The sequence below is a fragment of the Capricornis sumatraensis genome, chromosome 1, assembly GCF_032405125.1.
Source record: "Capricornis sumatraensis isolate serow.1 chromosome 1, serow.2, whole genome shotgun sequence".
Taxonomy (NCBI): Eukaryota; Metazoa; Chordata; class Mammalia; order Artiodactyla; family Bovidae; genus Capricornis; species Capricornis sumatraensis.
Window position 1 is genome coordinate 233,298,427 of NC_091069.1, and position 288,358 is coordinate 233,586,784.

Below are 288,358 nucleotides of genomic sequence, written 5' to 3' on the forward strand. Positions count from 1 at the left end.
ATACATATATCACCTCCCTTTTGAATCTCCCTCTCATCTCCCTCCCATCCCACCCCTCTAGGTTGATACAGAGCCCCTGTTTGAGTTTCCTGAGCCATACAGCAAATTCCTGTTGGCTATCTATTTTACATATGGTAATGTAAGTTTCCACGTTACTCTTTCCATACATCTCACCTGCCGGGGTCCAGCCCCGGTGGATCCAGGGAATTCGAAGGGTGGACGGCGTTGGCGTGGAAAGACTTGTTTATTTATTAATATAAGATTAGATTAAGAAACTATAGTGTAGTAGGAAGATTAAGTGGAGGAAGAGGGCTGAATAGCTTGGTTTACGCGGAAGACCAATAAAATTCCAGACAAGGAATTTGCACCATCTACGTTGGGCCACCGGCGCCCGCTTGAATATCTAAGGGTGCCTCGCCTTAAGCTCCCTTTCGCGCGGGTCTTAACAACCACGGCAAGTAAGTAGACCTGGCGAGCCTCCGCGCCCCAGATGAAAATTCAGCCTAAAATTAAAGTAAAGAGCAGAGAGAGGGAAGAAAAGGAGAGAAAAAGAGAGAGAGAGAGACACGGGGGGAGCCAGATTCCCCAGAAACCAGGCCGAGAGACTAGTTCAAGAAGCTGGTCCGAGAAACTGGTCTGAGAAGCTGGTCCCGTCCTTTATTGTTCACAAGGCCTTTTATACTTTTGATAAAACATGGAGATCAATGGGTAACACAAAATTATGTAGCGTTCGCAGCCCAGACTCTTTCTATACATCATTTTGTAAACAAAAGGTCTCAGGTGATTTACATTATCTTCTGGCCAAGAGGCTTGTTAACACTTTTTGGCTCTCTTCCTTAATGAATGTTAATTTTGTTTCTCCTGAAGTGTTTTTCTTTAATCTGCATCTCCTTAAAAGCGCTAAAGTTACATCTCTATAGAACAAAGGCACAGTGGGCCATAACAAAGAAGGTACTTAACTCAAAGATCTAATGTTGCTAATACCAGGTCTACTACTTGTTTTTTTATATACCAACTATATCTAAAAATAAAGGATATGAAAATTTGGCAGCAAGCATTGACTCAACAAATGAAACTTTTAATCAGTCCTATTCTAAAGATTTTGACTCCTCGGAAGCCCCTACATTCCTAGGATGTTTTAAGCTTCCTGTGCCTCCTGCGGTCAGGAGGCCTCAAACAACCACATGCGCAGTTGTACGAGTCCTGCAGGCAGGTTAGAAAGCCATCAGAGGGGTATTTGGATTGAAACACTCTTTCAAATGCAGAAGACTAAAGCCCTGAATTGACTTTTTCCAGAAAATGTCAGAAGAGTGGAAAAGCAGAGCACAAAAGCCGGCAGATTTTTGTTGGGGTACATGCTTAGGAATTTCCAGAGGGGTCCCTGAAGTCTGAGCACGCCTTGCGTATGTCAGCTTCCTTCCTCATGACCTTGTCACGGGCGGGATTCCTCACACTGGCTTCCGGCACTCACCCTCTCCCCACGTCCATGTCTATTCTCTAGGTCTGTTTCTCCATTGCTGCCCTGCAAATAAATACTTCAGTACCATTTTCCTCGATTCCATTTTCTAGATTTCTAGACTAATGCATAGTCTATGTATGCATTAGATTACGATAGTTATCTTTCTCTTTCTGACTTCACTCTGTATAATAGGTTCTAGGTTCATCCACCTCATTAGAACTGACTCAAATGTATTCCTTTTTACAGCTACGTAATATTCCATTGTCTATGCTGCTGCTGCTGCTACGAAGTCGCTTCAGTTGTGTCCAATTCTGTGCGACCCCATGGACAGCAGCCTACCAGGCTCCTTGGTCCATGGGATTCTCTAGGCAAGAATACTGGAGTGGGTTGCCATGTCCTTCTCCATCCATTGTCTATATGTACCACTAATTCTTTATCCATACATCGGTCGATGGACATCTAGGTTGCTTCCATCGTATAGCTACTATACATAGTGCTGCACTGAACAATGGGATACATGTGTCTTTTTCAATTTTTGTTTCCTCAGTGTATATGCCTAGGAGTGGGATTGCTGGGTCATATGGTGGTTTTATTCCTAGTTTTTTAAGGAATCTCTATACCATCTTCCATAGTGGCTGTATCAATTTACATTCCCACCAACAGTGCAAGAGCATTGCCTTTTCTCCACACCCTCTCCAGCATTTATTGTTTGTAGACTTTTTGATGATGACCATTCTGACCGGTGTGAGGTGATATCTCATTGTAGTTTTGATTTGCATTTCTCTAATAATGAGCGATGCTGAGCATCTTTTCATGTGCTTGTTAGCCATCTGTATGTCTTTGGAGAAATGTCTGTTTAGGTTTTTTTCCCAGTTTTTGATTGGGTTGTTTGTTTTTCTGGTATTGAGTTGTATGAATTGCTTGTATATTTTGCAAATTAATCCTTTGTCCATTATTTCATTTGCTATTGTTTTCACCCATTCTGAGGGTTGTCTTTTCACCTTGCTTACAGTTTCCTTTGCTGTGCAGAAGCTTTTAAATTTAATCAGGTCCCACGTGTTTACTTTTGTTTTTATTTCCATTACTCTAGGAGGTGGGTCATAGAGCATCTTGCTTTATGTCATTGAGTGTTCTGTCTATGTTTTGCTCTAAGAGTCTTATAGTTTCTGGTCTTACATTTAGGTGTTTAATCCGTTTTGAGTTTATCTTTGTGTATGGTGTTAGGAAGTGTTCTAATTTCATTCTTTTACATGTAGCTGTCCAGTTTTCCCAGCACCATTTATTGAAGAGGCTGTCTTTGCCCTATTGTATGTTTTTGCCTCCTTTGTCAAAAATAAGGTACCCATAAGTGCATGGGTTTATTTCTGGGCTTTCTATCTTGTTCCATTGGTCTATAGTTTTGTTTTTGTGGCAGTACCATGCTGTCTTGATGACTGTAGCTTTGAAGTCAGGAAGGTTGATTCCTCCAGCTCCATTCTTCTTTCTCAAGGCTGCTTTGGCTGTTTGGGGTCTTTTGTGTTTCCATATGAATTGTGAAATTTTTCGTTCTAGTTCTGTGAAAAATGCCACTGATAATTTGGTAGGGATCGCACTGAATCTGTAGATCATGTTTGGTAGTATAGTCATTTTCACAGTACTGAGTCTTCCTACCCAGGATATGGAATATCTCTCTGTCTGTTTATATCATCTTTGATTTCTTTCATCAGTGTCTTACTATTTTCTGTGCACAGTTCTTTTGTCTCCTTAGGTAAGTCTGTTCTTAGATATTTAATTCTTTTTGTTGCAGTGGTGAATGGGATCGAGTTCTTAACTTCTCTTTCTGAATTTTCATTGTTAGTGTATAGAAATGCAAGTGATTTCTGTGTATTGATTTTGTATCCTGCAACTTTGCTAAATTCACCGACTAGCTCTCGTAATTTTCTGATACTATCTTTAGGGTTTTCTATGTATAGTATCATGTCATCTGCAAATAGTGAGAGCTTTACTTCTTCTTTTCTGATCTGGATTTCTTTTATTTCTTTTTCTTCTCTGATTGCTGTAGCTAAGACTTCCAGAACTATGTTGAATAATAGTGGTGAAAGTGGACACCCTTGTCTTGTTCCTGATCTTGGGGGAATGCTTTCAGTTTTTCACCATTGAGAATAATGTTTGCTGTAGGCTTATCATACTATGTTGAGGTAGACTATGCTCATTTTTTGAGTTTTAATCATAAATAGGTGCTGTATTTTGTCAAAGGCTTTTTTCTGCATCTATTGAGATTATCATATGGTTTTTATCTTTCAATCTGTTAATATAGTGTATCACATTGATTGATTTGCATATATTGAAGAACACTTGCATCCCTGGAATAAACCTAACTTGATCATGGTGTATAATCAAGCTGTGTTGCTGAATTCTGTTTGCTAAAATTTTGTTGAGGATTTTTGCATCTATGCTCATCAGTGATATTGGCCTGTAGTTTTCTTTTTGTGTGTTGTCTTTGTCTGGGTTTGGTATCAGGGTAATAGTGGCCTCATAGAATGAGTTTGGAAGTGTTCCTTCTTCTACAATTTTTTGAAAGAGTTTTAGAAAGATAGGCATTAGCTCTTCTCTAAATGTTTGATAGAATTCTCTTGTGAAGCCATTTGGTCCTGGGCGTTTGTTTTTTGGGAGATTTTTGATCACAGCTTCAATTTCAGTGCTTGTAATTGGGTTGTTCATAATTTCTGTTTCTTCCTGGTTCAGTCTTGGAAGGCTGAACGTTTCTAAGAATCTGTCCATTTCTTCTGGGTTAGCTATTTTATTGCCATATAGTTGTTCGTAATAGTCTCTTATGATCCTTTCTGTTTCTGCATTGTCTGTTGTAACCTCTCCTTTTTCATTTCTAATCTTGTTGATTTGATTCATCTCTCTTTTTTTCCTGAAGAGTCTGGCTAAAGTTTATCAATTTTGTTTATCTTCTCAAAAAACCAGGTTTTAGTTTTATTAACCTGTAGTATTGTTTCTTTCATTTCTTTTTCATTTACTTCTTCTCAGATCTCTATGATTTCTTCCCTTCTACTCATTTTGGTGTTTTTTTGTTCTTTTTCCAGTTGTTTTAGGGGTGAGGTTAGGTTGTCTGTTCGATGTGTTTCTTCTTTCTTGGGTAGGATTGTGTTGCTATAAACCTCCCTCTTAGAACTGCTTCTGCTGCAGTTGTCATGTTTTCATTGTCATTTGTTTCTAGAAATTTTTTGATTTCCCTTTTGATTTCTTCAGTAACTTGTTGGTTGTTTAGAAGTGTGTTGTTTAATCTCCATGTGTTTGTGTTTCTCACACTTTTTTTCTTGTCATTGATATCTAGTTTCATAGTGTTGTGATCGGAGAAGATGCTTGATACGATTTCAATTTTCTTAAAGTTACTGAGGTTTGATTTGTGACCCAAGATGTGGTCTGGGTCATATTCCGTGTGCACTTGAAATATTCCATGTGCACTTGAGAAGAAGGTGTATTCTTCTGCCTTTGGAGGGAATGTCCTGAAGATATCAATGAGATCTGTCTCATCTAATGCATAATTTACAGCTTGTATTTCCTTATTTTCAGTTTTGATGATCTGTCCATTGGTGTGAGTGCAGTGTTAAAGTCTCCTACTATTATTGTATTACTGTCAACTTCTCCTTTTATGCTTGTTAGTGTTTGTCTTATGTATTGTGGTGCTCCTATGTTGGGTGCATAGATATTTACAATTGTTATGTCTTCCTCTTGGATTGATCCCTTGATCATTATGTAATGTCCTTTCTTATCTCTTGTAATCTTTTTTTATAAGGTCTATTTTATCTGATATGAGGATTGATACTCCAGCTTTGTTTTGCTTCCCATTTGCATGGAATATAATTTTCCATCCTCTCACTTTCAGTCTATATGTCTTGAGGTCTCAAGTGGGTTTCTTGTAGACAGGATATATATGAGTCCTGTTTTTGTATCTGTTCAGCCAGTCTGTGTCTTTTTGTTGGAGCATTTAATCCATTTATATTGAAAGTAATTATTGAGATATGTGTTCCTATTGCCATTTTCTTAATTGTTTGAGTTGATTTTGAGGATCTTTTTTCTTCTCTTGTATTTCTTGACTGTATAAGCCCCTTTAACATTTGTTGTAAAGCTGGTTTGGTGGTACTGAATTCTCTTAACTTTTGCTTGTCTGAAAAGCTTTTTATTTCTCCATCAATTTTGAACGAGATCCTTGCTGGGTATAGTAATCTTGGTTGCAAATTTTTCCCTTTCAATACTTTAAATATATCCTGCCATTCCCTTCTGGCCTGTAGAGTTTCTGTTGAAAGATCAGCTGTTAAGCGTATGTTACTTGTATGTTACTTGTTGCTTCTCTCTTGCAGCTTTTAATATTCTTTCTTTCTGTTTAGTCTTTGTTAGTTTGATTAGTATGTGTCTTGGTGTGTTTCTCCTTGGGTTTATTCTGTATGGGACTCTTTGTTCCTCTTGGACTTGATTGACTATTTCCTTTTCCATTTGGGGAAATTTTCAACTATAATCTCTTCAAAATTTTTCTCATACCCTTTCTTTTTCTCTTCTTTGTCTGGTACCCCTATAATTTGAATGTTGGTGTGTTTGATATTGTCCCAGAGGTCTCTGAGACGATCCTCAGTTCTTTTCATTCTTTTTAGTTTATACTGCTCTTCAGAACTTATTTCCACCATTTTATCTTTCAGCTCACTGAATTGTTATTCTGCTTTAGATATTCTGCTATTGATTCCTTCTAGAGTATTTTTAATTTCAGTAATTCTGCTGTTTGATTTTGCATATTTATTCTTTAATTCTAGATTTTTGTTAATTGATTCTTGCATTTTCTCCATTTTGTTTTCAGGGTTTTTGATCATCTTTACTTTCATTATTCTGAATTATTTTTCAGGTAATTTGCCTATTTCCTCTTCATTTATTTGGACTTCTGTGTTTCTAATTTGTTCCTTCACTTGTATAGTATTTCTCTGCCTTTTCATTATTTTTTTTTAAACTTATTGTGTTTGAGGTCTCATTTTCCCAGGCTTCAAGGAAAGTTGAATTCTTACCATGGAGAAGGTTGAATTCTTTCTTCCTTTTGGTTTCTGCCCTCCTAAAATTGGTCCAGTGATTTGTGTAAGCCTTGTATAGGGTGAGATTTGTGCTGAGTTTTTGTTTGTTGTTTGTTTTTCCTCTGATGGACAAGGCTGAGTGAGGTGGTAATCCTGTCTGCTGATGACTGGGTTTGTATTTTTGTCTTGTCTGTTGTTTAGATGACGTGTCCTGTGCAGAGTGGTGCTACTGGTGGTTGGGTGATGTTCACACTATTTGATACTCCCTAGGATTAATTCTCTGGTGGTCTAGAGTCTTGGAGTCAGTGCTCCCACTCCAAAGGCTCAGGGCTTGATCTCTGGTCAGAAACAAAGATTCCGCAAGTGGCATTAAGTGAGATTAAACAAATATCCAAAAATGAGAGCCAAAAATGAACTCCAGACAAATGCAAAATAAATCAGGCAAATAATAATTAAAATAATGGAATATACATGTACACATATACACCCATGAGCAAAGTCAAAACAGTCCAACAAAAATAAAGTACAGTAGATTGGCCCAGCAAACAAAGGAAATAAAAAATTATATTTACCAGTTAAGAACGAAACTAAATATAGCACAAACTGGAAAACAAAACTAAAACAATGTGCCAAGTGGGGAATAAAGCAGTGAAAACAAAACATGCTAAATATTCTAAATGTGCTGTTCAGTTCAGTTCAGTTCAGTCACAGTTGTGTCCGACTCTTTGCAACCCCATGGACTGTAGCATGCCAGGCTTCCCTGTTCATCACCAACTTCTGGAGCCTACTCAAACTCATGTCCAATGCGTCAGTGATGCCATCCAACCATCTCATCTTCTGTCATCCTCTTCTCCCCCTGCTCTCAATCTTTCCCAGCATCAGTCTTTTCAAATGAGTCAGTTCTTTGCATCAGGTGGCCAAAGTATTGGAGCTTCAGCTTCAGCATCAATCCTTCCAATGAATAGTCAGGACTGATTTCCTTTAGGATTGACTGGTTGGATCTTCTTGCACTACAAGGGACTCTCAAGAGTCTTCTCCAACACCACACTTCAAAAGCATCAATTCTTTGGCGCTCAGCTTTCTTTATAGTCCAACTCTCACATCCATACATGACCACTGGAAAAACCGTAGCTTTGACTAGATGGACCTCTATTGGCAAAGTAATGTCTCTGCTTTTAAATATGCTGTCTAGGTTGGTCATAACTTCTTCCAAAGAGCAAGCGTCTTTTAATTTCATGGCTGCAGTCACCATCTGCAGTGATTTTGAAGCTTAAAAAATAAAGTCTGTCACTGTTTCCATTGTTTCCCCATCTATTTCCCATGAAGTGATAGGATGCCATGATCTTAGTTTTCTGAATGTTGAGTTTAAACCAACATTTTTACTATCCTCTTTCATTTTCATCAAGAGGCTCTTTAGTTCTTTGCTTTCTGCCATAAGGGTGGTGTCATCTGCATATCTGAGATTATTGATATTTCTCCCGACAGTCTTGATTCCGGCTTGTGCTTCATCCAGACCAGTGTTTCTCATGATGTACTCTGCATATAAGTTAAATAAGTAGGGTGACAATATACAGCCTTGATGTACTCCTTTTCCTGATTTGGAACCAGCCTTTTTTTCTATGTCCAGTTCTAACTGCTGCTTCTTGATCGGCATGCAGATTTCTCAAGAGGCAGGTCAGGTGGTCTGATATTCCCATCTCTTTCAGAATTTTCCAGTTTGTTGTGATCCACACAAAGGCTTTTGGCATAGTCAATAAAGCAGAAATAGATGTTTTTCTGGAACTCTCTTGCTTTTTCAGTGATTCGACAGATGTTGGCAATTTGATCTCTGTTTCCTCTGCCTTTTCTAAGTCCAGCTTGAACATCTGGAAGTTCATGGTTCACGTACTGTTGAAGCCTGGCTTGGAGAATTTTGAACATTACTTTGCTAGCATGTGAGATGAATGCAATTGTGCAGTAGTTTGAGCATTCATTGGCATTGCCTGTCTTTAGGATCAGAATGAAAACTGAACTTATGCAGTCCTGTGGCCACTGTAGAGTTTTCCAAATTTTCTGGCATACTGAGTGCAGCACTTTCACAGCATCATCTTTTAGAATTTGAAATAGCTCAACTGGACTTCCATCACCTCCACCAGCTTTGTTCATAGTGATGCTTCCTAAGGCCCACTTAACTTTGCATTCCAAGATGTCTGGCTCTAGGTGAGTGATCACACCATCGGGATTATCTGGGTTGTGAAGATGTTTTTTGTACAGTTCTTCTGTGTATTCTTGCCACCTCTTCTTAATATCTTCTGCTTCTGTTGGATGCATTTCTGTCCTTTATCGAGCCCATCTTTGCATGAAATGTTCCCTTGGCATCTCTAATTTTCTTGAAAAGGAAAGAAAGAAAAGAAAGAAAGAATAGACATGCAAAGTTAGAGGTATATGAAGAAGATTTACATACATTAAAGATTAACTGCAAGGGGAAAAGAACAGCAGGAAAGACAAGCAAAGGAATATATGTAGAACAAATATAATAGGTTTTAAAAAATTAAAAATTAAAATTATAAAAAAGAGAAAAGAGGAAAAAAAAAGACGATGAAAGAAAAAACAGAAAAAAAGGAAAACCACCTCAGAACTGTAAAAGCCCAACATAGAGGCAAAGATTTATTACAATAAAAATTATGGCTGAATATACACATATACATATACATCCATCGGAGAAGGCAATGGCACCCCACTCCAGTACTCTTGCCTGGAGAATCCCATGGATGGAGGAGCCTGGTAGGCTACAGTCCATGGGGTTGCTAAGAGTCGGACATGACTGAGCGACTTCACTTTCACTTTTCACTTTCATGCATTGGAGAAGGAAATGGCACCCACTCTAGTGTTCTTGCCTGGAGAATCCCAGGGACAGAGGAGTCTGTTGGGTGCCATCTAGGGGGTCACACAGAGTCAGACATGACTGACGTGACTTAGCAGTAGCATATATATCCATAAGCAAAATCAAAACATTCCAACAAAAATAAAGTACAAAAATTGACCCAGTGAACAAAGGAAATAAAAAATTATGTCTACCAGAACAAAACTAACTAAAGCACAAACTGCAAACAAAACTAAAGCGAGGTGCCAATTGGGTAATAAAGCAATGAAAATAAAACTAACAAATATGTTGAGAGGCAAAGAGAGAATGCAAAGAAGAAAAGAATAGATATGCAAAGTTAAATAGAGATAGGTAAAGAAGATTTATATATATTAAAGATTAACTGCAAGGAGAAAAAAACAGTAGGAAAACAAAGGAATAAATGTAGGAAAAAGTAACATTAGTTTTAAAAAATAAAAATTAAAAAAAAAGAGAAAGAAAGGAAAATTCCACAGAACTGCAAAAGCCCAACAAGTCAAAACATAAAAATAATAAATGTTTTTCTTGAGTTACTGCTGTCAGAGTCCTTTCCCTCGCTGGGAGTCACAGTCCACCTCACTTCCCTAGGATGCCCCCAAACACTGTGCTGATCTCTGGACCTGCTGTGGGGGCAGCTCAGATTCTACTCTGGTTCTACTCTGTTCTTGCCTCCAAAGTCCACAGCTATCAGAACTAGCGTGTTTTCTTTTGTGGGAGCTCTCAATGACATTTTATATATTCCACAGCCACAGAGTCTGCCTAGTTGATCATGTGGATTTAATCTGCAGCTTGTACAGCTGGTGGGAAGGTTTTGGGTCCTCTTCCTTAGCCACACTGCCCCTGGGTTTCAATTGTGGTTTTATTTCCACCTCTGCATGTGGGTCATCCACTGGGGTTTGCTCCTGCGGCTGCCCTGGAGGACTTTGGTTTTCCCCTGTGAGGCCCAGGTGTGAAGGTGATGCAGCTGCTTGGGTCACAGGGGTTCTGGCAGCACCAGGTACTCAGGGGAGTTGGTGGCTAGGGCAACAGGAAATATGGTGCTCTAGAAGGGTATGGCAACCAGTCTTGGCCAATACACTCCAGTATTCTTGCCTGGAGAACCGCCCTCCCTGACAAGCCTGGCAGGCCACAGTCTATAGGATTGCAAAGAGTCAGACATGACCAAAGCGACCCTGCGTGCATAGACATAAGACTATTTTTGCCTGTGGCATCTCTGCCCCAGTGAGCCCTGAGCATGAAGGTGGCTCAGCTGCTTGGCTTGTGGGGACCCTGCTGGTGCCAAGTGTGTAGGGACACAGACTGTCTCCACTGCAGGAGTTATGGCCCTATCAGAGTCTTTTTTTTGAGCATCTTTTAGCTGGTGTTCAGAAGGCCTCTTCAGCCAGTCTTTCTCTGCAGCTCTGCCTGTTCAGGCACTTAGAGGGCTCCCTTGCCTGGGGTCCTTCTCTGTTGTTCGGCACATCAGGCACATAGAGGGGCAGCCCTGGCTGGGGCCCTACTCTGTAGATCAGCGGGTCAGGCACTTAAAGGGGCACCCTGGGTGAGGTCCTATGCTATAGTTCAGTGCATCAGGCGTTTGATGGACCAGCCTCTCTATTGTTCAGCTGCATTGCTGGCGTGTGAGGTGAGAAATGTTATGGTGATGGCTCCACCATCTTTGTGTGACTAGCAGTATTGCCTTGCTTCCATGGCTGCCTGGATTTTCTCTGCCAGCATTTCCCATCACGATCTCCTGCCTCACTTCCCCTTGATCTGTCTCTCCACAGGCAACAGCAGCCCTTGCTCTGGGATTGCTTCACCATCCTGAAACTCCAGCTCCCAACTGCTGCACCTTCCAGGGGTCCCTTGTCCCCGTCCGGGGTATGTATGGCTGCAGCAAGGACTGTCTGATTCTCATTCCATTTAGGCTGCCACAGATCAGTTGTTTCACTCTCAGCTTTGTTTCTCCTCTGACTCAGACAATTGCCTCGTGTGGGGATCGGACCCCTGCTTCAGTTCCCCCACCCGCGGAGGGCAGGTCCAGTCCTACGAACACTCCTGTTTTCCCCACTGGCTCCTTTGTCCTACCGAGTTTTGCATGGGTCTATATATTCTTTTCCACTGGTCAGGTACTCCTGTCTGCTCTCAACTGGTGCTCTGCACGCACTTCGGTGTCTGAAGGTGTACTCCTGATGTGTCCGTGGAGAGAGATGTACTCCTTGTCCGCCTACTCCTCTGCCATCTTTTTCTTCATTCATAACACTTTTTTTGAATAGACTTGGGGGATATTTAGGATTTAGGATGTTCATCGTCTTCTGCCCTTTCGCGTGGGGCTACAGAGAAAAACCTTGTACATAAGGTTTCATGCTCATGTCTATCTATAGATTCATAGGACAAATGTCTGAGTGAAACTTGCTTTGTCAGTGGGGATGTATATTCATAATTTGATTGACATTGCTGAATTACCGTCTGTATCAAATAATTCTTACAGCAATTTCTAAAAGTAATTGTTTCTTTACACTCTAGTGAATATGGTATAAGACTTTAAAATTCTTTTTCAAACTGGTAGGTGGAATATGGTACCTTGTCATTTGTTGATGAAAAATCAAATAACAATCAAGCTATGAAAAAGGAAAGAGAATTTTGAGTCAGACCGAGGATTCCAACCCAGGAAACAGGTTCTCATCCACGGATCAAGAGTTAGAGATGCAGTTTTATACATATTTGAAATGAAGAAATTATGTATCATTCTGATAGGTTAGCATTGTGTACACAATTCATCAATTTTTTTTGTTGTTGTCAATAATGCATGTACAGACAGACTTTGGGCAATGCAACCCCTTATTTCAGATGAAAAAGAAATACATTAATCATAGAATTATAATGCTGGCACATGAAGAAAGGGGCCAACTTTTTCTCAAAGGTTGATTTCATTCTCCTGCTTTGAGGAGGTCTGGTTAACATATAATATAGATGCACACTGAGCATTGGGGAAGGCCTTCCACAAAGGGAGTATGTCATTTCTTTCCCCTTTCTTTCTTTGATCGTTCTGCCATAGAAAATGTATGGTATTCCTCATCAAGTTTCAATTTGTATTTTTTATTACATGTGAGATTAAGCATTTCTTCATATATAAAAAAGCCATATTTCCCTTTCTGTGAACCTACTGTACATATCTTCTTATTATTTTTTCATTTTTTTCTTATTTTGGTGTTTATATTGATTTCTAGAAGCTCATTATATATCAGGGGAGATGGAATATATTTATTCTAAGTAATTAGCAGACCTTTGGCAGATACCATCTACTCCCCAAAATGTGTACTGAACTAATTGTTCAAAGCAATTTCTGTTGTATTGATTGTGATCAAATATAACATATGCCATGTGTTACTGTTTTCCCTCTACAACATGAATGATATGGTACCTTTTAGGAAAACCTAGAACATACCAACAAACAAATCCACCACTCAGTATTTCATGATACTTTTCATAGGCATAGAGTCATGCTTTTAAGGCTGTATAATAGTCAAAGTGTGCGAATCCTTGGGGAAATTACTACACCCAACAAAGGACTTTTATGGGTGTCATAGTCAGGCTCTCATAGAAGGCAAACCCATTGCAGCTAGTGTGAGGGAAAAAGCCTACAGGGATGAAGACCGAGTGCAAAGTGGTGCCATCCTGAGCAGTGCAGTTCTGTGGATGTTGATGGCTCCAGAACTGGCAGGGAGGAACCAGGAAATTCAACTGTCAATTTTTTGGTCCCCCGTGCTTCCAGGTAGTGGCTGTCAGGGCAGCAGTTCCTGGGGAGCAGATCCCAGGCTCTGAAGCATGTATATCATCTGAGGTGAGAGGGGGTGGAGGTGTAGATTCTCAGGGGGTTCCGGCATCCTGGCTTGAACGAGGCCAATCCAGAGAACAGCCTGCATGCTGGAGCTGGGACGAGGTGACAGCAGCGTGGCTGAGGTCTTTACTGAGAAAGCAGCTGAGGGCCAAGAGGGCAGGTGGGAAGCACAGACTTCATAGATTCATGGCCACTAGTGTGTCAATGTGTGACTTTCAAGTTTCAGTCCAAGTTGACCCACCGTCATCCCAGGGAGAAGCTCCTACAGCAGGAGTTGGCAAACTTTTTCTGTAAAAAGCCAGACAGTAAATATTTTAGGCTTGCGGGCCATCATCTCTGTTGAAACAACTCAACTCTGCCATTGGAGTGCGAAAGCAGCAACCATAGATATGTAAATGAACAAACACGCATGTGCTCTAAGAAAACTTTCTTCATGACACTGAAATTCAACTGAATACGTCGTGAAATATTATTTTTCTTTTAACTTTTTAAAACCATTTAAAAATGTATAGGAAAGCTACTATCAACAAAAACAGAAAATGTGTGTCGGCAAAGATGTGGAAACATTGAAACCTTTGAGCACTGTTGGTGAGAATGTAAACTGGTGCAGCCACTTCAGAAAACAGTTTGGAGCTTCCTCAAAAAATTAGAAGTAGAGCTATCATATATATAATACAGTAATCAACTTTCAGGTATTTATCTAAAAAAAGTGAAAATACTAACTCAAAAAAATGTATGTACCCCCATGGTCATTGAAGCATTATTTATAACAGACAAGACATGGAAATAATGTGTCCATTGTTGGATGAATGGATAAAGAAAATGTGATATTTATATACAGTTATCTATATATACACAATAGAATAATATTCAGCTATAAAAAGGAATGAAATCTTGCTATTTGCAACAACATGAATGAAACGAGAGCATTATGCTAAACGAAATAAGTCAAACAGAGAGAGACAAATACTGTATGATCACACTTACATGTGGCATCTAGAAGAAAAAAAACAAACTCAAGCTCATGCAGAACAACTGGAGGTTGCCAGAGGCAGGGGATGAGAGGGGGGGAAATGGGTAAAGGGGGTATGGTTATAAAATAAGTAAGTCATGGAGATGTGCTTCCCTGGTGCCTCAGATGGTAAAGAATCCACCTGCAGTGCGGGAGACCTGGGTTCAATCCCTGGGTTGGGAAGACCCCCTGGAGGAGGGCATGGCAACCCACTTCAGTGGAGAATCTTCCTGCCTGGAGAATCCCCATAGACAGGGGAGCCTGGCAGGCTACATAGTCCATGGGGTCACAAAGAGTCAGACACGACTGAGTGACTAAGCACATATGCACAGAGGTGTAAAGTACAGCATGGCGACTGTGGTGGATAGTATGTACTACGTATTCGACGGCTGCTAAGAGACTAGATCTAAAGGTTCTCATCATAAGAAAAAAATTTGTAACTACATATGGTGACAGAAGTTAGCCAGACTTATGATGATCATTTTGCAGTGTGTGTACGGACTAATTCAAGTTATACACTTGAAACAATATAACGTTATATGTCAATTATATTTCAATATAAGTAAATAAATAAAATGGTGAGCCACTAAGGAAAACAATGTGGTAGTTCCTTAAAAAATTAAAGATAGAATTACATACACATACGTGTGTGTGTGTGTGTGAGCTCAGTCACTCCATTCTGTCTGACTTTTTGTGACCCCATGGACTGTAGCCCACAGGCTCCTCTGTTTATGGAATTTTCTTGGCAAGAATATTGAAATGGGTGCTGGGCTGTGCTTAGTTGCTCAGTCGTGTCTGATTCTCTGCAACCCCATGGACTGTAGCCTGCCAGGCTCCTCTGTCCATGGGGATTTGACATGCAAGAATACTGGAATGGGTAGATCCTTCTCCAGAGGATCTTCCCAATGCAGGGATCGAACCTGGGTCTCCCGCATTGAAGGTGGTCCTTTACTGTCTGAGCCACCAGGGAAGCCCAATCCTCCCTAATTCAGATAAAAAATCCCATATGGCAAATAATTTAAAATATCATCCATAAGAGGGTAGATGAATAATCTTTATTTCGTAGTGAGTGTAAGAAAAATGTGCTAATTTATTGAAAAGCAGAAATAAACTTTGACACACGCTCTGCAAACATCACCATGGAGAGATCCTTACAAACTTTTCCCTAAACCCAGTGGCCTTCCTCCTCAAGGATGAAAGAGGTAATGCTGTCGAGCCTTTCCCTGTTCTGAGCTGGGATATGGATGATCTGCCTCAAATCATCAGGGCATCTTTCCTCTCTGCTATTTTTGGAGGCCGCTATAAGTTACCAGCTATCTTTTTGGTTCCTTGACAGATAGCATGGTTTTCCATAAAAAACTCATTGCAGACCAATATAAAGTGATGGCTAAGCAAGTGACTATAATACATCAACTGCATGAAATATTACACATCTCTTTAAAGAATAAATGAGAAGTCCATGTAACAGGATGGAAAACGTTGCTCCACTGGTCTAAATAGAAAATAGAACAGTCAGTGACAGATGGACAGAGTGACTCCAGCTATGTTAAATCTGTGCACACACCTTCTGGACTGGAAGGGACTCAGGGAGTTAAAACGGCCATGCAAGCATTTGGTGGATATGAAACTTGGGTCCACAAATGTGAAAAGAACAAGTGTTCCACATACAAAGTGTTCTGAGTTCACATTCTGGCTCTTACACTTCTTAGCTTAGTCATTTGGGACACAAGCTCATCTACTCTTGAGTCTCAACATCAGAGAAGAGGAATAGTTAGGGACTTCCCTGGTGGTCCAGAGGCTAAGATTCTATGCTTCCAATGCAGGGGGCCCAGGTTCTATCCCTGGTCAGGGAACTAGATCGAACACGCTTCAACTGAAAAAGATCCTGCATGCTGCAATGAAGATTAAAGATCCCATGTGCCACAACTAAGACCTGGTGCAGCCAAATAAATAAAAATAAATATTTAAAAAGAAATTATTAAAAAAAGAAAGGAACAATTAAGTATGTGGTACCTAGTAGGTTCAATAAGCAGCAGGAATTACCTTAACAGGAGAAGAAATTTTCAAGTGTTGTTACCAAGTGATTATAATAATTTTAAGACTGAAAGATTTCTGATTAATAGTAGTTTATTTTCCTTGTAGAAAGTTTAAGAAGTACACACAAATAAATAAATACCCGTTTCAAATCCTGAATCTACTTGCCACTCCTTAGGATGTCAGGCATCTCCCTTAGTTTGCCCTTTTGTAAACTGAGTCCAATAACTATTCGCAAGGTTCAGTTCAGTTCAGTTCAGTTGCTCAGTCGTGTCCGACTCTTTGCGACCCCATGAATTGCAGCACGCCAGGCCTCCCTGTCCATCACCAACTCCCAGAGTTCACCCAAACTCATGTCCATCGAGTCAGTGATACCATCCAGCCATCTCATCCTCTGTTCTCCCCTTCTTCTGCCCCCAATCCCTCCTAGCATCAGGGTCTTTTCCAATGAGTCAACTCTTTGCATGAGGTGGCCAACTACTGGAGCTTCAGCTTTAGCATCATTCCTTCCAAAGAACACCCAGGACTGATCTCCTTTAGAATGGACTGGTTGGATCTCCTCGCAGTACAAGAGACCCTCAAGAGTCTTCTCCAACACCACAGTTCAAAAGCATCAATTCTTTGGCACTCAGCTTTCTTTATAGTCCAATTTGTACATCCATACGTGTGAGAGAGTCATTTCCTAGGCAGGTTGATAAGTCTAGGGGTCCCCAAGGAAAGAGGGGTCTGGAATTCTCAAGGAGGAAGAAAGGACAAACTTTTTTTTCCTTCTCTACATTCCTTAGGATTATATAACAGTAATGTATCCTGCCTGAGGACAGTCTCTGGATTAAACCTTCTGGCTAATTCTGTTTCTTAAAATGTAAATTATGGGAGTAGATCTGGTGAGGTCCTTACAACCTCCAGACATTCTTTGGATTCACTGGAGAGTATATAACTTCATTGCTAACACTAGCAAGGGGCTACTCTTTCTGCCCCCTTTTGATGCCTATGTCAGAAGCTTTCTCTATCTCCTTTATACTTTAATAAAACTTTATTACACAAAAGCTCTGAGCGATCAAGCCTCATCTTTGGCCTCGACTTGAATTCTTCTCCTCTGGGGGCCAAGAATCCCGATGTCTTTGGGTTATTCAACAACAACCTTTCACATGACTACTGGAAAAACCATAGCCTTGACTAGACGGACCTTTGTTGGCAAAGTAATGCCTCTGCTTTTTAATATACTATCTAGGTTGGTTTGAAGAGGAGCTAAAAAGCCTCTTGATGAAAGTGAAAGAGGAGAGTGAAAAAGTTGGCTTAAAGCTCAACATTCAGAAAACGAAGATCATGGCATCCGGTCCCATCACTTCATGGGAAATAGATGGGGAAACAGTGGAAACAGTGACAGACTTTATTTTTTGGGGCTCCAAAATCACTGCAGATGGTGACCATGAAATTAAAAAGACGCTTACTCCTTGGAAGAAAAGTTATGACCAACCTAGATAGCATATTCAAAAGCAGAGACATTACTTTGCCGACTAAGGTCCGTCTAGTCAAGGCTATGGTTTTTCCAGTGGTCATGTATGGATGTGAGAGTTGGACTGTGAAGAAGGCTGAGCGCCAAAGAATTGACGCGTTTGAACTGTGGTATTAGAGAAGACTCTTGAGAGTCCCTTGGACTGCAAGGAGATCCAACCAATCCACTCTGAAGGGGATCAACCCTGGAATTTCTTTGGAAGGAATGATGCTAAAGCTGAAGCTCCAGTACTTTGGTCACCTCATGCAAAGAGTTGACTCATTGGAAAAGACTCTGATGCTGGGAGAGATTGGGGGCAGGAGGAGAAGGGGACGACAGAGGATGAGATGGCTGGATGGCATCACAGACTCGATGGATGTGAGTCTGAGTGAACTCTGGGAGATGGTGATGGACAGAGAGGCCTGGTGTGCTGTGATTCATGGGGTCGCAAATAGTCGGACACGACTGAGCGACTGAACTGAACTGAACTGAAGGTTGGTTATAACTTTCCTTCCAAGGAATAAGCGTCTTTCAATTTCATGGCTGCAATCACCATCTGCAGTGATTCTGGAGCCCAAAAATAAAGTCTGACACGGTTTCCACTGTTTCCCCATCTGTTTCCCATGAAGTGATGGGACCAGATGCCATGATCTTCGTTTTCTGAATGTTGAGCTTTAAGCTAACTTTTTCACTTTCCTCTTTCACTTTCATCAAGAGGCTTTTTAGTTCCTCTTCACTTTCTTCCATAACAGTGGTGTCATCTGCATATCTGAGGTTATTGATATTTCTCCCGGCAATCTTGATTCCAGCTTGTGTTTCTTCCAGTCCAGCGTTTCACATGATGTACTCTGCATAGAAGTTAAATAAGCAGGGTGACAAAATACAGCCTTGACGCACTCCTTTTCCTATTTGAACCAGTCTGTTGTTCCATGTCCAGTTCTAACTGCTGCTTCCTGACCTGCATATAGGTTTCTCAAGAGGCAGGTCAGGTGGTCTGGTATTCCCATCTCTTTCAGAATTTTCCACAGTTTATTGTGATCCACACAGTCAAAGGCTTTGGCATAGTCAATAAAGCAGAAATAGATGTTTTTCTGGAACTCTTTTGCTTTTTCCATGATCCAGCGGATGTTGGCAATTTGATCTCTGGTTCCTCTGCCTTTTCTAAATCCAGCTTGAACATATAGAAGTTCACTGTTCACATATTCCTGAAGCCTGGCTTGGAGAATTTTGAGTATTACTTTACTAGCGTGTGAGATGAGTACAATTGTGCGGTAGTTGGAGCAATCTTTGGCATTGTTTCCCTTTGGAATTGGAATGAAAACTGACCTTTTCCAGTGCTGTGGCCACTGCTGAGTTTTCCAAATTTGCTGGCATATTGAGTGCAGCACTTTCATAGCATCATCTTTCAGGATTTGAAATAACTCAACTGGAATTCCATCATCTCTACTAGCTTTGTTCATAGTGATGTTTTCTAAGGCCAACTTCACTTCACATTCCAGGACATCTGGCTCTAAGTGAGTGATCACAGCATCGTGATTATCTGGGTCATGAAGATCTTTTTTGTATAGTTCTTCTGTGTATTCTTGCCACCTCTTCTTAATATCTTCTGCTTCTGTTAGGTCCAGACCATTTCTGTCGTTTATCGAGCCTATCTTTGCATGAAATGTTCCCTTGGTATCTCTAATTTTCTTGAAGAAATCTCTAATCTTTCCCATTCTGTTGTTTTCCTCTATTTCTTTGCATTGATCGCTGAAGAAGGCTTTCTTATCTCTTCTTGCTATTCTTTGGAACTCTGCATGCAGATGCTTATATCTTTCCTTTTCTTCTTTGCTTTTTGCCTCTCTCCTTTTCACAGCTATTTTTAAGGCCTCCCCAGACAGCCATTTTGGTTTTTGGCATTTCTTTTCCATGGGGATGGTCTTGATCCCTGTCTCCTGTACAATGTCACGAACCTCCGTCCATAGTTCATCAGGTACTCTATCTATCAGATCTAGGCCCTTAAATCTATTTCTCACTTCCACTGTATAGTCATAAGGGATTTGATTTAAGTAATACCTGAATGGTCTAGCAGTTTTCCCTACTTTCTTCAATTTAAGTCTGAATTTGATAATAAGGAGTTCATGATCTGAGCCACGGTCAGCTCCTGATCTTGTTTTTGTTGACAGTATAGAGCTTCTCCATCTTTGGCTGCAAAGAATATAATCAATCTGATTTCGGTGTTGACCATCTGGTGATGTCCATGTGTAGAGTCTTCTCTTGTGTTGTGGGAAGAGGGTGTTTGCTATGACCAGTGCATTTTCTTGGCAAAACTCTATTAGTCTTCGCCCTGCTTCATTCCGCATTCCAAGGCCAAATTTGCCTGTTACTCCAGGTGTTTCTTGACTTCCTACTTTTGCATTCCAGTTGCCTATAATGAAAAGGACATCTTTTTTGGGTGTTAGTTCTAAAAGGTCTTGTAGGTCTTCATAGAACCGTTCAACTTCAGCTTCTTCAGCATTCTCAAGGTTGCATGAGCATTAAATAAGGTAATGTACAACGATCAGCCTGGCAGACAAAAAATGCTCAGATTATTGTTGATTAATAGCACAGTTGCTATGAAAGAGATATATTTCTTCATTCCCCTGCCCCACAGACTCATAAACACTTGTTCCATTTGTCCTGAAATACCTACTCTCTCTCTCTCTTTTTAAAAAGAAATCTATTTAATTTATTTGGCGGCACCAGGTCTTTGTTGCAGCATACAGGATCTTCAGTCTTCAGCATATGAACTCCTAGTTGAAGCATGTGGGATCTAGTTCCCTGAGCAGGGGTTTAACATGAGCCCCCTGCTTTGGGAATGCAGAGTCTTAGCCATTTGACCACCAGGAAAGGCTCCTCATTATTTCTCTTGATGTCAACAATAATCTATTTCCAGTTTAGTCAGAAAGAGGAGGGACTCTAGCAGAAATGTGACCAGTTTCTCCAAGAAACAGTCAAAATTGCCAACCCATATATTTTAAAATTTCACTGACATTTAACTGGCATATAATAAACAGTATATCTTCAAGCATATAATTTGATAAATTTTGACATATGTAAATTGTTCGTGAGACCACCACCCCAGTGGAGAGGGTGAAGGGATCCAGCCCTCACCAACGTTTCTATGTGGCTTTGTGAACCTCCCCTAGTCCCCTCCCCCTCCCCCAGATAATCACTGGTCTGTGTTTTGTCATGTAGATTAGTTTGCACTTTCTAGAATTGTATACACATATATCACACAGCACATTATCTCTTATGCCTGGCTTCATTTGCTCAAGATGGCAACTTTGAGATTCACGCCTTGTTGGCTGTGTTGGTTGTTCATGTTTTCATTTTGCTGAGCAGTGAGTACTCCATCTCTGGGACAGACATATCACAGCTTCGTTTTCCATTTACCTGTTAATGAACATTTCAGTTGTCTCCATTTTTTGGCTATTACACATAAAGCATTCCAATCCCAAAGAAAGGCAGTGCCAAAGAATGCTCAAATTACAGCATGATTGCACTTATCTCACTCACTAGCAAAGTAATGTTCAAAATTCTCCAAGCCAGACTTCAACAGTACGTGAACCATGAACTTCCAGATGTTCAAGCTGGATTTAGAAAAGGCAGAGGAACCAGAGATCAAATTTCCAACATCTGTTGGATCATTGAAAAAGCAAGAGAGTTCCAGAAAAACATCTACTTCTGCTTTATTGACTATGCCAAAAGACTTTGACTGTGTGGATCACAGCAAACTGTGGAAAATTCTGAAAGAGATGGGCATACCAGACCACCTGACCCCCCTCTTGAGAAATCTGTGTCCCGGTCAAGAAGCAACAGTTAGAACTGGACATGGAACAACAGACTGGTTCCAAATTGGGAAAGGAGTATGTCAAGGCTGTATATTGTCACCCTGCTTATTTAAATTATATGCAGAGTACATATGTGAAATGCTGGTCTGGATGAAGCACAAGCTGGAATCAAGATTGCCAGGAGAAATATCAATAATCTCAGATATGCAGATAACACCACCCTATGGCAGAAAGCAAAGAAGAACTGAAGGTCCTCTTGATGAAAGTGAAAGAGGAAAGTGAAAAAGTTTGCTTAAAGCTCAACATTCAGAAAACCAAGATCATGGTATCCAGTCCCATCACTTCATGGCAAATAGATGGGGAAACAGTCAAAACAGTGTCTGACTTTATTTTTGGGGGACTCCAAAATCACTGCAGATGGTGATTGCAGCCATGAAATTAAAAGACTCTTGCTCCTTGGAAGGAAAGTTATGACCAACCTAGACAGCATATTAAAAAGCAGAGGCATTACTTTGCCAACAAAGGTCCATCTAGTCAAAGCTATGGTTTTTCCAGTGGTCATTTATGGATGTGAGAGTTGGACTGTGAAGAAAACTGAGCGCCGAAGAATTGATGCTTTTGAAGTGTGGTGTTGGAGAAGACACTTGAGAGTCCCTTGGACTGCAAGGAGATCCAACCAGTCAATCCTAAAGGAAATCAGTCCTGAATATTCATTGGAAGGACTGATGGTGAAGCTGAAACTCTTTGGCCACCTGATGCGAAGAACTGACTTGTTGGAAAAGACCCTGATGCTGGGAAAGATTGAAGGCAGGAAGAGAACACAATGACAAAGAATGAGTTGGTTGGATGGCATGAACCACTGGATGGACATGAGGCTGAGTAAACTCTGGGAGCTGGTGATGGACAGGGAAGCCTGAGGTGCTGCAGTTCATGGGGTTGCAAAGAGTCGGACACAACTGAGTGACTGAACTGAACTGACATGTCTCTGTGTAAACATATGGTTTTGTTTCTCTCAATCCAATCTTAAAAATCATTCTTATCTCCAATGCCACACATGTTCAGCTTTATTCTCAAGGACATAGAGTCAGAGGAGGCACCTTGTCTTTGGGTTTGACTTTGCTCATGTGTTTAATAGGCCTTCACCATTGCCGCGGCCAGCACAAGCAAGAGTTGCACCTGCACAGGGAGAGAACGGAGCGTCCCCGCTAAGAAAAATAAGAGAGAGACAAAAGATGGGGTTGAGAGGATCAGACCACAATTGGCTGATGCCTTTCTTTATTAGGCTATAGTATTTATAGGATAATGTACGTGACTTAAGACATGTACAAGATTATTTTTTAACCTCAGGATACAATCACTAGACCCTTACCATTGTGTACAGAGTATACTAAGTAATCTATCTTCTATGACATGTTGCAAGACATCCTGACCTTAAGGGCTATAAAAATTCTTCAAGGGGGGCGGGACAGGGAGCTTAGGAACGTGCCTAAGGCTCTGCATACCTGCCGAGCAGCTCCCAAGACTTAACCCTTCACGGGCAGTCCCCCGCAGCTCCCCTCTCTTTATTTTTTTTTAAAAGCTCCATAAGGTGTCGGTGTTGCAACATGTTTTTATGTATCAGAATTTTCATGTGTAAGAATTCTTTAACAATACTACGAATAAAACAAGGAGCCAAACAAATCACGATAAGCACAACAATCAAAACCGCGCCCACAGCAATTATGCTTCGCCACAGTGAATGCAAGCTAGGGAAGTTAGAAAATAAATTCTGTAAAAAATTGTCAACAGTATCAGCTATGTTTAGAGTAGCTTTAGGAGAATTTTCAATATTAAGAATTTCATCATGTAATTGCAATAGGTCTAGAGAAACATTAGTATTAAACCAAATTCCTTGTAGATGTTTCTTCACCTTATCCCACGGAAAGTCAGATGCATTATAAGCCTTTTTTGTAACACAAATCCATTTATAATTAGCATGACATTGAATTTTTATGCGAAAGCTAATGCTCTGAACTTGTTCTCCTAGAACTCTAACCACATCATATAAAGCTGATAATCTATCTTCTATTTTTCTATCTATATCTTCTTGTGTTCCCATTACTTTAGTAATGTTATATGACAAGGAATCTACAGTATGAGCAGCTTGAATGGATTGTGCTAGAGATACAGAAGCGGTAACAGCAGTTGCTATAAGGGTGATTAAAGATACTATACCCAGAACAATCAGGCTCACACTTCTTTTAGTGCGGTTAAGAGCCGTGTTAATGCGTTGTAGCAATTCTAAAGCAGTCTCGTCATACCAAGCTTCAGTTATTTCAACTGGTAACATTACAAAAGCAGGTTGTTTTACTATTATAACCTGTTCTCCTTTTGCAACACCTCTTATGCAATTAGTAAGTATGCAATTAGAACAATTTAAATGATAAATATTCAATGACAATGTTATTTCCACATGGCCTTGTATCAACATAAATGGGTAAGGGACACAAGCTCGGGGATATAAAAACCCCGTAACTCCTACATTACCATATTTACTCCCACTGATATTGGGTTGTAAATATAGACTATTGCCATGACCAAAAGCAGCCAAAAGTTTCCACAGTTCTGTTTGATATATGTGAGCAGCGTTTACAGAGAGAATGGGTGGATGCTGTCCTCGATATTCAGGAAAATCAGGTTTTCCTCCAGGTGCCCAATCCCATAAAAAGGTGGTATTGGCATTGTTGATGTTGTACACCGACGCAACCCGGGCTCGACATAAAGTCCAAGGAGTGTCTATTCCTATGCGGATGCTTAGATGTTTGCCACAAAACGGAATGTCGAGAGGTCCAGTTCCGTCACGGTGCGATCTTTTTCCGTTTTTTTCATCAATGCCAGAAATAGTCACTCGAGGATAGGATATATCAGCTGACACCTGTATACAGTGAGGATGTTGTAATTGATAAGAAAAGCACATAGGATATTGCGTAGTAAGACCATAAAAGGAGATATTGGCTTGCTGAGGGGAAATATGAGTGTCTGATTTTCCTCCTAAAAGACTTGTGTCGTTGACATAGACAGGTACTATTTCTTTATCCCATCCTAATGATTGAATCATAGGCGGGTCAGGAATGTATGCCCAAAAAGCCGTAGCCGCTCCGTTTTGTATCCTCTGTAACAATAATAATAACATAATCAATATATTTGTAGGTGTCACTGGAGGTTGTACATGAGCCTCATTCCAAGCATATCGCATCAACGCCTCAATCTGCCTTTGGGTAGGCAGCTCACTCGTGGGCTCGCCCAATGTCATGCGGTTCATTTGATATGTCAGGGAGTTCCTCCGTCGCGCGTACCAGCCTCTCCGGGATCCAGCGCGGCGCTTCGGCATCCTGTGGAAAAACACAAACATGTCCCCGCCCCCATATTAATACAGGGTCTGGCCCATACCACAAATTGGTAAGTGGATCCTTCCATCGTACAAGTGGTTTTTTATATGAAGACCGTTCTCCCCAAAAACGTTGGGCTGCTGAATTGCCTTCTGCGTCTAAAGTTAAAAAGTTTAGAACATAAAGAGCATGATTTAAGGCATTATGTGGTGAGGGGCTATACAGTTCATTCCCCTTTTTTTGTTTTAATAATTGATGTTTAAGGCGTTGATGGGCTCATTCTACAATACCTTGTCCCTGTGGATTATAGGGAATTCCTGTCTTATGATGAATTTGAAAAGAAAGACAAAAACGTTGGAAAGAATGGCTAGTATAACCGGGTCCATTATCTGTTTTAAGGGTGTGTGGGATTCCTGAAATAGAAAAGCAAAAGAGCAAATGTTGAATACAATGACGAGTTGATTCTCCAGTATGAAGGGAGGCCATGAGAAAATGGGAAAAAGTGTCGATAGAGACATGAACATATTTAAGACGCCCGAATTGAGGAATGTGAGTAACATCTGTTTGCCAGAGATGGTTAGGGCGTAAACCCCGAGGGTTGATTCCATATTGAGGGAGAACAAAAAATTGAGGACAGGTAGAGCAAGATTTTACGATTTGTCGTGCAGCTTCACGGGAAATCTTAAATTGTAGCCGTAAAGAATGACTATTTTGGTGATGTAAGTTATGAGATTTTTGGGCTGCATCGATAGCCGATTGAAAAAACACCTGTTTAGTAAGAACGTCCGCAGTGTGATTGCCTTGTACCAGGGCACCAGGAAGGGTGGAATGCGCACAAATATGTCCAAAAAAACACGGGTATTGACGACGGTGAAGGGCCTGTTGAATTAACGTAAATAAGTTAAGAACTTCAGGAGAGGTTGTGCCGATAATTGGAACAGTTTCAATCATCTGTAAAGCACCGACCACATAGGAGCTGTCTGTAAATAAATTGAAGGAAGTGGGTACAGTTAGCAATGCTTGATGGACTGCAAATAATTCTACAACCTGGGCAGAGGAGAAACTGGTATGCGCATAATAGGTTTGATGGTTAATAATTAAAGCAGCAGTACCATTAGAAGATCCATCTGTAAATATAAGAGTCGCTTTAGGAATGGGTTGTCGGCGAACTACTTTTGGAAAAATAAAAGCATGAAAGCTAGCAAATTGTAGCAATTTATCAGAAGGATAATGATGAGTAATCCGTCCCGGGTAATTTGCGAATGCTATAGACCAATTATCTGAAAATTGAAAAAGCCAATCTTGTTGTTCCAAAGCATAAGGAATACAAATGAAAGGGGGTTCCATACCAAAATATTGGATGGCTTCATGACGTCCTTTTGCTACAACTTTTGCAACAAGCTCATAGTAAGGGAGCAAATGTTTAGTTGGAGTAGCCGATAGATATATCCATCGCAAAGGTTTATCTTGATAAAGAACCCCTGTGGGTGCTCGAAGGGTGGGAAGTATATACAGACCCCATGATCGGTGGTAATCACAATAAGTAATCTGTTGTTGTCTAATAGCTTCCTCTATTGATTGTAAGGCTGATCGTCCTTCTAAAGAAAGTGCTCGGGGTGACGCAGGGTCAGAGTCACCTTTAAGGATGTCAAATAATGGTTGCAAGGTATAAGTGGGTAATTTTAAATAAGGGCGTATCCAATTAATATCTCCCAGGAGCTTTTGAAAATCGTTTAGAGTTTTTAAATGATCAGTCCGTAACTTAACTAATTGAGTGCTATAAGCCCGAGGATATAAGGAGAAGCCCAAATAATTATAGGGAAAGTGAGTTTGAATCTTATCATCAGCTATGACAAGACCATTAAAACTCAAGTGTTGTTTTAGAATAGAAAAGGCTTGATACAATAGGTGTTCGTCAGCATGAGCTAGTAATATATCATCCATATAATGAACTAAATATAACTGAGGAAAAAGCTGACGAACGGGAGTTAACGCTGCGGCAACAAACTTTTGACACAGCGTAGGGCTATTAGTCATTCCTTGTGGAAGAACTCTCCATTGATAGCGTTGCATAGGTTCTTTAAAATTAACAGAGGGCAAACTAAAGGCAAATCTTTTACAATCTTGGGGTGCAAGAGGAATAGTGTAAAAACAATCTTTTAAATCTATAATAATGATAAAGGATTTGTCAGGTATAGCGGAAGGGGTGGGTAACCCAGGCTGTAGGGCTCCCATATGCATCATTGTTTCATTTACCTTGCGAAGGTCTTGTAGCAATCTCCATTTTCCCGATTTCTTTTTAATAACAAAAATTGGGGAATTCCACGCAGAGGTAGAGGGTTCAATATGCCCAAGTCTCAGCTGTTCCTGCACCAGCTGTTGTGCGGCAGAAAGTTTTTCTTGTGTTAGGGGCCACTGATCAACCCATACCGGTTCCTCAGATTTCCAATCGATAGGATCGGCATGTGTCACAGGAGAATCAGAGGTCCCTAAGGAAAACACCCCAAGCCCTTTCGACTTTGATTAGATTTTAAATCAGGGGGTGAAATGATGCCTTGATGTTGTTTACCTAAACCTTGGTTAGGGAGTAAACCCTGATCTAACATTAAATCTGTTACGGTGGGTGAAGGACTATATAAATATACACCCATTTTGCTCAATATATCACGCCCCCATAGATTAACTGGAAGATGGGGCAGAATATAAGGTTTAAATTGGCCCGTATGGCCGTCTTTATCCTTCCAAGTAAGAAGGGACGAACTTTGTTCTGGATTAGTAGTTTGGCCAATACCTTGAAGAGTGGAAATGGCTATTTGTTTAGGCCATGTAATAGGCCAGTGTTTTTCAGAAATAACACTAATATCAGCCCCTGTATCAAGCACTCCACGGAAAAGCTTACCATTAATGTGTAGTTCAAATTCTGGTCGTGCCTCGGTAACATTTTGCACCCAATAGGCGTCAGAGGACCCGAGACCTTTGTCCAGACGGTCTCGGTTAATTGTTCTTCCTTGTATAACTAATGGAACTAAAAGGAGTTGAGCTATACGTTGTCCTGTATTGATTACAATAATTTTGTTAGGAGCGGAGGCTAATATTTTTATCTCTCCTGTATAATCAGAGTCAATTACGCCAGGATGAATAAGTATTCCTTTTAAAGATGCACTGCTGCGCCCCAAAAGCAGTCCAGCAGTTCCTGGAGGTAAAGGCCCAAACACCCCTGTAGCAAGGGTTTGAACCCCCATCTCGGGAGTTAATACTGTGTAGGAGGCGGCACAGAGGTCCAATCCCGCGCTGCCTCTTGTGGCTCGATAGAGGTCTGCAATGGTTCTTTGGGAACCTGCAGTGTTGCCCCATAACATTGTTTCGGGGCCAGGGGCTGGCCCCTCACCCAGTTTCCCGAAACCGGGGGTAAAGGATTACCTTGAACATCCGTTTTAGAACGACAATCTCGGGCCCAATGCTTCCCCTTTTTACATCGTGGGCATAAATTAGGAGTGTTAACAGAAATTTGTTGTTTTGGGGGGCACATTGCAGCCCGATGGCCAGACTGACCACAAACAAAACAACCCGAATTACCTGACTTTTGATATCCTTTCTTGTTCTTGGCTTGTTGCTGAAAAAGTACCTCTTTAATGCTTTTTCCTTGTAATGCCGCTGCCATGGCGATGCCTTGCATATAGGAGGGTCCAATGTCAGCACAAATACGAATATAATCAGACAGATCTGCCTTCTTTCTATAAGGTGGTAAAGCAGCTTGACAGGCAGAGTTAGCGTTTTCAAAAGCCAATTGTTTTGCTAATACCATCCCAGCCTTTTCATCTGACATTATCTTACCTATAGTATCTAAGAGTCGTGCCACGAAGTCCTGATAAGGCTCATCAGGTCCCTGTCGGACCTTTGAAAGATCTTCTGTCTTAGTACTGGAGCTAGGGAGTTTTTTCCATGCCTGTCGGGCTGCATTTGATATTTGTGCATATGCACCAGGTAAGAAATTAAGTTGAGTATTAGTAGCCTGGAAAGCGCCTTCACCAATCAACATTTCATAGGAGGTTTGTATACCTTGCTGCCGATTAACATCGGCTATACGAGCACACTGTTCAACATATTCAGATTTCCATAATAAATAATCTCCCCCCGAAAGACAAGCTCTAGCTATTTGTTTCCAATCATTTGGGGGTAGATTCTGAGTACCCACACTTTCTATCATAGCAACAGTGAATGGAGCGGTAGGACCGTATTGTGAGCAAGCAATCTTTAACTCTTTCAATTGCTTGAAAGGCAGCGCTTCATAGAAACGCTGGTTATTATGTTCAAAGACAGGAAAAGCAAGAGAAAAATCGGAGACAACCTCACCAAGTCGTTGTGCTTGTCTCAATGCCTTTTGTAGCGGAGACACATTTTCAGATGGCGGAGGAGGAGGCCCCGGAGGGGGATCGAGACCAGCAACTACGGAAGGAGCATAGGCAGGGGGGAGAGGCGGAGCAGAAGGAGATTTTGAGTTGTTACTAGGAAGCTTGATTCCTGAGTTCTGTAAAGCAACAGTGAGATTTTTTAAACATTCAACCAAATCATCTTTAGATGTTGACGCCCCCTTTTCTTGTGCCAAAAAACCCCAATCTTCTTGATGGTATTTAGCAGCCTCTTCGTCTAATTCCGCCTCATCTGTGGAGGAGAGTGAATCATCATTATCCGGCGGACGCGATAAGTTACAAAACGGAGGGTCACCTTCAATTCCCTTGGGAACAGCATACTTGGGCTCCGAATCAGGAACATGAAGAGGATTTTCTTCCTGTTTTAATAAATTTCCTAAACGTTTTAATTCATCATTATCAAAGTCCAGGCAATCACGAATTAGTGTCCAAAAGGATAAAGTTTCTACAGGAACCTTTTCAGGGCCATGTAAAGTATAATGAGTCCGAATTTGTTCCCCTACCTTCTTCCACGTCTCTAAACTTACTGTGCCTTCTCTGGGGAACCAAGGGCAAACTTCCTCAATAAATGAAAGAAAATTGATTAATTTAGGTTTGGAAATAGTAATTCCCCGGTGTTTTAACATTACAGATAACATATGTGCAAACAATTGACGACTATGCGTCTGTCCCATATTTATACTCTCAACTATATACCTTACTACTCCTCCTTAATTTAAATCACTTGTATACTTATATACTCACTCTTTTCAGCTTAATAAGAGTAGTGGCGAGGAAAACTGTCGAACTGCCCCACGTTGGGCGCCACCTGCCGCGGCCAGCACAAGCAAGAGTTGCACCTGCACAGGGAGAGAATGGAGCGTCCCCGCTAAGAAAAATAAGAGAGAGACAAAAGATGGGGTTGAGAGGATCAGACCACAATTGGCTGATGCCTTTCTTTATTAGGCTATAGTATTTATAGGATAATGTACGTGACTTAAGACATGTACAAGATTATTTTTTAACCTCAGGATACAATCACTAGACCCTTACCATTGTGTACAGAGTATACTAAGTAATCTATCTTCTATGACATGTTGCAAGACATCCTGACCTTAAGGGCTATAAAAATTCTTCAAGGGGGGCGGGACAGGGAGCTTAGGAACGTGCCTAAGGCTCTGCATACCTGCCGAGCAGCTCCCAAGACTTAACCCTTCACGGGCAGTCCCCCGCACACCATCACAGGTCACAGGGGCCCCACTTTCTCTTACATTTAGTGCATGAGCCCTGTGGGTCAGCAGGAATTTTAGGCAGGAGGTTTATGGCGATCACTGTAGGGATCCATACTCAAGGATTTCCCTGAGAGCCTGGCTCCAGACAAGGTCAGAGGTCTGAGTCTGCAGTACATCTGGCTTCTCAGCTCTACCATGAGGCCAAGAAACAAGGCAAAACTGAGCACAGAAAAGGCAGTGTGATTTGAGATTGCTGGGCCATGCACCCTCTGTCAGGACTGCTTGCCTTCCCCCACTGACTTGATCTTGCTTTTTATTGAGAAGCAAGATGCCTGGAGTGATGTGACTTAGAAACAAATGGGACACATTGGGATCTTTTTAACCAGAAGGAAATGTCTACATTATTTACCAATTAACTCCTTGCTCCTCCTCAGGGGCAGTGCTTTAGCTCCAGGCTTCTATAATCACGTACGAAATATTTCCACTATCACGATGCTCATCCAAAAATAAATAAATATCAGCGCCCCCACTGATGTTTCCTTATTTGCTGAAGGAAAAAGAAGATAAACACAGTTATTGTGACTCATAATATTTATGTAAAAGGCACCACACTAGCGCCTTCCTAAGTACTCCCAACAATAATATTTTGGAAACTTTAATTTTTTATCTCTGGTGGCTCCACACTAATTTGATTCAGCTTCAGGCTTTTCCCCCCAATGTTAACACCTAAGTAAGTCAGAGAGCATTGGGGTATCACCTGGTGCTTCTAGGAATAGCTTCTGCCCCCAGATGTGGAGGCTGGTTTCCCCTCTACATGGAGTTGACAGCACTTGAATCTGTGCAGAGCAGCTCCTGATGGCTAAATCAGGGACTCTCCAACTTGAGTTAACTGTCAGAATCTCCTGGAAGGCAGGTTGACCAGATGGCTGGGCTCTGCCCCAGAGCTCTGACTCAGCAGGTCTGGCAGGGAAGGGTCTGAGCATTTGTATTTCTATTAAGTTTCCAGGTGATATTGATGCTACTGGTCCTGGGTCCTCACTTTGAAAACCACTAGTCTAATGTTTCTCTTTCTTTCCAAAGTTCCCCAAAATGTTAACTCACAGCTGGGGAACTGACTTGCAGAGCCCCGAGAAGAGGTGTTCCTCCCTCCCCTAGCGATTGTGCTTAAGTGGGAAGATTAGTAGGGAGAGATAAGAAGCTGGTTCCCAGGCCTGGATAAAGGGGGTTTGTCTGAAGGGGCTCAAAAGTCCGACTGGTCCCTGACCACGTTCTAGAAGGTCCCCAGAAATGGTCACTCCCTGAGGAGAGGTTTATCCTGGACTCTAGAGGAGGGAGCCTGAGGCCTGAGCCTTGGGCCCTAGTCCATCCCTCTGCCCCAGAGTGTGTCCACAGACTGGGCAGGAAGCTCTGTTAGTGAGCCAGGCCAATGCATATATACGTTGGGAACTTGTCATGTTGGGGAGTCCAGCCCCCCTGAGATCTGGGTTTGTGTGGGGGTAAGAGGCTTGCCAGGTGGGCTCACTGAGGATCTGGCAGGCAGGTGTGGGGAACCACAGCTTGAGGGTAGGGGTGACTCAGGCCCCATCTCAGCTCAGTGCCCTGTGTCTGGGCTCGGCAAATGAGGTGTGTGTCTAGCCCTTAGGGTGCTGTGTTGACCTAAGTGCTCTAGGTCCCAGCACTGCCACCTTGGCCCACCTGTCTCCCTGGATTCTGGCCCAGGCTCCTGACTGCAGAGTTTGATAGCACCTCTTTATCCTGGCTGTGGGCCGCACTCCCCCAAGTGCACACAAACCTCTGATGGACACACTCCTGGTCTGTCTGAAGTCAGACACCCCGGAGGTGGACCCTTGCTGCTTCCGTGTCTCCTCGTCCGGCTTCCAGATTCCTGGTCCCTGGTAACCCCTCTGGGTCCCTCCCACTCAGAGGCTGGGCAGCGGGCTGGGCCACATCCTACCTCTTGCTTCTTGGTAGGAGGGGACTCGCTGCCACTGAGGCTCTCATCCATCTGTTTTCAAGTCCTGAGGCCTTGAGTTCCAGCTCCACCCACTGGTCTAGTGAGCAGGACAGCTCTGGGCCCACACTTTCCTCCCTGGACAGGTCCCTCAGCCTCTCAGGATGCAGACTCTGCCGTGGTGTCAGGACTGTTGTGAGGATTCCCTAATAGACTGCTCAGAACACGCATGGTAGGGCCTCCTTGGTCTCTTCCCCCACTTATAGGACTGTGGTCCACTTTGACCCTGGTGTCCAGCACTGAAACCTTGCCCCCTGGTTGGCAATCTGGAGCATGGGCTGGATGCCAGGGAGACGTGGGCATCGAGACAGAACCCAGGGAGGCTGAAAGAGCGGTCAGGGCTCTCTCCCCCAGGTTGTGAAAGTTCAGATGATGCAGGCATCTGAAAAATGGTAGAAGATGCTCTGAAAATACAATTCCTGGATATAAAGACTCCACAGAGAGGGCTTTTAGTCTGGAAGGAACCAGGGGACTGAGGGAGCCATTCTACTCTGAGGAAGCACTAATTCCGGTGACACCCCCCCACCCACCCCAGGAAGATCATCTTTTCCCTTAGAGTTTAAGGGGGTCCTGGCCCTCTCCCTCAGCTATGGGGCCTCACACTACATGGATTCTTTGTGTGTATATATGTGCACGCTCAGTTGCTTGGTTGTGTCTGACTACGACCCCACGGACTGTAGTTCCCCAGGCTCCTGTAGTCCATGGAATTTTTCAGGCAAGAATACTGGAGTGGAATGCCATGCCCTCCTCCAGGGGCTCTTCCCAACTCAGGGACTGAAGCCGAATCTCTTGTGTCTTCTGCATTGGCAGGCAGCTTCTTTACCACTAGCTCCACCTGCGCTGATGCTTTATGTTTCAATGGGGAAGAACAAAGAGTAAGTGGGTGGCCCCTTGCATGGATTGAATTTAGGGACCCAGAGGACAGTAGCCATCCTGACACGGGTGTCATCCTTTATCACTGACCACAGGCTTTTGGCCTCTGATGGAAGCAGCGCACTTGCTCTCCAGTCTCTGGAGGAAGGAATAGAGGCTGATGCCAGCTGGGGACCTGCCTTAAGGGCACAGGCTGGCAAGCAATGGAGCCAGGCTCTGGGATGCACGCACAGCAGCCTGGATTGCTAGTCCCGTGCTCCTTCATCTCAGGAAGAATACCCGATTCCATCATCAGAGTGAGGGCTGGGTGAGTGGGTCTCTTCCGCCACAGACCTGAAATTAGGAGCTGCTGAGGGAAGAGCACTTCTTCCTGTGGGCTGTCCTCTAGAGGCAAGCGGAGAAGCCGCGGCTGCCACACAGAATATGGAAATACCTCACGGAACCTACTTACGCTAAAAAATTCATTGTAGTTTCACTGAAATCCCAACTTGGATTTCCTGTCTTTTCTCCCCTCCCTCCCTCCTTCCTTCCTTCCCTTGGTGAACATCTTGTTGTTGGAGAAGTCTGGTAGGCACTTGGGTCTGCAGCTGCATGAGCTGGGAGACTCTGGGCCATGAGCCCACGGCAGTGAGTGCAGAGACGGAAGCCCCCCTGCCCTGGGGGAGGGCGTCACCACCACCACGAACTGAGTCCCTGTCATCAGCATCAGTGATCCGGGGAGATTTCCTCTGGACCCTCAAGGACAGAAGCCTGACTCAAAGGACAAAGGAAGCTTCTCTGTCACTTAGTTGGAAGCGTCTTCAGGGGCATCCCAGGAGGCTGCCAGGGCTCTTCCGTAGGGCAAGTGGGGGACGGGGACACAGGTAGCCCTCACGTGGCATCTCCCAGCCCCCACCTGTTTGTGTCCCTGTGGAAGGAACAGGCCTTCTTGATAGCATGGGTCAGGACCTTTGGGTCCCAAACGCCGCTGCCTGTGGACAAGAGCATCATCAGGGGTACCCGTGAGGCTGAAGTCTGGGAGGAGAGCTCCAGGCACTTGGTTGGGGTGGTGGGAAGGGGGAGGGGTGGTTGTCTGATGCCCTGATCTGTTAAGATGAGGGGCTTATAGTTCAGACAGAACAAGGTGATATCCCCTTCAGAGAGAACCTGAGGGGTTGAAGGACGTGTCATCAGGGTTTTGGGCCACTCTCTTGAGACTGAGGCTTCGCAGTCTTAATGATGACATCTGTTTAGAAATGTATTGTGTACCTAGTTCAGCAGAGGACACAATCACTCAGACCCCCATGAACTGACCTGTGTGGCATTTGAATAATTTTAAGAATTTATTTAAGCAAAAGTCAATTCAGATGGGGCTGCACCAGACCAGAAGAGGTTAAGATGGCTCTGCAGATGGGAGCCAGGGAAAGACTTTCATGTCAAGTGCAGAAGTGAAGAAAGGACACTGATTTGTGATCACTAAAAGCCTGGTTGGCTGTTTCTTATTCGTCGTTCTTAGCATTGTCAGGATGCTGAGGCCTTTACAGTCTTGGATTTTGGTTTGTTTATGTGGGTGCCGCAGCATTGGAGTCACCTAGATATAACCGACTCCTTGTTTAATTAACACCTTGGTGGGTTTTTCCTACACCAGACTGTCATTTGTAAGTCAGCTGTTTCAATAATGTGTGTGTGCATGCATGCTAAGTCGCTTCAGTCATGTCTGAATCTGTGCCACCCTGTGGACCGTAGCCCGCCAGACTCCTTTGTCCATGGGATTCTCCAGGCAAGAATACCGGAGTAGGTTGCCATGCCATCCTCCAGGGGATCTTCCCAACCCAGGGATCAAACCTGCATCTCCTGCATTGGTAGGCAGCTTCTTTACCACTGAGTCACCTGGGAAGGCCATTAATTCTTTAAAGGATGATAATACAAATATAGGGTCTAACAGGGTCTGCGCTGCTGGTTTGGTTCATAATCATGGAGCTTTGGGTGAGAACTGGGAACATTCTGCCAGGAAAGGGCCATGAAGGAACTGAATTATTGACAATTAGTTGAGGTAGTGGGTGTGTGGGAGGGACCCCAGGGGTTGCCTGGGTATTGAACTTGTAGAAGAACCTCAGGTAACTCTGCTCCAGTCTTTGACTTGCTTGGGGGGCAGTATCCCAGGGGCTCCTGGGTTTAGCAGAGGACTTAGTGCATAGCAAGGGCCCAATACCTTGTTCTTGAAGGTACTTTTACATTTTACATGTGTAGGGAAACCAAAACCCCAAGGGGTTATCTGACCAAGATCATGACGGTTGTTTCCAGTTGACTTGTCTTTCTACCACAGCCCTTGCTTCTCCATCAGCCACAGAACGTCATTCATTCACGGAGTATGTATTCAGTCTTCTTCATCTAAAGGGCAAGAAGCTGTGGGTACAATGGAGGTCCTCCTTATCCTTGGAATCACTGACCATCTAGTGAGGAAGATGCAATAATACATAAACTACATGCTGTACTTACTAAGTGATTTAAATGGACTGGCTTTCAGCTCTCACTGACATGAACACAGCTGACTCCCTGAGAAGCCAAGTAACACCCAGAAAGGAAGACATGGGGCCAGAGTGTGGGCTCTGCACCCACCACCCATCCAGTGTGCTGCCAGCTCCCAGCTGTTTCCTCGTTCCCCTCTGAGGGGACCAGAGCCTCCTGTTAGGGGGATTAGCTTTGCAAAACCTCTCCTTCAGCAAGTTCATGTTATAAAACCTTCTTTTAACAGGATTCTTCTTGCAGTCCTATTTTGGGAGGCACCTCCAAGAACTGTTGTCCTGATGTGGGTTCAGCATCATGTCACCAGAGCAGCTTTCCTGGGTCACAGTCACCACGTGTTCATCTATTCCCAGCTCAGACCCAGAAAGTCTCACCCCCTGAGCGCTATGGTTCTGCCTGGGTGCCCACTCCCCTCCTGCCTGGTCCCTCCTTCCCATGTCCACTTCAGGGTCACCAGGAGCTCCCACTAGCCTGGGGCAGGCTGTCCATTCTGTCCTTGGGAGGCTTCCGTGGTGTCAAGTGGATGAAACAAGAGGTACCTGTGGGGCCTCCCTCATGTCTCACAGCCGCCAGGTCTCACCCATTGTCCTTGTTTATTTAGATGGGCCCAGGGGTGCTCTGGAGAAGGAAATGGCACCCTACTCCAGTACTCTTGCCTGGAAAATCCCATGGACAAAGGAGCCTGCTGGGCTGCAGTCCATGGGGTCACGAAGAGTCGGACACGACTGAGTGACTTCACTTTCACTTTTCACTTTTCACTCTCATACATTGGAGAAAGAAATGGCAACCCACTCCAGTGTTCTTGCCTGGAGAATCCCAGGGACGGGGGAGCCTGGTGGGCTGCAGTCTCTGGGGTCGCACAGAGTCGGACATGACTGAAGTGACTCAGCAGCAGCAGCAGCAGGGGTGCTCAGGGCCTGCAGGATCTCCTGGTTCCCATCCCATCCCAGCACTGCCCACAGGTGAGTCACTAAGCAACTCTGTGCCGGCTGCAAAGAGAGGCTGCTCATTCACATGCTCCTCCTGTGTACAGGGTCTCTTGGGCAGGCGTCTCCCAGGATATGGAGCTCACCTGGGCCGGCACCCAGCTGCCCACGGGGCTCCAGTGGGCAGGCCCCTTCCAGAGGCTAGGACTCACCTGGGCAGCTCACGGGGCTCTTCTGGGCAGGCCCCTTCCAGGGCCGGGGGCCCTCCTGGGCGGGGACCCCAGCCTGAGTCGGCGCAAAGGAACCATGCACAGAGCCCTTCAGCAGAGCACCCCCAGCCCACCTGCTGGTCAGCGCTGACCCCGAGCACCTCAGAGCAGGACCCGAACTAAGAAGCAGCAGCTCCTGGCCAGGTCTGTGACCCCGGGCTTCACTCTGGGCAGCCTCCCTCCTCTGGCTATTCCAGAGGCTTCCACTGCCCTGGGGCACCAGGCCTCTGTCTCCACCCACCCCCCCCTTACTCTCTTGACTCCTGGGATTCTCTCACGAGGAGTGGGTATTCTGGAAGTTGCCTCCCACTTGTGGGCCAGGTAAAATGATTAGAAAACAAGCCAGAGGTGCAGATCATGTTCCTCCTGACCCTCAGAACCCCACACTCATTCCTTGGAGCAGGCCAGCACAGCAAAACCCATTTTCTGCCACCCTGAGCCCCTGACGGGTGACAGTTGGCCGACCTGGGCAGCCTGACTGGGCCGGCCAGCTCTTCCCAGGTGTGCCTCCCCAGGACTGTGAACACCGCCTCCAGGCGGCAAGAGCACCTCCAGGTGCGCCTCAAGCCACACTTGCTGCCCCATCAGCCGTGGATGGGGGTGGTGAGGGCCCCTGACTGTGAGAGGGCCTCTCAGGAGCTGCCCGGCTGCCCCCTGCCAAGGAAGAAGAGGATGTCTTGCCTGCACCTGCTTCTGGAAGTTCTCGACAGACAGAGGTGAGGAAAGGAAAAAAGCCATGGGGGCGGGGGCGCAAGAAAGGAGGGGTAGCCCAGACAGGCAAACGGAAAATTTCCAGAACACCCAGGCCAGGACCATCCGTGTGGCCTGCGATTCAGCATGCGCGCTGTCACTGGTGGTGCTCCAAGCCGTTTCCTCCAGCCATTAAGGTCCTTGCACATATTTGGGTGTTTTACCAGAAAGGGGGGATAAACTTCAGGAGCCACTAATTCGGGGGTCAGGTAATGTTTAATCAGAGACGCCTCCACACATGTACCAGCTTTCCAATGAGGACACTTCCTGTGGGGGGCTGCTGGCCCACATGGGAGAAAGTACCAGAACTCTGACCAACAGCAGAACTCTTCTCCTCAGCATAGCAAGTATCCCGATTGGGTTTTCATCTGCATAACTGCCTGCTTATTCTTTTCAAAAAATATTCACGCTGTACCAGGACTTAGTTGTGGCATGCGGGATTTTAAATTGTGGCATGCAAGCTCTTAGTCATGGCATATGGGATCCAGTTCCCCAACCAGGGACTGAACAGGGTCCCCCTCATTGGGAATGTGGAGTCTCAGCTAGTGGCCCACCAAGGAAATCCTGCCTGCTTCTTAATTAGTGATCTGAATGGTGACGTTGAAGGTTCTCAATCAGGAGACTGAAATGCTGCCAGAAGTCCGTAGGGCAGGGTCTGTGTGTGTGGCTATCCTGTGGCTTTTTATGACAAATGTCAACAAGCTGGGGTTTTTAAAACAACAGGAATTCATCCTCCCCCCGCTCTGGAGACCAGACATCTGAATCAAGGTGTGGGCAGGGCCATGCTTTCTCAGGAGGCTCCAGGGAATGTTCCTTCTTGCCTCTACCAGATTCTGGGGGCTCTGAGCATCTCTGGGCCTGTGGCGACCTCCCTCCCAACTCCATCTTTTTGCAGCTTCTCTCTTGGGCTCTCCTCTTCTGTCTCATAGAAGGACACTGTCATTGGATTTGGGCCACCCTCATCCCGGATGACCTCTTCTCAGCTTCTTCACTAAGTCTGCGATGACCCTTTGTTTCAGGTAAGGTCCCTTCATACGTTCTGGGGGACACACATTTTGGGGCCACCATTCAACCCACTGTCTTTGTAATAAAAGAACCCTTTCATGTTGGGAGATGACTGAGTCCTGTATAACCTGGCATGGCAGCAGCCATGTAGGTGGAGCTCTGGGGAGAATGAGGACCCTGGAGACATGACAGGGTGTCAAGGCCTTGTGGGGTGAGTGGCCAGGCTACTTCCCAGCTCACCTGTGGTTTTTTCACTTTGATGGTGGCACAGTGTTGGCCTTACCACTGGCTTCTGTTTGTTTTTAAGCAGTCGGATTATCAGTCTTTCTGTGTGGCTTTTCGATTTTTGACATTATTTGTAAAAACCTTCCCTATTCTGATAATATAACAATTGTTATACCTTGAGTTCTTTTAGGAGAAGGCAATGGCACCCCACACCAGTACTCTTGCCTGGAAAATCCTATGGACAGAGGAGCCTGGTAGGCTGCAGTCCACGGGGTCATGAAGAGTCGGACATGACTGAGTAACTTCACTTTCACCTTTTACTTTCATGCAATGGAGAAGGAAATGGCAATCCACTCCAGTGTTCTTGCCTGGAGAATCCCAGGGACGGGGGAGCCTGGTGGGCTGCCATCTCTGGGGTCGCACAGAGTCGGACACGACTGAAGTGACTTAGCAGCAGCAGCAGAGTTCTTTTAAAATTGTTACGTTCTTGGTTTTTGGTTTCACATCTTTGGTCGAGCTGGAGTGTGTGTGTGTGTGAGTGTGTGTGTGTGTGTATCACATGTGAGATAGGACTTTTTCTCCTAGACAATTACAATTTTCTCAATACCAGTCAGTGAAAGATCCTTCTTTACCCAACTATCTGAGATATTAATCTTTTACTAAAATCATGTATGTTTGGAGGTTTACGTATGACGTTTTTGTTTTGTCCGTCTGAGAATCCATGAATCTAGATGGAGTTCAAAGACAGAATCAGCTTTATTTTTGCTCATCTGAGAATCCATGTATCACAGCAATTCCAAAGCATGTCTTTTCACACTTGAGATCTTTGAACCAGGAGACATCTAATAGGTCATAGATTAATTGGTTTGACATCAGAGAAAGTTTCCTCTAGCTGCTGGTGTCCTTTCTCAGGTTCCCTTGGCTGTTCAGAGTTCTCTGTGGTTCCATACATATGTCAGGATGGTTGTTCGGTCTCTGTGAAAAATGCCATTGGAATTCTGTTAAGAATTGCATTGAAAGTATATATTCTTTTGGGTGGAATGGACATTTTAGCACTACTGATTCTTTTTCATCCACAAACACAGGGTATCATTCCATTTATTTGCATCTTCGATTTCATCAATGTCTCAATATTTTCCGTGTGCAGGTATTTCAAGTCCTTGGTTAAATTTATTCTGTGGTATTTTGTTCTTTTTGATGCAGTTGCAAACTGATTTTCTCTTTCTGATGGTTTGTTATCGGTGTTTAGAAACGCAGCTGATTTTTGTGTGTTGATTTGGTAACTTCACTGAATTCATGTTGGAATAATGCGGAAAATTGGAAATGTTAGAGTTCACTCTTTCTGTCACATCCTGGTCATCTGCAATATGGAAGACACAGTGGCTCCTAATATAACCTCTCACAGTTCCTGTCAGTTACATGGACTCCTAGGAGAGTGGTGATGTTTCTTTATGTGAACTGCAAGTAGGTAAGGCTTGGACTTTGTAGAGGAATGTTTTTCCCTGTAACGTGATGTTTTCTGGTGTGGTACTGACATGGGGTTTTGGAATGTTACTGACTTCCCAGTAATTTCAAACATAAAACTTGCATTAGCAAAAGAAAGTACTTTTATCTGCATGACTTATTGATTTTTAATGTGATTACAAATTCTTTATAAGACAAATTCTTTTTCTCCCACTTTGAGGCTTATCTTTTGGTTTTTGAATTTGGTATCCCTAAGTAAAAATTTTTAGTTGTAGACAGTACATGTTATTAATTCCCCCCTCCCTTTTCTGTGTGGGCTTTTCATGCTGTACATTAAAAGTTAAAGCTCCTGACCTATGTGACCAAACCCATGGCCATGTTTATTTTCTATGATGTTTGTATTTTTAAATGCGTCTGTGGACAATTTTGAGTGATTTTAGGTGTGAGTTGTAAACTTTGTATGTACGTTCATTTCATTGTTTCTAATTTTCTAGAACTCTTTGAGAAGTCATGGGATATTGGCCTCCATCCCTTTGAATTCCCAAAGTATAATAGATTCAGCAGGACTGACAGCAGGGATCTTGGCCTCCACAGAACTGAGTGGGTGAGGCCTGCATTTCACAATTGGCCAGCAGAGGGCGATAAGCCTGCCTCTCTTAGCAGTGCAGGACCTGCCTGACCTGCCCCCAGATTTGGCTCTGTGCACAGCTGACAGGAGGGCTCCCTAGGTGGCGCTAGTGGTAAAAAACCCACCTGTCGATGCAGGAAACCTAAGAGAGGGAGTCCGCGTCTTGGGCCAGGAAGATCCCTTGGAGGAAGAAATGACAACGCACTCCAGTGTTCTTGCCTTGAGAATCCTGTGGACAGAGGAGCCTGGTGGGCAGCAGTCCATGGGGTTGCAAAGAGTCAGACATAACTGAGGTGACTTAGCACAGATGACAGGACATGCCAGGGATTTGGTTTCAGGACAATTCAGAGCTGGAACCACATTTAGTGGATCTCAGTTTCTTCAGGACCTGCTGTAAGGTTATGCCATGGGGAAAAAGTGATGAAAAGTTGGGGAGAATCTTCTGTATGTGGCTGACTGCTGGGGGTCTGTCATTAGAGGACTCAGCAAAGGGAGGGCTTGATGTGCATAGCTGTGTGTTTAGTTTTGTGTGCAAAGCAGACCATGTGCAGTGTCCTTTGGCTTGTGATGTTCCATTTTCCAAGCGATTTATTGAGGGACATATCCTTAGGGAGAGAGAGTTGGACCATAGAGAAAGTTGAGTGCTGAAGAATTGATGCTTTTGAATTGTGGTGCTAGAGAAGACTCTTGAGAGTCCCTTGGACTGCAAGGGATCAAACTAGTTAATCCTAAAGGAAATCAACCCTGAATATTCATTGGAAGGACTGATGTTGAAGCTCTAACACTTTGGCCACCTGATGGAAGAGGTGACTCACTGGAAAAGACCCTGATGCTGGGAAGGATGGAAGGCAAAAAAGGAAGGGGGTAGCAGAGGATGAGACGGTTAGACAGCATCACTGACTCAATGGACATGAGTTTGACCAAATTCCAGTAGAGGGAAGCCTGGTGAGCTGCAGTCCACGGGGTTGTGGAGTTGGATATGACTTAAGTGACCAACATTCTTTGGCTACTCTATACCCTTTATATGGCAGCTTTGTCATAAATTAACTGACCATGTATTTGTGGGTTTATTCCTGGGCGCTCTCTTCCTCTGGCCCATGCATCTCTTGTACCATTTCTACACTGTCTTATTTCTGTAGCTTCAGAATATGAAGTCAAGGACAGTTTCCTCCAGCTGCTGGTCTCCTTTGTCAGGCTCCCCTTGGCTGTTTGGGGTCCTCTGTGTTCCATATGAACCTCACATGATTCAACCCAATCTCCAACTGCTTCCTATGCCCGTTAAGAGTTCTCTCAGCCAGAGCAATCTGAAAAAGCCAAGTCCATCATGTCACTCCACTGCTCAAAACCCTCCCTCATTGCAGGATCTTACCAGTCCCTCTTACCCATTTTGTTCTGGCCACACTCATCTCCTTGCCGTTTTTGAGATGGGAGGATCTTTCCCTACATTTCTGTAAGACTCCCTTTCCTCATCTTCCTCAGATCTTGGTTCAAATGTAACCTTCCTAGTGAGGTCTTGCTGGAGAATCTTAGAATTCTAAGTTTATTTTAAACTTAGAATAAACCTAAGTTTATTTTAAAAATATTTACTCATTTACTTATTTGGCTGTGCTGGGTCTTACTTTTGGCACACGGGATCTTTGATCTTCATTGTGGCGTGTGGGGTCTTTCGTTGAGGGATGCAATCTTTTAGTGGGAGCAGGTGGGATCTAGTTCTCTGACCAGGGATTGAACCCATGTCCCTTGCATTGGGAAAGCAGTCTTAGCCACAAGACCACTAAGGAAGCCCCTAATTTTAAACTGTATCCCAGCCCTTCCAGCCCCATACACAGCTGTCTCCCTTCCCTGCTTTACTTTGCTCCGTAATACTTCTCACCATCTGACACATTTTACCTCTTCATCTAATCTGCCTTCTCTCCTCAGAATGCAAGCTGCAAGGAGGCAGCGGTTGTGGAAGGAGGCAGCGGTTGTGGCTGTATTCTTACCCGACACCAACTTCTGATGTAGAGTTTAAGAGACTGGGGATCAGGATTTGGAATTGTTAGCCCATATTGCAGTGTTTCTAAAACTTAAAAACGCCCATGTTAACACAAATATCGCAGGCTCCATACTGCAAAGGGCCTCTGGACGAAAACTACACATTTGTATGGGTCTCACCTACACATTTGTATGGGTCAAGATTTTGCTGAGATTTTTCTGTAGTGTGAACTACAAAAACAGGTGTTTGCACTTTCAAGTGTACAAATTTTATTGACTATGCCTTTTCAAACTATGTCTGAGCCCTCTATCTCCTCAGGGAGATTCTGACATGCCTCTTGAAGCATCCCTCAGTCTGCCCTGCACCAAGTCTGTCTAAAATGATGGGTGCTTTTTCAACAGTGCAGTGTGGCCTTCTCAGTTCTGGGTGGAGTTGAGAATATGTGTTAAATTTGGAAAACAATGTTGTCTACTCTAGACAGGACTTTTGATGAGCAAAAACTCCATGTATCTACTGGAGTTAGACCATGTCAAAAAGTAGATCAATATAAAGAAAGCACAAAAGCTTTGATAGTATGAAATAAAGACAATTTGACACAACGCAGAAAACTAAATAAATCCAAATAGGGCTTTAAGCAGGTTACACCTTCTCTGCTAATTTAATACCTAGACACAAGCTTAAAACATGGCACCAAATGGCTCACCAAACTAAGATGTCACATGGCAAAATGACAAGCCAAAGAGTGAGGCTCAGCCACAAGAGTCTAAACCTCAGGTGAGGATGTGAATGAGGAATGAGACCCACGGTCTCTGGACACAGGTCAGTTTATTTCTAAAGTACATCACGTATACCCAAGGCAGGTGTTCTCTGAAGGACCACACTGGCCATTGAGCTTTAGGGTAGCAGGGAAACTCACTGGCAACTGCAACAGGAAGGGACTCTGCTTGGTCTCAGGTGGCTCTTATTTTGGAATCATGACACTTGAAAAGGGAAACCCACGAAAAATATGGTCTCCTCTATCTGAAGAACTAAGCTTGTATCGTGAATAAAACTTGCATAGAACCTCTTGATGTTTCTATTCTAAGGTCTCTTTTTTTTAAAATGACGAGTCTATAGATGCTCATTATATCCAGCTGACTGATGTTGAGTGTTGAGTTCAACTATGTCCTTACCAATTTTTCTAAGGTCTGTTCTAATACATGGGCTCGTGTGCGAGTCTGGTATTTCAATAAAAATAAGATGCTTAAGAGATTCAGAACCTTATTCCTTCATCTTTACCAACTTGCAATTCCTCTGGAGTTGCAGGGGCTAGGTCTTATCAAGGTTTGTTTAGAAATAATAAACAAAGCTGCTGAAAGCATCTGCCTACGATGCGGGAGACCTGGGTTTGATCCCTGGGTTCAGGAGATCTCCTGGAGAAGGAAATGGCAACCCACTCCAGTATGCTTGCCTGGAAAATTCCACGGATGGAGGAGCCTGGTGGGCTATAGTCCATGGGGTCGCAAAGAGTAGGACACAACTGAGTGACTTCCATGACAATGATGAGGGTAGTAATGGGGAAGATCCTGGCTCCTTTCACTGGGGGCACAAGTCAGCTCTAAGCTGTGGACTCAGATGAGTGGAGTATTCTACCACACACTGGACATGCATGGCTCTTGGGAATGACGGGTCCTGCACAGCACCTCCACACGGCAGGCCCTCAAGACAAGTCTGCTGAATGAACAAACAAGGACCTCGGTCCAAACAACCAGCCCGATAAATGCCGCAGGAGGTTTCTGCACCCTTTTCAGATGGCTTGCTCTTCTGTTATTGAGGACTCCTCACTTGCTATTCCCTTCCTAATAGGTGAGTTACGGTCATTCTAAATGAGCAGAGATTTTAACATCAGTGAGAAAGTGAGGGCACACAGAGAGTGGACAGGCTTCTTGTAATTTATTTGTTATTTCCAAGCGACAGCTACAAAAGTTTTTAATTTTTATAATACTCTTGATAAGAAAATAAAATTTAAATAAAAATACATTCTCAACAATACAACATGGCTACACGAATTCACTACATTAAGTTTTGATAACTTACATTTTCAAACTGGACACTGTAAAAACCAATATTTACTAGCAACATATTAATTTCCAAGTTAATAAAAATGGAAGCAGATAATATCAATCAAGACTGGTAATTTAACTCTAGAATGAGTTCTGTAGTTTTCACATACTGTAAGGACACCTAAAAGGCTTTGTAGCTTTTTGTCTTTACAGGATGTACCGTTAGAACAAATTAAAGGTGCTTTTACTTAAAATGACATCTGTCTTCTAAAACCTGGCATGAATGAGTCTTTCTGAAAAATGAATGAAATTAGGCTTCAGAAACAGAAACAAAAGCTACATCATTCATCACCCTTTTCTTTTTTGTACAATAAGCAAAGCCTTGTTTTGACACTTAAATCATTACCCGTGATATAATAAACATATTTCTTTGGCAAAGAAAATAGTTCAATTTGATAAATTATATTCCTGGGAGTAAAAAAATGTTGCTATTGCCTATTATCATATTAAATGAATATTAAAAAACAAAGCTACACAAAGAACAAACAACGACAACAAGACAAGCGACACACACCACAATTTCAAATGATGGAAATGGCTAAACTAAGAACCAAATTGGCATTTATGGCAAGAGTTTCTCCATATCATCCTTTGCTTTCTTTCTCGGGGTTTTCAGGGCTTTAGGGTAAAGTGAGCTGCCATGTATTTTTCAAGTTTGGGAAAGGGAGAGAAAGCAGATCGGGTAGTAAAAATCGAAGTACTCCTAAGTAACAGCGGAGGAATGAGGCCCTTGGAAGCAAGTAAAAGTACCTCGGTTATCTGTGGGTCCCACTGACATGGTCTCTTATTTCAGAAGACTTTCAAAGAAAATTTCATTTCACATTACTTGTTTTTAGGCTGTGCCAAGGTGGTTAATTCCAGACAAACTGGCTGTTTAAGAGTGAAGAAAAGAACTAGTAACTGAAATCTTTTCAAATTCTCAGTTACATATTCAGACAGCCTTGGTCCCTTTGAGAACACTATGATCTTTAAAAACAGTCATAACTTGGTATTATGTTACCAAGGGCTTGATATTAGAAATGTCAGAATATAAGTCAAGCAGCCACTGGAGAGCAATGAGTGGTACCTGGCAATGCTCACATGGCCTTTCCAGGCGGACATTCAGAGACTCTGAAAAGGAAATTTCAATCTGAATAAAACTTAACAGTGAGAAATGGATTAAATGGTAAAATTCTTTCACACTGATGAATCAGTGGAGTTTATAGAATCTACAAGCTCATAAAATTTAAAAGACTTTTTCAAACTTGTCTTTAAAATGGGCCAGGAATAACTTAATGCAGACTAGGAGTGATCCTTAAATAAAACGAACTGATTTTTACAAGACCTTTAGAGAAGTACATTGCTTAGTTATAATCATTTATGGAACTTTGATTGTTTGCCAATGGTCTTTAAAAATAATTACCCAGTAACATTATAATTTAAAAACAATTACTCACCAATAACATAATTGGCAAAGTGTATCTTGAAATATAGCTTATGCTCAGGGAAACAAAAAAGCACTACTAGCTAGACTTACATTAATAAGTCACAGTTTTAAACAGAAATATGTAAAATACTCCAAGGTTCAAAGTACCACATTTAGAAAATGTTTTGGATTTAAAAACACATAATAAGAGTACCATGGTTTTTAATACTGATGAAGCAAAGTGTATCCCTCTTAACTTCAAGGTGGCAACTTGCTTCGATTGCTTATTTACAGTTATGATTTTTAGGATAAAGGTAAATTATTAGGGAAAAACAGGATTTAAACAGTTGCTTGCCCAGTTCCATTTGGCTAGCAGGCAATAAGGAAACAGCAGTGAAATATAAACATTTTCAAGAAAGCATTATTTCTAGACTTAAACACTGATCATTCAACTGATCATAAAGGTTAGATACCATGGAGTATCTGAAGTATAATCTGGGGTCGCCCAGATGAGTAAAGTGCGCCGAGTGACTGTCCTCGAGTAGGATCTCACCCTCACGTGGGGAGGAGGGCGTCCCGTGGTGGTGACCCTTATGATGATGGAGCAATGAGTGAAGCTGAGTGATTGTACCACCACCTGTTCCCACTGCTTACTTTCTCTTCTTTTTCAGAAGTGAAGTCCTTAGAAGTCACAACCACCTGAACTCTCAAATCAAAAATATGAGTACCTGATGTTTAAACGGTGAAAAAAAATTTAGTGGTCTGGTTTTATTTCATCTGCCATCGCTCATCCCACACGTGAACAAGATGCAGTCAACAGTACCTGTTCCCTGATTTCTGCTATCTGAGCTCTGTCTGCATCTCGAAATGAGTAAAAGGTCCACTGACTTTCAAGGGTGCTGTGGTAGTTTTCTAAAGTTTTTGTCACTGTCCCTAATGTAATGTGTAATGACCGATGGGCCAAAGGAGATCTTTTTTTTTTTTTTTTTTTTTAAGAGGAAGGGTCTAGATGAACTAAACGGAAAGCTCTGAATAGTCATGGATTGAAATTTTCCTAGTAAAACACAATGTTGGCAGTATAGAGCAGGCACTAATGGTAGTGAGAAGTCCACAGAACACGGAGTGTTACAAGAAGAGATGGTTTCTTGCTATGGAGGAGTTCTCCTTTTGTTATAAAGCTTCTTTAGGAAGAGTTTTTCTATTAAAAAGAAGTTGCAGAAACATGGCTTTCGACACATAAGATATGAAGGGAATCCTGGGTTTTAAATTCTCTAGTGAAACATCACACCAGAATTTCCAAACAGTTGGTTTCAATTGTTAAATATTAAATACAGCGTGAATGCAGGTGACAGTGAAGCCGATGTTCATTCTTAAATACTATGAACAAAATACATGATGAATTGAAAAACTCCAACTAAAATATTTTCCAGTTCTTCTGAATCAATTGGCCAAACTCTAAAATATTTTCCCGTTCTTCTGAATCAATTGGCCAAACTCTAAAATATTTTCCCGTTCTTCTGAATCAATTGGCCAAACTCTAAAATATTTTCCCGATTGGATTTTCCCTAGAAAACAATAAAAATAATTTTTCAAACATTGAAAAAAAAATTGTAAAAAGTAACAAATATCTCATAGCATTCAGTATCTGTAATTTTCTCTTGCCAAGTCCTATTTCACTGATTTAGCAAGCTTTTTGTGACTACCCAGTAAATGTCATGCACTGTTTTAGAAGCTATGGACACAGAGGTGAAGAAAAATGACAAAACCCTTGGCCCTGTGGAGCCTATATTCTGGTACAGAAAAAATAAGATAAACAAATAAAATATTTAGCACAAGAAAGAGTGGTAGGTTTTAAGAAAGAAAAATACAACTAGAAGGGGTACAGTGTGTGTGGGTGCGGTGGGGGGAGAATACTAGTTAGGAAGGATGCCACGCACTGGCTAGAACCTCATATGGAAACCTGCCATGGCTCCAAGAAAACTGGATTACTTTACTGTTGGAAGAGAACAAAATATACTAATGTAGAAAAGACAGTAACAGGATGCTTACAATAACCTTTTCAGTGTACTGAGCCTTCCATCTAGGCAGAACACAAATATTTATACCTGTCAAACTGATTTTCATTGTTTATAAAACACAATTAAAATGATCCATCCACATAAGTTTAAAAAAATACTTAAAATGGTTGGGGCCAAGATTCAAAGCCCCCTTATTCATCAGCTCTATGGCCTCCCTGACAGCTCAGTTAGTAAAGAATCCGCCTACAATGTGGGAGACCTGGGTTCAATCCCTACGTTGGGAAGATCCCCTAGAGAAGAGAAAGGCTACCCACTCCAGTATTTTGGCCTGGAGAATTCCACGGACTCTATAATCCATGGGGTCACAAAGAGTCAGATATGACTGAACAATTTAAAAAAAAATGACCTTGGGCAAGGCACTTCACTTCCCTGGGCCTTAGTTTCTCTAGCTGTGAAATGGGAATATAACTGTGTTGGGCTGGTGTGAGGATCGATGAAAGCATGCACATCGTGGCAGACATTTATCTGCTGGTCCAAGAACCACCCCTTCCTATCTACCTCTGCGCAAACAGAAGCCTGATTCTAGTGCTGGTGCTGGGCAGCCCCATGGTTCAGGGGAAGCCAGGGTAACTTTAGACAAGGTTTCTTTCCTTTTGAGGAAGAAATAGCTCTTTCTGCCTCTATACCTATTATTATAAATGTGAACTACTACAGTCCAGCTGTGACCATAAGGGCACCCGCCTGAGGAAGACAGAAATCATCTTGTTGAAGATGGTTGAGTGGCTGGATTGTTCTTGATGACAGTGTTGAGCTGAACTAGCTAAATGTAGAAATCAGGACTTATAATTTGCGAGATTAAACACTTTCCTATTATTTAAGCCACTGGAATTTTCTGTTACTTGCTGCTAAAAAAAATCTAATTGATGGAATGTAAAGTACTTGGCATAGTGTCTAGCGGTAAGGAGGAAGGTCCTTAATAACTGCTGTTGCTGTTTCTATCAGTGTCCATCTGCCTCTGAGATGTATCCAAAGCATCAATTATAAAATACTTCTAGCACTTTCAAAGCTAATTTTTTTTTGTACTTAGGATGTATAAAGGTACTGTGACAGATAAAGAAGAGGATCAGTAAAAAGCAAAACAAGAAACTACTAAGTATTCAATTCAATGATTAAATTGAAATATAACACTGAAAGTGACGATAAGGTACTGCCCCAACACAATGAATGATGCTAGAACTGAAAAAGATCCCTGCAGGAGTGACTCAGGAGATTCCTGCACAAGAGAAAGGTTCTAAGTTGGTCTTGAGAGATAAAGGTAGGCAGGAGACCTGCACTTCAGGTGTGAGTAGAGGGTAGCAGAGGAAAGCTCAAACTACGTTCAAAAAAGTCTAAAGTATCTTAACAGGACTTACTTGCTCCCGTATTTCGCACTACTTGATCTTTTCTTCCTATACTTTTCATGAGGTTCATCTAGCTTCTCTATGACACTTTTTATTTGTTGAATTGTCTTGAAGGTTGTTACAGAATCCTCAATTACAAAGTTGGAATAGTCATCAGGCTCTTTCTGTGGTCCTTGATAGACTGCTATAGTTCCACAAGCCTCTACAAGAAGAAATGAAATCTCTGATCAGACAACTAAATCCATGAAGCATAATCTGTAATATAAATAAGAACTTTTCAAGAGGGGCTCAAGCTGGGAAAAGCTCCCTTGGATATGCATAGACAACCAAAATCCATACATTTTATTAATTATGATAATTACATTTATGCAAAAACAATATTTTTACTTAAAGAACTCCCTTTGGGAGTTTGTCAGCTTCCATATAGGTAACATTTTGATAAATCTATGAGTATCTTTTGACTTTAAGATAATGCCAAAGCAACACTTCATGAACTGGTAATGAAGGATCATGGTTATATAAAAGAATTTTAATTATACACTTACCTTCCATTTTTTGCAGCTTAAGTAAACTGAGGGTGAAAAGGGAATAAATTCTTTCTGTTTCTCTGTCTTCATCAATATCTATTTGGATGTCTGCAGGGACACCTCTGTGTAAAAATGAAATAAAAGACACTGGAAAAATATCATTTTGTTAACATGCTAGAGACTTCTGACGGTTTGAGACTGAAAACAGAAACACAGAATTTTGTAAAAGGAATCTTAGGAATCTAGTCTAACGTGCTAATTAAATAGAACGAGATCCTTAGGTTTGGTCATTATGCAACTATACTCAAAAGGAAGAGGATTTTAAAGTGCAATCATTCTCATTACCTATGCTTCATCATATTACTTTGTAAGTCTGTAAAGCTACCATGGCTGTTCCATGCAGTTACAACAAGAATGCTAGGCCCTTCTTCCTCAATACCTTGCTCAAGTTTGCACATCTATTTAAACACTGCCCTCCTTTTTTTGACTTGTGAAACCACAATTTATTGAGAACATTTTCATCACCCCAAAAGAATCTCTGTATTAAGTACTCCCCATTGTTCCCTCCCTCGAATCCCTCACAACTGCTAATCTACTTTGTCTCCATCAATTTACCTATGCTGGATACTTCATGTAAGTGTTATCCTAAAGTACATGGCCTTTGTGTCGGACTTCTTTTAGCATGTTTTTCTGGCTTCTTTTCAGCATGTTTTCAAGATGCATCCATGCATGTATCAGGATATCATTCCTTTTTATGGACGAATAATATTCCATTGTATGAATACAGCACATTTAAGACACTGCCTTTTTAATCAAAAAGAAACTTACGCAGTACATGGCTTGCAGCCAAGAGCATTTTCACTGGTCTCCAGACAGCAGAGCCAGTTTCCGTTTAGATACGCGGAGGGGTGGTAAGAGCTGAGTCTGTTCTGATTGCATCGGCTCACCCTGCAGAGCACATCTATCCATTCATTAGCTTCTACACAATTATTTGCCTGGACATAGAGTGGTTTCTCCGTGTGTATCACTTGGAACATCTTCACAGACAATTAAGACAAAAAGTTAGTAACAGTCTAAAAATCAAACACAGTACAAAACACAAGAAGGTACATAACAGAAATACAGTTTGCATGGCTAGGTAACTGTTGCTCAGGTATATCATAAACTTGTATGTCCCCAGGACTGTTTGAGTTACATGGTACTAAACAGTACAACAGAATATAATTTTTAGAAACTGCAAGAGTCCTAGGGAAGGGGCTATCATACAAATAGGAATAAAGGGAAAGAATTTCAGACAGAGGAAAACCTATGGGTAAAGAGAGCAGTGGGAAAACAGAAACAAGGAAGTCATCTTGGTTACTTGAGTGCACTGCTATCTATTGGTATGTACTGAAGGGCAGCAGAGGATTAGGCTGCACAGACAGGCTGGGACTATATTCTGAAGGTCAAGCTGAGAAATTTGATAAAACTCAAGTATTGAGAGAAGTTGTTTAGTCACTCAGTTGTTTCCGACTCTTGCGACCCCATGGACTGCAGCCCACCAGGCTCCTCTGTCCATGGGATTTCCCAGGCAAGGATACTGGAGATGGTTGCCATTCCCTTCTCCAGGGGATCTTCCCAACCTATGGATCAAACCTGCATCTACTGCATTGGCAGGCGAATTCTTTACCACTGACCCCATTGAGTAAAGAATTCTTAACTGAAAAAAGTATCTTTAACTTAATAGGTGAGGTGGACTATACAAAGCATCAACAGTAATGGACAATTTTAAACAGAGTTCCAGCTACCAATTATAAGATGTTAAATGATTCAAAACAAATACTAAACCCCTTTTCAAATTTTCAGCTAAGTAATAGTATGCAGTTTAAAAAACTTTAAATTATATAACTTACATTTTTCTTGTTGAAAGAGCTCTCTTCCAGTTTTTCCACAGCAAGAATGTTTTTCACTGGAATTGTGTAAATAGCATCTTTGCCTAAATTAAAAAAGAAGTAAGATAAAATAATTTTCATCAGAATTATAAAGGTGAAAGGTTAACTCTATATGGTTTAAGATCATTCTCTTGACGGTGGGTGTGTAAGTAACCTACAGATTTCTAAATGGTGCATAATAAATATGTTTTATGGACCAAATGAATTTTCATTGTTTTCCATGATGTGGCTTCCTCTTTATTTAATTAAAATTAAAATTAGGGAATAAATTTGATCTCTGTAGAAAATAAAAATGTTGTTGTACTTTGTAACATTAATTATATAGAGACTGAATAAATACGTAATTAACAATAAAGGCCTACTCAAAACTTGCTGAGACATGGAATTTTCTTTTATGGAGTTATTACATAAACAAAGAATCTGACTGTACCTAAGTGGGTTTTTCTGCTTCTCCAACCTAAGGAACTAACCCTCAAAACAATTATTTGAAACTGAAAAATTGTTAATTACTATTGCATACTGTCTGGTCAGCTGACTAGAGCTACCAAATTTACTTTAAGAGATACAGGGAATGAAAGTAAAAATTTTATTTGGTAAAGTGAATCATTAACCTAATTTAAGAATTTGGAAATTTCTCTGCTAAAGGGGCTCCATAATAGCATGAGGCTACGATGCATTTCAACTTAAAATTTACTTGAATAAAATACATTCATATAGTCATAGAAACTAAGCAAATATAATCATGAACTTTTCTGGTCATTTACATATAAAACGTGGTTCTTAGAAAATGAAAGCTTTGCTTCCCTCCTCCCAACAAACTTCAGTTTAATGACTTGTGGGCTGAAGTGCTGAAGGTGAAGATCCTTTATATTATTCATGGACTAATGTACAGCTTTTGGGTTAAAGACACTAAAAAGGTTTTCTTTATTGAACAGAGAGATTAACAAAGAGTACTTGCGAAGCTTAGTTCCTGCTGTAAAATCTAAAATATGTGTAATTCAAGCAGATGTGTGATATACAATATATTTTAAAGTCACTTAATTTAGCTATCATGTTTATCCTGTACCAGACACTGTCCTAACCACTTGGGATAGAGCAGTGAATAAAATATATAAAGCCCCTAATGAAGTTTGTATTTAGGTCTGGAAAGACTGACGAAGGACAAATATTAGGTAGAGATAAATGCAGTAAAGACAGCAACATAAAGTGACGTGACAGGAAGTAATTGGGACGTTACTTTAAGTCAGGCAGTTAGGGAAAACTTTTCTGAGGAAACGACATTTAAATTCAACAATTATATATACATGGGAAAATAGGAAAAGACTATCAGCGGTCTCCTGGAAGCAGACAAGATCAAATTTATGAAGGGGTGAGGGGAGGCGAGGAGGAAGGAAGCTGAAAGAAGCCACAGCCGGAGCCGCATGGAGGAAAAGACACATTTGCAAAAGGAGGGCTGGTCAGAAGAGCTTCAAGCCAGAGTCACTGGACATAGAGAGCTGGGGGGTGAGGGGGGGCATACTTAGATGTCTATCAGGATGACTATGTGGTAAGTTGCATTTGGAGCAGCTGAGTCAATTAGGTCCTCACATACTGCCCCCCTCAACCCGCTTGTACTAAGCAACAGTCCACAGAGGCACAGTCCCAGGTTGAAGCAGTGAAGATGCGTACTGGCTGGAAAGCGGGGTAGCCACAGGCTGCTGACGGTGCCCATGCCAGGGGACGAGCACCAGCACCCCTGCCTGTCAGCAGCTCATCCTGTCCCTCCCTCTAAACCACTGGCCATGAGCTACGACCCTCAGGCAGGTGAATGCACAAAAATGAGCAAATTGCCAAAAAAAAATCACCAAACAGATGAGGAAAATCAGCACCCTGAAGGAAACACGTACAACAAAGAGAATAACACTGGAGGAGATCGGGGGTGTAACAAATGAGGGGGCAGAGGAGACATGCCTTTGGGTACCAATCTACATGGGGCACCACAGAGTCCAGAGAACTTAAAAATTGTGCAGGAAGTAGATTTTGTAGATTTTCAACAACTCTTTAGATTTGCTGAATACACAAAGCATGCCCACATCCTAGAATTGCTGTGTTTGTTCATTTCTGGACAAATTATATCACAGCAGACAGAGAGAAAATGCACTGTTCCCAGGCACACATGACATTATTATTAGAGTTAACTGAAATTAACTGAAGTTGCTAATGTTAACTTGAATGAATTGCAAAGTGAATCAGTAAAGCAGAAGATTATACTGAGGACTCTCCAAATATACAGTACAAAAGGACAGAGAAAGTAAAGATAAGAGAGCCATGATGGATGAATTTAGGAGTTTTGAGATCAGCGGCAATAAGCATTCCAGAAACAACTGAGTTGTTCAGAAGAAAAGTACCAATGAAAATGTCCAAGAATGAAGAGAGAAATCTTCAGACTGAAAGGACCCATCAAGTGCTGATCAAAGAATGGAAGTGTAGGAAGAAAGAAAGGTAACACTTAGACACTGGGCAGTAGAATATTAGAGCTTGAACGTTAAAGAAAGTCCAGAGGGTTTCCAAGGAGAAGAATCAAGACTAAGACTGACATCAAAATCCTTACCACCAACAATGAATGATTGAAGTCGCTCAGTCGTGTCCGACTCTTTGCGACCCCATGGACTGTAGCCTACCAGGCTCCTCCATCCATGGAATTTTCTAGGCAAGAGTACTGGAGTGGGTTGCCATTTCCTTCTCCAGGGGATCTTCTCAACGCAGGGATTGAACCTGGGTCTCCCGCATTATGGGCAGACACCTTACTATCTGAGCCACCACAGAATCTCACCAACAATGGAAACTAGTAAATCGTGGAGAAATATCTTAAAAATCTTACAGGAAATGATTTTAAATCCAGTCTAACATCATTGAAGTGTAAGGGTAAAATACTTTTTCCAATATGTAAGAACTCTGAAAATTTATCAGGCCTAAAGCTATATGGAATAATTCCTTGAGGACATAACTCCTGCAAAATAAGTAAGAATCCAGGAAAAAGACAAATATGTTAATATAAGAAATAGTGTTGGGCAAAGACATCAGAAAAACTGCTAAGAATGGTTAGAAAAGGGCTTCTCAGGTGGCACTAGTGGTAAACAACCTGCCTGCCAATGCAGGAGAGGTAAGAGACGTGGGTTCAATCTCTAGGTTGGGAAGATTCCCTGGAGGAGGGCATGGAAACCCACTCCAGTATTCTTGCCATGGACAGAGGAGCCTGGTGGCAAATTCCATCCACAGCATGGTCCACAGGGTTGCAAATGGATACGACTGAAGCGACTTAGCACACATGCATGGTTAAGAAAAAATGATGAAAACATTAAAAGGTAAAAGAAACAGAAACTAGTACTAAAATTAAGATGACTTCATTAGGTAGTGTTAGGAAAAATAAATTTGAAAATATGCTATGTTCCTTCTCAGCTTGAATGGAGACAGTGATTAACTGCAGAAAATAAGATGAACATGTAAATTTAAACCTATCTGTTAACATTTAAAAAGTAGAAACAGAACGTCCACACTCTTTCACTAGATAAGACAGAGTGAATATGTGTGGGACTGATTATTCCAATTAAAATGCAGGAAAAAACCAATCCCAACAAACAGAAGAGCTTAATAAACACAAAACAAAATATTGGTTACAGTAATCACAATAAATGTGAGGGTATTAAGTTTCCCTATTAAATGCCAAATCCAGTTTTAGTTAAAAATCACCATCACCTTCTCAAAAAGTTAAACATAAAGTTAGTTACTATATGACTCACTGATTTCACTCCTAGATACAGACCCAAGAGATGTGAAAATATATGTCTACACAAAAACGTGTATGTGAATGTTCACAGCAGCACTGTTCATAATAATAAAAAACTGGAAACAATTTAAAGGTATATCAACTGATAAACTGGTAAAATCTGGAATACATCCAATGAAATATTATTCAGCCATAAAGTACTGATTCATGCCACATCACAGATGAATTCTGAAAACATCATGCTAAGTGAAAGAAGGCAGTCACAAAAGGCTGCGTGCTGATGCGTGCTAAGTCGCTTCAGTCATGTCTGACTCTGTATGCCTCTATAGTCTGTAGCCCTCCAGGCAAGAATACTGGAGTGGGTTGCCATGCCCTCCTCCAGGGGATCTTTCCAACCCAGGGATCTAACCCACGTATCTTATGTTGCCTGCGTTGGCAGGAAAGTTCTTTACCACTAGGAAGATGAGAAAGCCCAAAACCTGGGAAGCCCAAAAGGTTACTCTTTAAGTCCATTTACATGAAATGTCCAGAAGAGGCAAATCCAGAGAGACAAAAAGCAGATTTGTGTTTGCCAGGGGCTGGGAGAAGGAAGGACAGGGCAGTGACTGTTAATGGGTACAGGTTTTCTTTCTAGGGGGATGAAAATGTTCTGTAACCAGTGGTGACTGCATAATTTTGTGAATATACTGAAAATGAATTATATACTTTCAATAGGTGAATTTTATGGTATGTGAATTCTATTTCCATTAAAAAAAATTACTACCCCAAGAAAAACAGAAGTCCAGCTAGACACTGGTCCTAAGGAACATAGCTGAAATAAAGTAACTATTCAATCTTTTTTTGGTAGTAGTATACTGAGGTTGCATACTTCTATTCCTCAGAAAATAAGTATAAGACTGGGGAAATTATTAAAAACAACCACTTCAGGGTGCTGGAAAATAACCAAATGCAAGTAAAAATCTGAGAAGTGTTCATCCATGAGCAATTGCTATAGCTTAGGTTAAAAACTGTGGATTTATTGTCTTCCAGGGAGGAGCTGTTTCCATAACTCCTCAGTTCAGTGAAAACTCACAGCTTTACTGGCTGAAGGTTGCAGATTCAGCCTAAGGGTGAGATTTTAGAAACTACAGAGCTATAGAAAGGCTGAGATCATAAACAGATCACATCTCTGGCTGACTGCTAAAGATGCCTGTATGTGGATCATCCCAGAGCCTGGCAAAGTGGAAAGCTTGGGGAGACTTGTGAATTTGCTGTGCCTTTGAATATGTTCTGATTCAAAAACAGCACAGGTGATAAAAGGTAGACGACTTACTGATTTCAGGCATTTGAGCTCTATGCTCAAATCACTGATTGACCACTAAGCTAAGAAAGCTCAGGTGAGACCCCTAGGGAGGCAGCTAGGATTAGGGAATAAAACAAAATCTGAGTAAAGACAATAGCAGCTATACAATGAGAAAGAGAGAATGAGAGAGAGACAGACAGACACACACACACACACAAAACAGACACTGCAGTTTGAATCTAGGCAAGCCTTCAGAAGAACAGAATCCAGACACACTATAATTTATTACATACAATGTTCAGTTTTTAACCAAAAAAATAAGATGTGAAAAACAGAAAACCGTGACCCATACTTGGGAAAGAAAGTAGCCAACAACCTGAGTCTGAGTGGGCTCAAATGCTGAACTTATTCTATTAGCAAGCAAAGCCATTATTATAAACGTTTAAATAATTTAAGGAAAATATGCTAAAGATGACTGAACAAATGTGGACTTTAAAGAGAACAGAAACTATAAAAAGAATCAAACAGAAATTTTAGAGCTGAAAAGCACAATAAATGGAATGACAAATTCATCACATTTAGCTAAAAAGACTTGAGATGGTAAATAAGTCAATGAATGTAAATAGAAATTATCCAAGCTAAAGAACAAAGATAAAGAATGAAGACAAATGAACTGAGTCTCACAGAGACCTGTGAAACGGTCTCAAGCATGCCTGGATAAGTATAATTTGAGTCCTAAGAAGGAGAAAAAATGGACAGAAATAAGTAAAAAAACTTTTTTAAGCTGGTGAAAACCCTTAGCTTATGGCTTAAAGAAACTCAAATCCCAATAACCTATTGAAAAATTTCAACTGCCAAGCAATACATTTTATGCCCATTATTAGAAGAAAAAAAAAGAAGGAGCAATGATAGAAAGGGGGAAATTTGGAAAAGTCTTTAATGAAGTTCAATTTATCTTAAAAAAAATGTTCAGTGCATTTAACAGCCTAAGAAATCATTGCATACTCCATGGTTGCAAAGATATTCTCTTATGCTTGATCTTGAATTATATTTTGTGTGTACTATGACATAAGATGAAGTTCACTTTCTGTGTTTACCCAGTTGTTCCTACACCATTTGTTGAAAATACATTCCTTTCCCAATTGAACTGTCTTGACACTTCTGTCAAAACTACTGACCATATGTGTGGGTGTCTTTCTGGACTCTTGACTGTTCACCTCTATCTTTTATGTCACAATCTCAGACTTGAATATTGTAGCTTAGTCCTTCAACTGTGTTTATTTTTTTTCAACACTGCTTCAGCCATTGTAAGTCCTCTGTTCCCCCACTGACATCAATTTTAGAATCAATTTGTCAATTTTTACCAAAAAAACCTTGTAGATTTGTAGTGGGACTGTGTTAAAATCAAGATGAATTTGAGAAGTGACTTCTTAAAAAATATTGAACCTTCAAATCCGCAAACATGACACATTAAAGAAAAAAATACTCCAGAGCCCTGCGTATCAAAATGTGTGCTCAGTCCCTAAGTTGTGTTCAGCTCTTTCACGACCCCATGGCCTGTAGCCCACCAGGCTCCCCTCTGTCCATGGGATTCTTCAGGCAAGAATACTGGAACAGGTTGCCATTTCCTCCTCCAGGGGATCTTCCTGACCCAGGGATCGAACCTGCATCTCCTGCATTGGCAGGCGGATTCTTTACCACTGAGACATCTGGGAAGCCCCGTGTGTCAAGATAGGAGCAGGTAAAAAACAAGTATTGAGATTTGTGTTTAAAACACTATGAAAACTTCTTTTATACTGTCCATAGATTATATGAGCTAGAACACAGACAGCATATGGAAATTGTGTAGGCTCTACATACATAACTGTGTATAAAAGGTCATCCCCAAGTAGACAAGATCTAATCAAATCTGGAGAACACATATGGGATTTCAGAGATGAATTTGTTCATCATATATTATTAGTAAGCTTGGTGGAAATTTTAGAAAGTGGTTCTTAATTCAGAAAACAGCATATCTGGAAGACATGGTGTTCTCTGAAGAATACCATTTATTACAAATTAATAAACGCCAAATGATAGTAGTAAAAACATGGTCCTTACACACCGAGGATCGTAAAAGACTGGGGTGAAAGACATAAAAGCAATGACCACACAGTGTGACAAAAGTTACCACTAATACGCTAAAGAAATACAGTAAGAGAATACCCAACTGAAGTAGCTGGAGCTTTATGAAAATGACTTCCATAAAGAGCTGACATTGGATCTGAGGCTTAAAGGACAACAAATTACACAGGTAAAGAAGGAAAGAAAGATTTCTAGACAGAGCAAATGCAAAAACATGAATGTAAAAGAGCACAACTGAAAGGAACTTCAAGAGTCAACCTGGCAAAGCCACATATGGAGAATGCAAAAGATGAGGCTGCACCGACGAGATGGGAAAAGGCTGCAACATGGATCACATCTGATTACAGCAGACAACTAGAAGAACTACTTGTAGAAGATGACCACTTACAGTAGAGCAATATCAAACCATAACCACAGGCACACAGATCCACCCAAAACTGTCAAGGTAACCATGGTGACAGCTGGATGAATGCCCTATGACATTCATTTACCACATGTTAGTTCTGTGATATTGAAGATTAGTCGCTTACTATTACTTAAGTGGGCATCAAATTTTAACTTATTTGAGAAAAACCCTTAAAACTGAGAAAATTCTAATTATTTTTCTAGTAAATTGGAAAAAGAATCTTATTTGATTCTAAGTGACAGAAATACTTCATTCAGAATATTAGTGTCCAGTAGGAGTAAACAGTGGAAGACTCAATGGTTTAAAGCTATGTTACAGAATAACTGGGAGGCACTCTTTGAAACACCAAAGTCATAAAGTGTAATAAGAAACTATCTAACTAGCAGTCTTAGCTATGCAGAAAATTGCAAGGAACCAGGAAGTAAGCAAAACGTTTGCTGAGCAACCAAAGGGAGAATCCAAAGCCTATGTATTTTATTCACAGAGGAAAGTCCTGAAATGTTCAGTCAAAGCCTTTTTAATCATACACATAACTTTAACAAACACAGTACCTACATCCTTACTCACAGTATATTAGCAGTAAAAATGGAATTGGGGGTAATAGATGGGAATGAGATGTTACATTATCATTCACTGACAGCACAAGAAATTTAAGGTGACAGCCTGAACATAAAGGGGATAATGGAAAACTGCATAAAGCAAACACATCAACACAAAATAGCACAGCAGTCCAAGGCATGTAGCTGGGAAGAAACAGCTGCACACATCCATAAGCAGCCCTGAAAACACCACTGAATCAGAGTACTAAATGATAATTAACATTATCAATGAGAGCCCCAAGTCATCTAGAAAATGTTAACTTACGTTCAATGAACTCTTTTTTAGAAGGCAGGGAAGCATGTAATACATTTTAGAAAAATCCAACAAAACAGTTAAAAACAAAAAGCATGGATGCTTAAAACTGTAGGCTTTGGTAAATAATCTCTAAACTTCATGTAACAGAGCTCATTTCTCCAATACCATTCCAACATGTTAAATTTCTTAAGGCCTGAAAATAATGGAACTTCTAATGTGTCTATTCTATAGCTTAGACCAATCTAATCATTCTACAGAATTTTATCCTCATAAGATCACTGGATAGAACAGAAGTTCCTGAGAACTGTGCATAGCCTCTGGAACTATGAACTTCCTGAAATTATATGTGAGACTTTGTGTCTCTTGTGTGTACATCCATTTTTTTCTAGAGGAAAAGGATCTGAAACTATCATCTGATTTCTAAAGTCTTAAAGCAAAGACTTCAGAATACTGGTTTAGATTAGAAAATACTTTAAATGAGGAGAAAACGGCCAATTTATTCATAGAAAATGACCAACTTATGAAAACATAATCAGCATATTATACCAGCTATTACTAAAATGTTACTATATATGTGAGAGCATTTATATAGTGTTCAATATAAACAGTAACCACTAAAACTTTAAGAAACGTGTAGCTTAAAGAATGCTGTCTGGAAGTGCAGGGATGCAGCCTGCTGATCTTTAGTCCTTAGAATATTCATATTCCACAACAAAATATCTAGGTGCCTAAAAATATAGCGCATCTGGCTTCACGTCTTACTACTGTATTTGGACATATTCGGTCATTCTGGCTAAAGATTCTAAGGAATTATGAAACAAAATTTCTTTTCACTCTCCTCCTTAAGAATCTCCACTGAAGCACCCATGCTTAACGGAAACGACATTCTCTTGAAAGTATCTTATGTCTGGTGTTTATCATTTCAGAATTTATACCAAGCGCTCTTTACCTAACCGATTTGACAGATTAACCAAGACTCCATTTCCTCTGTGAAACATCCTGAGTGATGCTCATGAGGCACTGAATCCTTGTGGCTGCTAGGGTTCTATTAAGCTTGTACCCTTTGATTTCCACTGGTTAGGCTGTTTTGATTACAGAGTCTGCTAGGTTTGTTCCCAGACTTTATGCCATTTTTCCATGCTGTAATTATAATTTACTTAACATTATGTAAAGTGACACAGTAAGTGTCACACAGTAAGTGACACCAAAAGGCATATATTTATCTGAAAATCAGGCACTCTGTAAAGCTTTTCAAAAAAGGAGACCAGCACCCACACAAATCAAGTTGATTTATATGGGTGTGAGACAGTGGCAAAAGCTCAGGGTAACTATCGTGACCCTAAGAGGATTCTATAACTGGATCACTTTTCAAGTATTTATTAATAATTTCCAGCTTCACTTTGGAGAAATCAACCAAGAAAAGATCTTGGCTCTCTATCAAAAGACTGGTAAACAAACATAACTACTTAAGCTACGCATGCATCTTTTGTTGTTGTTGTTTTAAAGTGATTCTTGCTTTAACTGACCTTTTTGGCTAAGTGAACGCTTTGGGTCCTGATCACTTCAACAGAAGGGAGTTTACTGTATGTGACCTATGATCAAGATACTAAGTTCTTGCCAAGATATCAGAGGCTAGTGGCCTTTTATGGATAATGCTTTACCCCAAAGGAATACACTCAAAAGGCAGAGATGATAAGCATTATGTCAGTCCACTGAGGGACAAACTTTGCCTCTCCAAAACTCTCAAATCACACTATAGGAAGATTGCTTTCTTTACCCAGAAAGGCAATTTGTGCCTTTTCAGGAGGCAAATTACTAGAATCTTCATCTTAAGAGTTAGCCGGGATAATATAAATGAATGAATGTTTTAACTGAATAGGAAACACTGTCTATGGTATAACTGTGGGAATTTCTGGCAAACTACTGAAACACTCTCATTTATTAGAAACTGATTCTTACCAATCTGATTCTGGAAGTTAAAGAAACCTGTAAGTTCTAAAATATCTAACTGTTGTTCCTTATATACTAATTTTAAAAAAATGGATTTACCATGAATTTTTAGAAAACAGAGCATACTGTAGGAATACCATTTTTAGTAACACAAGACAGTCAATGTGAGAGAAAAAATGTTATTTACATGGTGCCATTAGTCACGTATTTATTATATTTTTAGCGTGCATGCATCACTGTGAGAAACCATACGCTATTAACATTAGTAAAAAGGTTCACTAGTCACATTGCGCAGCGGAAAAAGACATCTTCACTGGGAATCAGGAGGAGACCCCACAGAAAAGCGTAAACACAACTACCTGGCTGCTTGTGGTAGGTGAGCTCTCTGCTTGTTAGGCAGAACCACCGTTTCTTGAAATTCTTTTTTCCAATCCGAGTTCTTCCCTGAGCTCTTTTATACATCTCACTGCCAAAACAACAGATGTAAACATTTAGCTACAAATATTAAGAGTTAATCCAAAACAACAACAAAAAAATTGGTACAGTCATTTCCTCTTTTAATTTTAAATGACATGAACAGTTGTCAAAGACTATATTATGTAGATGAAATGTCTTTGCCATCTATAACTGCTACGATTTATTTTGGCCATACTAAGGGAATAAAATCTTCAAATAACTTAATATTTACAACTGTCCTATCCAAAACTAAAAAGGCCAAATGAGTAATTTTCCCCTTTAACTTCCAATGAAAACACTGAGACTGAACAATGCTGTTACTTTTTTTCAAAGTACTCTAACACCCATACTTTCACTATTTTTGAAAACAACTCTCGCGCTGTATGGAAAGAAGTCATGTCCGTATGGCATGAAGTTAATAGGATAGTGAGGGTGAATTACCTGACTGATGTTATGGGCAGTTTTAGCACAGAACAAAACCCAGTCTTCTTCACTTCTGCACCCATGCTCTTTGTACTTACTTACTGTCTATACTGAAACACGACTTTAATATCTAGTTTCATTAAATTACCCTTCTTTCAGGTGCACAGGCTCACTTGTACCACTGGACTCTTTAGTTTCAGTAGATGAAATTTCATCCAAGAACTAAATGAAGAAAGGGGCAAATGTTACACTTGGTGGTAAGGTACCTCATAAATTTAATCAGTGTCAGACAAATAATATAGTGAAGTTCTTTATTAAGGAACAAAGCAAAACACATATTTAATTGTAGAGGAAGACCCCAAAATACATACAACAGGTATTCTAAAAAGCTTATCCTTAAAGTTACTTAAAACCCAGAATATGTGTCCCTATAGAAATAACTCAACCCACAATCCCTTAACTGCAACTCTGAAACCTATAAAGTTCTGAGTACACAGACCTTTTTGCTTCTGATTTACAGTAAACTCATTTACAGTAACAACGTAAACTGGGGAAAGGCTATTTAAAGCCTGTATTTATCCTACTTAGAGTGGATATTCACTACAATGCTACATAAACATTCACATGTTTGATTATGGGATGTTATCCTGTGATCCCCTATAATATATAGCATATACCTATTATCTTTCTAAAGTCTGAAAAGATGAATTCTGAAATACTTCTGTTCCCAAAGATTTTTGATACAGGTTGTGAACCTCTATTTTGGGTCATGGATCATCAAACTACAGCTCAGCAGGACAAATTCAACTGGGTTTTGTAAGGCCCACAAGTAAAGAACATTTTTAAAATTTTTAAAGGGTTGTAAAATCATAGAGAAATACGCAGCACTGTCTTTACGTGGCCATCAGTCTGTATTTACTCACTGGCCCTTACAGAAAAGTTTGAGGGCTTTTATTACACATAATTGACTTCAGCCCTCAGAGCTAATATTTCAGTTTCTGACTAAAGTATAATTTGGGTTCTCTGGAATAACCTGGAAATCTAATAACCATTTAGAAACTTCCTATGGAAAATGTGAGAAAGTGGTGGCTCAAGAAAATCCGGAGTACCCAAATCCAGCAATGGCAAACCACCCAATGATGAGCATTCAGCTCCATGAATATGTTACCTCAACTGGTCAAGAGATTCCTGACACATGGCCTTCTCTTCATAGGAGAGGAGAATTCGGGGTTCAGGGACAATTCCTGTTCTTAGAAAAGACTCCTATTTTGCCCCATAAGTGAGCTATTTGTTTAGTCCTTGTTTTTTCCTTTATACTTTTCTGTGTTGTGCCGCTTAGGGTTTTAAAACAAAAACAAAGTACATTCCAGTAAGGATGACAGAATAATCTAAGGTAGAATTTGTGGGCACAGTCATTTTCTCCTAAGACTGTCTATAGATTGCCCGTGAGAATCTCCATTTGTGGTATTTTCCAGTATGATGTTTACTTCAAGTTCACTGGAAGAAATCTTAGTAAGTGAAAGAACAAGGACAGAGTTTCTTTTGAATCATATGTGGGTGACAAAGAACAAGTATTGAAGGGAACTAAAGAAGTGTCCTACTCTATCTTCAGTTCTCACAAATGGGCCATGCACTAATGGAGTGAGAAAGAATTACTTGAATATTTTAATTCTTAGTGTTTGCCTGTGGGCACTAATTTTCTTATTTAATATTTATTTATAGTTATTAAATTTATTACTTGTTATACTGTTAAGGAATATGAGGTAAACCTAGTTATACAAAGCAAAAGGAAACATAATAATTAAGGTGGACTCTAGGCAGGGAGAATACAGGCCTCAACTTGCTCAGGGCCATTCTGTCTACAACTTTGGTCCTGGCATAATCAAAGTACTTCTTTTTATTCTTGAAAACTTTGTAGGTTTGGACACTAAATTATATGGTCAACCTGTTTATAGACCTATTCTGGCATTCTTCCTAGACTTTGTGGAAATTAAGTATAGCATTCAGAGTTATAAACTATTCTCTTCTGGAGCAGTGACCAATGTCACTAGTGAGAGCACCACTAATTAAATGAGAAATTGGGTTTCATAAGCTTTTGCAATTCCTAGTGCTGCAAATATCTAGATTTATCCAGTAAATAATAAAGAAAATTCATATATCAGGGCAAAATATCCTATACAAATCTGAGACAGGAGATGTACCACAGGGATAGTTCATGGGAACATGAGTGGGTGACTCAGAGCAGATCATGAGCAGACTAAACTGGTACCCTTAAATACATTCTCCACTGACATTACCCACTACACACATTCTGATGATTGTATCAGGAAAAAGAAATCAGATGCTGCCAGAGGTTGGGTCATGGAAATTGAAAAACAGCCCCCAAACAAAAGACAGTACATTATAATCTTGCCAACAGAAGTCTGCCTACACTGTCCCACAACTGTTTCAACAATGTCCTAATAATAAAAAAGCCAGCTTGTTCTTTGCATATTCTTTTTTTTGTTTTGTTTTGTTTTTTTAGTGTGTTTTTTTTAAAGGGGACATGTGAGTTATCTTTTTCCCTTTTAAATTATTTATTTATTTTTCTTCTTGGATGTGCTGGGTCTTTGCTGCTGCATGTGGGCTCTCTTTGGTTGTGGTGTGTGGCCTTCTCGTGGCAGTGGCTTCTCTTGTGGCGGAGAGTAGGCTCTAGGCACATGGGCGTTACTAGCTACAGCACGCAGAAAAGTAGTTATGGCTTGCGGGCTATAGGGTGTGCAGGCGTCAGGAGCTGTGGCATGTGAGCTTAGTTGTTCCGCAGCACATGGAATCTTCCCAGACCAGGGACTGAGCCTGTGTCCCCCACACTGGCAGGCAGATTCTCACCCACTGTACCACTCTGCATATTGTTTTGAAAGACTTCTTCCTCAAAAGCATTCAATCACTGCTTAAATATATATATATATATATATATTTTTTTTTTTTTGGGTGGGGGGGCTGAACTTACATTGTTATTCTAGACAAAAAAGTTCCAACTGGCTTTAATTTTTTAAATAATCATTTTCATTCATGAGTCTTTGTAAGAATTTTTAAAGTACACACACAAAAACACAAACAAAATGTGCTCTTCAACAAAATATACTCTTGGCTGCTGCAGCTGCTGCTAAGTTGCTTCAGTGGTGTCCGACTCTGTGCAACCCCACAGACGGCAGCCCACCAGGCTCCTCCATTCCTGGGAATCTCCAGGCAAGAACACTGGAGTGGGTTGCCATGTCCTTCTCCAGTGCATGAAAGTGAAAAGTGAAAGTGAAGTCGCTCAGTCGTGTCCGACTCTTAGCGACCCCTTGGCAGTCACCAGTGAAGCACACTACAGAACTTGAATGCAATCTTTAAAATCTGACCTTGTTAGTTTGGATTCATTAAGTGAGAACTGTGAAAAATAAGACAGTACTTTCTTCAAGCTAAGCTTAGATATACTTCAAAATAACTTTTCTTTACAAATTTTTAGGGTTTTATAACAATGGCGTATTTGTTTGGATGACTCAGAACTAAAGACTGAAGAAACTAAAAATTTCTCAAAACACTCTCAGCTTCTAAGTATAGCAACTGTGGTTTGTTGTAGGCCTTTTGTTAGGATATGATATACTGTAGGCTTTCATACATATTAAATTAACTTTCCTCAGGTGACTAACCACAAGCCTATACTGTATATGAGATATTCAATAATTCATATATTTTTTTCCCATGTCAATTAAGTGCCCACTTTATACCAGGTACCATTAAGCCTTTCTCCCTAGACCAGAGATCCTCAATCAGAGGCAATTTTGTTCCTCAGGGGACTTTTGACAATGCTTAGAGACAGACATTTTTAGTTGTAAAAACTGAGACTATGCTACTTGCATCTAGTAGTAGAGGCCAGCCCTGCTGCTAAACATTTTACAACGCACAAAAAAGCCCCTCATAGTCAGGAATTACCCAACCAAATTGTCAACGGTGCTGCTGTTAAGAAATCTTAACTCTAGATATTTATAATTAGTGTTACTAAAAACACTGGCAATAGTAGCTGTTGCTAAAACTCATTGAGGTATTTCCATAGCTTAAAAACCCATAGTTGTGTATGGAGGGAGAATGGCAGAAAAAGATAGCCTTTTTATATGTGACAGATAGTTTAAATGTATTTTTTTAAACTGGGGATTGATTCCTAGGAACAATATAAAATGTTATTTCCCTAATGCTATTTGATAAGTTAATATTTCCAGAGTAAAACAATCATTACCTTTTTAACTGCCGTAATATATCCTTCTTCTTGAAACATTTTGAAAAATTCACACATGAATGTCTCTTTGAAACTTGACTAAAAAAAAACACACACACACAGAACTTATATATGTTAAGTAGAGAACTAAGAATAAGGAATATAATGGGCTGTATTTTTAAGTTTAGGATTAGGGCCTAAAGGGGTTCAATCATATATTTCAAAAGAGTTATGGGGTTTGGAGCTGAAGATTTCTCTCAAGAGCTGCCGGATGATTACGGCACAAAAAGATAAAGACAAGGCTCTTACATCTGTTAACTAAACTCTCTACCCCATCTTAGACACATCAGTTTAAACGAAACTGTCTTCTTCAACAGGTGACTAAGATAACAGATTTAAAAGACAACTATCGCATCTCTCTCTCTCTATAGTTTTTTGATTTTGCTTCGTTTTTAATTTGGAAGGGAGTGAGCAGTGAGGGAGCAGGGATCATAGGGTTTAACAACATTTAGAAGTGTGAACACAAAACAATACAAAGTAACACTCACCTTGCTTTTGGACAGACTCCCCCAGCTTCCCAAAGTCTGAATAGTTTTTGAGATGAGAGTTAATGTTCTGATTGTCTGTGGATCCTAAAGAACATAGAAAAGACACAAAAAATTGTTAGGTTTTCAAGGAATAGAATTTGTGTAAAAAGTAGAACACAGTGAATGGGCTACACTGCTCTAAAAACAGTGCCTCAAAAATGTTCATTCAAACCAGTTAAAATAAAGCAAAAGATGGGCACAACTCGTTGGACTAAGGAATTAAAAGACTAAAGAAGCCGTATGTAATCGACAATCCCTCCTGAAGTAAATATATCTAATGACATGTTACTTTGGAAAGTCATAATTTAATCAATTATTTTTTAGGGAGGGGTACAGTATGGTAGATGGGACTACCTAAAAAAATTTTATTTACTTTTGGAATGTCAATGGCATCTACTTCTTTCTACTTTATGACTTAAAGTGGCAATTTCCAAATTTTTTGTACTCAACCCACTTGTAAGCATATTCAATAATTTTATGGCTTCTGTAATCAACTGTTTTCACCATGGAAGCAAAGACCTAACTTCAGCTTAGGAAATGAGAAATCATTCAGTTCATGTACGATTTTAGCAGAAAGTAACTATTTCAGTCTATAATCCAAGGTGTTTTCCAGGGCTGTCTGCTAGAAAGAAGTAAATATAACTAAAACTGACCAAATAGTGTTCCCTAACAAATCCTTGCTGCTTCCTTTTTTTTTTTTTAATTGAGGTATAATTTACATACAGTGAAATGAACAAATTTTAAATGTATATAGTCTGGTGAGTTTTCACACATCCATACATTTTGTATAACTAATTCCTCTATCACTATATAAAACATCTTTTTTGTTCTGGAGATTCAGATAAACAATATCTGCCATCAAAAGACATATTCAAGAAAATTTAGATACAGAAATGCTTTCGTAAACTAAAGTGGTTGATATTCCTTAATATTTTAGTATCACCACACTGAAAATAGTGACTGTGAAGTGAAGAGATGGCTAAGGATGTAAGGCAATTCTGAAAAAAGAAGGAATATCTGAGATATGCTAGTTATGATATACTTATGAAATAGTTACACACCTTAACTATGGTTATTCAGAAAACATTTTAGCTACAACATCCAGGATTCCATTATATCTATAAAAGGTCCCTCCAATTCTCTGCCTTTGAAGAATATAAAATTCTTAACAATCTGCTAACAAGCTGAATTTAAACTGAATTTCATCAAGACTTCCCTGCTCAAGTTTGGGTAAAACTGCATTCATCTACTTATTCCTTAATCTTTTTCAATTGGATTTTCTTCCTTTCTCCTCTACTAATATTGACTTCACAAAATTCAAAGAACTTCTAAACGGTGGTTCTCCTCTTCAATCACTCTGTAACTTTCACTACTGGTCCTGACAACGTCATCACTCTCAGGTCACCAGGATTATTCCATGCTCTCAATTTCTACAGCATGAACTGTCTGTACTGCTCACCTGGTGCTAGATTTATGCTTGCAGTTTTAGACTGTGTCTTATGTGTTTGCCTTATTTCCCCAATTAGAAGGAAAGGTTCATTTAAAAACAAACAATAAAGTTACATGACAGTATGAAGCAGTCCTTCCGGCATACTGATTAGAAAGGTGACCTAAAATACAGAGTCTGTGATTAGAAGGATTTTACTGCAACCCATCTGTTACAGGGATATGCAAATCCAAGTCTGAATACAAGGCAAGGTCACATGTTCAGAGGTAGGAGTTCTGTTTATGTCCAGAATGTCATCACGCTTTCTCTGCTCCAAAGCCCTGTACAGCTTCAAGTAACAGAACCACAGAAAAGACAGCCCTATGAACAAAAGGACATTGGTCCACCGCAGCTACTCACAGAGCATTCGTTCTTTGACAAGAAAAGGTGTGTTACTACCACAGCAGTGTGGTTATACTCAATTCTCAAGTTAAATGAGTGGCCAGTGTGTAGTTGCTAAGAGGAGAAGTGGCCTTCAGAGCCCAGTCTGACTACAAAACGTCTGTGTCTCCCCTACACTGTATTAGCAAGTTTCCTTAGGGGAAGGTGTGTCTTCCTCATCAATGCCTCTCCAGGGCTGAGCACAGCATTGAATATACTGCAGGTGTTCACACACCTGACCTGCTAAGAGGCAGTAAGGAACAGGGGTAAGCTCATAGTCTGGGAGGACTGAATGGGTCAGAATTCTCATTTAATCCAGTTCAAACTGAGTGAGATCAAATTGTAATATTTTAATTGTAGTCATACAATTCCTAAAGAAGTTCTTGAATTGTGGTTTTCTAATCTATAAATGGAGTTTCCCTTGTGGCTCAGCTGGTAAAAAATCCTCCTGCAATGTGGGAGACCTAGGTTCGATCCCTGGGTTGGGAAGATCCCCTGGAGAAGGGAAAGGCTACTCACTCCAGTATTCTGGCCTAGAGAATCCCATGAACTGTATAGTCCATGGGGTTGCAAAGAGTCGGACATGACTGAGCACCTTTCACTTTATCTATAAATGAAGATTATAACAGAACCTACCTCATAAGGTTACTGGGAGAACTAAGTTACAACATGTAAAGTACTTAGACCAAGGTGTAGTGCAAAGCAAGCACTAAATAAATGTTGGCTTTTATTATTATTACTTGCTACAAAAATCAGCAAAAAAACAATTAGATAAGATTATAAAATGTTTGGAACATAAAAGGATACAGACTTAGCAAAAATACACTGTATGAGAAGGAAAAAGAAACAGCAAAATTAAGGAGTTTTAAATGTTTAAGATGGGGAACCTGGCGTGCTGCAATCCATGGGGCTGCAAAGAGTTGGACACAACTTAGTGACTAAACAACAAAATGTTAAGAAACATGTCAATCTGCGTAGTGTTGATTAAGATTTAAGTAAATATGACTTTAGAACAAAAAGATTATATGCCTTAAGTTTTAAATCTCATACATTTATAATATCTCAGGTGAATAAAAAGTAAATATGGAGATACGAAATTACATTCCAATGAATTTCTACACCTTTCAGAAATGAGCCTCTTCAAATGTCTGTGAGATTTAAAGATATCTGCAAGATTAAACCTACAACTAACGGGAGAAAAAAAAGACAACCCTGTTGTAAAGAAATTTACAAATGTACACAACAGCAGAGGGAAAAGATGATGAGCTCTCTTCCTACCCATCACCAAGCTGCAACTAGTACCAACACTGTGTTCCTCATGTGTAAGTATCTTTTAACCACAAAAATAATGGGACTTTCAGCCTTTTCTGAAAGAATGAAATGGCTAAGGAAAATAACCAGTTAAATTTAAGTACTGGTTATAAGAAAGCACAGCCAAGTGCAACTGGCCTGTTATATTGTTTTTCCTTATTTTAATGAAAATAAGCAAAAATGGAATAAAGCTTTGAAAAGAACACCACTTACTGGATGATGAGGTCGCAAATGAAAAGTATGAGGTGATACTACTGCTACAGCAAAGAAACGAAGAAATACAAAGCTGCTCACTGCAGAATACTGAACATGAGGGTCATCTGCAGGAAAAAAATGGTGAAATGTCATGCACAAAACACTGAATTACAAAACGAAGATGACAAAAAGTACTGAAAAAAAGCATGTAAACTTAATAGGAGATAAATATAACCTGGCTAGTAAGAACTGAGTTGATGAAATGATAGTAATGGTTATGACCAAATTAAAGGGAAAAAATCCTATGACTAAAAAATGAAACTTGAAAAAAAATAGAAATAACAAAGAAAATGAAAGGCAAAGCTGCTAGGTTGTGAGAAATACTTTAATTTGGAAAAATACCTCTTTCCTCATCTATAAGAAGAAACTCCTGAAATTACAACAACAAAAATAAAAGTATCTAGTACTATCCAGTACTCTTGCCTGGAAACTCCCATGGACGAAGGAGCCTGGAAGGCTGCAGTCCATGGGGTCGCTAAGAGTCAGACACGACTGAGCGGCTTCACTTTCACTTTTCACTTTCATGCATTGGACTAGGAAATGGCAACCCACTCCAGTGTTCTTGCCTGGAGAATCCCAGGGACGGGGGAGCCTGGTGGGCTGCCGTCTATGGGGTCGCACAGAGTCGGACACGACCGAAGCGACTTAGCAGCAGCAGCAGCAGCAGCAGCAGTACTATCCAGTGGTAATACTGAAGCCCCTAAGACTAGGAGAGGAGACTCTTCAGTTTCGGGATACTGTTTCAGTTCCCCCTCAGAAATCTTGATAAAATCAAGGGCTGTATAACAAAAATAATTAGAAATCTTTACTTTTAAAAATCTGCCAATATTACCTATAAAAATGCTGATGAACTGAAGACAACTTGTGGCTTTGATCCCTCAGCTACAGCTTTCCTTTCAGACTGGAGTCAACACTTAACACAATAGTCAATGAGATGGCAGAGACGCAGGTGGTGAGGTAAACAATGTCTGCATTTGGTGTGAGTAACTCTTCTGAGCCACTCAGCACGTAGTCACCAAGTCATTTACTGTGTAATTCTTTACATAATAATATACCAATATACTTTATGGGCTTCCCTAGTGGCTCATTGGTAAAGAATCCGCTTGCAATGCAGGAGACCTGGGTTTGATCCCTGGGTTGGGAAGATATCCCCTGGAGGAGGGCATGGCAACCCACTCCAGTACTCATGCCTGGAGAATCCCCATGGACAGAGGAGCCTGGTGGGCTGCAGGCCATGGGGTCGCAAAGAGTTGGACATGACTGAGCAACTAAGTACAATATACTTTATAGTGATATAATAACATTTGCTTCTGTGACTGCTTCTTCCCCGCTCCCCACCCATCTTTCCAGGATAGTTAAGTACAAATGAGAAAATAATGCAAATATTTTATGAGAACAAAACTATCACTACTGGGGTCTATAGAGAATATGAAGACACGTTAATATTTCAGGCCAACAAAGAGACAGTTAAGGAAATAGATTTACATTTATTAAAAAAATCATAAAAATGTATTTTAGATTATCCATATGAACAAGAATTAAACAGCTAATGCATATTGAAGGTCAAAACCCCTGGGTAGACTACAGTGATTAGTAACACATTGGAGTGGGTTGGGCCCAGGTTTGAGACCCAGCATGCCTGCTGGCCATGTCACGGGCCATTTGGCAAATCACTTGACTTCCCTAAACCTACGTTTCATTAACTGATGAAGGAGAACGTCCCTGCCTCATGTGGTGGTGTGCAGGTGAGAGAGGAGCTAATTCAGGCTAGCACTGTCCTGCTCACTAAGCCCTCAACATGGTTATTATGGTCTAACTCACTATTTAAAAATAAAATCTCAGCACTTCACCCTTCTATATTTTAATGTCTCTGCCCCCCACTCCTGCCCCTGATATTTATTACAAAGTCTGGGTTTAGTATGCTTATTTCAAGCCAACTGTTTACAGCCTTACTGTAATTAGCAAAGACGTCTAGGGTTGAATTTATCTACCTGTTAGGTAAAAAAGTCAGGCTCACTTTAGCTTTGGTTAATTTAATGGAGGGGCAGATAACTGCAAACACCTGTGCACACATGCAGACTTGAAAAATATGATAAAGTAGCAAAATCGCTTCAGATGGTTACAGAAATAAACTTATAGTTTCACACAGCTGGCTAAGGCTGATAATTTAAGTAGCTGCCTTATCTCCTTTACCCTCCCTCCATTACAAGCAAATCAGGAAAGAGCCATAGTAAATAAGTTTATTTACTCATCAGAGATGCATATAAACAGAATAATGCCAAGTATTGACAACCAGAGGTAGCAACTATTAATTTTATGAAATGTTTCTAAGCAAAGCTTGGACACAGCTGCTCTTGCAAAATGAAAGCATGCCAGTTATTGATATATGTACCTCAAAATTCTAGGTATATTGCAACAGAGATGTTTCTAATGTCTAAAGTCATTTCTGTAAAAACCGCTCACCAATAAAACCTTAGCATTCTCAAACTGTCAAATCTAGTCAGTTGTATGGAACTAAAAATTCTCACTATTTTGAATGCATGCAAGTGGAAAATAGAGCTGGCACAAATGACAAAGGTGTTTTTATCTATCATATTTAATAGTCTTATAAGCACCCAGTATAAATGTTTACTTATATAATAGGTAGTTTGAAATCTCTGCCTTTCTTAAAAATAGTGGTGATTTTGTTTGGCATGTAAAAAGTTGCCATTAAATTAAATCATATATTTCATTAATAAGCTAGAACTATTTTTAAAAACAAAAAAAACTGTACTTAAAACCTTAAACCTTTTACATGAACCAAATATATAAGTCTACAGAAAATCATACAGTTAAAGATGGCATATTTTAGTAAAACAAGGCACTTACTAGGAAATCTTTGAGTAGCCATTTGCCTTAGAGAATAAAAGATATCACACATTACAGTGGGGCAGCTCATACTTGATTTGACAATTGTACTGAACAACTTGTCTACATAGTAGCGCAGATTCTCCTGCAGGGTTTAAAAAGGTGAACATTAAGATTCTTACTTTTATACATCTTCAATACCCTTCATGGAAAAAAATGCAGTGAAAATGAGATATACTAGTCTATCCAGTATTCTAAAGCTTTGCTTCCCTTCTCTAAATTCATTCAGTGAAAGGACAATTTGCATCCTGACCACATTTAATAAGTTAGATTTAGACTAGTTAGATATAAGAGGTGAATGTATAGAAGAAAACTCACAGGAAGCCACAAAGAATAAAACGATACAAAGAGAAATCAGGGAAATAGCATTCTGAAAACTAAACGGAGGGAATGCTGCTAATAGTATGGGCATCATGTAAGTAAAAGCACTGCTTCCCTCCAAACAGCATTACTACAACACAATGAGAGATAGATACACCATTAAGACCAATTTTACCACAGCTGTAAAGATAGCAAAAGCTTACCTTATTATTTTCTACATTATCTCCCTCTTTCAATTTGATAGGATCAATTTCACAGGATTTTGAGGATTCACATATCTGGAAAACAGATAATTTTTCATTTAATGCTCTTTTCTAAATAATCTGGAAAAAGGAAACATTCATAGTGGCCAAAAAGTTTTTTTGGGTTTTCAATTAACAGCATAAGGAAAGTTTCTGGCCAATCCAATAACTGTTATTTTTCTGATCATACAAAATAATTATAAAAATGTAAACTATAATCAAGTTTAAAACCCTCATCCAGAGATAATGTATACACCTAAAGAACTATACCAAAAAAACTTTCACATATTTGAAACTCTAGCTACAATAAATCCGGTAAGGAATAAATAATTATGTAGGGTACATTATAATGTGCATTCAACTAAAAATACATTAAAGGAAAAGTAAATCATCTATTTTACTTTAGTGTTCAGCCTTATGCTTTCAGGAATGTATGAATGGATATGTCATTCATATCACCAGATCACTTGATGGAAGAGACACTATAAGAATGACAAAATATTATTATCTGAGGTATGTTCTGTACCTCATCTAGAATAGGTTTTAATGTTACTTTCAGGTAGTGCCCTCCCACTATTTTCATCATCTCATCCAGGCATCGAGTAGCCAAGGAGTTTCCTCTAAAAATTGTGTTTGCATCTCTGAAATACAAACAGAAACAAGGTAAAACCAAGTGCAATAAACAAAGGCTGTGAAATCAATAACAAGGCATTTGACTTTGATCATGTACACAATTTTAGTAATTTTTACCAACCGTTTAAAAGTTTGCTACTCTAAGGATTTTCACACTTACAAAAATCCCTTAACAAAAATATAAAAAAACAAGCTAACAAGAAAAGCAACCTGTATTCGAACTACAAAAGTAATGCGTGTCTCTAAAACAAGTGTTAGACTTGACAGGAACGGGAAGCCATCTGATTGCTTTTAATATCACACGTGCATCAGTTCAGTTCAGTTGCTAAGTCGTGTCCGACTCTGCGACCCCGTGAATTGCAGCACGCCAGGCCTCCCTCTCCATCACCAACACCCAGAGTTCACTCAAACTCATGTCCATCGAGTCAGTGGTGCCATCCAGCCATCTCATCCTCTGTCATCCCCTTCTCCTCCTGACCCCAATCCCTCTCAGCATCAGAGTCTTTTCCAATGAGTCAAAGTACTGGAGTTTTAGCTTCAGTATCATTCTTTTCAAAGAACACCCAGGACCGATCTCCTTGCAGTCCAAGGGACTCTCAAGAGTTTTCCCCAACACCACAGTTCAAAAGCATCAATTCTTCAGCACTCAGCTTTCTTTATAGTCCAACTCTCACACCCATACATGACTACTGGAAAAACCACAGCCTTGACTAGATGGACCTTTGTTGGCAAAGTAATGTCTCTGCTTTTTAATATGCTATCTAGGTTGATTATAACTTTCCTTCCAAGGAGTAAGCATCTTTTAATTTCATGGCTCCAATCACCATCTGCAGTGATTGCGGAGCCCAACAAAATAAAGTCTGACACTGTTTCCCCATCTATTTCCCATGAAGTGATGGGACCAGATGCCATGATCTTCATTTTCTGAATGTTGAGCTTTAAGCCAGCTTTTGCACTCTCCTCTTTCACTTTCATCAAGAGGCTTTTTAGTTCCTCTTCACTTTCTGCCATAAGGGTGGTGTCATCTGCATATCTGAGGTTATTGATATTTCTCCCATCAAACTTGATTCCAGCTTGTGCTTCTTCCAGCCCAACATTTCTCATGATGTACTCTGCATAGAAGTTAAATAAGCAGGGTGACGTACTCCTTGACGTACTCCTTTTCCTATTTGGAACCAGTCTGTTGTTCCATGTCCAGTTCTAAATGTTGCTTCCTGACCTGCATATAGGTTTCTCAAGAGGCAGGTCAGGTGGTCTGGTATTTCCATCTCTTTCAGAATTTTCCAGTTTCTTGTCATTCACACAGTCAAAGGCTTTGGCATAGTCAATAAAGCAGAAATAGATGTTTTTCTGGAACTCTCTTGCTTTTTCCATGATCCAGCGGATGTTGGCAATTTGATCTCTGGTTCCTCTGCCTTTTCTAAAACCAGCTTGAACACCTGGAAGTTCATGGTTCATGTATTGCTGAAGCGTGGCTTGGAGATTTTGAGCATTACTTTACTAGCGTGTGAGATGAGTGAAATTGTGCAGTAGTTTGACCATTCTTTGGCATTGCCTTTCTTTGGGATTGGAATGAAAACTGACCTTTTCCAGTCCTGTGGCCACTGCTGAGTTTTCCAAATTTGCTGGCATATTGAGTGCAGCACTTTCACAGCATCATCTTTCAGGATGTGAAAGAGCTCAATTGGAATTCCATCACCTCCACTAGCTTTGCTTGTAGTGATGCACATGTGCATATCAGGGTGATATATATATATATAATGGATAAGGGGAAAAAAATCTGTCCTGGTGTTTTATTTGTGACACATGAATCATTACAATGACAAAGCAAAGATTAGGAACAGGAAATTTTGACACCAAGTGGGGAAAAAAAAACTTCATTAATTATTAACTTTACTGTTGGTGGACACTGCTTGTTAACTTTACTGCCTTTTATTACTTGCTACGTAGTCCTTTCAGACCTCTCTACAGAAAGGCTGGTCAATAGAAAAGAACTGAGATAGTGAAAAATTTTGTTAAATTAAGGCCCAATTTCAGTGGCACATAATTAACACTTAATAAAATAAAACTCTTACTGTGTTTCCTTCAAGTCTAATTCCGCCACTGCAGTGGCAAAAGGAACAAGTTTATCATGGTGGAGCAGCAGTCGAACAAGGGGCAAAACAGCATCATTTTTATCTCGACATATTTCACCCAAAATGTAAGCAGCTGAGGCAGATATTGGCTAGAATACAGAAAGGTGGAAAACAAGCACAAAATCAGAGAAGCATGATTAAATGTTCAATCACTATCCATTAACAAGTAATTCAAATATGCTCATTAACTATAATTATTATATAGTATATTTAATTTTTAAACTTTTTTTAAAAAACTTTTTATTTTGTACTGGGGTATAGCTGATTAACAAACAATGCTGTGATAGAGTCAGGGGAACAGCGAAGGGACTCAGCCATACATATAAATGCACCCAATCTCCCTCAAACTCCTCTCCCATCCAGGCTGGCACATAACAGTGATGAAAATAATTTCCTAATTTTTTATCAGAGATGAAATTTGGACCAGATATTGGTATATAGTACTCTGGTTCAAATAAAACACACAAAAACATACATACACATAGAGTATGCGTGTGTATATCTAGACACACATATCAGTTCAGTTCAGTTGCTCAGTTGTGTCCGACTCTGAGACCCCATGGACTGTAGCACGCCAGGCCTCCCTGTCTAACACCAACCCCCGGAGTTCACTCAAACCCATGTCCATTGTGTTGGCGATGCCATCCAACCATCTCATCCTCTTTTGTCCCATTCTCCTACTGCCTTCAATCTTCCCCAGCATCAGGGGCTTATCCAATGAGTCAGTTCTTAGTATCAGGTGGCCTAAGTATTGGAGTTTCAGCTTCAACATCAGTCCTTCCAATGAACACTCAGGACTGATCTCCTTTAGGATGGACTGGCTGGATCTCTTCGCAGTCCAAGGGACTCTCAAGAGTCTTCTCCAACATCACACTTCAAAAGCATTAATTCTTCGGCGCTCAGCTTTCGTCACAGTCCAACTCTCACACCCATACATGACCACTGGAAAAACCATAGCCTTGACTAGATGGACCTTTGTTGGCAAAGTAATGTCTCTGCTTTTTAATATCTAGGCTGGTCATAACTTTCCTTCCAAGGAGTAAGCGTCTTTTAATTTCATGGCTATAGTCACCATCCACAGTGATTTTGGAGCCCCCACAAAAATAAAGTCAGCCACTGTTTCCCCATCTATTTCCCATGAAGTGTTGGGACTGGATGCCATGATCTTAGTTTCTTGAATGTTGAGCTTTAAGCCAACTTTTTCACTCTCCTCTTTCACTTTCATCAAGAGGCCCTTTAGTTCATTTTCTGCCATAGGGTGGTGTCATCTGCATATCTGAGGTTATTGATATTTCTCTCGGCAATCTTGGTTCCAGCTTGTGCTTCTTCCAGTCCAGCCTTTCTCATGATATACTCTGCACAGAAGTTAAATAAGCAGGGTGACAATATACAGCCTTGACGCACTCCTTTTCCTATTTGGAACCAGTCTGTTGTTCCATGTCCAGTTCTAAATGTTGCTTCCTGACCTGCATATAGGTTTCTCAAGAGGCAGGTCAGGTGGTCTGGTATTTCCATCTCTCAGAATTTTCCACAGTTTCTTGTCATCCACACAGTCAAAGGCTTTGGCATAGTCAATAAAGCAGAAATAGATGTTTTTCTGGAACTCTTGCTTTTTCGATGATCCAGTGGACATTGTCAATTTGATCTCTGGTTCCTCTGCCTTTTCTAAAACCAGCTTGAACATCTGGAAGTTCACAGTTCACGTATTACTGAAGCCTGGCTTGCAGAATTCTGAGCATTACTTTGCTAGCGTGTGAGATAAGTGCAACTGTGTGGTGTTTGAGCATTCTTTGGCATTGCCTTTCTTTGGGATTGGAATGAAAACTGATCTTTTCCAATCCTGTGGCCACTGCTGAGTTTTCCAAATTTGCTGACATACTCAGTGCAGCAGTTTCACAGCATCATCTCTTAGGATTTGAAAGAGCTCAACTGGAATTCCATCATCTCCACTAGCTTTGTTCGTAGTGATGCTTCCTAAGGTCCACTTGACTTCACATTCCAGGATGTCTGGCTCTAGGTGAGTGATTACACCATCATGATTATCTGGGTCATGAAGATCTTTTTTGTATAGTTCTTCTGTGTAGTCTTCCCACCTCTTCTTGATATTTTCTGCTTCTGTTAGGTCCATACCATTTCTGTCGTTTATTGAACCTATTTTTGCATGAAATGTTCCCTTGGTATCTCTAATTTTCTTGAAGAGATCTGTAATCTTTCCCACTCTATTGTTTTGCTCTATTTCTTTGCACTGACTGCTGAAGAAGGCTTTCTTATCTCACATATATATATAGTTTTAATAAAATTTGATACTCTGAAATCTTTTTCTCATCATTTATAGAATTATTTTAGCCTTTTCATATTGGGCTTCACAAGACGTTCAGCTGGGAAAGAATCTGCCTGCAATGTGGGAGACCTGGGTTTGTTCCCTGGGTTGGGAAGATCCCCTGGAGAATGGAATGCTACCCACTCCAGTAATCTGGCCTGGAAAATTCCATGGACTTCCCTATAGTCCACGGGGTCACAAAGAGCTGGACACAACTGAGCAACTTTCATAGGACTATTAAGTAACACATAAGATTTTTAAAGTACCTGAACATCTGGTGATTTTAGCAGCAGTGTTTTCAAAGGACCATAGTACTCTGAAGGAAGCACATAGTCTTCTGTATAACATATATTTAATCGAAGGGACCCCAGGTCATCAGTCTTAGATGACTTGTTTCCATTGTCTCTTGGTTGTAGCAAGTACCTACAGAAAAAATACAATCAATTCTATGCAATGATAATGTACATCAAAGCTAGAGAGATAATTAAACAACTAAGCTATAAAAAAAATCAGAAAAGTCAGTATTTAATGTTAGGATAATTCATTAAGTAGCAGAGTATTAATTTTCAGACGCTAAGTAGTGGCTGTAAATGGAACTAGAAAACTAAATATAGATTTTTATCCAGGAAACAAAAAAAGAATAGATAATACAAAAGTCAAGATCTCAAAAGGACTGAGTAAGAGTTTGATTAGCCTGCAGGTTAGGAAAAATATTATAAAAGATTGAAAATCCAATGTATTATCAAAAATAACACTTTACTAACTAAATTTAAGAAAGATACATTTGGTTAAAATAGATAAGACACACTATAAGAAAATGTAAGTGATCTCATTTTAAAGTAAATCCTATATTGTAAAAATTTGAACTCACTTTTTAAGAGTAAGTGGTTGAAGTTTTATAAAGAGTTTTTTATATTATTAAAGGATTAGCACTGCAACTATATTGAAAACAATTTCAGCTGCAAAAATCGGATTCACATGAATTTGTAGGACCAAAACCAGAAATCTAAGTTAAAGACTATTTGTCATGGAAATTTAAAAATCATACAAAAGTAAGAAGAGCAGAATACTGAACTTCCATGTACTCATCATCTAACGTTACTGATTATCAGTTCAAAGCCATTATTGTTTTAGACACATCTCTACTCACTCCTCCCATCCCCCTTATTCATTATTATTTTAAAGCAATGTACAGGTGTTTTCTAATTTCATCTATAAATATTTTGGTATATATAACTACAGACATTAAAAACTTCTCAAATTTACCATTATCCACTCAGTATTCAAATTCTCCCGAACTTACTGAACAGTTTTCTAATAGTCTATTCAAATCCAAGTTCACAGACTGTAATTGGTTGATGGATTCAAACAATTAAGAAATCAGATAATTTATCTATAGAATTTTCCAGTCTTGGGACTATGTTAACTCTATCTCCCATGGTATCATTTAACATATTCTTCTGTCTCCTCTTATTTCCTGTACACTGGAGTATATTGGATACCTGAGTATATCTAGGGGCTTGGTTGATTGAGATTTGATATTCTGGTAGGAATACATTGATAGTATTGTGTAGTTACACCAGGAGGCACTAATGTTATTGTTTTCTCCTTTTTGTGATATTTCCAATTATTGATGATCACTGCCAAGAGTCATTAATCTGCACAGGTTTCAAAATGAAAACTATAATTCTATCATTCTTCCTTCAATCATTAGCCAGAATGCATTTTTTTTTAATTTTTTAATTTTTATTTTTTTAATTTTTATTTTTGCTTTATTTTACAATACTGTTCTGGTTTTGCCATACATTGACATGAATTTGCCACAGGTGTACATGAGTTCCCAATCCTGAACCCCGCTCCCACCTCCCACACCATATCATCTCTCTGGATCATCCCCGTGCACCAGCCCCAAGCGTCCTGTATTGAACACAGACTGGCGATTCATTTCTTACATGATAATATATATGTTTCAATGCCATTCTCCCAAATCATCCCACCCTCTCCCTCTCCCTCAGAGTCCAAAAGTCTGTTCTACACATCTGTGTCTCTTTTGCTGTCTCGCATACAGGGTCATCATTACCATCTTTCTAAATTCCGTATATATGTGTTAGTATACTGTATTGGTGTTTTTCTTTCTGGCTTACTTCACTCTGTATAATCAGCTCCAGTTTCATCCATCTCATTAGAACGGATTCAAATGTATTCTTTTTAATGGCTGAGTAATACCCCATTGTGCTTTTTATAAAGAAGTCAGTAGTTCTGATATCTACCTCTGACATTTACCACTTATGTCCTCCCCTAATACACTAACTTGATTAAAAACAGGAGAGGAGGTTTTAACAGAATACTAGCTTTGAGAAGGATATGATAAAGATAAATGAGAACAGAGAATTAACGAAGCAACATTTGAAAAATGAAGGAACGGTAATATAAGGAGAAGAAATTATATAGAAATTATAGCACTACCCACAAAAAAGGAATTCCTGTTTCAGAAAACCAAGCTTCAGAACTTCTACTCTCTGATTTGAGAATAATGATGTAAATAATTTGCCTATGGAAATAACTGGAAATAAGCCTGTCAGCAAAGATGACTCGAAGTGCCTCTGACGGAAGTCTAGGTGGCAGATCCCCAATCACTCTGACGTGGGCATCACTTTGGTCAGTTCCCACGGTGTAGCATGTATGTGTACAGTGCAGTGTAGTATGTTCTGTAGCTCTGCAAATTCAGATACCTAGTTCAATCAGCAGACCTAGAAGTGAATCTGAATCGCAATGACGGAGCAGACACTAATATGTTTAAAATAGAAAGCCAATTACTAAATTTATGGAAAGAAATACTGCTGACAAGCAAACAACATGGGTTTGAACTATACAATTCCTGGAACCAATCCCTCACGAATACAGAGGGAAGACTGTAAGTAAGACTGTACCGCATTCGAGTGGCAAAGCTAGCTGTACCTTATTGTGACTGATATATTTTGGAAATGTTAATTCACAAAAGTAGGGAGAAGAGTGATACTATTAACAAGCAACACCCTCACCATCAACCCCATGCATTTATCACCTTAACTGGCTTAACTGGCTTAACTATTATCACCATTTTCCACAGTGTTTCATCTAAATCTCTCACTTCAACTAATATATTTTTTATCTGTTAACTTATAGTATTTTATCTTTGGTCAATACATTTTTTTACCTACTGGCAAGCTATTTGGAAAGCCAAATTATCTATCAGAAGGTGTGCTGTGGTGAGTATAGGGGCATAACACAGAGATTTATGGAATCATGTGTGGATCACAATAAACTGTGGAAAATTCTGAAAGAGATGGGAATACCAGACCACCTGACCTGCCTCTTGAGAAACCTATATGCAGGTCAGGAAGCAACAGAACTGGACATGGAACAACAGACTGGTTCCAAATAGGAAAAGGAGTATGTCAAGGCTGTATATTGTCACCCTGCTTATTTAACTTATATGCAGAGTACATCATGAGAAACGCTGGACTGGAAGAAGCACAAGCTGGAACCAAGATTGCCAGGAGAAATATCAATAACCTCAGGTATGCAGATGACACCACCCTTATGGCAGAAAGTGAAGACGAACTAAAAAGCCTCTTGATGAAAGTGAAAGAGGAGAGTGAAAAAGTTGGCTTAAAGCTCAACATTCAGAGAACGAAGATCATGGCATCTGGTCCCATCACTTCATGGGAAATAGATGGGGAAACAGTGGAAACAGTGTCAGACTTTATTTTGTTGGGCTCCACAATCACTGCAGATGGTGACTGCAGCCATGAAATTAAAAGACACTTACTCCTTGGAAGGAAAGTTATGACCAACCTAGACAGCATATTGAAAAGCAGAGACATTACTTTGCCAACAAAGGTCCATCTAATCAAGGCTATGGTTTTTCCGGTGGTCACGTATGGATGTGAGAGTTGGACTGTGAAGAAGGCTGAGCGCCAAAGAACTGATGCTTTTGAACTGTGGTGTTGGAGAAGACTCTTGAGAGTCCCTTGGACTGCAAAGAGATCCAACCAGTCCATTCTGAAGGAGATCAGTCCTGGGATTTCTTTGGAGGGAACGATGCTGAAGCTGAAACTCCAGTACTCTGGCCACCTCATGTGAAGAGTTGACTCACTGGAAAGACTCTGATGTTGGGAGGGATTGGGGGCAGGAGGAGAAGGGGACGACCATGGATGAGATGGCTAGATGGCATCACTGACTTGATGGACGAGTCTGAGTGAACTCCGGGAGTTGATGATGGACAGAGAGGCCTGGCATGCTGCGATTCATGGGGTCGCAAAGAGTTGGACATGACTGAGCGACTGAACTGAACTGAATCTCTCAGCTAAGAGAACTTTGCCAAGCAAAGAACAATGCTTCTAGAACAGATTGCTCTTACCCCGTGACTGGGCTTGAATGGGCAGTACTCACTCGTGTTTGCCTTTTTTACTGTTCTAGATTAACTGCCCCTTCTATTCTAACTCCTGTTTTCCATATATAGTAGAATAAGATTACTTGTATTACATGGGAAATAGATGGGGAAACAGTGGAAACAGTGTCAGACTTTATTTTTGGGGCTCCACAATCACTGCAGATGGTGACTGCAGCCATGAAATTAAAAGATGCTTACTCCTTGGAAGAAAAGTTATGACCAACCTAGATAGCATATTCAAAAGCAGAAACATTACTTGGCCGACTAAGGTCCGTCTAGTCAAGGCTATGGTTTTTCCAGTAGTCATGTATGGATGTGAGAGTCAGACTGTGAAGAAGGCTGAGCGCCGAAGAATTGATGCTTTTGAACTGTGGTGTTGGAGAAGACTCTTGAGGATCCCTTGGACTGCAAAGAGATCCAACCAGTCCATTCTAAAGGAGATCAACCCAGGGTTTCTTTGGAAGGAATGATGCTAAAGCTGAAACTCCAGTACTTTAGCCACCTCATGGGAAGAGCTGACTCATTGGAGAAGACTTTGATGCTGGGAGGGATTGGGGGTGGGAGGAGAAGGGGATGACAGAGGATGAGATGGCTGGATGGCATCACTGACTTGATGGACGTGACTCTGAGTGAACTCTGGGAGTTGGTGATGCACAGGGAGGCCTGGTGTGCTGCGATTCATGGGGTTGCAAAGAATCGGACACGACTGAGCGACTGAACTGAACTGAAATGTATTACAGTTACAACCTGCTTCTGCCTCCCAGGGACTGTACCTACCCACCCTAAACAGTATCCTCACACTCTTAATCAGGTTTACAGACTCTATTTTGGTTTGTTCTATAGAAATTATCCTCAGAGTGTATTATTCCCTTATCTGGGGGAATAATTGCTGGGGGAAAGAATACCTTATCCTTCCGGTATTCTCATAAAACTACAAAATATCCGCAAAATAGGTCTATAGTCCTAACATGGAACTTTCTTTGCAGAGGGATTCAGGCAGTGATATGACAGTTATTGATTTTTATGTATACACTGTTTTAGGGTGCTCAGGAACTCCAGAAGGGCTCTCTCCAGACACTCTTTTTAAACTTGTCTCCTTGGGTTTCTTTGGCAGGAATGGGAAATTCCTATGGAGAAAGTATTTCATCCATGTCTACTAGAACAAAATACAGAATTACAAAATTGTCCTACCCATTCCTTGAAAAGATCTTTTTTTTTTTTTCAAATGAGAAGGGATCACTCACGCGATTTATTTTTTAATAATATTAAAAGGGACACTTAAATATTTGCTGGCAACTTAAAACAGAATATTTTTGAGTCTTAAACATATTCAAAAGCATTTAGGTGAAAAGTACTAACTTATTATAGCACACTGGTTAAGAGCACAAACATTGGAGTCAAAAGAATTTGGTCCAAATTCCAGCTCTGCAACCTTGGGCAAACTGCTCAATCTCTCTGTGCTTGTTTCCTTATCTGTTACATAAGGAGTAAAAATAGTATCTAAATGATTAATCCTTATAAAAACCGTAAGGAGGTTATATAAGTAGAGCACTTAGAATACTGCTTTGCACACAGTAAATGTGATTTATAAAACATTCATATACATATAACTGTTACCACTTAAAATATATTAAATAACTAAAGATGAAAAATTTATAAAATTATGTAAATGTGGTTAATTGTTTTAAAATATTGTTACAAAAAGCTCAATTTCAACCATCTGAAGGATCCCTTGTGAATTAATCAATCTTGTATGAATGAGAGTTAAAGAGAAAAACCTCAAGATTTGTTACATCGAGGGTATTTGGTGTGTCTAAGGTCTAGGGATACAAAAAAAATCTCAAGAATATTTTTCTTTAGTTTTTAAATGAGCTGTTTCAGTTTGAAAGAATGTGTCTAAGGTCTAGGGATACAAAAAAAATCTCAAGTATATTTTTCTTTAGTTTTTAAATGAGCTGTTTCAGTTTGAAAGAATAAGGGACAGAAATTAAAAAAGAAGTTATTAACTGAAAAGGGCACTCAGTTGCTCACTTTTTTTTTCCAATTTATAGTTAGGCATAAAAGCAATTCTAATGATCTCAAGAGTCAGCCTTTTAAAAGAAAAAAAAAGTCAGCATTTGAAAGTTTTAACAAGGTCTGTATAATTAAAATTGAGGTATGTAGACAAAGACTACCATTATTTGTGAATAATGCTGCCTAAGCTGGAAAATAACTGTTCAGAGGCAGCTTTTCCAATACGTGAATGTCACTTCTGGTTCCAGAAAGATAATCACTATCAATGGATTTTTACCAAAGACAGGTGGCAAAACTAGCAAACTAGAAAACCAATTCATCTTAAGTAAATATTAATCCAGTTTTAAATTTGTATAAAGTGCTTATGTTGAAAAAAAGACCTCCAACCATGTGCTTTATTTCTATTCGAATTTTACTTTCAAAATTAAAAAATTATAACATGAAAAGATCTTTGCATCAATTTTCTTAAAGTTCATTTTGGATCATCTAGGAGGAAATGATTGTACCAATATGTACACACAAAGGTCTCGCACATCACACAATCACACAAAGGTCTCGCACATATTAAGTTCTCTGACGAAATGCAAATCAAAACCTCAATGAGGTACCATTTCACACTAGTCAGAATGGCTGCGATGCAAAAGTCTGCAAGCAATAAATGCTGGAGAGGGTGTGGAGAAAAGGGAACCCTCTTACACTGTTGGTGGGAATGCAAACTAGTACAGCCACTATGGAGAACAGTGTGGCGATTCCTTAAAAAACTGCAAATAGAACTGCCATATAATCCAGCAATCCCACTGCTGGGCATACACACCGAGGAAACCAGAATTGAAAGAGACACATGTACCCCAATGTTCATCGCAGCACTGTTTATAATAGCCAGGACATGGAAGCAGCCTAGATGTCCATCAGCAGATGAATGGATAAGAAAGCTGTGGTACATATACACAAGGGAGTATTACTCAGCCACTAAAAAGAATACATTTGAAATCAGTTCTAATGAGATGGATGAAACTGGAGCCGATTATACAGAGTGAAGTAAGCCAGAAAGAAAAACACCAATACAGTATACTAACACATATATATGGAATTTAGAAAGATGGTAATGATAACCCTGTATGTGAGACAGCAAAAGAGACACAGATGTATAGAACAGACTTTTGGACTCTGAGGGAGAGGGAGAGGGTGGGATGATTTGGGAGAATGGCACTGAAACATGTATACTACCATGTAAGGAACGAACTGCCAGTCTGTGTTCGATGCAGGATACAGGACGCTTGGGGCTGGTGCACGGGGATGATCCAGAGAGATGATATGGGGTGGGAGGTGAGAGGAGGGTTCAGGATTGGGAACTCATGTATACCCATGGCGGATTCATGTCAATGTATGGCAAAACCAATACAGTATTGTAAAGTAAAATAAAGTAAAAATAAAAATTATGAAAAAAAATAAGTTCTCTGACACCAGGTTACTGGTAAAATAAGACAGAACTATATTAGCACTAAGGTTCTCTTCATTTATACCATTCCACACCAATGGAGTACTGGTACCAAAGGAAAAAAAAAAGATGAAGAAATTCTGTAGGTACTGATGCAGAATAATGGTGATGACAGCAGCAGTAACTATAATGATGAGTGTGAGAGATACCCATGGTCACAGCACTTATTTTACGTGAAACCAATTCATCCTCTAATGTTGGGAGGCAGATATTAAGTGTACCACCCCCATTCCATAGCCAAAGAAAATAAAGGCATTCAGGTGGAACACCTTGTCAGGGATCACCCAGGTAGTTAATGACAGAGATGGAATTTGAACCACAGTAGTCTGATTCTAGAGTCCATACTTTTAACCACTATAAAAAGTCGACAAATACTTAATGAAGTTCTACTAAATTGCTAACTGAAAAAAAGGTATAGAACATGATACAATATGTGTCCATTCATGTAAAGAAGAGGGAAGATGGACATATCCATATTTGCCTGTATTTACATAAAATATTTCCAGGAACTCAAAACAGGGGGTGCCTCGGAAGAGGTTAGCTATGGGACAGGGGCAGGAGGTAAGACTTTTATCTTCTGAACTGTGAACCATGTGAATGAGTTCTGTTGTTTACATATGTGAAAGTTAAAACTAGCTAACAGCAACACTAACGAGCTAATCCTAACACTTTAACAGAAGTTTCAGAATAAAGAATACACACTGTCACTAAGGAACTGACTAGTTAACAAAGGAAAGGGAAAGTAACTGAATCATGTCATAATTTGAGAACAAAATTGAAACCACAAAAGATCAGTTTTCAGGGGACATGCCTGGTGGTCCAGTGGCTAAGACTCCATGTTCCCAACGCCAGGGGCCTGGGTTCCATACTTGGTCAGAGAACTAGATCCCACATGCCACAACCAAGATCCAGCACAGCCAAATAGATAAAAATAATAAATATTTTTTGAAAAAAAAAAAAATCAGTTTTCAGGAAAAGACTCTAATAGTAAATGCTAAATAGAAATAATGTGGAAAGGGAAAGCAAACGAATACTTCTCAAACAACAGAATTATATTACTGATAATTATTCTCTTTTCTACTATTAAGATTAGAAAAAATACACTTGAAATCCTGAAGGTAAAGCTTTTCTTGAGTTTTCATTCAGTTATTAACAACCCCACAAGGGGACGCTGCAGTTCTACAACTGACAAAGGAGAATGTGTTTTAATCTGACTTAACAGGAAATTGCATTCACATTTTTATATTTCCTCACGTACAGGGAAGTGTAAATGAATGAGCAGGATGTTTCTATTTCATGCTGCATAAATTTTAACACATACTTCTGGCATGTTACCTTTAACATATTACTGGCCAAAAATAAATCTACAGGAATAAAATTAATTTCTGTTAGTGCTCATACATCCTGACTTGGTAGTTCGACAAACTGTTGTCAAATTTGGAGGGCCTGTTTGGAGACATCTTATTTAAAATAAAGGCTATAATGGCACATTTCAAGTTCACTTGGAGGAGCCTTGGGAGGCACAACAACTTACGTGTTATTTTGTACCAAGTAGCATGCTATGGACTTCCCCGGTGGCTCAGTGGTAAGTCTGCAATGCCGGAGCCACAGGATCCCTAGGTCAGGAGATCCCCTGGAGGAGGGCATGGGAACCCACTCTAGTATTTTTGCCTGGAGAAGCCCAGGGACAGAAGAGCCTGGTGGGCTACAGTCCACAGGGTTGCACAGAGTCAGACACGAATGAAGTAACTTGGCACACATGGCATATCACTTTAAAGGCAATGAACTGAGTTCAGAAATTTTCATTTAAAAAATGTATGCTAACTTTATATAAGATGGTAGAAATTCGGCAGGAGGGAATGACAAGCCTCAAATGTTAATAAAAAAAATGCCCAAGTTTCCTCCCCCCACCCCCCGCCCCATCTATGGACACGTTTTGGAAGTTACAACATATAAAATGCCACCATAAAGACTAATCTTAGATCTGCATTAGCAAAAGGTAAAAAAATAAAATAAAAATTTTGAGACTACACAGACCAAAGTGAAGAATGCCTGATGGCAGGCACTCAGGAGAGGCAGGATCCTGCAGACAAATGAGACTGCTGCCCACAGTAAGAAACATCAGAACACTTGGTTTCAAGTCCTCTTCCAGGCAACTGAAGCTGAGCACTAAAAGGGGGCCTTACAAGGCAAATGAGAAGGCATGTTGTTTTATACTCAGTTGAAACCCAAGTTTAGCATGAGGGCTACTGGGCAACCTACTGGAGGGGAGAGGACATACCTGCTTTTATGTGCTGTAGACAGGAAAAAAAGCAATAGTTTCACACTGATTTTGCTAAGGAAACTAACATCAGTTTAATGTCTGAACATTAACATGAATTTAATGTCGTTATAAGAAGTCAAGAAAAGGTTTAATACTGTAGCCAATACTGAGCCACCAGAACCCCTGAAAAGCTCATTAACTGAATGAGCTCAACATCTAGATCCCAGACGTTAAGAAAATAACACCAGAGCCATTCACAGTACATTTCAATAGGGTTTGGGGAAGAAAAATCACTGGTGAGATTCCATAACAGCTGAATCTCTACAATAAACCCTTTGCTTTCAAACATTCGCAATTCCCATGCCTGTTAATAAAGTTTCTGAACTACAGATGTTGATCTGTGATCAAACTTTCTCCCACAAGAGCAACTCTTATGTAATGTTTGAAATGTTCTACATTTTTTCTTCAGAGTTAATATTAAGTTTTTGAACAGGAAAATATTCTAGACAATTCAGTTCTTTTATCTCAGTACCAGAGGGCAAGTCATAAAACAAAAATAATTGTACTTGTATTTCTGCAACAATAAATTAATGGCCACATCAGTGTTAATGACTTTGGGCTTATCCATTCAAAACTTAAAATATACTTAAAAGAACCATTTATTTGCACAAACAGTGCATGAAAGGGGTTGACCTACTATGTAGTTCACTACAGTATCTGTCTTCTTACCAGGCTTGATGAGAGGCATCATTTCTTAATACGTTCACAGGAACCTTAATTTCACCGAGGAAAACATCTTGGACCAGGTTTCCATTGTTCCACAAGTCGATCCTGAAAATTTTAAAATTGGCTTGATTTTTTTGCAAACAATGTGTAAGAGAACAAACATGACCAAATAGCTTCAAACTATTACAATTTGTATTACAGCATTAATTTAAGGTTCTGAGTACTTTTGCCATAAGCACCTTTGCCACAGACATCTTTCCCTCAAGCATTTTTGCCACAAACATTTTCACCACATAACTAACTGGTTATAAGGCAATTCTGTCATAAAAAGATAAAATAAATAAATAAAAGAGAGACATTAAAAAAGACACAAACATAAAAAATAAAATTAAAAAGACTTCATTGCAAAATACAAAATTTTAATACATTCAAAATATGTATAAATTCATGGCAATAATTCACAAATAACTGATTTTATTTTGTGGGCTGTACCTAAACACTTGTCTTCTAAGTCTTTCGTTCACAGTATTTTACACATTGTTTTTGTTTTTGCTTATTGATTGGTCTCCTCATCTGGCATTACACTGTTTTGCTAAAATTTCTTCCTTTGTTAAAAGAGATGTCCATTTCCAAACACTACTTGCTTCTGAGCTTTGTACTGCATTGGGAAAGCCATCCACACTGTTGTTCATTCTTGGCACAGTGTCCCATGTCTATTGACAGATGTTTCAAAGTTCTACGGGAAATGTGGGTTCAACTCTATACCTCTGAGGCCCTCAGACTCTCCTCCAATGTGGTGTGTTTCAAAATAAGAAACCACCTCCTGGGGCAAATCATTGTCACCTGTCTGATCAATAAAGCTATCAATTACATAGATAACTAGAGGAAACACTAATGCAGTTCAACCAGTTGAAATCAAACTGTGAACCAGTTATTTTATTTTTCACAGCAAAGTTGACTTATAGCCAATTAGTTATGTGGTGAAAATGTCTGTGGCAAAGATGTTTACAGTAAAGGTGCTTATGGCAAAGATGCTTATGGTGAAAGTACCAGACAAGTAATTTCACATGCTTAAAAATAAGAGATGTTAGCACTGTCATACACCTCACTAGCTAAACTAAGAAAGCAGAATACTACCGTAGTTTTCCTTAAAAGCACAGAATTTAACTATCTAAAATAATGTAAAAGAAAGTACTTCAGTTTCTTAGTTCCAAAATCTAGGTTTTATTTTAACCTGTAGAAATAAGGACTACAGAATTACATTTTTGAATTTGAGAAAAGAAACCAACACAAGACTACAGTTTCTTTCTCAAAACCAGTTAATATGTAAAGATAGGTGATTTTAAAAAAATACATTACCTGGTCATTCCAAACATGTGATTAATACACCCTTCAGATGAACACACTGTTAACACCACACCTATACATGCATATACAAAACTTTCACCTCCCAAACAGCATAGATATTTAAGACCTAGGAAATAGCACAAACTTCAAACACATGCACCTGTTGGGTTATCTTACAAGACTTCTTACCTCACTGAAATTTCTGTTAGACAGCAGATATGTTAAGAAGAATAAAAAAATTATTTCTAAATTGGCTAGTATATAATTACTTTTCTATATATTCTTTGCATCCATTATGTTATGATTTAAAATTTTTAAGGAGCAATTATATTTGGGAAAAACTAAAAATATAAATAGGTAAAAATAAGGTCATTTAAAAAATAGATACACCTTGACTACTTCTGCAAAGAAATCAGATTTTGAGAAGATAATTTGGATTTAAATTAGAAGATAATTTAAATTAAAATGTACATTCCTCTAAGTTTCACTGATGAACTTGCTAAAGAGAATTCTGTTAAGCCTGAGTCATCTTTTTCAGTTAAATTTAGGATTTTTCTTTTGGCACAGAAAACAGCAACTCTGTAAAATCCAATTCACATACCTAATTTCCAGCTTTTCAATGTCCTCCTCTTCTACTTGGAACTGGGACTTTCTGGTGTAACTACTGGATCTCGTCACCTATAAACAAAACATTTTAGTAAAAAAATTTTTAATATCTTTTTCCTACACAAACTTTAAAAAGCCATCCCTAAAGTGTTTGTGTTTTTTATAAACAGAAGAAAATGCCCATGTAATATCTGACCCCAAATCCAAATATACAAACAGCTATGGAAGTAGCAGAGAGAGGTAAAGATAAGGTGGTAAATAAAACATCAAAATCAACTTTACCTCCATACCCTTCCTTATCGACTGAATATGTAGGAACCCTGGGTTCTCTGGCTCATATGTATCTGTTGGTGACTCAGAGTAAAAGTGTTCTATTTCAGTGAAACTGCATAAGCTAGGAACTGTTTGAAGACTTTCCCACATTTCTCAAGATAACAATGCCACCCTCACACTTCCTTCTCACATTTTTACTGAAAATATCAAGGCCATTGGCAGAACTTCCTCAACTACTGTCCACCTGAACACGTCCGTTCCCATAGAGGCCTGTTTACTGGATGACTTTTCTCATCCTTTTCTGAATCAGAGGGTGAGATGATCCTCCTCTTTTCTGAGACAGCTCCACCCCCACATGGTATGCAGTAAACATGCAGTCAGCATTCGATCTATTTTAATTGCAGCTTTCTTGACCATACTGTTCACCTCATTAAAGTCTAAGAAAAATTCTCTCCCCCTTAAATTATGGTCTTCCTATCTCTTTCCTTTCACAGACAAGTATCTCAGAGCTGCTACCCATTCTTACAGCCTCCGCTTCCTCACCACCCACTCACTACAGTAACTCCTTATAATCTGGCTTCCTCATAGATCACCCTCCTAAAACCCCTCTCTTAATCATCAAGTCTGATGATGAAATTCTGAGTTCTCACCTTCCATGACCCCTTTATCTGAACGAGTGACCATACAAACATCCTCCATTTTCCCAGAGATATTCTCTTCTCTGAGTTTACCCAGCATGATCCGGGCTACCTTCTGCTCTCCTTGCTTCTACCTCTGCCATTACTTCTTCCTCAGAACATACACACATGGGTTTTCTCCAGGGTTTTATATTTTATTTTGCTCTAAGCTACACAGGGCTGTACGGTTAACAAAGTGCTCTCATATTCATTATCTTCTGTGTTCATCAGAACACTGCTCTGAGGCAGGCAGGGCTAGATTTATTATCCTCATCTTGAAAATGAGGAAGCTAAAGTACAGACATTAAGAAACACATTCAAAGTCAAATATTTAATATGTGGCAGAACTTAGCTGGTTCACTTCTCTCCTTTCTTGCATACCTCTACACCCTTGGCTTGCTTTCTTGACTCACTGTAAGCAATTCTTGAATCTTTATCTACAGTCATCACCCATCTTAGTCATGAACTATGGGAGGATTTCACATGTCAGAGCTCAAGCTCATTATGCCCCACACTGAACCACTTGTTTTCCTTCTTAAGTTTTCCAGATTTGAAATCATGAGGACAACATCTGACTCCTCCTTTTATCTTTTCTTCTGTAACCAATTTGTTATCTTGCCATCTGTAGTTTCTCATCTTTCTCTTCCGCCCTGTTTCCATATTACTCTCTCGAGTCAGATTCTTCCCCCGCTTTTGCTTTTTCCTTTTTTAAAAAAAACACCTAGACTACAACAGTCTCTTGATCTCTGTTCTCTCTCGTAGCCATCTGGCCCACAGATCATGGTTAATTCTTCTCAAAATACTTCATTACTCTTGTTATCTCTGGGCTCAACAATATTCAATGTCCAATACTCCAACCTGCTCTCAAGGTCTTTCATTAGTTGGTCCTACTTTATCTTTCTAAGCTTAACTCCCTTTATTCCCTTTCAGTCAAATCACTACTTGCTACTCTTTGGACATAACTTTCTGTTTCTATGTCTTTGTTCAAAATATTCCATCTCTAATACTCTTTCCTCTGGCTTAACTCAGCGGCAGCAGAGCTCCCCAGCATCTGCTATTGCATGTCTGCATGCGTGTGCATGCTTTTGGTCTCTTACTCTAGCTAGAGAACAGAGACTGAACTTTTATCTTTATAATAAACTCAACAAAAGGGCCCTTCGAATCAATGTTTTGAGGCTTCATATGCATGCTTGCATATACCAAACAGGTCAGGTCTTGACTTTCAAAGGACATTTTGCCCCTTCTTGGATTTTTTTCAGGCTAGATGTAATAGCCATTTTAAAATATGGAACAACTGAATTAAGTAAGTCCTTGGCTGGAAAATGGAAAAATCTCACACTGGTACATTTTCTTTTTTTTTGTTTCCTGCCTCGCCTCCACCCCCACAATTCTTCCTGCTTCAATTCTGGCCTTTCTTCCTTCAACTGTGTTCCTTTATTAAAGCACAGTAATCAGGCATGGCTAGATGTGCCCTCACTCTCTTCACTTCGAAATACCAAAAAAACAAACAAAAAAAAAACCCATGTAAAAAGAAAGGAAAAGCACAAAATGTAACTTAAAAAAAAAAAAATCTTTTCTACATGTTAATTTCAACTGCAACCTATCCTATGGGCAGAACACAATCTTTTAGAATAGAGCTTACTTTTGTTTTTTCCTGTAGTTTTCAAATATGAAAAAGGATTTATTTAACAATGCTCCATATTATGGAGAAGGCAATGGCACCCCACTCCAGTACTTTTTCCTGGAAAATCCCATGGTCAGAGGAGCCTGGTGGGCTGCAGTCTATGGGGTCACTAGAGTCAGACACGACTGAGCGACTTCACTTTCACTTTTCACTTTCATGCATTGAAGAAGGAAATGGCAATCCACTCCAGTATTCTTGCCTGGAAAATCCCATGGACGGCGGAGCCTTGTGGGCTGCCGTCTATGGGGTCGCACAGAGTCAGACACGACTGAAGCGACTTAGCAGCAGCAGCAGCAGCTCCATAATAAGGAACTTCAAAGCCCTGTATTTTGGGTAACTTCAAAGCAGTTGAAGTTCTCTATGAAAATAAGCATGTCTCCTTAGAGTGATTTAGCTAAAAAGAAGTTAATAACAAGGCCTTAATCATATCATACTTTATAATCTCAAAGCATTTTCACATTTGAACCTCATAAAAACTCTATGACTTAGGTTGGGATGCTACTGCTCTCTCTGACAAAATTATCCTTTCACAAGAAATTTGAGTCTCTCATGTAGTGATCTGTTCAAACTCAACTGGGACTAGAACCCAGATCTATCAAGTGGATATTGCACTTACTTCACTAATGGCTTTCAAGGAGTATTCTGCCAAAGAGTCCTGGGGGGGCTGGATAAGGTGGGGTTCTGTGTGAAGGTGGGTGTGATACCAAGGCTGACTGAAGAATGGGTGTGGTCCTAGATCTCCCCCTCCTCAAATTAATCAGAGCTCTGCCCTCGTTTTCTGCACTGGGCCTCCACTGTGTCACACCACGGACCCATAGTTTTCAGGAAAAAAAAATGCTTAGTTGTATTAACATTTAAAGAAAACAAAAAGTTACCTCAAAATAAAAGATTTCATTAAACTGCGGATTGCTCGTTTTCTTCTTTACTTTTGTCTTCTTTTGGTCATTCCTGTTCCAATGTGGTAGAGTTTTACCTTGTAGAACTTAACAGTACACAATTATAAAACATGCTATTTCCAACCAGGGAGCCAGGCCTCTTTTCTGTTTAACTGTTAGGATGACTCAGGGAAGGCAGTAGCTTTAAATAGTACTTGAGGGAAAAAACTGATGTGTCTCTAAAAACTCAAATCAAAGAAGACACAAATTTTGTATATGTGATATATGCCAAGATTTTATTATTCCATGGCTATATTAGATTGACTGTCAAAGTTTCCTTCAGGGGTTTTTAAATAACACATTCTATTATATAAGCAACTCAAAATAAATGGCAGAAGGAAGACAATGAGATTCAAATACCTTATTCTATGTTGAAAAATACCTCAGAACACATTTAACTCAGTTTACCTCTTGGACTTTGGCTACAATGTGGCTTTAAAAAAAAAAAACTTTTTATTTTGAAATAATTGGAGATGCAGAGGAGGTTGCAAAGAAATGTACAGGGAAGTCCCATGGAGACTTTTACCAGCCCCCCAACAGTAACATCCTTCACAACCACAGCACAGTATCAAAACCAATAGCGACTTTTTAAAACAAACTCAGATGCTAAACAGTTTCTATCTGTATATTACTAAGCATTTACATTAAAGAATCTGTTGGGTACTAATTATAAACAAGAACGAAAACCAAGAACAATTCCACTAAACACTTGAAACATGGAGAACTAAATCCCTTTGACAGCATGAATGTTATACAACTGAGTATCTGCTTTTAAATTTAAAACCATCTACACTAATAATAGGATACTACTGCTTGAGAACCCAGTAAGTACGAGGTATGGTGCTTTACATACCATAGGGACAAACACATTTTTCAAAGTGACTTACTGGTTATTTTCTTAAAAATAAGATACATAGTGAGCTTGGGGCTGGGAAGAAGCAGTACATGTCTATGTATGTATATATATGTTTCTGTCTGGCACTATTATGCTCTTTGTTTCTTGATTCTAAGCCTTCAAGTTGTAAACAAATTTCAACTAGTCAGGCTCTGAAAGAAACCATAATGAAATTATAAAATAGAAAATACTAAAAATTGCTATAGATTTTCTATAAATTATTGTAAGTAATTTAAATCAATGATACAGTGTGCTTCACCATGTTCTGGAATTCTCTCTGAACAGCACAGATGGCACAAGCAGAAAAGGTATTTTTAGTCCTGACTTGCTTTCTAGATAAAAATATTGAAACTTCCTTGCTATTTTGAGCTAACATTTCTTAAAACAGGATTCTACCTGCAATAAAATCTAAGACATTTGAAAATAAGAAGGCTGATGGTGAAAGAAGGTCAAGTTCATGTTTTAAAGTACATTTTAAATACTATAAAAGAGGTTGCTCCCCATAGCCTAAGAGTCTGGTAGATCTGAAATGGCACTTGTTTTCCTTCATAAAAGAAGAGTTGGCTATTTGCAAGTGTATAACAGAACTAGAGATTTTTCTTTCAAAAAGCATTCATTAGTCTATTTCATAAATAGATATTTAATATGTTCTCTTAGAAACTTAATATTGTAATTATTAAACTTAAAAATCTAATACTAATTCAATAAACATTACCTGGAAGGGCCCACTAGAGAAACTGTTGCATAAGGGTCACAGCTTTGTCCATTTATGAGAGGCAACCCATGGCACGCCTTGACACTAAGGAAGAATAAGAGAAAATTAACATTATTATACTCAAGTTAAATAACATAAAACATTATCTTTAAATACAAGTTATAAAGTCAAAGGGTTAAAACTGATTTTCACATGTCTAAAGTTGTATGCCTATATACCACTTATCCCAAACATATGTATGCATGCACTTATTTTTTTTAGATTTTTTTTGAATAGTATAATTGCTTTACAGTGTTGTGTTAGCTTCTGCTGTACAACATGAATCGGCTATACGTATACATATATTCCCTCCCCCGTGAACCTACCACCCCTCCAACCCCCACTCCTCTAGGTCATCACAAAGCACTGAGCTGAGCTCCCTGAACTCAATTACTTATGCTATACTTCCAAACGAGGACTAGACCACCACAATTAGTACTGAGACTACCAAGTAATATTTAGCACACAAAGTATATCCAACAATGTACATGCTGTGGTTTGCTAATACATTAAAATGACTGTGGCTTCTAAAAAGGAAAAGAAAAGGGTGTGAACCTTAAAGGAGAAACTACAAACCAAGTCAAATCTGTAGCATCATATCCTCTGCTAAAGCATGAATGAGAAACAAGGAAACAACTGTGGTTTCCACTTAAAATCTGATTCATAAATAAAGAGCAAGCCACATACAGTCCTGCAGCCTTTTATTCTGACTCTCAATAACAGCTCCTGCATCATTCTGCAGAAAATGATTTAGGCCATAAAAACCAAGATCATCTCATCTACTCCATGGATAATGGTTACTGGTATTTACAAAGAACACTGAATCTGACTTAATGACCTGCTCCTCAAATTTTCTCTTTACTGAGGTTCACAAATTCAGTTGACCATCTAAGGGTGTACATTTCCCAGTGTCTACAATAAACTCATGAGTGTTGGTGAAAAGCATTCTTGGCTGAAAGATGTGAGCTACTGAACGACATTCTAATTTCTCTCTACAACCCACAGATCATATATGTGGGTGAAGTGCAAATGGTATGCTGCCAAGTAAAGAAAGAAATGATAATATGACTCATTTCTATTAAATTGGGTATCAAAAATCAAATTAAAAAAATTTCTGAAACTAACTGATGAAAAGTACAGGTCAAGACAACAATTCTGGTTATTAATGTCAGGCTTGGGTATAGTCATATTTTCCCACTGTACATACTGTTTGAAATGTATACTTCTTAGGCTAAGTCTCAAAATGATACCTGATTTTTACATAGTATTTGCAGTTTACTATTTATTTGCACAGAATGCACCTAATTCTCACAACTGTCTTTGAGAAAGGTATAATCATGTCATTTTAAAGAAGAAAGTAAGGCTAAAAAATTTATGTGAGAAAATAACAAAATAATGCTGAAGAGGTAATACAACTTGTAAGAAGTAGGCTGAGACTCAACTTCTACTTTCTTAACTCCATTTCTAAAGTTCAAAGTCCTCCTACATTCCCACTGTGCCGGAATAAACTGTATTTGCTTGGCCACAAAGTTTGTTCGGGTCAAAGTTTGTTCGGGTTTTTCCGTAACATAATATGGAAAAACCCGAGCAAACTTTGGGGCAACCCATACTTTCTTCATAATACCAAACTTACCTGATGTAAACACTAATTATGAGAAATCTTAATTATAAAAACTCACTATAATTTTATGAAGTATGAAAACAATGAGAAAAATGCTTTTCAGTACACAAAGACTTCAACAAGCATATTCACAAACCAAAAAAACACCCGTAACCCAAAAATATGAGTCTATAAAAATCTTCAGAAGTACTCTTAAATAATTTTAAAATAGAAGTATAAAAATTAGGTTTTCTGACAAACAAGTAGTAGTATTAAATACAGATTATTTTACTTGCTACATATATTATGAAGTATTTTCCTAATTAACTATGCTTCTAATTGGTAAATCAAACAACTTCACATCGTAAACCATGAGTTAAAATTAATGTTAAAATAACCTTACTACACCAAATTATCTTGTATTTTATTTATATATGACATATAAAGCATTAGATAATGACACATTTTCTAGAAATTACAAAGGAAAATAAATTTAGTCCAAACTTCTTTATAATACAGAATGATTTGATTCTTTGCCTAGGATTTTTTTTTTTAAACTATAAGACAAATATTGAGGTGGCAAGAATACACATAAGAACTATACAAAAAAGATCTTCACAACCCAGATAATCATGATGGTGTGATCACCAACCTAGAGCCAGACATTCTGGAATGCAAAGTCAAGTCAATGGGCGTTAGGAAGCATGACTACGAACAAAGCTAGTGCAGGTGATGGAATTCCAGTTGAGCTATTTCAGATCCTAAAAGATGATGCTGTGAAAGTGCTGCACTCGATATGCCCAAATTTGGAAAACTCAGCAGTGGCCACAGGACTGCAAAATGTCAGTTTTCATTCCAATCCCAAAGAAAGGCAATGCCAGAGAATATTCAAACTGCCACACAATTGCACCTATCTCAGACGCTAGTAAAGTAATGCTCAAAATTCAAGCCATGCTTCAACAGTATGTGAACCATGAACTTCCAGATGTTCAAGCTGGATTTAGAAAAGGCAGAGGAACCAGAGATCAAGTTGCCAACATCCGCTGGATCATGGAAAAAGCAAGAGAGTTCCAGAAAAACATCTATTTCTGCTCTGCTTTATTGACTATGCCAAAGCCTTTGACTGTGTGGACCACAACAAACTCTGGAAAATTTTTCAAGTGATGGGAATATAAGACCACCTGAACTGCCTCCTGGAAAATCTGTGCACAGGTCAAGAAGCAACAGTTAGAACTGGACATGGAACAACAGACTGGTTCCAAATAGGGAAAGGAGTATGTCAAGGCTGTATACTGTCACTCTGCTTATTTAACTTATATGCAGAGTACCTCATGTGAACTGATGGGCTGGATGAAGTACAAGCTGGAATCAAGATTTATTGCCCTCAGATATGCAGATGACACCACTCTTATGGCAGAAAGCAAAGAAGAACTAAAGAGCCTCTTAATGAAAGTGAAAGAAGAAAGTAAAAAAGCTGGCTTAAAACTCAACATTCGGAAAACTAAGATCATGGCACTCAGTCCCATCACTTCATGGCAAATAGATGGGGAAACAATGGAAACAGTAAGAGACTTTATTTTGGGGGGGCTCCAAAATCACTGCAGATGATGACTACAGCCATGAAATTAAAATACACTTGCTTCTTGGAAGAAAAGCTATGACCAACTTAGACAGCATATTAAAAAGCAGAGACATTCCTTTGCCAACAAAGGTCTGTCTAGTCAAAGGTATGGTTTTTCTAGTAGTCATTTATGAGTATGAGAGTTGGACTATAAAGAAAGCTGAGCACCAAAGATTTGATGCTTTTGAACTGTGGTGTTGGAGAAGACTCTTGAGAATCACTTGGACTGCAAGGAGATTCAACCAGTCCATCCTAAAGGAAATCAGTCCTGAATATTCATTGGAAGGACTGATGCTAAAGATGAAACTCCAATACTCTGGCCACCTGATGCCAAGAACTGACTCACTGGAAAAGACCCTAATGCTGGGAAAGATTGAAGGCAGGAAGAGAAGGGGATAACAGAGGATGAGACGGTGGATGGCATCATGGACTCAAAGGGTATGAGTCTGAGCAGGCTCTGGGAGTTGGTGATGGACAGGGAGGCCTGGCGTGCTGCAGTCCATGGCGTCGCAGAGTCAGACACGACTGAGTGACTGGACTGAACTGACATACAAGAGTATGCAGTAGTACAGGGAGTTAACAGGGAACACATTCATCCTCCCACTTCAACACCTTCAAAAAAAAAGCATAATTACCAGAAGTTCAGGACAGTAATCTCGAGGGGATAATAAACAAGGTGAGCCCTCTAACTGTCCCAGGCTACTGCCAGATGGTCTCCTTGAGAAGAAAGAGAGGGGCTGTCAGTTGGGGAAGGCCAAGGTGACTAGAGTTCCCAGGACAGGGTACTGGAGGAAACAGAACTGCATAGAGTGAAAGAAATCACCAGAGAGTTAGAAAAGTACCCACACCACCTGCCCATCCCCAGTCTTCAGCTGAGTGCTGATAAGCACATACCTGTGAGGAAACTGTATGTGCTGATAAGCATATATATGTGAGGCGGAGGTGGGGGGAGGGGTAGTTAGAAAAGAATAGAGGGGACAATTCCTGAAGCCTACAAATGACTATCAAGAGATCCCATGGGCATGGTAAAAAGCTGGTAATTTATGGGTGCTGGCCTCAGTAGTGGGAAAATACTAGCCACAGGCTAAAAGGCCATTCTGGTTCCAGCTAACAAAGCTTAAATGCAAACCATAAATGAATCACACTGTTTCCAAATAATTTAAGTCTTCAAGTATATTCATAAGAATACAAAAGTATCCAGCAACTCCACAATGTCTAGCATCCAACAGAAAATAACCAGAAACATAAAAAAGTCAAGAAAATATAACCCAGGATGGAAAAAAGCCAAATCAATAGTAACAGATCCAGAAATAACACAGATGATAGAGTCAGTAGATGAGGACATGGAAAAAGTTATAACTGCATTTCATATGTTTGGAAGAAACACAGAAGACATTAAAATCTGAACGTCTACAAGTTCTGATATGAAAAATACTGAGTGGGATTAATAGAAGGTTAGGAATGGCAGAAGAAAAGATTAGTAAACATGAAGGTAGAGTAACAGACACATTATACAGATATGTAAATGGTCTAAACATGTCAACTAAAAAGCAAAAATTTTCAGATGGGGCAAAAAAATTTATACTCTGTCTTTAAGAAATTCTTTTAAATATAAGATAAAAATAAAAGTAAAAAACAGAAAAATATATACCATGCTAATACTAACTAAAGGAAAGCTGAATCAATGAGTAATGACAATCCAAATATCCATTAGCAAGGGTCTAGCTGAATAAATTATGGTAAATCTATACAATGGAATTCTACATAGTTGTCAAAAGAATGGAGTAAATATCTATTCTCTAATTACACTGATTATGGAGAGACCTTCAGTATATATTCTTAAGTGAAGAAAGAAGTTACATTCTATATATAGGTCTTTAGTTTCTTTAGGTGGATATATTCCTAAGTATTTCTTTTCGTTGCAATGGTGAATGGAATTATTTCCTTAATTTCTCTATTTTCTCATTATTAGTGTATAGGAATGCAAGGGATTTCTGTGTGTTGATTTTATATCTTGCAACTTTACTACATTCATTGATTAGCTCCAGTAATTTTCACACTGAAACATGTATAATATCATATAAGAAACGAATCACCAGTCCAGGTTTGATACAGGATGCTTGGGGCTGGAGCCCTGGGAAGACTCTGAGGGATGGTACGGGGAGGGAAGTGGGAAGGGGGTTCAGGATGGGGAACACGTGTACGCCTGTGGCGGATTCATGTTGATGTGTGGCAGAACCAATACAATGTTGTAAAGTAAAAAATAAAAAAAAGCAGTGAAGTGATTAAAAAAAAAAAAGAAAGAAGTTACAGAACTCTATACTTTGTATAAGAATGGAATGGGAAACATTAATATATTTTTATTTATAACAATATATGTGCATAAATTTATTTGCTTGTATTTGTAAAAATACTGACAAGACTAAAATTTGGGAATGGGGACTTATTCAGATATATCTGACACAGTTTTGAATCTGCAAACATAGAAAACTTTTACATTTCCAAAGTGAAAATAAACTTAAAGAGAGAACTAGAATTAGTTCAAAAGACTGCTACTGCTGCTGCTGCTAAGTCGCTTCAGTTGTGTCTGACTCTGTGCGACCCCATAGATGGCAGCCCACCAGGCTCCCCCATCCCTGGGATTCTCCAGGCAAGGACAGTGGAGTAGGTTGCCATTTCCTTCTCCAATGCATGCAAGTGAAAAGTCAAAGTGAAGTCACTCAGTCGTGTCCGACTCTTCACGACCCCATGGACTGCAGCCTACCAGGCTCCTCCATCCATGGGATTTTCCAGGCAAGAGTACTGGAGTGGGGTGCCATCGCCTTCTCTGTCAAAAGACTACAGCACAGTATTTGATTCTAATCCTTAGTGATATATAGTCTTAGAACAAATAGAACAGTTAAGACTTCTAAAACTTCATTCAATAACCTAATCATCAGTGGTAATACTGGTATTATTTTGAATCTACTGTCTCTATTTTATAAGATAATGTAAATAATCATATTGTTAAGTATATAATGTTATGGATTAAGATTTTCAATGTAAGAGGAAAGAAATACAAGTATAAAATCAAAGTTGGACTAAAAATCTTCTAGTATTAAATTTAAATTACAAACATGAAAAAAGGAAGAAAGCAAGTGAACCAACCAGCCAGGGAGCCAGAGTGGGTATATTAATATCAAACTAGATTTCATAATGAAGAATATTACCAATATTAGAATAAAGAGGGATATTCTATAATAACAAGTTCAATTTATCAAGCAGACATAAAAATACAGTATAAAACAAAACAAACACACTCCAGGCCCAGACAGCTTCATTGGTGAATTCTTACACTAATCATGTAAAAAATAAATTACATGAGTTCTATAAAAACTTGGAAAACTGAAGAGAGACTATTTCCCAGTTCATCCAAAGCGACTGTTAATATCCTGATTACAAAACCAAAGACACTGTAAGAAAACTACAGACTAATATCTTTCATGAATAGAGACGCAAAAATCCTTAACAAAAGTTCAGCAAATCAAAGCCAGCAATAGGTAACAATATTAACACAACATTGACCAAGTGGATGTGGTTTAAACATTCAATCAGTCAACAAAATTCACCATTTTAACAGATAAAAACAAAAAATAAGTGTTAAGATCACCTGAATATCTATCTCTGGTAAAAATTCTCAGCAAACTAGGAACAAAGGGGAAATTTTCTCAACCTGATGATGGATACCTAACACTGTACTTGGTGGTAAAAAACTGAAAAACTACCCCCTAAGATAAGTAATAAGACAAGAATGTTTGTTCTCACAACTTCTATTCAACATTGTACTGGAGTTTCTGGCCAGTACCATGAAGGAAGAAACAGACTGAAAAGGAAGAAGTAAAGCCGTCTATTCACAGATGACATAACTGACTGTGTACAACACTGAATAGAACCTATTTTTAAAAAGCTAGTAGAATTAATAAGTGAATGTAAAAAGGTTGCAGGATATAAAACAACTTCCATATACTAGCAACAACCATATATTCACTTTGTCTCAATTTTCTCTCCTAAGGTTCTTTACCTCAGTCCATTTCTCTAAAATAAAAATTACTGCCTGGACTTCAAGTCACTTTGCACCTATCTAATTTTTCTATTTTCCCTCCTAATTTCTTGACCTCCTATTCACTCCTCCCTTTACTGAAATCCAGTTTTTTCTGTTTTTCATTCCATGGAAACTCTCCTCATTAAGGTCCCCTGAGTGTCAAATGCTATCCATATTTTTCAGGGGTATTCTCACTGGATTTCTTGGCGGCATGCAATATTTCTGATCACTCTCTTTGAAACTCTCTTCTCTCTTGGTTTCCTTGACCCTAACTTCCTTTGTAACACCTATCTGTATGCTTCAGGTTTTTCTAATTCTAACTGCTGGAAAAAACTGAAAGTGTTAGCTGCTCAGTCGTGTCTGACTCTTTGTGGCCCCATGAACTGCAGCCTGCCATGCTCCTCTGTCTATGAGATTTCCCAGGCAAGAATACTGCAGTGAGTTGCCATTCCTTTCTCAAGACGATGGAGATCATCTCGACCCAGGGACTGAACCCAGGTCTCCTGCATTGGCATTGGCAAGTGGATTCTTTACCATCTGAACCACCAGGGAAGCCCTCTACTACTGGATTTGCTAGCAACTGCTCTCTTTATGCTACATAACCTCCCTTAACCCTACTACAATCTATCACATCTATTCTTATGGCCACAACTACTATCAACAATACACTTGTATATGAGATCTCACCACAGAGTTAAAGATTTCTGTATCTGAATGTCTGATGGAAATCCCTACATAGATGTTCAAGAGCAGCTAAAACTCAACTCACTACCATCTATTAAAGCAGCTCCTTCTCCAGTATTTTCTCTTTGTTGTATATACCATCACGACCCCTGTATAACACAGCTAGAAATCTAGGAGCCATACTGGAATAATTCCTCCTTCTTACTCACTTTCTATTATCTAATCAATCAACATGTTTCAGTGATTCTACTCTCTAAATATTACTTCATCTGGCCTCTTTTCTCATATCTGCAACTATTGCTCTGGCACAGAATCCACTCTCACTTGGATCTCATAAAGTAAATCCAATGACCCTTCATTGTTATCGTTCAGTCGCTAAGTTATGCTCAACTCTTTGCGACTCCATGGACTACAGCACGCCAGGCTCCTCTGTCCTCCACTATCTCCTGGAGTTTGCTCAAATTCATATCCTCTGAGTTGGTGATGCTATCTAACCATCTTCTTCTGCTCCCTTCTCCTTTTGCCCTCAATCTTTCCTAGCATCAGGGTCTTTGCCAATGAGTCAGCTCTTCGCATCAGGTGGCCAAATTATTGGAGCATCAGCTTCAGCAACAGTCCTTCCAGCGAGTATTAAGGATTGATTTCCCTTAGGATTGACTGGTTGGTTTGATCTCTTTGCAGTCAAACGGATTCTCAAGAGTCTTCTCCAGCATCAGTGTCATAACCTTGAAGTTCACCCCCTAGTTTCTGTACTTACTGCTGTCACAAATCTGGTCTTTCTAAAATGCAAATCAGGTGCTTGCTTTGGCAGCACCAGATAAATATCTGTCCATTCTCTACTGTCTAAAACCTTCCAATAGTTCCATAAGCTCCTAAGTTTTATAAGTTCATATGGTACATAAGAGCCTCTAAGAACTAGCTCCAGACTATTTCATCAATTTCTGATCAATCTCTGACTCAATGTTCATATATCAGGCAACATCAAACTGCTTTTAATTATACACACACACAAAATACCATGCTGTTTCTTGACTTCATATTTTTGTTTGTATTATTCTTTTCCTTTTGGAAAAAAACACTTTTTCTAGACAAGCTATTTTCTACTCATCCATTAAGAAGTCAAATGTTAACCTTTCTTCATTTATCTGTTTTAAAATTTATTTAGTGCCTAGTTAAGTGCCAGATGCTGGGGCCATGAAGTGAGTAAGACAAACACTGCCCCTGCCCTCATGGAGCTTAGAGTCTACCTGAAAATGACAAGCAATAACTAAAAAATAATAATAACTACAAACAGTGGCAAGTGCTATAGAGACAAAGAATAGGGTACCCTATTTTAGGATAAGTGACATTTAAGTTGAAACTTAAAAAAGACAAGAATGGACCAACTAGAAGAAGAATGGGCATAAGGACATTTCTGGCAAAAGGAAAGGCAGATGCAGATCTCTGCGCTAGAAGAGTAATGTCGCACTCAAGGAGCTGGGAGAGCAAGCATGTTCATAGGGAGTACGCAACCAAACAAGATCAAAAGGCAGGGGAGGTCGCTGGATCTATGGGCCATGGTAAGGAGCCTGAATTTTATTCTAAATAAATGCACTGCAAACTCAAGTGTCTGAGCAGGGGACTGCCATGATCTAGTTTATGTTCCAAAAGACTGCTCTGGGCTGCTTACAAACAAAATGTACTGCTGACTGGAAGAAGAGTTAAAAGATTATTGAAATAGTCAAGGTAAGAAATGATTCATGGTTTGAAATAAGGAAATGTCAGTAGATGTTTATTAAAAATTAGAAAATTTAAGAAAAAAATTTTATAGAACCAATAAAATCAATCCTATCTGTGGTGGGGTAGAGGAGAAAAAATTTTAAGTGACTCCAGATTTCTGGCTTGATCAATCGGGTGGATGGTGGTACTATCTGCTAATGCTGTGGGGAAGAGTTAGATATTAACAGATATAAAAGTCAATATTGCAGCTTTACATGTGTTAAATGTGTGTGCTGTGAGACATCAGAGTGGAAGGCAAAAAAGGCAGGTGGACAATGAGTCTGGAGCTAGAAAAAAAGATCTGGGTTGGATGCACAAGCTGTAGACAATTTTTCAAACTTTTTATTTTGAATTAATTTTTGACTTTCAAAAAGCTGTTAAATATTTGGAGTTCCTGTATACCCCTCATCCAATGTTAACATTTTGTGTAATCAGAGTAGAATTATAGAAACAGAAAAGTCATTGATACGATGTTAGTTAATAATAAAGTTAACTAGTCTACAGACCTCACTTAAATGTCACCAATGTCCTTTTCCTGGCACATGATGCAACACAGGATCTCAAACTGCATTTAGCTTGTCATGTCCACTTAGTCTCCTCTATCCAAAATGGTTCTCTGCTCCATGATCTTGACAGTACTGGCCAGTTATTTTATAAAATATTCCTTAAATTGAATTTGTCTGATGTTTGCTTATGATTAGACTAAGGTTATGCATCTTAGTATCCTTCTTAATGCAACTTACAGGAGGTACTGAATGTCTCATTATTGGTGACATTAGTTTTGAGCACTCAGTTAAGATGGGGATTCCCAGGTGATACAATAGGAAAGAACCTGTCTGCCAAGCAGGAGACCTGAGAGCCAGGTTTGATCCCTGGGATGGGAAGCTACCCTGGAGGAGGAAATGGCAACCAGCTCCAATATTGTTGCCTGGACAATTCCATGGACAGAGGAGCCTGGGGTTGCAAAGTGTCAGACACAAGTGAGTACCACCACGGGTTAAGATGGTACGTACCTTGGTACGTACCTATCAGACATCTTACAGTATTATTCTTTGAGACTATGCATATATGCTGTCTGTCATTACACTTATGCCCATATTGTAGTACTTGCTAATAGTGATTTATTTCTATCATTTGTCCTATATTCACAAATAAGGAAAAGCAGTCCTTTCTCTACCATGTACTTAATTGTTACATCAGCACTAGCTCACTGATATTTACTTTACAGACTTTAATCTATTATTATCATCATTCACTTTGATGCTCAAATTGTCCCAGACTTAGTTATTTGGAGCTCTTTCTAATTGACTTCAACATCCTTTCTACATGCCTCATTATTTTTTGAGCAATTCCTTACTTTCTGACTCCATAGATGCTCTAGGCTCATCTTTTATATTTTTCTCTGTTTCTCTCAAACAAGTCACTACTTTAAAAAAATTTCACCTTCTTTTTACTGGAGCATGTCTAATAGGCAGCCAGTAGCCACATGTGGCTATTTTAATTTTAATTAATTAAAATTAGACAAAACTTAAAATTTAGTTCTTCAGCTGCACTAGTCGTATTTCAAGTTTTCAATTAGCCACACAGTTACTGGCCACCAAAATGAACAATTAAGACAAAAGACATTTTCATTAATTACAGAAAAATCTAGTGTACGATCTTGACTGGAGAATGTTATTTAGAATCAAGTATATAGGAAGTAAGCATATTCATTGCTACTGGGATGACACTGCCTACAGTGAATAGAGCTAGTATGCACACATGCATGCACACACATGCACGCACACATACACCCCCCTCATATCTATTAGACAGTCTTACTTTGAGAACTCTGCCTTCAAAGGAGAGCAGATAAACAGGGATGGTAGTGGGAAAGGGGAGTGGAGACGAGGCCTGGGAACACGTCTTTTAGAATGCAAGATCCTAGAACATGTTTATACGCTACTGAGAATAACCTAAAAGAGCAGATAACACTGATGAAACAGAAGAAGGAATAAATGAAGGAGCAAAGTCCTTTAGTAGGATAATGACAGAGAACCCAGAGCTCAAATGGAAGAACTCACTCACAGCAAGAGAAGGGGCACCACATCTACTAAGCGTTACGGACAATGAGATGGAGGCCAATCCAGGTTTGCATATTTGGATTCAGGAAGCTGTGACCAATTTACAGTTTGCAGAGATGGAGAATCTCACAGGTATAATGAGAAGCATAGTAAAACTCCACATTAATTGTCAAGTACCCATGTGAGGTTTGTGACCATGAATTTAATTAGTCTTTCTGTGTGATTTTTCTCTAGCAATATTCAGGTGCACACTGAACACAAAGGAAGAGGTTGAGTTCATTCATATTAAAGGGATGAAGAGAAGGGCAGGGGAGTTTAGGGAACCTGTAAGAAAATAACTATAGTGACAGATCATGGAAAAAGGCCTAGAAGAAAGTAAAATAGGAGAAGGAAAGAATGTGGTAAAGATCAGTGGATGGAAGTCTTACTGAAGTTCAAGAAATGCTACAACGGGGAGCTTTCTAGGCCTGGAGAGTAATGGCAACTACTGGGATATGAAACTTTCCACAGACCTCTCCCCAGAACTGTTAAGTGCAGCAAGGAGTGCAAAGAAAACAGCACAGAAAGCCGTGGCTTGAACATCACTGAAAAGAAGAAAATACCACAAACTTCAAAATACCTCTAAAGCTGAGAAATCAACAATAAACCCCACAAAGCTACTACTGGAGTTCCATTGTTCTATGGACGTTGAGTATGGACAGTGAAGGCTTAAGTGAAAAAGACAAGGAAGGAAAGAATGCAGATCAATATACGTCCACATACAGACCTGTCTGTGAATATTTACAGCAGTTTTCTCTGTAACAGCCTCAAATGGGAAACAATTCAAATATCCATCAACTGGTGAATGTGTAAACAAATTCCATACAAAGGAATACTATTCTTAAATAAAAAGAAATGAACTGGCTTCCACTTCTAGGACAAGATGGAGTATATGCGGATCTCCCTCTTCTTCCCACCAAGCATGGCTAAAAGCCCGGGATGCTGAACAAACATAATAAAACTAAACAGTGAAGAGAAGAAGGCAAGTCAATCAGAGATCTTGGAAACCAACAAAATTGGGACTCAGCAGTGAATTCCCTAGGTTTTCTTATTATCCCTTATATATCCCAGACTGAGTACCAGTGAAGCTACCAACCCAGAAGTACCAATGGGAAGAGACAAAAAGTGCCCAGAGAAAACCCAGCTTTCTCTAGCCAGCTTAGCAAGATAGCCATTTTTAGACAATAACCATCTATTCCAGTTAAACACCATGATAAACACTGGCTCTACCCTCACACCCCCATCAACAAAGGCCTAAAGTTGAGGTGAGAACCTAGACTTTGACCTCTGACAAGCTGTAATGAGCCCTTCTTCCTGTGGAGTCAGTAGAGACCACGTGAGGAACATGGATTTCCATCGCCACCAAGTCTAACCATTCCTCCCCCTCCAGATCAGGGTGGCATCAGAGAAGGCTAAGCAGGAAGGTTAGACTTTCAACACTTTGTAGGTGTAACTGACTCCTCCCAACCAGGATATCACTGGAGGCCACAGGGAACAGTAATAAGGTACTCCTCCCTGTCCCAGTCAGAGTGGTAACAGGAAGAAGCAAAGGGGAGCCTGAACCAGCTCTCATTCAGCAGTTAGAAGGAACTCTTCTCCTTCCTCCAGGGGTATCAACAGCAGTTGACTCAGGAACCTGGGCTTCTATTTCTACATGATAATAATGAATAGGAACTCCTCTTCCCCCACCAGCAGAGAGTCAGAGTCTGGTAAGATTCAGAGTCTCATTACATAACTCCCAAAATGTACAGGATAGAACTGAAAACCATACAATCTCCAGCTTGAATGAGAAAAGACAATCAGGATGACAACACTAAGACAACATGGATGCTGAACTTATCTGATAGAAAATGTGAAAGCAGGCATCATAAAAATGACTCAATGAGCAATTATGAACACATTTGAAATAAATGAAAACATAGAAAGTTTCAGCAAAAAAAAAAAAAAAAAAAAAAGTCTTACCAAAGAAATAAAGAAGAACCAAGTGGACATTTTAGGACTTAAAAATACCATAACCAAAATAAAAATAACTCCACAGATGAGTCCAAAGAATCAGTGAGCTTAAAGAAATAACCTAATAGGAACAGCAGAGGGAAAACAGATCAGAAAAAAAAAGAGAGGGGGCGGTGGGCAGAGCCTCAGGTATGTATGGGATAATAACAGATCTAACATTCAAGCCACTGGAGTCTCAAAAGGACAGGGGAGAAATCTAGCAGGGCTGATAAACGTACAAGAAAAAATGGCTAAAAATTTCCTAATCTGGCAAAAGATATAAGCATGTAGGTTCAAGAAGCTGAGCAGGATAAACCCAAACAAATCTATAGTCAAACTATAACACTCAGACAATGAAAGACAAAGAAAAAAATCTTGGAAGTATCCAGAGAGAAACATAGGAAAATCTGTATAGGAAAAACAATTTGAATGATAGTGGATTTCTCAGCAAAAATCATGGAGGTCAAAAGGAAATAGTACATTTTTCATATGCTGAGGGAAAAAAAAGAACTATCAACCAAGAATTCTATGTTCAGTGAAATATCCTTTAGGAATGAAGAAAAAAATCAAGACATTTTCACATAATGAAAAACTAAAAGAAAGTGTAACCAGTAGACCTATCCTAAAAATAATGGTAAGAGGAAATTCTCTAAACATAAAAGACAGTGATAAAAGAAGGGATCCTGAAATGACAGGAAGGAAAAAATACAGAAAGAGCATATATGTAACTAAATATAAGAGACTTAGAATTCTCTTCTTTTCTAAATTGTGTTAGATAGCTGAAAGACTGTAACACTGATGGAGGTTCTTACTGTTGTACAAGAAATACTTCAGACAATTATATTACAAATGGTGTCGGGTTAAAAGAAGGTAAGGTTTCTACATTTTATTCTCACTGACAAAATGTCAACACTAGTAGACTACAAGTTACACATGTACAATGTAAAACTAAAGCAAACACTAAAAAAACTAAACAAAGAGATACAGTGTAGATTTTAAAAAATTATAGATGGCTAGAAGTGTTCAAGTAACTTACAGGAAAAAGAAAATAGGGGACAGAAAATAAACAATAAAATGGTAGATTTAAGCCTGGTAGATTTAAGCACTAAAGAATTGATGCTTTTGAACTGTGGTGTTGGAGAAGACTCTTGAGAGTCCCTTGGACTGCAAGGAGATCCAACCAGTCCATCCTAAAGGAAATCAGTCCTGAATATTCACTGGAAGGACTGATGTTGAAGCTGAAACTCCAATACTTTGGCCACCTGATGTGAAGAACTGACTCACTGGAAAATACCCTGATGCTGGGAAAGATTGAAGGCAGGAGGAGAAGTGGACAACAGAGGTTGAGATGGTTGGATGGCATCAACAACTTAATGGACATGAGTTTGAGCAAGCTCTAGGAGTTGGTGATGGACAGGGAGGCCTGGTGTGCTGCAGTCCATGGCGTCACCAAGAGTCAGACACAACTGAGCGATTGAACGGAACAGAACTGAAGCCTAACATCAGTAATTATATTAAAAGTGGTATAAATTCACTAAATAAAAGATAGAAATTAGCCAGATTTTAAAAACTGTGCACAAAAACTGGCTGGATCTGACTGGGGAAAAAGCCAACCTCAAAGGTTACATATTATATTGTAATTACATAACATTTTTGAAATGACAAAATTTTAGATATGGAGACAGATCAGATGTTGCAAGATTAGAGATGGTGGTAGGGGAAGTGTGGGTGTGACTATAAAGGGCTAGCATAAGAGAGATATTTACAGTGATCGAATCATCTCGTATCTTGATTGTGGTGGTGGTTATACAAATCTACACATGATAAAATGATAAAATGTACACTCTGCAATGTCAATTTTCTGGTTTCTATATTGTATTTATAGTTATGTAAGATGTAACCACTGAGGGAAACCAAGTGAAGGGTACCAAGGACCTCTCTGTACTTTGTAATTTCCTGTAAATCTATGATTTATTTCAAAACTAAAAAAAAAAAAATCAAACTGCCAGAGTTTAAAACCAGACTCCACTCTTTCTATATGAACTTGGACTTATTTAACCAATCTGTGTATTGTTTCATCACCTGTAAAACAAGGACAACAGTATCTACGAATAAGTTATGACACAAAATAAAAAATACCTAAAAAAAGGATGAAATACTGATATATAATATGGATATATCTTAAAAAGCAGTATACTAAGTAAAAGACACGAGATTATATATTATATAAATCTGTTCATATAACATTCTGTAAAAGGCAAAAAATACAGGGAGAGAAACCAGATCATAGATGCCTGAAAGTGAAAGTCACTCAGTCGTGTCTGACTCTTTGCAACCCCATGGACTATACAGTCCACGGAATTCTCCAGGCCAGAATACCCATTGGAGTGGGCAGACTTTTCCTTCTCCAGGGGATCTTCCCAACCCAGGGATTGAAGCCAGGTCTCCCTCATTGCAGGTGGATTCTATACCAACTGAGCTATCAGGGAAGCCCCTATGGTTGCCTAGAGTTGGATATAAGGAGAGGGGAATTTAACACATCTCTGAGTAATGCCTTTTGGTATAGTCTTGACTTCTGAAGTCATCCAGATATTCTACATATTCAAAAAATAAAAGTAAACCAACAAGGATGGGGAAAAACATTAAACTAAATACAAACAAACCAAATCAATCCACTTAACTGTATTTCACGTATACAACATAACCAAACTGAACAGAGTTGAGAGAATAGTGCAAGGCGGACTAATCCAAATACCTTCACTATATGCTCTCGGTCTAGAAGAAAACCATACACAAATCTTAACTGTTTTCAGTAGGCAAATCCAAACTGAGGAATATCTAAAAAAAAATAACTGGCCTGTATCTTCAAAAATTTCAGTACCATGAAAGACAAAAAATGATAAAGACTGCTGACTACAGGTTAAGGAGATTAGAGACATTACAACTAAATGTAACACATGATCTTGGACTGTATACTTTTTTGGAGAGAAAAAGATGTCTAAAGGACATTATTGGAACAGTTGACAAAAGTAAAATGTAGTAACTGTAAAGTACTGAAATATAAAAGCTATAGATAATACTTTTATTGTAACAATGTTAAATTTCCTAAATTCAAAAACTGTAATAGAGTACATTTAAATATTATATTTATACTATTTATAATAGTGTCATTATTCTTAGAAAACACATACTGATATATTAAGGATTATGGTATGTGCAACCTTCTTTAAAAGAGTTCAGAAGAAATTAACTAAGTAAGTAATATATATAGTATTTTATGTGTGTGTAGACTCCAGTACTCTTGCCTGGAAAATCCCATGGATGGAGGAGCCTGCTGGGCTGCAGTCCATGGGGTCGCTAAGAGTTGGACACAACTGAGCGACTTCACTTTCACTTTTCACTTTCATGCATTGGAGAAGGAAATGGCAACCCACTCCAGTGTTCTTGCCTGGAGAATCCCAGGGACGGGGGAGCCTGGTGGGCTGCCGTCTATGGGGTTGCACAGAGTTGGACACGACTGAAGCAACTTAGCAGCAGCAGCAGCAGCAGACATATATAAGTACATAATATAAATATATATTTATACAGAAAGAGAATACATCAAAGGAGCTGGGGGTTTTTTTTTTAGGAGAATAGTCTGGAGCAGCAGTATAGTATATGTGTGGCTCAGTCATGTCTGACTGCGACTTCATGGACTGTAGCCCATCAGGCTCCTCTGTCCATGGGATTTTCCAGTCAAGAATACTGGAGTGAGTTGCCATTTCCTCCTCCAGGAGATCTTCCTGACCCAGGGATGGAAAGCAAGTCTCTTGCATGTCCTGCATTGGCAGGTGGATTCTTTACCACTGCACCACCTGGGAAGCCTGTTAGGAGCAGCAGTAGGAGAGTATTACTGACCCTGCTCCCTGGCCCGTAGAATACATAGCCTCAGACTGAGAAGGCAAGAGGAACCAGAGATCAAACTGCCAACATCTGCTGGATCATGGAAAAAGCAAGAGAGTTCCAGAAAAACATCCTCTTCTGCTTTACTGACTATGCCAAAGCCTTTGACTGTATGGATCACAACGAACTGTGGAAAATTCTGAAAGAGATGGGAATACCAGACCACCTGACCTGCCTCTTGAGAAACCTATATGCAGGTCAGGAAGCAACAGTTAGAACTGGACATGGAACAACAGACTGGTTCCAAATAGGAAAAGGAGTACATCAAGGCTGTATATTGTCACCCTGCTTATTTAACTTATATGCAGAGTACATCATGAGAAATGCTGGGCTGGATGAAGCACAAGCTGGAATCAAGATTGCAGGGAGAAATATCAATAACATCGGCTATGCAGGTGACACCACCCTTATGGCAGAAAGTGAAGAACTAAAGAGCCTCTTGATGAAAGTGAAAGAGGAGAGTGAAAAAGCTGGCTTAAAGCTCAACATGCGGAAAACTAAGATCATGGCATCTGGTCCCATCACTTCATGGCAAATAGATGGGGAAACAATGGAAACACTGACAAGCTTTATATTTGGGGGGGGGGGGTCCAAAATCACTGCAGATGGTGACTGCAGCCGTGAAATTAAAAGACGCTTGCTCCTTGGAAGAAAAGCTATGACACATCTAGACCGCATATTAAAAAGCAGAGACATTACTTTGCCGACTAAGGTCTGTCTAGTCAAGGCTATGGTTTTTCCTGTGGTCATGTATGGATGTGAGAGTTGGACTGTAAAGAAAGCTGAGCGCCGAAGAACTGATGCTTTTGAACTATGGTGTTGGAGAACTCTTGAGTGTTCCTTGGACTGCAAGGAGATCAAACCAGTCCATCCTAAAGGAAATCAGTCCTGAATATTCACTGGAAGGACTGATGCTAAAGATGAAACTCCAACACTTTGGCCACCTGATGCAAAGAACTGATTCATTGGATAAGACCCTGATGCTGGGAAAGATTGAAAGGTGAGAGGAGAAGGGGATCACAGAGGATGAGATGGTTGAATGGCATCACCAACTCGATGCACATGAGTCTGAGTAAGCTTGGGGAATTAGTGATAGACAGGGAAGCCTGGCATGCTGCAATCCATGGGGTCACAAAGAGTTAGGCACAACTGAGCAACTGAACTAAGAAGGCAGCAGAGGGAACAGTACTTCAGGGGATATTCACTACATATCAGTTAAGACACAGAGAAAACCTTCAGAAGTCAGGGATATTCAGTTGTTTGTTGACAGCCCAGAGGAAGGGTTTTGGACAGAGGGAAAAGGCTGGAACAGATTTACTGAACGGTTAGAAGATTAGAGTCTGGGTGATAAAAATGAGTTGAGAGCAAAAGTGTAAAAAAGGAATTCAAAGCAGGTCAGAATCAACACTGGTAATCTCAAGGTACACATTCAGTTTTAGCCCTAAGGGTCCCTAATGCCCTGCTGGGTTTTATCTATTGGAGTTTCTAGAGGCCATCTACTAGGAAGCTTTTCCAACTCCCTCCTGTTAGTTAGGCTATACACACATGTTTATCTGTGATCCTATGAAAACACCCTACATCTATCATTTAACACACATTAAATAAATTATTAGTTGAATGAATTAATGACATATATAACCTGAGTAGACTAGATGTGAGAAAATAAACTAGAAAACAAATTAATAAAGGAATAACATAGCAGAGTTCATTTCTTAAAAAAAGATTTTGAAGTATTTAAAATAAGGAGTTGACTTAAGAGTCAAAGAATACAAAATGGAGAATTATTTCTAGTTGATTTTGGCAAAAGAAATATGCTTACTGTACAACAAGCTGCTGGCACACAGTTCCATTTTCTGTTATCAGTTCATTCAGTTTTAATTCAAGGTGAACTATACCCTATAAAGACAAAAAAAAAAATCACAAATTGAGAAATCTATTTTACTGACAAAATATTAAGGTATATTCTTTTTTTAAAAAAACTTCTTATTTTGTATTGGGGTATAGCAGATAAACAATGTTGTGGTAGTTTCTGGTGAACAGCAAAGGGATTCAGCCATACATATACACGCATCCATTCTTCTCTCAATTCCCCCCAGTCCAGGCTGGCACATAACAGTGAACAGAGTTCCACGTCCTATAACGGTATATTCTTTTTCAAATGGCAGTCATAACATTTAGTTATCCACTAACTAAATTTTAGTGATCCTTAGCACATGGCTTTGTCTACATCAAGTACATGTTAAATGACTTATAACCAATAATGCAGATCAAAATCTGAGAGATAAGCAGTCAAATGCTTATACTGAACATGATATTCAAATCTAAGAATTCTATTCCCTATTCAACAAATATTTATTTATCTCAATTATCATGAATTAGGAAGATAACACACATTTTAGGAAAATTTGAATTTAGCAAATTCAAGACACAGAATGTTTTGTCCAGAAAAGATAAGTATAAAGATAGTATCATACAAATTTAAACAATAAAAGTAACTTAAAACTGGTAAGATTCAATTTGTCACACTTAATTTTCTCAAATAATTAAGATTTATGGAATATTTACTATATTTTAGGAGACACTGTAGGAGTAGGTAGGAATCTACATAAGTATAAAATAAAGTCATTGAGAATTCCCTGGTAGGCCAGTGGTTAAGATTCTATGCTGTCTCTGCTCAGGGCCCAGGTTCAATCCCTGGTCAGGGAACTAAGATCCCAAAGCCATGTGGTGAGGGGAAAAAAAAATAAAGTAAAACAAAGTTACTACTTATAAGAACTTACAATCTAGTTGGATAGACAATAAACAGGCGAAGAACACTGATGAAAACATAGGATGCTAAGAATGAAAATAAGGGCTACTTTCTTAAAAAGCCATGAATAAATGGACTTTTAAAACATTTAGTAGTCTAAGTTTAAAGCAAACTATCAACTTCTCAAGAAACAAAGGCTTAGGAACAATATAATCCAGAACTTGACTATTTCTACCCTGCCATCAGGGATGAGCAATTCTAAACTGGTAATGAGCAATTCAGAACTGGTTAAGAATTGGTGCTCGATTACCTCCACCCAACTGACATGACAAACTGTCACACTGCCAAGTGAAGATTTCAAGGGTGTGATATCTAGAGACTAATGACGTAAGTAATTTCATCAGAGGATGAAAAGTTTATTATCTAGTTACTATTCTTTGAAATAAGCCTTTAGACATATGCAGAAATCTAACCTGAATCAGCCTATTTTTAATGGGCATATTTTATCCAAGAGAGATTCTGAGGTTCACTGACTATAAAGCTCAAGGGATTGAGCAATAAGCATTGATGTATCTCAACATAAAAGTCTGCATAAGAAAGTTAAGCTCTAAAAAACAAAGGCATCAGTTGCCATAAAATTAGCAGTTAGGTGGAATTGGAACTAGATCTAGCAAACCTTCCACTAAAAACCTAGATATAAATTATTTATAAAATCATATGTGATTTATAAAACAGGTCTTTCATTCATCAGGCATTTAATATTCACACCCCTACTATTCAAGAGTGATCTCGAGAAGGTCCATGATATGTAGTCATTTATGACTCAACTAACATTCTGAATCCTAGTTTGCTGTCACACCAGCATCTGTGTCACTTGACTCATGAGTGAGCCTAGCCAACTGCATCAACATTTACATCTCAAAGCAGTTGTACCATTTTAACATATATGTGTTTTATGGTAGAAACTGTATACTAACAAGGCACTCCCAAATGCTTCTCAGAAAATGTCTAGGATCTACTCTATTTTAAAAATAATAAAAACTATTAAGAAAGAGTAGAAGAACAGTACAATAATTTCACTGACAATATCATGCACTGTATCAAATGAACTGAACACTGTATCAAGTCAAGACTAGAAATAAAGAAGATATTTAATGGGATTCTACCAGGAATCATTGCCATTGAGTCAGAGCCTATCTAATATGTTCATTACTTCTACTGGCTGTTAAACAGAACATTCTTTTGGTATTAGTCAACAATAACATAATTACGTATTAACCTGGTCAAAAAAAGAGTGGAGAGAGAGCAAGGAGACACAAGATACATACTACTAGGGTGGAACACTAAAATTAAAAAGCATTATGAACTGAATTAAGGAAACTAATTTCTAAACTGTAAGGTACTACCCTCATTATATACTTTAACATGGAAATATACATATATATATATATATATGATACTTAGTAAAAGAAACAAATCACAAAATAGGGTATATAATTCAAAGTTAATTTGTAAAAATAAAACATACTACATATATTGCTATATTAAATTACTACAAAGCTCCCTACCAAAACATTGATCAAACTTTGGTTGGTAGGATTTCAAGTTCATCTAGATTTTTAAAGTTTCTACTACCAATGTGTTTTGCTTTCTAGCAAAAAAAAAAAAGAAAATGAACAAAAAGTTTTAAAAATTATTTGAAGGTCCTTTTTAGTGTTACAAACCCATATCTGAAAACACTTAAGAAAAATCTGGTATTCCCTACTATATTCACCTGCAAGTTCAGTTTTACATCTGTCACCATTTTATAAATCTGGAGAGTATTAAACAAGTTTATTTGGGGCTGGGAGGGGGGAAAGTGAAGTCACTCAGTTGTGTCCAACTCTTCGCTACCCCATGGACTGTAGCCTACCAGGCTTCTCCACCCATGGGATTTTCCAGGGAAGAGTACTGGAGTCAGTTGCCATTTCCTTCTCCAGGGGATCTTCCCAACCCAGGGATTGAACCCAGGTCTCCAGCATTGTAGGCAGACGCTTTACCCTCTGAGCCACCAGGTTTCAGTAAAACATTATGAGTTCAGCAAAACAGTTCCTAGTTTCCTTTGAAGCCAGGGACAGTGGCTAAGGATAGCCATAAGATACAGTTCTAGCCAATGAGGTGTAAACAGAAGCTGCTGGTAGAGCAACCAAAGAAGCTGTTGAAAGGGACTCTCTAACTTCAGCAGTGGCCTGAGAGGCTAAAAAGCTTACTCAAAACTTTCTATAATCTCATGCTGGAAATGATAAAAGCAGGAGCCCAAGGGCCCACCAAGATAGAGAGGCCCTTGTAAACACCCAGGCTTTCTGCTGGAATCTCTGAAGGCCTATGCTTGAGCAGCAAAGGTAACAACATAGATCAGCCTTACAGTGAGTGAAATCTAGCCTTGAATCAGCCAAATCCCTAACTGGGTTAAAGAGATCAGCCTCTAGCCTAACCACATGCCAAAAGCAAATTTTTCTGGAGGGAGGAAAAAATATCCAGAGCTTCAAGTTATCTCTAAAATATTTCATATTTCAATATCCAGCATTCCATCAAAAATTATGAAACATGCCATTAGACCAAACACCAACCCCCCTCCACGAAACCCAAAAAATCAAAACCTGACAGAGTGGATCAGATTCGTAAGAGACATAGACAATGGATTTAACTGACAGAGTTTGGTTTGGGTTTTTTTTGAGATAGAAAATAAAATGAAAAACTGAGCAAATACCCGGAAATGATAAAATATGTCAAATGAAAAATTCAGAATTAAGCAATAAAATAACCAAAATGAACATGTATTTAACCACAGATTAGCCATAGCTGAAAAGAGGACTGGTGAAGTAGATGATAGATTAGTCAGAGAGGAAGAGTGCGTAAGAGACATATGAGACATAGTAAAATGGTCTATTATTCATGTAACTGAAGTCCCAGAAGAGAAGAGAAAGAACAAACAAGGGGGAAAATGGAAAAGAGATAATTGCCTGGAATTTTCCTAAACTGAAGACAGACATCAAGGCACAGAAAGCAAGAGCCCCTAGGAACACCCAAGGAGGATAAATATAAAGAAAACCACATGTAGGGAGGGCATAGTAAAACTGATGAAAACAGAAGATAAAGAATCCTAAGGCGACTAAAAATAACAGGGACGGTACTCACAAAGAAGTAACTGTAAGATGCTGACAAGAAACTATATCTGGTGATAAATGTGCAGTGTGATTTGACCCACCATAGCTTTCTTATTATCCATCCTCATAAGGAAGGTTCAATAACAAAATAATATACCCTTTATATATGAGGAAATAATGGAAGATCAAATATCTGATCATCTTCTATATTCTCATTTAAAAACAAATCAAATTCTTAGAGGGCATTATTCTATATATATTTCAGAGCACTAATCATGGTAGGTTGATATAAGCAACTATACCACATTAATATGTATAAGCAGCATACTTAGAAGCTTATATTACTCTGGTACTATCTGAGGGTTTATATTCTAACTTTATTTCAGCTACTATTATCAAAATTTCACATAGAAAAATCTGAGATTATTTTAATTTTATAGTATATATATTCTCATACCATATCGTAGATATTACACAAATTTTTGCATAGTTTGGGAAAGTCAAATGAACACAGGTATTTGGGCAAAACACAATACATGCACTTAAAAACTGCATGGGTCTTTAGTTTTCAATCACAAAACACTAAATTTTAACAATAATCTCACAGAACTCAGTAATTTTCAACTGATGAAAATTTTTCTTCATCTGAAGGAAACTTCTAGATTTCTGGTCAATGTTCTTTTATATAATAATTAATTCTATGAATCATTTTGGACAAAGCTGCCTATCTGATGAAAAAATAAAGGCTGTACTTAATTATCTTCTATTTACAGATGGATTTGTTTTCTCTTTAAAAAGTATTTATTTTGATCTAGAATGACTCATTCCTTTATTAGTCCATGTTTACAAATTTACAGATGCAGTTTTTAAAATACCTACATACTCATTATGTCTTAACTGGACATGTTTAAAGGAATCCTAATGTATGCATTATTTACTATAATCACAGTACTTTTAAATTTTTATTTTTAAAAATGTTTTCTATAAATTTATAACAAAAAACATACACATAGTTGCATATAAGAATACATTGTTATTGCATTTTTTAAATGCTTGTTTTAAATAGGGCAGAAGCCATATTACCACCCCCACACACACCAAAAAAAAACCTACAAAACAACCAATAACTTATGGCATGATCCAGAAATTCAAGATAAGCTTGTTGGTAAAGACTTATTAACTAAGCAATTACAGCAAAAGGATGTGACTGACACTGCATCTGGGTTTACTGCTTGTACAAGTTGTGTTGAGACAAATACCCTTAATTAATGAGAACACCAACTTCTCCATATGAACGATTTGGTTTAATCAGTCATATCAAATATAAAAGCATACTTTTTAATCATCATGCCTGAAAAATAAAGAAAGAAAAATACTTAAAGAGCTTGTGGTGAACTCCAGGACCAAACAGCTTTAAAAGCATGGCTGCAGATCACCTTAGACAAAAGAGAACTTAGAGGAAGGGGTACCAACACAACACCTAACTTTGTTTAGGTGGCAAAGAATACAGAGAAACGACACCAAATGAAGTAAGATGATAACCAGGACCAGAAATTAAGGAAGAACATGCTTCATAAAACAGGGAGCAGTCAACAATACCAAAAGCTGCTCAAAGACCATGTAAGAAGAGGGCTGAAAAATGACCACCAGACCCAGTAACACAGAAACATTAGTGAGAGCTGTCCATGCATTCCCTCCAACCCACGATGGAGTCTGAAGGCAGGTTAGAGTAGGTTGAGAAAAGAATAGTTCAAGCCACAGAGGAATGCTGCAAAACAAAACAAAAAAAGGAAAAAAAAAAAAGTATAGAAAAATGCACTCATGAACTATTATTTATCTTGAATGTTTGAAAAGAAAACTGAAAAAAATTAACATTAACAGCAATTAATAAAGCATCTGGGAAACAATTCAAGGTAAGGGGTTAAGTGTTCTTAGCAATTTTTGAATTGTTTTGATATAAAATCCATCTTACTACTAAGGGAGCTTCTTATTTGAGGGCTAAATTATGTTTCTGCATGTTACTTCCCTAGAACTTTAGCACTGAAAGGAATCCTATCTACTGAAGAATGAGTGAAGTTCTCATGCACAGTTGAAGATCCTTAGGCAACAATAACTTAGCAACTCTTTTGGGTACAAATACCAATTGGAGCCAGGAAATCAAGTATCTCCCTTGAAGCAGATATCAATCATTTCCTCAACCCTAAACCCTTTCCTTATAGGACAAGCCCCAAAACTTTACTCCCCAATCATATCAAATTAGACTGCAGTGGGCTAACCCAAATCTGCCATATTCTCTCTCTGAACTGTGACAGAGAACTGAGTCAGACCTTAGAGGTCTTAGGGTGAGGGGTCTAAGGGCCTGACTACGGCCCTTAGCATGACAGGGCCATATGGTCAAACAGGCTTAAAGACTGATATGGCATTTTTTTAGTTGTCAGTAAGAAATTAGAGTGGGTTTATGGAGAGAAGCAGAAGGGAGAGACATATAGTCTCATCAGATGTATAAAAGGAATACAATGGAATCCCATCATCAAATCATTTTTTTCTTTCTCCTTCATTTTGCAAAGTGAATAGTTATTAAAACTAGAGGGGAAACAGAAAACAGTAACTATTCACTTTACAAAATAAAAGGGAAAGAAAAAAACACTATTTAAATAATACGCACTTATACTCAAATGAGCACAATGAACACATGAGTAGGGAGAAATGCATCAGTGGGTTTCATTCCTGTGTCCCTTCTGCAGTACCTACTGCTGTATTGAGAGAAAGTCTATGCAGTATATATTTATTTGCCATGGTGCCGAATGCAAGCCAGCTATTTTATGCACCGGTCAACCAAAAAAAATAAACCACCCAATATTTTAGTGTACTTTATGAGAAATCTCAAAAACAATTCTGACTATGTGAACTGTATCTGGTCTGTTATAGTAAGAACCTGCAGCTCCTTTGTAACTGCCTGACAACTTTCTAGCTCTCATTGGTCATATTAAAATTCCTATAATCATACTCCAAGGAGCTCCCTAGGAACTTTCTATCATCTTTCCCTTTTTCTTTGAGCTAATCTGGTACACTTCAGTGCCTTATACTCAGATTTTCCTAAGTGATTCTCCCAATAATCTGTTGGAATCTTTTTCTGACCAACAGTACAGAAAAGTGAAAGGCAGTAAAACAGTGTGGTTAGGAATTTAAGACTCAGATAAGCTCTTTATAGGAATCATGGCTCCACCACTTAATAGTTTTGCAACTTTGCAGACATCATTTAACCTCTGAGTCCATTTTCCACATCTGTAAAATGGACATAATGCTACCTACAACTCACAATGCTAATCTGAAGATTAAGTTAAATAATATATATTAAGTCCTTAGTACTGTGCATGGTATATGCTGTTCTAATTACTAATGGCAATTATTAGCTTAAATTCCTGCTGAACTCAACCTGTCTCATTGCTTTCTCCTAAGGCTTCACCAATTGCTCTTATTTCCATGACATTTTTATGAAATTTTGTAAAATTTATGCAAGAAACAAATTAACAAAATAGAATTTGTATGAATCAAGCTGCTTTTCTATCTTTCTCTGACTCACAAGGTTAATTTAATATTCCGAGATCTGTTTTGGGGCCAAACAATATTTCCAATATACAAATTAATGTGATCAGTGTTACGTATCCCTCCCAACCATTGAAATACTCTTCCTTCTAAAATTTATTTTAAATAGTGAGTGGATCTTACAAAGTAACTATTATTTAAGACAAAAGAACTGTAAAGGTTAATAACTCATGGTCATGATAATAATTCATAGCAAATAAAACATATAACAATATCTAACAGTTAAATGCTATTTGCAGATTTTCATGTTTTGGACATACCATTAAATATACACCATCAAATAAAAAGTCTCCAATAATTATATAAAGAGTATTCTACAGAAATAACTAACTTTGGAGAGCTGGGTCCCTTAAATCCTTTAACAAATCACATTAGTCATAAGAAAAACACTGGACTTTAATAAACTACATTTTAAAACAGCCCTCAAACTTCCTTTTAGACCAATTCTCAAAGTCTTTTCCATATCTTTCTTTGTTTGTTACACCTATTAAAGAGAAAAATAAGCACTTCAAAACGTTCGTGTCTACCTTCTGGTAAAGGCATATCAGGGAAATAAACACCTGACTGACTAGTGGTAAACAGACATTTTACATTTGTATAGCTATTAACAGCTTTTGAAGTACTCTTAAAGGTATTTCACTTAATTCTCATAATCATTTGAGTCAACATGGTAACTTTCATTCCCATTTTACAGAAATAAAATTCAAGGTCAGTAAAATAACCACATATGAAAATTAGGACCTACATTTTTACACTTCAAGTTTAAAACCCTTTCCATATCATCACATTGCCTCCCACCTGGATCATTTACCAAATAGTATAACTGGGAAAAGAATTAAAAGCTATTGTCAAATGTAAAGAAAAGAACATTAAAATGGGATAGAGTGAGGAAAGGAAAAACGTTTCGATTATATTTTATACTTAAGAAGGCATTTTAGCAAAAAAAATACTTAATTTTCTGAGAATTTAATCAAACAGAATGCTTGAGAGGTTATGAGGAAACAGAGACACGGGCACTTTATTTGCAAACATCTGTGGGTGTGCGTGCAGTACTTTTTTTCTTGCCTTAAACTTCAGTTTGAGTCACAGTGGCAAATTATAACTTCTTTTAAGAGAGGAAGAATTCTGCTTGCAGTTATGCCCTTGGGAAACAATTTCACAATCCTTACCATATTTTTATAAATAAACAAGAAAAAAAGAAAAAGGATCCCTTTAGATAGAAATAACAATTTCGAAGAGCAGCTCACACTTTTCAGAAACAAATACAAAGTTAAGCTACACAGCTGAACATATTTCTTTAACTCACACACAGAATCTTTATGATCTCTCATTTCGGCAAGAGGAAAGATCTCTTATTTAAAGCAACAGCTTTGAAATGAGTAATGATATCCTTTCAAATAAAAAGAAAGGTGACCAACAGGAAACACGGTGGGTATGAAGGCTCTCCATGGTGGGCTTAGGCATGGTTTGAATGAATAACACTGGCCCAAATCCAGTTTATTCCAGAGTAAAGAGAGCATCCTGATCAGAACAGATGAAATCACACAGTTCTAAGGATTCTCCTCTGAGTTAATAAAACATATCTTTTTCATTAAAACTTCTTCCTCATCTAAAAAAATTACTAATTTGCTACTGTGACTCAAACAAAAGAACTAAGGCAGGGAAACAAATGTCCTCCTAATATAAACCCCCCAAACACATACACATACATTATTCTTGATTTCATGTGGCAAGGCATTTTCTTCCAGTTATGTTACCAGAGATGTATAATGCATGGTGCCAGAATTTAAAATAAGTATGAGAAGCTCTCTCTGTATGAACGAGTATAATCAGTTCATTTTCCACTTCTTTTCTGTGAGTGACAATCTCTTCCATCACTTATTCCTTAATATTTACCTGAACCTCTGAATTGGAATCAACAGGCTGTAGCGAAAACCAAGTTTCTTTGCCACTGTGGTTACACAAGTCTTCTTTTTTGATGGCTACTTTTCCTATAATAAATAAGTAAAACAATGAGGAAACATTTTCTATAATCATCAGCACCATTACATATAATACATTAAAAAAACATTTTGAAATAATTTTTATCTGCTAATACCAAAATCCATTTTTATAAAGCACTTTCTGTATTTTAAAGAATGAAAAGGTGCCTCATTTTCCTCTACCATTTGGCTGACCCTTCTCTGAGCCATTCTGAATTAGGGGATTAGACCAAACCCAGTCGTATTTATATACAATTGCACTTTTCAGTACTTATTCAGATTCACTTTTTTACCCAGAGTACATTCAGTATAAAAAGCAATGTACAATGATTGTACAATGATTGTGCAAACTAATCCTCCCAATTCTTCAACACTATGAATAAACTGTGTTTTGTCTAAACAGACATATCTGCACTTAATAAGAGTTTATAAGCTCCAATTAAGAGAACAGAAAATAACAATATCATATGGTCATTAATAATTTTGAAAACTGACTTGAAATTATGAGTAAAACAATTTTACTGAAAATTTGATTTTATCAAAACATTGTAAACACTGCCTTATGTTGCTTCAATGCATTTAAAAAAAAAAAAAAATCAAAGCAGTTCCCTAAAGAGTTTCTATGTCTCAGAAACAGACACAGAGCAAAGAACAAAGTAGTATGAGAGGAAGAAACAGAAATGTTCTTATTATAATGAAGTATTTGCCATGTTGGTTACAAAGCATTTCCTTCCTCAATTCAAGTTTTAAGAAGTAGATAGTTTTGCATATGACTGACAATTTATTCCAACATTCAACATAAAAACTTCAACAAAGGATATACGTTAAAGTAAAAAATAGCTCACTTTCTTTGATTTTACCAAATAAAAATTTTCATTTAAGTGCCCAAATTATACTTCATATCCTTTCACTTATGACCTAGCTTGGTCTTTCAGTTCAACATTTGAAAACTTATGGAAAACAGTAAAAAAAAAAAAATGTTTTCTGTCAAGATATATCAATTTTAGTGTATCAAGTGGAAAGAAAAGACATAACAAGAAAGCAAACGCAGAAAAATTGTCTTTAAAATTTTATTCTGGAATTAGATTAGTAGTAATGGTTGCACAACTCTGTGAATATACGTAAAACCATGGCACTACATGCTTTAGAAGGGTAAGTTCTATGGCATGTATATAACACATCTATAAAGCTATTAATTAAAAAGTAACCATATAGACCCTATTCGACAATTTCCGGGATTTTTAGTTTTATACATAATTTATGAATATGTATGTAAGTGTACATATGTGTGCATGTACAATACATCCAAACATCAATAAAGCAAGCCCTCAACTTAAAAAAAAGGCTTTTTAGGGGCTTCCCTGGTGGCTCAGCAGTAAAGAATCCACCTGCAACGCAGGAGCCACAGGAAGACACAGGTTTGATCCCTAGGTTGGGAAGAACCCCTGGAGGAGGGCATGGCAACCCACGCCCATTAAAAAAAAAAAGTTTTTTGGGAAATGTACTGGTTTGATGGATTCATTTACTCATTGAACAAATAATCACAATGACACTATATTTTAAATGGCAAGCTGATTTCCAGAATTCTTCAACCAAAGTCTGCTGCTGCTGCTGCTAAGTCGCTTCAGTCGTGTCCGACTCTGTGCGAACCCATAGACAGCAGCCCACCCAGCTCCCCCGTCCCTGGTATTCTCCAGGCAAGAACACTGGAGTGGGCTGCCATTTCCTTCTCCAATGCATGAAAGTGAAAAGTGAAAGTGAAGTCGCTCAGTCGTGTCCGACTCTTTGCGATCCCACGGACTGCAGCCCACCAGGCTCCTCCGTCCATGGGATTTTCCAGGCAAGAGTACTACTTAACCAATAATGCTTCTAAAAACTAGAGTAGAAATTTAAGAAATACCTGTTCTATTTATGACTCACAACACAGATCAGTGGAAATACATCTTTGTTACAAGTGCCTAACCAAAAGTTAGTTCAAAGGTTAAAAAAAAAAAAAAGCCCGGAAGCAAGGACCCTCTTCTCTTACTTTACGTCTCATGTGTCCATGGTACTCACTGTCACAAAAGAACTGAACGGTTCGTATCCTCTGGGAGAAAAACCCTTTTCTGACTAGCTGTATAAATAAGCCATTTGTTGTTGTTGTTGTTGTTTTTGCCATTTGTTGTTAAGTTGAGAAAAACCTGCAATTTTATTCCCAGCTCTTACTCTTATCAAGTTCCTTTTAAGGTATCAATTTGTAAAATGTAAAGATTTGGTTGCATGAGACTAATCAGTCCAAAGAAGCAGAGAAGAGCATAGGATCTCAAGAAGTCAAAGAAACTGACAAAGCATGACAGAAAAACAAAGAAAAATATTTGAAGTCATTAGGTATTAGGATACCAGCCAACACATTCAGCATTTCACTGGGCAATATAACACTTGAAAAAGAAACGTCATCAGCCCTAGGGAATCAAACAGGACAGAGAGGAGTTACAAAGGGAAGGAGGGAAGGTAAATAAATAAATGAATGAATGAGAAAGGTTGGAGGGTAAAGGAGAAGGGACTTCAGAGAAGGAAGAAAGGAACAGGGAGAGGAGGAACAAGTTTCTGAAATACAAGTAAGACCTAAAAAATCATTCCTCATTCTTGTTGTGAGCTATCCTTAGTTAAACAAGTTATACAGCAGCTATTAAATACAAAATGTAAGCAGCCTGATTATAGCGGAATGAGCACCGAACTGAAAAGAAAAGCCAAAATTTACTGAATATCTACCGGGGAGTAAACATTCTTACACATGTTGTTTAATCTTCGTAGCAATCTTGGGGGTAGATGGTATAGTACAGATGAGGAAAGCTGAATGATACTAAAACCTGCACACTAACGAGTGCTAGAGCCCGATTTCAAAACCTAGGTGCTCCTGTTCAGGTTCTTCCAACAGACAGTAATTCTCACCTGACTGTCAATTCTGTTACTTATTAGCTCTGTGATCTCGGGGGATTTATTTAAACTCTACATCTCATTTACCTCCTCTGTAACAACATTCAGTTCCAATGATCTTAAAAACTTATTCTGTGCATCCTTATGGTCTCCAACAGTGTTTTAATGTTTACTATTTTAAACAAAGGTAACTCATTATTTCACTAGCTATGAGATCAGCAACATCAAAAATAAACAAATAACCCCCAGTGCTTCACACTAGGTATGTCTGGAAACCATGTTTCTTGACACAACTTTGAGGACCTGGGCTCTTTTGAAAATAACTTTTATCCAGTCCTATTCTCTATCTGACAGCTAATTTATGTCTTTGGGAAACACTGTTTACTTAAGGAAGTATATGGTAAAATCATGTATAATTTATGGAGTAGTCATTTCAACAGTTTGCTTAAACTGGGAAAAATCTCTTAGGAATAGAACTTTTGACTAAACATTTGCTTGGCTCTAAAACTCAAAAAAATAAAATTAAAATAAACAAGTAAATAATTAACCAGTCAACCCAGGAACCAAATACAAAACACATTATTTAAAGGTACTATTTCATTTCCCCACTATACTGACAAACTCATAGACAGAAAAAGTTTAGACCAGATATACACACATTTATATACAAGATGCTGTATCAGTTTCTTAAAATCAGACAAGGAGAGAAAACACAAAAAGAAATGAAGGAACTGTGGACACAGAAACCATCTTTGTTGGTCTCTAAGTAAATATATATATATATTCTTAGCTTTCCAGTACCACTTCTAGGCAGCATTTTCTTACCATTCATAAAAACTGTGTTCTACTAGGGCCCCATTTTTAGATGTAACATATTCTTAGAAATTTCATCCTGATACAGATCACTAACTGGCAACATCCTGATGGCCTTGTTCCTACTTGATTACAAGTAGAAATGATGAAAGGGTAGATAAATGTAGGGATAAGTGTGACTTCCTATATAAGATGAAAAAAAACCAGAGGACTGAACAAATTCTGGCAGTATCAGTAACAGGCAACACTTAGGTACCTTAGTGTACAGGGTTTAGAATGATTCCTTTTGGTCTCTGTGGCAGACTGGTATATTAACGGCTTTCAAAAAAATCATACTTCCCTGGTCTGTGCCATTGTGTTATCTCCTCCAGCAGTGACTCTGAGTGTGGCTATGCCACTTACTTTTGCCAATGGATACCAGCAAATGTAATGCCAGTAGTCTTAATACGCATGTGCAGTAGGACTTGCCCTCAACATCATTTGGAGGGGGAGCACATGCCAGCACCAGCCGTCAGACACATAGATCAGATCATTCAGCCCAGTCAATTAAGTAACTGCATGTTACTGACTCCAGGTAAGACCAGCAGAAGAGCCACCCCACTGAGCCTGGCCCAAACTGATGACCTGCAGGATCATGAGCAAATACAGGATTGCCAAATTAAGCCTCTAAGTATTAGGGTGATTTGTTATGTAGCAATAGATAACTGATACAGTTCCTATGCAAACAGACACAAAAGTGTAGCCTTAAGCTATTTAAACAGTAGGTTTGACCTAAGAGCTAAGTAAGTGCCAGCAGAAATGACAATTCTAATGTTGAAAAACACATTAGCTGTCTTAAACCCAACCTCATTTTATAGGTGAACGAGGCCTAAGAAGGTACAGTGACTTGCTTAAGGTCACAAAGCCAGTGAGTGGTAAGAGTCATAAATGGAATTCAGGTCTCTGATATCCTAGCGAAATTCTCTTACAACATTCTGAATCAAGAGGTAAGAAATACAAGTTAACCAGTCTACCATGGTTCAATTGTTTGAGCCTAGATCCCTCTGAAAACTAAAATAATTAGAAAATATACATTAGGAGGTAAAATGTATATGTTTAATATTACTAGGATCCTTACTGGAAATGGAATTTTTTCTTAACAAGTTTTTCTCTTCTCTTCTTCTCGCTTTTAAGGGAAGAAGACACTATATCATAGGACAACACATCACACAATGACTTTCAAAGCCTTACTTTTACAATTTCCTATATTTTTGTAACATGGTTCCTAGGTCTCAAGTTTTCAATTAATCTATAATCAGTTTTCATCCTAACTGTTCTGGCATATAAAAGTTTCTAATACAAAAAATTATGCCCCATATTAATAACAGTTGTTACTTCCAGGAAGGGGACCGGGGGTGGGGTGGGCAGTCAGTGACCAAACTTAATTGTCTGTAATATTATAACTAAAAATTTTACAAAAAGAAAAATATTCTTTTTTTTTTTTTTCCTAAGGAATAACAACTTTATTTGGAAAGGCGGCAAACTAAGAAGATGGCAGACTAGTATCTCAAAATAACATCTAATCAGGGTTTAGATGCCAGTTTCTTTTTTAAAATTAGTTAACTGATTTATTTATTTTTGGCCGCACTGGATCTTTTGCTGCACACAGGCTTTCCTTCACTTTAGTTGCAGCAAGCAGGGGCTACTCTCTAGCTCCGGAGCACAGGTTTCTCAGTGCACTGGCTTCTGTTGTGGAGCTGGAACTCAGGCTCTAGAGTCTGTGGGCTCAGCAGTTGTGGCACATGTGCTTAGCTGCTCTGAGGCACATGGGATCTTCCAGGACCAGGGATCGAACCCATGTCCCCTGCACTGGCAGGCAGGTTCTTAAACCCTGGACCACCAGAAAAGTTCTCCATATATCACTGAACAATTAAAAATAAAAAACAAATAAGCTCTTAAAGCTATCCAACCAGTACACATTCTTAGATCCTCTGAAGTTAAAAAGATGGTTCTCTCAACTTTAGCTCAAATTTAATTCTCAGAAAATGCTATGGTACTATTTAGCCTACAACTGGGCAAAGACTTATAAAATAAATGAAAATATCAAGATTACCTTCCAATTTTAAAGGCTACATACGTCCTTTGTTTACTTTAATAAAAGAAAAAACAAAAATTTCTACATTTAGTTAAGATTTTTTTTTTACAGTTCCTACAGCAAGTTATGACCTTCTGATACCACTCCACAAAAGATTGATTTTTACTTTAAAAAATAAATTTTTTTTAAAAAAAGCAATTTTTGGAGATAATTATAAACCTCAACTAAAGGCCTTTTCAAGAAATACTATATGATGACTATGAGTAAACAGATAGTGAAAATTACAAAACATTTTCTTAAAAAGTCACAGTAGTCAATCAAAGATACACACTCTCTCAAGTGTTGTTAATAATCACCAAAAGCCTCTATCAAATCTTGTCTTTCCATTAAGAGATCTTCTTGCTTTCCCTCCTCTCTCTCTTCCAATCTTCCTGATACACTTATCAATCTTCACTAAGGCCTCATTTCCCCTGTAAGCCTCCAGAAGTGCTCCTAGGGCAATTTCATTCATTCCGACAGAGGCTTCAAGTTTCACATAATGCTAATGATTCTCAATATCACATCTCCAAACATCAAATTCAGATTTTTTCTGTGAGCTTCAGATCTGTGTTTCCAACAATCAACAAACATGTCCACCAAGATGCTCCCCAGGTAATGCAAGTTTAACCATTTGTAACCAAAGTCATCCTCTCCCTTTCTCATCCTGAATGCTCTTTATCTCAGTTAATGACAGCTATTAAAACAAGATTATTTTTAACTCTTTCCTTTCTTATATCCCCCCTTTATCTCCTCAGTCCCTAAATCCCATGTGAAGCTATTCCTATGAAGGACATTCCCTCATCTGCATTTCCACTGCCATTGCCCTATTCATCTCATCTGATAACAGCCTCTTTGATGGCCTCCCTGCCTCTAATCTCTATTCTAAAACATAAATCATACATGATATATTTAAAGCAGATTTTTCATACTTTAAAAATATGTGTATATATAGTTATATATATGTATGCTAAGTCGCTTCAGTCATGTCCTACTCTATGTGACCCCATAGACGGCAGCCCACCAGGCTCCCCAGTCCCTGGGATTCTCCAGGCAAGAACACTGGCGTGGGTTGCCATTTCCTTCTCCAAAGCATGAAAGTGAAAAGTGAAAGGGAAGTCACTCAGTCATGTCCGACTCTTCACAACCCCAAGGACTGCAGCCCACCAGGCTCCTCCATCCATGGGATTTTCCAGGCAAGAGTACTGGAGTGGGGTGCCATCGCCTTCTCTGATATATATGTATACACATTTTAAATATGTAATCTATGGACACTGAGTTTATTATTGTTCAGACCACAGGAAGTTGTTAAAATACACAAGTATATTCGTATATACAGTTACACATAATTTTTAAAAGGTTCCTGATTCTTAAAAGGTTAAATTGTCTACAGAGTAAAGTCCAAATTCCTTAGCACGGCTTTAAGTGTCCATCACAACTTGGTCCAATTTACATTCCCAGATTCACGTTCTACCAACCTTGGCCTAAGTAATTTACATATATCAGCAGATACACCACAAATACAACTCACCTTTTCTTCTCTGCTTCTGCTAATCCCTATTATCTTGAAACTTCTTTCTTTTCCTACCTAGGTAGTCTCTGTTAATTCTTCACCAAACAATTAACTCTTCTTTCCTCTATGCTCCCAAGTACTTTGTTCCTACCTCCAGTACAGACCTTATTAAATATATTAGTGTTAACCAGCCAGATAACCTGGGAGCAACTTGAAATTTATTCACCTTAATATTCCCACCTTTTGTATACCATAGACAAGTATTTAAGGATGGAGCCTTGGGATGATCTATAATTAAGGGTTTGCTGGACAGAGAAAAGTCTACATATAAGTAAAGAAGAAGTCAGAAGGAAGATAATTAGGAAAATACAATATTATTAAACTGCCTTTTCCTTGGCTTTCAACAAGTTGAATAAGCAATCCAAAGAGTCTAATGTGACACAGAGGCAGATGAGGTGTGAAAACTATGAAATGCCTTCTGCGACAGAAGAAAAGTATTTGCTATGCATATAGTTGACAAAAGTTAACGTATTTATCAAATATGGAGGCATAAGAATAAATAAAATTCCACCCAAAAGAAAAATAAGCAAAAGAACTAACTAATTCACAGAAGAAAAATGTAAAAGACCAATAAACATATAAAAATTCCTCAAATTCACTAGTAATCAGAAAATACAGGTTTTAAAGAATCAAGTATTACTTTCACTGATCAAGTCAGGAAAAAAATTTTCAATAATATCCAAGAACAAATTTTCAGTGATAATTTCCAAGGTACAGTGAAATGATTATGCCCATGTCATGTTTGAGGGAATGTAAATTAAGTCAAAGAGGAAAAAAAAACTGAATAAACAATACAGTATAATAATTAAATGCATGAAGTAAAGAATGAGAAGACACAAATCATTAACTGTAGCTATTCTTAGGCAGAATCATTACCAGTACCTTAAAACATGTAATAATTTTAGAATTAAGAAAAAATATTACTGTTTTTAAAAAGGTATTTTTAAATGATTTTGGTAAACTTCAAAAATGAAGTCAGGTTACAGTGATTTAAAAAGAAAATAAGTAGTAAGCAGAAAGATATAAATCACTTGTTCAGGAGTTCAACAGTAAAAGCAGAAACAAATTAGATGGTAGTCAAGAGGTCAAAGTTAAATAAAGCTTAATCATTTAAACTGCAGGTGATGAGCATATTTGAAACTGGAAAGGAGAGATGGAGATGATGAAATTGAGGGCACTAAAGAGAGAAAGTAATGTGTGTAAATGAAAGACCTCTACCTGTTATTCAGAGACAGTGGTGCAAAGGCCACAAATGTGACACATATGTGGCCAGTTAGTTCTGTCCAAGTTGATGCTCACGGATCGTACCTCAGGAAATTATTCAAGAAACAGAGTTACTGGTCACCAATACAGCCAGAGAGAAAACATGTGATCAGATTAAAGTGAATTATTATTACTTCTATTAGGAACACTTCAAAAACAGCTGTTCTGTGGTAGGGATCAAATACTGTGATCTTTGTATAAAAACATTCTTTGAATCATTCAATGATTCTTGTACTGATCATTCACCAAATTTAAGGCACTCTGGGAGTGACAGTCTCTGCCTTCATAAATATATATATTCAACTAGTGCATCTAGATGTTAAACAACAAACTGATGAACAAGTATAATGAATACTACAGAAAAGGGACCCATCAGGCATTATAGGAATATATGGCACCATGACTAGAGGGAAAATGGTCATGTCAATTCCCTGACAAAGTGTCGCCCAAGTTGAGCATACAAATTAAAAGTCAGATCTGCAAATGAACATGAAGTCTACAGGGAAGGATTAGAAGTTTGAGAGTATATTATTCTGTTGTTTTCAATACTTTATACTTAGAAAAAGAATGAATATAAACACCAATGTTGTGATTAAAAGATAATTATGAATGGTACATACCTATACGAAGGTCTCTTTGTAAAACATTCTTATCATAAACATAGAAAGACAAATACTGGAAAGTTCTTGGAATCTCAAAATAAAATTCTTCACTGAAAAATGGGCTAGAGAGAAAAGAGGGAAAGCTCATTAAATTTAAACTCAACAGTGTCCTCATATGTTTAACAAATTAAACCATAAAGAAAAACATCAAGAATTCCAAAATAATTCTCTATACTAAGTTTCAAGTAAGCCCTGTACAAACTAAGCTGAATTTCTGAAAGGACCTTGACTGCCAGGTTGGGCTCGGAACAAACAGATTTTCTGGAGTCCTGTGGGCAGAAGATCCAGTAATTGCCTGAGGTCATGCTCACCTTAAAGTGGACACAGTTGAGAGCTGAGGACAGTGTCATTCACACTATTATCTCAAAAATATGCAAATCACAATAATATATAATACCTAAAATGAATATGGTTATGTAAAATGTTCTTTAAAACATATTTTTAAAAACTAAATTAGGCTATTTTTAATCAGCTTTATTGAGGTACAAACCATATAACATGTAACTTAAAGTACAGAGGTTACTGACTTGTGATAAATTTCTAAACCTGTGTAGCATCCATCCCAATCAAAATATAGGAACATTCTAACTCCCCACAAAGTTCCCTCTTGTTTCTCTGCAGTTACTCCATCATACCTGCCACAGGCAACCAGTGATCTGATTTCCGTCATTAAAGATCTATTGTAAGATTTCCTATAAATGAAATCAAATAATATGTACACTTGCATCCAGCTTCTTTCACTCAGTTTAATACCTATGAGATTATTTTCCATTTTGCTGCATTTATCTTTAGTTCATTTCTTCTAATTGTTGGGACAACAGAATATTGAATTGTTGAATATTGACTGTTGAATATTCCACAGTCTATTCTCCTAGTAATGTCATCTGAGTTGTTTCCAGTTCAGGCTATCAAAAATAAGGTGGCTATGAACATTTTTATAAAGCTCTTTAATGCTTTCAGTTCTTTTGGAGAGGTAACTAAAAATAGAATTGCTGAGTTAAAAGGTAGGTGAATTTTTAATTTATGAGAAACTGTCAGACTGTTTCCAATGTGGCTATACTATTTTACACTCCTACCAGCAATGTATGACAGCTCCAGCTGTTCCACATCATTGTCAACTTTTGCTATGGGAAGTTTTTTTAAATTAGCTACTCTACAACATTATAACTCAACTATACATCAATTAAAAAGTAATTTTGAAAAAAAATTAGCTATTCCAGTGAATGACATGATAAATGCTTACACCTGTGTAATCTCTACCCTAATCAAGATAAAGAACATTCCATCTCCCTAGCAAGTTCCCATGCATACTCATTCCCTCCATACTGTCATGGGAACCAGTGATCCGATTTCTATCATGACACATTATGTTCAAGACGCATAGAGACAGAAATATACAGACTATATTTCCTTTATGAATAAGGATGTTGAATATCTTTTCATGTGCTTGTTGCCCATTTGTATATAGGAACTGCTAGAGTCTCCGCCACATGTTTTAAAAGATTTGTCTGCTTTCTCATCGGTTTTGTTTTTTTTTTAAATAAATTCTGGACACAAGTCCTTTGTCAGAACATTTTATACCAGGTGTGGCCTGCCATTTCATTTTCTTGACAGTATCTGTTAAAGGGCAGAAGGCTCTGATTTTGACAAAATCCGATTTATTATTTCTCCTCTTTTATGATTGATGCTTTTGGCACCTAAGTAAAGAAATCTTTGCCTTCCCCCAAATTGCTAAGATTTTCTCCTACGAAAGAGCTTTTCTAAGTTCACTGTAAAAATGCTATTTTGATATTTAAGTTTTCCTAGTAAGACATGAATCTCTGAAACACTAGTCAACATCCTTTATCAAGAGTACCTCTTTCCTGGTAATGTTTAAAGAATTAAAAAGGTATGTAAAAAATGTCACCATAAATTACAATCTCTTCAGGATGTCACAACTTAAAAAGAAGATGAAGTGCAAACTAAATGTCTCTTGTGCTGTGCTGTGCTTAGTCGCTCAGGTGCGTGCGACTCTTTGCCACCCCATGGACTGTAGCCCTCCAGGCTCCTCTGTCCATGGGGATTCTCCAGATAAGAATACTGGAGTGGGTTGCCATGCCCTCCCCGAGGGGATCTTCCCAACCCAGGAATTAAACCGGAGCCTCTGGCATTGCAGGAGGATTCTTTACTAGCTGAGCTACCAGGGAAGCCCAAATGACTCTTAAAGAAGTAATTTCTGACCCTATCCAGGAAACAGTTGACTCAGCTTCTCAGTTATTACAAAACCTGGTCAACTTCTGTCAATATATTTTTCACTTCAAATTCTTCACTACAACTACACTTCAAATTGTAACCAAAATAAACTTTTAAAAATTGGTCTTTCCAAATAATCTTTTTAATTAGTCTCAACACAGAAGTTAATATAAAACAACTGTTAGGCAAAGACGTGTAGGTATTTTTCTTCTTTTTGTCACTTTATAAAAAATTATAAAATTGATTAATTTCCTTTATATATCATGTATCCACTCTCAAATACTATTTTTAAAACACATTCTAAAGCCAAATAAGAACAAGATGAAAATTATTCACTAAGTCACCTGTATCACTGTATCATCACAATCTCAACAACCTAATCCCCACATCTGGGTGCCCACGTCTTTATTTTATAAATAAGTAAGTTAACTAATCAATCCATTTGAGAAAAGTTAGGTTGTTAGGTTGGTGAGGAGCCGTGACAAGACTTACACTTTACTGTTACCACTGACCTATGATTATGCGTATCACCCCCAAGGAAATCCCTGGTGGGGGAAGAGAAGCACAAGGTACGAGAAGTATTGCTACTCGGTGTGTTTATAGATCTCCTACTTCTCAAAAGGACTGAGACAGAGATTTAGGAGTTATGGGTTTCATATGTGACTCCTACTTACCTGCTATGAAATTTTATAACCAGACTACCTATAAAAACTGTAAGATTCAGAACCCATAACAGATCTAAATGATATCTACTGTCTTTTGACTTAACAGCTTATCACAACATTCAGAAGAGTAGAAACACTGAAATGAAAGCAAGGTGAGCAAGGGTTCATACTACAGATTCTTTCACCCTGTTTCTCAAGAATGCTAGGAGGCACCTAGAATCCAAAAAACATCTAGTCTAATTGTATTGGAATGACCTAAGGTAACCATTGACAGCCTTAAAATAGCTTCCAAGTGGCTATGAATCTAGAAAAATAACTTAAGGTGGACAGGTAGCTCAGCTGGTGAAGACTCCGCCTGCAGTGCTGGAGACCCCGGTTTGATTTCTGGGTCGGGAAGATCCCCTGGAGAAGGGACAGGCCACCCACTCTAGTATTCTTGAGCTTCCCTGGTGGCTCAGTCAGTAAAGAATCCACCTGCAATGCGGGAGACCTGGGCTCGATCCCTGGGTGGGGAAGATGCCCTGGAGGAGGGCATGGCACCCCACTCCAGTATTCTTGCCTTGGAGAATCCCCATGGACAGAGGAGCCTGGTGGGCTACAGTCCAGGGAGTGGCAAAGAGTTGGGCATGTCTGAGGGACTAAGCAGCAGCAGCAGCAAAAACAACTGGTTTTATCATTTTCCCCAACACAAATACCTGGCAAGGCAAGGGTTTAAAACAAAAAGTAAGCTAATTTTAGTTCCTCATTTACGAGGCTATGTAGTAGAAACTAAACAAGTATTCAACTTATTGAAAATTACTAGTTTTATATATCACTGATTTTTATGTGATATGTAATCAACATACATTAAGAAACAAACAGTTTCAGGTTCCAATCTCAGTTTTGCTTCTAACTTCCTTTATTAAATGTGCAAGTTATTCAGTCTTTTGGTGACTCAGTTTCATCATTTATGTAAATTACAGAATTCTAATAAAACATGGCAGGTGATTTATGATTAAAGATGTGAAGTATATTCAAATCTTCTTGGGCTACTAAATATTTCATCCATCATATGTTCATTCCAACAACTCCTGATTCCCTTATTTTAACTTTCATCTCTGGACAAGACTGTATCCCTCCAGCACAGCTCTGCATTAGAATTATATCCACAAACACTATTAAAGGGAAGAGGTGGCACATTTCAATTTTATGAATTAGAATTTACTATGATACTCTTGCAGTGCTACTACACTTCCAAAAAATGAGAAATCTACCTAAGAGCTCATTCCCTTACAGTGCACTGCTTAGTTAAGTGACTTATATAAACGTTAAGGGATAATTTATTCTCAAGAAAAATAAAATTATGATGTACTTTGAGAAAATTTCAAATAAGTGGGCAAAATTTAGCCTAGAGAAAAAAACTGAGGTATTGGTGGTTGTTTCCAAAAACTTCAAAGACTATCATGTGAAAGATGGATTAAACTTGTTCCCCATATATCCAATGACAGAATTAGGAACAATTAAAAGGAAGATACATTTTTGAGGCAATGAAAAGCCACATGAAAGCAAGTACTGCGTCCATCTTGTTTTCGTGGATGTATGAATAAATAGCGCCCAGCGAGTAGGTTTTCCTTTTGATAGACATTAACCGACTATATCTAAGAGCTTTCCAAGAGTCAGAATAGTTTTAAGACCTAACAGGCTGCTTAGGAGGCAGTGAAATCCTTGGTCACTGGAACATTAAGCAAATGCCAGATGACGACTTGTCAAAAATAATTGTCAGGAGGAACTAAGCATAATGGATTTGGTCCAGCTCAATGAACATTAAGGCTCCTTCAAACTCTGAGATTCTGTAATTCAGAAACTAAAAGGAAAATAAAAGTTTCAGATGAAGAAAAAACTTCTTGATGATAACAGTCAGGAAAACATATAAAAGTTATCATTCAATATATATCATATTAGTGATAATTTACTAATTTTTTTACAAACCTTAAAGATTTTTCAACAACTTGGGTACGATAAACTTCTTCCTGGTCCAAATTTATGGTGCAGAAACAATCTCTCATCTTGTTGGGTCCAAGATATGGCAATAAATTTTTCGCTTCACCTGTTGGCACAAAAATTAAAACTGGTGTTAAATATCACCAGCTGCTTCATGCTAAACTTTATATGGGATGCATTAAATGAAAAAGAACATTTAAGATATAGCACAGAGAATAGTATTAGTGATTACAGAAAGATAATAAACTTGCTATAAAATAGTCTGGTGAGACGGAGGGGAGGAGCTGTGTGTAAAGAGGCATGTGAGATCATGTTATACCACTGGATCCCTGGTCCCAGGAAAGAGCAATGCCCCCGACTTGTGCTCTCATCCCGTCCCACTGGCACCACCCCAAGGACTTGTCTCCACAACTAATCCCTCTTTCCTGTATCATTAATTGTCCTCTCTACTGGATCATTACCATCAGGTCATAAATAAACTCTGGTATTTCCCAATTGTAAAAACAGCACAAAAAAGAAAAAAAATCTCCTTTGATTCCACCTCCCCCTCATGACATCATTCCATTTCTAGACTCCCTTTCACAGCAAAACTTCTCAAAAGCAAACATCTACAGTCACTGTTTCTAATTCCACACCTTCCATTCATTCTTCCGTCCAATCAGCTTTTAACTCCATGACGACAATGAAGCTGCTCTAGGGAGGGTCACCAATGCCTTTCATATTGCCAAATGCAAGGATATTGCTCTGTCCTCATCATACCTGATCTGGCAGCACTGTTTAATAAAGTGAAGGCTAACATCTCTCCTTAAAACTCATTTTTTTCTTGGCTTCGACAACACAGTATTTCTAGCTTTCTTCCTACATCACTGGCCCTCTGCTGACTTCTTTCCCTCCTCACCTCTAAATGTTGCAGTGCCTCAGGGCTCAGTTCTGGGCCACCTTGTCTTCTTTCCCTAAGCAAATTCCTTCAGTATATGGTGTTAATGCCCATGCCTCTCAGAGGCCTGAGGTCATTTCCAGGCCTGATTTCTCCTCCTCAACACTAGATGTGAATATTCAACTGCCTCTTTGAATATCCAGTAGAGTTCTCCAATTTTGTAAGTCCCAAACAAACCATCTGACTTCCTCCCCTAAAACCCAGTTTTGCCCAGTCTACCATCATCTTCCTCTCTTTCTCTCACCTGCTCCCCATACTTCCCACTCCCACATCCAGTCCATCAGTAAATCCAGCAGAACTCCATAATAAATCCCAAATGAAACCACTTCTCCTTGCCTTCATCAGTATAATCCTACAATTCACTCTTCAGCAAGGAGTGTGATCTTTTAAACACAATATTCAGATCAATCACTCCCCTACTCCAATACCATCTGACTTCACCGGGGCTTCCCAGTGGCTCAGAGGGTAAAGAATCCACCAGGAATTCAGGAGACGCAGGTTTGCTCCCTGAATTGGGAAGATCCCCTGGAGGAGGAAACGGCAACCCACACCAGTATTCTTGCCTGAAAAATCTTGTGGACAGGGTCACAAAGAATCAGACTCAGATTCTTCCTGAGCAACTAAACAGAGAACAGAAGTCAATCCATTTCTAAATTCTCTTGGTCTATCCAGCCCCACTCAACTGTCCTCTCTTTGACCTCTTCTCCTCCCACTCTCCCCAGTGTTCACCCTCTTTCCATTCATCAACCATGTCAAACTTGTTCAAGCTTAGGACCTCTGTCTGGAGTCCTCCAACCCATCTTCATAGGGCTGTCTCTTCCTCTCATTCAGGTCTCCGCGCAAATGCCACTTCCTCAGAGAAACCCGTCCGTACTATTCTATCTACAATAAATAATCCTGCTGCTGCCGCCGCTGCTGCTAAGTCGCTTCAGTCGTGTCTGACTCTGTGCGATCCCTTAGACGGCAGCCCATCAGGCTCCACCATCCCTGGGATTCTCCAGGCAAGAACACTGGAGTGATTTCCTTCTCCAATGCATGAAAAGTGAAAAGTGAAAGTGAAGTCGCTCAGCCGTCTCCGACTCTTAGCGACCCCATGGACTGCAGCCTACCAGGTTCCTCCGTCCATGGGATTTTCCTGCTATTGTATTCTATTTCTCTGTTTTCTTGATAGCATTTACCACTATCTGAAACTCTTCATTTTTATATCTGATTCCCTCATTCTTAGGGAGTTCTTAGCTACCTCATTTCAGGATCTCAAATAGTGACTGTCAACTACTGAGAAATATGTGCTGAATGAATATTAAAGAATCAAGTAAGACTAGTTTTAAAGTTCTTGTGAGAAGCGGGTGCTGAAATCAGACACCACTGTACTAAATTAGGAAAAAAGGTGGTAGGCATTAGGGAAAGAGCATTTCCCTGAGAATCATGAAACTAAGCTTTCCGTATTACCTTTGGTACTAAGTGGCCAAATGCCTTCAGATAAACCTGGGAAGAACAAGTTTTCCTGACAAAAGTCTGGGCTGGATAAACTCAGGTCTCTTTCTGCTTACCAACTTTAAAACCAAAGGCCATTTGAACCAATTTATTTTAAAGAAGTTTATCAGAAACTTAAGTACCTGTGAAAAACTCAATACACAAATGATTTTTAATTAAAATTAGAAAAATCAGGGAAAAGTCCCTCAGAGCCATCTGGGAGGTTGTCTCTCCTACTTAAGTCCTGAGTAAGTCCACTGAATAAAACATACTTCTCAAAAATTAAAAGTAAAATTAAGTAAAATTAGAAAAATCAATGGAAGAGCATCAGTAAGATACTGTTATTTAGTTCATCACTGAGAGATTAGAAAAAAAATCAAGTTACCATGTCACAGAATAAACATATTCATTTCAAGTCAAAATAAAGGAATCTAATCTTTTAAAAGACCCCTAAATTGCCCAATATGGGTTGGCCTTTACAAATTCACTAGTTTCCTAAAAAGCAAAAATAATGTATACCTGAATTTGTATCCATCCATTCTCCTCTTCCTCAAAAGATTACATGTCTGTCCCTATTATCCACAGCTCATCCCTCGACTGTGTTCTCTCATCCCCGTTTCCTCCCTCTCACTCTAGCACACTGCCCAACAATTTCATTTTCATTATTTTCGACCTTCTCTTTTAAGTCTTTCCTTTTATGCCTCCACTCTGTACAATCCAGAGGGTTTGAAGGTTGTTTTTTTTTTTTAGCAGAAAATCCACCTAGGTCACCATAAAGGGCTTGCAATGTAAACAAATTCGGAATTAAAATCATAATAAACATGCTCCATATCTAATGAGGGAATCTGGAATACTAAATCATTGCCCTTGAACATGTTGCTATTTCATTCACACCGGCGCAACTTGAGAAACTACACTGTATAAATGTACACATATTCCGCCACCCATCTTTTTAAGAGGGAAACGGGATTATTTTCTCTGCAGAATCCAATGAAAGTGACAGTATTAGATATTTACTCAGAATAAGTAAAAATTCAAATTCTACAGAATATATAAAATATAAAATGCGCTCAACATCACTTCATAGAAAAGTTGTCATAATCTTTGAATATCTGTCCCTGCTGTTCAAAATAAAGTAAAATCATCTAATCAATGCTAGATCACCAATCGACCACGCTAATATGTTAAGTCAACTTTCGAGTCTTTAAACTGTACCTCCAAACTACAGCAGTAACTGGCATTAGTCAAAATAATTAATTGCCAAATTATTTTAAAAAATCGAAAGTGTAGTAATTAATGTTTAGAGAATTGACAAAAATTATGCTGCACTCCATATATCTCTAAACAAAAAGATTATTTTAACAGCACACTCTTTATATTAAGCTACACACAAAGAAATGAGGAACTTGAGAAGATTATACTTGTCCTACATATGATATTTTCATAGGGTCTCACCGGTTCTAGTAAATTATTGTATATAAATAAGTGCATTGGTCGAAAAATAAACAAACAAAAAACTACTGCTCCTTAAAAGGCAAGCATCTGGAAAACTTATTCTATAATCTCTGCTCCAATTCTTCCCCTCCTACTCACAGCCTGAATCTGCAGTTTGGCTTCTGAACCTATTTCTTTACTATAACTCCCAAGAACACTAATAATATTTGTTGTTGTTTAGTCACTAAATCATGTCCGACTCTTTGCCACTGAGCCACCTGGGAAGCTCTATTAATAATACTGTGTGTGTGGATGTGTGTGTTCAGTCGCTCAGTTGGGTCCAACTCTTTGCAACTCCATGGACTGTAGCCTGCCAGGCTCCTCTGTCCATGGGAGTTCCCAGGCAAGAATACTAGGGTGGGGTGCCATTTCCTTCCCCAGGGGATCTTCTTGACCCAGGGATCGAACCCACAACTCCCACATTGGCAGGCAGATTCTTTACCATGGAGCCACCTCTGTGGTAATAATGTCAGGAAACTTTGGGCATACACAGACCATTAAATTCATCATACAGGTGGAGAACCAATTTCAGCTATTTTTTAATGTTTCATTATAAAACAATAAAAATATACTAAAATACAAACACTTCTAAGCTTCTCAACATTATTTCATGGTATTACTTGCAATCTTTCTCAATTTATCTGCAGCCTACGTGGTGATGGCTGGCCTTCAGCAAAATCAGGGTCTGCATCTGTGGTAGATATGGTGGGTCAGTATGACTTCCTGTACTGCAGAGACTAGAAAGCTAAAAACTACATTTCCCAGCCTCTCGTGCAGTTAGGGTTGTGGCTGTGATTTAAATTCCATCAATTAGATGCACTCTGGAAATTTGGAGGACAAAAGAGAATGGAGGTGGCATTTAGGTTGCTTCTACTAGTAAGCACTGTCATGGAGATGCCCAGGTTTTCTATAGCAGCACTTGCTGCAGTCCTGGTATCCAGTCACAGGTTTCACAGATATCAGGAAGGACACACAGCATCCATTCTGTCACACAGGTCGTGTGCGTGACAGCAGCAGCATGAGCCAGCAGCAGTGACAACCGTTTACTTGTCGCCGGCTGTTTCCTAACAGTGGCAGATTTCTGATCATGGCACAGGTGACAAGGTTCTAAAGACTAGCAGCTAAAAGTTACAATTTCCTAATTTTTCAGGCACCTTTCTGATCCTAAAAGAGGTGGTAACCCCCTTCATGGCCCCAATGCAATGTGGCTTTTGAATATTATTTTTGAAAGTTTAAGGGCTTCCCAGATGGTGCCCATGGTAAAGAACCTACTTGCCAATGCAGGAGACGTAAGAGATATGGGTTCAATCCCTGGGTTAGGAAGATCCCCTGGAGAAGGAAATGGCAACACACTCCACTATTCTTGCTGGAGAGTCCCATGGACAGAGGAGCCTGGCGGGCTACAGTCCTTAGGGTCGTAAAGAGTCAGGACACAACTAAAGCGACTGAGCACTTAAAAGTTTTACTAAAGTCTGTTCCTTCAGTCTTTCCAACAATTCTATGTAAGTCACTTAAAATCTTTTATTAAATCTCTTTCTGCTTACACTAGCTAGAGTTGATTCTGTAACCTAATCCTGACTAGCTTCTTTTCTTATCCTTTCTACCTTTTCTAACAAATCTAAAAATCCCATTTCATATTACTGGTCATCAGAGCTTGGTAAATCTTTCAGCTATTAATAGATGTGACTATCTGGATCAAACATGGACTCAGAAATTATAAAGTAATATCTCACTGACAACGACTTTTGTGTTCCATTAGACAGTGAGTTGAACAGCACAGCACACCCAAAAGGTGAAAGTGTCAACTTGAAAAGGGAGAAGGATAGATCCTGACTCTCTGCATGGTTGTTACTATCTGCTTTCAGAGAACACTTCTGCATTTCCTATTGTAGCATTTAGATGTGGTTTTTAAACAGTATGTACTAACACAAAAATAGAAATATATATCAGTGGAACAGGACAAAAACCAAGAAATAAGCCCATGCACCTACCGCCAATTAATCTCTGACAAAGGAGGCAAGACTACCCAATGTTGGAAAGACAGTCTCTTCAACAAATGGTGCTGGGAAAACTGGACAGCCAAATGTAAAAAAGTAAAATTAAATCATTCCTTATCTCTATACAGTTCAGTGGCTCAGTCGTGTCCGACTCCTTGCGACCCCATGAATCGCAGCACGCCAGGCCTCCCTGTCCATCACCAACTCCCGGAGTTCACTCAAGCTCACATCCATAGAATCAGTGATGCCATCCAGCCATCTCATCCTCGGTCATCCCCTTCTCCTCCTGCCCCCAATCCCTCCCAGCATCAGAGTCTTTTCCAATGAGTCAACTCTTCCCATGAGGTGGCCAAAGTACTGGAGTTTCAGCTTTAGGATCATTCCTTCCAAAGATCACCAGGGCTGATCTCCTTTAGAATGGACTAGTTGGATTTCTTTGCAGTCCAAGGGACTCTCAACAGTCCTCTCCGACACCACAGTTCAAAAGCATCAATTCTTCAGTGCTCAGCCTTCGTCACAGTCCAACTCTCACATCCATACACGACTACTGGAAAAACCATAGCCCTGACTAGATGGACCTTTGTTGGCAAAGTAATGTCTCTGCTTTTGAATATGCTATCTAGGTTGGTCATAACTTTCTTTCCAAGGAGTAAGCGTCTTTTAATTTCATGGCTCCAGTCACCATCTGCAGTGATTCTGGAGCCCCCCCAAAATAAAGTCTGACACTATTTCCACTGTTTCCCCATCTATTTCCCATGAAGTGACGGGACTAGAACAAAAATAAGCTCAAAATGGATTAAAGACCTACACAGACACTATAAAACTCCTTGAGAAAAACATAGGCAGAACACTCTCTGACATAAATCACAGCAATATCTTTTTCAATCCATCTCCCAGAATAATGGAAATAAAAACAAAAATAAACAAATGGGACCTACTTAAGCTCAAAAGCTTTTGCACAGCAAAGGCAACAACAAACAAAGTGAAAAGACATCCCACAGGGTGGGAGAAATATGTGCAAAAGATGTGATTGATAAGGAATTAGTCTCCAAAATTTACAAACAGCTTATGATGCTTAACAGTATCAAAACAAACAGCCCAGTCAAAAACGGGCAAAAAACCTGAAGACACATTTCTCCAAAGAGGACATACAAATGGACAACAGGCACATGAAAAGCTGCTCAATACTGCTAGTTATTAGAGAAATGCAAATCAAATATTTGCATTTGATTTGTGCAAATTGGTGTGAGGTATTACCTCACACCAGTCAGAATGGCTATCAGCAAAAAATCCACAAACAATAAATGCTGGAGAGGGTGCGGAGAGAAGGAAACCCTCCTACACTGTTGGTGGGAATGTAAATGACTACAGCCACTATGGAGAACAATATGAGAGGTTCCTTAAAAAAACAAAAATAGAGCTACCATATGTCCATATGCAATCCCACTCCTGGGCATATATCCAGACAAAAGCATGATCTGAAAGGATACACGCATCCCAGTGTTCATTCCATCACTGTTTACAACAGTCAAGACATGGAAGCAACCTAAATGTCCATCAACAGAGGACTGGATAAAGAAGCTGTGGTACACATATACAGTGGAATATTACTCGTCATTAAAAAGAATGAAAAGTGCCATCTGCAGCAACATGGATGGACCTAGACAGTGTCATACTGAGTGAAGTCAGTCAGAAAGAAAAGCGAAAATGTCGTATGACATCCCTTATATTTGGAATATAGAAAGAAATTATACAAATGAACTTATTTACAAAACAGAAAGAGACTCACAGACTTAGAAAATGAACTTATGGTTGCCTGGGGAGAAGGGATGGCTGGGAGGTTTGAGAAGGTCATGTACACACTGCTATGTTCAAAATGGGGAACCAACAAGGACCTATTTTATAGCACATAGAACTATACTCAATATTATGTGCCAGCATGGATGGGAGGAGGAGGTTCAGGGTAGAATGGATACATGTATATGTATGTCTCAGCCCCTTTGCTGTTCACCTAAAACTACCACAACATTGTTAATCAGCTATATCCTAATACAAAATAAAAACTTTGAAGACAAATGTGATTTTTAAAACATACTTGATAATACAATATCATGTCTCCATGAATTTGGAACTCTCCAGTTCTCAATATCTGAACCATGTGCACTATTTTGTGTACCTCCATCTTATCCTTAAATCTACACATCCTATTTTAACTCTATTAAGATTAAAGTGTTCAAGACATTCAATAAATTGCTAAGATACAACATTTGAGCAAGACAGCTGAAGTAATGGAAATAATTTTTACCTGCATTTGAATGAAAGTAGGAGATGTTTTTAGCTTAGTCTTCATTTTAAAAATTTTGTGCATATACAAAGGTAGGAACTTGTCCTATAAAGGCAGATGTATTATTGGCCCCACAGCAAACAGTATAGATCTGATTACATTTAGAAGTGTCGCTATTTCCTTCAACAAAGAATCAATTAACAGGAGGCATATTACTGACAAACAACTGTTCCTCTATGAAGAAAGGAGCCTGGCCTTCAAGCACAGCATCTTTTACTCTGTAACAAGACCATTTCTTGTTGAATTCGTAACTGGTACTCTTTAAGAGGGCTTCCCTGGTGGCTCAGTGGTAAAGAACTGGCCTGCTAATGCAGAAGATGACAGTTTGATCCCTGGTCAGGCAGATTCCCTGGAGAAGAAAATGGTTACCCACTCCAGTATTCTTGCCTGGGAAATTCCATGGACAGAAGGAGTTTTGTGGGCTACATTCAGTCCATGGGGTCACAAAAGAGTAGGACATGCTTAGCAACTAAACAATAGCTCTTTAAGAGCTTTTCTAGTCTACATGCCTTACAATGTAATTGTTAACCAAATTAAAACAAAAAAAAAACAAACCTCCTCTCTTAAAGCAAGGGTTTTAGAGATGAACTAATTCTCCACCGGGCATTTAAAACTTCTCCCTCACAGATGGGCTGCAAGTATGCCAAGAACACCTTCACGTGACAGACACATCCCTGGTTTTGTCCAACCATAAAATGAAATAGCCGCCTGTCCATTCATGTGATAGTAATTGTTTCCCTGCATCACTGAAATCTTATAACATCAAATACAGTGTATATAATAAAATGGTATATTTAGCTTGGATCCCCATTCTTCAGACTCTTGCTAGTTCCTTTTTTTAAATATGTTACATACCACTCCTGCTCAAGCCTTCAGTGGTTCCGCACTACCTACCACTGCCCGCCTGGCAGGATAAAATCTAAAACTCCTTAATCTGGCATAAAAATGGTTCATGATCTGGCACCATCTACTATTTAATCATAGCCCCACAAGTTATGCTCCAGCAGTACTGTACTTTTAGTTCCTTGAAAACACTGTATTCTCTCATGCCTCTGTACGTTTACAATGCTATTTTCACTGCATGGGATGCTCTCACCTGATCTTTTTCCCCACAAAGCTCTGCTTAAGGCATCTCTGTACAATCTTCCCTCAACTCCTACGTAGTCATGTCACCTTTTCCTCTCTTTCCTACTGCAACGTATCTGTGCTTCAACTATAAGGATCATATTGTATTGCACCAGTTCTGTTTCACTTAACAAATATTTATTAAGTCCCTACAGGATGCCAGGCACCTTTCTAAATACTGGGAATATAACAATGAATAAAAAATATAGGTCTTTGCCCACATGGAACCACTGTACAATCTAGACAGTGGAAACAAACATCATAAACTCTTAACCAAGTATATAATATTTATTGCCATGGAAGAAAATAAGGTGAAGAGACTTAGGGAGTGCCACGCCCAGAGGGGAGAGAGAGGGAGGACAGCAATGCTATTTGATACAGGGAATTGAGGAACGCCTTTATATGGAGATACTCGAGATATCTGAAAGAGGTCAATGAGGGAATGAGTCATGCAGATACCTAGGGAAAGACACAAGCAGAAACAATAAAATATGCAAAGGCCCTGACAGAGGATAATTTGGCATAATGAAGGAACAGCAAGGAGGCCAGTATGGCTGTAAAACAATAAACAAGGTAGGAAGGAGGAAACAGTAAGAGATGAGATAGGAGTGGGGAAGGAAGCAGGTTAAATAGGGTCTTGTGGCCAATGGAAAGTCTTAGGCTTTCTTGAATGAGATGGGAAGCCATTGAAGGATTATGGGCAGAAGAATGGCATGATCTAACTTTGTTCTAAAGGATCAGCAGAAGGAAAAGGGTGGAAGCTGGAAGCTGGACAGGAGGCTATTGTAATAATTTCGATTACAGTTAACTTAGACCAGACAGGCAGTCTTGGCATGCAAAGAAGTGGCCAACTGGTCATATAATTTGAAGATAAAGCCAACAGGATTACTGATATTTGGGATGTGGGTGGGTGTAAGAGGAAAGGGGGTCAAGGATCACTTCTTACAGAGTTTCAGCCAGAGCAGCTGGATGAAGAGAGATGCCACTTCCAGAGCAAAGAGCTCCTTGTTGGCAAAGAGAGGATACTAAGTCTGAGATGCCTTTAAATATCCAAGTGCAGATGTATAGCAGGCAAGGAAGTGCTGGCTAGAGATAGAACCTGAGAATCATTAGCAAGCACATAGTATTTCTCAAACCATAAGACTATCCACGATTACAAGAACAGTAAATATGGAAAAAAGAGAAGAGATTTGACGACTGAGCCTCAGAATTCTCCATCATTTTGCGTTAGTAGAGTTAAGAAGGAACCAGCAAATGAGACTGCTCTATGTCTCTTTGCTGAATATAAACTGACCAAACCAATTTTTAGCACCATGCTTAGCTTATAACAGATAATGAAATATCTACTAATGTGTATGTTTTTAACTTTAGCATGAGCAAAGAAGAGGTTCTAACACCACATCACAAATTATAAAAGTGCAAATAAACTTTTTTTATGTTTGCTATAAGCTGATCCATGTCAGTTGCTCCAAAGGTTTAAAAAGAAAATGTCTCCTGTATAGTTACCGAAAGCACTAAATTTCAAAATCTCCACAGTGCTAAAACAGAGACATCATATTGAAAATAAACAAAACACTCCTGAGATATACACATTCATTTACTGAGTGCCTACTAAGATAGTACGGATACATGAGTGCGAAAAACACACAAAAACCGTGTCCACACTGAGCTAATAAGATGGACAGATAAAAAATAAATAAAATGGTATGTTAGTATTAAGAAGGAACAGGTACCACATGAAATGGCAGAAGGAAGGGTGCCAAGGAAGGCTCCACCCACAAGGTAACTTCTGCATAAATATCTGAAGAAAAAGGGAAGCCAAGTAAGCATTTTATAGAACACAGCTTTCAGTCACTGGCAAAAAGTAAACAATTTAAACCAAGAAGATCAACACTACTGGAAATCAAAACTGATAACCTAGATTAACAGAAATAGAAAAATGGCCAACTCTATGTGTACAAGATCAGTGTATTCTATACAAAGGTCAAAGGGTATAAATCCAGATCCTACCATATAATTTTACCTAGAACTAGAATTCCAAGTATCAAGGTACTGGGAGAGATTCCAGTGTATATGCTTCTGGGCATGAATGCAAGTATGCACATATGTGTTTATGTGTATGTTTTGCAGGGACTATGTGCACCATTTATATCTATAGGTCTGTATGTGTGTTTCTGTGTCCTAGAGGGAGACACTACTGGGATAAGTAAGAATAGAAGACAAATATTTCTCAAGCAGTTGCATGCTCCGAGACAATACTAAACATTTTCTAAAATATCCCATTTGGTTGGTACAACGACCTTTGACATAAGCATTACTCTTAAATTGGAAAAAAAAATCATAGTTACACTGACAGTACAGTGAATCGACAAAAATCAAATTCCAAAGCCTAGTCTTTCCATTGCTATTCATGTCTTTCTGAACAGAGAAGTGCCTAGAGGAACAGACAGCTAATCCTTTCTGAAACTATCCTAAGAGATCCTGTAGGATATCCAATCTATTGCAAAGAATACCTTAAGCACAGAAGTAAAAGAGGTTCAGAATGCGAATAACTCCCAAGAGAAACTGCAAAGGGCCTTATCTGCAGTGGGAGGAAAGCTGAATCATAATAATAGTTTCCATTTATCAAATACTTACATTACACACACACACACAGATGATGTTTTTTAGGGACTTCACATGTACGTCACTTAATCTTCATAATAACGTCTTCCAAGTAATTTTTTTTTAATAGAGAAATTGGGGACAGAGGGATAACACTGGAGGGGTAAGGCGTAACAGGAACAAGCTCAGGAGGTGGAAATAGGAGGAGCATCTTCAAGAAGAAAGCAGTTAACAGTACAAACTGACTCAAGCAGAGAGATGAAAGGGGAGTAGAAAGACGCAGCTGTAAAAGGAAGGTGGCACTGCACAGAGCCTGTGATGTCAAGCCAAGGAGTTCTAATCTCATTCAGCAAGCAACAGCATCACTGCAAGTTTCTGTGCGATCAAATCCATGCTTCAGGAAAATCACTGACAGTTACAGGGCCTAAATTAAGGTAACAAATGGGCAATGGAGGAAAAAGAAATATGGAAGAGATACTACAGAGGGAAAATCCAGAATTTGCCCAGATTCAGGATATGATGTTCTAATAACTGGAGTATCAACCTAAACAGAGGATTAGAACTTTAGATGGGGGGAAGATATAAAATTATCCAAACATCATTTATGTACTCAACCAAAAAATGGAGTGAAGGAATCAAATGTACACTTAAAAACATAAGTTTCGGTGTATACAAGCTTAGAATAAAACACTATTATACCATCTAGTTATAGATACAATTTTTTTTCTTTTTGGCCACACCATGCAGGATATGAGATCTTAGTTCCCCAATCAGGAATCAAACCTGTGCCTCCTGCAGTGGAAGCACAGAGTCCTAATCACTGGACTGCAGGGATGTCTCAAGACAATCCTATGTAATGTTAACATACAAGGTCTTTCAATTTTCATATAAAGTTTAATTTTAACTTTACCAGTAAGACAAAAGTTGAAAATAATTCTGAAAACATCTACAGTACTGGCATAGTACAGCAGATTAAATTCATTTTGGACACAGGAGTTTCAGTGTTAGTTTTGTACTTAATACTCTGCATGTCCTAGTCTCAACCTCCTGTGTAAAAAGAAGTCATTATAATGCTTCAAGGGCTACTGTGGCCATCAGCAGAGGTAAGTGAAGTGAAGTGAAAGTCACTAAGTCATGTCCAACTCCTTGTGACCCCATGGACTATACAGTCCATGGAATTCTCCAGGCCAGAATACTGAAATGGGAAGCCATTCCTTTCTCCAGGGGATCTTCCCAACCCAGGGATTGATCCCAGGCCTCCTGCACTGCAGGTGGATTCTTTACCAGCTAAGCCACCGGGGAAGCCCAGCTGAGGTAAAGCACTTACCATAATGCCTAGAACAAAATAAACACTCAGTAAACAGTAACTAGCAGTGCCCTTCCCTGGTTACAGATTCTTAAGAAATAGCATCTGTACACAATTCCCTTCACTCAAGCTATTAGGTCTGATCAAAGATTACCTGTAATTTAACAACTGGACACACCAGAGGGGCTCTTTTAATGAAACTTTTATTTCAGAAATAATACATTTCTACTGGAAGAAACTGGTGCAAAAACACCTGGCCTTTCTGTACCTCAGGCTCCAAATCTCTAAAATGAGATGCCTGAACTCTTTCAGATGGAGGGGGAGGGCAAAAATTGGGGGTCGGCCAGCCAGAGATTTGTTTGGCTTGCACAGTGTTAGGAAAAATGTAGCCAACATCTAGAACTGGAAGAGTTAATAATAAATAAATCCACATTTCTGGTTTCTCTTTAACAATCAAGAGTCCTGGCAATGAGGTTCTGAATGGAAACTGCAGACAGATACTCTTGAAATCCTAACAATCCCCACCTGGCTTTCCTTCACTATGCCTGGTGGTCTCTGTAGACTGGAGTTTGCAACTCCTTAACTAGTTAATCTTCTAAGTTTCCCTAACTTTAAGATCCTGAAAAGTTGTAAAAAGAGCACATGGCAACACTGATTTCAAATGTTTTTAGATATTGCTACCCTTGACCAGTTTAGCCTGATAAACACTACAAGAACTAGATATACATTTATATTAATTGTTCATCAAGAAAACTATGAACATAAACTTTACCAATTATTACTTCTACTCAGGTTACAGCCAGCACTTAACTGAGCAAAATGTGCCAGGCAGTATGCCAAGTCATCCAATCTTTTCATAACCACTCTGTAAGATCAGAAAAACTACTACCTCCAATTTATACAAAAGGAAGCTGAAGCTCAGAGAGGTTAGGTGATTACTAGAAAAGCAGCAGAAAATTCATGCTTTCAACATGCTACATTTTCATTTACCATTCAACCAATTTCTATGTACCTAATCTAATAAATATTTTCTACAGAATAAAGAAATCTGAGACAAGAGCTCTCTCATTCATTTCTCTTTACAGCTTTCCAAGGAGAACAGAAGAGAAAAACGGCCAAAAAAGACCTCTCGAATGAATGGTTTCACAGTCACCCTCTTCAGAGTATGTCAGACTGCCCCAGGTGTACAGTAACCAACAAGGAGGTGGGGTGCCCAAGAACTGTTGCTGTTGTTTCGTTGCTAAGCCACGTCCAACTCTTGCAACCCCATGGACTGTAGCCTGCCAGGCCCCTCTGTCCATGGGATTCTCTAGGCAAGAACACTGGATGGATTGCCATTTCCTTCTCCAGGGGATATTCCCGACCTTGGGACTGAACCCAAGTCTCCTGCATTGGCAGGTGGATTTTTTACCACTGAGCCACCTTGGAAGCTCACCTAAGAACTACTGAAGAGAGACAAATATTACATAGCTATTACTTCCCTCATCTTTAGTTGTCACTTTAAAAGCACGACTGAAGAGATAGACATTTATACTTGTGATATTATTCACGCAGAGAATGAGTCACAAATAGGCATATGGAGACTGCTGGAATATCTAGTAAGCAGGGCTTTCCAGTGTATAAAATTAACATGATCAGAGAACTGGATTGTCAAGCAGCTTTTCTCACTCTCAGTAAATGAAAAATTACTTAAAAAAAAAAAGTCATCTGAGATTCTATAATCCTATTCGACTGGCAACCTTAAAAAATCAACACATTACGTAATTATTATCAGAAATCTGATTCGACCTAAGAATGGCCGTTATGATATTAACCTGGGACCTGGAAGTTAAATAAATAGAGAATAATAAAGTGTCACGAACACTGCACTCCTGCTCCATCATGGAAATAAGATACTGTGCAATTACTAGGAAAATACAAACAAGGTAACAGCACTGAGCAAGCACTTGAGTGGGCAAAAGACTCCCAGAATCCAGCACAGTTCAGGTGGTGAGCCAAGAACTGCTTGGTGGTTTTAATACCTGAACAATTCTTGACAAGGCAGAAAGCCAAGGTTAAAGCATGAATTCCATGGCAACTCCTCAAAATGTCCTAGTAGGCAAGATGCAGCTCTTTGGTGTGAAAATCTACAGAATGTAATTAGAGTGTTTTACACAAGTCATGTGCATAATAATTATCATACAGTTATCTATATTGCTATCATATTAATCACCTCTGACTGAAGCTCAGTTTAGAACAAACTACTGTACATGAAAAGACAAGTTTCGCAAGGTACTGCCAGGAAATGTCCATGGGTTATAGAGAGACGTCACCAAGTTGCAGGCAGGATCTTCCTGTGGTTTGCCTTGCCCACTTCTGGTTTCAGTTGTGAACGTGTGCTGATCCCAAAGCTTCTCACAGCCTCCTTCTCGAGTAGCAGCCCAAACTCTGAAGCACATATGGTAGAAAGCTCTCCTAGGATAGACCAGTGGTCCCTATGGCGACATGAATCTGTAGAGGCTTTTGAGCTGACCAAGAGCGTCTCCTATGGCAAGTAAAGCAAAGGCCATAACCAGATGGTGGCAGAACTAACGGCTACTTGGACAAGTCATACATACATGGGATAAGGCTACTATTTCTAGTAACAGCATCCAGGAAGCTAAAATGGGATTCAGTTGTGACCTAGTGATTAAAAAAAAAAAAAAAGATATAAAGAAGTTGCACCACACAGGTGCATGTGAGTGTTGTGTTCTGCGAGAACAATTAACATGCAGAAACTCACATGAGCACAGTCAAGCCAATAGAAGAGTAACATTTTTTTGTGATCCTCAAAAAAGAACTAAATATAATTTTTTATAGCATTTCAACATTTTAATTTTATTGACTATCCATTACTTTAGACAGAAACCAATCTAGGGATAATTATCAACTTCTTGACAAAAGAAATGTACTCATCAGCTCTTCCCAATATGCCATGACAGGCAACCTGACAGAGAAAACGACAGGGACTTTGATGTCTTAAATACCTTCTGAATACCTGGCTCTGCCCCACTGAGCCCTAAGCAAATAACCTTTCTGTGTGCTCCTTTGCTAAAACTGGAATTAAGCACAAATTTCTTCATGAAATTGAATTAATGAAACAATTTACAAAATATCCTGGAAAGTGCCTGGAAAAGAGTAAATAATAAATATTAGTCCATTTCCCCCATCCACTAAGAAAATTTTTTTATAAAGTAAAACTGTCCAAATTCAAAATGAAAAGGTTCTGTAACACTCACACACATGTTAAAGTATTTTAAGGGATTGGAATTATTGTCTTTACTACATTCCTCTGAAACACTGAATTTTTTAAAAGTCAACTTTCTGAATGCAAACAACTGTTGAAAACAGGCAGAGCAAATAGGAATTCACTATATTATTCTTACAGTTTTGTGGGTGTGAAGTTGTATCAGTTACCAAAAAACTTCAGAGAAAAATTGTCTTTATGTGCACTCAAAATATTATCCAACCTAACTCCTGAGAGTCCCTTGGACTGCAAGGAGATCCACCAGTCCATTCTGAAGGAGATCAGCCCTGGGTGTTCTTTGAAAGGAATGATGCTAAAGCTGAAACTCCAGTACTTTGGCCACCTCATGGGAAGAGTTGACTCATTGGAAATGACTCTGACGCTGGGAGGGATTAGGGGCAGGAGAAGAAGGGGACGACAGAGAATGAGATGGCTGGATGGCATCACTGACTCGATGGACGTGAGTCTGAGTGAACTCCGGGAGTTGGTGATGGACAGGGAGGCCTGGCGTGCTGCAGTCCATGGGGTCGCAAAGAGTCGGACATGACTGAGCGACTGAACTGAACTGACTGAACCTTTGGTTACTGTTTTTGCAGACAGAATACTCTGCACCAGTTAAAGAAAGAGAGGCTCTTACAGCATAAGATTAATACTAAACCAAATTCATTTATACAGTCATTTTTTGATAACATAGCTTATACATAAATATACTTCCTAGAAAAGTAAATCATTATAAGGCCAATTCCCTTTGTCCACTACTAACAACCAATGGTGTTCATCTTTTCAAACATCTTTCTGTCCTTTTTACCATATACATATAAAGAAGATAAGATACATATAACTATACATATCACCCTAATGACAGGCTTCTTTTTCCCACAATAATACTTCTTGAAGTTCTTTCCTTTCACACTATAGATACATTTCATTCTTTTTAGCTGTTATAAAATATGTATATGAATATACTATTTAGTCATTTTTCTACTGATGGACACTTAAGTTGCCTCTGTTTTGTCTTACCAACAAGGTAACAATAAACATCTTTGTATACACCTCTTCTGCAAATGTGTAAGTGTTTCTGTAGGGCAGATATGCAGAAGTAGAAACATATAGGGTGTGCTGTGCTGTGTATACTTAGTCGCTCAGTCAAGTCTTAACTCTTTGTGAATCCACAGACTGTAGCCCTCCATGTTCCTCTGTCCATGGGGATTCTCCAGGCAATAATACTGGTGTGGGTTGCATGCCCTCCTCCAGAGGGTGGGAGGAGGATCGAACGCAGGTCTCCTGCATTGCAGGTGGATTCTTTACCATCTAAGCCACCAGGGAAGCCCAAGAATACTGGAGTGGGTAGCCTATCCCTTCTCCAGTGGATATTCCTGACCCAGGAATCAACCAGGGTCTCCTGCATTGCAGGCAGATTCTTTACCAGCTGAGCTACCAGGGAAGCCCAATACATATTTAAATTTTTAACCGGTATTGGAAAAATGCTCTCCAACATTGCTTTCCAATTTAAACTCAAGCAACAGTGAAGAAAGTACCTGTTTTCTTAAACTTTCACCAAATACTGAAATTAATGAGCTTTTGTTTTTTTTTTCACAAACTGATGACTTTTTAAAGTTTTATTTCCCTGATTAATTTTTGTTAAACCTTTCCAGTATTTTCTTGTGTTTATGGCCTTTTGTATCTTTTCTGTGGAATGTCTATTTATATCCTTTATTTTTCTAATGGCCTTTTCCTTTTAAAAATTTGGATGAACTTTTTATATATTCTGGATATGAACAAATAGGGAGTATAGATAGTAGGTTAAGAGGAACAGAGCCAGTCCACCCAGGGCTCACTAGCTGACAGATCTTGGCAAGTTACTTAGTTTAGCTATTCCATGCCTCAGTTTCCTCATCTGTAAAAATGGGGATAATAACTGTACTTACAGTCACCATGAGGGTTAAGTTAGTTGAAATACTTAAACTGCTTTAAAACAGTGCTCGGTCATTATGTAGTGGATGACCTAGAGGGATGTTGTGGGGAGGGAGGTGGGAGGGGGGTTCATGTTTGGGAATGCATGTACACCCGTGGTGGATTCATGTCAATGTATGGCAAAACCAATACAGTAAAGTAAAATAAAGTAAAAATAAAAATTAAAAAAAAAAAAGACAAAACCAAAGAAAATTTCCAATTTGACACATCACTTGGGTATCATGGTAGATTATTTCACAAAAAAAATGTCATCAACTATCCATCTATTTCAAATTTACATACTTTGCCACTCCTCTCATCAGGAGGTGGATTCCATTTCTCCACCCCTGAATCTGAGATGTCCCTGTAACTTATTTTGACCAACAGAATGTGGTGTGACAACATGGCAGGCCTTAGGAGGCTTTGTAAAAAGAAAAAAAAAAAAATAAAGAAAAAATAAATAAATAAAACAGTGCTTGGCACACAGGTTAAGTGTTATATAAGAGTTTTCTCTTTGTCTGTAGAATTTGCTGCAAATATCTACTCCCAATCTATTGTTTATGTTATAGTTTCTGTTTATAGTAAGTCTTCACTTACTTTTCCTCAAACAGTTCTTTTTCCATCTCTATTCTAATATCAGAAATTATTTAAGTAGACGAAACCAACAAGACCCCCCTTATTGTATGTCACAACCAACTTCTCCTCAAGAATACAAGCAGACACCAGCCAAGACATCTAAATTTTTAAAAATCTTTCCACTAAAAAAAATTAACTTCCTTACTAGCATAATTCCCACAAATTAGTAAGAAGACTGCTAATTCAGCAGGAAAAAAGGCAAACCAAATCAACACCAAAAAATGGAAATAAAAATGACTCTTAAAAATATGAAGAGATTCTCAACTTTGTTTTAGAAGTGCAAATTAAAACTAAAAATTAACGTTCCTTTTCATGTAACAGACAAGTAAAGATCAAGCAGTTTTAAAATACACACTATGGGGGTATAAAGAAATAGGCATTCCTACATTGCTGATGGGAGCAAAAGTTGTTAGTTTCTATGAAAAGCATTTTGGCACTGTCTTTTCAAAATAAAAATGCACATACCACTCAATTCACCAACTTAATATCTAGGAATTTATCCTATAGACATATGAAATCATATTAAAAATAACATACCTATTTATTTATGTATTAATAAACATATATTTTTAAAAAATATTTAAAATAACAATTATTTATTCAGTAAAGTTTGTAATAGCAAAGATCAGAAAAAATATAAATGTCCATCAATAGGGGACTGGCTATATTAACCGTGGTGTATTGAGATGATGAACTTTTATGCAGCTGTTAAAAAAACGAGGTAGTTTCCCTCATCTCCACCCCTTCTCCCGTGTGTGTGTATGTGTGAGATATATATATATATATCTCACATATTTGTGGGGCTTCCCAGGTGACTCAGTGGTAAAGAACTTGGCTTGCTAATGTAGAAGACATACGAGACGCCGGTTCCATTCCTGGGTTGGGAAGATCTGCTAGAGCAGAAATTCTTACAGTATTCTTGTCTGGGAAATCTCAAGTTCAGAGGAGCATGGCGGGCTACAGTCCATGGGTCACAGAGTGGGGCAGGACTGAACACACAGGCAAAGCAAATCATATATATGTACACACATATATATACACACACACATTTATTTGTGAAAAATCTTCAGATTACCATTAAGTATAAAAAAGCAAGATGCAAACCATGTGTATATTTTTCTGTGATGCGTACATTGGTGAGAGAGAGATACTAATACTCATACATTTAAGTGTAAGTGCCTAAATAAACTCTGTATGGATCTACAAGAAACTGGTAACGCTTGCTTCCGGGAAGGGAATGGCTAGAGGATAAAAGAAGTGAAAAGAGTTAACTTTTTAATGTATACCATTACTTACCTTTTGAATACGGTACCAAGTATTTGTACTATCTAATCAAATAAAAGGAAGACATTTAAAAACAATCAATTGAAAACCTCCCTGTGCTCACACTGACATTTCTACTGGTATCTTTTAAACGGTCACACACAGCAGGTTGCTATCATTCAGGTAGTGGGTGGCTAGTCTGTTCAATGGGTAAAAGCAGAGGGTCACCATTCTAGCTGCCCACCCCTGCAGAATGTTTTAAACCTACAGATGTCCAAGCACCACCCAGAGATTCTGAGTTAGTAGGTCTGGAGTAAAGCCTGCGCATCAGAATTTTTTTAAGTTCACAGGTGACACTGATGGACAGTCACATCTGAAAACAACTGAGTTCAGAGCATGACACAAACAGGTAAACATCCAGGCTCAACTCTACTTAAATTACAAACACAGTTTCACTGTTAACCCTAACCACTTCACACGGTTCTTAAAAAGGAACAGATGAGAATGTGTAGATGGTTCAGTGAAAATCTGTACTACTTCTGGATATTATCATTAGACAGGCAGTGTCATCTTCATCCACTAAACACAGTACTTTTGCAACATTCATACTAATGAGTTCATCCTATGTAGCATTTTAGCAAAAACTGATGGCAGTGGACTAACACCCAGCAGTCCATTAATGGAGTTTTTGAGTGTCAACTTCTTCATTTGTAAAGTGAGAGGACTGAACAAAATATGTTCTCTACTTCCCCCACCTAATCTTCTATAATTCTCTAAGAATACAGGTGTCTAAAAGAAACTATCACTTTAGGATAAACTAGTAAGAACCTTTTTTCATCTCATGGGCTTAGGCCCATTTCATAGTCTAGTAGGCTAGGGTCCTCAAAGAAACTCAGATATGCATTGAGTACTGCTGAATAAAGTTACCAGTCACAGAAAAAAAAAATTGTTAGGATTCAAACAATCTTATCTAGTAAATCTTAAATAAGGTTTTAAAAGTACTAAATATCATACACAGTAAGTATACTAAATACATTTAAGCACTAAAATAAAAGCACCTGATGTGCTACCTTAAACTAAATGGTTCAAGTTAAAACACAACAATCAAAGACTCAGTGCTGGAAGGGACGTGGAAGACCACATCCAGCCCTCTCATTTTGCAAGTAAGAAAACAGAAGCTTAGCAAAGTTAAAGAATTTGCCCAAACTCATTCTGTCATTAATGATATTCTTAGAACTAAGTTCACAGTAACAAATTTACCGAGTACTGTACACTGACGTTTGCATGAGTTGTACTAGTATAACCTTATAAAGTGTAATTATTTTAGCTAGGGATTTTTGGTGACAATGACATACAAAACTAAAGATTATCACAGAAATTTCTTAATATACATAAGTTTCTTAATTTATATTAACTGATTACAACAAAACTGTTAGCAGCTCTCAAAAGCACAAAGAATTTCATTAGTATAGCAGGTAAAACATAATCTGCTATTATAGTCAAATAATTTCATAAAGCACATTAACAAGAAATAGGATTAGCATCGACGATTAAAGGATAAAGCAATAGTTTTATTTTAGCTACATTAGTTCCACAGTCTCTTAAGAGTCTATTCAGAGTCCTAAGTTAAAAAAGAAAAATTCTATGAACTCATTGAGGTTTACCTCCTGTCTTCCTCAGAGCAAATGATTAGCAGACTGCTCTGTGAACTTTTACAAAGAACCCTTTTCTCTCATTTCTATCCATCTGAAAGATGGATTCTTCCTCCATCGTAAATAACTCATCATCTCATTTTAAATTTCTGACAATAATGAGTTCTTGGCATGAACAAACCCTTTTTAACCTCTTTCTACTAACTTATTAAATAACTCATCTCATTTCAAATATCTGATAATAAATTCTCAGCATGAATAAACTCTTTTTAATCTCTCCTCAATTCTATTGCATGGTCAATAAATTGTCTTAGGTTTGTGTTTTATTACCAAAAAAATTAAATCTGCCATGTAAAAACATCTAATGTGTAAAGTGGGATTATGAGATTTTTCTGTTACAGGGTCAATATTCAAGGAATACAGTCAGGTAACAATATTCAATCCCCTAATAACAAGCAATCTGAGCATTTAGAAAAATTTCATACTTTTCCTAATGAGGTAACTTTGGCAACAGTTCAAACCTAAGGTCACCTGGCACTGTGATTTTGAAAGGGATGAACTTCCTGCCATAGGCCCATGTAGTTTTCTTTTAATAACTTTCTAGTTTGCTTAGCTGTAAAATTTACAGAACACTTTCATGTCTAGCATGTATCTAAAATCTCCCTCAGGATAATATAGAGAAGTAAGGCATTTTCTAAAGGCCAATTTTGTTCTAGGCACCATGCTGACACCTGGATAGTTTAAAAAAAAAAAGAGAACATGAACAAGAATGAATTCTACCTTGGAAGAATTCACAGTCTAATGGAGGAAATAAATGATTTCTATAAAATGTGCTGTAATAAGGAAATCAACAACAAACTGTGATCCCCCAACAGTACAAAGGCCTAACACAGTCTCTCCAGGAATGAAGGTAGCAATGCTCCCCCAAAAGGCTCTGGCTAGGAGATCACATGGAGAAAGCTTCTGAAGGATGAACAGGGGTTCCCTGACATAAATATGGGGTGGAGGAAAGGGAAGGCACTCCTGAGCAGAGGGAACAACAAGTAAAAATGCCTACTGATGAGGAATTTATTTCCATTTTAAAGATGACAAAGGTAAGTGAGCTGCCTAAAGTCACATGAATAACAACTAACAATGTAGGAAACAGAATTCAGGACTCTTGATTTTAATCAGCTTTGTACATCAGGAAATGCCAGCACATATTGTACCAAAACATAAAATAAACATTAGTTGTTATTTATTACTTTACTCCTTCCTAAGAGATAGTCCAAGTCTGATTCACCTCCTTGGGAGGAGAAAGAGAAATGATCAGAGAAGGGGTTTTATTTAATCCTCAAATCAATCCTGTGAGATAGAGGTGTTTTTATTACCCCCACTTTACACACAAGAATACAGAGATACACAGAGGTTAACAAAAGTCAGAAATTAAGTGCAGAATCAAACCTAGGCGACTCACTTGACCAAGCATCTAAATTCAAGCACTTAACCGGACCCCACACATCCTACTTTGTCAAACAGTCCTAGGTCACGCTTCATCTGAAGATACCAGGGAGAACATGTAAGTTCTGGGACACATCACGGTCCCACAGATCTCATAGTGTACCACACATCTCAATATTCACACAGATCCTCACTGGCTCCCTTATCAATCTGGTATCCCTCGAGCAGGTAAATCCATGCATAAGGCGGTATGAGTTCTTTGAGCAACATTTTTGCAACATGATTTAACTGATGAGAGCAAACTTAACAAAAAGTACTAACCAAAAAGGAGGACATCACACAATAAGAGCATGAAGCCTGAGAGTATAAAGGAGAAAGCCCTAATCCCCATCTTTCACTTATGTATGCTGTTTTTAGAGGGCTGGGGCCAAAGTGCTTCTAGAAGTCTAACATACCAGTCACTCACTACACAGGAGTTCAGACGAAAGGATGGAGTCTGGAGTACAACCTTAACTTTCCTGTATCAAAGGTTCATACAACTACTCTAGGACATCCAACAACCAAACCTGCACGCTGATTATTAATATTTGGAGCTGCCATGGTTTCCTACTGCACTAATACGACCTCAGGCAACTGGGGATCAGCATATAAGCTCAAATACTATAGCACCCTGGATTTGCAAATGCAAGTTGACTGTTGGAGAGTGACCACAAAATGTCATTTCACCTTGAGGAGTATGTGGGAAATGTGAAAATTAAATGGGATATGGGAAAATTAATAAATACTGGAATGAAATGTCTAAAGATCCATGGAATTGTCCAGGCAAGAAAAATGGAGTAGGTTACCATGCCCTCCTCCAGGGGATCTTCCTGACCCAGAGATGGAACCAGCAACTCCTAAATTGCAGGAGCAATTCGCGGGAATTGCTGAGCCACTGGGAAAGCCCCATAAATATATACATACATATGTATATATGTGTGTGTGTGTATATATATAAACCCATTCCTCCTCACTTTACGCTGGCACAATTTGGAGTTGAAGGGTCCAAGTCCAGGAAAAAGGACATTTTCTTTCAGACGCACTTTCAGACCAATGAATCTCCAATTCCCCAAGTCAGAGACTCTCAATCAGCAGTCTGCAATCTGCCAGCATATCTCCAGGCCAGTGGCTCCAAGGTCTCCTAGCATTGTGAAGAGAGCTGACAAGCTCACCCCCACCCCCAAGCTACTTAATATCTGCATTGTCAGAACCACTATCATCCCATTTCTGTGACTTTAGCACCTGCTAATAATGACTCTTCCAGCCCCCCAGCCCCCAACCTGCAAAACCCACATGTCAGTTTCAGGGAAACAGAAAACTGCACCTCTTCACAGGTTCTGAAGGTCAACCAACCAGCTAAAAGGAGGGCAAAGAAAAAAAGAGGGAAATGGAGAGAACCTTCATAAATAAGTATCCTAATACCTTTTTTCTATGCAACAGACATGCCATGACCTGAGCAATTCAAAAAGCGAGAAACTGACTTGAGATAACAGATGTAATACTTTAACTATGGCTAAAGAGGTAATAGCATTCTGGGCAATAAGATGTTCAATCTCCAAGTCTGGGGAGTAGAGCTGCTCTCTCCCATAGAAACAAAGTTGTGGTTTTTTATTTGTAGGCTAGAGTTTCACTCACTATGTTATCATTTACTGTGCTACCTTTGCCATGGAGGAGGTGAGAATGGGATGCCGGGCAGCTAACTCCTGGAAAACGGCCCAACTCTCAACTCCAAGACATGTGTATATGTAGTTCCATGGTATAATCTGCAGCTATATAAATCAGCAAGGCTCCAACAGATGTTGCCTAACATCGAGTGCCACTAAATATAAAGCAGTGAGAATGTGAAAAACTACACCAAGAGAGGTGCTCTACCCATACATTTATGCTGCTGCTGCTAAGTTGCTTCAGTCGTGTCCGACTCTGTGCGACCCCATAGACAGCAGCCCACCAGGCTCCTCCGTCCCTGGGATTCTCCAGACAAGAACACAGGAGTGGGTTGCCATTTCCTTCTCCAATGCAGTAAAGTGAAAAGCCAAAGTGAAGTCGCTCAGTCATGTCTGACTCTTAGCAACCCCATGGACTGCAGCCTACCAGGCTTCTCTGTCCATGGGATTTTCCAGGCAGGAGTACTGGAGTGGGTCACCATTGCCTTCTCCAACCCATTCATTTACAGTTTTCCCAAATATTAGATTTATGAAATATTAAGCATAATACTTAATTTGAATACTGAAAACATTTTATATTCTAGAAGGTTATGTTGGGAACTCCGATACTGACAAGATCTTCTCTGCTGTCATTTTTTCCAGGTTTTAAGAACTGTACTCTCTTAAGAACCGCAGGTCTACTTGTGGAAATAAAAAGGTGAGACAATTTCAGATGTCTGCTTCTGAGGTTTAACAAAATCCTAAATTCTTGAAAGGGGGAGCAACTTGAAAAAATAAAGTGGGGGAATTTAAGCTCAATTAATAGTATCACTATAAGGAAAGAGGAAAATTTTACACCCTGTGCAAGAAAGAGCGTTGTTAACCATATTATAGCAATTTGATTTTCTTCAAGGCAAAAAATACTCATGACTAAGGGCTATTTAAATGAAATATGAAGCATGTTTCCAATCTGAGGATACAGAATCAAGGAAGCAAAGCTAATTATCGACCAAAGCAAAAATATGCTGTATTTGATATAAATTACAAATAGCCCCCCACCAAAAAGCGTTTCTTCTGAATAAACTACTATGAAAAAAAACTGACAATCGAAAGCCAAACGGTCATTAAAGAAAAAAAAGTCCAAATGACTGAACTCAAATAGTCTGTCTATAGAAATACTCGGGGCCTCTAAGTAAAACTGTGAAGGCAAGTAGGTTGGCTTACTCACAAACAATTAAATGCATGAGAAAGAAAGGAATTAAGTGGGTTAAGTGAGGACTGGATGACTGTGTTTTGAGACCTGCTCACAGGAAGCCACTACATCCTGCCTCAAGAACCTGTCAGTCACGCTGTCTCTCGATTCAAGTCCCCGCCGCAGCGAGGTGGGGCGAGTACAGGTGTCCGGCCCCTGCCCCTCCCGGCACGCTCACTCTCGAGCACCCGTGCGGCCGCTCGAGTCCCGGGGCGTATCTCTTCCTCCAGCTCTGGGCGCCTTCTCCAACCTCGAGAACCCAGAAAAACAGGCAGCCCCCTCCCCTCGGGCCAGCCCCACTTCCACGCCTTCCTCCTCCGGCCGCGCCCCCCGGTAATTACCGCCCGGCTCCCACCACGGTGCCGCTCCCGACGCCCTCAGCCGCCTGGAGGCCTGCGTCGGAGGACAGCCGGAAGCTCCTCACGCCCCCGGCCCGCGCCCCCGGCCGCACCCCGGGCCGGGGCGTCCCCTCTTCCAGGCCGCGTCCCAAAGCCAAGCCCCTCGCGCGGGCGCTGCCCCCAGCACGGCCCCCCCATCCCCGTCCCTGGCAAATTCCCCGGACAGGGGCAGCCTCAGCCCACGCCGCCCCGTCTGAGCGACGCCTCCCCCAACACACCCCCACTTCCAGCCTCTCGTGCCGGCCCTCCTCCCGGCCCCCGGCCAGGCCCCTCTCGGCCCCGCGGTCCCGGCGCCGCCACCCCCGCGCGCCCGCCGCCCCCTCAGCCCCGCGGCCGCCGTCGCAGCCGGGTGGGTTCCCTCACCCCGGCCCCCGCTTACAGATCTTGCCCCGCAGGCTCTGCAGCACTCGGACCTCACGACTGTCCTCGCCCCCGGCCGCTGGCTCTGCCGTCGCAATCGGAGCCGGCGCCTCGGAAAAACCCGCAAGAGCATCAGGCGCCGCCGCCGCCATGGTGCCGCCCGGCCTGTGCCGCAGCTCCGCCGCCTGCGTAGCCCGGCTAGGCGGAGCCCAGCCCGCGGCCTCCGCGAGGGCGAGCCGCGCGCCTGGCTCCGCCCCGGGACCGCGGCCTGGCTAGCCCCGCCCCGCCCCGCCCCCGCCCCCGCCCCCGCCCCACCCGCGGCCCCACAGTCACCGCCCCCGCTCCACCGAACCCGGACAGCCCGGCGCGAACCCACCTCGTGCGTTTCCTCGGCTTGGCCTTGTAAAAGCCAACACTCTAGCCAAGTGTGGCTCCAAGTCGTGGCTGTGAGCGGCCTTAAAACCCCAATGAGAAAACCCCAGCCCTCCCGAGATTCGCCAGACCCTTCTGGGAATTGGTTTCCGCAACTACCCCCGCCCCCGCCCCCGCCCCATCAGCGGATTTATACATCTAACGCTCAAGGGAAATACCTGCGGAAAGAACATAGAATGGAATTTGACAGTTGCCAGTGGACCTCAACGCTACCTTTTTCGAAAGGAGCCGAGGTGCCTTAGAGACTCCCCCACTTCCCCAGTGATAGCCACATGCCCTCACCCTCAAGCTGGACCACACAGAGAGAAATTCTTACTTTTAAGTAAGAACACTGTTTACTCTGCGAAAGCTGGTTCAAAAAAAGGTCCATACTTCCAATCACAACCTGAGTGCAGCGCCTGAGACCCTCCCGAAGAGGAATTTTGAAGAGCCTCTACCACCACTTGGGTATTTTGAAAACAAAGAGCAAAGAAGGGTTCCATTCCCCACACCCCAGCCCAGAAGTGATCTGTTTGAAAAGTTGATTGACACTAGGAAGCTCGTAAATCTTTGACTAGTTGTTAGCTTTTTTTCAAGGGAACTTTTTTGCAGTGAGTAAACTGCATGAATAATAGCCTGGTATGTGAGGAGGAAGATGATTTCCTAGTCTTGAGGTTAACTGCACTGTCCTAAGAAGGAAGAAACTGTGACTTAACAGGGCAGGGTAGGGTTGTTTTCTAGGGCAACAATAGCAATCAGTCAGGCTGCCAACAAATATTTTTTGAGGGTCAGATTTTAACAATAGATACCTTCAGAGACTGCACAATGTCAGGGTGAAGACAGCCCCAGCCCTCCAGCTGCTCAGTCTGGGAGGAGACGCAGAAAAGGACAGAGGCACTGGGAGAAAAGAATTAAGATGATTAAACTGGAGAGTCAGGGAAGGCTGTCCTGGGAAATGGGCTGAGGGATGAACTGAAGACAGGGAGAGGCAGAAAGGTGCCAAGGAGCAGAAGCCACCTGTGCAAAGGCTGGACAGCCAGAGAGAATGGCCTTGGTATGCGTCTGTGGCCTAGGAGTGACACTTTAAATTCTGCGTGGGTTGCCAGTGACCTCTATGTGATTTTTACACATGTTGGAGAAAATGAACCTGCTTCCTCTTGTATGAATGTTTTGCTGTCATTTCAAACAATCAACCCTAAACTTAATTCCCTATCTTCATTTGCAGATCTGAGTTCACAGCCATATTGTGTTATCTGGACTGGAAACAGACTCTTTTTTTGAATCCCTTATCCCCATACAGTTTTCAGTAGCCACATACTTCTGACTCTGCTGAAATCCCTTCTCTCTCTTCCTTCCTTTCCATTCCCCGTCATTGTCCTTATTAAAACCATCCTGTACTCATTTGAGTAGTGTCAACGTGTTACAGTGTTTGTGTGTGTTTTCAAAAAGAAGGAGCTTATGAGACAAACTTGGGTTGGAGACTGATTCTATCACTTTTACATGTGTGACGTTTGGAAAGTTATGCAACCTTTCTGAACCTGTTTTTTTAACAATAAAATGGAAATTTCTGTACTTATTCTTCCTTCTTCAAAGGGTGATTCTCAGGATTAAATCATTATTGAGAATGTGTGTGTGAAGCGTCTAATGGAATGCTGGGCACAAAGTAGGGTTAACTCAGTAAGCTTTTAGAATAGATATCCCATCCTCCTCCTTCCTACACACCACTTAATCTTTTTAAAACAAAAATTGGAGTTTGTCACTTGTCTGCTCAGAAAAGCATTTCAATGGCTTCATTCATCCCTTCAGCCTGCAGCAAGCTACACTACAGGTCATAAAGAGTACTAGAAATGATAAAGGGTAAAGTTCAAATTCCTTGAGCGAGTCTTCAGGGTTGGTCCTGGACCTGGCCTACCTGCATCTTTCACCGCGCTGAGCCACCTTCCCAACCAGCCTGACACTTTTAGTACAGTTCTTCCTCCTCCCTGACCGAATGCTGCCCCATCCATCTCTTTTTGTTCTCTCAGAAAGAGGTTCTCTTGGACAGAGGTTCTGATTTGTACCTGTTTGTGGCATTGATCATTTTCTACCTGGTGATTTGTTACCTGTGTACTTGTTTATCTCTTCTTCTAGGTTCATTTTTTTTTTTAACTCTCCCAATAAATATCTTTTGAATGAATGACTTGAATCATATTAGCTCAGTTATTCCTCCACTCTGCAAACTTGAAATGTTCCTGTTTGGGAAATTCTGATTTGTATTTATTATTCCTTTTCATACCTGTCCAAAGAGTTAAGATAAGAATGGGACACCTTAATAACAATCTGTAATTTTAAATTGAAGGCTAGTTTTCCAAGGTTTCTTCCTTTCTTTAAAATATTGTCTGTACAGATTCCCTTAATTTTCTGTCTTTCCCAAGTTTAACCCCAAGTGCATAGCTCTATCACTAAACTGTTTGAAAACAATTTTACAGAAGTGTAAAATTCCCTCTTTCCCTCCCAGGCAGACTTCCTGTTGCAGATTTCAGAATTATCATACTATTTCACTAAAACTCAGAAACTCCATTTTTTTCTCCATCTGAAAGTAGGCCTAAATTACTCTACTTCAAACATTTAAGGACATTAATATTCTTTTGCTAGTACTGGTCTGCTTTGCAGAGATTTTTAGCAGAGTCAGCGTTTCCTTAATGTAAAATATTTGGCAAATAAGTTTCTGTCAAGACTCAAAAGATTTACTCACTATGACAAGAAGCCTGTTGTATCCCCCTCCCTTAATGGCCCTTGCATTGTGTTTTAAATTCAACTACAGTTCCTCTCATTTCTTCATGATGTTTAGTAACTGGAACAATATTGCATCATACACAAACTTGCCCTTCACTTCCTTCCTCAAATTATTAATGAATGTGTTTAAAGGCCCTCACTCCTATCTCTACCCCCTCCATTCACTACTCTGCCCTTTCCTATTTCTTCACAAGTTTTTAACCCATTCAGTCATTTCGCCATAAGTTGGCTGGCATCATGGTGGCTAAAGTAGGGGAACTCATTAAGAATATGTCCTGCAGCTAGGAACTAATCCCCAAATAGAGGAGTGTTTTGAGTCAGCACCCACCAACCCATAATATAAGGGCAATATATAAGGGCAACCCAGCAATATAAAGGCTACCTCCTGGCCCTGAGTTAGTTATTTGCATTCTTTCTGGTGAGTCATGGGGAAGAGAAATGTGCTTGTTTTTAATATTGAAATGTAGTTCATTTCCATAGGGCTGTACACCCATTAGGCAGAATTAGTGGAGAGGCAAATTCCTTTGGTCATTGATGACTTGCTTTCCTATTCATCTCACTTGTATCTCAAGTATATGCACTCAGTTACATTGTACAACTTGCCTCTAAATGCAACTGGCCGTTTTCTTTTTGATAAGTTACAGTGGTGAAAGGTGAAGTAATACCTTTAACATTCAGAATATTTTGCAGAATATTCAGAACGTACTTTTAACAGTTTACCTAAAGATCAAACAGGGCCATAACAGGGATGTGTTAAAAAAAAAACACATGCCAATTTTTATCCCAAAACCTCTAGCTCCTCTATTAAAAATATTCTCGTGTTTGCCCAGCTTCCAGAACAGGAACTTGAAGGCCAGAATGTTGGAGCATGGCACAGTCTATGCCCTTAAGCCTGCCTGACTCCAGTCATTTCTTAGTCTCCTTCCTTTTAAACTGTGATGGTATATCCACTCCGTCTCCACTGCGGACAGTGACTTTTCTTGTCATTTTATTTTTTACAAAGTCTTTACTGAATTTTTTACATTATCTTCTTCTTTTTTTTTTTTTAATGTTTTGGGTTTTGTGGCCAGGAGGCATGTGGGATCTTACTTTCCCAACAAGGATCGAACCTGACTCCCCAGCATTGGAAGGCCAAGTCTTAAACATGGGACTGCCAGGGAAGTCCCTTCCTGTCATTGTAGACTGATACAACAATGGGTCTGAAAAGAAAATTGGAAAGTTGAACAATCATGCACTTGTCTCATCTCCTACTCTGTACTCAAGAAATTTCTATATTTGTCTGGGTATATTTGTCCATTCACCCTGAACACTGGAAGCGTGCTCTATCCAGTTGGCAAGATCCAGAGCAGGACCCAGCTGATTTTCAAGGTCTTCTGAGGCCAAGAACTTTGTCACTTGCCTGCGTGGTACACATTTGAGTTTGTACCTCCAGCGGTCATCAAAGAAAGATAGGACTTTTCCACCCTCTCTGCCACTGCCCCCCATCTCACTCCAGTGTTTCTCCGGCAGCACTGCACTAGCTCTGAGCTCTGTGCTCCTACTAAGCTAGCACCACCAAGGCGTCCCTCCAGTTGCTACCATGACAATCTACCGGGCCCTCATCAGCCATGATGAGATGTTTTTCAGACATCTGCAAGATCTAGAAAGTCGCAGACAGGTTATGTCTGGAGGGGTGGGGAAGATGTTCAGTAGGACAGAGGGTAACATTGATGACAGGCTCATTGGCAGAAATGCCTCCGCTGAAGGCCCAGAGGGCAAAGGAACCAAAAGTACAGTAAGTAATCATTGGTGTTGATGATTGTCATGAACCGTCACTTCTAGGAAACCAGCTTCACTAAAGAAGCCTACAAGAAGTCCATCAAAGATTACATGAAGTCAATCAAAGGGAAATTTGAAGAACAGAGACTAGAAGGTGTAAAACCTTTTATGACAAGGACTGCAGAAAAAATCAAGCACATCCTTGCTGATTTCAAACACTATCAGTTCTTTACCAGTGACAAAGATCCAGATGGCAGGGTTGCTCTGATGGACTACCCTGAGGATGATGTGACACCATAGATGATTTTCTTTAAGGATGGCTTAGAAATGCAAAATGTTAGCAAATTTGACACTGACTTTGGATCTCTCACCATGATCATAACTGTCTCACTGCTGCTTTTCATCCACACAACACCAGGACTTAGACAAAGGAGACTGATGTCATCTTAAGTTCTTCATTTGTTTTGAACGTTGATTTGTTTGGAGTGGAGGCATTGTTTCTGAGGGGAAAAAATCATATCATGTAGGTTATTTAAAAATAAAATGGATTTAAACTCAAAAAAAAAAAAAGAAAGAAAGAAAGAAAGAAAAAGGATGGGGCTGGAGACCCAGCAGGCTCTACTCATGGCAGGTTAAAGATCCATGTGTCACCTGCTGGGAGCTGTGGGAGAAGTGGGGCTTCGGTACATGATACCCTTGAGTTCTTTCAAACCCTAAGAAAGGAGAAAAGGAGACTTGGGTAGCAGTAGAAAGGAGCCATGGAGAAGAGCTGGCAACCCACTCCAGTATTCTTGCCTGGAGAGTCCCCATGGACAGAGGACCCTGGTGGGCTAGAGTTCGTGGGATCACAAAGTCAGGCATGAATGGAGCGACTGAGCGCACAGAAAGGATCTGGCTATAGAACTGGCCCAAAGCTTCCTCTGGAGCAGAGCTCGGTGGTAGAGAGATTCAATAACAAAGGAACTCTTCTGAAAAATGTCTATCTTCTGGCAAAACACGGAACTAATAGTGCCCTGTATTGAGCCAGTCTCTTCGTAAAACCCATACAGGTTGATATGCTTGTTGCTTATCGTTGCTTTTGTGGTTTAGTTATTCTGCATCTCTCAGCACAGGATGGTTTAAAAAGTCCCGCAGGTCAGACAGCTAGTAAATAGGATACCGTGGGGCAGGAACTGATGCAGCTCTGGCCACAGAGCACGTTCCCAGTCACACCACTCCAGGGCCATCCGAGGAAGATACATCTCCCACTGGGCAGTTTTCTCAGTGGTGAAAGTTTGGGAGACCCTGGTTCTGAAAGGCAGTCAGTCACTCCTGATGGTGAGAATAACTTCTGAGCAGCTCTGCATGGTGTTTTGGAGGTGAAAAAGCTGTTTGGGCATTTAATCCCAAAACAGCAACACCAGCTCCAGAAAAGAACCCTTAGGAGAATCTTATCTGAACAAAGAAGGGAACAGGAGACAAAAATGACTCCAGAAAGAAAGGACCTGACTGGAGGAGTGCGTGCATGCTAAGTTGCTTTAGTCGTGTCCAACTCTATGTGACCCTATGGACCATAGCCCAATAGGCTCCCCTGTCCATGGGATTTTCCAGGAAAGAATACTGGAGTGGGTTGCCATGCCCTCTTCCAGGGGATCTTCCCAACCCAGGGAAAGAACCTGCGTCTCTTCTATCTCTTGCATCAGTAGGCAAGTTCTTTACCAGTAGCGCCACCTGGGAAGCCCAATTGGAGAAATAGGAGCTAGTAATTCCTGCCTGCACTGGCCATTTTATTGCATAAGCTGAATCTTGTGTGTACAAAACAATTTTATTTCTGATTCCAAGTGGTTTTCTCCCTACTCTGGGTCTCCTTCTCTTTCAGCCCTGGATGAAGTGTCATACAGGTTCTGCTGCTTGTCTAGTCACTTTTAGTGACCCAAAATGTCTCACGACAGTAATCTAAGTGTCTAGTTCAAACTAATAATCAAAACTTCTCACTTTAGTATCAAGCCTTCTTCTTCTGCCCTGATTGAGACCTGCCCCAGGCTGGATGTGAAGAGTGGACTCACTGGAAAAGATCCCGATGCTGGGAAAGATTGAAGGCAAAAGGAGAAGGGGGCAACAGAGGATGAGCTGATTAGGTAACATCACAGACTTCAGCGGACATGAATTTGAGCAAACTCTGGGAGATGGTGGAGGACAAAAGAGCCTGGTGTGCTACAGTCTACAGAGTGGCAAAGAGTTGGCTTAGTGACTGAATGACAACAGGCTGGATGGTTGTCGCGAGGAGGGAGGATGAGTTTAACTTCTTGCCTTTTTCCTGAGCTCCTTTTGCACTCAGTGTGGTTGCTGACTCCTTAGGGATAGGCGGAGTCCAGGGGAAGGGGTATGGAGAATGACCCGGTCTTAGATGACCTGTCCTGGCGTGTTGTGGCACTGTGGCTCTCTGACTCTGATGATGCTCAAAGCAGCCTCTTTCTTTTGTGGACCACTCAGGTGACTTTCTTGGAAATTCTGTTCTGAATCTCAACTCTGGCCATGTCTCCTCCAGTCAACAGCTGACAACTCCAAACATTTGGCCTCTAGATTTCCTCAGCCCCTCTCTCTGCTGGGTCAATCCCCGCACCCCCAACTTTGGATGAATCCCTTAAGAGATATCTCTGATCAATCCCTCCTGGGAATCGTGTGCCCTCTCAGTAGACAGAAGCTCCCTCCCACTGCACCTCATCCCAGTTCCCTCTTCCCTTGCTCTGCAACCTTAGGGCAGTAGCCTCAGCCTCCTGCCTTTAGACTTCTCAGATCTGTCACATTGCATCCCCCAGGTGCAATGAGGCATCACTTGGACGTCACTTTCACTTGTCTTAATAAGAAATGCCCTCCTTATCTTTGCCCCCAAGAAGGGCATGGAGAAATGCCATAGGCCAGGTACAACGCTTTCTGGTAGACTTTTCCAGCCTCTTGCTGTATTAGGCCAGAATGTGGAGATGGCCAAAGCCTGCCCGCAAAATGGGTCTCCAGACTCTTGTGGATCCTGCACAGATCTGGCCTCTCATATAAGGAAGTGAGGAGGCACCCATAGTACTGTCCTGTCACACCAAGAAAGTGAGACGAGAGAGACCAATCATGCCACTCATCATCCCCAGACTCCAAAAGAAAGTGATGGGCCTTTAAGGAGACTGGCTGGGGAAGGTCTCCCAGTTCTTGGGAGGGAGTGGTCCAGAGACTCTCTCTGACTTCTTATGAGGAGGATAGTCTGAAAGGATGGGACACAGGAATGAAGAGTTTAATGAGGCTGGAACTCTGAGGCTGACCCAGGAGGACAGCAGGTGAAGGATGCTCCCTCCAAGAGGCTGTCGGTCCAGGGGACTCTCAGCCCAAGGGCACATGGAGTCTCAGAATCTGAATGACTGGCTGTTCCTGGGGAAAGCAGAGTGAAGGCCTGAGAGTGTATATCTTTCAGGGAGACTGCAAAGGGGCATGGGGTGAAAAGGATAGATGACGTGAACCCAGGAGGTGAGTTTGCTAAGGGCTCACTCTCGAGGAATGGAGGATGCTTACTCAATAAAAAATTCACAAAACTCTGATAACTGCAAGCACCTACATCTAATTTGTTGAGTCAAAAAACATATTCTTTTAAAACACTTTGTCTTTAGATATCATTTTAGGCTCATAGATGAAAGTGAGGGTGAAAGTTATTCAATCATGTCCGACTCTTTGTGACCGCATGGACTGTGGCCCACCAGGCTCCTCTGTCCATGGAATTCTCCAGGCAGGAATACTGGAGCGGGTAGTCATTCCCTTCTCCAGGGGATCTTCCCAATCCAGGGATTGAACCTATGTCTCCTGCCTGCCTCTCCTTCATTGGCAACAGAATTCTTTACTACTTGAGCCACCTGGGTATACATCCAAATGTTAATACAGTTAATATTAATACAGGCCAGTCATTTAAAAATATTTGCTTTATGGCTTTGCCATTCTCTCTGAATCTTTCTCTCCCCACCTCTCTTCTATCCCTCCCTCCCTCTTCCCCATCTCTTGCAACCCTTTTGGAGTATGTGTAGTGCCTCTAACCCTAAATATTTGCATGTATATACCCTAAAACACCAGAGTTCTCTTATATGAGTTAGTGCAATGATCAAAGTCAGGAAATTAACAATAATATATATATATATATATATACATATATATATAAAATTTATTGGAGAAGGAAATGGCAACCCACTCCAGTATTCTTGCTTGGAGAATTCCAAGGACATAGGAGCCTGGTGGGCTACACAGTCCATGGGGTTGCAAAGAGTCGGACACGACTGAGTGACTAATGCATTCCAATTTCTCCAACTGTCCCGATGATGATCTTTATAGAAAAAGAAAATCCTGGATCACGAGTTGCATTCAACGGTTACATGTCTTTAATCTGGGAAGGTTCTTTGATTTTACCTTGTCTTTCACACCTTGACATTTTTTATTAATATAGGCCAGTCAGTTACTTTACAGACTATTCCCCCGGTTTGTGTTATGCGTTTTTGGCAGGAATACTACATAAGCAATGCTGAGTTCTTCTCAGTACATCTTTTTGGGAAGCTCCTGGTGACTACCCATCCCACTACCGGTGACATTAACTGTTTGATCGCTTGGTTAAGGTGGTGTCTGCCTGGTTTGTCCTCTGTGAGACACTCTGTTTACATGTCATGAATAAGTATCTTGTGTGTTGATACTTGAGACTTTATAAAAGTGAATTTCTTTTTCTCCCCACACGTGTTCCTCCTTACATTTTCTGCTTGGATGAATTACATCTTCACTTGGCCAACTGCCCAAGCTAGAAACTAGACAGTCATCACTTTCTTCTTCCTCGTCTTTTGTATTCAGTAACCAGATTCTGTAGATGCTGCCCCTTTAATTCCTTTCAAATTGGTCCTCTCTGTTTCTACTGCAGCTGCTTAGCTCAGCTTCTCATCATCTTTCCCTTCAGTTACTGAGACACCCCTAAGTAGGGTCTTTACTTCCTATCCCTCTCCCACCCTACATGCTCTACTACCAGAGCTGTCTTTCAAAAATGCCAATTTGCATTTTCCTACCTAAAAATCCTTAATGAAGTAGTTGCAAACTGGAGGTTTTCAGGCATTGATGGGAACCATGGGACGCCCTGCAACTCTGCACCATAACAAAAGACCACAGACTGGGCGGCTTAAATAGCACAAATTCATTTTCTCACAGTTCTGGAGGCCAGAAGTTCAAGATCAAGATTGTGGTCAACTCTATTTCTGTCAAGAGCACTCATCCTGGCTTTCAGATGGTGCCTTCTTACTCTGTCCTCACATAGCCTTTCTTTGATGCTTACACATGGACAAAGAGAATGAGCTTTCTGGTGTCCCTTCTTGTTCAGTTCAGTTCAGTTCAATCGCTCAGTCGTGTCCGACTCTTTGCAACCCCATGAACTGCAGCACGCCAGGCCTCCCTGTCCATCACCAACTCCCAGAGTTCACTCAGACTCACGTCCATCGAGTCGGTGATGCCATCCAGCCATTGCATCCTCTGTCGTCCCCTTCTCCTCCTGCCCCCAATCCCTCCCAGCATCAGAGTCTTTTCCAATGAGTCAACTTTTCCCATGAGGTGGCCAGAGTACTGGAGTTTCAGCTTTAGCATCATTCCTTCCAAAGAAATCCCAGGGCTGATCTCCTTCACAATGGACTGTTTGGATCTCCTTGCAGTCCAAGGGACTCTCAAGAGTCTTCTCCAACACCACAGTTCAAAAGCATCAATTCTTTGGTGCTCAGCTTTCTTCACAGTCCAACTCTCACATCCATACATGACCACTGGAAAAATCATAGCCTTGACTAGATGGACCTTTGTTGGCAAAGTAATGTCTCTGCTTTTGAATATGCTATCCAGGTTGGTCATAACTTTTCTTCCAAGGAGTTAGTGTCTTTTAATTTCATGGCTGCAGTCACCACCTGCAGTTAGAAGTCACAAATTCTATTGAATCAGGGCCCCTCTCTCACGACCTCATTTGACCTTAATTACTTCCTTAAAGGCCCCATCTCCAAACATAGCCACACTCCATCATATATATGTTAGGGCTTCAATATGAATTTCAGGGAGACACAGATGTTCCGTCCACATGTTCATGTGTGTGATCAATTGTGTCTGACTCTTTGCAACCCCGTGGACTGTAGCCCACCAGGCTCCTCTGTCCATGGGATTTTCCAAGCAAAAATATTGGAGTGGGTTTCCATTTCCTGCTCTAGGGGATCTTTCTGACCCAGGGATCGAATCTGCATCTCTTACATCTCCTGAATTGACAGGGAGATTCTTTACCACTGTGCCACCTGGGAAACTCTCAGTCTATAATAAGCTCCCATATTTCCCTTTCTCATACCCATGGCATACTCAGTTAGAGCACTCTTTCCTATAGAATTTGGTGTTTTGGTTTTTTTGTTTTGTTTAGTTGGTTGAGGGTTATTTCGGCTGCCCTGTGGGACCTGTGGGATTGTAATTCCCCCACCAGGGGTCAAACCTGTGCTCCCTGAGGTAGAAGTGTGGAGTCTTAACCACTGGACCACCAGGGAAATCCCTCTTTCCTACTGCATTTGAATGAGTCTCAGAACATTGTGTCCCACCTTCTCAAGGTCAAAATCTCCTTTCAAACTGGGATGCAGTTTCCCCCAGGAAGCTTTAGACATGTGTGTTAGTTATTTAGTCTTGTCCAGCTGAGGAAAATTCTGAAAGAGATGGGAATACCAGACCACCTGACCTGCCTCTTGAGAAATCTGTATGCAGGTCAGGAAGCAACAGTTAGAACTGGACATGGAACAATAGACTGGTTCCAAATAGGAAAAGGAGTACGTCAAGGCTGTATATTGCCACCCTGCTTATTTAACTTCTATGCAGAGTACATCATGAGAAACACTGGGCTGGAAGAAGCACAAGCTGAAATCAAGATTGCCGGGAGAAATATCAATAACCTCAGATATGCAGATGACACCAACCTTACGGCAGAAAGTGAAGAAGAACTAAAGAGCCTCTGGAAAGTGAAAGTGGAGAGTGAAAAAGCTGGCTTAAAGCTCAACATTCAGAAAATTAAGATCATGGCATCCGGTCCCATCACCTCATGGCAAATAGATGGGGAAACAGTGGAAGCAGTGGCTGACTTTATTTTTCTGGCTCCAAAATCACTGAAGATGGTGATTGTAGCCATGAAATTAAAAGATGCTTGCTCCTTGGAAGGAAAGTTATGAGCAACCTAGATAGCATATTCAAAAGCAGAGACATTACTCTGCCAACAAAGGTCTGACTAGTCAAGGCTATGATTTTTCCAGTAGTCATGTATGGATGTGAGAGTTGGACTATAAAGAAAGCTGAGCACAGAAGAATTGATGTTTTTGAGCTGTGGTGTTGGAGAAGACTCTTGAGAGTCCCTTGGACTGCAAGGAGATCCAACCAGTCCATTCTAAAGGAGATCAGTCCTGGGTGTTCATTGGAAGGACTGATGTTGAATCTGAAACTCCAATACTTTGGCCATCTGATGCGGAGAGCTGACTCATTTGAAAAGACCCTGACGCTGGGAAAGATTGATGGCAGGAGGAGAAGGGGATGACAGAGGATGAGATGGTTGGATGGCATCACTGACACAATGGGCACTGGTTTGGGTGGACTCCGGGAGTTGGTGATGGACAGGGAGGCCTGGTGTACCGTGGTTCATGGGGTCGCAAACAGTCGGACATGACTGAGCGACTAAACTGAACTGAACTCTTTGTGACCCCATGGACTGTCGCCTGCCAGGCTCCTCTGTCCATGGAATTCCCCAGGCAGGAATACTGGAGTGGTTTGCCATTTCGTTCTCCAAGCTTTAGCTATGAGAGAATTTAATTCAGAGGAGAGAAATATGAGGAAGAAGAGGCCATTGCTGATGAAGGTGGCAAAACATAGCAGAAAGACCTCAGGCAGTAAAGGTAGAAGCCTGGGTTACTGTATCCTGTGCAAACCACAGTGTCTGTGTGTGTTTACCAGATGCGTGACTTGGGGATTGTGATTAGCTGGGTATTGAGTGATCAGGTGAAAGAACTGTTCAACTTGACTCTTTGACCCTCCAGGAGATTCTTAGTTACCAGGTACTTCAATGCATTTGTTTCCAGCTTAAAGCAGCTAAGGTGGGCACTGTCTTTTCTACAACAAATAAAACTGATGCATTCCTTCACTTCATGTGCTGATATGTCAAACTCTTTGCCATTTCCTAAATGTGCCAGGTGGTTCTGTGCAGATCTACTGTACTCAAATACACTCTTTGTCCAATATTCCCTCCCTCCTTCATACTAAGTAGGAGGCGTTTGGCTGCAAGTAACAGAAAAACTCTTGTTTTCATGCCAATCTCAAAGAAAGGCAATGCCAAAGAATGCTCAAACTACCGCACAATTGCACTCATCTCACACGCCAGGAAAGTAATGCTCAAAATTCTCCAAGCCACGCTTCAGCAATACATGAACCGTGAACTTCCAGATGTTCAAGCTGGCTTTAGAAAAGGCAGAGGAACAATAGATCAAATTGCCAACATCCACTGGATCATTGAAAAAGCAAGAGAGTTCCAGAAAAACATCTATTTCTGCTTTATTGACTATGACAAAGCCTTTGACTGTGTGGATCAAAATAAACTGTAGAAGATTCTGAGAGAGATGGGAATACCAGACCACCTGACCTGCCTCTTGAGAAATCTGTATGCAGGTCAGGAAGCAACAGTTAGAACTGGACATGGAACAACAGACTGGTTCCAAATCGGGAAAGGAGTACATAAAGGCTATATATTGTCTCCCTGCTTATTTAACTTCTATGCAGAGTACATCATGAGAAACACTGGGCTAGAAGAAGCACAAGCTGGAATCAAGGTTGCCGGGAGAAATATCAATAACCTCAGATATGCAGATGACACCACCCTTATGGCAGAAAATGAAGAGGTTAAAAAGCCTCTTGATGAAAGTGAAAGTGGAGAGTGAAAAAGTTGGCTTAAAGCTCAACATTCAGAAAACTAAGATCATGGCATTTGGTCCCATCACTTCATGGGAAATAGATGAGGAAACAGTGGAAACAGTGTCAGACTCTTTATTTTCCTGGGCTCCAAAATCACTGCAGATGGTGACTGCAGCCATGAAATGAAAAGACGCTTACTCCTTTGAAGGAAAGTTTTGACTAACCTAGATAGCATATTCAAAAGCAGAGACATTACTTTGCCAACAAAGGTCCATCTAGTCAAGGCTATGATTTTTCCAGTAGTCATGTATGGATGTGAGTGTTGGACTGTGAAGAAAGCTGAGCACTGAAGAATTGATGCTTTTGAACTGTGGTGTTGGAGAAGACTCTTGAGAGTCCCTTGGACTGCAAAGAGATCCAACCAGTCCATTTCGAAGGAGATCAGCCCTGGGTGTTCTTTGGAAGGAATGATGCTAAAGCTGAAACTCCAGTACTTTGGCCACCTCATGCAAAGAGGTGACTCATTGGAAAAGACTCTGATGCTGGGAGGGATTGGAGGCAGGAGGAGAAGGGGATGTCAGAGGATGCAATGGCTGGATGGCATCACTGACTCAATGGACGTGAGTTTGAGTGAACTCCGGGAGTTGGTGATGGACAGGGAGGCCTGGCATTCTGCAGTTCATGGGGTCTCAAAGAGTTGGACACGACTGAGTGACTGAAGCGAACTGAACTGAACAGAAAAACTGTCAGAAAATGGCTTAAACAATTACAGGTTATTTTGTCCATAAAAAAGAGTCCTATGGGTCCTCAAAAATTTTTAAATAGAATTACTACGTGATCCAGCAATTCCACTTCTGAGTATATACTCCAAAGAACTGAAAGCAGAGTCTCAAAAAGCTTTGTGTACCCACTTTCATGGCAGCATCAGTCACAATAGTGGAAAGGTGGAAGCAATCTAAATGTCCACTGATGAATGGACATTTGGTGAATGACTAAGCAAAATGTGGCATATACAGATAATGGAATCCTATTTAATCTTTTTTTTTTTTTTTTTGACAATTTAGCTTAATTTTAATAAAATGTTTCCCAAGCATTATTTTGACCAGATACCCAGATTTAAGTTATGAACATTGACAGTGTCCATTTATATAACCACACTTTTAAGTTGTTAAAGACTTAACCATTTGCTGATAATTAGCCTATTTTCTACACTGCTTATTCACATATGTCCATTAACAAATGGAATGTTGTCTGTTACATTTATTGGTTTGTGAGTGTTTTCTGAAAAACTGCAGTGTCTGTGAAGACCAATTTCCATGCTGGCATGCATCCAAATATTAATGCACAGAGGCACAGAATTAGAGCAACGAGAGCATAGTCAAACACTAGCACGCCCCATCCCCCCTTTATTGCTTGTTTTGCTTAGTACTTCTTAAAACAAAATTAAGAATCTCGAATTCAACGTTCAACTGCCAAAGAAACAATAACAACAGGGCACATACTCAGGGCTTGAATGAAATTGTAAACACTAGCTGGCGCAAAACAGTAGACATTGATTTATATATATATATATATATGTGACCTTGTTATCTAAAACTCTTCTCAACAAGGATCTTCCAAACAAATTGTAAACTCATACCAACATGATTTAGGTTCAAGCATACACATGAGCAACAGTGTGTTCTTTGGGATTTTAAGTGAGTACAAGCTGACTATTCAAATTTGAATTCAGGTCTCGGGGAAGTGAAAAGCTTTTTTGTACTAAGCAACTGTGCTGCAAGTCTACTGCAGTTAAGTATCTGGGATGATTTCCATCTAGACTATCCTTGGTTTTCACCCAGTAAAATGCAGAGGGTACAAACAGGAAAGCATGCCAGCCAGTTAATGGTTCAACAATGCATGATTTTTATTCCCTTGCTCTGAGAGCTTGTATCAAAAAAATATATATTAAACCAAGGAAAATAACTGAAGATTTACGGGCCTCTTGTGCTTTAAAAAGGAAAAAAAAGATAGCCACTAATTTGCTCAGATACAGCAGTCTTAGTGGTCTTGTATTTTCAACATTTTCAGAATGTTTCCTAAGGTAGGAGGAAAGGGGAAACATTCACTACCCCTTCCCAGAATTTAAACAGAGGGCAGTAGACATTCTTTACACCCAAATAAAACTATGGCAGCAGTTCACTTGTGACCAAGGTGAATGTAGAATGGAGATGTTCTAAACACAGCTAGGACTTTCAGCAAAGCTAATACACTAAAATCATGATTACATTTTGAAAGAAAATGCACAAAAACCAAATAGAAATTTTGAGATTTTTCATTTGAAGGTAAATCTTAATGCTATTAAATTCACAAATATGCTAATTTAAATACCCAATTCTATTATCTAAAACACACATTGCAAACATACAAATATCTATTCTCTCCCCATGTCAGAGCCATTCATGTCATGGTTTGGAGATGTGGAGAATAGATTCCCCTTAAACTGCAAGTCAGCAGGTGTTTCTTTACAGTTAACTTTAGCAAAATTCATACAAAATAGTAATTAACAATGATCTTCTTTACTTGTTAACTCACAAGGAAACACCTTCAAAACTGCATTTTGTTAAAGTTTCTGTACTAAAATGTAGAAAAACTGAACTACACAAATATTGAAGTTAAAAATTCCTTAATTTTTTATTCCTGGTACCACTACCACAATTTACAGGGCAATATACCTGATGTAATGAAAAGAAAAAGAAAAAGACAAAGCTACAACAGATAAAAGACCTCAGGAATGTACATCTAATTGACACTACATTGCATTAATCAATAGCTGCACTTTTTTGCAAACTGTGGCTATGACAGTCCTGAACAAGAAGGGTTTCCTGTTTAAGCTGCAGTAACTTTTCTGACTATGGATCATCGTTCCTTCTGTGGCAGATTTTTACAGTTCCTCTAATGCATTTGGGACGACTGTCTCAAAGTAACCTGCAGCTTTCCTGACAACTCCTCGCTCTCCTGCTAAGAACTGTAGCCCTTTTCTTCTGAGTTTTTAGAACCTTCTGCTACCATATCCACCACTTCCACCACCAGATCCATAACCACCACCATAGGGACTGCCAGAGCTTCTTCCACCAAAACTACCCCCTTTCATGGGTCCATAATTTGACTGCTGTTGTCCACTATAATTTCCAAAATCATTATAGTTTCCACCACCACCATAGTTACCTCAAAAATTTCCTCCTTCATTGTAACCATCATATCCTCCACCACCGCCACCATATCCACCACCTTGGTTTCCATATCCTCCTGGTCCACCACCACCGTAACCTCCTCTACTACTATAACCAGGACCACCGCCATAGTTGCCACCATCACCTCCAAATCCATTATATCCACCATCACCTCCTCCATAACCCCCTCTGCTGCCACCACCTCCACCACCATAGCCTCCTCTTCCACCAAAGTTTCCACCACGGCCAAGGTTACCTCCACCACCTCCAAAGTTTCCTCCACGACCCATAAAGTTGCCAGATCCACCTCCACGACCTCTTTGTGATCCAGCAGACTGCATCTCTTGTTTAGAAAGGGCCTTTTTCACTTCACAGTTATGCCCATTAATAGTGTGGTATTTCTGGACAACAATTTTATCAACTGTACCATGATCATCAAAAGTTACAAAAGCAAATCCTCTCTTTTTCCCACTCTGCCTGTCTTCCATAACTTCTATGGTTTCAATCTTGCCATACTTTTCAAAGTAGTCTCTCCAATTATATTCTTCTGTATCTTCTTTAATACCACCAACAAAAATTTTCTTCACTGTTAGATGGGCACCAGGCTTTACAGAATCCTCTCTAGAAACAGCTCTCTTTGGTTCCACTACATGCCCATCAACCTTGTGCGGTCGAGCACACATTGCAGCATCCACTTCTTCGACACAAGAACCAAAGCCCCTGGAACGTTTTGTTTGGGGATCTCTCATCACCACACAATCTGTAAGTGTGCCCCATTTCTCAAAATGTTCTCTTAAGCTATCATCTGTAGTTTCAAAGCTCAAACCACCAATAAACAGCTTTCTCAACTGCTCTGGTTCCTTGGGATCATGACCCTCCTCCCCCCGGCGGCGGCGGCGGCGACGGCCGGAGTCGGGCTGGGGGCGACCGGGCGGCGGTTTTACCTCCATTTTGAGACCGCCTATTTAATCTTAAAAAGGAAGATAAATCTGACATGTTACAACACGGCTGAACCTTGAGGCTGTTACGTGACATGAAATTAGCTGGTCATAAGAATACATAAACTGCATGATTTGACTTTTATGTGGAACTTAGAGTAATCAAAATCCTACAGACGTAAAGTAGAATGGTAGTTGCCAAGGACTGAAGGGAGAGAGACATGGAGAGTCATTGTTTGATGGGTACAGAGTTTCAGTTTCGCAAGATGAAAGGAGTTCGGGAGATGAATAGAGGTGACGGTTGCACATCAGTGTGACAATACTTAAAGTGCTGAATTGTACAGTCAAATCTATGGTAAATTTTATGTTATGTGTATTTTATTACAATAAAAATTGGGGTGGGGTATAGTCAGATACACAGCCCCAGGATGATTAATTTATCAACACAACTATGTCAAGGTTCTGAGTTATCTTCTTTGCCTTTTTCTTACTTTGAGCTCATGGGCACAAGATGACTGCTGCAGCTCCAGATATCCCATAACCAATTACAGGAATGAGCATTTTCTCCTAAAGTGTAATTTTTAGTTTTTGTTAGAGGGGAAAACCCTTCCCAGATTTTTTTTTTTTTTTGCAAGTCATCCCCACCATACTCCTTCAAACCCTGACCAGGTTTCTTCTCCTTAACATCTCATGATGAATGTATAACTGTCTTAGTCTAGTCAACATTAATACCCCTGAATCTGGAGATGGACTCTCCTTCCCAAAGTGCATTTCTGCCTGAGACCCGAGACCTAAACAAAATTAATGTTGTGACCAAAAAAAGGAAGAGAAATACCCTCAGAACAGGCAGCCAGTTCTGTGCATCACACCAACATACCTATTTATCTTTCAATAATAGGTTCAACTGAAAATATTTCTGTAACACATGGGCACCTGGGATTCATCTGGCCTCTTCCTTCTTAGTTCCACTGTAGTACGCTGTACGTACATTCAGTGTAATGCCCAAAACACATTTACCTTTCCTATTTGTTCACCTCTATGTAAGATTCTCAAAGACTGTGTTACCACATCTAAGTTTGTTCTGTAGACAAGTTGTTGGGGTAAGGAATAGCAACTTTATTCAGAAAGCCAGCAGACAGAGAAGATGGTGGACTGGTGTCCCAAAGAATCGTATTACTAGAGTTTGAATTCAGGCTTCTTTCATACTAAGAGGGGAGGAGGTGTAGTTGGTTGTTGCAAACTTTTTGGTGTCAGTATCCTTTCTTCAGCAGCTGTCAAACAGAGGTTAGGCTATGATGTTCCTGTAAACCTGCAACAACACAAAGGTTATTCTCTGTTCTGCAACCTTTTATCTCTATACTAATGGAAAGATGTTACACAGTTAAAGGTCAGAGCCTTGACAATAGGCTATCCTGTATATTTCAGACTATAGGCAACACTCTTGACTTGTAGAAAAAGCAACAGAATAAAAAGGTTAAAGTTAAATTGATCCAATATTGAGTCAGATTTGTTTTTTCCTATTACAACTGGACGATATTTTATTTGTCTTTGCCTCTCCTATGCATAGAAAACATGGGAGAACACTGAAGGCAGTTATTCAATGACTGCTGAATGATGAATGAATGAGCAAATGAATGAGATAGTCTGTTCAGAGAAGCTGTTAACAAATGAGCTTAAAATTCTGAATTTAAAGCCCGCAAAGGAAACCAATCAGACCACATAACCATGCTGGGCTGAACAGCTTTGCAGAAAGCTTAGATGTAAAGAAAAGGCAACATCTCAGAAGTCAGATGAAGAAGGCGGAAGGGAAGGAGGTAGGGTCTAGGGTTTGCAATCCTTCCCCTGAGCTGAGGCTGTGTATTTCACAAGCAGCTAATTTTTTTTTCATTTTTGGCAGAGGTAGCAGAGGAGAGCAGAAGCTCATGGGTCATGAACTATTGTCTCGTAGTGGGCTAGATCTAACCATCTTCTATTTTTTGTGGGTTGTTGTAGAAGCTGGAAAATTAATTTCAAAGTTTCAAGTTGTTTTCATACTTGGTTACTATGTTCAGATCTCTAGAGGGCTTTATCAGCTGGTGGCTACCTCCTTATCCCCAATAATCCATTTTAATAGATGTCTTATCTGCAATGACACAAAAGAAATTTATTAGGATCTCAGTTAAAGTGTCCTGAAAGGAGGGATGGGAGAAGAGCTAGATTTTGAGGATTCAATTTTACTGTTGTTCAGTCACTAAGTCATGTGTGACTCTTTGTGACCCCATGGACTATAGCATGCCAGGCTCCTCTGTCCACTATCTCCCGGAGTGCTCAAATTCAGGTCCATTGAATAGTAATGCTATCTAACCGTCTCATCCTCTGCCACCCCCTTCTCCTTTTGCTTTCAGTCCCTCCCAGCATCAGGGTCTTTTTCAATGAGTCAGCTCTTCCCGTCAGGTGGCCAAAGTATTGGAGTTTCAGCTTCAGCAACAGTCCTTTCAGTGAATATTCAGGGTTGATTTCCTTTAGGATTCACTGCTGCTGCTGCTGCTGCTGCTGCTAAGTCGCGTCAGTCGTGTCCAACTCTGTGCGACCCCATAGACAGCAGCCCACCAGGCTCTGCCGTCCCTGGGATTCTCCAGGCAAGAACACTGGAGTGGGTTGCCATTTCCTTCTCCAATGCATGAAAGTGAAAAGTGAAAGTGAAGTCGCTCAGTCGTGTCCGACCCTCAGTGATCCTGTGAACTGCAGCCTTCCAGGCTCCTCTGTCCATGGGATTTTCCAGGTAAGAGTACTGGAGTGGGGTGCCATTGCCTTCTCCCTAGGATTCACTAGTAGTAAGCAAAAGATGGAGAGTAACCATGACTACTCATATTGATCACATCTAAAGTGTGATAGTTATTTAATCTGGTGTGCTAGTTTTATAATTTTATATAAAGAATAAAAAATGTATAAGGACTTTTCATGAACTTTCTAGAAACCTTCATATTCAACTCTATTTTTCCATAGGGTGTGAAATTCTTCAGTGGACCCTCTCCCATCCTAAATGTTCCAGAAATCTGAATTCTATGATTTGGCTGATACAACTGTGAGTAAGTAGTGCATTTTAAGAATTAATATCACAAAATGTTTAAAATGAAAAAGAAAAGCTGTCTTTCACTTGGTCTTTGGGAAGAGAAGAGGAAAGGAAACAGTGGCCCCTTTCCTCCATCTTTCTGTATTGGGTTTTTTCAGCTGTGGCTCTATTGACATTTTGGCTGAGAGAATTTTTTGCTGGGGGTGGGGGGTGGCACTGTCCTGCACATTGTAGGATGTTTAGTGGCATGTCTGGCTAGATGCCACTAGCATCTTCTCAATTGTGACCGTCACAAATGTCTTCAGACATCACCAAATGTCATTTGGGAGGCAGAATCATCCTCTGCTCTGCTTTAATGCATTCCCTGGTGGCTCAGACGATAAAGCGTCTGTCTACAATGCGGGAGACCTGGGTTTGATCCCTGGGTCAAGAAGTTCCCTAGAGAAGGAAATGGCAACCCACTCCAGTACTCTTGCCTAGAAAATCCCATGGATGGAGGAGCCTGGTGTCCATGGGGTTGCAAAGAGTCGGACACGACTGAGCGACTTCACTTTCTTTTCTTTCTATATAGTAGCGGGGTCACTGTGTGTGTAAGTCAGAGACCTGTCAAAACTGGGATCCACATGGTCTAGGCCCTAAGTAGATGGGGTTCCAAGAAGCAAAGTCCGGATAGGATTTACACATTTCATCTCAAGGAATATATATATATATAAGCCCTGGTGGCTCAGACAGTAAAGAATCTGCTTCCAGTGCAGGAGACCTGGGTTTGATTCCTGAGTTGGGAAGATTCCCTGGAGGAGGGCATGGCAACCCACTCCAGTATACTTGCCTGGAAAATCCCCGTGTATAGAGGATCCTGGCAGGCTGCAGTCCATGGGGTCACAAAGAGTCGGAGACAGCTGAGTGATTAAGCATTATATATATATATAAAGTATATAATATACACAATATACACATATCCCTATTTATGGCTATGAGGTCTTTGTTACTGTGTGACCTTTTCCTCTAATTGTGGCGTGCAGCTTTCCCATTGCAGTGGCTTATCTTGTTGCCCAGCATGGGCTCTAGGGCACCTGGGCTCCAGTAGTTGCAGTGTGTGAGCTCTGTAGTTGCAGCCCCTGGGCTCTAGAGTGTGGGCTCAGTACTTGTGGCACATGGGCTTAGTTTCCCCGCACCGTGCGGGATCTTCCCTGATCAGGGATCAAACCTGTGTCTCCTGCATTGGCAGGTAGATGCTTATCCACTGTCCTACCAAGGAGGCCTCTATCACAAGGAATATAAATGAGGCCCCAGTATGGAATCTAGAGCAGTTTTTATCAAAATATCTTTCTTTTTCTCTAATATCCAACCCTCCATTCCTCACTCTCTGTCCCCAGATTAGCAGCTCTCACCCACCCATTCTCTCTCTACGTCCATCTGCGGCCCCCACCCACTTCCACTTGTTGCCTCTGATAAGCAGTCATACCCCCACTCTCCATTCCCCCTTAGAATCTATCCCTGTGACTTGTACTCTATCCCTCTGCCTTTTCCCTGATTCTCCAATGATCTAATCTGGACCTTTCCAGCTCCTCTCCACAGTTGGATGTGGGTGGATGGGAGGGACTGAATGGCTCAGGCTGTACCAAATTTAGCAGCCAGGAGGAGGACAGGGAGACCTGGCAGCACGCACATGTGTGAAGAGTTGCTGAGTTTTTCACCCTACTCACAAATGTGCAAAGAAGATGTAGCATTTCATTTCTCCAAAATTGTTCTCATCTTTCTTACATGCTTCCAACCACTAAATAGAAGGAGAAATATTCTGGCACAATTTAAATCGACATTTTAGGTACATGGTATTTACCTTTAGGTATTATCATCTTTTTAGGTATTAAAAATATGCTATGTCTCTTAGGCAACTGCATCCTCCTTTTTCTCTTTTTGAGATGGTGTCTGGGTTTTTGGTGGAATTATGGCTGACAACCCTGGAGGGACAGAGAGAAGAATATGGAAACCTGATACCCATGTAGCATCTTCTGCTTCCTTGTTGGTTTCCGTTGTGGGGGGCAGGGGTCTGGACTTTCCTGGGTTGTATCTAACCCTTTCCTGGGTTGTATCTAACCCATCCCTGGGAGTTCAGTGAGGACTTGCTGCTGAGGCTGTGTTTATAGTAATTGTGGTCTGAATCCTCCTGGCTTGGAAGCTCACTGATGCCTCTGTCTCTGCTTTGACTGCTGCTGCTGCAGGCCCCTCATCCTCCACCTGGCTCTTGCTGAGAATGTCCACCCTGGGTCTTGCTGTTGACTCACCTTCCCTTCATAAGGGTTGAGGGTCATTGGCTTTCAACTCAGTTACTCCCCAGGCCTCTTCTCCGGACCAGATGGAAGCTCCTTCACCCAATTTATTCCTGGGGCCAGCCTAGGAAATTAGATTCTGCCTCTCTCCCTGCAGAATCACGCCATGCTACTGAGTTCATTTGGGATGTAGCCACTCCCAGGGTGATGCCAGCCAACCTGCAAGGTGAGCCCCTCCCAGAGCCCCAAAGAGGAAGACTTCAGATCCCCCCAGCCTTTCCCCCACCTACTTAACAAACCTGCCCACTTTGGGTGGAATCAGGGAAAAGGAGATTAGAGTCATCTCTGACAACCTAGTACTGATGAGGTGGGGGGTGGGGAGGTGGGGGTTCCTCTTTCTTTTCCTTCTCTACTTCCCCGTGTAAAGCTCTATGATCAAGTTGACTTTTGTTTTGTTTTATTTAATTTATTTTATTGAAGTATAAGTTGATTTACAATGTTGTGTTTGTTTCTGTTATGCAGCAAAGTGACTCAGTTTTACATATATATATTTTTTCTTTTTCATATTCTTTTCCATTACAGTTTATCACAGGGTATTGAATATAGTTCCCTATGGGACCTTGTTTATCCATTCGGTATGTAATAGTTTACATCTGCTAATTCCCAGCTCCTAATCTGTCCCTATCTATCCCTCCCCCATCTCCCTCCCCCTTGGCAACCACAAGTCTTTTTTTTTTTTTTTTTGTTAGCCAGTAGACAAACACATATCTTTATGGTATCAATCACTCACAGATTCAAAACTGCAAGAGAAAAATGTGCTAAAGGAATAAGCCACCATGTAACTAAAGGAAATATGCAAAGTACAAAATAGTTGGGCTTGTTATGAAGCATCAGAGGACATTTTTTTCTGTGCCTATTCCTATTTATTTGACCAATTCAATTTTATATGATCTTATAGGGAATGAGGCATGTCCCCTTTACTTTTCTTTCTTTTTTTAAAAATCGGAGTATAGCTGCTTTACACTGTTGCGTCAGTTTCTGCTGTACAGCAAAGTGAATCAGCTACGCATATGCATATATCACCTTTTTTTGTACTTCCTTCCCATTTAGGCCACCACAGAGCACCAAGTAGAGTTCCCTGTGCTATGCAGTAGGTTCTCACTAGTTGTCTGTTCTATATACGTGTTGTGTCTGATTCTTTTCGACCCCATGTAGCCCACCAGACTGTAGTCCACCAGGCTCCTCTGTCCATGGAATTTTCCAGACAAGAATACTGGATTGCCGTTTGCCACTCTAGGGAATTTTCGTGACTCAGGGATCAAACCCCTGTCTTCTGCATTTCCTGCATTGGCAGGCAGATTCTTTACCACTCCACCACCTGGGAATCCCCAGAGTAATATATATATGTCAATCCCAATCTCCCAATTCATTCCCCCCACACTTTCCCACTTGGTATCCATACGTTTGTTGTCTACCTCTGTGTCTCTATTTCTGCTTTGCAAATAAGATCATCTTTACCATTTTTCTAGATTCCACATTTTTCTAGATTTCTAGGTTAATACATTAGTCATGCATTGAAAAGTGGAAGTGAAAGTGAATGTTGCTCAGTTGTGTCTGACTCTTTGTGACTCCATGGACTATACAGTCCATAGATTTCTCCAGGCCAGAATATTGGAATGGGTAGCCTTTCCCTTCTCCAGGAGATATTCCCAACCCAATCCACATTGCAGGTGGATTCTTTACCAGCTGAGCCACAAGGGAAGCCCAAGAATACTGAGGTGGGTAGCCGATCCCTTCTCCAGCAGATCTTCTCGAACCAGGAATCGAACTGGGGTCTCCTGCATTGCAGGGAGATTCTTTACCAACTGAGCTAATATATGATTATTTGTTTTTCTCTTTCTGACTTACTTCACTCTGTATGACAGTCTCTAGGTCCATCCGTTTCTCTGCAAATGACAGCATTTTGTTCCTTTTTATGGCTGAGTAATGTTCCACTGTATATACGCACCACATCTTCTTTACCCATTCCTTTGTAAATGGGCATTTTGGTTGCTTCTATGTCCTGGCTGTTGTAAATGGTGCTGCAATAAACATTGGGGTGAATGTATCTTTTTGAATTATAGTTCACTCTGGGCTTCCCTCATAGCTCAGTTGGTAAAGAATCCACCTGCAATGTGGAGACCTGGGTTCAATCCCAGGATTTGGAAGATCCCCTGGAAAAGGGAAGGGCTATCCACTCCAGTATTCTGGCCCCGGAGAATTCCATGGACTATTCAGTCCATGGGGTTGCAAAGAGTAGGACATGACTGAGCAACTTTCAGTTTCACTGGGCATATATCCAGTAGTGGAATTGTTGGGTCATTTGGTAGTTCTATTTTCAGTTTTTCAAGGAACCTCCATACTGTTCTCCATAGTGACTGTATCAATTTACATTCCCATCAACAGTGTAAGAGGGTTCTCTTTTCTCCACACCCTCTCCAGTATTTATTGTTTGTAGATTTTTTTGATAATGGCCATTCTGACTAGGGTGAGGTAATACCTCATTATAGTTTTGATTTGCATTTCTTTGGTAGCTAGTGATGTTTAGCATCTTTTCATATGTTTGTTGGCCATCTGTATAAATTCTTTGGACAAATGTCTATTTAGGTCTTCTACCCATTTTTGATTAGGTTATTTATTTCTTTGATATTGAGCTGCATGAACTTATTATATATTTTGGAAACTGACCTTTTGTCAGTGATTTTGTTTGCAAATATTTTCCCCCATTCGAGAATTGTCTTATATTGTTTATGGTTTCTTTTGCTTTGCAAAAGTTTTTAAGATTAATTAGGTCCCATTTGTTTATTTTTGCTTTTATATTCATTAGTCTAGAAAGTGGGTAAAAAGGGATCTTGCTGCAATGTATGTTAAAGAGTGTTCTGCCTATGTTTTTCTTTAAGGGTTTTATAGTGTCTGGCCTTACATTTAGGTCTTTAATCCATTTCAAGTTTATTTTTGTGTATGGTGTTATGGAGTGTTCTAATTTCATTCTTTTACGTATAGCTGTCCAGTTTTCCCAATGCCTCTTAATGAAAAGGCTGTCTTTTCTCCATTGTATATTCTCGCCTCCTTTGTCATAGACTAGGTGACCATAGGTGAGTGGGTTTATCTCAGAATTCTATTATTCTATCCTGCTCCACTGATCTATATTTCTATTTTTGTGCCAGTACCATACTGTCCTGATTACTGTAGCTTTGTAGTATATTTGGAAGCCAGGGAACTTGTTTCCTCCAGCTCCATTTTTCTTTCTCAAGATTGCTTTGGCTATTCAGGGTCTTTTGTGTTTTCATACAAATTATATAATTTTTGTCCTAACTTTGTGAAAAATGCCATTGGTAATTTGATAGGGATTGCATTGAATCTGTAGATTGCTTTTGGTAATATAGTCATTTTCACAATGTTGATTCTTCCAATCCAAGAACATGGTGTATCTCTCCACCTGTTTGTGTTGTCTTTATTTTCTTTCATCAGCAGCTTATGGTTTTCTGCATACAGGTCTTTTTCTTCCTTAGGCAGATTTATTCCTAGGTATTTTATTCTTTTGTTGCAATGGTAAATGCGATTGTTTCCTTAATTTCTCTTTCTGATCTTTTGTTGTTAGTGCATAGGAATGCAAGAGATTCCTGTATATTAATTTTGTATCCTGAAACTTTACTAAATTAATTGATTAGCCCCAAAGTTTTCTGGTGGCCTCTTTAGGATTTTCAAGGTATAGTATCATGTCATCTGAAAACAGTGACAGCTTTACTTCTTTTCCAATTTGGATTCCTTTTATTTCTTTTTCTTCTCTGATTATCATGGCAAGGAATTCCAAAACTATAATGAATAATAGTGGCAAGAGAGGACACTCTTGTCTTGCTCCTGATCATAGAGTAAATGCTTTCAGTTTTTCACCATTGAAAATGATATTTGCTGTAGATTTGTCATATATGACCTTTATTATACTGTGTGCCCATTTTTTGGATTTTTTTTTTTAATCATGAATGGGTGTTGAACTTTGTCAAAAGCTTTTCTGCATCTACTGAGATGATCATATGGTTTTTTAAACAGATACACTTAAAAAAACGATTTACCTTATGTTTTTGGTAATGTTGGGTCTTAGCTGCTGTGCAGGGTTTTCTCTAGTTGCACTCAGTGGAGGCTACTCTCTAACTGGGGCATGTGGGCTTCTCATTTCGGTGGCCTCTCTTTTGCAGAGCATGGGCTCTACACACGGGCTTCAGTAGTTGTGTCTTCTGGGCTTCAGAGCACAGGCGCAGTAGGTGTGGTACATGGGCTTAGCTGCTTCAGGGCATGTGGGATCTTCCTGGACCAGTGATTGAACCCATGTCCCCTGCATTGGCAGTTGGATTCTCTACCATGGAACCAGCAGGGAAGACATATGGTTTTTATTCTTCAATTTGTTAATATGGTATATCACATTGACTGATTTGCATGTATTGAAGAATCCTGACATCCCTGGGATAAATCCCACTTGATTATAATCCTTTTAAGGTATTGCTGGATTCGGTTTGCTGGTATTTTTTTGAGGATATTTGTGTCTATTTTCATCAGTGATATTGGCCTGTAATTTTCTTTTTTTATGGTATCTTTGTTTGGTTTTGGTATCAAGGTGATGGTAGCCTCTTAAAATAAGCATGGGAGTGTTCCTTCTTCTGCAGGTTTTTGGAAGAGCTTGAGAAGGATAGGTGTTAGCTCTTCACTAAATGTTTGATAGACTTCACCTGGGAAGCCATTTGGTCCGGGACTTTTGTTTGATGGGGGTTTTGTAAATCGTAGTTTCAGTTTCATTACTTTGATCAGTCTCTTCACGTTTTCTGTTTCATCTTGGTTTGGTATTGGAAGTTTGTGCTTTTCTAAGAGTCTGTACTTCTTCCAGGTTTTCCATTTTGTTGGAATATAGTTGTTTGTAGTAGTTTCTCATGATCCTTTGTATTTCTGTGATGTCTGTTGTAACTTCTTTTTAATTTTTAATTTTATTGATTTGAATCCTCTTCCTTCTTTCCTTGATGAATCTGGCTAAAAGTCTATCAATTTTATTTTCTTGGAAAACCAGCTTTTAGTTTCATTGATCTTTGCTATTGTTTTCGTTTCTATTTCATTTATTTCTGCTCTGATGTTTATGATTTCTTTCCTCCTACTAACTTTGGGGTTTTCTTTGTTATTTCTCTATTTGCTTTAGGTGTAAGATTAGGTTATTTGTTTGAGATTTTTCTTGTTTCTTAAAGTAGGGTTATATTGCAGTTCCCTTTTAGAACTGCTTTTGCTGCATCCCATAGGTTTTTGGTCATTGTGTTTTCATTGTCATTTGTCTCTAGGTTTATTTTTTAATTTCCTTGTTGATTTCTTCAGTGATCAGTTGGTTATTTAATAGCATATTGTTTAGCCTCCATGTGTTTTTTTTTTTTTTTTTTTTTACAGTTTTTTCCCCCTGTAATTGATGCCTAACCTCTTAGCATTGTGGTCAGAAAAGATGTTTGATAGGATTTTAATTTTCTTAAATTTATCAGGGTTTGATTTGTGACCAAAGATGTGATCTACCCTGGAGAATGTTCTATGTACACTTGAGAAGAAAGGGTATCTGTTGCTTTCAGATGGAATATCCTATAAATATCAATTAAGTCTCTCTGGTTCAATGTGTCATTTAAGGCTTGTGTTTCCTTATTAATTTTCTGTTTTAATTATTTATACATTGGTATAAGTAGAGTGTTATTGTGTTACTATCAATTTCCCCTTTTACAGCTGTTAGCATTTACCTTACATCTTCAGGTGCTCCTATGTTGGGTACATAAATATTTACAATTGTTGTATCTTCTTTTTGGATTGCTCCCTTGATCATTATGTTATGTCCTTCTTTGTCTCTTGGTTATTTTAAGTCTATTTTGTCTGATATAATTACTGCTGCTCCAGCTTTCTTTTGATTTACATCTGCATGGAGTATCTTTTTCCATCCCCTCATTTTCAGTCTCTATGTGTCCTATGTAGGCAGCATATATAAGTTATTGTTTTTGTATCCATTCAGTCAGTCTATGTCTTTTGGTTGGAGCATTCAATCCATTTACATTTGAGGTAACTATTGATATGTATGTTCTATTACCAGTTTAACTGTTTTGAGTTTGTTTTTGTACTTCTTTTTCTTCTCTTGTGCTTCCTGCCTAGAAAAATTCCCTTTGCATTTGTTGTAAAGCTGATTTGGCGGTGCTGAATTCTCTCAGCTTTTGCTTTTCTGTAAAGCTTTTGATTTATCTGTCAAATCTGAATGAGATCCTTGCAAGAGTCATCTTGGTTGTAGGTTTTCCCCTTTCATCACTTTAAATATATCCTGCCACTCCTTTCTGGCATGCAGAGTTTCTGCTGAAAAATCAGTAGGCAACCTTATGGGGATTCCCTTGTATATTATTTGTTGCTTTTCCCCTGTGTTTTAAAATATTTTTCTTTGTATTCAATTTTTGTTAGTTTGATTAACATGTGTCTTGGCATGCTTCTCCTTGTGTGTATCCTGTATGGGACTCTGCACTTCCTGGATTTGGTTGACTGTTTCCTTTCCCACATTAGGGAAATTTTTGACTATAATCTCGTCAAGTTTTTTTCTCAGACCCCTTCCTCTTGCTCTTCTTCTTCTGTTTCTGAGACCTCTATAATTTGAGCATTGGTACACTTAATGTTGTCCCAGAGGTCTCTGGGGTTGTCCTCATTTTTTAAAAAAAATTCTTTTTTCTTTATTCTGCTCCACAGCATTTATGACCACCATTCTATCTTCTAGCTCACTTATGCATTCTTCTGCCTCAGTTATTCTGCTGTTGGTTTCTTCTAGGGTGTTTTTCAGCTCAGTTAGTCTGTTGTTCATCACTCCTTGTTTGTTCTTTAGTTCTTCCATGTCCTTGTTAAACATTTCTCGTATCTTCTCAATCTATGCCTCCATTCTGTTTCCAAGATCACCTTTACTAACACCATCTAACAGCATCTTGGATCATCTTTACTAACACCACTGTGAAATATTTTCAGGTAGTTTGCCTATTTCCTCTTCATTTGGTCTTGTGTGTTTTGTTTTTTTCACCTTGCTCCTTCATCTGCAGCATATTCTGTCATCTCATTTTGCCTAATTTACTGTGCTTATGGTCTTTCCCCAGGCTGCAGGAACTGTGGTTCCTCTTGCTTTTGTCGTCTATCCCCTGGTGAGTGAATTTGGTCCAGGGGCTTGTGTAGGCTTTCTGGGGAGAGGGACTGGTGCCTGTGCTCTGGTGGGTAGAGCTGAGTCTTCCTTCTGATGGGCAGGGCTGTGTCAGATGGGGTATTTTTGGGGCATCTGTGAGCTTAGTATGACTTTAGGCAGCCTTTATGCTGATGAGTGGGGCTGTATTCCTATCTTGCTAGTTGTTTGGTATGAGGTGTCCAGCATTGGAACCTGTAGTCAGTTGGGAGGAGCCAGTTTTTGGTGCTGAGATGAATATCTCCAGCAATGTGCATGTCAGTTAATATTCCCTGGATCCAGGAATTCTCTGGTAGTCCAATATCCTGGACTTGGCACTCCCCCTCCAGTGGCCCAGGCCTGACCTCTTTCTGGCTGGGGAATCAAGAGCCTACACAGTGCAGGTATCTGGACCTGATGTGGGCACTATGGGGCCAGAACAGACTCTGAGCTGGTCCAATTCCTGTGTGTACCTGCTCACAAAGTGCACTCCTGCTGAAGTTAGACCATTCTCAGTTCTGGGAATGCTTGCTGTCTATTCAGATATTCCAGACACAGGATTTACCATGCTAATCGCGGGGATTTAATCCATGACTTATGCAGCTGCACAGAGAGCTTTCCATTCCTCTTCCTTAGTTGCACTGCCCCTGGGCTCAGCTTTGGTTTCAGCCCCACTTCTGTGTGTGTGCCACCCTCAGGCATCTGTTCTCTGCCCAGATGAAAGGGAGTAAAAGAAGTGGCTGATTGGGACACACTTGCTCACTCAGGCCTGGGAAGGGTACGGTGGCCACACTGGGCTATGCACAAAGCGTCTGTGGCGGCAGAGATCCGCAGGCAGTTGCAGCAAACTGGGGCTTGCTTGCTCTGGTGGGAGTCCCCTTCCAGAGCCTACTCAGGCAGGGTCTGGTGTGTAGGGGTGGTGGTGGCCCTACCCCTTGCGTGTCATTCAGCACGGGCACCTCATTTCCTAGGCAGACCACGCTTCCTCTAGGGGTATTCCTGGCCGTGGAGCCCCTCACTCCTGTCTCCTCTGTGCTATCTGAACAGCCAACAGTGGTCATTTCCTCAGATCTGCTCGCAACCTGAGAGCTTTAGCACTCGGTCTGCACCAGCACAGATCTGTTCTCTTCACCTGAGAACTTCAGCACTCAGCCTCCATCAGCACTGGCAAATTCCCTTCTCAGGCAGGTGGGGGCCCAGGGCTGATTCCCAAGAAGGCTTTGGGATAGGTGGCTCTCAGGACTCCAGAGCCTGCACAGACAGAGGAGGGCTTGCAAGCTATGCCAACAAGAGAAATCAAGGAATCTAGAACATATTTTATTTCTCTTATGAAACCTAGCTTTCAAGATTATCTGACGGAAAAATCCTAAAATCCTATTTGGAAGCTGATACTTAACTTTTTTTTTTTTTTCCTCTTTCTCTTTGTTCCCTTCTGTAACAACCCTAAACCTTCCTGAGGCAAGTAGAAACCGCTAGAAATATGAAGCAGGGGGAAGGGCAGTGTAAGGAAATTTAAAAAAAAATCAGCATATTTGGATATTCCAAAATGAAATTATCACCGTTATGAACTTGATTATTTTTCCTATCACATGTCATGTTCTAATGTGGTTGTTCCATAGAGGCCTGCAAGGCCAAGACCGCAGCCTGTGGGTAGACCGCGTCTGTCCAGTGAATGGCCAGAAGAAGATGTAGGTCCTCAGACAGGAAACCAGAGCTCTGAGGGCAAACCTGAACAGAAAGGAAATCTGTTTACCATCCATTAAGTTCTCTTGGCCTGGAATCACAGGGCCTCAGGACTAGGACAGTTCTCCCATGTGTGGGGTAATTTTCTCTCCCAAATGAAATCAGGCCAGAGCCTGCCAAGGGAGATTTCTTTGTAGGGCTGTGCTTCCCAGACTCTACAATTCAAAAGATCAGTGTAATAAAATATTTTTAATGAGAAGACTAGCATAGAGTTACCGATTTAAAAAATATATTTGTTGAAATATAGTTGATTTATTATGTTGGGTTAATTTCTACTGTATAGCAAAGTGACTCAGTTATACATATATACACATTCTTTTTCAAGCTCTTTTTCATTATGGCTTATCACAGGATATTGAATATAGTTCCCTGTGTTATACTGTAGGACCTTGCTGTTTATCCATCCTGTATATAAAAGTTTACATCTGCTCACCCCAGACTTGCAATCCATCCCTCTCCTATTTGCCTCCCCTTTGGCAACCACAAGTCTGTTCTTTATATCTGTAGGTCTGTTTCTGTTTCACAGATAGGTTTGTTTGTGTCATATTTAGATTCCATATGTGAGTTATCAACTTTTACTTTGCCAAGCAAGTGTGTTTAAAACAAACCCCCTATTCCTTTCATCATGTTTCCTTCTTTCTTTTCTTTTTTGTTCAAGATTTTGTATTACGTTATAATATTTTGAGAAAGATTGTTCTTTGCTTTACACAACAGTAAAAATTATATATTATACATTGTGTACATGCTAAGTTGTGTCTGACTCTTTGTGACCCCATGGACTGTAGCCTACCAGGTTCTTTGGTACATGTCATTTTCCAGGCAAGAATACTGGAGTAGGTTGCCATTTTCTACTCCAATGTCTATTTATTTCTTTTTAAAAAGGACTTTCAACACCTAAAAAGCTGGTGGTTTTCTTTTAAGGAAGACATCATTTATCGATAAGAAAGAAAACTACACAAATGCCTGGAATGGTATGGAGCAAAGGCATGGAACAGAGGTAGGGGACAGAGATAGGCAATGTCTATTCCAAGATGGTAGGTATACTAAGAAATGCCTACAAGATCTGTAGAGGGCCCAGTGGGAAGCAGACTGAAAGGAAGTTAGAGCGTGTCATGGAGATCCTTCTGTGAAGTGATGAGAAACTGGAATGTCAGCTTTGAGGGAGTCAGAGCTTTTGACTCTTTCGTGAGAGGAGAACCAATATTAAGAAAACCATGTTGGGGAAGTTTAAGTTGTAGGTTATGTGTAGCCTCTGATGGAATTACTATATTTAAAGGGAGAGAAGCTAGAAGAAGGAAAGCCACTTAGGAGAGAACATGTGAAATTATCCCAGACTTTGGCTGAAGTGGTCTTTAGTGGGAGATGAACAGGACAGTTTTCTGTGCCTATTGGTTATTGTGTCTACTGGTTACCATGGCAAGGGTGGTGGATGATTCTGAAGAGTGCTATTTATCCTCCTAATAACTTAATAGATCCTCATGGGGTAGATCTGAACATTTTAGACAATTCCTGTTTCATTCTGTGCAGAATTCCATCCATATTTGTGCAGCCTTTCTGTCTTAGTTCATCTTATCCTGGTGTCTGTACTGTTATATGACTTGTACTTTTCCTTTGGATCACTTATCATAATTTGTGATGATTTCATTAAAGTGAGCATTTCAGTAACATCTGTGTCCTCCATGAAACCATAGGAATAGGGTCCATGTATTTTCTTCATAATTATACCTCCAGCCCTAAGCATGGGGCCCACCTGATATTTGAGAGGCACACAATAAATATTTATTGACTATGTAAATGCATGAACAAATGAGTGAATTTAGGAAGAATGATTTTAATCATCCTCCACAAATACACAGATACACTTATGAAGTGCTTTTCTATGTGTGGGCCTCTGCTAGGTTATGCTTTATGACAGAAGGAGGTTCTTGAGGGCCACAGTCAAACGTAAATAACAGATCCCATGATCACTGCTACAGGAAATGGGCTTGGTGGTTTCTGGTGGCCTTTCCCCAGCCTGCGTTCATGCGGCAGGGTGCTAGAGTAGTGCCACCTGTTGGAGAAAACAAAAAGTCTAGTTTCTTGCTCAGTCATTTTATTTCTTTAAAATAAACATGCTGAAGTCCCATCTAAGTTTTGCTGATTGAGGATCTTCTCTGTCATTTACATTTTTTTCTTATACATTAAAAAAATTTGGCTTCATTTCCTCAGCAAAACTTGCCATTTTTTAACTCTTTCTCTATTAAATAGTAGCTTTGTTTAATTCCATCCACCACATTTCAGAGAAAGAAATCTTCTACAGTAAATAGTAAAATTTCCATTACACATAAGGAGTGTATAGTAGAAAAAACAGTGTATGCATTAGTGGCTTTAAGACACAGATATCTGTGATAGTGATACATTCTAGAACGATGGTGTGACAGCACTTTTGTTGATGAAGGATTATTGAAAGGAAACTTCAAGAACATGCAGTGCCTTGGTCATTATTATAAACACCTGTTATTAAACTGGAAAAGCACAAACATAATAGTTAATGGAATTCCAAACAAAGATGCTACTAATTATACTTTTTAGGGACACATATATATTCAAACATTATATGTCAAACACATGTGCACATCTTGGCCTATTTGTCCGTTTTAGGAGAAATGTATGACTTAAATGATGCTGAGTTCCCAGGGTCTCCTATCAGTAGTTTTATCACGTCAGTGTTGAAGAGGAAATGCTCATTTGCCAGTCTGGACAGATTGCCTAACTCTCTTTTAAAGTCCAATGTTTTGGTATTTGATATTTTATCTTTTTCTTTTGCCTTTTCATACTTTTCATGGGGTTCTCAAGGGAAGAATGCTGAAATGTTTTGCCATTCCCTTCTCCCATGGACCAAGCACAAATTGGAATCAAGCTTGTCCGGAGAAATATCAATAACCTCAGGTATGCAGACGACATCATCCTTATGGCAGAAAGTAAAGAGGAATTAAAGAGCCTCTTGATGAAGGTGAAAGAGGAGAGTGAAAAAGCTGGCTTAAAACTCAACATTCAAAAAACAAAGATCATGACATCTGGTCCCATCACGTCATGGCAAATAGATGGGGAAACAATGACAGACTTTATTTTGGGGGGCTCCAAAATCACTGTGGATGATGACTGAAGCCATGAAATTAAAAGATGCTTGCTCCTTGGAAGAAAAGCAATGTATTAGACATTGTATTAGTGTATTAAACCTAGACAGTATATTAAAAAGCAGAGACTTTACTTTGCCTACAAAAGTCTGTCTAGTCAAACCTATGGTTTTTCCTGTGGTCATGTATGGATGTGAGAGCTGGACAATAAAAGAGGCTGAGCACCGAAGAATTGATGCCTTCAGACTGGTGCTGGAGAAGACTGTTGAGAGTCCCTTGGTCTCCAAGGAGATCAAATCAGTCAATTCTAAAGAAAATCAACCCTGAATATTCACTAGACTGAAGCTGAAACTCCAATACTGTGGCCCTCTGATGTGAAGAGCTGACTCATTGGAAAAGACCCCTGATGCTGGGAAAGATTGAAGGCAGGAGGAGAAGGTGACGACAGAGGATGAGATGGTTGGATGGCATCACCAACTCAATGGACATGAGTTTGAGCAAGCTCTGGGAGTTGGTGATGGACAGAGAAGCTTGGCATGCTGCAGTCTGTGGGGTCACAAAGAGTCAGACATGACTGAGCAACTTAACAACAACATGTTATCTTTTATTTGCTTTCCTGATTCCAGGTTCCATATCAGAAGTGGAACCGCTTTATGATTCTTTTATTTGGGGAGGTGGGAGGAGAAGCATGTTTTCTTTTTACTGATTCCTAGGAAATAGTTATATACAACAGATCTGAACTGTGTATACAACAGAACTGTGGAGTCTGATCCCAGGGTCACAGGTGTGAGCCTTTGTACCAAGGCCACAGATGCAGAGCCCAGTCACCTCTGGAACTGATTGAGCCCCATTGTAACTGTGGCCAAAAGCACCTCAATCCTTACCAGCCAGTTTCCTGACCCTAAATTAGGCAAAAACGCCTACCCAGGTATTCACCATACAGCACCCTAACTGATCACCTGATGCCATCCTTCCAGAAGTAATTTTCTTTGTCTGGAGGCTATAACAATCGGCTACAAACACACAAAAGGGGCCGGCTCGCCCTTAAGCCAGCCTGCTGTTTTAATGGTTGGCTCTCCACGGTCTATCAGGAGGTCAGTCCGCTGCATTTGCAGTGCCCTCATTATCTCTGCTCCCTGCCCTTAATAAACTCACCCCTTTCTGAAATACTCTGTGTCTGGAAGTTCTTTTCCAGCCAATGCTTGGACTGCCACGATGCGAACCATTTATATGTATATGTGATGTGCTGCTATTTTCTCCTAGTCTGTGTGTGTGTGTGTGTGTGTGTGTGTGTGTGTCTGTGTGTGTCTGTGTGTATAGCCTTCTCTGTACTATCTTCATAGAAATTGTCAGTTTTTATGGATCCAAATTCAATCTTTTCCTTTGTGATAATTTTTATCACCACTTTTGTGCTCAGAATATCTTTTCTGACCGGAGACTGGGTATATGTGCACTTAGTTTTTATTTTGTTTTTCGGATTTTATTTCTTTTTTAAGCATTCTATTTATTTATTTTTGACTATGCTGGGTTGTCGTTGCTGTGCGCAGGTTTTCTCTGGTTGCAGCGAGCAGGGGCTACTCACTAGTTGCGGTATGTGGGCTTCTGGTTGCAGTGGCTTCTCTTCTCGTGGAGCACAGGCTCAAGGGCATGCAGACCTCAGCAGCTGTGGCACACGGGCTTAGTTGCTCCACGGCGTACGGGGTCTTCCTGGACCAAGGATCGAACCTGTGGCTCCTGCATCAGCAGGCAGATTCTTTACCACTGAGCCACCAGGGATGCCCTGTTTTTTCTGATTTTATATTTTCCATTGCACTCCTTAATTCATTTAACATTGAGTGTATCGCTTGAGCCAAGTTTCACATATTTTTTCCAAATAGGCAATAATCTCGACACCATCTGTTTAACAGGCCAATTTCTTTTCATTGGTTTCTGTTCCTTCTTTTATTATAAACTCAATAATCTTATAGGTAAAAATCAGTTGGCGACTTATTTCTGTTTCTTCAAGCAGTTTGTCAATTATTATATCAATACCACACATATTTAACTCCAGTAACTAGTAACTTTCAACATCTAAATCTTCTTTACTACTGTTCCCTTTGGAATTGTGACTACCTATTCTTGTTTTCTGTTCCAAATGAACAATTCAAATGATCTTGTTCTTTCCCCAAATACAGCTTTAGAACTTTGATTCACCCCTTTCCATCCTATTCAACAAGTATTTATTGAGCATTGATATGAAAGAACCAATACACATTGACCAAATAACAATGGCTTCAACATTGAGTGTACTTCCTTATGTTTGTAAGATGATTTAAATATTTTAAAGGGTATCTCCTTTCATATTATTCATCAAGGTCTTTCAGAATACTTGAACACAAGACAATTAAGGCAGCTGTAAAGAGGGGGGGAATTTTTTCACTGATTATTTAAAATGTGTTACTGCTTATAATTCACTTTTTAGTAACAGTGAAATTCACACATCATACCATTCACTTATTGAAAGTGTACACCTCAACAGTTTTTAATATATTCACAGACTCATACAACCATCATCACAATTAATTTTACCATATTTTCCTCACCCCCAGAAGAAGCTCCAAGCCTATGAGGAGTCACTCTCCACTTCCCTCCAGCCAGCCCTCGGTGATTATGGGTATTCTATATCTTTATAGATTTGCCTATTCTGGAAATTTTATATAAATGGAGTCATGTAACATGGGATCTTCTCTGTCTGGATTTTTTTTAACTTATTAGTATGTTTTTAAGGTTCATCCACATTGTAGTATGTATTAGTACTTCATTCCTCCTTATGGCCAAATAATATTCCACAGTGTGGATATACCACATTTTATTTATCCTTTCATCAGTTGATGGGTATTTAGGTTATTTATACCTTGCGGACATTATGAATGGCCAGATGCTGCTATGAACACTCGTGTACAAGTCTATGTAGACATATACTTTCATTTCTTTGGGTACATACCTAAGAGTGGAATTACTGGGTTATATAGTAATCCTGTGTTTAATCTTTTGAGGAATCGCCAGATTGCTTTCAAAGAGGCTGCAAGATTTCACACTGTCACAAACTGTGTATGGGGGTTCCAGTTTCTCAGCCTTCTTCCTAACACTTGCTGTTATCTTTCTTTATTATAGGTACTCTACTGGGTGTGAAGTGGTACTGTATTGTGGTTTTGATTTGCATTTCCCTGATGATTAATGGTATTGAGCATCTTTTCATGTACTTGCCAGCCATTTGTGTGCCTTCTTTGAGAAAATGTATATTTAGATCATTTTCCAATTTTTAAATTGGGTTATTTATCTTTTTATTATTGCGTTATCACTGTATTTTATATATTCTGGATATAAGTCTGTTATCAGATAAATGATTTTCAAATGTTTTCTACCATTTTGAGGGGTGTATTTCATTTTCAAATGATGTCCTTTGAAGCAAAATGTTTTTCATTTTGATAATGTCCAATTTATCTATTTTTTTCCTTTGTTGCTTTTGCTCTCATATTTAAGATATAGTTCATTTAAAAAAGTTATCATGATATGAAAATAGATGTTAGTTGTGTATGTGTGTGTACAGTAATTTAAATACCTTTAGCTTATATGTACGTTCTCAGTGACTGGAGGTCCAGAAAATAAGATGTGACCCTAGGTTCAAATTCCACTGAAGAAGACAGGCATTTTCTCTCCTTTCTTTCTTGTTTTTTTTTTTTTTTCAAGTCTGAGCCACGAGGCTTATGGGATCTTGTTTCCCTGACCAGGGATTGAACCCAGGCCCCAGGCCCATGACAATGAAAGAGTCCTTACTGGACTGCCAGGGAACACCCGAGAGGCATTTTCTAACTGAGACATTTGTTCTAAAAGTGGGAGGAGGATGAAGTGGGACTGAGGAGATGGCAATACTCATTAGAACAAGAACACTAAATGTGGGAAACATTTCTTGAGCTGCTGTGATATGAAAATATTTTTCATCTGGGAAAGTATTAAGTCCAGGAAGCACCATGAAGAGGTTTTCCAAGATTGGGGCAGGGTAGGGGGAAAATAGTTTTACTCACAGGTATAAAACTGACTAAGTGAATTCTTTAAACCCAAAATCAGTTGAAATTTGTTTTTTCTTAGGATTGGACAGTAGATGTCTTAGTTACATTGAATCTGTAACAAGAAAAGAAGAATTAATTAAAAAGAATGGCACAGAAATGTGAGCTATGTAATCTTGTATATGAAGTAGCTTCTTATTTGGGGTACTAAAATTTTCTTTTTGGCCACATGTCATGTGGGATCTTAGTTCCCATGACCAGGGATTGAACCCATGCCCTCAGCAATGGAAGTGTGAAGCAGTAACCACTGGGCCACCAGGGAAGCCTCTAGGGTACTGAAATTTATTTCAGTTAAACTTTCTTTGAAAGACTATATTGGTGTTGTTTAGTTGCTAAGTCATGTCCAACTCTTGTGACCCCCATAGATGGTAGCCCTCCAGGCTCCTCTGTCCATGGCATTTCCCAGGCAAGAATACTAGAGTGGGCTGCCATTTCCTTCTCCAGGGGATCTTCCCAACCTAAGGATTGAACTCATGTCTCCTGCTTGACAGGCATATTCTTTTTTGAGCCACCAGAGAAGCCCTTGAAAGACTATCGTTATTACCTTTAAAATTCTTAACTAAAAACTCATTGAAACATCAGAAATGTTCTACAATTTCCTGGATGAAGAAATAAAAAGAAAGATATTTAGAGGTTTATTAAAAGACTTAGATGAAAGTAGAATTAGAAATCAGGGTACAATCAAAAAATTATCAACTCCCTGTATTGTTCCCTAAAAAGCAGCTATTTCCATTGAGTAATTTGCAGGAAGATTTTTGTTAATGTGCAAAGAGAAAGTGCTCCACGTGAGACATATATGTAACAGGAATATGATGTAGAGGAGCCCGAAGTCTTGATTTTTTAATACTGAAATCACTACTTTTATTTCCAAGATGCCACCCATTCAAATTCCCTCCATCCGGGTCTCATTTTCCTCTAGCACTATGGGGAGTTCAACATTCTTTTCCTGAAGAAATGATTCAAGAACCAAAGGAATTCTCATGACCACCATACAACTCACAATTTTTTTTTGTAGTAAAAAGTTTTGGTTTTTACTTTGCTGACAGAGGTTCATCTATTCAAAGCTAAGTTTTTTCCAGTAGTCATGTATGGATGTGAGAGTTGGACCATAAAGAAAGCTGAGTGCTGAAGAATTAATGCTTTTGAACTGAGGCGTTGGAGAAGACTTTAGAGAGTCCCTTGGACTTCAAGGAGACCAAACCAGTCAATCCTAAAGAAAATCAGTCCTGAATATTCATTGGAAGGACTGATGCTGAAGCTGAAGCTCCAATACATTGGCCACCTGATGCAAAGAACTGACTCCTTGGAAAAGACCCTGATGCTGGGAAAGATTGAAGGCAGGAGGAGAAGGTGATGACAGAAGATGAAATGGTTGGATAGCATCACCGACTCGATGGACATGAGTTTGAGCAAGCTCTGGGAGTTGGTGATGGACAGGGAAGCCTGGCATCATGAAGAGTCAGACACGAATGAGTGACTGAACTGACGAATGAGTGACTGAACTGACTGAAAAAGTTTTAAAAATGCATGTCTATTAAACCACAAAATGTTCATTTATCCTGAAATAATCTTGGGTGCCTCTAGTGGTTATATCCTGTTCTTGGAGGAAGTGGGCTCCTGACTTCTGCAGCCATGTCTAGAAACAAGGAGAAAAGGATGAGAGAAGAAGCAGGAAGTGGATGAAGTTTAAAAAGAGGCCCAGAGAGCACATGACAATGATCACTGATCCAGCATACAGCTGTTCTTCTGCCATGATCTCATGGGCTCCTCCCAACCCTGGGAAGGAGGATAAAGTGTGGTACCCTGTGGACCCAGGGTGATCCCAGGGGGTGGGGTGGGTTAATTACAACAGGTGCCACTTGCTCTCTGGCCCTCTGGTCCTGCTCACCTCCCTCCCACTCACACACACATACCCAGCTTCTGATCTCTAAGACACACACACACACACACACACACACACACACACACACACACACTGCAATCAGGGTAGCCTTGGTCCTGCCTCCATAACTGCAGAGAAACGGTGGAAATAAAAGGCGAATTGTTAGTACATGAGCCTCTTAGGTGACATTTTTGGTACTTCCCAGGAAATCACCCCTTGCCCTCAACCTCTGGCCCTCCCAGGGTCATTGCCCACCCCACCCCCACACCTCCTTCACGGGGCCATTTATCCCGGCTCCTGTGGGTGTGCTCTTGAGGCAGAGCTCACCAGGGAAGTTGAAGGGTGCTCAGCTCTGTTCCCAGGCTACTGAGTTTCACTGGGAAGGAACAAATGATGACTGTTCTGTGAGGCCATACAATGAGCGGCTTTCTCTCAGAGCTGTGACCTTTACCCAGGAAGAGGCCAAGCGCACTTATTGAGTCTCTGCATTTGCTGGAGACGATCTGTGGTAAACAGAGCAAGAAGGCCCTCATTGTCACTGAAGGCCTCCAGAAGCCACCAGGGCTTTTTGCACAGAGCCCTTGGCCGCCTGGTCCATTGGCTGTCATCCAATTTTACTATGGAAATGGATTATTTAAAGTTAAAAAATAATTTATTTAGTTCAATTTGGCTTGACCTGGATGATTGCCAATAACTGCCCATGTGGCTGTGCTGTGGCAAACAGGTTGGTTGCTCACTCATAACTCATTTCTTCTCCTGTGCTCAGAGTCCAGGCTTCCTGCAGCCATTTGGTGACTATGAGCCCAGCTTGCAGGATAACACTTATCACAACCATCTGTTTCCTCTTTACCGAGGATTAGTTTAACTGGTGGACTACTGGGAGACTTGGAAGAAGGGAGAAAGGCCTTGCCACGCTGCCCTTTCTTCTGGCTCTTGGTGTAAATGCCCGATGCTTGCACCGGCTTTGGCCATCTTCTCTCTTTGAGGGTACATGCTTCAGTGCTGACAGGTGTGAATCAAGGACTAAGTCCTTGTTGACACAACCAAGTTTCAGAATTTCTTGTTAAGTTGGTTTTTCTGTAGATAGCTCTCCAAAGCCTCTTAACTGACATATATCCCCCAACCCTGGGAAGGGATCTAACAGTATTAGGCATAAAGTAAACCCTTCAGCAAATAATTTATAAACACTCTGGTTTCATTATGGCTTAAAGCAAGATGCTGGACTCCAGAGAATTTCCAGGGAGTTTGACTGCACAGTTACACTGCAGAGGAACTGGAAATTGATTTGAAAATAAACATCAGGTGAGATGGCTAGGGAATCCCTTTCTGGTCAAGACAACAGCCTGCTTACCTCAGAATCGTCTTTCTTCTTTGTTTAGTCCTTTTCCTCTCCCTGAAGGATCTGGAACGGAGATTCATCCATCCATCTAATTATGTATTAAATTTGTGTGTGAGCATTTGCTAGCATGGCTGTGACGGGGGTGCCTGGCTTCCCTTAGCCAGGTGCTGTGTGCACTATGACAAGTGTGGCAGTCCTATGGGCCGTGGGCTTTTTGGTCAACAGGCTCCTGCTCCCGAAGCTGGGCTCTTCTGGAGGCAGTGTCAAGGTGGCTTTTGGGGGGAGCTCACCCTAACAGGGATTTATCCAGGGCCAATCACACAGGGCCCCTGCATCAGGTGTGGGGTGAAAGGTATACTGCCATCAAGATAGAGGTGCTGTTGCATTAAAACATGCAGAATGGGTGTCACTGGCTTGGAAGAGGTCTCTGAGGAGAGACTTAGGAAATGCTCCCCTCACTTTCTTGGTAGAAGAGGACACACACCCAGAGAGGAAGAGTTGCTTGTCTTACATGTTACATCCATCAAGCTACTGTACACTTGAAATTTGCACTTTAGTTTGTGTATGTTTTTTCTTTAAAAACAAAAAAAGCAAAAAAGAACAGAAGAAAAAAATGACCCTCCATATGTATTTTTTTAACCACCACTCAAAGAAAGGGATAAAGGCAGAATTTTGAATAAAGGGAAAATCAGAGACTTTCCCTCACACATTTAAAAAATGTGTGAGACTTTACACATTTAAATTAGTAATCACGGGAGTGATCCAATTAATTTATCATTTGTCTCCAGCTGGAAGCTCTTCTAAATCTTGAGCTGAAGTTTCCATTTCATTTTCAGTGAGATGCTTCTAAATATATGCTGTTTTCTGTGGGAGAAATGCAATAGAAATGCTGGTATCTTGGTGTTGACCTTAGAGCTCAAATTCATTCCTTGAAGTTGTTGGCTCCCACTCTGGGGTCAGGAATGTTGATCAAGATTGAGAATGGCATGGATGTTTGTAAGAGAGCAACTTCTGGTGACCTTTCGAGCCTGAGGAGCTTGCCTCAGCTGCCTGGATTTATCTCGGTTCCACCTGCATATCAGGAATCCTTAGATGTCAGAACTTGCTCAGAGAACACCCTTCTCCTCTTTCCCACTCCAGGAGAAACAGGAATGCTGCCCTAATGGGTCCAAGGGGAGCTCATTGCCTCGCTGGAAACCCAGGAGTAGCGCTGACTTCAGATGTGGCTGGACTCAGGGCTCAAACAGTGTCATCAGGGCTCAACTTCTTCCATCTTGAGGTTCTGCCATTGAGACAGTCACGATCTCAGGAGCTCAGGGTGGCCACGTTCAGCTCCAGGCCAGGAGGAGGCAGTATCTCCAGACTCTACCTCCTCAGCTCCAAGTCCAGTCAGGAGAGAATCACCTCTTCTCATTTACAGCATTTCCAGGAGTCACTAAGTCCCATTGGCTCTGAGTGGGTCACGTGCACATTGCTGATCCAGTCACTGTGACCATGAAAATGCAATGCATTGACTGGTGTAGGCCTAGCTCACGTGCTTCTTCCTTTGAACTCTTTCCAAATGGACAGCTTCCTCCCATTCCCTTAAGGCTTCCTGCTGCCACAGGTACCTGTGTATTTCCTTCTGGCTTCATGGGACCATCACACATCGATTGCCCAGTGACTGTAAGGTGCAATTACCCGACTGCCTGCATAGGAAACAGACCACATATCCTAATAGCTTACAAAGTTGGTATCCTCACTTGGCCTAAGAGGCTGGCAGCATCTTAGCCTTGGCCAGTATGCAACGTGCGTGTCTGATTCTTTGTGACCCTATGGACCATAGGAGGCCAGGCTCCTCTGTCCATTGGATTCTCCAGGCAAGCATACTGGAGTGGGTTGCTATGCTCTATTCTAGGGTATCTTCCTGACCCAGGGATCGAACTTGCATCTCTTACATCTCCTGCCTTGGCAGGTGGTGTCCTTTACCTCTAGTGCCACCTGGGAAGCCCAGTATGCAAGGTAGGTTCTGCTGCTGCTAAGTCGCTTCAGTCGTGTCTGACTCTGTGCGACCCCATAGACAGCAGCCCACCAGGCTCCCCCATCCCTGGGATTCTCCAGGCAAGAACACTGGAATGGGTTGCCATTTCCTTCTCCAATGCATGAAAGTGAAAAGTGAAGGGAAGTCGCTCAGTCGTGTCTGACTCTTAGCGACCCCATGGACTGCAGCCCACCAGGCTCCTCCATCCATGGGATTTTCCAGGCAAGAGTACTGGAGTGGGGTGCCCTTGCCTTCTCCGAAGGTAGGTGCTACTCTTCAGCAATTCAGTGGTTTTCAGGTGCTCTATTCCTTCCTCCCCTATTCTGCAAATGCAGTTTCTTCCTTTTCACCCTTTATGGGTAAATGGCCTGTGGTAGAATCTCTGTGTTCTATTGGTGGCCACTTGAGAATGCGGGCAAGCTGGTCCATGGTCTGTAGCGATTGTCCATGGCTAGCTTTTGGCCCACACATGGCTCATAGACACTTCTCACTCTTTGCAGGCAGAGAACCTGCAAAGAACAAACACCTCTTTTCACCCTTCTGGGAGTATCATGCCATACCCTACCATGGTGTCTAGCCTTGCTCCAGGGGTTTTGCATGTAACTTCACCCTGTGTGTGTGTGTGTGTGTGTGCGCGTGTGTGCGGTGGGGTTACCTCCCATCCTTCCAGGTAAGAAGCAAGTATAACTTGTTTCTAGAATGGGAAACACTTGGTCAAGTACAACCCAAGGTTGAAGCGGAACCTAATGTCCTTTTATTGTTTGTCTCATTCTGCCAGGCTCTTCTGTCCCTGGGATTCTCCAGGCAACAGTACTGGAGCGGGCTGCCATTTCCTTCTCCAGGGGATCTTCCTGACTCTGATATCTAACCTGAATCTCTTGCATCTTCTGCATTGGCAGGTGAATTCTTTACCACTGCACCACCTGGGAAGCAGACTGTATCAATGTTAATCTAAAAACTCTCCATCCTAAAGGAGAGCAGTCCTGAGTGTTCATTGGAGGGACTGATGCTGAAGCTGAAACTCCAATACTTTGGCCACCTCATGCGAAGAGTTGACTCATTGGAAAAGACCCTGATGCTGGGAGGGATTGGTGGCAGGAGGAGAAGGGGACAACCGAGGATGAGATGGCTGGATGGCATCACTGACTTGATGGACGTGAGTTTGAGTAAACTCCAGGAGTTGGTGATGGACAGGGAGGCTTGGCATGCTGCGATTCATGGGGTTGCGACTGAGCGACTGAACTGAACTGAACTGAGAAACTCTGAGGTTCAGGATATCAAGGGGAGTACTGCTGGAAAAATTGCTGTTAGCATGCACACACTTGGAGTACACCAGCGACATTTATTCCCTTCAATAGACTAAGCAAGGAGCAGGTTAACGGACAGGGGCTGTAGAAGGGGCAAGCACAGCATTATTGGAGTGTGCTATCCTGCCGAGTCGCAGCTGGAGCATCAGTGACCTCTGCTGGTAGGATTTTCCTCTCTGGTCCTCACGGTGTTAGCATCTCCTTCAGGTCTGTGTGTCTGGTTCAGTGTTCAAAGAGATGCTGCAAGACATCTCAGAGTGGGTAGGGTAGACTGGGTTTTCATGCTAAAACTTTTACTAGGGGGGTCAGAGGTGACACAGTAGGAATTTAAACACAGATCCTATTCCTGCCTCCATCAACTTTATCTGATGACAGCTTATTTACAAAACTCTTATTCCACATATAAGCATGTTTTCTTTCTTTTTTAAAAATACTTTTCCCCTGGAGAAGGAAAAGGCAACCCACTCCAGAATTCTTTTCTAGAGAATCCCATGGACAGTGGAGGCTGGCAGGCTACAGTCCACAGGGTCACAAAGAGTCTAATGTGACTGAGAATGCATACACAGGTATTATAAGTAATCTAGAGATTTAAAGTATATGGGAGGATGTGCATAGGTTATATGTAAAACCATACCATTTTATATAAGGGACTTGAGCATCTGCAGATTTTGGTATCCTAGGGGTAGAGCGGGGGAAATCTTGGAACCAGACCCCCATGTATAATGATGGACAGCTGTACATTCAAGGTGTATTATTCAATGATTATGCTATTTGCAAAACATTCAAATTGGTGCAGTTTCATTCACCATACACATGTATTACTAATGCAGTCTTGATTGTCTAAATATTTTGGTGTAGCATGCATATTTATTGATTGACAAATAAAAGATGTGTTCACGTGCTAGTAAAGTAATGCTCAAAATTCTCCAAGCCACGCTTCAGCAATACGTGAACCGTGAACTTCCAGATGTACAAGCTGGTTTTAGAAAAGGCAGAGGAACAATAGATCAAATTGCCAACATCCGCTGGATCATGGAAAAAGCAAGAGAGTTCCAGAAAAACATCTATTTCTGCTTTATTGACTATGACAAAGCCTTTGACTGTGTGGATCACAATAAACTGTGGAAAATTCTGAAAGAGATGGGAATACCAGACCACCTGACCTGCCTCTTGAGAAACCTGTATGCAGGTCAGGAAGCAACAGTTAGAACTGGACATGGAACAACAGACTGGTTCCAAATAGGAAAAGAAGTACTTCAAGGCTGTATATTGTCACCCTGCTTATTTAATTTATATGCAGAGTACATCATGAGAAATGCTGGGCTGGAGGAAGCACAAGCTGGAATCAAGATTTCTGGGAGAAATATCAATAACCTCAGATATGCAGATGACACCACCCTTATGGCAGAAAGTGAAGAAGAACTAAAGAGCCTCTTGATGAAAGTGAAAGAGGAGAGTGAAAAAGTTGGCTTAAAGCTCAACATTCAGAAAACTAAGATCATGGCATCTGGTCCCATCACTTCATGGGAAATAGATGGGGAAACTGGCTGACGTTATTTTTCTGAGCTCCAAAATCACTGCAGATGGTGATTGCAGCCATGAAATTAAAAGACACTTGCTCCTTGGAAGGAAAGTTATGACCAACCTAGACAGCATATTCAAAAGCAGAGACATTACTTTGTCAACAAAGGTCTGTCTAGTCAAGGCTATGGTATTTCCAGTGGTCATATATGGATGTGAGCATTGGACTATAAAGAAAGCTGAGCACCAAAGAATTGATGCTTTTGAACTGTGGTGTTGGAGAAGACACTTGAGAGTCTCTTGGCCTGCAAGGAGATCCAACCAGTCCATCCTAAAGGAGATCAGTCCTGATTGTTCATTGGTAGGACTGATTTTGAAGCTGAAACTCCAATACTTTGGCCATCTGATGCAAAGAACTGACTCATTTGAAAAGACCCTGATGCTGGGAAAGATTGAGGGCAGGAGGAGAAGGGGACGACGGAGGATGAGGTGGTTGGATAGCATTACTGACTTGATGAACATGGGTTTGGTGAACTCCGGAGTTGGTGATGGACAGGGGGGTCTGACGTGCTGTGGTTCATGGGGTTGCAAAGAGTTGGACATGACTGAGCAAATGAACTGAACTGAACTAAGTGTTAAAAAAAAATACTTTCGCCAAAAAGAACTTATTGAAAACACAGGTTTCACATTTAAAAATGTATAAAATGTCTTAAGAATAACATGTTTGCATTTGACAAAGTGAGGTGAAAACACTCTTTCAAAATAAGTTCACTTTTTTTAGGTAAAGAATGAGGTGTTTTTTACAAACACCTCCATCAAATCCCACACTTCACCTTGCCATGTGTCATCTCACCCACAAAGACCTGTGAAATGCTACTGCTGGATGAGGCCTGAGCTTACCTCTAGCCAGGCTGACATTTTAATAACTGTATATCTGTATTTGGAGACTGGAGTAGAGAGCTGGGCAGCAAACTCATAAGAAGTCATACCCAGGTTAGAAGGACTTCTCTGGTGGCCCAGGGGTTAAGAATATGCCTTGCGATGCAGGGGACGCAGGTTTGATCTCTGGTCAGGAAACTAAAATCTCACATGCTGCGGAGCAACTGAGCCTGCATATTAAAACTACTGAGCTCTCCGGAGCCCTCGAGCTCCAGAGCCCGTGCTCCATAACTAGAGAAACCGCGCCACAGCAGAAGATCCAAAGCAATAACGAGCCTGTGTGCCACACGCCAAGACCCGATGATGCAGCCTCATAAATAAACATAAAAAACAGAGTAGAATGGGATCACCAGGGATTGCAATGGGAGTAAGTGGGGAGATGTTGTTTAGAGTACAAACTTTCAACTAATAGATAAGTTCTGGAGATTTAATGCACAGTATCAACAATTCTGAATTAGAAACCTCAAAGTTGCCAAGAGAGTAGATCTTAGTTGTTCTCACCACAAAAAAGAAATATAATAATATAATAGAGGTGTTAGCTATTGCTACGGTGATGATCGTATTGCAATATATAAATGTATCAAACTAACACGTTGTATACCTTAAGCATATACGATCTTACATAGCAATTATATCTCAACAAAGAATTGTTAGTAAAAAAGAAGAAAGCTGGGCAGCAAAGTCGAAGCAATCATGACAGTTTTTTAAAACCATTATTATTAATTTATTTATTTGGCTGCACTGGGTCTTGGTTGCAGCATGCAGGGTCCAGTTCCCTGACTAATGATTAAACCCAGGCCACTTACACTGAGACCTCAGAGTCTTAGCCTCTGGACCACCAGGGAGGTCCCCATGATAGGTTTTGTGAGATACACTGATGCAGTGATGGGCTAAGCAGCTCTTGTCCCCATGGGACATGCTGGGCACTTGAGGGCCCCTCCCAGTCAACCCGCTTTCTCTGACTGTGGATCATGGTTTGCTCTCAGGGTTGGGCCTCTGCAGCCACCTTCTAATAGAACTCCATCCCTTTAACCAGAGTTCATTCCATCAAGAGTAAACTGAGGAGGGGAACCAAGCTCTTCAGTGGGGAGTAGGGGAGGGTGGGAACCAGATTTCCTTTTCCAGAAATTGGCAATTAGAACACAAGCACAGGAGACAGTCTCTGATGGAGACTCTGCCTGTCCTGCAGAGATGGCCAGCATCTTCCACTGCAGGCAGGGAGAGGCAGAGAAGGCCGGTCAGCGCAGAGAGGACTTAATAAAGGTGACTTGAAGCAGGCAAAGATATAGGGTGACAAGGAGAGAGAGAGAGAGAAGGCTTCTACTTCCTGATTCCAGTTTTCATCCATCCTCCCTTCAATTCTGTCTTATACCTTTATCTTCCTCCCACATTCCATTTTGCTTAAACAACAAAAGACCTGTAAGACACGTGCACTTCTGTTTAGTTTGCAATCAATTCAGAGCAAAATAATTCTGAGAACTTTTGCTTGAGAGCTCGGAATTTGAACTATGTTGATTCAAACTACCAGGAACACTTAGGATGGAATGAGGTATCTTATTAGTTGGATTTTCCAGGTAAATGAGAGGTAAGCAGAAAACTCTTTTTCTGTGTGTCTCCAAACTTTGTTACAAAAATCTGCCTAAAATGCCTGTGTAAAGAAAAGATTGGAAACAACTTAATGTCTATCAGGAGACTGGTTAGAGATTCACACAGGGGAAGAGTACCATGCAGGCCTTAAAAGAATAAGACAGACCCGTATGTCCCACCATGGAAGTTTCTCCATGATATATATATATATTTTTTTAATTCTTTTTTTTAGTAATTTTATTTATTTATTTACTTATGGCTGTCCTGGGTTTTTCTTGCTGTGCAGCCTTTTCTCTGATTGTGGCAAGTGGGGGCTACTGTCTGGTTGAGGTGCATCAGTGTTTATTGTGGTAGCTTTTCTTGGTTTCAAAGCAGGAACTTCCAGCATCATGGCTGACACTCAAGCTCTACTAGTAGAGACTGCACACCTCCTTCTAGGACATATTGTAGAAGAGTCAGTCAAAAGGACCATGAAACTCACAGCAGTCAGCTGAGACTGAGCTGGAGACTGTGCCATATGCTTTCATCTCTATTCCTCAGAAGAACCTGAAAAGAAGGTATTATTTTCATCGTTTAATAGATGCAAAAGGTCCAAGTCCAAAGCTGTCACCTCTCTGATTGATGAGAATCCGCACAGAACATAAGAACCCAGATTGCTGGCAGTTCCTGGCGCTCCGATGGATATCAACTTGCTGGTACTCAAAACGACCCCTGCCCCTTCCCTCTCCCCTCAGTGCCTTTGCTCTTTTTGAAGACTTTTTTGAGGGGAGGAAAACCTTATTCCATTCAGCATGGACATCTTTGCCATTAATCAGGGAGAACCACGCTGAGACTAAAGCCAGAGGAAAGCGGAGCAGAGAGAAAAGGGTGAGACAGAGGAAAGAGAGGAGTGGAAGCGAAAGAATGTCATTTAGCTTGGGCCCTTGGATCCAGTTTCGGTTAAAGCCAAGTATTCTGTCTATGGCAATTGAGAAGATCCAACTGACAACTGGATATGGCAGTTGACTCAGTTTTCTTGTTCCTATGTTAAGATGTAGAAATATAGTGTGTGTGTGTGCCAAGTTGCTCAGTCATGTCCAACTCTTTGAGACCCTATAGACTACTGTAGTTTGCCAGGCTCCTCTCTCCATGGGCTTCTCCAGGCAAGAATACTGGAGTGGGTTGCCATGCCCTTCTCCAGGGGATCTTCCTGACCCAGTGATCGAGTGCACATCTCTTTCATCTCCTGCAGGTTCTTTACCACCAGTACCACCTGGGAAGTCCAGAAATATAGTGTGCTAGAAACCAAATCTTGTGTTTCCCACCCATCCAGGCCCTGCCCCCCACTCCGACCCCATCCCACTCCCATGGTCTGAAGGCAGGATTGAGGAATGAGGGATTAAGGGGTGGTTTCTAAAGGAAATTCAGATGCTTTAACCCTAAAAACAGAAAAGAACTCAGCAGGAAAGCCCATCCACCACACTTGAAGGACAGATGCGGGATGGGGGTTGGGGGTGGGGAGAGGGCTGGGAAGACTCAGACTATCACGGCTCCTTAGAGTGGACTCTATGAAATGCCTTGTGAGGGCATCTGGAAGCTGCATGATGAGCTGGTTTCCCCAGAAGGTCCTTCAGAGAAACCAGAGACTCAAGGAGGTCTTTGTGAAATAATTAAAGGATTTTAGTAGGAGTTGCCGCTATTAAAAATCCTTTAATTCTTTAAATTAAATGAATAATTATTAACTGGTGAAAAATAGGATTTTCTCTCCAGGTTCTTCCAAAGAATAAAGATGAGGGCATCTTTAACTATAGTTGCCCCTCCATTCTGCTAGCCCAGACATGCGCAGCCTGGCTAGACATCTGTGTGCTCTGGAAATTTCCTCATGGCTCGGGGTGGGTGGTGGAAAGTCAACAGTCCTGTTAGTTGTTTCATGTGGACATTGGCCACTTCGTTGTTCATGTGTCCTGGCTGCTGATGTCCTGTTTCTTTCTGGACTTCTCCCCCATGAAGGTGACCCATCATCCTGGTCTTCTCAAGCCTATCTTGGTTTAGCACTGCAAGACCTGCATCTTGGGAAAACCATCCTTCCTGGATGTACCAGGGATGGCTGGTCATCCTAGAATGGAGCTCTTAATAGGTGATGCGTGTTTGAGAGCGCTGTTCTGATGCTGTCTGCTGCTGCTAAGTCGCTTCAGTCGTGTCCGACTCTGTGCGAGCCCATAGTCGGCAGCCCACTAGGCTCCTCTGTCCCTGGGATTCTCCAGGCAAGAATACTGCAGTGGGTTGCCATTTCCTTCTCCAATGCATGAAAGTGAAAAGTGTAAGTGAAGTCGTTCAGTCGTGCCCAACTCTTAGCGACCCCATGGACTGGAGCCTACCAGGCTCCTCCATCCATGGGATTTTCCAGGCAAGAATACTGGAGTGGGGTGCCATTGCCTTGTCTGCTGATGCTGTCTACATGGAGCCAAATAAGCCAGTTCTGGGCTCAGCCTGGAGGGGCTGGTTGTCTGATAGCAGGGTTGGAATATAAATGGGCCAACAGAGGTGTGAGGGGTTGTCTCCTCCAGTGCTATAAACACGACCCTTTTAAAGGGGCTTTTAGTTATTTATTATTATTTAAAAATTTTATTGGAGTATGGCTGATTTATAATGTGTTAGCCTCAGACATACAGCAAAGTAAATTAGTTTATATGTGTACATATAGCCACTCGATTTTAGATTCTTTCCTTATGTAGGCCATTACAGAGTACTGAGTGAGCTCCCGGTGCTATACAGCAGGTTCTTATTAGTTATCTATTTTATACAGAGTAATGTGTATATGTCAGTCCCAATCTCCCAATGTATCCCTGCTTCGCCTTATCCCCTGGTAACCATACGTTTGTTTCCAACATCCACAACTCTATTTCTGTTCTGTTAATAAGTTCATTTGTACATTTTATATTTAAGTATGTAAGATATATTTAAATATATAATATATTTAAATATTTTAAATACATGAATATATTTAAATACATATACATATAAGTGATACTATATGATATTTCTCTTTCTGTGTCTGACTTACTTCACTCAGTATGACAATCTCTAGGTCCATCCACGTTGCTGCAGTAAAGGGGCCCTTGACCTAGATATATTGAGAAATGATTATGCCTGTGGATAAGGGTGGGGTAAAGGTGGGTATGGACATTTCAATACATCCCACAGCTTGTACACAGACATTGTGATGGAAAGGCAGGCATTTTAAGGAACAGTGACAGCTACACCTCCCCCGCCCCAAACAGTTGCAAGGGTGAGGGTAAGAACATAGATGGAGGTCTATATATCAAAATACTTAAAAGTTATAAATCAGCCTAACAAGCACTTACTTAAATACGCTCTATTCTCTTCCCTTGGCAAACACACTCTGCTAACAACCTGAAAGGTCGGGTTTGAATCTGCAGTTTCTGTTTCTTTATTGCTTCAGGCTGGAACAAGACAGCACAAGAAGGACTGGGCCCTGGTCTTCCTCCCATTGCTTCCTACCCTCAGTTCTGCTCCTTACCACAAGGCTGGGGACCTCACGTGGACCCTGAAACTACATCCCAACTCTGTCCACATGCCCTGCAAACAGCTGCCCCTTACTGGTCCCTGGGGTCTGGGGGAGTGATACTGGCAGAAAACAGGCCTGAGCAGGTCCTGGAAGGGGACAGGGAATCTTAGGTCCTGCGTGTTCAGAGTGTGGTGTGGGGAATGGCTCAGACTCTGGGCTGGCCCATCTCTGCTGGCCCTTCAGACTCCTTGCCCCAAGGGGAGGGGGCCTCTTGCCTGGTATAAGAACAATGCTGAGTGGGTGGTGAACACTTTCCAGTGGCTGGAATGTTATCATATCAGCCTGAGCAACAGCAGAGAAGGAGCTGTGCTGGTTCCCACTGTGATGAGAGACGACAGAAACTGTGACCCGGAACACTCACCCTTGGTCTTTGGGAGGAAAAATATCAGAAAATGCCTGAGAAATGGCCCACTGCTTTTCCCACTCACCACATGTATACAGGAACTGGGCATGTCCCAGTCAATGTGTACGACCTGGCCTTTTTTTTAATTTTTTTAATTTTTGGCTGTGCTGCGCAGCATGTGGGATCTTAGTTCCCCAACCAGGGATTGAACCCTGCATTGAAATCATGGAGGTTTAACCACTGGATGGCCAGGGAAGTCTCAGACTTAGCCTTATGACCAAGTAAAACTGAAAGTGAAGTTGCTTCAGTTGTGTCTGACTCTTTGTGACCCCATGGACTATAGCCTGCCAGGCTTCTGCCAGGCTTCTCCGTCCATGGGATTCTCCAGGCAAGAATATTGGAGTGAGTTGCCATTTCCTTCTCCATCTGAGTAAAACTGAGAGGCTAAAAATTAATAGGATGGACCTAAACAATACATTCTCTCAGGTTGTCAGAGTTGGGGAGACGGACTACTTGGGAATGAATCAGCTTCTCTCTGGCAACATCCCATCGCTCCAGTGAAATGAGTAAGTTTTTTGAAGTAGAGATGTCACTTGCTTGTCCTTCCATACAGGGGCCAGGACCTACCTAAAGAAAGTGACGATGCAGATTTTCAGGGCTATGACATTGTACAGCAGGGGGCGCTGAAGGAGCTTGGGAAACCTTCCTGAGGCTGCTCTACTCTGTGTATATGTTCAGTTGTGTCCGACTCTTTGTGACCCCGTGGACTGTAGCCCACCAGGTTCCTCTGTCCATGGGACTTCCCAAGCAAGAATACTGGAGTGGGGTGCCATTCCCTCCTCCAGGGGATCTTCCCAACCCAGGATTGAACCTGGGTCTCTTGTGCCTCCTGCATTGGCTGTTCTACACCTCAATTCTAACTCTTTGGTCCCAGCTGTAGGCTCCCTTTGTGTCTGATTCTTTTGAGTTGATATCTAACATTTTTATTTTTATTTTTTTTGATATCTAACATTTTTATATTTCAACTACTTATAGGAAAAAACACCACACACACACACACACACACACACACACACACACACACATTTCCATTTCCTGATTGGAGGGAGACAAGCAGAAGTACGAAATCTTCCATTTGCCTTGGGCCACACAAGACTGTATTTTCACCCCCAACATAAAGAAAGCCTTGAAATTTGACCCAATTTTTACTCTCCTCATTTCTTTCCATTCATAGTATCTTTAGAATGTCTTCTCTCCCAAATTCCTGAGAGAGAACACCAGGAACTCTCTGGTTCTACCATGGATAACTCTGTGCTCTTGACCACCACAGCTTTTTTTGAGAGAGGCTGTGCTGTGCTCTTGGGCCCTTTTTGCCTCTTCTAGCGGGCTCTGGAATTCAGCTGCCTGGGATTAACTCTGTCTCGCCACAGTTGGTAAGCTGTACGACCTTGAGTAAGTGATTTAACTTCTCTGTGCCTTGGTTTTCTCACTGGGAATGACCCCTTACAGTAGCTTGTCTCTAAAGACACCTGCCATCAATTCCTTCCCTCCCTGTATGTGACTGCCACTCCCCTATCGAGACGTGGAGTCCAGTCCTCCACCCTCTTGGATCTGGGCTGGGCTGTGACTCCTTTGATGCCCAGTGAGGTCAAGCCCTTAGCTGACTCCACCCTACCACCATCTGATTACAACTGCATGGGAGGCCTGTTCAGCTGACCCCAGTCAAACTACAGAACATGTTAAATATTAATAAGTGGTTGTCTTTTAAATTGAAGTAGAGTTGATTTACAATATTGTGTTAGTTTCAGGTATACAGCAAAGTGATTCAGTTATATTTCTTTAGATTACTTTCCACTATAGGTTATTGCAAGATACTGAATATTATTCCCTGTGTTATATAATAAATCCTTGTTGCTTATCTATTTTATATATAGTGTGTGTGCACGTGCTAAGTCTCGTCTGACTCTGTGACCTTATGGAGCCCTCCAGGCTCCTCTGTCCATGCGATTCTCCAGGCAGGAATACTGGAGCGGGTTGCCATGCCCTCCTTGAGGAGATCTTCCTGATGCAGAGATCAAACCTGTGTCTCGTGTCTCCTGCATCTGCAGGCAGGTTCTTTACCACTAGTGCCACCTTGGAAACCCCTTATATATAGTAGTTCGTATCTATTAATCCCGTACTCCTAATTTATCCCTTCCTTTCCCCTTTGGGAACCACAGGTTTGTTTTCTGTGTGAATCTGTTTCTATTTTGTATATAGTTTTGTTTACTATTTTTTAGAGTCCACATGTGAGTGATATCATATAATATTTGTCTTTCTCTGTCTGACCTACTTCACTTAGGATGATAATCTCTAGGTCCATCCATGGTGCTGCAAATGGCCAAATTTCATCCTTTTTTATGGCTGAGTAATACGCCATTGTATATGTACCACATGTTCTTTATTTGTTCAGCTGTTGATGGGCATTTGGGTTGTTTCCATTGGCTATAGTGAATGGTTGTTTTAAGCCACTAAGTTTGGTGGCACTGTGCAGCGAAACGTGACTACACTAAACATTAATGGAGATAATGACAATTTGTATCTACCTCACAGGATGGATATTAGGACTGCTGCTGCTGCTGCTAAGTCACTTCAGTCGTGTCTGACTCTGTGTGACTCCCAGAGTGATGTGGCTCCCCCATCCCTGGGATTCTCCAGGCAAGAACACTGGTGGGTTGCCATTTCCTTCTCCAATGCATGAAAGTGAAAAGTGAAAGGGAAGTCGCTCAGTCGTGTCCAACTCTTCACTACCCCATGGACCGAAGCCTACCAGGATCCTCTGTCCATGGGATTTTCCAGGCAAGAGTACTGGAGTGGGGTGCCATTGCCTTCTCTGGGATATTAGGATTAGATGAGTTAATATGTTAGAGGCTCAGAATAGTGCCTGGCAACACTAATTGCCATATAAGAACATACTGAATGAAAAAGTGAATGACATAGGACCCTAAAGAAATGTATTATAGTCTCATGCTAATAAACACCATTTTGAGGAAAGCACAATAGTTACCATTCCAGTCCTTGGTCTTCCAAAAAATACCTTAGTCAGTGTAAAGTCTGTTGATGGTGTAAACAGTATCCTAAAACCTCAGTGTTTGTCCTGTCATCCTGAGCCTGAACTAATCGCTGGCTTTCCCTATGCCTCCACGGCCACAGCTTTTAAATGAAGACAGTGATCACAGCTACCACAGTAGGACTGATAGGAGAACAGATATGAACATGGTTGTGAAAGAGTTTTGAAGAACATAGATTTTTTGCTGTTGTTCAACAAATATTTATTAAATATTGCTATTTGCTACAAACCCTGGTGGCTCAGAGGGTAAAGCGTCTGCCTGCAATGCAGGAGACCTGGGTTTGATCCCTGGGTCAGGAAGATCCCCTGGAGAAGGAAATGGCAACCCACTCCAGTACTCTTGCCTGGAAAATCCCATGGATGGAGGAGCCTGGTAGACTACAGTCCATGGGATCGCAAAGAGTTGGACACAACTGAGCGACTTCACTTCACTTCACTTCTGTTCTTTTTAAAAATTAACTTATTTTATCATCTTCAGCTAGTGGTTCCCATGGCTTCCTTAATTTAGGGCTTCCCTGGTGGTTCAGATGGTAAACAATTTGCATGTAATGCAGGAGACCCAGGTTCCATCCCTGGGTCGGGAAAATCCCCTGGAGGAGGAAATGGCAACCCACTCCAGTATTCTTCCCTGGAGAATTCCATGGACAGAGGAGCCTGACGGGCTACAGTTTACGGGGTCACAAAGAGTCAGACATGACTGAGTGACTAACTGTCCCCTTCTATTTTAAACTGAGGTACAACATTGTACTAATTTCAGGTGTACAACCTAATGATTAGATATTTATATTATTAGGAAGGGGAAAATCCGCCCCGCCCCCCTGCCGCGCCCCCGCCACCTCTCTTGAGTTCTGGTGGCGGGACTGATAATAAAATTGACCTAAGAAAGATTAATAGGAGAGAAAGAAACAGATTTCAATTCATGGGCACGGAGGCCTCATAGAAATAGGACCGAAGAAGTGGCCAAAATGGGCAGCTTTTATACTTTTTACATACAGGACAAAGAAACCTGGGCTTTGGGTTCTCAGTTAGTGAAGAATCTAAATGGAGTTTGAGCTTGGAGAAGGGAATTTAAGAAGTGACAAGGTTTGCTTATACACAGGCTTCAAGGATGGAGTTCCCTGTCTCCGGCAATAAGGCTGTCCTTTTACTTCCAGACACAGGGGGTGCACCTCTCACTTGAGAGATTTATTTCCTGCTTCCAGGGAGACAGAGGAGAAGGTCAGCATGTCCCACTTGCTTTGGCTGTTTCTTAAGTAACTTTAATTCAGAATAATCAACATGCCATTGTGGCTTATTTTGGGATGGCCTGTCCTGCGCCCAGCAGTGCATACTGCAAAATGATCATCACAATAAATCTAGCTACCATTCATCACCATACACAGTTAATTTTTTTTTCTCATGATGAGAACGTTTAAGATCTACTCTTGGGAGTTCTTTGTGGCAGTCCAGTGGTTAAGACTTTACCTTTGGTTGCAGAGAGGAGAAGTTTCAATCCCTGTTGGGGAGCTAAGATCTCACATGCCTCACAGTCAAAAAACCAAAACATAAAGCAGAAACAGTGTTGTAACAAATTCAATAAAGACTTAAAATAACATCAAAAAATTGCTTTAAAAAAAAGACCTACTCTCTTAGACCATGTCCGAAGCACTGGAGACACAGCAGTGAAAAAAACAGAGAAAACACCTGGAAAAATATTAGAACCTGGAAACTTACAAGTCTAAGCACTCACTAAGTAGAGCATAGATTCTTTAAGCTTTCCTGAGACCCCTCATGTCTGAACCTTCATTTGTGTGTATCAGACACTGAGGTCTATATTTCTTTAAATTAAATCCCGGCTCCACAGTTCTTAGGCTTCCCTGGTGGCTCAGTGTTAAAGAATCCACCCGCTAATGCAGGATTTGCTGGTTTGATCCCTGGGTTGGGAAGATGCCCTGGAGAAGGAAATGTCATTCTTGCCATTCCGGTATTCTTGCCTGGGAAATCCCATAGCATGCTGTCATCCATGGGGTCCCAAAAGAGTCAAACACGACATCAATTAAATAACACCCGCCAGCATGCTTCTTAGCTATAACCAGTCTCTCACCAGTCTCTTCAGCTCCCTTGCCTCCTCATCCTGTTCGACTCAGGTGGAATCTCAACCTTCACATCTGAGCTGCCTTTGCCTGTCTGTCTTCTCCCCTTCAGAGCTAAGCATCTTGACAGAAGAGCCTCGCTCACTGTCTGCACCCCCATTCCTGCATCCACCCCTCATTCCTGCCTGGACCACCACACTGGAGTCACTCATGTCAAGATTACCAGTGACAGAGCAGGCTCATACCTGCCACCAGTGACATCGTATTGGTGGCTTAAAGTCATCCACTGTGGATGGATTTACACCACAGAAATTGACACATATTATAAATCCTGGTAGCTCAGACGGTAAAGCATCTGCCTATAATGAGGGAGACCTGGGTTCAATCCCTGGGTTGGGAAGATCTCCTGGAGAAGGAAATGGCAACCCACTCCAGTATTCTTGCCAGGAAAATCCCATAGACAGAGAAGCCTCGTAGGCTACCATCCGTGGGGTCGCAAAGAGTCGGACATGACTGAGCGATTTCACTTTCACTTTCCCCATTAAAGAGCCGGGGTTAACCATTTACCAGCACATCCCTGCCAGTCACCTTCCTGTTGCTGAGGGTGAAAGGGCACTTCCTAGACTTTCCTTACTTGGCTTTATATTCATTCGACACAACTGACCATGCTCTCCTTTCTTAGAGGTTCTTCATCTCTGGCTTCCTAGCTGCCACTCCCTCAGTTTTCCTCTGACTTCTCTGACACCATCTTTGCCTCAGCCTCTTTTAATAGGCTCTTACTTAACTCATCTTTCAAATATTGGTGTTTTCTGAGATTCTGTCTTTTCCCATGGAAGCTTTATAGAGGATGTCTTATATTCCCATAGTTTCTACAATTATGAATTCAAAAGGTTAGCCTTACCCCTTCTTAGTCCTCCTTCCCAGACCAGTCCAACAAGTCCTGCTGATTCTGTCACCTAAATGCAAGTGTTAGTTGCTCATTTGTGTCCAGTTCTTTGCAACCCCATGGACTGTAGCCTGCCAGGCTCCTCAGGCCATGGGATTTCCCAGGCAAGAATACTGGAGTGGGTAGCCACTCCCTTCTCCTCAGGATCGTCCCAACCCAGGGATCGAACCTGGGTTTCCTGCATTGCAGGCAGATTCTTTACCACCTGAGCCACGAGGGAAGTCCCTCAATAGCTCTCAAATCCTCCCCTTTTCTATCTTTACTCTCTGTATGTAACCCATGCCATCATCTCCAGCTTGGACCACAGCAATAGCTTCCTAACTGCTCTATTCCTGCTTCCTACCCTTCTTCAGTTTGTGCTCTTACATTTCAGTGACAGTGACTTTTTCACAATGCAAAACTGATGACCATACCTCCTTTTGTCCCAATCTGCTGGAAATAGAGCAGTGGTTTCCCACTGATCTGAGTGTAAGAGCAAAGTCCTTAGTGTGACCTGGGAGGTCCACATGGCATGGCTTAGGTCCTCCAGTCTCATCTCAGATCCATCGCTCTTGTCTTCTGGCCACCACTGGCTCCAGGGCACCCTGTTCGCTCTAGAAGCAGACTTTTGTATTGTATTCCACCTGGAAACTCTCTCCCATTTCAACTCGCATTCATCCCTTAGGCCTCAGCTCAGAAATTACTTCCTCAAGGATGTCTTCTCTTGAACTCCATACTTGGTTAGGTCCCCCCATTAAATATCCCCATAACACTATGTTATCTATTCTTCATAGCACTTACTGCAGTTGCAATTATTTAGTGTATTATGTTTTTCACTAGATCACAAACTCCAGGGGCCATTGGTTTCACCCACTCTTGGATTCCCATTACTTGGCTGAAATATGTTTTGAATGAATGAAACATAACTTGCAGATGCATACCTGAAGACTGTCCTCTGTTATGAACTTCTGATCTGTGTATCTAGTTGTCTATTGGCAACTCCAGCCTTCCAATTGCTCAGGCCCAAAGCTCAGAGTCATTCTTGACTGTTCTGTTTTCCTCATCCACTAGGACTTAAATCTCCTGCAAATCCTATCTTCAGTACATCCCTAAGCTCAGCTGGACCATACAAACCTCCTGATGGAAGAATGTAACACACCCTAGGAAGTTGTCTTGCTGCTTCACAGGTAGTGAGAAACTCTTTAGGATCTGATTTCCTCAAAAATAAATTTCAGGGACTTTCCAGAAAGTGGTTGAGAATTCACCTTGCAATGCAGGCAACTCAGGTTTCATCCCTGGTTGGGGAACTAGGATCCCAGATGCTGCAAAGCAACTAAGCCCGAGTACCACAACTAAGACCCAGTGCAGCCAAATAAATATTAAAAATAAATAAATTGCAAAGGGGGAAAAAGGGATGGGGGAACCAAAGATTAAAAGATACTTAGCTATATCAACCAATTGTAGTGTGGGACCTTATTTGGATGCTGATTCAAATTGTAAAAACGATTATGACAATTACAAAATAATCCAAAATTTTAATGAATGAATTTGATAATATTAAGGAATATTATTTTTGAAGGTGTGATAATGGTATGGTTATATTAGAAATGCTTATTTTTTAAAAACAAGATGTATTCTGAAATATTTATAGACAAAATAGTATGATGTCTGAGATATGCTTCAAAACAATACAGTACAGAGGGGAAGTAGGTGAGGGTATAGGTAGAACAAAATTGGCTATGACTGGTAGATTGTTGGAGCTGGATGATGGGTAGATACACTGGAGTCCACCACACTATTCTACTTCTGCATGTTTGAAATTTTTTAAAGATTAAAACTGCCTATCCAGAATGTGATCTTGTCTGTTTTCATCGCTCCCATTTTTGTCCAGCCGACTGTTCTCTCTCCTGTATGCTGCTGTCTCAGCTTCTCATCTGATTTCCCCACCCCCATCCCGTCCTGTGGTCTGTTCACTGTACTGCAGGGAGGGTGAGCCTTTAAACATATCAGATGGTTTCCTCTCTGCTTAAGCCCTGCAATGGCTTCTCAGCTTGCTTGGACCTGTGATTCATCTCTCTGACCTCATCTCCTAGCACTCAGCCCCTCATGGCCTCCTCCAACCCCCACCATGGCCCTTCTGCTTTCAGATAGGAAAAAAAAAACAACAAACCACTCTTTGGCCAGACCCATGAGGCCCTTAGTGATGTGCCCTTAGCACACCTCTCCTGACTCACCACCACAAACCCCAGGCTTTGGGGGCAAAATACATTCACTCCTAGCTCTTTTTAATCAATTCTACTTGGACCTGCCCACACTAGGAAGCCCAGCCTCTGTAAGCCCCAGCTCAGTGCCAATGCTCCCTGCTTTAGCTCTGAGTCCCTAGGAGCTCAGGGCTTATTTTGTAATCATCTATTGCCTTCTTTCCTGGACTCAAATTCCTTGAAGTCACAAGTTACCTCTTATATCTCTGTAGCCATAACCTTGACAAAATGCCGGATACTGAAAATTAAACATATTTTGAATAAATGAAATAAAAATTTTCATAAAATTCTTCTTTACAGCTTTTAAATATAACAAAGTGTCTGGTAACTGGAATAAAATACTCCTATGATTCCCAGGTGGTGCTAGTGGTAAAGAATCTTGCCAATGCTGGAGATGTAGGTTTGATCCCTGGCTTGGGAAGATACCCTGGAGAAGGAAATGGCAATTCACTTCAATATTCTTGCCTGGAAAATTCCATGGACAGAGGAGCCTGGTGGGCTACAGTTCATGGGGCCACAGTTGGACATGACTGAACATATAATTACACAGAAAGTCATCACCTTAAAAACTATTGAAAAAGATGCACTTGACTTCTCAGTAAAACATACTAAATAGAATTAGTTGGTATCTCAGATGTCAAGAAGGAAATAATAAAAACGTAATCTCATTTCTGCTATAAACAGTTTTTCCAAATCTAAATTTGGAGTGTTTAGTTTTAAAAATTGCACACCAACTCAACTCGCCTGCTCACTTGCTTGAATATTCAGGGTCAAAGGGTGCAAAATGGGGAGGGAAGAAGAAAAGGAGGGGCTAAGGGAGGTTAGATTAACAGAGGCCACAATGCAGGTGTGAGTTGAGGAGTTCTCAGATACAAAGAACTTGAAATGGGAAGAACTGTTGTCCTCACAAAGAGGAATAGATGGAAACAGGGAGTGGAGCAAAATCAATCAGTCAGGGGTAAGAAAGAGGAAAGTGAGCAGTAAGGATAAAAAGACCTGAAGTCATTGAAAGGATATGTACAGGGGCTTCCTTAGCAGTCCAGTGGTAAGACTTCACTTCCAAAGCAGGGCAGGTGAGTTCGATCCCTGGTTGGGGAGCTAAGATCTCACATGTCTCAGTGCAAAAACAAACAAAAAAAAACTACCCAAAACATAAAACAGAAGCAGTACTGTAACAAATTCAATAAAGATTTTTTTTAAATGATACACATCAAGAAAAATCTTAGAAAGAATATGTACAAACAGGACTGCTTTGTGTGATTTGTTTTTATGGTTTTAATCTAGTTTCTCAACTGTTACAAATACTTTCAATATTAATTCTGCTGTTTTGATAGATAATTAAGTTCCTTTAAGCAGACAGTAGTTATAGAATTTTTGGAGAATTTGGTTTGGGTTGCCCTTCAAATACAAAATTGATGCTGTGGACCAGCAATCAGGGCTGGACACTTGAGCTGTTTTCCCTGTGCTGCTGATGGGTTGTATTGCCTGAGCCTCTGTCTCTCCTGTCACATTACCCATTGTGACTAATTGCCTGTATTTGCAGATAAGTAGCTAAGGTTGACGGAGAAGGTAATGGCAACCCGCTCCCATACTCTTGCCTGGAACATCCCATGGATGGAGGAACCTTGTGGGCTGCAGTCCATGGGGTCGCTAGGAGTCGGACATGACTGACCGACTTCACTTTCCCTTTTCACTTTCATGCATTGGAGAAGGAAATGGCAACCCACTCCAGTGTTCTTGCCCAGAGAATCCCAGGGACGGGGGAGCCTGGGGTCGAACAGCGTCGGACACAACTGAAGTGACTTGGCAGCAGCAGCAGCAGCAGCTAAGTTTGGGAGTATGATCTGCGATGACAGGACAGATTTTTTTTCTTTATGTGAAAAATGCCTAGTTTACAATAGCATTAAATCATAATTTCACTCCACATTAAAAAACGTTTACAAACTTTTACAAACTGGCTTCACAGAGCAATATCCTCAAACATAAGAGCGACCAAATGCCCAAAGTATTGAGGCCTCAGTAAGAAAATCAGAGTTGAGTCCGGGGAGCTGACCCTACTAAGGCCTCCCTACAGCTGAGGATGTGACAGCTACCATCACAAGCTGCACTACTCGGTCAGGTCTCTTCCTCACTCCCTGTTCAGTTTACATTAAGCATTTCCCTCTAAGATGCAGAGAAGGAACAAAAGCGTGGGCTTTCGAGTCAGGCAGCCAAGGGTTGGGATCCTAGCTGGCTGGCTGTGGGATCTTCTCAAAGTCACTTATAAAATGCAGATAAAGAAGTCTGTTTCCTAGGGTCGTTGGGAAAGGACTGAATGAGATAGATCGTGGCAAGAACGTTGCCAAATACCTGGTAGTTAATACGTGAAATCTGTTTTCTGTGGATGACTGGAGCAGAATACTTCCAACACTCAGGTTTATCATAATATCAGGCCTATCCAAAGCACTAAATGATAACAAGATTTCAGTCTTTTTTATTCTGCTTTTTTTTAATGTCATATTCCATTTGAGTCCTAAGCATGTAAGCAGGTACCATGGAATGTAAACAAGTGAGGAAACAGAAATATACTGAATGAATCATATGTGAAACAACGCTGTGACTCATACAAATGAAATTGCAGCTTGGCTACACAAAAGAATTAACACTAAAATGTTTAAAAAGAGACAACATAAGAATAAGCTATTTTAATCAAGCAAAAACAAATTTATATCCATTAGTTCTAAAAATAAAATTAGACTTTTCCAACCCTTAACATCTGCATTTAATAATATCTTCTAACCAAAATACAGATGCTAAAACAGCAAATTACAATATATCTTGTACAGCATACAGTATGTTTCACTGTTCACACTTACTTTAACTCTAGTTGGTCGTTATGTACTCAATGCATAAACATCACTTCGAATAAAATTTTCACAATTAACAAAAAATGTGACAAGGCTGTCTTAAAACGGCTCTGCTATAAATTGTATAGAATATACAGAATTACAAAGTCAAGTATTTTTTATCAAAATATACACCCCTCCCTGAAACTAACACAAGCTATCAACATTTTAAACGAATAATACAATTATAGAAAATATTTGCAAAATTATTTTTTCATGTATAAATATTCTGCCATATTTACTTTGGTCTAGAATTATTAGCATACAAGTCCACTTAAAAAATATCCACATGGAAGGGCTGGGAGACATCATTACATGTAATCATTTTATATTTAGAGTTACTTCAAATCAAAATGACTGAAATACACAGTAATTCTTGATTCATAATCCTGACTGAGATAAAACAAATTGGTAGATCACAGGATTGCTTATTCAGTTTTCTAATTATCAATTCAAAATTATTTGCATAAGCCCTTTGTGACTATCTCTTTAACAAAACCCAGATGAATGGTTCAGGTGTACATATATACAATGTATAAAATAAAGTTGAACTCATTTGCATTTTCCATTTTCCTCTATTACATAATACTGTTTGTAAGTGAAAGCAGATGAACAAAAGATAAATGCAAATACAATATTGGGGTTATTTAACAACAAAGTACTACAGTATAAAAAGATCAGCTTTGATTATGTCCTTTTCTGGGTGTTTAGATGCTTTCTGGTCCACCCCAATCCATATGAAGTCTTCTTTGTGGAGACACCACAACACTTGAAGAGAGAACCCAGAGTCCTTCAAGCCATTTCTTCATAATGGTAACCTTGCAACCTTGGGTAACCTTGGATTTCCAGCTGTCAAATCCTGTGAACACGAATGGCTGCAGGTCATCCTTGAACTGGGTTCCAGATTCTGTTCATACTGGTGTTCTGGTATCAAATGGGTAAGAATGTTTTCTCTCTCCCTCCTATTCTGGCAGTTTAAAAAGTTAAAGAATCATGATTTCCAGCTTCCCAGGAACCTAGTCCATGTGACGGAATATCCTATAGGGGGGTTAGATTTTGAGGGCAGTGTTAATGGTGCGGGTCAAAGAAAAAGAACATTAAGCACGTAAGTGGGTTTTTAGCAAGGGGGCTGAAAGTGGCTCAGTCATGTCTGACTCTGCAACCCCATGGACTATATAGTCCATGGAATTCTTCAGGCCAGAATACTGGAGTGGGTAGCCTTTCCCTTCTCCAGGGGATCTTCCCAACCCAGGGACTGAACCCAAGTCTCCTGCATTGCAGGTGGATTCTTTACCAGCTGAGCCACAAGGGAAGCCCAAGAATACTGGAGTGGGTAGCCTATCCCTTCTCCAGCAAATCTTCCCGACCCAGGAATTGAACCAGGGTCTCAGTTGTCTGCAAACAGGAAGACAAGGCATCTGACTTGTGAATATATTCTATATTATTTTTGAAGCATGTAAGTCAGTCATGGAACCTCGTCACTTCACATTCTATCTCCCCACCCTCCAAAGACAAAGCTCCATTTGAGGCAAGGAAGGTCATCACTTCCTACCCACTCAAGTCATTACTGGGTGGGGCAGGGGTGTGTGTGTTTCTGTTGTCCTTTATTTATTTTTTAAATAGTATATGCTTGTGGGCTGCATAATTTCCAAGAAGGCTGACAATTGTAGGGATTAGGCTTTCTGTCACTTTCAAGTGCCTGGGAATTCACCACCACACATGTGCCTTGCACTTAATTTCCAAGACACTCCTTCAGCGATACAGGAGATGCCAGGTTTTACTTGAACCCTTGAGAATGGTTAAATCTATCTGGAAAGACCTCCACGTCCATAGCCTTGTGATGGATGGAAGACTTCAGGGAGTTTCAGAAGAATTTGACCTTTTTTCATTTTCTGAAGTGAGGCCTCTAGAAAGTAATACATAGCACAGCACAGGTAATCACAAGTAACTTCTGGGAAGGTTCTCCCCTGTGGATAAGGCATGACCTATGTTTTTTGGGACTTGAGAAGACCGGTTCTAGTAACAGCTCAGCCATAACTTCAAGAGAACAGCATTCCATCTAAAAGCATACACATGCTCTGAAGTCATACTCAAAATGCTTCCTACTGATTTTTACATCAGTTCTCATTATTTGCAGATCTATTGCTCATCATTATAATTCACTACAGGGGACATGGACAGTTAAAAGTTATAGTGCTTTATATCTGTATTTTACAAGGTTTGTGTTGCAGAAAAGTAGTTCTAGATAACGTATGAATGTCCTACTTGGGTTACTCATTTCACACGTATTTTCAGCTATACTATTATTTCATATGTACCCATTAATTTAAACAATTTTTAATAGTGCAGAAGCTGGATGAGAATAATGACTGTCATAGCTCATTTACCTTTTAACATATTTATGAAGGTGACATTCTCATGATATCTGAACCCTTGTATCTCCAGTTACTAAAGACAGTTCAGCAGCCAGCTCCTCTGAGCACTCACCAGAAAGTTTTAAATTACGCTAAAATTAAACTCTTTTTTCCTCCCACTGGCAAAAATATCACAGCTGAGAACTTCATAAACTTTCACAAGACACTTGGGATACTGGAAGATTCGGCTATTTTGTTTTTGTGTACTTTGCATGAAGTTAATGCCAAAACCCAGAGAGGATATTAGGATCCTTCTTCTGGAATTTGAACAAATGAGATTTTCTTTGTTACATTTCACTCCTTCATAACTGTTAAGTGAACAAAACTAAACAGAAACAAAAGAAACAGCTAACTAAAAAAAACAAAACAAAACAAACCCACCAACTTGTATTCTCAAAGGGTTTTTTTTTTTCCCCCTAAGGATCTCCATTCAAAGGACATTATCAACAACGGTTTGTACATTATCCTTTTGGTCAGTGCCTTCCGAATCAATGAAATGTGGATTCTCCAGGGGATTGGAGTTTTCCTGGCCTGTGTCACCTTCCACTTTCTCCTGCTGACTGGGGCTTTTGAACAAGTGTTTCTTCTGGTGCATTCCCAGGGCAGCAGCTGTTTTGCAAATTTTGGGGCACTGGAAGCAGGCATAGCCCTTCCCGTTATGCTCCCTGATATGCCTCTGCTCGTGATTCCTTTTCGTGGACAGATACAAAAAACTCTGAAAGCAGAACTGACAGTGGTATCGTTTTTCTCCCGTGTGGATCCTTTCGTGGATTTTGAGGGTCTCGTTCAACGTGAAGGCTTTGTTGCAGTACTGACAGACGAACTCCTTCACGCCCAGGTGGATGCGCTCGTGCTTCTGGAGGTTGCCGTGCACGGAGAAGCACCGGCCGCAGGTCTTGCACTGGTATGGTTTCTCTCCCGTGTGGCACCGCATGTGCATCTTTAGGGTGGAGGGGCTCTGAAACTGCTTGGCGCAGAGCTCGCACGCGTAAGGCCGGGCCGTGAGATGCCGGTGGGGCCTCCCTTGGCTCCCGGCCCCTGAGGCTTTGTCTCCGTCGTCGCAGAGTTCACATTGCAGCTTAGGCATCTCTTTGTTTTCCTCTTCCTCGAAGGCCTTCTCCTGCGGAGCCTTGCCCACCGCACAGTCCAGGTCGGCCGGGTATCTACACTTACCGCTCGGGCTTCTGTTTTCGTGCTCCTTCCTCCAGTTGGCCTTCCTCATTTTTCTCAACTGTCTGGATTTCTTCTTGGGTTTGTAGTTGTAGTACGGGCGCCACGGTTTGTCCGTGGAATCCTGGTCACTGGCATCGTCAAACATCTCGTTCATCTCCATGCACTCGGACTGGCAGAGCCCGAGGGGGTTGTCTCCATTGGCTTCCTGGTCGCTCTCCTGGGGCAGCGTCTCCTCCGGCGTTTGATACTTGGGTCTCCGCCCTCTCTTATAGAACAGTTTAGAGCCGAGGATGTGCCTCTTCACAATGGCTTCATTCCCGATTTTCACCGTTATTTGACAAAGGGGTGCGACGTTGCTGTTTGTGGAGGTTCCTGGGAGAGCGGGCTTTGCGATGTAGGTTTCAATTTTACTCGTTTCTTTGATGGTATTTGTAGTTTTGCCCAGTGAGCTTCCAGGGTCAGCAGTGAATTTGGACTCCTCTGATATTTCTCCCCTGCTACATGGGCCGGCTTTCTTTTTCTCCTTCATGCTCTTGGGTCTGCTGATGGCCCTCCCAACTTTGTCTGGCTCGGCGGGCTTGCCATCCTCTTTTGGGGTCTGACTGACAGTCTGGTCTGAAGGGGCTCCTCTGGGGTTGCGGCTGGTCATGGCAGCAATGGCATTGCTGTGCATTATCACCGATGAAAACTGGCTGCTGTGCACGATGACCGAGGGGGCTGAGCCACTGTAGCTGATCACAGAGGTGGAGTTCTCACTGCCGTTACTCACAGCCAAAACGGGCACATCCCCTGCCCGGGCGTCTGAACTGACAGCATTTTCAGTGGAAGAAACCGACACCTCTGTGGAATAAAAGTTATTGTCCATATCCACTTTTAACTCTCCCCTCTCGCCCCATTTGGTACCCTCTGCGTTTTGTATACTGGCCGAAGTGGGCACGTCCTGACGTGCTGGTGTTTCCAATGGGATGGCTGGACTGTTGGTCAAGGTGTTTACACTGTCCTGAAAATTCAGGGTAGGTAATTCAGAGCTGTGTGGATTCTGAATAACATAGGGACCAGGTGCAGGCTCATTCAGCTGACTGTTTTCTCGAGCATTTTCATAGGAAGAATGTCGGTAGCTCTTGTAAGGAGCCCTCTTGCATTTCATGGGCAGGAGCCTGTAAAGTTTATATGGATAGACACTAGGCTTCAAGCCTCCATTTGCTGTTTTTTTACTGATGGAAAGTCTATGGTCAATGGCATGGAAAGACTTCTGGTGGTTTTTGAGTATATAGTAGGTCATAAATGTCTCCAGGCAGAAAATGCACTGATACCGCCTTTCCCCTGTGTGCCAAATCTCGTGTCTTGTCCTGTACTCAGCCAAGGCAAACACTTTGTTGCAGTAATGGCAAGGATATGTTCTCCTCCAGGAGTGAACATTTGCATGTCTTCGGAGGCTGGATAAAGTCACATAACTGCGTTTGCACACCACGCAGCTGTAGAGCATTTGCCCATTAACAAACTTAACCATGTGTTCTGTTTCTGGCAGCGTACTCCCGGGACTGGAAAAGTCACCAATCCTATTCTCAGCTAATAAAGGTTCTGGGCCTGTGAATGAACTTCCGTTCTGCCCGATGGTGGGATAGTTTTCTAAGAAGCGCTGATTCCCTCCAGGAGCGGGCATGTGGCTTGACCTCATGCAGATCTGCTCGTGCCGATCCAGCCTGTTGACGGTGCTGAACTGCTTGTTGCAGTGCCTGCACACCAGGGGCTCCTGGGTCGGCTTGTGAAGCTGCATGTGGGCGCTGAGCAAAGTGCTGCTCTCGAAAGATTTGGAACAACAGCTGCAGTTGTAAACGAGAGGCGGCACCTCGGCAGCTGGTGGCCCAGGGACATCAGAGGATTTATTTTCCTCCGCCCTGGGAAATTGGACCTCTCCTTCGTTGTGGCTGGGAGATTTTGAAAGGGAAAGAACTGCTGCTGGCTGCGGACTTTCTTCTTGACGCACCTCCAAGTTGCTTGTTGGAGGGGGTGGTATATTTTCTGGAGTGGAATCTGATTCCTGGGGTACGGAGAGTGTCTTTGGCTTCCGGCATGTTTTCGGTTTTGCTGCAACAGCTTCAGCGTTCTCCTTCCCTGTGTTCGCAGGTGAACTGCTGTCCTGTTCCCGGGCAGGTTGACTTCTGTAAGCCTCAGCCACAGAAGACACGGCAGACACGGCGTAGGAGTGCTCAGCCAGGGTGCGCACGGGCTCCACCTCGTGGCAGACGTCAGTCCTCTCCAGGCAGAGGCTGGTGTTTCTCATGGAGTCGGAGACCTTTTTGAAACTTGCTCTCAGGTCCAGTGGAGAGAACATGTTATTACTGTTTTCTGTTTCGATGATGGAAAATGCATTTGTGATCCTTGGCCCGTTAGTGATGGCTGGTTCTTCATGTCTTTTTTCATTTTTTTCTTCCTTAACCACTCCCTTCTCGGTAATGCAGAATACATAGGGACCCGGAGAATTGGAGAAGTTGCGATCAGTAAGATCTTCCAAGAAGGATATTCCCAGCTTTTTCCCAGCAGCTGCAAGATCAGTGACAGTTTCCTGTCTCTTGACGACGACTGTGGAGCTGTAGATATAATTGAGAATTTCTGTAAACACTTCAGCTTTGAGATCATCCAGTTCCAGGACGTGGCTGGAAATACAGATGGTATGGCTCCAAAAGATGTTTTTGAAATAAAGGCTTGAAGCAGCCAGGACATTGCTGTGGGCTTTAAACTTGGTATCTTCCACAATGATAGTAACATCACACAAAATGCCCCGAATGCGCTGCTCGTTTAAGATGGAGAGCACTGTGTCGCTGTGTAAGTTGTCCTTGAGGTCCCTGGAAAGGGACATGACTGTCATCTAAAAGAAGAGGAGAGAAGTGGTCAGAGATAAAGGTCCTTCCACAAGGAGCTCTTTGGTTTATAGGCTATTTTTGATTTCTTTGAAAAACTTACTTTTTGTATGAAAATACAGGGTTTTGTAGTCTTTGGTTTTTTTAAATCTCATTTTGTTGTTGCTCCAAAGACTTGGAGTCAACCTTAGAAGCTTAATCTTTATCTTGCCCCAGCCTGTTTCTCATACCATTGCTCACAGTTGTTATAGTTGGAAATCCTCCCAGAACTTTTTCTCTGACTTTCTCCAAAGTTGTAGGCTACATATACATGTCCAAATTTGGCGGGGGTGGGGGTGGGTTCCCTGATAATGTTAAGGGTCTCATGATCACTCAGGGCTGCTGTGTTGAATTCTTAGAATCAGGCAATGTCATGGTCCCATCACAAGACTCCTGTCTGTTTCTGATGATCCACCCTAATGATTTGATCCAAACATAGCCTGCAATGCAGGAGACCTTGGTTCGATTCCTGGGTTGGGAAGATCCATTGGAGAAAGGATAGGCTACCCACTCCAGTATTCTTGGGCTTCCCTTGTGGCTTAACTGGTAAAGAATCTGCCTGCAATGAGAGAGACCTGGGTTCTACCCCTGTGTTGGGAAGATCCCCTGGAGAAGGGAAAGGCTACCCACTCCAGTATTCTGGCCTGGAGAATTCCATGGACTGTATAGTCCATGGGGTCACAAAGAATCGGACACGACTGAGTGATTTTCACTTTCACCTTACTTCATGAAGCAAGAAAATTAATTTTTTTTAAGTTTTCCTTAACTAAGCAGTGTGTGTGTGTGTGTGTGTGCGCACGCACATGCGTGTGCATGCCCTCAGTCGTGTCTGACTCTTTGTGACCCCAAGGACTGCAGCCCGCCATGTTCCTCTGTCCATGGGATTTCCCACGCAATAATACTGGAGTGGGTTGCCCTTTTCTGCTCCAGAGGATCTTCCCCACCCAGGGTCTCCTGCATTGCAGGTGGAGGCTTTACTGCTGAGCTACTGGGGAAGCTGAAGCAACCAGTATCTGTAACTAAAGGTATTGGCTGCTCAGGGAAGAAGCAAGAACTGGAGGAATCATTCCTCATTTGTGGCTCTGAAGGGTCTCTTAGTGGAAAGTCTTGGTCTGTGTGACTGAGTCTGACCACCAGGGGCCCCCTGCCCTCTGCACTACCGGCCCGTATGGGGACCCATCTCATCCCTCTGATTTCCCTTTTATCATAGCCATAGTAGACTAGGGTGTTCAAAAATAACTCTGCGAGGTACTAAAGGCAACCAAAATGGAAACATAACACAAAACCAGAGAAGTATGTTTCTGAGTTTATAATACTGTTTAGTCACAGGTTCTTAAATTAGCACAATTTAAAGGCACGGTGGCTCTTGCTCTGGTCTGAGGATCCCCCTTCTGTTGTACTCAGGTCTTATTATTCTCTATGTTCTATAATGAGCCTGGGTTGGCCAGAGCCTACCCACTACTGTTCTAGTGAGAGACAGTCCAAAGCACCAGCTTTCATGGTTACCTACAGTAAAAAATACACGGTGCATAGAGAAAAGTGAAACTAAAACTTACCCTTAAGAGGTGTGATGCTGTCTGTCCTGTTCTATTATCTTTCACTTAAAAAATGCCAACAGCAACTCACCAAACTAATTTCACTATATACTAAGAGATCACGCCTGCACTTAAACTGTAGTGCCCTGGCCAAAATACCCGCTCTGGTCTAAAAGACATACTACCCAGCTGCTGTTCATCAAGTCTCTCTCTCTGATCAAGCGAAGTCCAGAAAGCCCATACAGCTTGCCGCTCTTTAACTCCCAGTGGCCGTGTCTTCCCAGCACTGGAGTAAAACGTTTAGCTCATGGCATTCATTCAGTTGGAAAGACCAGATGGCCACATTAAAGCCTCTCTTTTTACCTTTTTGTAAAGCAATTATGAGCTGTGCCCATTATGTTATTTAGTGTCCTTTATATAAGAATCCATTTGATACCTTCTTTTATCTCATTCAGCCACTGGAAAAAGTGCATTTCTACTAACAAATTCCTCATTAACCAGCTAATGAGAACAATGCACTCACCATGTTTCTTTTTTTAATTCTTGAAATGAGGAAGCTTAGAACTAACGTTTACGTCGACTGTTGTAGCCACCGTGAGCCTGGCTTTCTGGTGTGACCACTGTCTGACTTTATTTAGTGATAGCTCTTCTACTCTCGTTTTACCTGCCTTTACCTGTAACCTTCCACGAATCCTTTCCAGGGATGTGGGGGACTATATCTTTAAATAAAATTAAATAAAAAGGAATCTTTATGGCCCCCTCTGTACCCCTGAAGAGAGAAAGGGTCACCCTGAACGGATTGCCAGAGTCTATCCTTCACTGGCTTACACAGATCGCTGACCTACCTACTTGGCAGGTGCCTCTTTGGTCTTCCGTGAGGTCTCTGCTTTGGGCCCCTGGGGGATCTACTTTCTCTCCCTTCTCATATCTTCTTCTCCTGTTTGGAAGGGTCGTGTGTGCTCAGCCGCTCGGTCATGTCTGACTCTTTTCAGCCCTATGGATTGTGGACCGCCAGCCTCCTCTGTCCATTGGATTTTTCAGGCAAGAATACTGGAGTGGGTTGCCATTTCCTCCTCCAGGGGATCTTCCCAACCCAGGACTCGAACCCCGTGTCTCCTGCCTTGGTAGGTGGATTCTTTACCACTAGTACCACCTGGGAAGCTTGAAACGGTCAGACCAGATCATAACAGGGTCTAGTGGACTCCCCACAGCAAGTTTTATATTGCAAGTACTAGCTATCATTAAAAGTTATCATTAGATTTGAGTTAAATCACTCAGGATCACTGAGGCTTCAGCACATGGAGAAGATTAGAGGGAGGCCAGCTGGTTGCAAACCAGCTAGTCAGGCCATCCTCTAGCCCAGGTAAGAATTAATCCATCCACCCCAGACAGTGTGAGAGCCTGGGAAGGAGTAGATGGCCTCAGCCCCACCTAAAAAGGTGAGATGGGGAAGTTAGTATGTGAATTCAGAATTTAATTCTCTTGACCATTATTTCTTGAATATTGGCTGAGTGTTATAGGAAGACAAGAGTTCATTTCTCCTTGGAACAGAGATTTACTGAATACTTACTTTATGCTGTGGGACAGAAGTTCTTGAACCTGGCTATGCATCTGAATCACCTGGGAAGCTATAATATGGTCAGCATTTACAGAGTCTCCCTGCCGAGACTCTTGTTTGGAACAGCTGAGGTGAGACCCTGGAACCTATATATATATTTTGTACCTTTTTTAGCAAATAAGGAACATTCTATTTGTCCCCGTGATAACAAATTTGAAAGTGACATGAGTAAACACTGAAAAATCTTGTCTCAGAGGATATTCATGTGGTTTTTATTCACCAGCCAGAACCAGGTCTGCGGACTGACACTAAAATCCAGCACCGTTACAGAAACAAAAATTCTGCCCCCAAAGGTCTGCAGTATAGCAGGGAAGGTAAGACGGCTTCACACGATGCGGTAAAGCCAAGATTCCCAGTGAAGGTGCAGGATCAGGAGTGCTGGGACAAAGAGTAGGGGGCAGTGGCCCCGGGATGGGGGTGAGGGAAGGCAAGAGAGCCTCGCCAAACCCCCTTTCGGGGAGAGGTGACACTGACTTCAGCTCTGCCTGCTGAAGTGGACAAAGCTGAGGAACATGAAGTTCAGTCAGAACGAGGCACAGTTGAGTTTCATGCCCTCAAGAAGCTTGTAATCAAGGAGCCCATGTCACAGTTTGGAACAAAGCATCCAAATCCATAAATGCAAGATGAAATGGCAGTGACAGTTGTCGAAGATGCAATTTCAAGTCATATTGTACATGTCCGATGTGCAACTGAGTTTGAAGTCTGAAGACCAGAGGGGACCCACTGTGGTGTTTGATACAGGTAGCATTTGGACCATGTTTTTGAAAAAAACAGAAAAGTTGATGTCAAAGAACAGTAAGATTTAACGTAAAAATCAATGTGTCTTTTCTTGAGAAACAGGAAGACTGGACAACAACGGGGCTGCTGCCTGGCTGGCAACCGAGCAGCTGCGTCCCTGCGTCACTGCCACCTGCAGGCACGCACTGCCTTTCCCAGCGCTCACTGCCCGATGGCTTCTCTCAGCACCAAGCCCAGCCTGGCCCCGTTAGCCAGTTTTTGATTTGTGCAACTGATGAGAACATGGAGTAAAATCACATTGGACCCAGAGTTCTGAACAGTCATCCTTACTTTAAGGATATCCCTAAAGTTAGAATTCAGACTTAAATGAGTTTAGGGGGGAGGCAGTCATTCCCACCAAAAATAGTATTCTTTGACTTAAAAAAAAAAAAAAGTGATCTCCTCTGCTATATTTCTTCATTGAGAGTAAGTGAAAACAGAAGTCTTAGGAGTTCTTGCCAATGGAAAGCCCACAACAGACTTCAGAAAAAGAAATAGAAGCTGGAAAGCAGATGAGATTAAGTTAATATATAATATTCTGAAACATGTACTAAAAAGTAAGTTTTGTATAATATATCTATTATTTTCAGTAGTATCACCGAGATGGAATAAATAAGCATGAAAAATGTTATTGTTACAAAATTTTTGCTGAGCCAATATTTTAAAACAATAAATCAATCTGTAATTAGATAACTGTGATCATCTGATTTATGTTACTATTTTCCTGAGTTTGTTTTTTAGCTGTAAAGGTTTTAACATACATCTTCTAAACACACAAATACACGTACGTATATATCCACATGCAGATACCAACAGATCTATGATTACATAAATATATGAACATGTGCTGGTAGAGACAGATTTTATAAGCACAATAAATATCATGAGCGTATAATTCAACATCTAAAACAACAAGACACATGAGAGAGAAAAGGGGATACAACTAATAACTGTGCCAGATAAACAGGTATACATTGGGACTATATCCTGGGAAATGAGGATGAAGGGTCATCCTGTATTTATATATATATAAAAATATACATATCTATATAAACTAAATATAAAATACTACATTATATTATAATTACACGTGTATATTGAGATAAAGTATACTTTATAAGTATTTAAAATGTTTTTAAGAATTTTATAAATATATAATAAACATACTTTATAATTATACTCCATACCAGGGCCATTAGGAAATTCTACTTAATTAGCATATGTAGAATCTGCTGCTGCCTTTGTCTCCTGCATTATTCCAACCTTATATAATACATTCATATTATGTAAGGATGGGCACTTAAGATGCTTTTGATGATTAAAATGACTTTTCTTTTTTCAAATTAATTTTTATTGGAGTGTAGTTGCTTTACAATGTTGTGTTAGTTTCTACTACTCAGCAAAGTGAATCAGCTGTATGTTTACATTTATCCCCTCTTTGTTGGATTTCCTTCCTCTTTAGGTCACCACAGAGCACCGAATTGAGTTCTCTGGGCTGTACAGTAGGTTCTTATCAGTTATCTATATGTTATATACACAATATCAACAGTGTAAATATATTAATTCTAATCTCCCAATTCATCCCACCCCCACCTAAAATGACTGCTTCACTTACTTATAGAGTTAACTAGTATTAAAAAAGTTTAAAAAAAAAATCTATGCTGATGGTAAAATATGCAAACAGTACAGAAGCGGATGAAGGGACAAAGCAGAAGGCCCCTCCCCCGCCGCTAGGCTCCTCAACTCCACTCCAGTATACGCACAGCACACACAGCTCACGCACTCCCTACACGAGTCCTCTTCCCATAACTCAGAAAGACTTCTACATTCTGCCTGTATGAAGCTTTAGAAGAAAAACTGCATTTCCTCTGAGGCTCTTCCGTCCTCACCCCTAGCTCCTCTGCCTGGCAATTCCTGTAATTTACTCATCTCAGGTGACATCTCCTTTGGTCAGCCTCCCTCCTCATGAATTTCCAGTCTGGGGTTCCAACCTTTATTGTCGCATGCAATATTGCGCATTTGTACACATTTCTATCCTTCCTATTTGCTCCTTGAGTTTAGGGACAGTCTTGGTACCAATACATTGTTGATTCTGACAATAAGTGAGCAGGGAGACATTGGCTCCTCAGGCCCCGAGCAGCAAATGGCTTAAATAACATACTGTACTTAGAAAGTTACTTGATTTAAAGCTTTAAAAATCAGACCTGGGTGAACCCAAATTCTACTCGAGAGAAAGCAAAATTACTAGGAAAATAAAAATAAATTCCTGTTCCTTTTTTTCTTTCCTAGTTTCATTGTAACCCGGAGGGTTCTCAAAGTATGTTTCATGGATCTCTGGGTCTCCCAAGACCCTTTCAGCAAGTTCTTGAGGTCAAAACTATTTTCATAACCACACTAAGATGTCATGTGTCTTTTTTACTGTGTGAACATGTGCACTAATGGTACAAAACCAAAGATGGGGAAAACTTCTACAACCTTAGCAGATATCAAGCCAGTGACACTTGGATTAAGGAGTAATTATCATTTTATTAAATCTGGATGATTGAATATACATCTATTATTGTGTGTAAAATCGGAAGGACACATAAAACACTTCTGCCGCATAATGAAAAATGATGACTGCCTTGAGAAAAAGCATTTGGTGTTTCCTAGAGCTCTGAGTCAAACTTACCGATTTTTTTTTCATGGAACATCATTTTTACTTGAAAAAAATTACTGATAAGATAAACCATGGCTATTCAGATACGGGTACTTGGGCAAACATTTTCTTGAAAATGAAATAATTGAGTCTGTCATTTCAAGGAAGCAGCCATTTTGTTGCCAGTAATAAAATCAGACTGGAGCAAAAAAACAGAATTTTGGAAAACCTGTATCTACCACAATGAGCTCAACACCCCTCAATATATAATGACTTTTCTGATGATGTTGGTGGTGACGTTAACGGAAGTGATTTTTGGATACTGAGTAATGAATTTGGCTCAGTGAACCAATATTTTCCAAATGACCAATGCATATTACCAAAAAAAACCATGCATGAGCTAAAAGGTGTAACAGAGAGCCATATATTTACACGTAACAAACTGTAGAAAGTTCACTGATATGGATTCCATGTTGCAATTAACCTTTAAGAAAGTCCTACTGGTAGATACTGGTGTAGCATCAAAGAATATCCACAACTAACTAAAAAGGTTATTTTAAAAAAAAAAAGAAAAAAAACTTCCCTTTTCCAACTACCTAGCTGTGTGAGGCTGGATTTTTTTTCATATAGTTCAAATAAAACAACACATTGCAGCTGAATCCAGAAGCAGATTTGAAAATCCAGCTATCTTTCTATTAAGTCAGATAGTAAAGATATAGTATACCTTTGAACAGCACAGGTTTGAACTGCTTAGATCCACTTGTACACAGATTTTTTTTCACTAAATATGTACTACAGTGCTACATGATCCACGGATGGCTGAACCCACAGATGCAGAACTGGAGGAAGGGATACGGAGGAGGGGAGGTTTTGTGGATTTTTGACTCAGTGGAGAGTCTGTGCTGTATCTAACACCTGTGTTGTTCAAGGGTCAACCATATGTGCAAAAAATAACACCACTCTTCTCACTAATTTTTGCTTTAGAAAATAGTTATTTTAAAAATAAAACTGTATCATTTAAACCATGGTATCATTTTACCATGTAATTGGGTTTATCGTAGTCAATTTTTGCAAGTTAACAAATAGTTTTTAAATTCTCCTTTAAAATTTTGAATGTAACTCAGATAAACAAAAGCTCTTTGGGTCCTTAAAAATTTATAAGAATGTAAGGGGGTCCTGGGAATAAAAAGTTTGAGAACCACTGCTTTAAACAGTAAGAAAATATTCAAAATCATATTTAAATAAATGACTCAGAAATTATTTTAGTCAATAAAATGAATCACATGTAAGACAAAATGAATGAGAAAGTGTGCTAAAATACAAAGCAGAAATGCCTAGGCGTCAGGAGAAACCAAGGCACAGAGAAACACAGATAGACACGTCACGGCCACACAGATGCATACACACACTCTATAGCTGCCTTTAATTTTCCAAGCTGGAAGTGACTGCTACCTATCACTTGAGTGTGAGCATGGCTGTAAAACCAGGTGGACCAATAGTCCCTTCACACTACACTCAGGTAAAAACTGCTCCTCGATTTGCTGCCTGTATTGTTCATTCAACCTATCATTGCTTGAATCTTTGCCTTCAAGTCTCAAAGGCTGGCTTGGTCATAGCATTCTGTTTGCCTTTAGAGTTTATCCATTCATCTACTAGATTAGCACCCCCTCCCCATTATATCCTGGATACCTATTCTGGGTTTGAACTTGAAAACAATTCTTGGCAATGATCTGAGCAACTAATTCCTAGTATTTCCAGCCTAATTAAATCTTCCCTTCCCCAAGTAGACAAGGCAATTTTACTAAAGCACAGAGAAGTCAAAAACTTAAAATGATAGTTACCATAAAATTTTTAACTCTCCCAATGTAAACCCCCCCCCAAATTTTGAAAAAGCTCTTAAAATTGTTTAACCAGTGTAACTATTATGTAACTTTATAGAGCTTGTTAATAAAATCTGGTGTACTTTTATTAGCAAGTCTTTAAGACATCACAGATGGAGAGTGAAATAATCCTGTCCAGTCTGCATTCTTACTGAGAACTTGACGTCACTTACTCAAGACCACCCTCCAGGGCCAGACTGAATCCCATTTTTCTGTATCTTCTGATCAGAGGAAAATGCCAGGCGCCCTCTCGCCAGCACCTTGGCCATTCAATTCCCAACATACATGGTAATGAAACTGAATCAACGGAGCCACTTTCCCCTCTTTCTACTGCCATGCTTCTATAAAAAGACACTTGGAAATAAAACCCAACTAAAAAAAGAACACACTGCATTAGATACTGACCTGGAATCACGCACAAGTCAAACTCACAATCTATTCGGGGCCAGTGCGAGACCCATATTGAAGCAGAATCTACTGCGTGGACCTGCTATTCTCTGCGGAAAGTGTTCTGACAAAGGACACCACTTCGGTGATCCAGGTCCACATCCCACACACATCTTTGCAGTGCCTTTTCTCATAGTCACGTTGGGTGACTACGTCAGACCTCCTCACGTGACGGGGTCTTAGAAACACATGCATCAGATCTCGGAAACAGATTACAAAACAGAAGCCCTTTATGGAGTTCAGCTACGTCTAAGAAAAGGAAAATCCTCTCACGTTGCCTTCTAAATGCAGCCCAAAAGGAGCAGAGAAGAGCTGCATTTATCAGATTTTCATGCATTTAAGCTATCAGATTCAAGACGGTGTAGCATGACAAGGGAGGTCTGTTTTTCATCTGAAATTCAGGTGGCTGGAAAAGGTAACATCAAGAAACTGCTGGAGTCCACTCAACAGGGAGGCAGCTTGGCTTGAGCCACCTTTCTTGAATATATTGTTCTGAAAAGGTAAACATCTGGTCTCCAGACTTGTAGTTGCGTGCATATAGATTGTAAGAACGAGTATTAGATTCACAAGTGACGCAACGTGCCCGGTTAAATATTTCAGGTTGCTTGTTTGGAAAGATGAAAGGGGGAAAAGGTCCTTTGTTTCTTTCTGTCTCTCTCTTTTTTTTTATCCTTTTTGAAACACAGCAGTGTTTAGAGGAGGTAGCCCTTGGGTTCATCTCACGATTGAGCTTGCCCGGACACCTGCTTGCTTAAGAAAGCTGGCAAATGTCCTTGGAGACTCATATCTCTAAAGCCCTGAAGTGCTGCATCCGTTTCTTGTCCTACCAAATTCCACTGACATTTAGAGGTGCTAATGTGAAAAGGGATTTTAAAAGTCTGAATGCTGTGGGAACTGAGTTACCAGAATGACCAGGACAGGGGTCCCATCCCCTGGAACTTCTCATTTTACGGGTGAGCGTATGATCTAGAGTTGGTTTCAAAAGCCAAATACCTTTTTCTTAAAGGCCTACCTGATTGATTAGCCCCGTTCCTCTCAGTTGACTGTGACCTGTCAGGGAGGATGGAGGCAAGAACTATTATACATTCTAACTTCTGAGCAAAAATGAACTTTCCTGCTCATTGCAAGATGGATTATCCTAAAAAAAGGACAGAGACCAACTGCTGCGTGGTGTTAAAACTATCTAAATCCACCTGCCATTGCACCCTTGTTCTCCACCCCTAGCTCCCTGCACCCCAGCTTTCTAGGGACTCCTGCAAGACAATGAACCACAGTTTGCATGGACTCTTTCTGGATGAACCACGTAATGCACGTGAAAAGCAGCAAGCACAGTGCTCAGCACACAGTAGAGGTTCAAAGAATACAGGTGAGAATCAGCTTGAGAACTGACTCCCAGTTCTGTGTCCTGCTTGCCGGTGACTGAACAGAACCACTCAGGCATGCAACGCAAAGGGTTGTCTTTTAACTGCACGAAGGAGATCAAGTCAGGCCCTGCCTAGAGCCCTTCAGTGGCTATCCCCAGATGTTAGGGTGGAATGAAGGCCCCTCGCTGTGGCCTGTGAGGCCCTGCACTGTCCATGGGTCCCAGCCACTATTCCCAGACTCCCACCCCCTCTGCCCCACACTCTGTGCTCACACTCAGTCCTCCCTTTGCTGCCAGTCTCTCCCGGCCCAATTCCAGTCCTGCTCAGGGGGCTGGCTCACCCCTGCTAAGGCCCAGCTCAAATGTCCACTCCAAGGGCCCACCCCATCTCTCTATTTGCTCCCGCCTCTACTTGCCCTCACATTACCTGCATGCTACATACTTCAATCTGCAATTATGAGAAGTATTTGCCTGCTTGTTCACTGTCCACTGTGTCTGCCAGAAAGTCAACTCCAGGAGGGAAAGGACCTTATCCATCCGTTCACGGCTGTGTCTCCAGGCCACAGGGCACAACAGGCACTTGGGAACTGTTTGAAAGCAGAGACTCACCCTGATGAAAAGAGCCACCCACACTCCTGGCCCCACTTATCTGCTCTGCTTTTTCTTTTCCACAGCACTCACAGCATCCCCATACACTGCAGAATTTACTCATTATTGACTGTCCATCTGCCTGCTAGAAATTTAAGCATCACGAGGACAGAAATCTCTGATTTGCTGCACTGATGTAGCTTAGGCACCTAGAACAGTGCCTGATACATCGCAGGCCCTCAAAATATTCATGTACTACATGAACGATCTGTACTATAAACAGATACACGGTCCTAAGTCAGCATTATGTATGGATAGGCACTGTATATACTTCGAATTACAAGGTTCATCTATGTGAATTTCCCCAACCAATTTTGAATAAAACTGCTTTCATCTGATACATTTCAGGTTGTAAAGCACTTACATATTAATCTATCTAATCCCCTTCATAATCCCGTGAGGCAGACACATAAAATGGAGACACTACTACCAACTCGGGGTTAAATGCATTAACAGAGTCAGTGCTCACCACACGGAAGCTGCTAATCTCAGGCCCACGGTACAGAGGTGGAAATGGAACCCAGGGCACTGCCTCGCTCACAGCAGAGTGGTAACTGCTGATGCGCGCAGCACCCAGCCCCCTGCAGGCTACCGCGTCACGCATGGGCACAGAGCAGGAGGGAAGTCGGAGCAGCTGACTCGCCATCTCCGAGCACAAGATGGCTCTGCACCAAGCCCAAGCTGCAGGCGGGTGGTGCAGGCTCACCCCTGAGAAGCCCGAGGCAGGGAACAGACCCGGGTGGACTCCAAGAGATAGGGCTGGTGGTGGGGGTAGCCTGCCTGGGCCCCACACCCAGAAGTCACTGAAAAATGCTGCCTGACATGAAGCAGAGTGTGCCAGAGGGGTCCCCTGAAAAACCAGCTGGGGACTGGAGCTCAGGCAAGCCGACCCGTGACCATGGGTGGTAGTTACCAGGGCAACCTGTGCCTTGCCAGAGGATGAGCCTCAGGCCTGGGACCTATCACGGCTTCCCCGGGTGTACCGTAATGGGACACAAGGCAATTTCAAGGTGCCAGCTGAACACACAGTCAGTCAGTGTCTGCCCCACAGCCCAGAATTTACTAAACAGCAGAGGCTTTTACACTACACTCACATGTAGCTGACTTAAGATATTTAATATTAAAAAAAAAAAAGCTGATTTTTAAGTTTGTTGCCAACTCAGTCCAAGGATGTGGACTGAATGTGCCTCCCCCCATCCCCCACTTGAGTATTTAGACTTGTCCTTTCATTACAGGCCTGTGGATGATACAATCTCAGAGATCATGAGACTCTGGCTGGGGACCTGTCAGTCGGGATAAAGCATGAGACGAGCGGCGATGAAGCATCAGGGGAGGGTTAGGGGAAGAGAAGCTGTGGGGTGGGGCCGCCTTTGGGAGGGAGCCTTTCCATGACAGTGAAAAGAATCTCCTGGCCAACATGGATCTGAGACACGGTTAGTGAGGCTCCTTAGAACCCTGAACCCAAATTCCAGTATCTTTACCAAGGCTTAGAAGGTCTCTGTGATTTGACCTCATTTCCTGCCACTCTAATCCACACCAGCCCTCCTTCTGTTCCTTGAATATGCCGAGGATCTTCCCACCTCAGGGCCTCTGCACATGCAGCTTCTGAAGCCAGCCCAGGCAGCAGCCTATCCTGGTCTCTATCCAACAATCCGTTACCCCTCAATCAGGTTTACCTGTCCTATGCCCCTCAGCAGACTCTTCTTTCATAGTATATACTATGGTTATAGGCTTCCCAGGTGGAGCTGGTGGTAAAGAGCTCGCCTGCAATGCAGGAGACACATTCTTGATCCCTCGGTAGGGAAGATCCCCTGGAGGAGGGCACGACAACCCACTCCCGTACTCCTGCCTGGAGAATCCCATGGACAGAGGAGCCTGGAGGGCTACAGTCCATAGGCTCACCAAGAGTCAGACATGACTGAAGCGACTTAGCATGCACACACGCACTGTGGTTGTAGTTAAGTATTATTTGATAAATGTGTGCTTTACCACAAGCGTATGAATTCTGTGAAGGCTGAAACTATTTACCACAGTTTCCCCTAGCTCTCAGCACCACTCTTGGCATATAACACGCTGATACACTTTCATGAAGTAAATGCAAAAACAAAAAACACCCAGACAATAAGCTCTCTAGAGCCCACCATACCTGGCACTGTTAACCAGGCTTTCTGGATCCAGAGTTAGGTCAACACGAACTGCCCTACTACTTGTCACTGATGCTAAAAGGTTGAACATTAAAAAATCAAAAAGTCTGACACTATAAAAGGAAAAACAAAACACACACACACACACACACACACACACACACAATCAACTCTGCTGGCCTAAAACTGGAGCTGGATAAGACAAGCGAGGGCTGTCCACTGCCACAAAGTTATTACTGCTCACACAAGTTAAAACAATGAAACACAGCTCTGAAGCACCAAAAAACTGCTTACTGTTATTGCTTTGGCTCAAAGAAGGGAAAAGAGTATTTCTTCAAGCTCTAATGACGTGCTTTGTTCTGTTAAAGACAAAACCACAGGCCCAAAATGGAGCTGCTTATGCTCTGCCTCATGTCATCAAACTAGAACTTACTTAAGAGTTTTGGCTCTCTCTGCAATGCAATCCTAGATATCAGCTTAAATCAGGAATAGACTGATAAGCATTAGTTAGGTAGTCTGCCTGACAATCCCTGTCACCCCCCTATAAGGAAAGGAACCTTGCAATAACCAACCCACCTTTCTGCCTAGTATAATTTCCTTGTTCTGTTCCCTTCTGCCAATAAAACCTCTCACCTTGTGTAGCTCTTTGGAGCTCCATTCTGTCTGCTAGATTGGATGTTGCCTGACTCAGGAATCACTAAATAAAACCAGTAAGATCTTTAAAATGTACTCAGTTGAATTTTGTCCTTTTGTCTTTAGCTCAACATTCAGAAAACGAAGATCATGGCATCTGGTCCCATCACTTCATGGGAAATAGATGGGGAAACAGGGGAAACAGTGTCAGACTTTATATTTTGGGGATCCAAAATCACTGCAGATGGTGACTGCAGCCATGAGATTAAAAGATGCTTACTCCTTGGAAGAAAAGCTATGACCAACCTAGATAGCATATTCAAAAGCAGAGACATTACTTTGCCAACAAAGGTCCGTCTAGTCAAGGCTGTGGTTTTTCCAGTGGTCATGAATGGATATGAGAGTTGGACTGTGAAGAAAGCTGAGCAGCAAAGAATTGATGGTTTTGAACTGTGGTGTTGGAGAAGACTCCTGAGAGTCCCTTGGACTGCAAGGAGATCCAACCAGTCCATTGTGAAGGAGATGAGCCCTGGGATTTCTTTGGAAGGAATGATGCTAAAGCTGAAACTCCAATACTTTGGCCACCTCATGCAAAGAGTTGACTCATTGGAAAAGACTCTGATGCTGGGAGGGATTGGGGGCAGGAGGAGAAGGGGATGACAGAGGATGAGATGGCTGGATGGCATCACTGACTCTCGATGGACGTGAGTCTGAGTGAACTCCGGGAGATGGTGATGGACAGGGAGGCCTGGTGTGCTGCGATTCACGGGGTCGCAAAGAGTCGGGACACATCTGAGTGACTGAACTGAACTGAAGATCTTTAAAATGTACTCAGTTGAATTTTGTCCTTTTGTCTTTAAGCCCTAAGCATTTGACCTTTGTCTCCTGAGTGCTTGGACTGAACTAGCAACAAACTTTTAAAAGTTAACTTAAAAAAAATGCTAAAAATTTAAAGTTATCAACACGGGGGTGCAGCAAAAGGTCCTAGTGTTGGGTGTTTAACAAGGCTCCATTTCCGTACCTGTGCTCCCTGCAAGCACCCCCAGGGACGTCCGCTTTCTGTAACCACTTTCAGTTCCTTCCAAGGTCGTTTCCCTCGCTCAGCCCCCTCTCATGAAATGCTGTTCAGCAGAAGGGTCTGGGATAAGTGAAGCACAGCTGGGTCTGTGGCCTGATTCCGGGTCCTATACTCTGGATGCTTGCGTTTCCTGGTACACTGATTGGTGACCCACCCCCAAAGGCATACACAAGCCCTCTCTGCCCATCAGGCAACCAGCAGCAAGACGGAAGAGGCATCATAATGTGAGCTTACAATGGTGGTTCTCTGCAGAACTGTACATCGGACTCTGTTGAATCTCAAAAAGAACAGAAGCCAGGTGACACTGCTGATACTGACTCTGTTTTGGGAACAGGATCTGGGCAGATGGCTGTGTTGCATCCTGCTGAAAGTAACCCAGGTCTGCTGTGCACACAAGCTGGCCCACGACTTCTAACTACCCTTTGAACAATCAGGTCACTGTGTCTCCTGTGGGTGTTGGAGCCCCTCTGGGCAGCCTCCCTGAGAGCTGCTTTAAAGTGACATTGACATTCCACCACACGTGTGTCAGTGTCCCCCACTCATTCATGGGACAGGAGGAAGCTCACCTAAAGCCAACCGCGCTCTATGCCCCCAACACCATACAAGCACATCCCTGTGCCCAGCAGTGCTCTGCACACTCCGTATACACCGTCCTGATGAAGCCTCATAGCAACCTTATTTTGAAAATGAGAAAACTGAGACTTGGAGAGGCTGTTTAATTTGACCAAGGTCATTTAGTCAGTGAGCAGCAAAGCTGGGACTAAAACCTGAGCAAGATGACTCAAAAACTATACCCTCCATTATACGTTTGGAGCACCAAAAAACAAACCACTTAGCTTTTCCTGGTATCAAAAGTTCTTTACTGGTATCAAAAGCTCCTAAGCTTATGACCCCAGCCTACCAATCAGTGTGTGGGCGTTTAGCAATTGGTAGCCTGGATTTGAGCAGGGCACCACATACAAGGGGACAGGTTATGCCCTATGGTATGCTGTGGGGTGGGGGTCTTGGGGGGCTCATAGCCCGCCCACAGTTTGCTTGGCCCCAGGCAGGTACCCTGCTGAGGGCTGCATCCCCCTGCCAGAAGGGGCTGTATCCCCCATATGCACAACGATTCTATACGGATCATCAGATGGTCCTGGAGTAAACACTTCACGTAATTCAGAATTTTCCAAAAGATGCTAACGATAACCCTATATGCGAGAGAGCAAAAGAGACACAGATGTATAGAACAGTCTTTTGGACTCTGCTGGAGAGGGAGAGGGTGGGATGATTTCGGAGAATGACATTGAAACATGTATATCATATATGAAACAAATTGCCAGTCCAGGTTTGATGCATGATACTGGATGCTTGGGGCTGGTGCACTGGGACGACCCAGAGGGATGGTACAGGGAGGGAGGTGGGAGGGGGGTTCAGGATGGGGAACACATGTATACCTGTGGTGGATTCATGTTGATGTATGGCAAAACCAATACAATATTGTAAAGTAATTAACCTCCAATTAAAATAAATAAATTTATACTAAAAAAAATTCTACTTTTATTTTCTTTAAAAAATCTAAACTTCAGGGGCTTCCCTGGTGATCCAGTGGCTCAGACCTCATGCTCCCAATGCAGGGGGCCCAGGCTTGATCCCTGTTTGGGGAACTAGATCCCACATGCTGCAACTAAGACTTCAAATGCTGCCACGAAGATGGAAGACCCTGCATGTCGCAACTGAGACCTGGGGCATCTAAATAAATAATTATTTTAAAAAAATGTCATTTTAAAAAAGTCATCAAAGTAATAGATGACACTATTAAATAAACATTATCATTTTGGTCCACTTCCATCTCAAGGTAGTATCTATCAAATGTCTACCACCCTCCAGTTACTGAGTATAACACAAGGGGGTACCACAAGAAGTGGGCACAGAAGGGGCATACTGCTGCTGCTGCTGCTGCTGCTGCTGCTAAGTCGCTTCAGTTGTGTCCGACTCTGTGTGACCCCACAGACGGCAGCCCACCAGGCTCCGCCGTCCCTGGGATTCTCCAGGCGAGAACACTGGAGTGGGCTGCATAGGGGGGTGATTAAAGCTACTGAACTAAGAGAGCTGAGGGACCCCAGAACATGGCATGAGTCCACTCATGAAGCAGGGTCCTCCTGAAGGATAATGTGGGATACAGCAGACCATGTCCAGTCTGGCACTGTGGCTAAGAGCCTGAACTCTGGTGTCAAGTCTGGCTCTCATCACGTTCTGGCTATGACCTTGGGCAAGCTTCTTACTCTGTATCTCAGCTTCTTCATGTGCAAAATGGAGCTAATAATAGCATCTTATCAGGTTAAAATGAAGATTAAATGACAGTAACCATGAGGTGGTTGGCTTAATACCGGGCACAAAGTCAAGCTTAATAAACATTAGCTATTATTATATAACTATTACCAATTAATTATTATTAGTGGTAAATGTCAGTAGGAACAAATATTACCAAGTCTTGACCACAGGCCCCAAATACAGGGAATGTGAAATTCCTCAGTGGTAGGGACAAATACTCCGTTTCACTGTGTGCCGGGAGTTCCTCAGTCCCCCTCACAGTGTTCACCACCCTAGAGGGGCTCATCAACAAATCATCTTCCTAATGCCAAGAGCAGTTATTACATCTGAGCCTTAGCCCATATGTGGGCATTGAGTTGCAAGTATCATCAAAATGATTTTCTTTACCTGCATCATATGTTAGCACTTCTTCTAAGCCTATGGAAGAAAGCATTAAGATCTTAAATAAAAATTATCCAAATTGGCTATTAGCAATTTTTTAGCAATTAGTAAAAGCTCGACAGGAAGGAAACTAAAATAATGTGTTTAAGACAAATAATCTATATATTTCTTTTGTGTGCACTTGTCTTTTTAAGTCAGAAGGTCACTCAACTTTTGGCTATAAAAACAAGGCCTGGTGCTGGTCGTTTATTGGATCATGTGCTTGTTTTATTTTTATTTTTTGGCCATTTGGCACATGGGATCTAAGTTCTCCAACCAGGGATTGAACCCATACCCCCTGCAGTGGAAGCATGGAGTTTTACCCACTGGACTGTAGAGGAAGTCCCACATGCTTGTTTTATATGGTGAAATTCTTTTATTTCATAAGAATGCCTTCCCTGTGTTCTGCTTCATCATCTCTCCTATCTCTTTAGTCTCTTGGCAGACCACATTTGCTTCTCTGCCCTCACACCGAGGGGATTTTTGCAAGGGTAAAGTCTTAAGACCTCCTCTCTCTTACTTTAAACTAGGAACCTAATAACAGCAGTCTGGTTATGATTTATTTTAGAGAACATTTTGATGTCCTGGATTTTTCATGTAAAAGTCTTTTTAGTTTACGTCTCAGTTTAATGGATTCATTAGGTTGTAGCTGATTCAGTGAAATTTTTTTTGAAAATCTGGGTTTGGTCTGGGGTTTTGCACATTTATATGCTGATTCTGGATTTTGGTTCAAGCTGCCATTGAATTCCCTGATTGAAACTTTTTGACAACTGTCAGAAGGAGCCAGTTGTTCCGAGCTTTCTTTTTCTCGGTCCCTGAGCTATCCTTTCTCCTCCTGTGGAGTCATCTTTATTCTCAGAGGGCAGAGCAGGGCCCCTGCTAACACACTCCTGGGCTCAAACTCCAGTCCTGCCACTTAGTAGCTGTATGAATTTAAACAAGTTAATTAGCATCTCAAGACTTGGGCTTTTTTTTTTTAATCTATAAAATGGATATAATAGTGCAACTTAGTTCTTAATAGGATTAGAAGGGACAATCCAGATAAACCATAGTATCTCAGTCTATTGCTCTTTTACACGCTGATAATTTTCCATGAAAATTCCAGAAAACAAAACAATCCCAGCAACTCTTTTCTTTAGCTCATCTCATTATGATAATAGCAACCAATTTAACGCCTGTTGGTTGAAAGGGTGTTGGAAGCAGGGGGTCATTTTGTAAGTGGGGATTTCCTTAGGGGCTGAAGTGGAGCAATGAGTGGCCTGGAGAGTCCCCGGCTTCAAGGGCTTCCAGGGAGCCTGGGCAACTTAGCTCTGGTGGGGCGGACAGGCAGGAATTATGGGACTCAGGTCAGGCTGACCCCAAAAGAAGGGAAGTTAGAAAAACATACTTGCTAAAAAGAAGTACAAAAATAAATACTCAGCAAAATAAGGGACTGTGGGTAACACATTGTGTGTTAGTTGCTCAGTCGTGTTCGACTCTTTGTGACCTCATGGACTGTAGCCCACCAGGCTCCTCTGTCCATGGAATTTTCCAGGCAAGAATACTGGAGTGGGTTGCCATTTCCTTCTCCAGGGGATCTTCCTGACCTAGGGATAGAACCTGGGTCTCCTGCATTATAGGCAGATTCTTTACCGTCTGAGCCTGTTAGAGAAGTCTGTTAATATGGGTATAGTAATGTAATTAAAAGGACATTTTCAAAGAACAGGTATATGTATCATAATATAGTATCAATAAAGCCAGTAACTATGCGTTAACAGGTGCAAAATCAGTGATTCTATTATTTGGGGGAGCCCTGCATGCCTATTACACATATTTCTACCAACCCAACTATGAAGAATAAGCAGAGAAAAAGAGGTTGGGTTCGCAACAACCAGGGAGAGCTTCTACCCCTCTAGTGGCCTCTTCAGGGCCACGGCTCGACCTTTTCAGCCTGGTAAAGGTGCTGAGCAATACTGCTCTTGACCGTCATCTTAGCTCTGAATAAGATTATTGCTCAGCTTCTTCACATACAGAAATGCCAAGAACACCCAGATGGCTAGTCTCACCATTATGAGGAGTCAGGGCTGGGGAAGGCAAAGCATTTTCAGCCCCAGTGCTCTGGTTCCCTTTACGCCTTCCATCTGTCCCATCCTCACCTTGTGGAGAAGGGGGCCTTGAAGCACAACAGGGCAAGCGATGCTCTGAGTGGTGATCAATGCCAGCAAGAAGGAGAGCGGACGAAGCAGAGTCCTGGATCGGGAGAGGTGGGGCTGGAGACAGGATACGGGAGAGGAAGGCCAGAGGGAAGGGGCCTGGGGCTCCCTCCTGAGGCCTCTGTACTGATGCCCACCACCCTGCTAGGAAATAGGACGCCGGGTGCTGTACCACAACTCCTTGGAAGGTCTGGCTTACTGTGTCACTGAACCTGCCCACTCTATTCTTCCAGGTGTCAAGGGCATCATAACAGGGTTAGAGACAGACAAGTAAATTCCCCACGGCAGACCCTCACTTTGAGAGCGGGCAGTTCCTCTAAGGGATCAGCCCCTCATGATCCCTGAGGAGCCTTTCCCAGGGCAGCAACTCTTTCATGCTTGTGTCCTGAAGTTCTTTTCCACTTGACGACTAGAGTACATTCCCAGTTCCCAGTGCCACGTCCACAAGATGGTGCTGAGTCCACACAAAGAGATGCTCTTGGGTCCTGAGTCACTGGGGATCCAGTTCCCAAAACCTTGCTCAAAATGGGCAGATGAATGAATTTCGTTTCAAAATAAATAGACCTTGGGTGTTTTAGATAACAAAAAGCATGGAGCAAGATTCTTAGTGGAGCATGCCTTCTAACTACTTCTTCATTTGCTGTAGATGGATTCTCGAGATTCTTCAGACCAGGGGTGGGGACCACTCCACCCAGGGTGGGAATTTCCTCCTTAGAGGAGCAGTCCTCACACAGAGCCCTCAGTTGTGACCTCTGCATGTGACAGCCCTTGGAAGGTTTGCATGTCCCTTCCCTGGGCTAAACATCTCCAGTTCCTTCAACTAGGCCCCAGCAAAGAGGATTTTATAGACAAGGAACTTTAGATAGTTTCGTCCAACTCTCTCATTTTAGATATGAGAAAATGGAGGCACAGAGAAGTAGAATGACTTGCATAAGGTCTCATGGTATCACTAAAACAGGTTTCCAGATTTCTGGCTCCATACACCTTAAGCATATCACCATACTCCTCAACTGGCAGCCATCAGACCTGCTCACTGACACAGGACCTTAGAGTGTTCTTGACTTCCCTAAGCCTCGGTCTCTTCACATATCAATTGGAGCAAATCATAAAGACCTCGTGGGCTGCTGGGGGGATTCAGTGAGAGTACCAGGTGGCGTTAGTGGTAAAGAGCCCACCTGCCAACGCAGGAGATGTAAGAGATGCGAGTTCGATCCCTGAGTTGGGAAGATCCCCTGGAGAAGGAAATGGCAACGCACTCCAGTATTCTCTCCTGGAGAACCCCATGGACAGAGGAGCCTGGTGGGCTACAGTCCATGGGGCTGCAAACAGTCAAATGCGACTGAAGCAACTTCACACACACACACACAAGGGCACCCAGCCAGGGCAAGTACATAGCAAATAGTAAGTGTGTGATAATTGGATTTTATGTATAACATTAGACTCTTTTTTTGGTATGGAGTTCTCCTTTCTGCCTTTGTGTTCCTCTTCTTCCTTGGCTTCCCAACTCCCAAAGCTGAATTTTTAAACTGATCCTCAAAAATTCATGTAGGCTTCCCATGTAGCTCAGCTGGTAAAGAATCTACCTACAAGGCAGGAGACCTGAGTTCCACTCCTGGGTCAGGAAGATCCCCTGAAGATGGAAATGGCAACCCACTCCAGTATTCTTGCATGGAGAATCTCCTGGACAGAGGAGCCTGGCAGGCTACAGTTCATGGGGTCACAAGAGTTGGATACGACTTAGCGTTATCTTTCTTTCTTTCTTTTCTTTAAAAAATTCACTCATTCTTGTGAAATGTAGTTGTGTTCCTTTGATCCATAATTTCGAGTCTGTTGGAATATTTCAGAAAGACAATCCTATCTTAAAATATAACTACTGATTCCTTGAACATGATATGCTGACTCCTCCTTCAGAAACTTCCAAGTAAGTCTAGGGTGGTAATGTCTGTGACAAAAGCCAGGCTCTGCTCTCCTCCAAAGACTGGCAGAATGTGATCATTCTTTTTACCCACTCAGACTTTATTTTAACATCAGGACTTTAATACTGATGATGACTTAGAAAATATTCTTCAATTTGTTAGAATAAAAAAAGATAAAGCTCAGTTTCACCTGAAAGAGGAAGAAGGTTACAGCCACGCTATCAGGAAGCAACCCTGACTCTGCGAAGAGAAGCTCTGGTGTGTTAATACACTAATATGTTTGGATGAAGACACTGGGACCTCAGGGTAAGTGAGCTTTTACTCTGAGACCTCAAAACTTCAGAGTTGCTGCGGGTAAAGTTGTTGGGAATAGACTATGAGCTAAAGAATAAGATGGCAAGGCCCTGGAGCTGATCTGTAGTTCCTGGGCTGGTCCTTGGTTATAGGCATTATCCCAGCTCCATTGCTGGAGAAGGCACTGACAACCCACTCTAGTACTCTTGCCTGGAAAATCCCATGGACAGAGGAGCCTGGTAGGCTGCAGTCCATGGGGTTGCAAAGAGTCGGACATGACTGAGCGACTTCACTTTCCCTTTTCACTTTCATGCATTGGAGAAGGAAATGGCAACCTACTCCAGTGTTCTTGCCTGGAGAATCCCAGGGACGGTAGAGCCTGGTGGGCTGCCATCTATGGGGTCGCACAGAGTCGGACACGACTGAAGCAACTTAGCAGCAGCGCAGCAGCTCCATTGTATCAACAAGCACAGGAAGACTAATTTTCCAAACATTCTTCTCATTCCCTCATCCTAACTAGCTCAGGCCACTTGTTTTTCAGGGGCTCCCATCCCAGCATCCTCGGATCCTGCTGCTCCGGAGAATACAGCCAGCCTATAATCATTCCAGTGCCTGTATCTGCTCACTCGGAAAAATACTGCCTTCCCCATTCTGCGTCTTTCCAAACGCCAACTTTCTGGAAACTTTCTTGTTCAACAAACACAGAACAAAAAGAAAGAACACCTCACTTTAGTCCTGTTTAGCCCTCTACCATTCATAAAGCAGGATTCCCTGGTGGCTCAATGGTAAAGAATCTGCCTGCCAAGCAGGAGACATGGGTTGTATCCTTGGGTCAGGAAGATCCCCTGGAGAAGGAAAGGGCAACCCACTCCAGTACTCTTCCCTAGGAAATCCCATGAACAGAGGAGTCTGGCGGGGCTACAGTCTATAGGGTTGCAAAGAGACAGACATGACTTAGTGACTAAACAACAGCGACACCTACAAAGTACTTCCGTACACATCATCTGATCTCCTTTCTCACAACACCCCTGTGGACTGTGAAATAATATTTCCATTTCAAAGATGAAGATGTGAAAGCTCAGAAAAATTAAACCAAAATCCAAACACCACATGGCTTATAAGTTGACAAGGTTGGGTTTTTCAACCCTGATCGTGTGACTCTGGATCAAATTCCTTCTAGCATACTTAAAAGGAAAACTGTATTTATGTGATTCTAAATATTAGTAAATATAAACTACCATCTCATCTTCTGATTGATGTTTAGTAGCTGTGTATCTTTGTCGGCCAAAGTCAGTGTCAAATGTGTACTTGCCACTCAAAAAACTACACATCATTAGCTATTTTTACCAATAAAATGGGTTTTTCCTGTTCAGCCTATATACCACATACTGCTGACTAGCTGATCATTTATGCATTTTACTTCATATTCTCTGCCATTCTGCATGATTTGACCACACAGTGCTTTATTTAATTCATTCTGTAAAATGGGAATGATGCCTGAGATGATTATCATGATAGTTAAATGAGGCAATGATTACAGAGACCTCAGCTAGCAGGTGTTCCCTTCAGTTCAGGTCAGTCGCTCAGTTGTGTCTGACTCTTTGCTACCCCATGGGCTGCAGCACGCCAGGCTTCCCTGTCCATCACCAACTCCCAGAGCTTACTCAAACTCATGTCCATTGAGTCGGTGATGCCATCCAACCATCTCATCCTCTGGCATTCCCTTCTCCTCCTGCCTTCAACCTTTCCCAACATCAGGGTCTTTTCCAATGAGTCAGTTCTTCACATCAGGTGGTCAAAATATTGAAGTTTCAGCTTCAGCATCAGTCCTTCCAAAAAATATTCAGGACTGATTTCCTTTAGGATTGATTGGTTTGATCTCCTTCCAGTCCAAGAGTCTTTTCCAGCACCACAGTTCATAAGCATCAATTCTTCAGCGCTCATCCTTCTCTATGGTCCAACTCTCAGATCCATACATGACTAATGGAAAAACCATAGCTTTGACTAGATTTGACTAGCTTTTAACTAGGTGTTCATTTAATGGTATTATATACCACTGCTTCTACTGCTACAACTTCATTACATTCACTAAAACCAAGTAGAGTGTTTTTTTTAAAAATATTTATTTATTTGGCTGCACCAGGACTGTGCACTAGGGATCTTCATTCTTTATTGTGGCACACAGGATCATTTTAGTTGCGGCGTGCGAACACTCAGTGGCAGAATGTGGGATCTAGTTTCCTTACCAGGGATCAAACTTGGGCCCCCTGCTTTGGGAGTGTGGAGTTTGAGCCACTGGACCACCAGGGAAGTCCCTTAAGTAGACTTTTGTTTTCTAAAAAGTGCCTGATGTACTATAAGGCAGTATGGATACCATGATTCAGAGAAGCAGAAAAATGATTTCGTCCCCTTGGCTTTATTTAATCCTTTATTTCTTTTCAGAAAGCTCCTGGAGCCCACAGTCCAATGGAGGACACAGACATGTAGACAAACAGCTCCTCCATGATGATGGAAGTACTCTAATGAGCACGCCCAGGGCTTTGAAGGAGGCAGCCTTACACTGAGTTTGGTAAAGGATAGTCAGGGAGGATGAGAGGGAACTGAGTCTTGAGAGACAGGGAGAATTTCTCTGGGATCCAAGAAGGAAAAAGGCATTCTATTCTAATAAGGTCAGGCAAAGGAGCAGCAAACACAATGACACATTTGGAGACTGGCAAAGAGGTGGGGCTTCCCACATGGCTCAGTGTTAATGAATCTCCAATGCAGGAGACGCAGGAGACACGGGTTGGATCCCTGGACTGGAAAGATCCCCTGGAGAAGGGCATGGCAACCCACTCCAGTATTCTTGCCTGGGAAATCCCATGGCCAGAGGAACCTGGTGGGCTACAGTCTGTGGGGTTGCAAAGAGTCAGACATGACTTACTGACTAAACACACAAAGAGGTGGGATGTCTGCTGCACAGACACTGGGCAGGGCCAGATGGGAGATGGAGATGGAGAGACTGGCAGGGACCTGGTCGTGAAGAACACACCAGGAGGGCCTTGGGTAAACCTTAACTGCATACTGGAATCACCTATGGGAACTCGAGAACATGAACACTCAGGCTCCATCTTGAGATTCTAATTCATTTGGTCTTGGGTAAAAAGAAAAAAAAAACTCTCCAGGTGATTCTAATGTGCACCCAGGACAATGGTGAGTCCTTTAAAAGATCTGAAGCAGGAATCATTTAGAGAAATATGCAGACAGGTCATTCTGGGAGCAGTTTGATGAGAAGGATGTCTGGAGGGGGCTGGAAAGAAGGCAAGGAGACAGCTGAGGATGGCAAAGAGAAAAATAAGTAAAAGCTGTTTGAATGGAAGAATCAACTAGTTGTAAACTTGAGGAGAGAGAAAGGGGGAACCAGACCAGAGCGCTGGTCTGGCAGAAGAAGAATTAAGTCAGTGTGCCCTCTGAGGAGCCTGTGGGAGACGCAGCTGGCACTCTCAAGCAGTCCTCCACAGTGCACTTTGATCCACGATGGACCTTGATGCTAAGAGGAAGCTGGGCTGAAGATGCAGCCATGCATCGCACCAACACACAAGCTGGCTGCACACACGAGCATGGATGATGCCCAAGGAAAGCAGGTGAAAAAGATGAAAAAGAAATAGGGCAGAAGAAGGAACTTGATCAATACCGATACTGAGAGGTGACTGGATGTATTGGAATCACCTGGAGGTTCTCACGAAAAATTTAGTTTCTTGGTGCTACCCCAGACTGAATCAGAACAGCCAGGGCGTTAAGACCCCAGAAACTGATTTTTCCCAAGTTCCCAGGCACTTCTGAATCAAGGTTAGGCTGGACAGTGTATCAGTTTGCTAACACTGCCATAACAAACTACCACGAACTTGGTGACTTAAAACAACAGAGATTTATTCTCTCACAGCTAATGGAGGCTGCTGCTGCTGCTGCTAAGTCGCTTCAGTCGTGTCCGACTCAGTGCGACTCCATAGATGGCAGCCCACCAGGCTCCCCCGTCCTTGGGATTCTCCAGGCAAGAACACTGGAGTGGGTTGCCATTTCCTTCTCCAATGCATGAAAGTGAAAAGTGAAAGGGAAGTCGCTCAGTCGTGTCCGACTCTTAGCGACCCCATGGACTGCAGCCTACCAGGCTCCTCCGCCCATGGGATTTTCCAGGCAAGAGTACTGGAGTGGGGTGCCATTAATGGAAGCTAGAGGTCCAAAACCAAGATGCAGGCAGGGCTGTGCCCTCTCTGAAGCCTCCAGGGGGAGAATCCTTCCTGCCTCTTCCAGCTTGTGATGGTCCTATGGTTCCTTGGCCTGTGAATGCATCTTCCCATGGCCGTCCCCTCTTTCTGCATCTCTCTTCTGTGTGTCTCTTATAAGCACACCTGTCATTGGATTCAGGGTCCACCTGATAATCCAGGATGAATTCATCTCAAGATCCTTAAAAATTTACATCTGTGAAAGGTCACATTCCCAGCTCTGGGGATGTAGATACATCTTCTGGCGGGCTACCAGACACCATGACTGTTAGGTAAAAGACCAGGACACCAAAAGAGTGTCTAATAGGCTTTTTAATGGCTAAGCGCTCCCCGGCGGGGTTCCTGGACCCGAACAGGTCGAAGAAGTCTGCGCCCGGACCCTGCTGGGGCTGGTTTTTATAGGTTCCTTGCGAGGGATGGTCAGGCTAGATGCACGAGGGCTCAGATAGGCCGAGGCGTCGCGGGCTGACAGGTCCTTCTACGTGGCTGGGGTGGGGTGGCTTTAGCTGGTGAAGTGTGCTGTCATTGGTCCCCGGATCTGGGATCTGGGAGGCTCCTTCCGTTAGGGACATCCCCCGCTGGCAGGAGGGAGAGGAGGGGCGGCCCATCATGGCCCGGGGTGGGGGGGGGGGTTGGGGGGTTGGCGTTACAATGACAATAACTCAACTGGGTGGATGGGGGAGGGGACTGGAGTCCAGAACTCCAAGCCAAGCTCCCCAACAGTGGCAGGAAGAGGTGGGAAAAAAGAAACCAACCAAGAGAGAGTCATCTGTGAAGCATACAGCTCCACTTCTAAGTCTCATGCAGCCCTAGGGGTCCCAGGCCACTAAGTATCCAGGACTCCATGTGAAAGTACTTTAGAAAATAGAAAAAAGCACCACAATTACCAATTAATAAAATACTAGACCACATTACCCTCAAAATAGAGGTGAGCGCTTTGAAGTGCTGAAAAGGTTTTATTTAATTCGCTTTCTAAACTAAACGAATTTGATATGAAGCTAGGATTTCATCTCTAAGATGCTGTGGCCATTTTCTCCTCACCACCTTAGTAACTTCCAGTCCAAACAATAGGTCACCTTGGGAGCATGGCATCAGTTATTTCCATTTTCTGAAATATTTCCTAGGAGGGATTTCCCTGGCAGTCAGGGGGTATGGGTTTGATCCTTGGTCAGGGAGCTAAGATCCCATAAGCTTTGTGGCCAAAAACCCAAAAAACATTAAAAAAAATCCACAGAAGCAATAATGTAACAAACTTAATAAAGACTTTAAAAATCAGTGCACATCAAAAAAATCTTAAAAAAAAAAGAGTGTTTCAAGGAGCAGGCAAGTGTTTCCAAGGAGCAGGCGATACTCTTCAGTCACCAACACTGAAGAAGGTTCGGTTATACCCCACTTCTCATCACCTACCAGTGTCCCCAAATCTTCACGGACCACCCTCATTTTTGTATCTACACATGCTCTACCTTCACAGTTCTACATCATTACTACTTGTGTGGGCTCCCTGATGCACAAAAGTGGTCTATCCTCTAACAAGAAACTCCCCTGCTCGGCAAGAGGGTTTGCATGGCCAAAGGGTCAATGGCGAGTGGTGGGGGTGTGTGAGTAAGGAGTCCGGTACTTTGCTGAAGTTAAAGTCGCAGCCAGGGGACAAAGCCTTCAGGATCATATTCTCAGTGTGGTCAAAACCACCCCATCATACAAGCCTACAGTGTAATGTGAGAGGCACACCTCTCCGCAGCCTCCACCCAGAGACTGTCCCAAAGAGACTCTGAGGAGGTAAACAACCAAGTTTAAGGTTTAAGGAAACCAAGTTTCCATATCTGCTGGGGAAACGACCATAGTTATCATGGTGATGATGATGGTGCCAATGACGATAAAAGCTAATATTTACTGAGCACTTTCTACATGCCAGGCCCTGTGCTGAGTGTTTGCAGACATTATGACTCACTTAGCACCAAGAGAGCTTGATGAAAAGGAGAGTGATTAAAAGACGTTTAGAAAAAAGGGAAGGCATTATAAATTCCAGGATGTTCGGAAGGAAGGTCAATAGAGTGTCAACAGAGAAAGGGAGGACAATTCTCACATTGTCCCAGCCTAGGATGAGTTAGGAAGTAGCTAACTAACTGCCTGATATTTCAGAAAGCATCCTTGGGCCACGGAGGTCAATATCACAGACCAGGTTTATCAAGATATGCCTCCTGTCCCCTGTTTTCACCCCATTGCCCAAGACCATCCAGATCAGCCTTGGCATTTAGCTGTCTTGGGAGTGACGTGGCCAGATAAGATGGGGCTTCCTTTGGTGGGTTCTTCCTGTTGCATCCTGAAATGGGCACTCTGAGCACAGAGCAGCTTAATCAAGGCTGCTCTGTCTGATGCCTCTCCAGATGTCCTTGGACACAAAAGCTGTGTTCTCCCGCCGAATCACTTTGCCTGTAAGAGATGGACACGCTTCACAGCTAAAGTAGCTCCTTTCTCTGCTGTGACATGGAGAAGGCTCGATGGCCATGAATTTTTCTTGGGCTGGGCCTTGGAGAGCTCCAAGCCCAACATTCTGCAGGAAAAGACTGGGCAGGTTGCCACTGAGGAAATCCAGCCTGGTGGATTGAGTCAGACGGCGAAGCTCTACAACTGCCGAGCAGAGCGGCAGTCCAGAGGCTGAATCGGCCTGCAGACCTGGCTCATTCGGCCCTGCAGTATTTTAAAAGTTTTCATGTCCTCCAGTTTGCCATGATCTAACCATTCTATCTTCTTAAATCCAGCCTACATTGAACATTCATATCACCCTCCTGTCCCTGTATATATCAGCATTTTAGACCCTAATCTACAATGACATGGAGGTAGGTCACTTAGGCCTGTAATGTATCAGTGATTCCTACAGTGATTCACAGGCCTCTTAAAATTTAAATGGTGAAATACCAATATTCAAGCTTTCAAAACTACAGAAGCACTCCATTTTAATGAAGAAAAGGTGGTTAGAAGCCCTAACACAGAATATATTTAGGTCACATAGTATTTCTTCAGGCTCCCTCCGGTGTGTTCACTCCCATGTGGAAAACTTCCTACTGTATGAGTCCTGGGAGACAAAAAGGGTAGGTATCAAATTCTCTACTTTGACTCAAATTGTTTTATTTGGTTTTAAATTTTTATTTGCTTATTTTTGGCTGTACTGCAAAGCTTACAGGCTCTTAGTTCCCTGACCAGGGATTGAACCTGGGTCCCAGCAGTGAAAGCACGGAATAATAACCACTGGACCACCAGGGCATTCCCTAAAGTCATTTTAATGATACGGTCTGCTCAAGCTCTGAGAAAGGGATGATAACTCCTCACCAGATCTCCGCACAATTTGCCTCTTAGAGGCATCCATTTTTAGAGAGGGTTCCAGGGGCTTCCCTGGAGGTCCAGTGGTTAAGATGCCGCTTCCACTGCAGGGGGTGCAGGTTTGATCCTCTGTTGGGAAACTAAGATCCTGCATCCCATGCAGCATGGCCAAAAAATTTTTTTAACTAAAAAAATAAATCTAGGAAAAGAGGGTTCCATATTCATCATTAGCAGGAGATGTAACATGGGAAGAAGTTAACTACAGAGGCTGCACAGCTCCTTACTGGGTAAGGGCATTCTGAATTGATATCATGCTCCTTCACTGCGTTACCCAGACAATAACAATTCTAGAAACTAGATCAGAGAAGCACAGCCCGGATGTCAAACAATAGGGTCAGCACAATAAAGCCTAACCAGCAAGACCACAAGTGTCCTTGGGGAAGCTCAGAGAAGTTCTCAGTGGAACAATGGCAGTCTCTTCAAGGAAGCAACTGAACCTGGTCTAGAGACTTTGGGGGTGCTGGTGCAGAGCAAATCCCTTGGTCTGGAGACCAATCGAAGCATCTGTCACACTAGGGTGGGGGAACCTCATGGAGAAGAGCTACTGATGCTCTTGCCCCGCTCTGCCATACTTCCTCCCCACCGTCAACAGACAGCCCCGTGTTCCCAGCAGATCCCCCACCTGGATCCATCCAAAATGCCAATGTACGGAGATGATTTTTATGGCCCTGGGCTGTCAGCTATTTATTTGAGTCCATGTAGATACTTTCCTTGCACACACATTCCTTCTCTTCTGTTTTCCACAATCTCTCCCCCCAGTGTTTTCCATCATTTCTCTTCCACCTCCCGTTTTCCCAATTTGAAGCTACCAATGGCAATACTGCAATCTCTGGAAAGAGGCCAGGCATGACACACACCTTGTGGAACTGTCACCTCGCCCTGCGGTTCAGGAGGTGCGGGTGACTGGAGGGACCATCAAACAAGCACACCAGCTGGGCTGACGCATGACCAGAGGCCCAGAAGCTTTTCTGTACTGCAGAAATGTTACCAAAACTCTGGCCACACACACACATGGATGCACAATGGTTCAGACAAAAGAAACCGACTGGGAAAAACTGTGGGGCGGGGAGAGGGCAGAGTATTAAAGGAACTAAATTCCTGTTTGCTTCTGCCAAGTTTACCCTCAAAATAAATCTGATCAAAACTAAATGAAGGTTTCTGGCAGTAGGTATCCAAACAGTTCCCCCTGCTCACCTGTTTTAGAGTGAAATGATCTGGGGGCAAAAGGAACAGGGAACAATTACATCAATAAATATGTTGCCTGCATTAAAAAAAAAAAAAAGTAAAATTCCCCAGACAAACCTAAACTCAGTGTAGACATTAGCCCACAATAGACTGTTTAGAAAAATTATGCTTTAAATACACTGATTAAGAAAAAAAAAAAATCTAAAAATAGGCTGTTCTGTAGAACAGCTCGAGTCTCTGCCTGTGCTTTCATTTTAGAAAACAAATGCTCATGGACTCCTCAGGGGGAGGGGTTTAGCACAGGGATTCAAACTCAGAGAAAATGGCCACCGGGTTTCAGAAACCTGAACGCAACAACCAGGGGCACTCAGGGGACCTTCTGGAAACACAGGGCACTTACCTTTCACAACAGTCAGTGCTAGAGACAGATATAACCTGGTTTTTTTTGCCCCACCAGCGACATAAATCATGGCCTCCAAAGTGTTTGTTTGCTGAACGCCACAATGACTAATCACCCGACTTTTATTTTTCTCCCTGAGCCAGAGAACCTCATGGGGGGGCGGAGGGCGGGGAGGACAGGTCATTTTTAATGTAAGGGAGCTGCTAGGATTGGAGGTAAGATTCCTGTTTAAGCTTCATACATGAAAAAGAGAAGTTAAGGACCTCGAAAAGTATTTCCTAAAATAGGGATGCGTAGCCTTCTTATCGTTCAATAGAAAAGAAAGTCTTAAAATAGATCATTCAAACATGGTACAAAGCTCTTGAGTGATTTCCTGAAACTTGTCAAAAAACAAAAATGAATATTCAGACTTAAATAAACAACCAAACAAGGTCAGAACTCATTTCGCAGTGTATATTCATTTACAGGGAAAAAACAAAATGTTCTCCCAGGTAATTTACAATGCTTCTGTGCAAAAAAAGTCAACTTGCAGGGTAGAGTGGCTAAAGAAAACTCCAGAATTGCTAGACCTTGACAGGAAAAAATCTTAAAGGTCAGGCTTTTTTTTTCAAACCCGATTTAGCACTGCACCCAGGGTGGGCCAGTTCTCTAATGTCTGAGTAAAACCCCATTTGGGGCTTCATTTCACTGCCACGTCATCCCTTTTTCCATCTATCCCTGTGCCTTCGGCTTCCTCAAAGTGGTCCTCCCACCCCTTCCCGTTTCAAAGCAAAGATGGAACATGCATTAGTCTGAGGGAAAGGGTGGAACAGGCAATAGAAGGAATTTGCAGCAGGGACCCGGGATGCAGTAAGGCTGGCCACGGCCTCCCCTACAAGTACCAAGGACCACCCGAGACCTTGGCACCCCTGCTCTCCGAGTTCGGGTCAAGGACTCTAGGACCAGGATAGACCGTCTACACAGGGACAGACCAGAATGCTGAGTAGATTCTGAGACCAAAAAAATCTTCCCTTTGGTCTAGAAGTGAGTCGGCGTTCTATTAGAGCTAATCAGAAATCTCCATGACTGCGTGAAAATACTTATGCGTTTGGGGAGACGGATTCTGAATGCCGCTGTCTTCTGCCTGGCGAGATAATAAATTCAACTCTGTTTTTACTGAATTGCTGGTCTTATTATCTAGTGATAATCAACTCTGCAAATAATCACAAGTGTTCTAACACACAAACAGGAAAAATGACACAAACAGAACGGGACCTAGAAACAATGTCCCACGCACAAAGCAGGAAGTGGCAGCTTGTATCTATCTCACCTGGCACAAAGCCAGCCTTCAGGGGGTGGCCGAAAGAACCCCAGGATGCTCCTCTAGCACTTGAACAGCCGCTGGATTCCTCAGGACCACAGGGCGATGAGGACTACGTGCACAGGTGTGACCAGCAACATGGGCTGTGCGAGCTGGGTCTTCCTTTTTATACTCCTTGAGAAAATGCTTCGTTCCTCTCAAAACTAAATTACTGGAGACCTTAGCAATTTTCACTTAAATAAGAGAGGAAAAAAATGCTTTAAAAAATAGGAGACGGCCTCCTGCCTCTCTTAGCTTAAAAGGAAAATTTTCTTGACTCTCTTAACTGACAAGAATCCAAGAGCTTCGATGGAACAGGAAGTTTGCATTGTGGTGTCTTTCTGCTGAGAAGCCCAGCAGGCATGGCGGGCTGCTCTTGTCAACAGAACAGTTGGAGGGAGCCAGTGCTTCCTTAGGCTTGGCTTGCTGACTGCCCGTTCCTGCTCTCCTGATAATCCACCTTACGACAGGACCTACCTGTTTCCTCAGCAAACTGGACAGGCAAGGGACACTAGCTTCTGTTCCCTGTCTGCTACAAGTGGTGTGACCCTGAGCAAATCCTACGACTTCCCTGCATTTCCGTTCCCTTATCTGGAATGTGAAGAGGCTGGGCTGGTTTACTTCCTCAGGTTCTTTCCAGCCATAAAGTTTCAAACCATGATTCCTTACCTCCTATTTTGTCACCTGTTGATTGATTCCCCAGCCAGTAGAAAAAAATCCTCATTTCCTCCAAAGCAGACCATCTCTCCTACCCTTAAACCCATGCACTTTCCTCAAAAGTGTATGGGGTACAGGCCAGACTCAAGGTCTGGCCAGTACAAGTACCCCTTGGAGGACAGTGGGAGGGAGCTTCACAACTGGGATCTCTGGCCAACCTCAGACGTGGAGTTACCATCTGCTTGTTTTAGCACATCTGCTTTTCTGCTGGGGAAGAAGTAGAATCACGGCTGGAAGGAGCCTTTTCCATCATTGAACCAAACTTTCTCAGGTTACAGGTGAGGAAATCAAGCCAGCACAGTTCTGTGCCTTTCTTTTCCAAGGCTGCACAGTGGGTCACGGGAACCAGTCCTAGGTCTCCAGTCCGATCTTTTACAGGATGCTCTTTGACCTCCCCCTCAACCCCCCACTGCAGGGCTCTGGGCTCTTTCTCCTGTAGACTTCCTTAGGGCCCCAAGGCAATCCCCTAAGGAACTGTTTTAAACTTTCAAAGTGACAGAGCAACTCTGGGAACATAAAGCCCCACAAGACAGTGACAGCTATAAAATGAAAGTGAAAGTGAAGTCGCTCACTCGTGTCTGACTCTTTGCGACCCCATGGACTGTAGCTTGCCAGGCTCCTCCGTCCGTGGGATTTTCCAGGCAAGAGTACTGGAGTGGGTTGCCACTTCCTTCTCCAGATGATTTTCCTGACCCAGGGATTGAACCTAGGTCTCCTGCATTACAGTCAGATGCTTTACCGTCTGAGCCACCAGGGAAGTCTAATGACAGCTATAGCAAGACACAAATCTTTGACCTTATCAGTGCAGCAATCCACTGGTGTCTTTGGTCTAAAAGACAAGCCTGCAGCAGCACTTGGATGGTAGATAAGAACAGGTGAGAAAGATAGGGAGGCCCTGAGAGCAGGGTCCTGACCTGATGATACCTAGCACCAAGCTCATATTTGTTGAATGAATTCAAGTTTGCACATTACCTCTGTCCATTCGCTTCTTGTCAAAAATTCTGAGATTACTGGAATGGCAGGGGCAAGGGTCTCTCAGCCATAACCAGGAACGATGAGCTATTTCATGCTCTCAGTATGTAGCTGGGGAAACTACGTGGGGTGTAGAGACAGAAGGCTGGACTTTGGAGCCAGATAAGAGCCCAGAGAGTGAAAAACTCATGTTTACAACATCAGACCGAACCTCTCAGACTCAATTTCTGCCACACCAGTTATCTGGAGATTCCAGTAAGATGGCCGAGATAATAAATATAAGGGGCAGGATGGACTCCATGAAATTCAGTTCAGTCTTCTCCCCTTAGGTTTAGACATAGAAGCCCTAATTCTAAGCAAGGCTCCAGGACACTGGCATCCTGTTCCAAAAAAAGTGAACTGTCAGTGGAATGCCAACAACAGTTATAAAATGACTCAGTAGAATTTTAATAAACATATCCCCATTGAGTCACCTGATTTCTAAATTACATACAAGGAATATGAAGTACAATTTAATAAACACGAGTCAAAATTATGTTTTATATTCTCCATAAATAGCTTAACACCAAACATGTATGTATGTCTCAATCCTCCCCTGTGAATAAATAGAAAGAGCTGGGATGGGGAGGAGAAAAAAGGATAAATTATTCTCTCACCTATAAAATGAGGTTGGAAACAATGTGAACTAGTCTAAAAAGTACATGATTACAAGATGTGAAGAAAAAGGAAATATAATGACACGGATGTTTATCGACCAGAAGATAGTCAGACAGACAGATGCATCAAACTATTCTGGTGGTGTGCTTGTGCACTGTTACTGCCATTAAATATATTATTGGTAACAACACTTAAAGTTTCACTGGTTTTGCAAACTCTGGGCATAGGAACAGGGTGTTACCACTTACTCCACAGGAAAAGAAGTTGATATGAGGGCTGTGTCACCCAGCACTGCTGTGGCTACACTGCAGATGGCGACAGTGGGTGTGATAAGACTACCATTCCTTCACTATCTGGGATCCGTGTGTCTTCTATCTCATTACAGAATAATTCGTAAACATGAACAACACAAAACTTCTGAGTACAGGCACGTCTTTATGGATTTTAAATCAACCTATCAAGTCTCAGGTTTATCTCCTTTCTCTGCTTCCTAAAAACTGGCATTTGCTAATCTTCATCACTGTAGTACTTGTTTAAAATGAAGATTCTCAGGAGTCTGCCTGAAATTTACTGAATTTGAGTCTCTGTGCTAAGGACCCGAGAACCTACATTTTAGTCAATCCCTCAGGTGTAATCTTTTATAAAAAGATATTTTTTTTATGTGGACTATTTTTAGAGTCTTTATTGTATTTATTATAATATTTCTTCTGTTTCGTGTTCTGGTGTTTTGGCCATGAGGTGTGTGGGATCTTATCTCTCCTACCACTGATCGAACCCACACCACCTGCTCTGGAAGGTGAAGTCTTAGCCACTGGACCACCAGGGAACTCCTTCCCAGGTAGATTCTTATCCATACTAAATTGCAGGTCATTTGAACTCTCACAGGATAGAATAGCTATCATGGAAAGTATGTGCGTGCCATGACAAAATGAACATGCTAAAATAAGTCATAAAAATAAGCCTTTAGGTATAGACAGATATTAGACAAAAATACATATACCTAAAAAATTGTAAGGGGAATGGAATTAGCATTTATTAATTGCCTACTATGGCATGGATCCTGACCAAGTTATATATTACTCAATCTCCAAAACAATCCTATTTGAGTTATGGATGGAAAAAGTTAGGCTTAGAGAGTAACTTTTCTGAAGTCACAACCCTGGAAAATGGCCCAGCTAGGTTGTGAAACTAGATTTATCTGACCCCAGCCATCTCATTCCATTGTACTAAGCTCATATACCCATGAAATACATACACACACGTGCGCTTGCGCACACGCACACACACACACACCCACTCTCTCTCTCCCCTGTCATACAACAGTCGTATGGCAACAGGCAAAATACAAATCTGATTACTGTTAGAAACCTTTACATCAGCAGAAATGTAGTTTTTAAGAACTTTCTATCAACGGATATTCTTTGGTCGTCTGTCGACAACAGAATAAAGAGGACGACAACTGTCAAAACCACATTTAACATCTTGAAATTTTAGTAATCAGGAGTGTGTTTTGGGGCTTGTTAGGATAAAATTTTTGCAGTGATTCTTGATTTGTGCAAACTACACTTTTTTTTTTGGAAATGGAACCACTTGATATCCATTCTGCAGGTCATAGCATGTTACAAAGGAAAACAACTCATTAGGGATTTAGCACTTGTCAATCCAATGGCCGTCTTAGGCCTCATATCCCCTGTCTTGTTCATCTGGGCTTCCCTGGTGGCCAAGTGGTAAAGAATCTGCCTGCAATGCAGGAGACCCGGGTTCACTCCCTGAGTGGGGAAGATCCCCTTGAGGAGGGCATGGCAACTGACTCTAGTATTCTTGCCTGGGAACTGTGACTGAAGCGACTAAGCAGAAGCCTAACACTGCACCCTCTCTCCTCTGGGAAACCCTCTACTGCTGGCTTCCAGAGCCCTGTTCTCTCATTCTTCCTTGCTCTCTTGTCAGACTTTTTGCTAGGTCCTCTCAGAAGGCTCCATCCTCAAGCTTTGCCTCTCTACGGTTTTTCACTGGAAAATTTGTTCTCTCATCTCTTAACTTTTTTTATATCAGTGATTCTAAACTAGCCCTAGACTCCCTGTGGGGTGCAAAACCACTGATTGTCTGGGGGACATCATACATCATACTTCAACACTTCAAACTCAGCCCCTCAAAAATGCAGCCCCTCACCCTTCTCCAAGTTGTCTTCATGGGTACCACTGCTCTGGAAATCTCAGTGTCAGCTTTAGCTGTTTTTTCTCTACTCAGATGTCAGATTGGGTCAGTTTTTCCCTTTGCGTCCGTTCCTTTCCCATTTCGCTGCTATCATCCGTTTCCGGCCTTCCCCAAGTTCCCCCTACCCTGCCTTTTCCTTGGTGGATTGTGGTGCCCTGCTAATTGGTCTCCCTGTCTCTGGTTTCTGCCCTGCCTTTTCTTCTGATTTCAAAGTAGGTACTCGATAAATATTTGCTGTGACATTTATAGAACTCCTAGAAGTTCGCAAAGCACACTCACACTCAACATCTCATTTGTTCCATTTGGAGCTTAAGTTTATTACAAGTAGCATTCCAAGCTTACAATCTGATTTCTGTTACTTAAGGCAATCACTGGAGCTACTTCTAACCTTGAACCTTGTAAATTAAAGCATCTCTTAAATTGCTTTACTTTTGAAGATTCAGTGTCTTGTGTGGCCTACAAGCTAAAAGAGAAGAGCATTTCAAGTCAGAGAGAGCTCCCTTGCCAAAATGCTTTTTTCTCTGCTGATAAAGCTGATGGTGACAGCAAAATCAAAATTGAAAAGAAACTCCTTTCTGTAGATTTTTAAAAAACATGTTTCCTATTTATCCAGTTGGTATCCTATTTACAAGTCAATCTCCAACATCCTTGGAAGCTGATATTCTGGCATGGTAACAGAAAAATTCTAACAGTTGAACAATAATTCCTCACTAAGAGAATGAACATGACCATTATCATGACTGTAAAAACAGAGTAATATGTTTGGTCTTAAATACCCAAATAAGAGCTCAATAAACATTTGTTGAATGAATAAATGAATTCAGAGCTGGCCTTACTATTGTTTATAAATTGAAAGCATCAGTTTCCACAGATGGATGGAAAAGTATGTTAAATTTGAAAAAACAAAAACAAAAAAACTTGCACTGAGGGCCAGAACTGTGATACATCAACTACCCCGGTCTCTTCTGGGTCCACTCCGACCGCTGCAGAAGTAGGTGGAGGAGACGAGGGCTACTGGCAGGCACTGTGCTCTTGACTCGGCCTCTCTGGAGTTGAGGTTTCAAGCTCCTGGAGGGCAAGCACTCTACCTTGAACTTCGGGGTCCTATCCCTGTGCTCTGCATACCGAATGTGCATCATAAATGTGGTCTGAGAGGCAAAGTCCTCCATGACCTGCCTGCATTTTCACCTTTCACTCCTTCACATTTATACTTTCTTACTTCGCAGAGGTAGTGTGAGGAGTAAAAACACAGCACTTAAAGCATTTAACACACTGCCTTGCACTCACACACAAAAGCGCTTGATCAATGGGAGTTGTTATCACCGTCATCTGGGGCTCTGTCTATGCCTCAAAGGTGGAGCTTAGTGTGCTGGGCTGTCAATACCTGTCGGTGCAGTGTGCGTCCTGGGGGTGGACTCTTCACGTGTGTATCCTCAGCACCTAGCAGTGTTCCCCCTCTAGCAGGCCCAGAAGCTGACTGCATGAATGAGCAATTGCGATGCACGCTCCAGGCCTGCCCCAACCCAGCCCACTGGGTCTCCCTGAAGAGTCATTTAAACTCTCTGGGCCTTGGTGACGTCTGCGGGTCCTTCCGGCCTGAAGAAGCCAGAAGACAAGACTCACAGAAGCTCTCACAACAGTCACTGGCAGAACTGGAACTAGAAGGCTTTCATTCCCCCTTCATCACCAGGCACCTCACACATCACGTCTCCTTAATAACAGCTTGCCTAAATGTCATTGTCACTTTGTAATCCCCAAACCTGGTGGATTGCTGGCCACAAAGCATAAGCTCCTTGGGAGCGGTTTAGGCTCTCAGAAAAAAACATTGCCTATTTCAAGTAGAGAACAAAAGATGTAAATTCGATTACCTCAGTTAGAACAGACCAGCTTTAACAGAGTTAGTGTCTTGAGCTTCGGAAGAAATCACTTGGAAATCCTTGGTTCTGAGTCCTCCATTTCCTCCACATCTAGGTCTAAAAAGAAGTAAAACAAAAAGAATAATGTCTCATGACTAGGTGCCAGGACCGAACGAATCAGAAAGAAAAGTGACTTCCATTAGCATGTGGACTGAACACCTATTGTCAGTTCAGCACTGGGCAAAGCAAATGACATAGGTGATTCATACAGTCCTCAAAACATAGGAGACATCCCCCCATTTTACAGCTACGTCAAAAGAGGCTCTGAAAGGTCACAGAATCTGTTCAAGGTCACAGAGCTAGTCTATGTTAGACCTGGGACTTAACCACAGGTTCACCCCAGATTCCAAATCCTGGATTATTAACCTGTAAATCAGGGTTTAAAAACTTTTTTGACAGTGACCCACCATTTTAAAAAATCATATTACATAAACGGAAAGTCCAAAGCCTGAAAACAACGCTTACTCTTATTATATACAATGCACCCTGATATTTCCTATTTTTTTATATTGCATTATATATTCTATATCTTCAAAAAAAAATCTGGTAGCAACCCACTAAATTGATTTCACAATCCTCTAATGGGTCTTAATTCTTGCTAGAAAAACACTACCCTCAGAGATAGTACCTCACTAGAAGTTTCTCAGAAACCGCGGACCTAATCCTCCTATGCTTTTTAACCATGAGAACCTGACCGAGTCGTTGAGCTTCATAATTAGGAGAAAAGTTTCTAACCTTTAAAATATGTCTAAGGCACCAAAATACGTATCATCCATTATGGATTCTTAGAAGAGATATTTAATTTGGGCCAAAGTCCAGAATGGAATTAGTCACTTACCTATAGGAGAGGAGTTATAAAGTGGCACCGCAGACAGACTAAAACCTCAGGTGATTTATAATATATCCTGCAAAAAGTGGCTAACAGCGGGCGGTCATGTTGTACCAACAGTGGAGACCTAACTACTGCCGAAGTAGGAGGCTGAGATTGCAAAGCCCTGGGGGCAGGGCCCTGCCTTTGCACTTCCCATTCAATTCCAGGGGCTTTGGAGTTCAACCAAGGAAATCCTCAGGTTCCGGATGGGTCAGGACGGGGGTCCAATTCGCGCTCCGAGGGAGGGAAGATGCGACTGTCAGCGCCGTTCCGAGCCTGCTGGACCGGAGCCCGTCACGTCCCCCGCCCTTGGGTGCGCGTTGGTCCCCGGACCCCCGCCCTTCAGCATAGCCTTGCAGATGGGACACGGCTGCGGCGCAACGTGCCCGACTCCGCGGCTGAACCCCGACTCCCAGGGCGCGGGCCCGGGCGTCCGGGCACCTGCGGGCGCCGGGTCCCCGCAACACCTCGGCTCTCCGGAGTCCACGGAGCTCCCAGCCCCGCGCGAGCGTCCCCCGGCCGGGTTTTGAGGCTCCTTCCCGGGATAGCAGGGGTCGGGCCGGCCTCGCCTCGCCCGCCCGCCCCGCACACCGCCCCTGTGCTGGCACTTACAGGGCTCGGCCGCTGCCCCGCGAGCGCGTTCCCCGGGGGTCCATGGCGCTTCCGGACCCGCGAGTCAGGCCGCGGCGTCTCGCAGCACCGCCCAGAAAATGGACGCCGGCGGCTCGGCTCGGCCGGCCCGGCCCGCCCCCGGCGCCGGGTTGGGGACGCCACCCGGCAGGGAAGAGGGCTCCTCGGCCTCAGCCGCGGGCCGGGCTCCGGGGCACCAACGAGCGTGCCCAGGACCAGGCCTCGGGAGGACAGGGGCAGGGCCGGGACGTGGCGGGGGGACACACCTCGGCCCCGCGAAACCCCAAACCCAACCTGGGCGCGACGGGGAGAGGAGGGGGGGCCCACGACGGCCCCAGATGCCACCAAGGGGGCTGCGGCCTCAGCCTCTCTCCTCTCGGGAGATCCCAGAACCCGCCCCAAGGGCAACCACTTAGGGGTCTACGGCCACAAAACCTAGTCCGTACCAGAACCAGGCCTGGGTTTGCAGACGGGTCCCCAGGTTCCGCATCCAGATCCCAGACAGCATCCAACCCCTGCCCGTTTAAGAGTGGCAGGTTTCAGAGTAAGTCAACTGCAGTTTTCATTTAAACTCTCAGGAATCGAGTGTCACCTGCGCTTTCCCATGGCTGACAGGAGATATCTAGACAGATTTTTCCAACGTGCTGTGAAAACTAGTTCGCGCAAAAGACCCAGGCCTCCTCCTGAAATAAAGCGCGCTGACTGCCTGCTATGCTAGACCTTTCACCCAAAGATTCAGGGACTGCTCATTGAAAAAGTATTTACTGAGGCCTGCCACAAACTCGCCTTATGGAGGAGCTAACAGCCTAGTTAGCTATATTGTAGAGGTTTTGTTTGCTTGTTTTCTACAAAACCATCCACCTTCTCTGCATTTTGGTGGTATGAGTCTTATTTTTTAAATTTTCTTTTGAAAAGATGCATTACCAGGTTACAGTTTAAAAAGATAAGTCTGTTCTTTTCATGACTTAACATCCTGTTTTTAGTTTGGAATACAGCGCTCTGCATCCTAGTTCCTGATCACGTTTTAAGATTGTGAACATTCTTACGGAAAACAAACCTATGGTTACCAAAGGGCAAACGTGAGGGTGGGGGCGGCAGGGACAAATCAGGAGCTTGGGATGAATATACACACATTACTGTAAGACAGATGAGCAACAAGGGAACTCCTGTATAGCACAGAGACTCAATATTCTGTGATAACTATAAGAGAAAAGAATTGGAAAAAGAATGAATATATGTATATGTATAACTAAATTGCTTTTCTGTACCCCTGAAACTAACACAACATTGTAAATCAACTATACTCCAATAAAATTTTTTAAAAGTCACTCCCAATGTAAAAACAAAAAAGATTGTGATGATTCTGAGGAATAAAGTAGAATCCAATATTATATACAAAGTTGGTAAAACATTTTAATAATCAAGGAGAAATATACTGACTTAAAGTCAAATTAAAACATCATGTAATTTAAAAATAAAGACAGGGTTTTGAAGGCCGATAGGTTGGGCAACATGCACACACATGTACACTAGCCATTCCTAACTTCCTCAAAGCCAAGCGTCCTTTATTATTTCTCTGTGGGTCACGTTCAAAAAGAGCTATTCCACTAAATTGCATTTATTAACTAACGATTCATCTTCCCACTTAAAAAAACAAACAACCCTGGCATGTTTTTGTGTATGTCATTGCCCATCCGAGCTTCAACCAAAACCTGAGCGAAGCCATTGTTAATCATGGATTCCAAACTAAAGAAATCTCTGGTCTGATTGCAACTTTATGTGTTTCCATTGAGCCTTTGGGAAAACTAGGCATGGGGATTAGGAACCTCAGGTTGGGAAGTGCCAGTATGAGGTATTGCTCTCCATGCTGCCCTGCTGCGACTGGAAGGTGGGAGGGTGGCACAGCAGGGCAGTTTGCCCTTTGGATTCTGCCTGCCTGGGTTTAAAGCCTAGCTTTGTCACTTACAAGGCTACTCGCTGACTTCAGGCAAGCTACTTAACCTCCCTGAGCCTCAGCTTGCTCATCTGCAAAATAGGGCTGATTTTAATATTACACTTACCTCACAGGGCTTTTTTATAGTTAAATGGGATAATACGTGTGAAGCATCTGCATTATGGCTGTTGGTGCTGGAAGTCAAGTATTCAGAGTTCTAAGTTTCTACCATCCAAGCAGTAAGAATCCTAGTTCCCATGGGTAAAGCAACTTTTAAGCCCTAGAAAATTTCTATGGGTAAGCTCCCAGGGTCACATGCTGAGTGACATAAAGGGATTTAAATACAGGTCTGACTGTACAGCCCACTTTCTATGCTGCTAACATGTTCCCCGTGGTACCTTGTCAACAGCTTGTTAAGGTTGAAATCAGCTCTGGCTTTCCTAAGAGGCTTAGCAAGTGAATGGCTCCTTACATCCACTTGCGAATTCACAAACAGTGGCATTTCTTTCTCATTAGGGCCAAATGTTTCTCCAGAAGGGAGTAGATTTCCCCCAAATTGTTATTAATAACTAAAATATCACAGCAACAGTTTTAAACACTGCAGCCTAAAACTTACATAATCATCCTGTCCTTCAAAATTTTCCACCCTTCCTCATAACCAGTTACATATTCTCTCTCTTAATCATTCTTCTGAGTATGGGGAACTATCTGGAAATTTCCAAGAATGTCCCAATTTGTTAAAATATTCATTCTTTTCTATAAAGATTTATTCCTTTCAAAACAACTATGATATATTTTTATATCCTTATAATACTTTTCATTTCAGTGCATTAGCAAATAAGAAAAAAATATCCTAAGACTTTTAAGTCTTAAATTTCTACTATTAGTAGTTCTTCAACATCTCCCCAGCATGGCTCCTGATCCTTTTCTAGTGGCCTTTTGTAGGAAGTTTTCCTTGTTTTCTACCTCTTTTTTTTAATCCCCGCATGATTTCTATTATGCTACGAGTGCCTGTTTGAGCTTTCTGATTTAAGATTCTTGGCCAATTTACCACCCCTCTTCTCTCTCTTTTTTAAGTTTTCCATATTCTCATCATATATAAAAAGTCTAAAGCATGTCTCATAAACCCACTTGCTTCCTTTGTTTTCCACCATGGGTTAGGAATCATTAGGAGTCACTCCGCCTCCCATTCTTCCTGTACTCTGTTAATTTATTGTTTTATTTCTCTCTTCCCCTCATCCTGGGCACTCACCAGGTTCTGTCACTTGGTTTCCTCTTCTATAACTGCTTATCTCTTTCCCTTCAAGCATTTTAAGAAAGTCTCTGTCCAAATCTTCTATAATCCCCGCCACATTTCTGAAAGGCCTCTTGTGATGTCATGTTGAGAAGTCTACCAAAGTCCTTGCAGAGGTAGGGTGTAGACTGGGGTGGCAGCTTCCCACCCCTGGGAGCCAGGCAGGAAGTAGTAGGAACTGGGGCCTAGAGGGTCATTCATGTCCCACCTAAGTGGGGAATGGGAGTGTCACTCCCCAGCCCCAGACTCATTGTTGTCAGATGAGAACGCCAGATCTGCAGAGTTTTCCAATGGAGCCCAAATCAGGACTTTTATATAAAATATATAAAATGTTGACCACGTTAAAAAAAGAAAATGAATGTGTATCTGATCAAGCCTTTAGCTGTAATTTACAGAAAACCTCTGAGACAGAGGAACATGTAAAACAGCATGAAGGAATGCAATCTCAAATTTCTGACTGTGGGAAACTATGAGTCAGACAGATTGTTTCTTCAACAAAAATTTTATGATGATAGCAAGGATGACAGGAAGAGAGGGAAGGAAACCTATTGATTAAATAAAATTTAAGGAAATATTAATTGCAGTATGAACCTTATTTGGAATTGTGCTTTGAACACTTTTTTTAAAATGACCTAACTGGACAGATTTGAATGCTGACTGTGATATTAATAAAGAATTATTGTTATTTGTTGATACGATAATGATACTGTGGTTATTTTTCTAGTTGACATTTTTCATGTAATTTTTTAGTATTCCACATTTTAAAAACTTTTTATCTAGAACTGTTTCAAAGTTATGGAAGACTTACTAGAGCAGTACCAAAAACCCCTATGTATACCACACCTATATCTGCCTTTTTATCTATTTTTTTTCTTGATTCATTTGTAAGTTGCAAATATTATTCTCTTCTATACCTAAATACTTTAACATTTATTTCCTTTAAAAAATTATTCTCTCTTAATATCTTTATCTTTTAGAGACTCATACTGATAGATGGAGAAACAGTGTCAGACTTAATTTTTGGGGCTCCAAATCACTGCAGATGGTGACTGCAGCCATGACATTAAAAGACGCTTACTCCTTGGAAGGAAAGTTACGACCAACCTAGATAGCATATTGAAAAGCAGAGACATTACTTTGCCAACGAAGGTCTGTCTAGTCAAGGCTATAGTTTTTCTAGTGGTCATGTATGGATGTGAGAGTTGGACTGTGAAGAAAGCTGAGAGCCGAAGACTTGATGCTTTTGAACTGTGGTGTTGGAGAAGACTCTTGAGAGTCCCTTGGACTGCAAGGAGATCCAACCAGTCCATCCTAAAGGAGATCAGTTCTGGGATTTCTTTGGAAGGACTGATGCTGAAGCTGAAACTCCAATACTTTGGCTACCTCATGCGAAGAATTGACTCATTGGAAAAGACCCTGATGCTGGGAGGGATTGGGAGCAGGAGGAGAAAGGGACAACAGAGGATGAGGTGGCTGGATGGCATCACCAACTCGATGGACATGAGTTTGAGTGAACTCCGGGAGTTGGTGATGGACAGGGAGGCCTGGCGTGCTGCGATTCATGGGGTCGCAAAGAGTTGGACATGACTGAGCAACTGAACTGAACTGAACTAAACTAAAATTTTTAGAGATAAAGCAATGTGATCTGGGATTTGCTTTAAAATAACACAGATGAGGATTTACATGAAACAAGATTGGCCAGTTATTGAGAATTGTTGAAACTGAACCATAACTATACAGGATTTCATTGAAGTAGTTTTTCCATATTGTACACATGTTTAAGATTTTCATAATAAAGTTTTAAAAGATTATGTTAATGAAAGACTTTAAAGTGATATGCAATGCTTATGGTATAGTAAGTAAATAAAAAGATATGAAACTGCCTATAAAAATATTATCTCAACTATTAAAAAAATCAGTGGGCATAGATAAAGGGCTGAAAGAATGCACGCCAAACTGGTAACATTCCAAATTATTTCAAAGTAAGTATATATTACGTTTATAATGAGAAGGGAAAAGAGTAATATAGTTCAAAAAACAGAAAACAAAGTTGGCAATGGATTCAATTTAAACTATTGTTAGAAGTCAAACAAAGCACATATGTAGGTTGGACTGACCAGTGGGCCCCCAGTTTGCAGCTTTTGACTTAGAAAATGAGTCCACAAAACTGTATCCTACAGGCCAATTTCACCTGCCAACTGTTTTTGTATAATCTACAAGCTAAGGATGGTTTCAACATCTTTAAATGATTGGAAAAAAAAAAAAAAACAAAAGAAAAACAATATTTCATGACATGAAAAGTTACATGAAAATCAAATTTCATTGCCCATAAGTGAAATTTTATTGGGACACAGCCACAGCCATTCATTTCTGTATCTGTGACAGTACATACATTATATATAATTCATATTATATATTAGTATATTTTTAATTTCATCAATAGTTTGTGAAACATTGTTTTCTTTGTCGTTATATAAATATGCAGATAACATCCTCAGTTTTGCCTCCACTTACAGAGCTAAAATACTTACTATCTGGCCCTTTACAGAAAAAGTCTGCCAACTGCTGGTTTAGAAGCGGGCTTCCCATGTGACCTAAAAAGCGTCTTGATTTAGCAGAAAGAGCACTGGACTAGGAGTTAAGCGAGGCCACTTAACTCTCTGAGTGACCTAGAGAAGGCACAATTTCTCTGGGCCACAGTTCTCTCAATACGACCGAATAAAGTGAACCTACCATTCCCACAGCGACTGAAGTCTGGGGTTCATGTTCCCATAAGAGCTGAGCAAGAAGTACAGGGTGTTGGCAGCACTATGCGCTGGTGTGCCAGCCAGGGGCAGTGCTTCTGGAGACCATGGAGCTCAAAGAAGCAGAATCTCCACTGCGGATGGCTTAATGGGCACTCAGAGCAGGGCGTGGATAGGCGGGTGAAGAGCAGGGAAAGACAGGCTTTGCGAGCTTCAAAAGCTGAGCTGCATGCCTGCTGAGGGCAACATGACTTTGGGCAAAAGAGTTTCTAAAATTTTCCATGCATCTATGGCCATGGAATTCTCCAGGCAAGAATCCTGGAGTGGGTAGCCTTTCCCTTCTCCAGGGGATCTTCCTGACCCAAAGGTTCAAAGTTGAGTCTCCCACATTTCAGGCAGATTCTTTACCATCTGAGCTATCAGGGAAGCCACCTAAAACACGTATTATAGGTCTATCTCCAGGCTGAGCTTTGTGGAAAACGAAAAGCAATTGGTCACAACAAATGTAAAAATCTGCCCATTTAAAATTTAGTCCAGATCCAGTCAAGTGACAGTGGCAGGGGTAGAGGTGGTCCCAGCATGAAAATAGAAGCCTTGGGACAGAGACTTCCTAGATCCTGGGATAAATCACCCTTAGCAAGGCCAATCTGTAGGCTCTTTGTCACAGCCTCGGTGGGACAGTGGAGCCCCAAGGCCAACATCATGACTGAAGCCAGACAGAACATGGGAGCACCCAGCCAATA

General features: G+C 41.0%; 3 protein-coding genes and 1 pseudogene across 3 annotated transcripts; 1 reads left to right on the forward strand and 3 right to left on the reverse strand.

Annotated features, from left to right (window-relative positions):
• Positions 1-48,239: 48,239 nt before the first annotated feature.
• RASA2 (RAS p21 protein activator 2) lies at positions 48,240-169,571 on the reverse strand. Its single transcript, XM_068974270.1, has 24 exons — positions 169,439-169,571; positions 142,227-142,344; positions 137,320-137,423; positions 127,939-128,033; positions 118,361-118,437; positions 98,723-98,806; positions 97,053-97,125; positions 93,539-93,615; positions 91,594-91,695; positions 80,922-81,078; positions 78,276-78,424; positions 76,094-76,208; positions 75,529-75,603; positions 74,966-75,089; positions 72,056-72,162; positions 68,626-68,709; positions 68,099-68,176; positions 63,989-64,062; positions 63,321-63,427; positions 52,540-52,622; positions 51,476-51,684; positions 50,666-50,769; positions 50,133-50,322; positions 48,240-48,267 (listed from the first exon to the last, which is right to left on the reverse strand). The coding sequence occupies exons 1-24, from the start codon at positions 169,569-169,571 to the stop codon at positions 48,240-48,242; spliced, it is 2,547 nt and encodes an 848-aa protein (XP_068830371.1).
• A 4,613-nt stretch (positions 169,572-174,184) lies between these two features.
• On the forward strand, positions 174,185-174,813 carry LOC138076885 (translationally-controlled tumor protein pseudogene; annotated as a pseudogene).
• Positions 174,814-185,955: 11,142 nt separating this feature from the next.
• LOC138083676 (heterogeneous nuclear ribonucleoprotein A3-like) lies at positions 185,956-187,459 on the reverse strand. Its single transcript, XM_068977503.1, has 2 exons — positions 186,649-187,459; positions 185,956-186,504 (listed from the first exon to the last, which is right to left on the reverse strand). Exons 1-2 carry the CDS (start codon positions 187,457-187,459, stop codon positions 186,329-186,331), a joined length of 987 nt encoding a protein of 328 aa, XP_068833604.1. The 3' UTR covers positions 185,956-186,328.
• A 50,051-nt stretch (positions 187,460-237,510) lies between these two features.
• ZBTB38 (zinc finger and BTB domain containing 38) lies at positions 237,511-281,074 on the reverse strand. The gene is made up of 3 exons (XM_068979602.1): positions 280,982-281,074; positions 280,096-280,200; positions 237,511-241,176 (listed from the first exon to the last, which is right to left on the reverse strand). The coding sequence occupies exon 3, from the start codon at positions 241,174-241,176 to the stop codon at positions 237,565-237,567; it is 3,612 nt and encodes a 1,203-aa protein (XP_068835703.1). The 5' UTR covers positions 280,096-280,200; positions 280,982-281,074; the 3' UTR covers positions 237,511-237,564.
• Positions 281,075-288,358: the final 7,284 nt, after the last annotated feature.

Excerpts from the sequence above, each read along its gene's own strand:
- LOC138083676 (XM_068977503.1), bottom strand. The coding sequence starts at position 187,459 with ATGGAGGTAAAACCGCCGCCCGGTCGCCCCCAGCCCGACTCCGGCCGT. Across the intron at positions 186,505-186,648 it reads TAATGGATTTGGAGGTGATG|GTAACTATGGTGGTGGTGGA; the intron begins GTGGCAACTATG and ends GAAATTTTTGAG.
- ZBTB38 (XM_068979602.1), bottom strand. The coding sequence starts at position 241,176 with ATGACAGTCATGTCCCTTTCCAGGGACCTCAAGGACAACTTACACAGC.
- RASA2 (XM_068974270.1), bottom strand. The coding sequence starts at position 169,571 with ATGGCGGCGGCGGCGCCTGATGCTCTTGCGGGTTTTTCCGAGGCGCCG. Across the intron at positions 128,034-137,319 it reads ACAAAGAGACCTTCGTATAG|GAAAAGTAGCCATCAAAAAA; the intron begins GTATGTACCATT and ends TATTTATTATAG. Across the intron at positions 72,163-74,965 it reads GGCTACTCAAAGATTTCCTA|ATGACCCTCATGTTCAGTAT; the intron begins GTAAGTGCCTTG and ends TTTTTCCTGCAG.